Genomic DNA, 244,805 nt, shown 5'->3' with positions numbered 1-244,805 from the left:
CTGCACAGTCTATTGTTCCTAGTACCCTCAGCGTATACATAATTATACAGTATGGCAGTAGCGGCCGGTGATCAAAATCCTCGGTGAGGCCAGATGCAACTAGTTTAAGTGCCTCCGATAGAAAATGTTTGTTTATGATAATTATTATTGTTATTATATTATTAATATCATTATTACTGTATTATTATTAATCTATTATTATTATTATTATTATTATTATTATTATTATTATTAATGAAAAATAATAATTTCACTCACCAAATAAGCTGTTATGCTGTGAGTTTCAGTGTGATGAAGCAACACATATTATGTGTTGAAATTCCCCTTTCTTTCTTTTCTTTTTATTTTTTCCTTTGACAGCAACAAACAAGGCCAAGAGAAGTTTATTTTGCACCACATTACTACTTAACCATTTATGTTGCCCATACCAGGATGCAATACAAACTCGCGTTTTAAGATTATCTGTCACAAAAATTGTCAGCGATGTCATAAGTATCTCGGTAGTCTTTCTCTTTATTTAAAACTTCCTTTTTTTCAGTATTATTTCTTCTCGAAAAAGGACACTCTTAACAATGAATTAACTGCACCATCATTATTTCTCTCATTTGTTTCTGTTTATATTTTCCCGAAATATATAACAACATTGGCCCAGATTCACTACTGTACTACGAAGTACAATAGTACAAACCCTCGCTTAAGTCATATACTAAGACAAGGGGAGAGAATAGAGTGGGTCTCTGCCTGCCAAAGAGCTGGGATTTTGTTATTTTTGGCCTATTTAGGAAGACAAGTCACCACTGCTATTCCCACCCCACTCTACCCTTGAGGCCGGCCCATGGATGGGAGAAGTGAAACCTGACCAGGCCAGACGAATTGTGCCTCAGCTACAACGTTTTAAGTGTAAACTCAAAGTCCGCGAAAAGACATTAAATACATAAGCCAGACCCGGCGCGAGCGACCCTGGCCTCAGGAACAAATTTTACTGCAAAACTGGTCTATATACATCATAAGTCAGACCCGGCACGAGCAATCCTGGCCTCAGGAACAAATTTTACTGCAAAATAGGTCTATATACATCACAAGCCAGACCCGGCATGAGCGATCCTGGCCTCAGGAACAAATTTTACTGCAAAACAGGTCTAAATACATCACAAAGTTTTCAAATGCTTCTACAGCGATATATGCTTCATTCAAATAACTAATACATGTATAAAAACACAAAATTTGATTTCAGTTAAGCCAAGTGACTGAGGCCCGGCCTCACTTGCCTCAGTCAATCAGCCGCCACTGCAGCATGGACACTTTGCGTTGGTACCTTTGATGTGCAGGACTGATTTCAATGACCTTCAAACCAGCTTGAGCGTGAGATACTGCTTTCTCTATGGAGCTGGCACTGACATCACACCAGCTAGCAGTCGACACAGCAAAATATAACACATACAATTAATACATCTAGGTACATTATGTTCTCAAATGAAATAAATTGAACCATGAAATAATAAATCCGTCATTAACTGTAATGTCTAGACTCTAGAGTTCTAGAGTTCCTTTGACCCCCAACAATAATTAAAATATGTAATGATTTGATAGTGCTGAAAATGGAAAATCAAAACTCCTATGAGAAGTAAAACCATATACCTTTTTATATTGTATAGAAATATTAAACGAATTTGATACATAATTTTATAATGTATTATATTATTTTATAATATACTTTATTATATATAAAACAAAAAAATTAATATTACAACTAGTTTGTCACTGAGAAATAAGGAAAAGCTGGCAACTTGAATTTATTGGAAACAAAGCGTTACTGGATTATGCAATAAGGTAGGTGATGTTTGGATCCTGTGTCTCAACTCTTATATTCAATTACTAGCTGTACCCGTGCGCTCCGCTGCACCCATTAGAAATAAATATAAAGTAATTACATAATTAAAATAGGACATTTGATCCAGGGAACATTCGTGTTTGATAGAAGGATAAATCGTTTAGTATGTTATTTAATTTAAATTGTATTTAAAAAAAATTAAAATGCGATCATTTTGATCCAGAGACATAAACATTATTTTAGGAAATACAGCAAACGAATGTACAGAATAGCCTATCAAGTTTTCTGTGCATAAGAAGCTATTTTAATCTTACCTGTCCTGGATTCACTCAGAAGTTACTGTAATAACATTATAGCATTATGTCCATCTAGAGAAACTACACTTTCCAATGGTGAATTAATTAATTATACAAATCGGTTAATTTAGCTTCCGATATTACTTCATACAAACACAGAAACATTCTCTGTAGACTATGTTTCATAGCTTTCGATTGTTCTTGTCCAAGGCCCCTTATAGACGAAGTCATTTGTTTTTTATTTCACTACACCGCCTTAGATGGCTTTGTTATTGTAATTTTAAAACTCATTTATCTCATTAAATATCAGTCCTATCAAAATTTTGCATAGAATAAAACTTATCGGAAATTATTTTTAAAGAAACTTTTGTTATGTAACATTTTTCATGAAAATTAATAATAAGGGAGATATTTCGATTTATTTAATTAAAGCCCCCTTATACCCTCCCTTTTAAATAAAATATTTTGAATGCCATATAGCCTAAATTCTAAGTTATGACGAACTTAATTTATATTCCAATTTTCATATAAATCGGTTCAGCCATTATTGCGTTAAAAGGTAACAAACATCCAGACAGACAGACATACAAACAAAAATTTCAAAAAAGCGATTTTCGGTTTCAGGGTGGTGAATTATATATGTTAGGACCAATTATTTTTGGAAAATCAAAAATTATCAGAAAAATTTCGGCTACAGATTTATTATTAGTATAGATTATCTTAGCATGTGCTCGATTACAGTAACTCTAGCACTTGAAAGTGGAACTAAATGCCAGCACACAGAGAAACTAAACTATTCAGTGATTATATTCAAAATGCCAGAAACAAATTTATAAAATCTGTAAGAACACATCCAAATCCACTGCTCAATAGCTTAGTAATTTCTCGTGTTCAATGAATGAATGATTTCTTGTAAAACACTTCACTCTTGCTGAAAGTGTTTGAATGTAAATTGTATTTTTATACTGAATCATGTATTATATTCATATACATCTTGTAAAAGGCATGGGTCCATTTTGCGATCTGGTACTTAAATAAATGTACAGTTACCCTTAAAAGGAATGAGACGACTCTTGGTCGTCAGAAGTTAAAGTTCTACAGCGCGGTTCACTCGATATCGACGTAATGATACATAACATGAGAAATATAGCAAGAATTGTTACGAGGATCACAACAAGGACAAGGACCAAAATAAGAATCACGAAGAAGACAGCCATTTAAGGCCACGATTTCACAACATAGCTAGGGTCACAAGCTATCATTGCTTCTCTGTATCGAATGGCAAATGCCTGCTATGGGATCTACATTCTAGACTGCTGTTGTCACTGTCTTGTCTCGGTAGCTCATATAGCAGCGTGTCGGTTCCACTGCTTAACCAAAACGTCTCGTGTTCGATCCCAGGTGAAACTTTTTTTTTTATTGAGATGTAATTAATTTCTTCAGAGTTCCTAGACTATCTAATTTGTCGAAACATATGAATAATTTATGCCCAATTTCTGGGTCTTACAAGTGGGCTGAACCTCGTCAAAAGATAAATCTTACTTGAAAGTTAAGAGTATTTTTCCTCAAACAAAAATCACAAGAAACAAAAAGAGACCTGTCAACTTAAAATCTTGTCCACATGCCATCAGCTTCTATTACGGCATGGATGTCACGAGATTGTGGAATAAATTCTAATCCCCGGCGAGATCTTCCCAGGTTTCAACAACTTGATCCCACAATTCGTCTCGATTTTGAGGGCTTCGGTGGGCATAGGTGGCTGTCCTTCTCTTTTTCAATTCCGCCCATAAATTTTTGATGACATTCAAATCAGGTGACTTCGGAGGCCAATTAATGATTTCGATCTCGGGTCTACTTTGAAACCATCTTTGAATGCTTGCGGCATAGTGCAAGGGATGGTTATCCTGTTGGAACAGCAATGCTCCTTCGGGAAAACGTTCTAGGGGCGGAAGGAAGGAATATATTTTCCAGAATGTGCTCGTAAGTTCCCGTATTAAACTGGCCATCGATGCGTTCTATAACGCCAGGTCCATCGTAAGACATCCACCCGAACACGATATCACAGTCTATATACAGTCACGAAGCTTGAGTTTTGAGGGTGCTAGAAACAATAGACTGTGACGGTACTATTTTTCATTGACTGTAATGAGGCGATATTAGCGATCCTAGTGGTGAGCAACAATCTAATGTTTGCATATTTCCTACGTATTGAGCTTCGCGACTGTATATACTAGACTGTGACAATATGCTAAAGCGCCCCGATCTTTCACGTCGGTGTACATAGTGCTGATCATGTGGGAGACCATCCTCACGATAGACACGGACAGGACTTTCGTAATCACTCGAGATGGTTGTTTCGTCGGAGAAAATTACATTCCTCCAATCGAAATCCACTCGATTGGTAACAAAGGCAAGACGGTCGACAGCTTGTGCTTCCCCCAATATTTCCATTTGCGCAGCCCTCCGGCTCCTAATACCGCGGTTTTTCAACCTGCTGATCACAGTCTGTGAAGAACCGGGAAAGTAAGATGCTGCTCTTATTTCGTTGGCAGTCCGAAAGGGGTCCTGTCGAACTTCCTCGAATAAGAGAGCATCCTCTTCCAATGAAGAAATCCGGGGACGCCCAGGAATAGGGCGATTTTCGACCTCCCCTGAATTTTGGTAACGATGAACCCACCTCTCGGCTGTACTTCCAGAAACACCGACCAAACGGCCAGCAGATCTAGCCCCATATCCAGCCTCAACTAGAGCTATAACTTGCTGTCTCATGTCACGTTGGTTCGCCATTAAGATGAGAAATGAGGGATGATGATAATACTTTAGTGTAGACAATGACTATTTAACGTGATATAGAATTATTGAAATAAGGGTCATCTTGCACAGTAAGAGTTAATAAATCAACTCTAACTTAAATATTTAAATAACAGGGTCTTAGACTCATTTCCCCACCAGCATACAAGCTGAAGTAGCACAGCCATTGATAAAAGTTTTGTACACTGAATTAGACTGAATTCCTATTCGGCAGCACCTATAATCAATGGCTTGTATGAACATGATAAACAAATCCTAAGTGTTTCCAATGTCACTGAACAATTTCAAAATATTAATTTAAAAACTAAAAAAGGGTCGTAAATGCTGTATCTAGTGATTATTTACATTTATGTCTACAAAATGAATCTTGGAAAAACGTATATGTTACTGGTACTACTGATATTAAGAGTAAATGTATTGTATTTTTCACTTCATTTCAGAATCACTTCAGTGGATGTTCTCCACTCAATGTTGTGAAAAAATTCAAAAGTAAAATCATGTAGATAATGCAGGGACTTAAAAATCTCATGTATTAAAAAGAAGAATCTATATGTAATGAGCTGCAATGTAACTATCCTCATATTCTTAAATACTACAAGAAGTACAGTGTAATTTATCAAAATTTATGAAAGAGGGAAATAGAACACATTTGATTAGAAAAGCACAAAATCCAGATAATGCAATTAAAGCGATTCGGAATATTTTTGAAGTTAAACTTTTAGATATCATAAGAAAATATTTTTTCATTAAAATTAGTGATTATAAAGTAGAGGATCCCAAATCTATTGCAAATTCTTTTAACGTCTTACAGTATATAGTACGAAATATTATTGACAACTTAAACATTCAAGATTTTGCAAAAGATACTGCAATTAGTTACTTAACACATGCATTTAATAGTTAGTATTAATATATGTAATTAATCAATAACTGCAACAGTGCTTATGCATTCAATCATAACATGAATTAAATTGAATGCACATTAAATTAAACACGTAGATAAATAGTTAAAATCAACTGAAGGGGTGAGAATGAAATAAACCAAAGCCACACTTTTAACAAAAATTGTTTTTTGCGAGTGCATTTATTACACATATGGGAAAGCTACTAATAAAATATTGTAATAATTACTCAACAAATGACATGGCCTAAGGACTCTAAACCTTTGTAATCGTTTGTCTGTGTGGCTTAGGAATATATTTTTAATTTTATTTTAATTGTTAGTTTTTAATATACATATATATATATATATATATGCATTTACATTGTATGTGTGTGTGTGTGTGTGTATAAATACATTCATCAGATTAACGTTTATAATATTATAACTTGTAATTTTGTAATTTCTGTGATCATTAACACTTAATCTGAGGACTTTGGAAAACTCTATTTCAACGTTATTTAGAAAAAAAATCGTTGATATAGACTAAGAATCGAACTCGTTCTCTTCTACACCACACGCAGAGATCTTAGCGTCTGAGCTATTGCAACGACACAAAAGCTTTACTTTCTGTGCGGAGTGTCGATCTAGTCATGAAGGTCCATTGTCGATTTAACTACACGATTTATGTATATATTTATCTCTTATTTACGTAATATTATCATATTTTTTGCAGTTTTTGAAGTGAATTCCGGAACGATGCTAGTAACAAACCAAATAGCTTGAATCCAAGTAACTCAATATTCGTTATCTTGTGTATCAGTGCTCTGGTCTCTGATCATGCGCAGTGTTTTACATCTGAGACTTAGGAATATTCAATCGTCTCATTCCTTTTCAGGGATACTGTACATTTATGGGAGAAAAAAAAAGAAACAAAACAGGAAAATTCGCTCAGTGTCCATTCTATGTAATCCCTATTTGCTGGAAACCTGAGAGAACTCGCATCTCAACAGCGGACCTCGACTGTGTTTTGCCTGTCTGCAATGCTGCTGCAGTCTGCCTGTGAACGAATTCAATCGAATTCCACATCTGTCATGTGGTGATGACGTTAATACGATGTCGAAAATACTCAATAAATGTCGTACTTCATTTCGTATTTAAATTTAACGAGTCTCTGCCCGAAGGAAGGCTACTAGACGCGACACATCACCTTTTGGCAGCTCAATTTTCGAGTTGCACAGTGAGCTGAAATTTTCTGTGCTGGTTCGTTGGAACTTCACTTTTATTTCAGTTCTTGTTCTGTCAATTTTACATCATTACTACCATGGTTTCCATTTACTTTCTCCCCGCCCTGTATATAATATTTTATATTAGATCCTATATACAGTCTGATCCATTTGAGTATGGATGAAATGGAATAGAATTTAACTGGAGGGGGGGGGCACGGATGACCCAGCATTGCGACTTATTGAGATCTATTGCGTTAACCCTCGATATGGAATGAGTTGCATGCCACAAATCCCCTACACGCATCACCCTAATCACATGATTCTATTAACGACCGGTCCCTACAGCCGACAGAATTCAGCAAATTCTCCCAAGACCTCCCCCCCCCACTGTCGGTCCGTGGCGAAACTCCTCCTCCGAGTAGGTCTACTTCGGGTGCTATTGCAGAAGCCATCCAACATTGCTGAACTACATTCCACAGAGGCTGGTCGAGACAGTCAGCAGCTTTGGGAGGCCGCCGGTAGAGTGATCTGAAAAACCAGAAACAGGATGAAGAGGAAAGGAAGTGGCGAAGATGAGTGGGGTTCCAATCGCCTGATAAAGTTACCTGATATTCATAGAAGTGAGGAAAAACCTCGAAAAAAACTCACCCAGACAACTCGTCTTGACCGGGAATCGAACCCGGGACCGCTGGGTTCGGAGTTAGACTCGCTAATCCCTCAGCCACAATGGTGGACTGGGGTATGGATAATATTAATTTATTATTATAAAGCTATTATGATAGTAGGAAAAATTTCTTGCCGGTTATATTATGATTAAAAGATGGGAGTTTCCAACAATCAACAATGCATAATCTGAAAGGACAAGGACTACTACAAATCAACAGCGGGCACAATGTGTTCTTTGGTATGCTAAATTTGAGAGTGTTAAAAGAGTTCAAAGGGAATTTCGACGTGAGTATGGTGTGCGTAATGTACCTAAATACGATTCCATAATGTTGTGGTATCGAAAATTTGTAGAAACAGGTTCTTTGTTAAAAAAAAAACATGAAGGAGGTCGCAGGCGAAACCCAGTACGAGAAGCAGCCATCTCTTGGCTTGCCCCCCCAACTCCCCAGATCTAACCCCTCCTGACTTCTTCGTGTGGAGTTTTGTTGAAGACATTGTCTATTCACAGAAACCCAGAAACATTGATGATCTAAGAGTAAAAATTACTCAAGCTTTTCAACAAATCACCCATCTTATATTAAAACGGACATGGGCTGAATTGCATCACCATTATGAGTTGTGCAGGGTGTGCAATGGGGATCATGTTGAGCTCTGAGGAATCTCATATGTGAATGTATGTAAGCCCACTGAAAATAACATTGTATTAACTCTAAAATACAACTCTCTCAAAATAATGTTTTTCGTGTTAAAAAATGTGTTATTGCGAAATTCTGTGTGTTTAAACATGTTGCTAATATAGTACCATATGTTAAGCATTGTGGAAAAAACAATCTCTTAACTTTTAAAATATATGTCTCTCAGAATATTATTCTTTATGTTAAACAATGACATCTTGCAAAATTAAACTGTAACTGTATTCTGTACATAAAATTAAAAATAATATAATTACTGTGTTCTGAATTTGTGAGATATAATATCTCAAGTCATATTAAAAAAAAACAGGTATGGTACAAGCAGCATACAGCGGTCAGGTAAAAAAAATCTTTCAAAATAAATTATATATGTATGTATTGATTCTTTGATACGACTGATAGCGAAATAAATTTTGGCTCACAATGACACTCCAACAGGTTCAAATTGGGATCAAGGGAATTCCCTATTTATCGTCAGCTGTCTCTGAATTTTAAGTGAAAGGACACACAGACATGAAATTAGTGAAATGTATGCATATCAACACAGCTTCAGGTCAATGTACAGATCTTATAATTATTTTATCTCTGCCTCTGTGCAATGTCACATTTGCAGTTGGGAAGAAAGGAGATGGTAGAAAATTTGTAATGCTTTTTAATACTCTAACGTCCACGACTAAAATAAGCCACTTGAAATTTAATGGTCACTGACTAGCAGAGATAAAATGTATGATCTGTAGAACACTGAGTCAACACTAAGTGGGAGTATAGGGACCGAAGAATGTATGTTTGTTTTGCTAAATGCTAGCTCATTTAAAGTTTGTGAGACTGTAGCCTCTCTCTCTCTCTCTCTCTCTCTCTCTATATATATATATATATATATATATATATATATATATATATATATATATATATATTTTTTTTTTCGTGTGATGTCACTTTGTTTATATTTTATTTGTATTTGTGGTGGTGTGGAAGAGAAGGCCTGATGGTCTTAACTACACCATAATAAATAAATAGAAATAAATAACTAAAAAATAAAATTAATTAATTAATTAAAAAACAGTTGGATGTAAGGTACATGATGAAATGTTTTCTTTTCGGTGCCTGACGTACAACTGTTTTAAATTGAGTTGACCCTGGCAGGCATTTGACTAAGAAGTTTTTTATGACGAGAAAAGCTTAATAAAGATAATTCGTTTTGTTTGTCTACATCTGAGTTTCCGAGATTTCTGAAAAGTGTAATCAATGTAATAAAAAAATAGAAGCAAAAAGGTGCTTTCAGCTAGTACAACATAAAAACATAAAAATTACAATATTTTGTTTTGTTATAAAATAAAATTAATTACTGTACTAAAGGACAACGTTTTATAGCAAAAAGAAAAAGTAATGGCATTTCATGAACACTCTCTAGGATTCCAGAATCGACACTATTTTCGTTGAAATTGCTGAATTTTCCAAAAATGTAAGCTTAAAAAATGGAATGCAATGTTAATTATCAGTGGCGGCTCATAAACATTTAATGCCTAGTGCCAGAGATAAGGATAAATATAAACAGTAATAATAATGACATTATTATTATTATTATTATTATTATTATTATTATTATTATTGTTATTATTAAATTCATCAAAATGTATACAACTGTACACACAATCCAGACAAATTAGACTAGAAATGCACACTTGTCAGTTAACAGACAAGCATTCCATCAATAATATAACGTAATTTATTTACTTGGTTATTTAACGGCACTGTATCAACTACGAGGTTATTTAGCGTCGATGGAATTGGTGATAATGATATGATATTTGGCGAGATGAGGCCGAAGATTCGCCATAGATTACCTGATATTTTCTTTATGATTGGGGAAAACCTCGGAAAAAGCTCAACCAGGTAATCAGTCCAAGCAGGAATCGAACCTGCCTCCAAGAGCAACTCCGGATCGACAGGCAAACGCCTTAGCCGACAGAGCTACGCCAGTGGCTCGTAACGTAATAGTAGGAGGAGTTGAAACATCAGTCATATGGTAAACAATGATAGAAACATAGTCTATAATCATTAGTTCCTTTTTATTTGTACATGGTACACTTTCAACATGCAGTCAAGCAACTCGTTTTGAATGATTTTAGAAGTACCGGTACCCTTAAATACTGTTGACTTGGTTAAGTGCTCTTTTAACTATTTAAGTCTTTATCTAACTCAGAACTGAAGTGAACTAATTCACGAAACACGCCCTTGTATTCTAAGTTATCGGATTTATCGTACTTTGTTAATACTAAATCTGTTGCTGCCTAAAATGTTATACAATTTATTATTAAATTTAGGACATATCTGTTTTCTTCAACTTGCTCGTTGTGTTTTGCAATCGCGAGTCTGTAATGTAAGTTTAACTGAATTTCAATATTCTCTTTAACCAGCACAGACAAACTGAAGACGTTAGTCATACAAACCTTTGATTTTTTGTGTTTTAGTTTATCCCTTAGCTCTAAGTGTAGTAAATCTGTAAGACCCCTTGTGACTAGTTACGTTCACCTTGGAACAGAACACACGGGAAACAGAAGAACACTTCTCCATATCTCATCCACATAACTAATTTTTATAGGCCTAATAAGCATCCAGATCTGTTAACTTTAGCACATTGCTGTTTTTGGTGATTTTATAAATGCCGTGTAAGTATATTATTTAACAGGAATTTACTTTTCATAATATGTTTTAATAAAGTGAAAAGATAGTTGATAGCCGTCCCAACCAGAGTTTAATAATCGGCCTTCTAATCAATTCTAAATGAATATTTATATTTAATTCAATTTTTTCTTTAATAGAAACCCTAATTAAGTAGGCTATCATTGAGAAATTTATTGGAAATGCAACAAACGATTTAGGATACAAGACAAATTACTTTTTATAAAGAATATAAGTGATGATTAATTATGCTAATCGATGACTTCAGTGCAGTGGAGGATATCATGTCCAGGGTGCTGTCAGGAATTTTTAATTTTAGGAAGACTTCTAAGGACTCCCGTGGGATTGTGCCTCTAGCCCCAATCATAATTCCTACAACGTCCCATTTCTTGATGTTATATTTGGTCCCCAAATCGGTGCAGCATGGCAGATAAATTGCCCGTTTTTCTTTACAGACTTCTCTAGGTTGTTCCTCGCTGTTCTCAAAACGGACTGTGGGATCGAGAATGAGTCCACAATTTTTTTTTCGATCTACAATAATGATATCTGCTCTTCGAGTTGAACCGTCAGCAGAAAGGCACCCAATTTCCTCGTACACCTCATATTTATCAGCCCGGCGAATTTCATTGACAATCATGGAGCGAATTTTATTATGACAGTCAATTCTCAATAATTCTCCCTTCCGGCAAAAACCCAGTACATGGGCTAAGGTTTCTTGCTCATCGCATCTTCTGCAATGGTTAGTACCAAGGCTTCTGCCTGGGAGGGTTCTGACTGGAATAACGTTGCAGTTCATTTTGATTGCTTCAGTCCATTGGCTGTAGGAGAGACCCTTCTTGTTGGAAATCCATGCATTCCCTTTCTTCCAGTGGGAATAAAATGTGACACCTTTCCCTTTTCCAGGAAATTCACTCCATTTCTTAAAGGAGTCCTCACGAAGTGTTCTTCTCAGACATTTTGGACGAAAATCATTAACTTGGTCTGGCTGAAGGGGTAAGAGACTAATACTCAGATCAATTTCGTCTTGAAGGTTTCGGGTAGCAGCAATATAAGGATTGTTTTCATCCAGAAGCAGCCGACATACATTTATGTGCTGAAGAAATGCTTCCCACTTCACAACTTACATAACACCATAACACTTCACAGGTTTACAGTTTCGCACTATAGTTAGAAATATACTGAAATAAAAGTATTCTTAAACACAGTATTTAAAAGAAAACCCGCAAGGATTTGATTATCTTATTTTTGCATCCTCCCCTCTAAGAAACTTATTCCGACAAAACGGGAGAACAGACAAGAGTGCGAGGTAAGGGAGTGAGACAGTAAATGGGGTTGTATACAGCTACCCAAGCATTTAAAAACCAAAGCGGTAAACTGTGCCTGGCACATTTTAGATGCTGAAATGGACGGGAGAAGACGAAAATTGCGCGCGCATCCCATTATATTTCTTATGGGATGTAGTGTCTGGCTCAGATCCATGCTGGAAACACTGGTTACAACGTGGTTGGCGGCAACGATAATATTGGTGGTAGAGTTTGCAAGCACAAGCGTAACTTGTTTCTCTTCGGTTTTGCACGGAAAATATGAATTCTCATTATTTCTCTTGTATTCTGGTAGTGCCATGGCACGATGGCACTGCCTCTAAAGCTGCCCCTGTGTTTGACTAATTAATAAGTAATAATATTATTTTTTTCACGACAAAGATCATTTACTTAAAGTGAAAAATCCATAAATAATGTTACTGAGCTTAATGCTAAAGAGATTATATGAGATAATGAAGCTCTGGTTTATAAATTTCATCATTATTAGTTTTTAAAATAGATGGAGTTTATGTATTATAAAATATCTCTATACCATTTAGTTCTGTGTATAAGAATCTCTGAACTAGTGCAAATACTACCAGCATCATATAATTTGGCAAGTGCAAGTAATCATATTGTTCTAGTAGCCTGACACCCAGTGTCAGGTTATGCACACAGGCTGTAAACTTCTGATCTGAATACTATTTGATTGTCCAGTGCCTAATTCTTGATCTGAAGTGTCAAATAGGCCCATGTCTTTGCGATTTCATTTTTTTTTTTCTTCCCAGTTTTTCTCTCCTAACTTGAGGTAGGGAAAGAGAAAGAAAATAATATTCTAAAGTATGAAGAATAGCAAATGCTTGAAGCTTTGGAAACTATGAAAAATGGGATGCCCATAGCAAACGTCAGTAAACTGTACAAAGTTCCCAGAACAACTTTGATATATAAAAATTCTGAGAAATATTCAGTTGAAAGACAAATGTACTGTGTACTGGGCGAAGAATATGAAGCCCTTTTAGTTGAGTGGATCTTGGAGAGTCAAAATAATGGCTTCCTCATTAGTAATAAAAAGTATCTGAAAACTTGTTTTACAACTGAAGATGAAGATATCAATCAAAGATGGCAAACCTAGGAAGAAGTGAATAGAATTATTTTGTTAGGGCGCCATGATAAATCTCTTCTTACCATGGCTAAAAGAAAAACAGATCCAGCTACCAGTTACCTTTTTTGTGGATCACGCCACAGCAAAGGTGCTTAGGAAAATATTTGGGGCTAAGAGGGATGAAGTTACAGGAGACTGTAGAACTGCATGCAATATATTCTTCACCTTACATAATTAGGAATATTAAATCCAGACATTTGAGATGGACAGGGCATGTAGCATATAGAGTGTTAGTTGGGAAGTCGGAGAAAAAAAGACCTTTGGAGAGGCCGAGACATAGATGGGAGGATAATATAAAAATGTATTTAAGGGAGGTGAGATATGATGGTAGAGACTGAATTAATCTTGCTCAGGACAGGGACCTATGGCGGGCTTATGTAAGGGCGGCAATGAACCTCCGGGTCCTTAAAAGCCATTTGTAAGTAAGACATGTTTCTCATCTGACATTTCAAGTTTCTCAGTTGTGTGAAAAAAATGGTGTTGCCTTCCACCCGACTCAACACACAGCCCATGGAAGTGACTGTTTTTAAACTACTTAAAATGACTTGGAGAAGGGTAATTGACAGTTTTAAACAGAAAATGAATCTCAATGTCATATGTAAAGAGCATTTTGTCCTAGTTTTGTAAAATTGTTGATAGCATTGATTTGGAGCAGTCTATTGTGAGTGGTTTTCAAGGTTGTGATCTCTGTCCATTCAGGTTATTATTGATAGAGAATTTTCTGGGGATTAGGAAAATTGTATTGTTGTACTGAGGAGTAATAAAATTTTGCCAAAATTTATGTTCTGAAGGAGAATATAGTATAAATAAGCATAAAGCAACACTGCATACTAAGAAAGAACATTTATTCGTCATTTGATTACCCTACTTGAAGTAGGCTTACAAATTCATTCAATATTCAGGCATGTTTTTTTTAATCAGTAATTTTATTGTCCATTTTGAATCTTGCGTACACCACTTTTAACACTTGAATATAATTAATTGATGAACTAGTGGACTTAATCGTGTTAAATATGTAATATTCGTCCGGCTTACAGCTGTTTCAGTGCATCACGCACCATCATCAGAGCCTACTAGATCGCGGCGTCATCTCGAACTTCTCTGCCTGTTAGGAGGGTGTGTTTTATTGTTGGAATGTGTTGGATTGTGGAGTCGAATAGTGTGTGTGTACTGAAATTGATCTGTGTGTTGAGGATTTGATCGGGGTGTGTTTTAGTGTGTTTGTATATTTCGTATTGTTCTAGTGTGTTGAGTTTTTGGTTCTTGGGTTGTGTGTGTAGGATTTCCATGTCCGTATTTATGTTATTGTATGTATGGTTGGCATTGGTTATGTGATCGGCGTATGTAGATGTGTTGTGTCCTCTGGTTATAGCTTTAATGTGTTCTTTGTAGAGAGTTTGGAATGATCTGCCTGTCTGTCCTATGTAGAACTTGTCGCAACTATTACATGTGAGTTTGTATACACCTGTGTGGTCGTATTTATTTGTTTGTGTTTTTTGTGTGTTGAGATGTCTTTGTAGTATGTTTTCTGTTCTGTATGTTATGTTGTATTTCTGTTTTCTGAATGAAGATGCGATCTTATGTGTGCTTTTGTTTTCATATGTTAGTGTGATGTATTTCTTGCGTTCTTGTGTTTGTGTTGTTTTTTGTGTATTTATGTGTTTGTTAAGTTTTTGTTTTGTCTTCCTTATGATGTTGTCTATTATGTTTGGATTGTATCCGTTTTCTTGTGCTATGAATTTGATTGTGTTCACTTCTTCATTGTAGTGTTGTTGGTTCATGGGTATGTTGAGTAATCTGTGTACCATTGTCCTGAATGCAGCATGTTTGTGTTGTATGGGGTGGTTAGATGTGTTGTGTATGTGTGTGGTGGTGGTGGTGGTTGGTTTTCTGTATATTTTGAAGGTGTGTTTGTTGTCGATTTTTGTTATGGTGATGTCTAGGAAATTTATGGAGTTGTTGTTTTCAAGTTCTAGCGTGTATTGAAGTTTTGGGTGTAATTTGTTTATGTATTGGTGTAGTTTGTGTATTTGTCTTTTGTTTCCTTTGTATAATATGAGTATATCGTCTACATATCTGTAAGTCCACTAGTTCATCAATTAATTTTATTGTACTCTGTTTTTGGTTTTGCGGTTTTCAGCAACAAACATGTTTCTTATTTCTTCGAGTACAATCAAATATTCTAGTGTTATACTAGAGACATTAAACCACTTCAAGACAACACTGTCAATGTCTTATGCTGCAGCAGTGTTTAAATGTTTACATTGAGAATTAATTTTACTATCTGCGACATTGGCCTCTTATTTCCTTTATTCTGCGCAACTTTTTACCTACTTCAGTCCGCTTCAATCCCCTATCTAAATCACTAAATGAACTAATGTAATCTTCAAACTGATTTATTTATTTTAGTGTTAGACTTGTCATCATTAACAACACTTGAATGTGAAAGGCACCATATAATGATGACAGGAAAACAGTGGCAGGAACCATAAAGGTAAATCCTGTTAAGGGTCGTGCACCTTTGAACAGGTAGAGTTCTACTGTAACATATTCCTTGCACAGAATGCCAAGATTAGTCAACAGAAGAATGAAAGACAGTAATCAAAATAACGAGAGAACATCTTTAAGAGGGTGATACCAAGTGATAAGTGAAATATTGAACTTGAAAATCAAGTTAAAAAATTATTACGTTCTTATCACTCCATCAGGGTTTCTTCAAAATTTAACCATCATTGTAATGATGGATAAAACATATTTAAAATATAGAAAATATACCGAAACCAATCAAACTTATCATTGCAACAGAGTTTATCATTATATCAGTTTTTGTTAAATGGAGGTTTGACTGTATAAAATGCCGTTTGAGGTAAGCCTAGCATATAAAACATACTAATGCAGAAAACCTGTTGAATCCATGCTTAAGGTGTCAGCTACTGATGCCTTCACCCTATTATTACTCGTACTACTATTATTACTACTACTACTGCTACTACAGAAACTGAAATGTGAGGAAAAAGACAAAATAAAAATAAACCTGATATCAAAAACAGATTGGCAAACACATTATGAATCTCTTTGGTACGATGAAAAATACAACCTTGGAAACATAGAGGTTGAAGATAACATAAATTGTAATCTTGAATATGTAACAATGGAAGAATTGAACAGAGTATTAGATAAAAGAACAGAAAAAGCTTTAGGATTAGATAACATAACAATAGAATTCAATAGATATGGAGGTGAATTATTGAAAGAAAGATTACTGCAGTTGTTTAATAATACAGGATTCCAAAACAAAATAGGCTACTATATGACTGGGAAACATGATTAATTATTAACATATATAAAAGGTCCTAAAAATAAATGTAATAATTATAGAGTTATAACACTTTAGTGTACGCACTTCTATGCTTTCCCATTGTCAGTGGTGGACCTGACAACTAGTGGCGCTTCGATCGCTAGCCTCCATCTGTTGTCTGAAGTCAGACACCTCGAAAATATATTCCTCGCGCGTTTAATGATGAAAGTTGCTAGAGGTTGTTAATATGCTTTGTTGATGAGAGTTATGTAGATGTCTTCAATTTGTTATGCTTTGAATTAACCAGTGACAAAAGAATATTGTGTGGTGGTTTACAAAATAATTACAAAAATTCCGTGCTGTTTTGTTCCGGGTTATAGATAGGAATACAGTAGAAATAGTGTAACAAAGGCATTTCTTTTCATCTCCCAAAAAAAAAGATGAGTTTGGAAAGTGGGCCAGAGCGATTCTGCAGAAAGATAGGCAGCTTTCGGTAAATAACCGATCAGACTGTTTTAATAAAAAAAAGTCATAAAACAGAAATACCGCGAGTGCGTTGAAAATTACAACCAAGATTCGTACCTCACATTTTCCCTAATTTACTGAAATGATGAAATATATGAAAATAAACGTTGCGGAGTGGTAATATTCCATGAGGTCAAATTCAGAGAAGAAATTCAATTTAATAATTATTCCCTTAAAGTGGACATATTTGTTGATTTCGGAGATCTCACGTCTGATGTCCAAAAGAAACAATTAGCAAATCATGCATTAGTATTTATGCAAGATTGGATTCAACCAATTGCTATTTACGCTAGCAGAAACACTACTCCAGGTGATATTCTCGCTAAAATTCTTATAGAAGTTATACAACAATCAATTGGGACGAGAGTAGTTGGTTTCACTTGTGATGGCAGTCAAACAAATAGAAAGGCCTGGAAGTCTTAGAAATCAATGGGAAAAATTTTCAGCATAATACTATATTCCTAATCCGTTCGACGAAAAAAATAAAGATACGGGCATTCTCAGATTTTGTGCACATACTGAAATGCATAAGAAATTATTTCCATGATAAAATCGAACTCTCTTGCAAAGAGAAAAATATCAATTTTAATTTCTATAGGACATTTTTTAAGGAAAACTTATCTGGATATGCGAATGTGTAGGGTTTGTCCCAAGTTGACAACAGCTCATTTAGATCTCTCGTCCTTTAAGAGAATGGATGCCACCAGACTCGCGTTCCAACTCTTCAGCCAAAGGCCTCAAATTTTATCGAGAAGTAGGGTCATCGGATTTCGAAGGCAGTGAGGGCACTTTAGAATTTACAAGGCATTAAAACTGTATTGCTGCCGCATTAAATTCACACATTTCTGCTAAGGCTCTTTATAAAAAATCTTCTGATCGCAAATTCCTTACTGATTTTCTTCAGTGTCTCACAACTACAACCAACACATTTGCGTCTGCTACAACAATGTTTAGTGTTAACCTTGCAGAGTACCTTAGAAATGACCGAATGGCTCTTCTGAAACAAATGATACAATATATCCTAATAGGAAACTCGCCCAAGATCTCTTGGAACATCACTTTGGAATTTTGTCTTCACTCAGTTCAGATGATCATCCTTCGACGATAGATTTCCTCCATATGCATTTACTACGAAGCAGATCCTTCTTAACATTGCTGGAAACCCTGAAACGAAAAGTGATGATGAACTACTCACATCGTATGTGAACCAAATTCGAACATAGCGCGAAATGTGGAATTACTCAACAAGTCTGAAGAAACTTGTACATAAAAAAAAATGTTATTCATGAAAAAATACATAGTCAATACTGGGAAAGTGCTGTGCCCGAGTTGGTGAATACCACTCCTGCTGCGTTGATTGACAGATGTTTAGTGTATTATGTGGCCAGTTATGTCGTAAATCATTCCTTTAAGTTTATTGCGTGTACCCTCTGTGCCCTTCAACAGGAATGAAATAGATCTAAATATTGTGCAGCTCTCACCCAAATCAAAGACCACGGATCAGGTAGGAACGTCAGTTTTTTAACTCATCCCTCCCAAGCTGTGTATGACGTACTTATTCAAACAGAAATTGAAAATTAAAGAAAAGATTAGATCAAAAAATGTATTGTGGGATGACATCTATCTTGATGCTCTTTCGATCCAGTCTTGGGGAGCAGGTTGTTGCGGAGAACACATCATCGATATTATTCCTAAATTAGTCTACCACTATTTAAAGTGCCGATTCTTCTTCAGGACAAAGTAAATCCGAAGATTTTTACAAACTCGTAAATCCGTCAAGTCATCTCACAAACTCTCAAAGGTAGCAGGCAAATAATCATGGTGAGTAATTTAATTCATTTATAGGCACGTAAAATATCATTCAACTCTTTATTTACTAGCATTTCGTAGGTTTTTCTGTCCCTGAATTCGCAACTTGTTACGAAAAGATTATTTAAATATAGAACTTATAATTGCTTTCACAACGTTTCAGATCCCATTGTATTTTCCGTTATGAACGTTCATAATAGTAATACCTCACAGAAGACTATTAATTATGAACAAGGGACTATAAAGGTATTTCTTAAGTTACGAACAGCCGGATTAAATGAAAGAAATTTGCTTTTAACAAGGACTACATTCAGCGTAACAAGTATTGTGAATTCCTTCTGACTCCACGCTTAGCAGTAACAGCGCTGCTTTGCGGCGGATCCATATAAACTCACAGAGTGCGTACACTATTTCTTCTATTCGTCCTGCTTTTATCAACAACGTATAAAATATATGCCAACATCTTAAAAACAGTCTAACTTTAATCACTGAAACATATGCAGAAGAAGAACAATGTGGTTTGAGACCAGGAATAAGTTGTATTGATGCAATATTCACTATCTAACAAATTTTAGAAAAGAGAAAAGAATTTAACCTACCCACATTTTTACTATTTATTGATTACATTGTACATCATGAAATTTGTCCTTTTTATAAAAATATGTGTATTCGATGCATTTTATTGTCGCAAAAACGAATCTGCAGTTAGTTCTTGTCCAAGACGTACTGTTTCTCCAAAATAAAAAGTTATTTAATGTTAGTGAAATTTGTACTACTTTCATCTTATGAGATGCAACAAGTCACTGAACGTACACTTTCTTGAGTCACCCGGACTTCTTTCCAAAAAACCTTGGTGCTGTAAGTAATGAACACAGAGAGAGATTTCATCAAGAAATATCTAACTTCGAAAAGCGCTTCAGTGGAAGTATGCTGGCTGAATATTGCTGGTCACTTATCAGAGAGATTGCAGAAACTGTCTACAAACGTAAAAGATAAAAAACTAAATTTCAATTTGCGAATTTTGGCCAAACAAAGGTTGCTTTATGTGCTAGTGTAACAAATTTGTGTAAAGAAGTGAAGTGCGTGTATTATCGCCATGCCAGTCGGAGTAAGGACCAGCGAGTTTTTGATATTTATAAGTCATTGTTTGTCGCTTGTGAGTGTGGTTCTTTTAGTCCCACCACTCCAATCATATTCTACAAAAAAACGGTTGCCGCCAATTATAGAACCGCAAAAGCTGTTGGATTAAGTAGGCAAGCCGTAAGCAGAGTTGTAGAAAGAGGCCCTAAAACACCCAAAAAATGTAAAAATAAAAAACAGAAATTTGAAAAAGCTGATAACTTCACCTGCGATCTGATTTGTCGAACGGTGTATGATTTTTTTAAAAATGGACAGTTGCCAACAGTTAGTCAAATATTAATAGAACTTCAAAACAAGTGTGAATTCCCCTACAAAGAAACAACACTGAGAGAATTATTGAAAAAGTTAGGATTCAGGTTCCGAATTCTTAACAAAAGACGCGTGATAATGGAGTCATCGAGAATAGCAATGTGGAGGTACAAATATTTGAACACACTTCGTTCTAAAAGATCGGCAGGCCATAAAATGATATTTTTGGACGAGACATGGCATGACACCTATGATGTCAAAACGTTGACCACCGAGGAACTTCTTGAGGTGCACTCGGAGCCAAATCCGGCCTGTAGGGGGGATGGTCAATTTGTTCCCAGCCAAATTTCGAGATGAGATTTTGGGTGTCACGAGCTGTGTGTGGTCGAGCATTGTCATGAAGCAACACAATTCCGTCGGTCAGCATCCCACGTCTCTTGTTCTGAATAGCGCAACGGAGCTTCTTCAAGGTCTGACAATAGGTTTCTCTATTAATGGTTTCACCCCGAGTCAAGAATTCGATGAGTAGGACTCCTTTTCTATCCCAAAAAACAGTGCACATGATCTTGCGTGTTGACATGGTTTGTTTGAATTTCTTTTTCCTTGGCGATGCAGTGTGCCTCCATTCCATGGACTGCTGCTTCGATTCAGGTGTCATGTGAGACACCCAAGTCTCGTCACCTGTCACGATATGGTCAAGAAACTCATCGCCTTACTCACTGTAACGTGTGAGAAAGCTCAATGTACTGGAAGCTCGTTTGGTTTTGTGTTCCTCGGTGAGCATCTTGAGTACCCATTGTGGGCACAATTTTCGATATTGTAATCGATCTGTCACAATTTTGTAGAGAAAACTCCGCGACATTTGTGGATAATTCAAGGAAAGTGAAGAAATTGTGAACCTCCTGTCCTCATGAATTTTTTCATTGACAGCACGCACCAAATCGTCATTGATCAAAGATGGCCGACCGATACGCTGCTCATCATGCACAGAGGCACGGCCCTAGTTGAACTTCCTAACCCATCTCCTGACTATTCCATCACTAATGGCATGAATGTCAGCTGGTTTGATGTTTCTCACATTCAAGAAACGGATAACAGACCACATCTCACAGTCGGCAGGGTGCTCGATCACTTTAAACATTTCAACTGATCACAACTAACCACACACACGGACTGAAGCTCTGAAACTGCAAGCACAGCTTGCCTGAGGACTGAAGAAGAAAACACGCATGCACAAAATAACGACTGCAGCGATGCGACGGCTATAATTGAAAATGGAACTTACTTTAGGAACACGCCTTGTATAACTAAGTTAAGATTAGACCTAAGTTTAATTTTTTTATCTTTCTTTTCTTTTTTAGTTATGGGTCATTCTAAAATCGGCAAAAAAAAAACAGTTATTCCTGATAAGAAACTCATGGAAGCAGCATGGTATACCTGATAATTCCATCCTGTCCCCTTCGTCCCAAGATTGCACAGTTGCCACAATCCTGGTGACATAGAAGTCAGACTGACGGGATTCTTGGAATTTGGAAAAGATGCGACAACTCTGCCTCCACGTGGATTTGAGGGGAGCCTGTCAATTCTTCTGAACGAAGGTTGTGATTGGTGAATAAGAAGAGAAGACAAGATTTCCGTCACAGTAAGGAAGACATTTATTTATGACAATCAATTAGTAGTGGGCAGTAGAAGGTCTGTCGGCAAAGTCCTTTCTATGAAACTGCACTCCATGAAATAAAATAAGGTATACATCATGGCCCGCATTGTTTTTGGTTCATTTAAATCTGCATACCATTTGACAACTAATGAATGGATGTGTGCCCCAGAAAATGCGGAAAAGCCAGTTACTATTTATGAGGTGCTGCTTTTGTACCAACAACCTATGAAACGACATTCTCACAGAAAAACATAGTCAGTGGTTTTAGAGTAACAGAAATTGTGCCATTCAATTCAAACATTTTTTAAGATTGTGAGTTTCTTCCTTGCAATGTTGATTGGTAGAATAACCAGCAGAACAAGTCTTCTGCTGCAGAGGAAACTGATTCCAACAAGCCTGATTCATCTACACACACTCATAACGTCTTGTCAACCTCGCAGAGCAATTCTACTGTGTCACCAGAATTGATTTGGCCATTCCCTAAAGCTGTGAACGCAAGTCCAACAAAAATACGCAAAGGGAGAACATGGGTGTTAACAGAAACCCCAGAAAGACTAGAAATAGCAAATAGTAAGGCAGTTAAAAAGCCAAAAACTGCTTAACATCGCCACAAAAATGGTTCTAGCAGAATCAACTAGCGAAGACTTGCTTCATCAACTGAAATTTCCATTTTTAAAGAATTCAATGATATGGAGGACACTAAACATTGGAGATCATGTTTTAGTTATGTGCAAAGGAGAAAAAACTAAAAGATAATTTGTCGTTTGTGTTAAAACTGTGAAATCTGCTACGAGTTATGAAGTAACTTACCTTCGAAAATTGCAGAAAACCAATACCTTTGTAAATGATGAAGACTGTGAAATTTTCCTGTTGCATAAGAAGGATATTGTTCGTAAACTCCCCAATCCCAGTCGAGTTGGTGGTACAAAGAGAAGCCAAAATCAACTAAAGTTTCCTGTTTCCTTCATCATTTCCACTTGGGTTGAGAGATTATTTTTGGGACCGGCCACTGTTTGTACTAGAATTAACTATTATTATGTATCTTTGCAGAGAGCTTGTATAACTTCTGTCATTTTATTGATATTTTTTGTTTTGTTTTGTTAATTGTCCCTAGGTACAGCACAACCTGTCCCTTGGTGCATTGTGTGTATGTACCAGGGGACAATTTACATATCCAAAATTTTTTTAAATTTATAGGAAAACTTTTGATTTTACAAATTTGCAAATTGTGGTATTTGTACTTTGAATTATGAGCAATATATGCTGTCAATTTAGTAACACTGTGTTTGAAAATAAAATTTGTAAAAATAAAAATGTAAAAAGTGTCCCTTGGTAGAGCACTCTCCCCTATCTATAAAGGCACTAAAATAAAAATTATATAAATTTTGATGGTCAAATTTCCGTACCAATACTATCAAATAAAAGTGTTAGACTAGAATGTGGCCTTTCCACAGTTCTCTTCAATATTTACATAAACAAAATCATAAAAGAATGGAAGACAGAATGTTTGAAAGGAATTAAATTAAATAAAAACAAACTGTTGTATATGCTGATGACCAGATACTCCTAGAAGACTCAAGAGTACAGCCTACAAATTGCAGCTTCCAATTAAACTTAATTACAGAAAAAATATGGCATGACAATTTCAACTAGCAAGACGAAGTCTATGACAATTCACGGAAACTATATTTAAACAGTAAACACTGAATTAATTTGGAAAATTATTGAACAAGTAAGAAAATTTTAGTATTTAAGAAACATTCATTCATGGAAACAATATTAAAACAGTATAAACATTGAATTAATTGGGAAAATTATTGAACATGTAAGAAAATTTTAATATTTAGGAAACTAATTTCAGACACAAGGAGTGATATTGATTTAAAATTAAAAAATACAGAGTGTTTAAAAAATACGGGGGATAATTTCAGGTATGTATTTCCCACATGTAGACAATCAAAATAGTTCATTACAACATATGTCCGGAAATGCTTTATTTCCGAGTTATGGCCTTCACAACATTGACATTCACCGGAACATTTTTCTTTCCGCAGGTCGTTGCCGTCAAAGGAGACATTAAGAGGGCACTCTGACAGTTCATTCCGTGGTGAAGGTTACATTCAGTGTTGTGTAGGCGTTAGACTGTGTGACATGTATTCAAATCAAGAGCTGGCAGAGATACACTTCATGTACGGTAAGGCGGACGGCAATGCTGCGCTGGCTCGTCGTTTGTACCAGGAGAGGTACCCACAGCGACAATGTCCAGATCGGAAGACATTTGTACGTCTCCATTACCGTCTGTGCGAGTATGGAAAATTTAACTCTCCTGGTTTGGGAAGGGGACGCCAAGATCTACAACTCCAGAAGTACAGGAGGAGATTCTGGAGGCTGTGAACATGACTCCTTCTATCAGCACACGAAGGGTAGCGTTGCAAGTCAATGTTCCTCATACGACTGTCTGGAGACTGTTGAAAGAGTATCAATTGTATCCTTATCATTTGCAACGTGTACAGGCCCTGTCACCAGCAGATTACCCTGCACGAGTTAGGTTCTGTCAGTGGTTCTTGCAGCAGTGTGGTGTAAATCCGAACTTTCCTGCCTTAGTATTATTTACAGATGAGCACAGTTCACACCAGATGGCATAACAAATTTCCACAATCAGCATGTATGGGCGTATGAAAACCCACGTGCAACTGTTCCATCTCATCACCAGGTGCGGTTCTCCCTAAACATGTGGGCCAGTATCATTGGTGATCGATTAGTTGGACCCCATGTACTTGTAAATAGACATATGGGGCAGGCGTACACAAACTTCCTGGAAAACACCATACCTCATGTTTTAGAAGACACTCCACTGATCAATCGTCAACACATTCACTTCTTGCATGATGGCACTCCTGCACACTTCAGTCGTACGGCTCGCCGGTACTTGGATCGAAGGTTTCCTTATCGATGGATAGGTAGAGGTGACCCAATTGCTTGGCCTCCAAGCTCACCTGATCTGAACCCTCTCGATTTCTACTTGTGGGGTGATTTAAAATCATTGGTTTATTCGTCTCCAGTGCCTGATTTGGAATCCCTTCGGAATCGAATTGTGGCATGTTCTGAGGACATACGCAATACTCCTGGAGTTTGGGATCGTGTTTGCAGGTCAATGAGACATCGATGTGAGGTCTGTATTCAAGCAGGAGATGGACATTTTGAACATCTTCTGTAATGACAACGACCTGCGGAAAGAAAAACATTCCGGTGAATTTCAATGTTGTGAAGGCCATAACTCGGAAATGAAGCATTTCCGGACACATGTTGTAATGAACTATTTTGATTGTCTACATGTGGGAAATACATACCTGAAATTATGCCCCGTATGTTTTAAATACCCTGTATAACCAAATGAATGGAATAATCAGAAGATATTTTGGACAACAAATACTGACAAAAAAACTGAGATTATACATCACAGTTAAAGCAGCTTTGAGAGTGAAACTTGGGATTCTTAAGATCATGGCTTGGAATCACAAGATTAGACAAACAGAGAAATTAAAATATCAGACAGAAACTAAATACCTACAACATTGTAAACGAAATTCAGGACTACCAAAAGAAATGGAAACATTTAAATAGAATGCCAACTTCCAGAATCCCACTGCAGCACTGAAATACATCCAATTGGAAAATGGATCATAAGAAGACCTAAAACTAGATGGAAGGACCAATTTTCACCCTGAGAGAAGAACAGGCATCGCATGCTTAAACCTAAACTGAAAGAAGTTAAAGAATTCATATACCAGTAAGTAATATGAGTTAAAGTGTCGAAAATTATTGTCAATGGAATACAGAAGGCAAAGAACTATTCCATATTAGTATATTCAACACCTGACCAGCCTCATAGGCTAGTGGTCAGAGCTTCTGACTACAGTTCATGAGGTCCCTTCGATTCCAGGTTAGAACACAGGAATTTTTCCTTAAAGGGAATGTTTCTGTGTTCATCTGTGGTCTGGAAATTAGGTTACATTTAGGTTTAAGACCTGTCCTGGCACTTCATAATCATCCTATCATAATATCATCGGGGCAGCGTAACTCTGCCTTCCAGGCACCCCAATCTCAGAAGTGGGTTACAAATAAGCCATTGCCAGGAGAGACCAGAAATGTCAAATGACAATGTGGTGGCATTGGATAAAAAAAATTCAACACCTGCTATCACAGCTATCAAATATGCTCTAAACATCTAACTGAAAACATTGGCCTCTTACCTTGAGCTGCTAGTTGGAGTCTTCAATCCTACCTTTTTGAGTAGAGTTCTAACACTAGTATTGCCCCTGCCGAAGCCAATTGCGTCTTTCAATTTGATTCTTAATGTGGTAACTGCTGGAATACATTTCACGGTAATGTAAAAGTGTAGTGCTTAGGATAGTGTATGACTTTTACATACACTATCCTAAGCACTACACTTTCATCAATCGTGTCTAGTTCTAAGACACTACTTTTAATTGTTCTCTTCTTATCGAAACACGTACCATTGCCACTATCTATTTTCTTCGCTTCTGCCACAATTTTTTGGATACTACTATGAGACACGCCTGTAGCTGCTGCTTTTAGTCGCTTTTGAACTTTATGTAGAGGAATGTCTGTCCCTTGAGAAGCTTCCTTAGACATAAACACGAGTACATTGTTTATAACCTCTTTAGTTTGACTATGAAGCTTCTTCCCTTTTAATTTTGAAATAATTGGAGCTATATCCGTAACAATAGATTTAACTGCAACTTATAAACACTTAAATTAACTGTATATAGCCTACACAATTGAAATGTTACATATAGACATACACACTCTAATTCTATATACACGATTTTTATATACAGTATTACACATACTTAAAAATGCTACAACTAAATACTTCTGTAATGTAATACAGGGAGACTAGGCCTACTACAAGTGCCTATTATAGCAAGCAAGCAGCTGACTGACAAAGAGAGAAATGTTTTGCAAGTAGAATTTATACCTGACAAGAAACCGTCATCTACTGTTTAAATCTCAAAGGTTTCAGATCTTTCGCGCGAGCTGTAAATTTACAATGACATATGTTTCTGGTAACATTCCTAAGAGATATTTTGTAGTTTTTTTTCCCCATTCATGGATATTAAAAAAGATATCCTTGCTGACACAATAATATCTATTTTGGATTAAAATGTTACAGCACTAATGAATCTGTACAGAAGAGTGGGTCGAAAAAAATCAAAATTGTTTTCATTAGTGTGGGGAGGGGGAAAATTGTCTTTAGTCTTTCAGATTAAGCCTGCAAAAGATAATTTCTGGCAAAACATTTTTTGAGATGCCACAGTAACCTTGAAGATTTCATATTTCATGTTTGCCTTATTTCGTGCAGAAATTCTTAAAAAAAATGTACTTTTTATTGCTTTATTATTATAATTTTCCATAAAAATTCAACAATGGTAGCATGTAAGTAATAACTAAGGGGCGGATGTTGATGACCTAAAAATCTACTGGAAATGATCATTAAAATGTTCTTAAACTAATGGAAAAATGACATAACATTAAAAGAAAATGACATTTAAATATTATTCACCATACTCGCACCACAACTTCTTAAAAATTAGTCACCTTGTTTCAATAACTGCCTTGCAAATCTCGGAGAGAGGAAGCATTGGAATTTGGCTAAGATAAAGGAAAAGAACATGCAACAAAATGAAGGTTTTAAGGGAAAACTATAGATTTAAATGAGGGTTTACAATGTGTTTCAATCAGAGATGGTCCATGTCAGTGCCTTCATTCTCCGTCTCCTCCTCCTTCCGCGCTTCACTTTTGCTACCATATCTTCCAGATGAGGAAGTGTGAATGACAAAACAAATTGTGGGCGCAGCGTGCATTCTTACAATCTTTGTGTTAAAAATACTGTCTACTACAGTAGACATCCCTTCCGAACCATGTTGAGGACACAACGTCCTGTCCAGGACCTGGTGAAAGTTTCCCCCTTTTCAAACATAAATTCTAAAGACACCCTCGTACCGACAAAAGAACAGTAGTGGTCAAAGTCCTCACTTAAACTAAGCTGCTGTCAAGCATTTTATATTACTTCTGTTGTGTGAAGTGAAGCCTTCAGTAGAGTGAGGGATGGACTTTAGAGTCTGTTCCAAACTATAAAACTCAAACTTCATTGTTATTCACTTATTCAGTAGGTAATCACTACTGAACTATTTGATTAGAAAATGATTTAACACACCTATCAGTAAAGAAGAAAGTGAAATGCATTCCAAGTGATCTAAAAGTTCTTCAAAGCATTAAAAATTACCAAAAAATGCAGAAAAAAAAATAAAAAATGAGCTATTAGTTCAAAAACGTCAAAAAATGCAATATAAGAAATTACTTTTTTACGTTGATATTAACATAGAAAGGATTTATATATTAATAGGCACCGTCATAATGTGAAAAATAACAAGATGACTGTTCATCAACATCTGCTCCCTAGTAATAACTTTACTTGTTTTTTTTTTTTTTTTTCCTTCTTTTTGTAGGTGGGAGATTCAGAGTGAGTCTGGTCTGTTCTAAATAAATTAAAATAACTCTCAAAAAAGGTACATACTAGACAAAGAGTTGAATGTTCCATATTTGGCTTTGCAAAGGCTTTAGATGACAAAATGTTACTCAGTTATGTAGATGTTATGATGTATTACCTTCACATACAGATGGGACTGAAGCACAGAATAAAAAGGAACCAATGGCAAGTGAAATTTCTGAACAACTAATTCCAAAGTTGAAAGAATATGGGCAGCTGTTTTTATTTCCATTATCTCTCAACTTTGGATTTCACGGACGAAAGGACTTGGAAAATAAACTGAGTGTAAAAGAAATCAGTAAGTTTGAATTATGCTGTAAGGATAAATCTAGGGAGAAGTGCCAACAGTGTAATTACCATCCTCATCATCGTTATTTGAAGATTCATATTTAAAGCCATCAACAACGCAGATGCGTGTTAAATTGCCGTCACTAGCATTCATCTGTGACAGAACAGGTGTTTTGGACTACGCAGCAGCAGCAGCAGCAGCAGCAGCAGTAGTGCCAGTGCGGTACTGTACTTCAAGATATCAGATTGATGACAGAATCAGACAAAGGCAAAGAAATTGACAAGTTGAAAGTAAGAAGAGAACGAAAGAAGAATCGAGAAAAGCTTACTACGAAGTTGGATCATGAGACTGGTGAGTTGGTGAATGTTAAAATCAAAGGCTTGTACTTTAACGGAAGAAAATATATTATTACTATTGTAAAAGGACAAGAAGTAACTAAATACTATTGGAGAACCATCTCAGAATACATTCTCTTGTAGAACAGCCTCAATAAAAAATTTTGGGTCATGGCATTCTTAAATCAAGAACTACATTTAACATTAAAAACAGTATTGTGGCTTTCTTGCAGGAAAGAAAAATAAGTATTGCAAGTATTGATGGGGCTGTTAAAAATACAGGAGCTGCTGGGGGAATTATTTTCGCTTCAAAAAGAAATAGAAAGACCCTCGCACCCAATAGATGATTTGCCTCCTGCATAACATGCTTCCTTCATGTCACATCTGCAGATTTTTAGATGGCAGGACTACAGGACCAATATTTTATCCATGGAATATAGGGAAGAGACTTGATGGTTTTGAATAACTTCCGGTTGTTAACTTTCAACCAATCCAAGGGAACATGCCTGTGATATTAACACTGGACAGACTGACCGGTCATTTTGACTCATTTTGATATTTTATTTATTTATTTCTCCTCTGTGTTTTGGCTTATCAAGTTCGTTCTTCGGGACTTTTACTGAATTTACTCTTTTTAGGTCCCCTGAAAATCTCAAGTCCTAAATGTTATTATTTATGGGCATAACAAGTACAGCTACTTAGAAGGACCAACACAGGTCATTTTGACTGGTCTGCACTCTCTTATTTTCATGCAGCAGCAAACTACAAATGTTGCTGTTTTATGATTGTCTTCTGCTGTCTAACAATGAACTCAATACACTGTCACCATGTGGCAAGTTTATTGAATGTATGCGGAAAGTCTTTTATATTACCGAAAATATTCCCTTTACATAGACTGATTGATACTCAAAACAGATGAATGACAATAGGAGTTTATAACCACTTTCCTGTGACATTACAATACAGTCAATATATTTTGGATGACAGCAGCAACTCTTTTGACAACTGTGTGAAGTATTTCATTAATCTATCTCAAGATTCCTATTTGCCATTTACTGTAGTTCTTTTACAAACATAACAAACATGGCACGAAAGGGTCTGAGCAATGAAGAAGTTCTAGCACGAAAGATTATGAGTGATGAAGAATTTTGGATTATTTAGAAACCTTGACAGAAAGAGATTCAGAGAGAGAATACAGAGTTAGTGTTTGTGACGAAAATGAGAATGAGACAACGCAAGATTGTATATCCCAGCAGTGTCCAGGAAACTAGGGAGAAAGACCTGTCAGATTGGAGGGTGCCATAGCAGAAATAAGACACCACATATCTGCGCAAAGTGTAACAAATTTTTCTGTGGCCAATGTTTTGAAAGAATTATGTAGGTGTGTGCAAGATGTGATTACAATAACCGATAGATGACAGACACATTCAGAAAACACAAAATATATATTTCCAAAATATTTAATGTAAATCTGAGTGAACATGAATAATTCATTGCACATGATGTTAAGAACAGAATTGAATCTGAGGAATGGTAGAATTAATATGCTAGTAGTTTTACACAGTTAATAAAACAATTTTTTTCATCTAAGCATAACATAATTAATATGGGAAATGCCTGTTATTATTAGGTTGAGAAGCTTTTGTCATCTAGTCTGCTGTCAAAAATCTGAAAGTTAGAATTTATAAAACAGTTATTTTACCGGTTGTTCTGTATGGCTGTGAAACTTGGACTCTCACTTTGAGAGAGGAACAGAGATTGAGGGTTTTTGAGAATAAGGTTCTTTGGAAAATATTTGGGGCTAAGAGGGATAAAGTTACAGGAGAATGGAGAAAGTTACACAATGCAGAGCTGCACGCATTGCATCCTTCACCTGACATAATTAGGAACATTAAATCCAGACATTTGAATGGGCAGGGCATGTAACACGTATGGGCGAATCCAGAAATGCATATAGAGTGTTAGTTGGGAGGCCAGAGGGGAAAAGACCTTTGGGGAGGCCGAGACGTAGACGGGAGGTGGATTTGAGGGAGGTGGGATATGATGGTAGAGACTGGATTAATCTTACTCAGGATAGGGACCAATGGTGGGCTTATGTGAGGGCGGCAATGAACCTCCGGGTTCCTTAAAAGCCAGTAAGTAAGTAAGTAAGTAAGCATAACATAATTTTTTCTAAGAGGAAGAGTGCATACCGGTCTCAAATTATGTTCTGAAATTAACTCTCAACTCTAATTACAGTCACTAAGTCTGTAGTAAGATATTATTTCAAATAAAAGTTTCTAATAAGAGAAAAATTGACGATAAAACATGCGGGTCAAACTGACTAGTAGTTTGAAAGTCCCTGTCCTCGTAGTGTTAACAGTATTGAAAGATTTGAGCACTGACCAGAATTATCTTTTAGAAGTATGCCAGGCAATTTCTAGTGGTACATGTTCTCCTGACCTAGCAAAAAGGAACCCAGGTAAACTTTGTCATACACATTGGCTCACAACTACAAACCGAATTCTCCACATGTATGCTGGTAGTGAAAATCCTCCAGAACCTCTGGCTGAATATGTGATGAAAGTTTACTCCCCTGTTTAGTTTCACATTAAGCTGAAACCAACTTGCATTCATGGTTCGCAACATTTATGCAGATTGATCAAACTGTCATGATACCTTCCACAGCATCTGTTAAATGTTATTGCCTCTGTGATCCAGAGAAATGGCTACTTCGTTGCTCCTGAAAATCTTCTCCTGACATTTCTTATAGATAAGCATAAGCATATTCGAGAATTAGGACTTTGTCGAATTCTGAAGGCAAGGAACTTTCCTAATGATAGCATTAGGAAGTTTAAAATTCCTACAATCAACTTCAACACTAATGACTACATCAACTTGATTTCATGGCATAATTTTGAACTCACTGAGTCTCCACTAACAAAACACATATCAGAAGGTGAACTACAGCATCTGATAGAAACAATTTCAGGAAGCTGTATTGAAGATGATCTGCCAGTCAAGTTTCCCTGGTTTCCTTGTTAGTGGTAGAGAGGATGGAAAGACTAGTAACAGAAGCATATCTGGAGGAACTGCAATGGATGGATTCATAATGGGTAAAATTGAATCGCAAAAACTGATGCCCTTTTTTGAACGGAAGAAAAGTTGAAGTTTAAAAATCATCATTAAATCTTCGATGTTACAATGTTGAAACTGCTAATATGTTTTCGCGGGATATCAGCCGAGTTAAGATTTTGGAATGCTCCAAGCTTTCGACTGCTATCTCTGCAGCCATCTTCAGGGAAGTGATGTCCGAACAGAAAGTCGAAAGCAACCTTTCGACTTTCTGTTCGGACATCACTTCCCTGAAGATGGCTGCAGAGATAGCAGTCGAAAGCTTGGAGCATTCCAAAATCTTAACTCGGCTGATATCCCGCGAAAACATATTAGCGAACCAACGCCGAGAAAGCCTCAAATCATACAATGTTGAAACTGATTTAGCTTTGTTTAATGTTTCAATTAGTTGCAATATGACAGTTCAAGTTTTTTTCAGACTTGTTAATGTAATAATGTTTGATCTTAGACTTCTGTAGTGACGTCGATTTTTTGTAGGCCTACCTCATTTACTTAATTCATGATTTTATGTACAAAAAGAATGTTTTAGTGAAATTTAGAGATTTCTGAAAGAATAACAATATGGTAATGATGAACGATCATCATATAAATGAGACAATAAAATATATTGTGAAAATGTTTTTATTACTCTATTCCCAACTTACTGTCATTCAAACTTCTAGCTAAATCAAATGCATACTTTATACACTGAAAAAGTTTCGAAATACTCATATCTTATATATAAAAGTCAATGTGCTATGTATGTATGTATGTATGTATGTATGTATGTATGTATGTATGTATGTATGTATGTATGTATGTATGTATGTATGTATGTATGTATATACTCAATACAAATCTACACGCTTTCACCGATATTTGTCAAAGTTTGCACATTTAACCTTCATAACCTGGAGAAGGACATAGGCTACATTAAAATTTGGACAGATGGACGTTAAATTATTGAAAACAATAAAAATTACAAAGAAATACAGTAGCGTGCAAATTAATTCGAACACGACATATTTTTACATTTTCTATCATTGTTGGCCTCACAGCTGCTCATACCACTTTAATTGACATCTGTAGTATGTGTAATTCCATTGTTGAAGGTCTGTCGTTATTATTTTTTTTTATAATATGTGACATTTTGCCTGTCGTTTTGTACTTATAAGCATTTCAGTTGTGTTGAAGACTTAATACTGCAATCCTGTGTACATTCTGTCGTCTTCACAAATGGATACAACTCCACGAAAACGGTCTAAAATTATAACATTAGCAGAGCATTCTTCTATCACACAGAGGCAAATTGCTGCAGAATGTCACATCGGTTTGGCTACTGTTAATTCGATCATAAAACGATACAGGGAGACTGGATCCATCACACCCCAGAAAAAAGGAAACTGTGGCTGGAAAAGGAAGACTTCACCTGCAGATGATTGTATAATTGTCAGGAAAAGTAAATTAAATCCTAGACTAACTGCTGTCGACTTACCCCGCGAGTTAATGGCTACCACTGGGGCGAATATTCACGTCACAACAGTGCAACATAGGCTTTTGGAAGCTGGACGAAGGGCTCGTAAGCCTATTAAGAAGCAACTGCTAACCCTTGTTATGTGCAAAAAACGCTTAATGTGGGCAAAATTACATCAACACTGGACAATGAATGACTGGAAGAATGTACTTTTTTCCGATGAGTCTCATTTCGAAGTCCATGGCCACCGTGTTTCTTACGTACGGAAAGGATCCGAAAAAGTAACAGCAGCTCATCTCCAACAAGCACCCAAATACCCCCCTAAAGTAATGTTTTGGGGTTGTTTTACACATGAAGGGCCTGGAGCATTAATACCTATCAAGGGAATGATGAATTCTGACAAATATATTCACTTATTGGAAACCAGAATCCTACCCCAGCTGCAAAAATCATTTCCGGATGGCAGAGGTGTGTTCCAACAAGACCTGGCACCATGCCATACGTCTCGAAAAACTACAGAATTCTTCAACAAGAAGGATATTCAGGTACTCCCCTGGCCAGGCAACTCACCCGACATCAACCCCATTGAGAACTTGTGGTCAATTTGCAAAAGAAGAATGCAAAAAATGGATTGTTCTATAAAGGAGAAGATGATTTCTGCCCTCATTGGTGTATGGTTTTGCGATGAAGAATATTTGTGGGAAATTAATGGAATCCATGCCAAATCGTCTCAGAGCTGTTATTAGGAACAAGGGAGGCCACATAGATTACTGAGGTATGTCTTAGATCCTTTTTTTATCCTATTTGAGTGTTTTTGCATAAGTACAGCAATTACGTTGTTCGGATTAATTTGCACGCTACTGTAAGGCATATTGTATGATATTAAAATGGCCTCCTATTCTACAGTCAACTGTCTTTTATTGACGTCATCCAATCATGTCTTCTTCCGTTGTAAATGCAGCCATATTGCTATTGAAATATGAAATAAAATAACATTAAATTAATATTACAAAAATGAGGGACAATTTCTTGATTGAATGTGTCATGGGCAATAATATGCAATACAAAATGACATAAAACACATATTTGTTTAGTTTTTATAAATTCAAAATCAAACATAATAGACAGCAAATGTGAAACATTCATAAAACTTAAATTCAAGCACTTAAATACGTAGCTCTCTGTAGCGTTGTGGTAAGATGAATGACTTTGATGTATGGGAACCAAAGTTCGAACCTGAACTCAAGTCCTCTTTTTTATTATTATTTTGATAATTTATTTACATTATTTTAGATATGTTATTTTATTTTAACCCGCCATAAAGGGAGTTTTACTACATAAGCAATATATCCGTAGTATTTTATTTATGCTACCTCAAAGTTACCATACAATAATTATATTGAAATCTTTATATATAAAAGTGAATGTGGGTAAGTATTTTCTCCATACAAATCTACACGCTTTGACCGATATGTGCCAAAGTTTGCACATTTACACTTTATAACCAGGAGAAAAATATAGGCTATATTAAAATTGTACAAATGGTCGTTAAATTAATTAAAAATAGAAATAAATACGATCAAACATTCATGTGTAATATTAAAATGCTGTCTTCTATAGTCAATTGTTTTTTATTATTGTCGTTTGTATTCAACTTCGACTTTCTCGAGGCCATGGAAATTATAACATTGTTGGCACACATCATGAAGGCTAAAACTAGATAATTCGTACAATAAATATCTTTACGCAGTCCAGGACCGTATTATGAATTTCTCAATGCTGTTGTAGATAGTGAGCAGGCTGTTTTTTATCAACTGAATTCTAGAATACTTTCAAACTACAAGGATTGTTACCACATAATTTACTTAATATTGAATAACCAGAAGTACCAGTATATATGGCCTAAATTGATCTACCCATTACAAATGGCTCCTATCCATCAGTTACCAGGAATATTCTTAGAAGATATTGACAAGTTAATCCGTAGTTCTGTTAAACAAATGCTTATGTTGCCATCTGATACACCTACTAGTATGTTATATGCAAGCAAAAAATACAGAGGTTTGGGATTAGTCAGAGCATCATGGGAAGCGTTCTTGCAACACTGCAACATCTGCATCACTTAAATATTAAATGAAAATCCTTATGTAAATAGTATGCGACCTTTGATGTCTGAACTTAATTCTTCCTGTCAACATCTAAGTCTCCCTTGTCCAGTTGAACTTCGTAAATCTGTGCCTAGGAAATTAAGAAATGCAGAATTCGAATCATGGAAAGTAATGCCTGGAAGAGGCAGAGGTGTAGAATTGTACAGCCAAGTACCTAAAGCCAACGTCTGGATTTTTAATAAGTCTGGACTATCTACATCTGAATGGGTAACCTGCCTCAAAATGAATGCCAATTTAGCAGCAGTTAGAGGAGTACCTGGTCGCTCTTTGGACGGATCCCGGTGCAGACATGGCTGCCCAGAGACTGAAACCCTTGCCCACGTCCAAGGTCAGTGTAACAAAGGTTTACTCCTCCGAAATGCCAGACACCATCATGTTCGATCCTTAATTGCAAATGCTTTAAGAAAAAACTCTTGGATAGTAGAAGAGGAAGTTTTTTGCCTTGCTACTAATGGCTCCTCTAGACGTATTGACATCATAGCGTATTCCCAGGCTACCAAGAAAGGATATATAATTGATCCTACCATAAGGATTGAAACGGGGAGTAGCCAGCCGGAGGATGTCAATAAAGAAAAGATCAACATTTATCTGCCAACAGTTGATTACTTCAAAGCAAAATACCAGCTTGAAGACATTGAGGTGATTGGTCTTCTTATTGGAGCTCGTGGTGTGATTCCCAAGTTCTTTGAAAGCTTCAGGAAGACTTTTGAACTACCACAGACACTTACTGCTGACATCATAACTTCAGTTTTGAAACGCTCTTGCCAAATTCTGAGTCATCATATTCACCCTGTTTAATTTTTTTTTTCTTCACTTTATAATACATATATGTTTATTTTAATTTTCTTCTACAAAATTTGTCCACACCTGTGGAATAATGGCTAGCGTGTCTGGCCGCGAAACCAGGTGGCCCGGGTTCGATTCCCGGTCGGGGCAACTTACCTGGTTGAGATTTTTTCCGGGGTTTTCCCTCAACCCAATATGAGCATATGCTGGGTAACTTTAGGTGCTGGACCTTGGACTCATTTCACCGGCATTATCACCTTCATCTCATTCAGACGCTAAATAACCTAGATGTAATAAAGCGTCGTAAAATAACCTATTAAAATTTAAAAAAAAAAAAAATTCTACAAAATTTATGTAAACATTTAGGGGAAGGTGTTGTACCTTGGGTCAGTTGTACCTTGGGTCATTCATCATTTCTCTGCCATTTGTGTTTTGAAAAATGAAGTATTATAATCAAGTTACATATTTGTACACAAGAGTCCTCTCACAAAGCTTTGGTGATCTTCAGATACAGTGGTTTGCTTTCTTTGTGAAGAAATTTGTTTTTGATCTCAGAAAGTATTTTCTTTGTAGTGTGTTCTTTATTTTTTACGGGGCTGTGTTATAATTCAAGACATTTCCAATAGTAAGGTAAGATTTTTGTTTCTTTCTTGTTCGAATGGTATATTAGGTTATTGTTAGAATATAACCTAACTTTTGAAACATGATGTTCAGTTCACAATGAGCAGTAGTTGTACCTCGGTCCACTTGAAGTGTTGTACCTTGGGTCGACCCAAGGTACAACATTGAACTGATGATGAGCAGAAGTGTACAAATCATTATAAATTATTAGTTAATTTAATATAGTTTATTGCTCAATATGTTGGAAATATTATATCGTCATACTTTTATTTTTATAGAACCATGCCAAGAAGCAAGAATGGAAAAAAGCGGGAAAAAGTAGTTATAGAAGCACTTCGCATGGCTATAAAGGATGTGTTAACAAATGGAACTAAAGTGCGAACTGCGGCCAAACATTTTAATATTTCGAAAACTACGTTGTCTAGGCACTTAAAAAATATGCAGGATTCTAATGAAAATGAGTTTGTGTACAGAGCTAACAATGATGTGAAGAAAGTGTTTACTTTGCCACAAGAGATTGAATTAGTAGAGTATTTGAAACAGGCAGCAAAGCTACATTACGGTCTAAATAGAAATGAAGTTCTAACTTGCATATCAGTATGGATATAAAAATAATTTGGCTATTCCAGAGAACTGGAAAATTGAGAAAAAAGCTGGCGACATGTGGCTTAGTCATGAGGCTACCACCTCCCTACCAATAAGGTTAATCTAAGAGACAAACTTCCCAACTACAATTGCAGTTGATTTCAGTAGTTATGATGTTAAGTAGATCGATTTTGTATTTGTTATATGCTTAAAATGCATTATTGCATGAACATGTTGCAAAGGAATTGTATCTTTAATTTGTTTCCTATTATATTCCAGAAGTTTTGTGATTTTTAGATAATATGTACACTTTGCATTCATATTTATGTTTATCCACAATTTGTATTCTTGTTTCTTTTCTTGTAGGCTAAATTTATAATGTGACCCAAGGTACAACATCGGGTGACCCAAGGTACAACCTCATGTTGTACCTTGGTCCATTATACTTGTATACATTTAATTGAATATAAAAATTATCAGAGTAATTAAATTCGTAAATAAAGATTACCAATGATATCTCAAAGGGTAGCTTCATCTTATTTTATAATTTGGACAACCTAATAATCATAATATGGTAAAAATAGAAATTAAATGTAAAAATGACCCAAGGTACAACACCTTCCCCTAATATTGTAAAATTCATGTAGGAGAGTATACTGATTCCTTCTGGGCTACCTTCAATGGGAGGCAGTTATTATCTTATCTTACTCTACGAAATATTAACCCACAAAAATTATGCACCAACATGAATTGGTGTGAAGAACTCATGCAAAACATAATAGAAGTCGCAATATTAACTGGGAAAACGAAAGGAGAAGATGTTTTTTATCTCACATATTGCTATGATACCCATTTTATTTAATGCAATTGCAATTTCAGTGCGACTAGCATTTGTAATGACCATAGTAAAATGAAGCTCAAGGACAGTACCTCAAAGTTGCAGACATTGACTTAAAAAATTGCGTGTTTTCACATCCTCGACTATATTTTATACAAAGAAAAAAAAAAAAATTACACATATCAAAAAGTAATTCAATGATATTTCTGTCATGTTGCTAATGTAGTACGTGAATGTACGTAAGCTGACTGAAAATAGCATTGTATTAATTCTAAAATATACGTCTCTCAAAATATTGTTGTTCACGTCCGAAAATATGTTGCTGCGAAATTCTATCTTTATGATCACGTTGCAAATGTAGTATGTTATGCGTTGTGGAAATAACAATCTCTTAATTTCTAAAATATCGTTAAACCTATATGTCTCTCAGAATATTAGTTTTTATGTCAAAAAAATGACTTATTGCAAGTTTATATTGTATCTGTATTCTTTGTATAAAATAAGAATTAATATAATATGTTCCGAATTTGTGAGATATAGTTTTCCAAGCCATATTTAAAAAAAAAAACTGCGTATGATATAAGTGGGTGTACAGTGGTCAAGGGGTAAATAATCTTCCAATATAAATTAAATTATATATGTACATATTGATTCGATGCTGAAACTGATCAGAAAGAGGAAAAGGAATCATATTTTCGTTGGGTTTTACTTTGTTCATAGTTTGATTTTTTTATTATTTTATTTATATTTCTGGCAGTGTGGAAGAGAAGGCCTAATGGCCTTAACTACCCAGAATAAATAATAAAAATAAATAAATATATAAATTTTAAAAAAAAACCTTGAACGTTAGGCACATGATGACATGTTTTCTTTTCGGTGCCTGATTTACAACTGTTTTAAATTGAGTTAATGCTGGAGGAATTTCGCTAAGGAGTTCATCAATTCATGTAAATGACGTTAAGTAAAGATTAATCTTAGCTTAGCAAAGACAATTCGTTTTGGTTGTCTATAGTTAGGTTTCCGAGATTTCCGAAAATGTAATAAGCAGTTTAATTAAAAACAGAAGCAGAAAGGAAAACCAGTGCAATGCCAGGTGCTTTTAGCTAGTACTTAATAAGATACGATGAATTTTCAAGTGGCTTGCAGTACCTGAATAATTCTTTAGATCAAGTTCGTATTTGTAAAGTTAGAAATCACTATAAAAGGCAACTTTTGCCTACTATAAATCATAAATACTAATAATAATAATAATAATAATAATAATAATAATAATAATAATAATAATAATAATAATAATAATAATAATAAATTGCCCACATGCTTCGATCCAACCTACTGTAGAGGTCGCTCCTATGATAACACAACAAATATGTCAGGATGTTATTCAGAATTATGGACGAAAGTTAAGAAAGAAAAAGTATGCTTTGCATGAACCATGTGCAGAGGATTCTTTGAACCAACAGGTGTTCATGCAGTGAACTGTATGTTAAATGTCACCATTTATTTTGATTTTGTTTAATATCTTTACAATTTCTTTTCATTAAGAAATAATAGTTTCATGTGTGGATCATCAGCTTAAAGTGGTAAAACAATTACTGTCAAAAACTCGGTGGTCTGCACACGCAGATGTAGTGACTGCTCTACACGAAGGTTATTATGAAATCAGAATGAATTTCGATAATTTAGAAAACTACGAATCATCAGAAACATGGCTCATCAGCCATAAGAAACAAATTAGACAAACCAGAAACAATTTTCCTGACTATATCTTGCAATGACATATTAAAAGTTCTTAATGAAATTTGTAACTGAGAAAAGAAATTGTTCTTAAATCTATGAATTCCAAGCGAAAGAAAAGTCGCGTGAAAAGGAGTGTATCAAAATTCGTGTAAGTGGACAAAACAACACAGTGCACTCTAAGGCCGGGAATACATGGATACGCCGCAGCAGTAATGTGGCATTACATGTAATGCACGGAGTAAATTGTGCACTCTCGAACAAGCAGTGCACACGATACGAACCATCTGAGAAGCACACAAGCCTTGAATACTTTCCTAGTTCCATTCTATTTCGTATGATGCAAGACCATGGAAAACGAGGAAGCTTTGCTAACTGCTATTTGTGCTTTGGTAGTAATAGCATACATTTTCAACAGGAAGAAACGTAGACCTATGGAGCTGTGCAAGAAGCGGAGTACTTTGTTAAGCATTATAAACTTTCAAGAAATCAGCAGCCAGTATAAAAACCTTAGGACTACTCGGATGATTTCCACCAAGTCTAGAGAATTATTGATGAAAATTGGGCCAAATTTAAAAAATCAGCCACTAACATGCGAGAACCAATCTCAAGTCAAGATAGGACAGTATTTATTGTACTAAACTCAATTCATCCTTTGAAAAATGTTATTTTGTAATTAACAAAGTACGTAAAACACTATTTTTGGTTGACTATCTGTATATGTCAATATTCCAGGTTCACACTGACTTTACGATTCTTGGTAACAGGGGATTCGTTTACAAGCCTTCAATACCGTTTGTGGATTTCAAAACAGATTATCGGATACATAATCCCAGAAGTTTACCCAGCAATTGTCAGCACATTAAAGGAAAATATCAAGATGAATTGAATTATAATACCAACATAATGTGCATCTTTAATGGGATATTTTAATTGCAATACAAATAATGAAACATTGAAATAATTACACTTAAGAAATTCGAAATATCACACCAAGAAAAATCAATAATATTTCGAAGTCGCATTGTAATAAAGAAACACGTACAATATAACTACAAACATTTTCTATTTACTTACTTACAAATGGCTTTTAAGGAACCCGAAGGTTCATTGCCGCCCTCACATAAGCCTGCCATTGGCCCCTATCCTGTGCAAAATTAATCCAGTCTCTACAATCATATCCCACCTCCTTCAAATTCATTTTAATATTATCCTCCCGTGTAAGTCTCGGCCTCCGCAAAGGTCTATTTTCCTCCAGTCTCCCAACTAACACTCTATATGCATTTCTGCATTCGCCCATATGTGCTACATGCCCTGCCCATCTCAAATGTCAGTCTCCTTCAGGCCGGTGGAGAGGAAGGACGTATTTTTCGCAGCGGAGAAAAGGTTAGAACAATGGGCTGTGAGTTGGAGTTGTACCGGGCAAGGATAGGCGGCTGGGCGGCCAGGTCAAGGATGCAGCGGAGCGTGAAAGGGACAGCTTTGGCAGGTCTGGCTGAGTGTCTCTTCTTTCACATAGTGATCGCGATATTACTAATTATTGGTGGTATCGAACTGAATCCAGGACCTGCAAGCGACAACGATGCTACCAGTATCAAATGTGGAAGCTGCAGAAAGAATCTACGAGTAGGCGTGCTGTGCAACCAGTGCGAGAAGTGGTTCCATCTGACTTGTCAGAAGATCAAGAGGGAACAGATAGTAGAAGAAACGTGGCTGTGCAAGGACTGCGGGAACGAGGCAGGCAACAGGGAGCTCATTGGTCTTCGGAACGAGGTGAAGAAGCTACGGGAGAAGCTAGAGACGGCGGAGCAACGGATCAAGTTTCTGGAGGACGAAAATAAGTTGTTGCGATGGGAAAAGGAAAATGGCGAAGAGAGGGAGGAGAAGAAGAAGCATGGTGCGGCAAGTGTTATCATCGGAGACTCCATCATTCGACACGTAGGGAATCTACAACCGGAGCTGGCGACGGGGTGTTACCCTGGGATTAGAGTGAAAGAAATCAAAAGCGTGATCGAGAATCAGGAACGAGGGGACCCGAAAAACATCGTCCTTCACGTAGGAACAAACGATTTGCGAAGAGGTGTTGATTATATCATGGCAGATGTATATGACTTGGTGATGGAAACGAAGAAGAAATATCCGGCAGCTGGGATTGTCATCAGTGGAATCGTCAGACGGAGGGATGTGAACTGGAGAAAAGTGGGTCGTGTGAATAAAGCTTTCGAGTGGGTAGTGGAGTGTCTTGGTGCGCGTTTCGTCGATCCAAATTCCTGGATAGACGACAGATGCTTCGGAAGAGACGGAATCCACCTAAATCGGAGGGGAGCTGCAGACATGGGATCCCTCTTCGCGCGGGTAGTTACTACAACATGGCGGGGCGGGATCGAGGATCCAACAGCGGGCAGCGGCACCGAAAGACCATCAGTGGACGGGGGCGTGGGACTACCAGCGGTCAGCGGGGGTGAGAGTCTACCTGCGGGGGGAGGGGTCGAGGGACTACCAGCGGGCGGTGCGGTCGAAGACCTATCCGCAGGCGGCGTAGACTTGCAGTGACGGCGAGGTGCCACGGGGATTCAGAATGTACAAGTAAGGACAGGCCTACTAAGACTACTGCAGGTTAATTGCCGAAGTATTAGAAATAAACTTATTCCGTTTTGGAACTTGGTCGATGTTTATAATCCAGATGTAATAATTGGGACGGAATCATGGCTTAGGGAAGACATAAATGACTCGGAAATTTTTAGGTCGGATTATAGAGTCTTCAGAAAGGATAGAAGTGAAAAGGGAGGGGGAGTTTTCGTTTGTACTAAGATAGAAATAAGTAGCAATCTTCTGTGGATACATGAGGAAGTTGAAATATTGAATGTTCAGATAAGAAATGGGCGGGAAACCTTAGATGTAATAGCATGTTACAGACCACCCAGTGAATTAAACAATTTAACTTTGCACAAACTAAATGAATATCTTAATACAGTATCAGAAGACCGAAACGTAGTAATTGCTGGGGATCTAAACCTCCCGAAAATTAACTGGAACGGGATTTCAGGTACAAATTCAGATGCACAGACCTTTGTTAATGAATTGATCTGGCGTAAAGATTTCACGCAGGTAGTAAATGGTCCGACGCGTGACAATGCCCTCTTAGATGTTTACCTACTAAGACCTGTCTCTCTCTTTGTCAACTCTGAAAGTCTTCATAAAATAAGTGATCACAATAGCGTCTTATTAGAAATCTTCTGGGAAAACACAGTAAATCCGAGGTCAAGTCCACTGTCTGTCTGGAATTTTAACAAAACCGATGTCCATGAATTACAAACGTTTCTACGACAAAAGCATGATGACTTTCTAAGGACTGAAGGAAATATGGAAAATGTGTGGCATAAATTTAAGAGTATAATTTTCGAGGCATTAGTAAAATGTGTACCTTCTAAAATAATTAAGAAAAATCCGGACCCAGAATATTACACTAATTATATTCGCTACTTAAAGAAAAAGACAAGGCGCGCATTTAGCAAACGTAAACGAAGCCATGAGCATTGGGAAAAATATGTCGAATTAATTAAGAAACTTGAGTGTGAAAAAAGGTTACCTCAGGAAAATTTTCTAAAAACTATTTTAAAAGAAGATGAAAGTAACAATTGGAGACAGTTTTATAATTATGTACGCAGGAGAAAAGGAAAAAAACGAAGGAGTAGTGCTTTTACGAAATCAGAACGGAGAAAGTATAACTGATGACAAAGAAAAGGCCGACTTATTAAATTCCTATTTCACTTCGGTTTTCAATAATAATAATAATAATAATAATAATAATAATAATAATAATAATAATAATAATAATAATAATAATCCCGCTGATAGGAGTGGTTGTGTCACAGACCATGAATGTGAATCAAATTCGACTTTCTAAATAACTTCCAAAGGGGTTAGAGAGAGAATAACGAAATTAAAAAATCGGAAGTCTCGAGGACCAGATAGTATTGCTACAGAGATTCTTAAATTAGGTTCCGAGGCCATAATTCCATACTTAATGCGTATATTTCATGTTTCCATAAACAATGCAGCTATTCCATGTGACTGGAAATCAGCTATAGTGGTACCCATACATAAAGGTGGAAATAAATTAGATGTCGGAAACTACAGACCGATTAGCCTTACATCTGTCATATGTAAAGTCATGGAGTATTTGATATCGGATTATATTCGTCATGTTCTAAATGCGAAAGACTGGTTTTACAACCGCCAGCATGGTTTTAGGGAAGGCAGGATCTAGCTGAAGAGGTAGATAGAGGCGGAAGAATCGATGCAGTTGTGATTGATTTTTCGAAAGCATTTGATTTGGTGCCACATGACATATTAATAGATAAGTTAAGTAGGCTAGGAATAGATAAAAGAGTGGTGCTATGGATCCAAGAATTCTTAAACGGTAGAACCCAGAGAGTTAGAGTAGGTCATGAAATATCGGAAATTGGAAATATAAGTTCAGGGGTGCCACAGGGCAGCGTTCTGGGTCCATTACTCTTTATAATATACGTAAATGACCTATGCCAGAATATTACATCAAATATGAGGCTATTTGCAGACGACTGCATTATCTATAGAAAGATTAGAAATAATTCAGATGTAGATGCTATTCAAACAGACTTGAATAAAATTTATAACTGGGCGTTAAAGCATAGGATGAAAATAAATGGTTCTAAAAGTAAATCTGTAACATTTTGTAAAACCCGAGAGGAAACTAGTCTTAATTACGAATTCAGTGGTGTTGTAATTCCGCAAGAACAATGTTGTAAATACCTAGGAGTGTATTTAAACTCCAAACTTTCTTGGGGAGAGCATGTTGATAATGTTACAGGCAAGGCATGGAGGGCACTTCACTTTATTATGAGAATCTTGAGAAAGGCTAGCCCCAAATCGAGGGAAATAGCATATCTAACGTTAGTGCGACCATTAATGGAATACGGAACTACATGTTGGGATCCCTATAGAATATACCAGATAAATTCCTTAGAAAGAATCCAGTATAGGGCAGCGAAATTTGTTAAAGGTAAAAGAGAAGATGGAAACGATACGATAAAAGAACTTAAATGGGAAACTTTGGAAAACAGACGTAGGAAAACTAGAATAACATCATTGTATAGAGCACATCTAGGTCAGAAAGCATGGGTAGACATAACGGCTCGGTTAGAAAAGCCAACGTGCTATGGTAGGAACGATCATGATTTTAAAATCAAATGTAGGAAACAGAAAACGGATGTAGGTAAATTCTCATTTTTAAATAGAACTATAAATGATTGGAATGACCTACCTGCAGCAGTCTTTGAGGGCTGTCCTTCCTTAAGGAGATTCAAGAATAATTTTAAAAGTTGTATATAAAGTGAAAATTAAAATTAAGGTGACATTCAACATTTAATTTTTTTTAAGGTGACATGTATTTATCTAGGCTGACGAGCTTACTTCCTTGGTTTGAATTGTAAATTATTTAAAACTAGCGTGTAAGGGGGCCTTAGACTAGAAATGTTTAGTTTAAATGTAGTTCTGTTTATAAGTATGCATAAGGATGTAATTATTTGACTTACTTGAACTGTTGTATCAGTGAAGCGAGGTGAGTCAGTGAAGTTATGGTTTTACAGTGCAGTGAACAGTTCCGATCAATGATAATTTATAGCGTCAATGAAATGTGTTCTATAGTGTCAGTGAAATGAGTTACAGAGTGTCAGTGAAATGTGTGCTAAAGTGTCAGTGAAATGCGTCATAGTGCCACTACAGGGAATGAGATGAGAGTAAAGTGAAAGACTATTGAAACTTATGTAGGACCTATAGATAATTATGTAGGTTGTATTGTAAAATTAGGTATTTTATTTTATGTTTTATTATTATTGTGTTAAACTGCATTGTGTATTATTATTGTATTGTGTGTAAAATTGTATATGTGTTGTAAAACTGTATTGTGTATTGTAAATTTTATTGTGTATTGGTTATCATTTTATTGTGTATTGTTAATATTGTATATACCACTGCCACCGGGTGCTTGCCCACTTGCAGTGTAAATAAATACATACATACATATAATGTTCCTAATTATGTCAGGTGAAGAATACAATGTGTGCAGTTATGCGTTGTGTAACTTTCTCCATTCTCCTGTAACTTCATCCCTCTTAGACCCAAATATTTTCCTAAAAACCTTTTCTCAAACACCCTTAATCTCTGTTCCTCTCTCAAAGTGAGCATCCACGTTTCACAATCATACAGAACAACTGGTAATATAATTGTTTTATAAATTCTAACTTTCAGATTTTTGACAGCAGACTAGATGACAAAAGCTTCTCAACTGAATAATAACACACATTTCCCATATTTATTCTGCATTTAATTTCCTCCTGAGTTCATTTACATTTGTTACTGTTGCTCCAAGATATTTGAATTTTTCCACCTCTTCGAAGGATAAATCTCCAATTTTTATATTTCCATTCCATACAATATTCTGGCCATGAGACATAATCATATACTTTGTCTTTTCGGGATTTACTTCCAAACCTCTCGCTTACTTGCTTTAAGTAAAATTTCCGTGTTTTCCCTAATCGTATGTGGATTTTCTCCCAACATATTCACGTCATCTGCATAAACAAGCAGTGCATGTAACCCATTCAATTCCAAACCCTATCTGTTATCCTGAACTTTCCTAATGCATATTTTAGAGCGAAGTTAAAAAGTAAAGGTGATAGTGCATCTCCTTGCTTTAGCCTGCAGTGAATTGGAAAAGTCTCAGATAGAAACTGGCCTATCTGGACTCTGCTGTAAGTTTTACTGAGACACATTTTAATTAATCAAACTAGTTTCTTGGGAATACCAAATTCAATAAGAATATCATATATACTTCTCTCTTAACTGAGTCATATGCCTTTTTGAAGTCTATGAATAACTGATGTAATGTACCCTTATACTCCCATTTTTTCTCCAATATCTGTCGAATACAAAAAATCTGATCATTAGTCAATCTATTACGCCTAAAACCACACTGACGATCTCCAATAATTTCATCTACATATGGAGTTAATCTTCTCAAAAGAATATTGGACAAAATTTTGTATGACGTCAACAAAAGTGATATTCCTCGAAAGTTACCACAGTTAGTCTTGTCCCCCATCTTAAAAATAGGTACAATTATAGACTCCTTCCATTGTTCTGGTACAATTTCCATTTTCCAAATAGCAAGTACAAGTTTATAAATGTCGCTAGACAATGTGCTCCCACCCTCTTGTATTAATTCTGTTGGAATTTGACTTGTACTTTTTCAGATTTTCTATCGCAATTTCGACTTCTGAAAGTGTGGGTTCGAGTGTAAATGGCTCAGCAGTTTGTATTTAAATTCCGTCCCGATCATTTCTATTTGGCCTATGTACATTTAGTAGTTGCCCAAAATATTTTTTCTATCTGTTCAGAACTGAATGAGACTCTGCAAGCAAGTCATCATTCTCATCCTTGATCACGTTTACCCTTGCCTGATATCCGTCCTTAAATTCCTTTATACCCTTATATAAATCTCCAATGCTTTTATTCTTACTATTTGTTTCTACCTCATTCAGGTTTTCCTTCAAATAATCTCTCTTTTTATCCCTAAGTGTACCACTTGCTTCTCGTCTTTCATTGAAATAATTATCTCTATTCTCCTCAACTGAAATCTTTAAGAATTTCAATTTTGCCTGTTTCCTTCTTTCTACTACCATACAACAATCTTCATCAAACCACGGTTTCTTTTTCTTAATTTCATAATAACATATGCTCTGCTCAGCTGCAATTTTGGTACTATCTATGATATTTTCCCATACGCTATTAACATCTAACTCTTTCTCAACTTCGTCGGAACTTTCTAAAGTGACAAACCTATTCGAAATTTCGACCTGATAATGTTGCTTAGTTTCCTCGTCCTTTAATTTCAGAATATTGAATTTACTAATATTAACTTGTTGCTTTACTCGCTTGGCTACTAATAGTCTTTGTCTTAATTCTCCAATTACCAAATAATAGTCAGAATTACAGTCTGCCCCCCTGAAAGTTCGAATGTTTACTATACTAGTATGTCTCCGTTTATCTGTCAAGATGTGATCTATTTGGTTGTGTGCCAATCCATCTGGAGAAGTCCAAGTATATTTATGTATATTCTTATGGCAGAATGTTGTACTTTTGACAAATTTTTTAATGTGGCAAAGTTGACTAACCTAACTCCATTGTCATTACTAGTTATGTGTAGGCTCTCTTTTCCAATAGTTGGTTTAAAAATATCCTCCTGTCCTACGTTAGTGTTGAAATCTCCCAATGAAAATTTTCGTGTGCTATCTAGGTAACTGATCAAAAGTCTGTTCCAATTCTTCATAGAAGTTATCCTTTATATGATCATCTTTCTCTTCTGTAGGGGCGTGAGCATTTATAACTACAGTATTGCACCATCTACCCTTAAGTACTAAATACGATAACCTATCACTGATAAATTCGACCTTTTTTACTGCTGATTTTATTCTTTTATGAATAAAGAATCCTGGTGATTATCGTTTCCTTCCCCATAATACAACAAGTAATCTCCTATGTGCGTTATGCCATTCCCATCTAACCTAACCTCCTGTACTCCCACAAAGTCTATTCTATATCTAGCTAGTTCTTTTGCTACTAATGTTACCCCTCCTATTCTATAAAGACCAGTTACGTTCCAAGTGCCAAATCTCATAACCTTATTCCTTTGCTGTGGTTGTGCCAGAGAATCAGTCCCATTCTGAGACTTATTGTAGGGATTCGTAACAAGCTGTTTTTTACGGTGATGGGTTGTTAGCCCTTCGCCCAACCCCCAAGCTGGAGGACCACCCCTTATTGGCTGTCCACGACTGCTTATTCAATATATTCACAGTTACCCTCCATATCTGGAGGCCGTTTCCTCTATCCACAACCTGAGGAAGCGCCATGCCATGGTGATAGGTAACCACAATACATGGAAACATTTTCTCCAATAATAGGTATCTACATGTCGACTACTTGTAAAAAGTAGTCTTGATTATTTAATGAGGTTGGCGAGGCCTCATATATGAATATATATATATATATATAAAATATTTTCTTTTTCGAGTAATGAAAATTTGATTGCTAAATGATGTCTTTAATTTAAGTGTATAGTCAAAACGAGTATTTTAAATCAGCCAAAGGAAATAATTATTTTAAAATAAAACATAGGAATGCAAAATATATAGCTACAACAAATACTACAAAAATTGTTATTGAATTCATTAAAAATAATAAGAAGAAACAGAAGATATTAAACATACTGGTTTTGACTACTGTAGTAGCCTATGTGATGAACATTCAGGGGACGGAGTTTCGGCTATGTTGAAGAGAGCCAAGAGAGTTTGATTCAAATCCGGAAGTGACAGAGTGTAGTGTAGTAAGAATGGAATTGGAGATTTTGTCATTCAAAGGTCGGCTTGAGAAGACTCTTGAGTCAGAGGACGTTGTGATGGTTCGGGAGCTGAAGCATAGGAAGTTAAGGGAGTAATATTGGTTGAGTAGGTTATCTAGGATAACCCATTTGGGAAGAAGACATCAAATGAAGATGCAGATAAATGAAAATGTTCTTGTCCATAGTAAGTTGGCATTTCAAAGAAGTTTCGTTTTGCTTTCAACTGAATGTCATAAATAGCTTGCTGAATCCCTTTTCTAGTAGTCGCATGATATGCTATCATTTTCGATGAAAGGAAAACGCAAAATGATTTGACTTCACGTTGTTCAACAGTGATCTTTAACCTCCCAGAAGCCATTGGCGTGGTTCAAGTGGTAGCACATTTGCCTGTTGATCTGCAATTGTCCTCAAGCACGGGTTCGACTCCCCTTTGGGTTGATTGCCTGATTGTGTTCTTCCGTGGTTTTCCTCAACCATAAGACGAATGTCAGGTAATCTATGGCGAATCCTCGGCCTCATCTTGTCAATTGCCAACTCTCTATCACAAATTCCAACAACGCTAAATAACCTAATAGTTGATAGGGTGTCGTAAAAATAACTAATTAAAAAAATTAACGTCCAAGCAGTGGCTTGCATAATTCCAACAGCAGTTGTCAGTAATTCTGTACTATCATCCTGCTTTTTCGCTTGTTTTGGAGCCTTGTCTCATCTCGCGTGTTCACTGGCACGTTCCGTTTTTATAATAGTCAATATCACCAGAATTCCATAAGACTGGACATAATTTATGAGGTCCAATCTACTTCAGACAACGCTATGCTTGAGGTGTGCACGCTTCACGAGACAAACGGCAACAAACTCATCCACACAGCGGCAACGAATCCCTTTGTGTTTGCGAGAAAAACTGACAGAGAATGGATTGCTACAGAACATTTGAGGTGTGCATGTTCTTGTCACAGCACATGCTTGAAATCCCGTACAAAAGAGCGAATGAAGTCTCTAATTCTGTTCGACCTTTGTTGCATTACTGCTGCAGCGTGTCCATGTATTCCTGGCTTAACATTTGTAGAACAACTTATGGGTAGGAGGAAATTTAAAGTGGACACATACTTAACCATGATAGATTCGTTAGTAACCATCTTAGTTAGGCTGGGAAGACATTATAAAGATATATTTAATAAATGTGGCTTCTTACAAAGTCTCAGCCACCGGCATGGCTCAGTCAGTTAAAGTGCTTGCCTGTCGGTCTGAAGTTGCGCTCAGGCGCGGGTTCGATCCCCGCTTGGGCTGATTACCTGGTTGAGTTTTTTCCGAGGTTTTTTCCAACCGTAAGGTGAATGCCAGGTAATCTATGGCGAATCCTTGGCCTCATCTTGCTATTACCTATCTCACCGATGCTAAATAACCTCGTAGTTGATACAGCGTCATTAAGTAACTAAAATAAATAAATACAAAGTCTCCATACTTTAGATGACCACGACATTAAAACTCACTATGATAATCTAGCCAACTTTTATAAAGACCGTATCTCTACAGAACTACTCGTGGAATGTCTCTATTTTAGGTTACACATGATGATGGTAATGAAAGCAGGCATATGTGATACCATGACCACGAAAGAAGAGGAAGACTGTCATCATCATCATCATCCTTCATGCATTAGGAAATTGATTCCTGTAGCAGCTACTGAAATCGGTCCATCTATCTTTTGGCTGGTCTTCTTCCCCGAGGTTTATATTTTCAAAACTTATATGGTATCCTGTCGTCCTACATCCTTGAAATGCGAGACATCCATGTATTTCTATATTCTTCTATTTTGTTGTTTAATTCATATATCTCAAGTTCTTCTCTTATGTCTTCGTTTCTTTTATGTTCTATTTTCCTGTAACCTGCTACGCTTCTAAAAAATTTCATCTCATTTGTTTGTAATCTAGAGGCATCTCTCTTTTTCATAACCCATGTTTCACTTCCATATAGTAAACTGGGCACTGACATCACCTTATAAAATTTTAAAAATGTTAACAATATATCTTTTCTAGCTTTTGATTTCAGGGTTCTTCTTATTGTTCCATTTATGTAATTAAATTTTTCTATTTTTTCTTTTTGACCATAGTCTCCTTTATAAGATAAGGTAATGCCCAAAAATTTAAATTTATTTACCTGTTCTATGATACTGTTTCCTATTACTATTTTAGATCTTACAGGAAATTTTCCACAAAATGGCATAGTTTCAGTCTTATGTACAGATATCTTCATATTATAGTTCTTATTTATTTTCCATAACTCATGTACTGCTGTCTGTAGGTTATTTTCATTATTTGCTATTACTACCTGATCGTCAGCGAATAGCATCGTCATTATGAAATTATCTTCATTAAAATTCTGTATATAATTCTTTACTTTTATTTTCCATTTTCTTAATATTTCGTCCATATATATACATATTGAATAGAATCAGCGGCATACTGCAGCCTTGTCTCAAACCTAAGTTAACTTCCTCTACTCTTATCTGTGTATCACCAGCTATTTGTATTTTAGAATTAATATATACGTTTCTAATCACTTCAACTAGATGCAATTATATAATATTCTCCATAATTAATTTCTATTTATTCTATCAAACGCCTTAATATAATCAATAAATGTTAAATGCGTTTCTCTATTAAATTCTTTATGCTTTTCTATTATTTGTTGTAACACAAATATGTTATCTATACAGATTCTTCCTTTCCGAAAGCCTGCTTGTTCTTCCATTATTATCGCTTCACTTACAGGTTTTAGCCTTTCTGTTATTATTTTGGAGTAAATTTTATACGTTGCATTTAGTAGAGATATTCCTCTATGGTTTTTGCATTTAGATTTGTCTCCTTTTTTGAATATTGGTTGTATAATTGTCATTTTCCATTCTTCAGGTATTTGTCTCTGTATCCAACATTTATTCAATAATTCGAGAAATCTTATTTTAAAATTTTTGGATGCATATTTAAATAATTCACTGTTCAGTTTATCACTTCCCGTTGCCTTCCTATTTTTTGTATTTCGCAAAACTATCTCCAATTCTTCTAATTCTATTTCATCTATATTTGTTCAAAATCTGTTATTTATCTCTTCCTTTTCATTAATATCTCCTTTATCTTCTAATGTTAGCAGTTGTTTATAATATTCCAGCCATTGTTGATGTTTGATTATTTTAATATTTGCTACATCTCTCACAAGGGATGCTTTTGGATCTTCTGACGAAAATCACCACGAAACTTTCTGGGCTGAACAAGCATGAGGCCAAAGTAATTGGTATGAAGTGTAGCATTTCGCAATCATTTGCTACCCCTAAAACAAGGCGTTTAAAAGTAGGGTTCGCAACTGCTATGTTTGTAGTCATAAGTTATGAAACACGCTGTACCCGAGAGACATGATGTCATTTTGTGATAATGCTCATGCCTGGTGGGTCTCCTGCCTTGTGTAAATAAGTGTGTTTTGTATAACCGTAAGTGGCTAAGTAGTACGATTCAGGGCATGGGCCTGTTTGTATGTTAAAGAGGTGTAGGTGAAATACATGTATACTATTGTGTGTTTATCAAAATGAGTTGTAACCCTCATGCTGTGGTACAGATACTGGTGAATGAGGTGACACAGAATTACCCAGCGGACAACACGCATCCAACATACATCGACAGGCGAATTGCATGGGAGTTGTTTTATCATCCTGGAGAAATATGTCAGTGGCGGCATGGACATGTCAGAAGGACAGACATTGTGGTGTGATAGTGACATCGGACACTTCATCTGAAGATAATGATGTGCTTGGTAGTCCAGTTCATAACACGGCAACCAGTTCCAGTTCCTATGAACCATCACCTCCCAAATTCAAACGGAAAAGTATCCACGAGCAGTTCTCTAAAATAACAATGCAAAGGATTTATGACAGTGTCAAGATTGGAAAGAAAAGCGTTGCAGCAAGTGCCCGAAAATTCAAGACATCAACGGCAAAATTGAGGAAAATAGTAAAGGCTCTTGAGAGAGGTGGTACGATAGAAAACAAACATGCTCGCATTCGAGAGCATATGTACACTAAATTGAGGAATGCGCGTAATGTTGGAAATGCAATTCACTACTGGCATTTAAAGACTTGGGCGAAAGAAGCGGCTATTTTCATGGGCATTCCCAGATTTAAAGCCAGCAATTATTTCCTCCACCAATTCAAGCGCCGCTACAAAATAACATCACGCAAGATTACAAGATTCATTACTAGGCGGTATGTTACTCTTGATACTGATGTGAGGACCAGAGCATTGGAGTTTGTGAGAGAAGTTACAGACTACGTTTCTGCTAATGCAATCAATGCCGACATGGTGTTGAATACGGATCAAAGTCGAATTGAGTATGAAATTACTTCAAATAGGACACTATAAATGACCAGGGAAAAGACAACTGAAGCAACTGTTGAAAGCGTTGCATCTACTACTCACTCCTACACCATTCAAGTCCTTATTTCCATGTCAGGATGCCTCGCAAAGAAATTGTATATCTGTTTTCAGGAAGCGGGTGGTAAATTTGGCAAATGTGTTTCCAAAACATTACAACGTAAACAACCTCCAAATATAGAATATGATTGCAGCACCAGTGGTAAGATGTCAACAGATCTCGTACTGTCCTGAATGTGTAAAGTACTGCAACCGGAACTAAAGGGAGCATCGCTTCTGCTGCTGGATTCATGGTCTGGTCAAATAGACACAGTTTATTGGCCAGAGCCTTCGGAAACAGGGATTTAAATTTACACACAAAAATCATACCACCTAAAACCACAAAGTACTGTCAGCCTCTAGACGTCTACTTCTTTCGCCAGTACAAATTATTTGCACGACACATTGAAGAGAACATACGTCATGATGAGAGGAATGCCGTCAAGCTGCATGATAGGGTCTTCATTTTCAAGTTGCATTCCTTGATATACAATCAGATGAGTGCACCACAGTACCAGCCTATGCTTTGCTATGCGTGGAAGGCGTCTGGATACGTGTCACATGCCACTTCCGTTCCATAATGTGTTGGACATAAATTTTGCTGGTCTTGACATATGCAGTATTCCTGACTGTGATTGCAGTTCCGCCATTATTTGCTCGTGGTGTGAGATTCAACTTTGTTTGCAGCACTGCCTTCTTACACCACATTACCATGAGGTAGAATGAGATATGTATATGACAGTTTACAAATCTATCTGTTGTACGTAATCTCGTCATTTACATGTATCATATTTCACAAGTAGATGATGTTAGGCACTTTATGACTACAAACATTACAGTTGCGAACCCTACTTTTATACGCCTTGTTTTAGGGGTAGCAAATGATTGCGAAATGCCACACTTCACACCAATTACTTTGGCCTCATACTTGTTCAGCCCAGAAAGTTTCGTGGAGATTTTCGTCAGAAGGTCCGAAAGCATCCCTTGTCAGTACAATTCAGATGCCTAATTATTTTATAAGATAGTTCTTGCTTTCCATGTACATCATTTTCTATTTCCGTTGTAAAATTATCCCATCTACCTTTATGCATCTTCAGACTTAACCTTTTAACAACTGCTGCTTGTTTTTTATATTCAATTAAGCTGTCATTTGTCTGTTGCTGTAAATACTTTAAATATAATCTCTTTTTATTATTTACTTCTATTTTAAGTTCTTCTGTCCATATCATTGGTCCTTTATTTCTCCTCTTCATTATTTTTTTCTTTCCCAAGGCTTCATGTGCTGCTGTGTTTAATATTAATTCCAATTTGTTTCCATTCGTCTTCGATGTCATTCTTTTTTGGTATCTCCTTTGTTTTCTCTTCTAACCGTCTCTGGTATAATTCTTTGATAGATTGTTGTTTTAGTAGATATATTTTATATGCTTCCTTTTGTTCAAAATTCTGTTTCCTACTAGGCTTATACCACCTAGTTTTAAAGTTCACTTTTGCCTGCAACAGATAATGATCTGTATTTATTTCATACCCTCTGTATACTCTAACATCCTTGAACAGTTTTGCTGCTTTATGATTAGCTAAGAAATAGTCAATAATTGTTCTTGTCTCTCTTGCTGCCCATGTGTATTTATGTATCTCCTTATGTTGGAAGAATGTATTCATTATCCTAACTGGATAATGAAACTGGATAAAACAATCATCCCGTTTAGCTCTACCGTAAAAAATCTCGGAGTGCATTTCGAATCTAATCTTAGTTGGGATACGCATATTAAATATACATGTAAGAAGGCATTCTCTATTCTCCATTCACTAAAAAGATTGTATCATTATCCATCTAAATTAAAACAGACGCTGGTACAGACACTCATTCTACCTCACTTCGATTATTGCGACGTTTTGTTCAGTGATCTCAGGATTGATTCCGCCCAGAAACTACAGCGTGTTCATAACGCGTGCGTCCGCTTCATTTGTAATGTTCGATACAATGATCATATCTCACCTTCTTTCGAGAAGTTATCATGGCTTAGGTTACATGAGAGGAGAAATCTGCACTCACTTTCTCTCCTATATCGAATTATGCACACTTCATCCCCCTATTATTTATTCGCTCGTTTTCATACTCTCTCTCGCTATCATAATATTAATACTCGATCACAACGCGATAACACGCTAGAAATTCCACTTCACACATCATCTCTGTATTCCTCATCTTTCGCTGTTGCTACCTCTCGTCACTGGAACTCTCTGCCGCCTGAAGTCAAGGGCTGCCGAACATTGAAATCTTTCAAATCCAAGTTAGAAAATTATCTTATGATGAGTTGCCAAACTAACTTACTATTATGACAAGTGTTGTATTGCATGTTTCCACGTATTCACAATTTTTTTTTTTATGTTCTAGTGATATTTAACTTATTTTATATTTTTGTTCTCATATTTTCCGATAATGGTATATCTCTAATGTGATAAGTTGAGCTATATATAAACATAATTTTTCTTACTGTGTATACTTAAAAATATTGAATTCATTGTATGCTTTGTACTGCACTATTGTATTACTACTATTAGTATTATTATTGCTATTAGGCCTGTTATTATTATTATTTTATTTATTATTATTATTAATATTATTATTATCATTATTGTTATCATTACTATTCTATTTATTATTATTATTATCAATAATTCTTATTTTTTTATACTTTGTAGGCCTCATTTATTTTTGACCTGCTGTTGACATTTTATTATGCTTTTTTTTCTTTCTTTCTGTATGTTATATATTATGTCTGATTTCTTCTTACTTGTTGTTTACATTTTATTATTATTATCTTATTCAGTTTTGTGTGTACTTTGTAAATTTGTAGTGTTTCTATAACGCAGTTTTTACTCCTGGTTGAGTGTTAGAGAAGGCCGTATGGCCTTAACTCTGCCAGGTTAAATAAATCATTATTATTATTATTATTATTATTAAAGTTGTTATACAACGCAAAATCTCTCAAAAGACGTCCGTTACTGTTTATAACTTGTTCTCCCGAATGTCCTATTACATCTTGGATAGCTTCCTTCCCAATTCTTGCGTTATAGTCGCCTCCTATTATAATATAATCATTCTTATTTATTCTGTCTAATATATTTTGTACATCGTTATAAAATTTTTCATTATCTTCTTTTCTTCCCTCTTCCGGGGCATATATTGCTATACATGATAGATATCCTCTTGCTATTTTGAACCTTGCAGTACATATTCTTTCATTAATCCAACTGTAACTTGTTAATCTATTTTTCCAAGATTTATGCAGCATGATAGCTACTCCCGCCTGTGCTCTTATATTTTGTTCTACTCCACTATATATAATTGTATATTCTCCTAGATCTTGTGTTCCATGAAGTTTTTTCTTAGTTTCGCTTAAAAATGCTATACTTATTTTCCTTTCATTTAGTATCGCTTCTATCTCATTTTCTTTATTTGCTAAACCTCTCACATTCCAAGTTATTATATTCACTTGTTCATGAATACCGAAATTCTTGTCTTTTTCCATAGCTTAGTCGTCATATTATTATGTGATCGGGGTCCATTATTCTGTAGCTTACCAGTAATTGAGATTTCATCTGACCGCCTTACGAGGGCTGTGCAGATATAGTTGGATGGTGGGGTTGCCACCTTTCAGCATTCCAACCTGCATGATTTTCTTTCAGGGTACCTTCCCTTACGCAGTATCTAGTAATTAGATCTCTGATGTCGCCATTGGTCTTTAAGGACTCTTCCGCCATACATCTAGATGCGGAGTCTGCTTCCACTTCGCATCATTCTGTCAGACCTTAGCTGAGGTAATCCTTAGCAGCTCTGACAGAAACCCTGTCTCTCATTTGTTCGCTGACCCATGTCGCCGAAGGGGTTAATACCACAATCTTGACATGGGTTACTCAGCTTAACAGGTTCCACCGCAGTAGGTGAGAGTGGAGTTGAGATGTAGAGGCTAGAGGACCTCTCTTGTAGAGGTTCTTATAATCGCTTGCACCCCCTTGGAACCCAAGGAAGACTGTGTCACCATTAAAAAGAATCTACACTTACATGCATAACAAACTAATCTTTTCAGTATTCCCTAATATGGAAATACAAAGTCAATATCTACCAGGCACTCTGTTCCAAACTGCCAGATAAATTTACCTATTTCTGCTGCCAATTTAGGTTTCACAACTTCACTGCTGTGACATTGGTTCTTTATGCCACTTTTCCTCTCACATTTCGTATTTGACCTTTATTACATATGAGTCGTCTAGATTCAAAACCCTCTAAATGTAACACTTTCATGTTTTTATACCATTTGAATCTGTATAATGAATTCTAATACCATTATAAATATTGAGGTTGAAAGCCCAATCAATTGGGCTGAAATAGTGTGATGAAAATTGACTTGTTTCAAAATCCCCTAATAGGACGTAAAACTTACAAAATTGTTGTTGTTGTTTAATGTGTGGCATCTGGCAATGAAGCCATTAGCGCTCTTGCTCTCCAGTACTTTTGAATTCGGTCTTTCTCTCCAGACAGGTTTTCAGATATGTGTAGGGGATGATATTTGATAGCCGTCCCAACCAGGGTTTAATAATCGGCCTTCTAATCAAATTCTAAATGAATATTTATATTTAATTCAATTTTTTCTTTAATAGAAACTCTAATTAAGTAGGTATCATTGAGAAATTTATTGGAAATGCAACAAACGATTTAGGCTATAAGACAAATTACTTTTTATAAAGAATATAAGTGATGATTAATTATGCTAGTCGATGACTTCAGTGCAGTGGAGGATATCATGTCCAGGGTGCTGTCAGGAACTTTTAATTTTAGGAAGACTTCTAAGGACTCCCATGGGATTGTGCCTCTAGCCCCAATCATAATTCCTATTACGTCCCATGTCTTGATGTTATATTTGGTCCCCAAATCGGTGCAGCATGGCAGATAAATTGCCAGTTTTTCTTTGCAGACTTCTCTAGGTTGTTCCTCGCTGTTCTCAAAATGGACTGTGGGATCAAGAATGAACGCACAATTTTTTTTTTTTTTCGGTCTATAACAATGATATCTGCTCTTCGAGTTGAACCATCAGCAGAAAGGCACCCAATTTCCTCATATACCTCATACTTATCAGCCTGGCGAAGTTCATTGGCAGTCATGGAGCGAATTTTATTATGACGGTCAATTCTCAGTAATTCTCCCTTCCGGCAAAAACCCAGTACATGGGCCGAGGTTTCTTGCCCATCGCATCTTCTGCAATGGGCAGTACCAAGGCTTCTGCCTGGGAGGGTTTTGACTGGAGTAACGTTGCAGCTCATTTTGATTGCTTCAGTCAAAGTGTAATTTCACCATGTAAATGTGAGAAAAAGGAGTTGAAACAATACCGCAAATTCCTGAAAATATTACTGAAATTCCGCGTAACTACACTACATGCAATACCGCCTAACTGCGGTCAGGGTACATTTGTTGGAAATACCGCGTAACTGAACAAGAAAAATTTAAACACGGAAGAATAAAATAATGCTGTAAGTAGGCTATATTATGGACAAAGTGTGCGAGCTGTGTACCTCCAATTAGATATTTTCTTACAGTAATGTATACGGTGGAAAATAGTTTAATATAACCAAATTGAATTAAAGGAGTTTTACATTTCTTTCAGTAACAAATTGAAATGTAATATATGCTCATTTAATATGGATGAGTTGATATGGGTCATCGAAGGAAAAGACTGAATTTAATATTTCTCAACAATGCTACGGAAACACGCACGTCAATCTGTGTGCCACAAAGCATCGTTTTTCCCGCCAATTCGAGCTGTATGCACTTATCTGACACATCAATACTTCTGTACCTATTAGTTACTGAGATTCGTTGTAATAAGTGTACACAATATTCTGTGAAAACTACAAGAAAGGGAGAGCCTATGTTGGGTATAAAAGGCTGAAAACTGGAAAAGTAACGCATGACAAACACAGGGATGCAAGGAAACTAGGAGCATCATGTAATTCCAAAATGTGTCAAAAATCAAAATTCAGACAATGCACTGTAATTGGGAATGCTGAAAGACAAGAGATTTTTTATATATCTTGGAATAAAATTACCTGGGATCAGAGAAAACAATACGTGAATGGTCTTGTGGATGTAATCCCGACAAAACGTCCTGGAAAGAGTACCAGTGAGTCAAGAAGAAAAGGTACTTTGTTGTATCATTTCCGTGTGGGCAAGAAACTGTTCTTGAATACTCTTGCAATAAAAGATTGGAGTATTAGGTATTGGTTAGAAAATTCAAAGCATGGAATGTCCTCTTGTTCTACTGTTTTCCACACTCATGCCAAAAAGGAAGAAGGTACACAATTTCTCTGGACATTTTTTGACAGTCTCCCTAAACTACCTTCCCATTATTGTCGACAGTCATCAAGCAAACTTTATTTAGAGCCTACAGTTCATTCCAAAATTCAGTACATTATTTGTATAAACAGAGATGTGCACATGAAAATACTGACCCTCTGAGCAGAGATATTTCAACCTGCTTTTCCAGGAAAGTAACATCAGCATTTATAGCCCGAAGAAAGATCAATGTGACATCTGTTGTAGTTACAAAACCGGGGGGGGGGGGGGGGGGAAGGTGAAGCTGTATGGCTGCAACATGATGGAAAGAAGAAGGAACCTCGAAAAGAAAAAGAAAAGGATAAAGAGGATGCTGAAATGGAACTGGGCAATGTATTCACCATGGATCTCCAGGCAGTCAAAATAGTTCTATACATACAGGCAAGTTCTGTGTATTATAAGACTAAGTTATGTGTGCATAACTTTATAATTTACAACTTGAAAAATCATGATGTCGTATGTTACTGGTTCGACGAAACGCAGGCAGAACTGGTGGCATTGGTTTTCGCAAGTTGTGTCATAGATGCATTGACTGACTGCATAAAAGAAAATCCTCTGCCAGTAATTTTGTACTCTGATGGATGTACATACCAAAATAGAAATGCAGTCATGTTTAATGCCCTCCTTGGTCTAGCAATTTCTGTGTTGATTACCCAAAAATATCTAGAGAAGGGTCGCACTCAGATGGAGTGTGACTCAGTTCACAGTGCAATTGAATGCAAGTTAAACTGTTTCAATAACAAGAGAAGCAAGAAAGAAACCCACACCTTACTATGTTAAGCATTTAGATTATTCTTTCTTCAGAAATTATGCTGACAAAATATTTTGGATTTATTATTCAATTCACCCAGGAAGAGGAACTAATGAACCCACTGTAACTGATCCGAGGGCAATACAATATTGTCCTGATGGTACAATTTTTTTTTTTCAAGTTTAGTTTCACTTTAGACTGGCAAGTAATGCCAAGGCGTCCCAGAAAACAAAGTACATAAGTGACTACAAGAAATTACATTCTCAACCACTGAGAATAAAAAAAGTCAAAGTGAAATCACTTGCAGCAACTAAAAAGTGTTTTGCCAAAGTACTGTCATGCATTCTATAATAACACTGGTTATGTGTAATTTTGTTTATAAGCAAGGTGTATTTCCTTATGTCATAAATGACAATCTTAAAAGTAACACTATAATTCATTAATGCGTCTCACAAAATAATAAACATAATTACAATTACATCATATTGATATTTTTCAAGGTGATTGTTTTACAGGAAACCTTTCCAAATATTGTTTAACAAGTACGATATTTTTCTGTAAAAAAACTTAAGTAATATCAAAAATAAAATTAAGAGTACCAAAACATTGCTTACTTCTTTTAATTATAACCAGGGAAAGGATTTATATGTAAATACATATTTACTTATAAAGCTAATATAATTTATATTTTGCATTATCTTTATGTTTCACAATGTGTAGGGTTGAAAAATCCTACTTTTATTTTCCATATTTTTCCATATTTTAGAGTTTAGTACATATTTTCGTTAATTTCCATATATTTTCCATATTTCATATAAAACAGTCCATATTATATTAGGTTTAACAATAAAACAAAACAAAATTCCATTAACTTTTAAAAATACATTTCAACAATAGAGATTTAAACACATGTTCAGTAATCCCTTTAACATCAGAGTTATTTGAAAATTAGCAGTCCTATCAACAATGGGAAAGTAAGTTACAAAACTGTATTAATTTAATTTAAAATTTTTAACAGACTTCAGTTGTGCAGCTCAACAGTTAAATGCCAGTCAGAGTACACATAGGTTCAGTTTTGTAAATCATACTATAAAGACGGTAAATATGCCAAAAGTACGTCATTCAGTCAATTTAAAATCAAAACTAACAAGTTACATTTCAGAATTTAAAGAAGATGGTTTATCAACTGACAATAAAATATTATTTTGTAATTTGTGTCAGTGTGCAGTATCATCTACACAAAAGTTCCTGGTGCAACAACACATTACAACTAGTAAACATCAGGCCAACAAACAACTAAATTCCAAGCAGAGACAATTGTTTTTAACACAACCAACAACATCGAATGTAAGATCTGAGTTTAACATCGACCTGTGCCGTTCTCTCATCTCTGCTGATATTCCTCTCTACAAACTAAAGAATAAGGTCTTCAGGGAATTCCTTGAAAAATATACTCAACATACAATCCCGGATGAGTCAACACTTAGGAAGACGTATGCTCCATCCATCTACGATGAGACAATACAGAAGATAAGAGATGAAATTAAAGATAGTTCAATTTGGGTTTCCATTGATGAGACTCCCGACAAAGAAGGTAGACTTGTTGGTAATGTAGTTATCGGTTTGTTAAGTGAACAATATTCTGAACGAATTCTTTTACATTGTGATGTTCTAGAAAAGTGCAATAACAAAACTATAGTTAAACTGTTCAACGAAGCTATGGGTATCCTGTGGCCAAAGGGTATTATGTACGATAATGTGTTATTCTTTATTAGCGATGCTGCCCCTTATATGGTCAAAGCTGGACAAGCATTATCTGTTGTATATCCTAAATTGACTCATTTTACTTGTGTGGCGCATGCATTTCATCGTGTGGCAGAAGTGGTCAGAGACAATTTCCCTAAAGTAGATTTGTTGATTTCATCAGTGAAAAAAGTATTTCTCAAAGCTCCCAGTAGAGTTAACGTGTTGAAAGAAATGTACCCTGAAATTCCATTGCCACCAAAGCCAATTTTAACTAGATGGGGTACATGGCTAGAAGCAGTTGAATATTATGCCGAACATATAGACTCTATTAACAATGTTCTCCTTGCATTGGACTCTGAAGATGCAGTCTCAATTGATACTGCGAAAACAGTTACCTGTGACATAAGTGTGAAGAATGACTTAGCTCACATTCAGCATACATTTTCATGAATCATAAAAACGCTCAAAAGTCTCCAAAATAGGCACCTTTCACTATCTGAAAGTTTTGAAATTATAAATAGTACTGTGGAACAACTGAATCGTGGTAGAGGTAAAGTTGCAGATGCAGTAAGAGCTAAGGTGGACACTGTACTTTCAAAAAACCCTGGATATGAAGAACTACAAAAGGTTGTTGCTGTGATGAGTGGTGAATCAACAGTGAAGATTAACTTGGACTTATCCCCAGCAGACATTGTGAAATTGAATTATGTACCAGTTACTTCTTGTGACGTCGAACGCTCTTTTAGTCAGTATAAATCTATCCTCAGAGACAATAGAAGAAGATTCACTTTTCAGCACTTGAAAGAAATGTTTGTAACCTATTGTTATGGTAACAGACAATAAAAATTGTGTTTTGTTGAAACTACATTGGAAGATAAGGTACGTCCATTATATTTTTTGTTTAGTTTGATTAAAATGTACCAATATTTAACGTACATAGTCATTTTTTTATAATTTTAAGTCCATATTTAATTCCATATTTTGGTAAAAATCCATATTTAATTCCATATTTTGGTAAAAATAACTACATATATATTTACATATTTCATATATTTTTAGTCCATATAAATCCGTTCCCTGATTATAACACTTCTTCATTTTAAAAATGTTCTATCATTGAAAATTAAGTGAAAACTAATTTAGTGCAATACCACGTAACTGACATAAATCTTCACAGCTAGCCTTCTAATACCACGTAACTTACTTACTTACTGGCTTTTAAGGAACCCGTAGGTTCATTACCGCCCTCACATAAGCCCGCCATTGGTCCCTATCCTGAGAAAGATTAATCCAGTCTCTACAATCATATCCTATCTCCCACAAATCCATTTTAATATTATCCTCCCATCTACGTCTCGGCCTCCCCAAAGGTCTTTTTCCCTCCGGCCTCCCAACTAACACTCTATATGCATTTCTGGATTTGCCCATACGTGCTACATGTCCTGCCCACCTCAAACGTCTGGATTTTATGTTCCTAATTATGTCAGGTGAAGTATACAATGCGTGCAGCTCTGCGTTGTGTAACTTTCTCCATTCTCCTGTAACTTCATCCCTCTTGCCCCAAATATTTTCCTAAGAACCTTATTCTCAAACACCCTTAATCTCTGTTCCTCTCTCAAAGTGAGAGTCCAAGTTTCACAACCATACAGAACAACCACGTAACTAACGTAAATAACTTAAAATTGGAATATAATTTCATTTTCGGATACCGTACACATTTCTAGTGTTATTTACTAATGCCATGCCGAATTTCACATTGCGGAAGTGATTAGTTTTTTTTAAATTACGTTTTTTTGTTTGCCCTGTAAAATTTGCATTTTGTTACTTACGCGGTATTGTTTCTTCACCGACGATATGGATTTTAGAGGCAGACAAAGAAAGCATGTGCTGTGGGGCTATGTGGCCACCAAACTCGTTAGGTTATGTGGACTGGGCCAGTTAACCCCAATATAATTTTCATAATTATTGAAGTTCATTATTTAAGGTCAATGTTAGTTATGTCCCGCTGACTATAGAGACATAGGCCAATTTTACACATATTTAGTATAACTTGTTGCTTCTTTGACAGGTTAGGTTTGGTTAGTTTAGGTTTTTGTTATAGCCTACCTTGCATATACGATTATAGTGCAACATCGGCAACGATAAAAGTGAAATATTCATTCAGTGGGCGTTGGATACTCTACATTCACCTTATTTAAATTTTTTTAATAAGCTGCAGTGTAGGCAATTTTCTTATGTTATTTGCTGTTTAGTCAACTGTCCGAAGACAGGTATGAACCTCACAAATGATATCAACAAGACACTACATATGAGGCATTACTTATTATATTCTGATTGATATACACTTCTAATTCCAAACTTTAATTTCAGATGCCGCGTGTTCGAATGTGTACAACCAATCACCGGTCGTATTCAGTATAAGATTTGAAAGTAGCGGTAACAGCCAACAAAGAAGGAATGAGTATTCGTGCAGCATCTGATTGATTTAACATTCCACAGACGATGTTGAAACGTTTTGTCAGCAAATCTGTTGATGGGTGTGAGGTAAATTTTAGGCCACCTAATGAACAGAAAAAGGTGTTCATGCCAGCAGAAGAGCTGTCTCTGTGCTCCTACTTGAAGAAAGTTGCAGGTATGCACTATGGTTTGTCAGCACAGACACAATGAGGTTGGCTATGAATTTGCTGCGGCTAATAATAAGCAACTTTTGCCAAATTGGTCTGAAGAGAAAATGGCTGGGAAAAATGGCTTTCTTTCTTTTATGAAGAGGCACAAACTTTCTCTCAGACAATCAGAGGCTACAAGTTTGAGCCATGCAACCAGTTTCAACAAATTTAATGTAGATAAATTCTTTTCAAATTTGAAATCAACAAATGAAAAATTTGGATTTGGACCAGAGGATGTTTACAACCTCGATGAAATTGGTCTCACAACAGTGCAGAAGCCTGGAAAATTAGTTTCCCCTTGTGTCCAGAACCAAGTGGGTAAAATTACTTCTGCAGAGAGGGACTCTCGTAACTGTGTGTGCCATTATTGGGAGCACAGGAAAAGCAGTCCCTCCATTTTTTGTGTTCCCCTGTGTGCATTTCCAGGACCATATGCTGCACAATGCCCCACCTGGAAGTAGAGGCGCAGCTCACACCTCTGGATGGATGACTGGAGACATATTTTTGTCTGTATTGGAACATTTCATCAAACATGAAAGGCCATGCAAGGAAAAGCCCAAGTTTCTCATATTAGATAATCACGAGAGCCATATATCAATAAGGGCTGTATCACTTGCAAAAGAAAATAGTATAGTTTTATTAGTTTTATTAACAATACCACCCCATACTAGCCATAAGCTTCAGCCACTCTACATAGCAGTTTATGGTCCATTCAAGTCATATTACAATACAGCTTGTGATAGGTGGCTAATAAATCATCCTGGACAGACACTACACATTTACGATGTAGCAGGCCTTGTGGGTGAAGCTTATCCATTTGCATTCACTCACAATATCATCAAAGGATTTAAATCCACAGGGATAATGCCCTTTAATGACGAAACATTTGGTGAAGCTGATTTCCTGTGCTCATCTGTGACAGACCGTCCTTTAGATCAAGTTCCTTCGCACAGTCATGTCTCTGCTATCCATCTAGATCCTTCAACTTTTTGTACCTCTGTTACTGGTCCACTGCCTTCAACTTCTTGCATCTCTCCTAATGATCCAGTTCCTTCAACACCCTTTTCCTCTGATACTGATCCAGTTCTTTCATCTTCTTGCACCTCTGCAAGTAATCCAGCTCCTTCACCTTCTAATAAAAAGCAATCTCAGACAGTGGAGAATTTTGTGTCACCTGAGATCTTGCAGCCATTTCCAAAGTGTGGACCGCGAAAAAGAGATGGTTGTGGCCAAAAGAAAGGAGAATCTCTCATTCTCACTAGTTCGCCCATCAAGGCTTGTCTGGAAGAAGAATTCCGTGTCAGAGAAGCAAAAAAGTTCAAGAATAGGAAAACTGCTAGACTGGCACTGGACTCGTCATCAAATGAAAGTCAGCAGTTGGTGTTAGATGACTCTGACTCTTCTTGGAATGAAGAATGTGAAGACGATGATGATTCTTCCAAAATTGAAGCTGGTGACTTCATCATTGCTAAAGTTCATGGGGTGAGAAAAGAGTCTGGCTGCAACTTTGTAGCACTTGTGAAGGAGTCACTTCATAGTGGTGTTCAAGTGACATTCTATAAGCGGCATTTGCCATCAACTCGATTTTCTATTACCAATGAAAGTGTCTTTGTTGCCACTGCTGATGTTCTTACGAAACTTCCACGTCCTCTGAAGGACTTAAGACAAAGATATGAGGGCATGATTTATTTCAATGTTGACTTGTATGAATACAGCCTTCGCTAGGACTCATTTCTGATAAATTGATGTATGTTATGTTTTAATAATTAGTATTTTTAATAAAATGTGGTTTTAGAGTTCTTGCAATATGCATTAAAGTTAATATTAAATGACTTCACTACCCGGTCCACTTAACCTTACCGATTAGGTTAACTGGTCATTTTTCAACTTAGTAAATTATTTCATTTTTCACAAAAAATTTGAGTGCTATGGAGTCATTGCTCCCCACATCGTGTGGACAACACCTTAGTTAAACTTCACAAGAAATGTAAGTAAGTTAAATATGTAATATTTGAGACTGATTTGAAAAATAGTGGTCCAGTTAACCTAACGCTCACCTACTGCAGGTTTTCAGATATTCTTCATTCATATCAGTTGCATAGAGTGCAGGACAGTGAAGTCAGAATTCCTATTTTTAGAGGTGACTAGCCAAACAATCATAGCCTGTAACCAATCTAAAAGCTGCTACTATTGTTTTTCTTGGTCTTTGAGGAACTGCATCTGGGTTGGAGAGAAGGATGTTTCATTTCTTGTCTGCAGCATGTTTTTGCAATTCTTGCGAGTTTTGTTGTGAGAGTTTTGATTTTATTACCTGTTTTATTGATGAAAATGAAAAATTGACTTTTTTGTTTGTAATATTGTTGTTCCTTTTCTTGCAAGCATGTTGGCCAGTTCATTCCTTGCAATTCCACATGTGCTGGAATCCACTGAAAGTATATTGTTTTGTGAAGTTTTTGAAGTTGAGCTATCATCTTATATGCTTCCTTCATTTGTAATTATTTCTTCGAGTTATTGAACATATTGCTTGTATTGTTGCTTTGGAATCAAAGAAAATTACTACTTTAATGTATTTGTTCGATGGCAGTCTTAAAAGTTCTTGAAGGGCTACAGATATTGCAGTTATCTCTCCTTCATAATTAGTGGTATCGGGACCTACAGAGCTATATAAGAAGAAGAGGGAACATGTTACTCCAGCTCCTGTCAGATAGTCTTTAGATGATCCATCTAGTTGTTAGATTCAAAATCCTCCATCAAGAAAAGAGCCAATCAGTGATGAGGATGCAGTCACATACCAATATGGTGATCATGCATTCTGTTGTAGCTTAAATATGATCCTGTGTGAAAACGTAGTTATGTTTTTCGTTGCAAATCACAGTAAAAATGACAGAATTTAGTGCACATGCTTCTCTTGTTCCACAAGATAGATCCATAAAGTGACAAAGACAAAACTGGAAAAGAATCAGAATGCACCTAGAAAGGTAATTAAATTTAGCCTTTTAACACAACCTCCAAGTTTGTTTATGATCGTTTTTTATGTACTATTACTGCACTCAACACTGATATGGTAATTATTTGGCATTCTCCCACAGTTTCAAAATTGCAAGCACAAGACGAAAATATTCTGATGTACAACATTACGAATGACTGATATAATAAAGTTCCATAAGATATTTTATCAGTCTGAAGACAAAATACAACAGAATAATTTTATTCTACAAATTACAAGTGTTCTACAGTGAAGACTACTCGTGTACATAATTCAAAGAGAGGATTAACATTTAAATACAACATTTGATTGTTCATCTACAGGTTACCTAATTCCTGTATGTCGAAATTTCTTTCTTTGTGGTTTAGGTTTGAAAAAAGACAGTTCAGGGTATTTTAAATCATGTACCTTTATTTGATTGGAAAAAAGCAACCCAGACACATTTCAAAGCTACAGCCAATTGGCATTTCAAATTTCAATGCTGTAAACAGTTTTCTTTATACATAACTAAAACTAATGTTATGATTCAAGGCGAGGAGCATCATGCAAGTGAAATGAATGATGAAAAACATGTGACCAAAAGAGTTGCCACTGTTAAAGTATTATTCTGTTGGTAGCACTTCCTAAAAAAGTGGAAATCAATCCTAAGAAAATGACTGATGTTAACAATCTTCTCATGAAACATTATGGTCCAAAGTGGAAAGGGTTGGATGGACTAAAATTGTATGACAATATACAAAATGTAAAAATTAACTCTCAGACTGTTTATAACGATTGTGCTTGTGAAGGAGCTACAGATGACATCTTGCTAAAAATTTTAAGTTTTGTGTTTTCAACCTTACTACAGAACATATAGTTTCTTTGATAATATGATGGCAAAAAGTTAGATTCATTTTTGTTGAAATTTTGTCAGTAAACCATGTCACTAATTCGTTTCTTTTATTTTTCTCACATACATTCCTTTGAATTTCAATCTCCATTATATTCTGAACCTTGAACCACAGTTAAGTTTCAAAACTCTCTATCTCACCAATTTAGGAACAAAACTCACTATGCATCCAATTTAAATGCCTATGGAGCTCTTTTACTGACATATACAGTTCAGATTTGTTTTCTAAAAAACTCATCTTGACATTTAATAATGTTCATAAACCATATATTCTGGAAACAACCTGATTTTTTCATGGAAAAATAAAAAATTACAATTCATATAAAATCATGTTTGAGGATTATTTGAATCTATATGACTCATATGTATTAATTTCAGTTCACAAAGTGCAGTCGTAGAGAACGGTTGTGTAGTAAGCAGCATATACAAGTAGTTCAGCATGTGAAGAAGGTACGGGCGATGACCTAAATTCTTACAGGGCGTAAATCGGGTGCTTCAATGCAGGGCAGTGTTGCAGATGTTCAAAAGGTGAATATGCTATAGTGTCGGATAGAATCAACATATTTGTGGCCGCGGCTGTTTTATCAGTTCTACTGATTATTGGAAATGTGGAGTTAAACTCTGGTCCTGGAGATACAGAAGGAAGAGTCTACAGTGATGAAGTGTTTCAAAGAGAATGGATAAACTATATGAAAGAAACGAGAGAAGACAGACTAAAGGCAAGTGTTCTACTACACAAAGTAGCAAGTGATATAGATACATTAGTAAACAGATACACTGAAGTGGAAAAGAAGTTAAAGGAGGTTATCCAAGAGCAGGTGGTGTTAAAATCGATAGTTAAAAAATGGGAAAATGATAGTAGAATTAATAACATTGTAATTTATGGTGTTGAAGAGCGCAATCATGAAAAAGGAATTGATACTGGTTTCGTAGTGTTAGAATTATTAACTAAGTATTTCAGTCTAAATTTGGACATAAGTGCGATTAATAACGCGTATAGAGTCGGTAATGGAAAAAAAAGACCAATTATTGTGAAATTGAACAGTTACTTTATCAAAGAGCACATCATTGCCAATACCCGTCAACTCAAAGGCACAAATATATTCATAGAAAATGACTTTGCAAAAGAAATTAGAGAGAAAAGAAAGAAACTAATTCCAATATTAAAAGAAGCTCGAGGTAAAGGATTGAGGGCAACTTTAGTAAAAGATAAAATGAAGATAAACGGAAACATAGTTAATGTAGAGGCCTTAAGTAATCAATTCACTGAGGATTTATTCAGTTGCTGCAACAACAGAAATAACGAAATAGAGACTTGTGGAAATAGAGCATCATCGACACCACACGTAAACAGAAGTGCATCACGAAACAGGAAGTCTAGAAGCGTAGAGAGGACTGATAAGAAAAGTAACTCATCAAGTGGGCAGAAGGAATCAGAAATAACAAATAGAAGAATTGATGAGCTTACGGGAGTGGATGATATTAGAGCATACCTAAATAAACTAGACAGCACTGTTTTCACAGATCCCTTTAGAATAAAGAAGAGTGAAGAAGGAAAACCTAGTATGGAAGAAGAGGCTGGAACCAGTGAAGATGCTGTTTGGGGAGCTGGGGCACAGACTGAGAGAATGACCAGTGAGGGTAGTCTGAGGCGCGCAAGTGAAAATACTACAAGGAGAAGCGATTGTGGATCAACCGGCAAAGTCAGCGCAAGTGAAGATCAATTAATAAGAATGCCACATGCCGTTGGTAGTCCGGGGTGCACGAGAGGAAGTGCTACAATTTGGAGGAGCTGTGCGATACCAACCGATGAAGTAGAAGCAGGTGACGAACAGTTAATAAGAGGTAAAATGACAAATAGAAACTCTAACAGAAATAAAGTAGATTCAATCAAAACTATAGATACTGAACGAAACTACCTACTAAGAGATAGGCATCAACAAAGATTAAATTTTCCTAAAATCAGAAAAACTTATTATTAATTAAATAAGATAAGAAGACAGGTTTTGAAAATAAGATAGAATTACGTCAAGGTTTTTAAAATAATAATAAAAAAAATTGTAAATAGAGAATTAAGGTAGTTATTAATGTATTCCGATAGCTATATTAATTAGTAAAAGTTCAGAAGAAAATTTGACTTTATAAATTGGTTAACTAATATATTTTAATTTCAATAAGAATGCAATTATAATAAATTTATTAGTCATCATAATAGCAATGAATCGATAATGAGTACATGCAACACAATGATGAAACTAAATTGAGGTTGACTATGTAAGCAACTTGTCAAGTTTGTTTTTAAGCAGGTAAGCGGTAGTCTTCATAGAAGTTACGCAAACGTTTCAGCTGACATGAAAATATTGCAAGAAAGAAAGATTAACCTACATATGGAATGTACCGATTCAGCTATTTCAGGTTCATGACTTACAGTATGTCGACATCTGATCACCTAATTGGAATAATAAATTATTATGTAAAATAAGACCTAAATATTACAATTAGATTTTGAAAAGGAGCAAATAAATAAGGTTTAAAGTCTTAAGGGATATCACGATTGGTTTAAACATGCACTAAAACAAGACGTAAGTGCAAGTTTGAACCAATAAATTATTGAGATTTGCGATAGATTAATTGGTTTAGGAAATTGTATATTTATTATGTAGAACTACATTTGCATATAGATCTTTTGTTAAATTATTAAGTTTTGTACTTTTGTGAACTATATCAATAAATCGAATAGCTATATATAACATATGTATTAATTTTCTTTTGGTTTTGTTTTTACTCCATAGATGGCTTTTGGGCGTTTAGTAATCTTTCCTTTTATTGTTGTCTTTGCTCCTCCAGAATCCCCTTTGCGAGAGTAATGTAGGATAATATATACGAAACCTTGTATATATTCATGTGCCTGTGTATATTCATGTGCTCTTATCACCATTTATGGATTTTGAATATTTTTCGTTAACCCCCATTTGCCTGTTTCCATGTGGGGTGATCTTTGCCTCGTTGGTGATGAGAGAATTTGCGGTAAACCCTGAGGAGTAAGGAGTCAGCAGTGAGTGCTCGAGGAGAATGTTCGAAATTCAGCAGTGAATGCTTGAGGAGTAAGGAGATCGTAGTAGCGCTCAACCAGGATGAAGTTGGCAGTGAGCACTCAGAAAGAATGTCCAAGAGTAGGCAGTTACCATTTGACTAGGATGGAGTTGGCAGTCAGCATTTGATGGAAAGGAGTTTGGCTGTTAGTGCGTGAAGAGAAATGACATGGCAGTTAGCACTCAATAGAATGTACAAGTGCTGGCAGTTAACATCTGACAAGTAAGCCTTCAGGCGGGGTAACAAACAAAACAATGGCTTTTATTAATGTCCTATTAAACATTAAAACCAGATTCAAGTTGACATGGGCTATTTAGATGCAAACACATATACCAGCAATGCTAGATGTGATAGCGCTAGACGCACTTGCAGTTGTTTGTGTAATGTTATGTACAGTGAGCTGAAGAAGATGAACCCAATGAATATAGTGGTTAAAATTCTGGATAAATTAAAAGAAGAGGAATATGAGGAGACAGATTGTGAAATCTCGCGAAAGAAACTTGAAATTGTTGATGAGATACACGACTTATTAAAGAGTAATGAATTGGAAGCAGTTGAAGAAAGTCATACTCTGGATAATGATGAAAATGAACCATGACATGATAATGACATGCCTCATGTACGAGAATGCAAGTCTGAAAAAACAACACTATATCAGAAGAGGAATCAAGTAATCCATGGCGCTACAGCCCATTAAGAGCCCAGACCGACCAGCCGGCTGCTGGCCTCAAGCCCACATGCCAAAGCAGAGGTGGACTATCGTCCAACAAGAATGGACATATCGTATGGTTAACACGATGGTCCCCCCAGTCGAGCTGGTTTTCACAACCAGATTTCGCTACCTGTCATAGCTTCCCAAGTGCATCACGATGCTGGGTGGACACCGGTCCAATACACTGGCCAAAATTTCATGAGAAAATTTCTTCTCCCATGAGGACTCGAATCAGCGTGCATTCTGTAACGCGAGTCCCAGGCAGGATGCCTTAGACCACGACGCCACGGTACAGGACAAAGGAATCAAGTACTTCACAAAATTCTGGTTTCCTATATGCTCTGTCCCCTCCCAAAACATCCCGAGTCACTTACTTTGAAGAAAAATATAAGGTAATAGAGTATTACAGTAGATTCTGCCAGGTGCACCAACGAACAAAAAGAAAAAGTTTAATCATAGGTCATGAAGCAGTATGAAACATAAATTCACATGGCTAACATACGAAAATCAACTCTACAAAATGAAGCAAGCTGTCGAACAACAAAATCATATTATGTATAAAACGAAAGAAATGCACTGAAGAACATTTGAGGAATTCTGTCTGTGGCGGTCATAAAAGAAATTGTAAAAGAAAGTAACATAAAATAATGCATTGACAACAGCTCGTGATTTATTAGGCATAGATGAAAAATAATTCAATGCAAGTTTTTCCTGGTTACATCACTTTAAAAAGCAAACTAACATCATATGTAACAAAGCATCAGGTACACAATAAGACAGCTCTTGAACAATCAATCCAAATCTTCAGACATGAATGCACATTACTTTTGAACACGTAAAATGATTATCATTTATTTAATGCAGCTGAATGTTTCTTTTGGCAGAACATTACAACCAGTAATGTGTACGGTATCGTGCAATCCAAAGGGGCAACTACACAATCCTACACTATAATGGCAGTGGTTTCTAAAGCTGGAAAACTGATGTCAAAGTTACTGCCGATTCTCCAAGAAACAAACAATATAAGTGTAACAGTAGCAGAACGTATTTTTAAGACTGAGAACCTTATAGTAAAATGACTTCATCAGGAAAAATGACCAAAAAAACATGGCATTCTTACGAGAAATATTCCTTCCTAACTCTGCAACACGCAATCTTCTCCTGTTGGAATTGTATGGTGTCCACTGCGACAAAAATACAATTAAGCAACTGTTAGAAGAAGGGGACTGTTGTTGTTTAGTCAACTGTCCGAAGACAGGTATGAACCTCACAAGTGATATCAACATGGCATCACTTATGAGGCAACTAGGCCAGGAGATAATGGGGTAGTTTTTTTCTCCCTCCATTGCATACATCGCTGACTAGCTACATATTACACTAGTCAGACTTCAAAAGCATACAAACAATTATTGTTCTTCCTCTGACATATATCATCAAGTGAGATGTACTGCCAGATAATAGATGTACATATCAGCCAGAATCTTAATCAGAGGATTGAGGGGGACTATGATCTTGAAAAACTAATGGTGAAAATCATACCATCAAATATGACATGAGTTGCAACCTTTGGACAGGTATTTGTTTTCGAATGTACGAGCATATGATTCGACACATTTCCCACAATGTAGATTTTTGACGATTCATCTGATACATTAGAGCTCAACAATATACTGAAACTACAGTTGCTTGTTTACCAGCAGTTCCTTTCTCCACGATTCCAACAGGTGCATTGGTATGGTTGAGTGTTAGCTGGATTGGCATCCAGGAGTAAACACCATTTCCAAAACACTACAGAGTAGTGTATCCGAAATGTACATGGAATATGTACGGCCTGTACAAAATCAGCCCTTATAAAGTGCGAATGGTGTACTGACAATTTGTGTTTCTAATATTTTTTCATTAGCTATCACTGTTGTGTGACATATGTTCTCGGATAAAAAACAAACACAGATTCTGGAAATACGATACATTAAATAACATCATGACCACATCATCGCTTTCCTTCTTATGCATTAATCACTAGTTGAAGGTATGTTTTCTTACTGCTTAAAGCCTCATGTTCTGCACTATGTATCACACTTGTTAATTGCAGTCAAGTTACAAATTTGAAGATTATTCATATTTTATTATGCTGATTTCAATAATATTCGTTTCATTTCCATTGCTTTTACCTCAGGTGAAGGTTTACTTGTGAGTGGAAAGGACGGGATTGTTGATACTCAGTGCTCGAGCTGAAGGAACTTGGCTTTCAGCAAGTGAAACTTCGGGCCGTGCCTGGGTCGACTAGAGTTTTCTTCATCTCCTATAAGTGCTTTGCAGTGCTCATGTAACGATTGACTGTATCTTTGTGTTTAGGTTATATGTTGGTCTTGCTCTTTAATAATAGATTGTTTGAACAGATTTTATTTTCGGTATATTATGTAATGTTTAGATTCATGGTCGCTCTTTGGTTAAAAGCAGTTCTAGCTTTACCTTGTTGTTTTGTTTGCTGTCAAGGGAGAATTGTTTTATTTCTTTTTAACTTCATTATACTGTTATCCCCTTGGTTGGTTATTCTGTATAGTCAATTTTTCTATTCACAATTTTATTGTAAACTGCTTATTCTCTGGTTCATATTCATATTATTAAAGTGACATAATTTTCAATGAATATGTTATTGTGTTATTTGGTGTAATTAATCCAAAGCCAACCCAGTAACATAATTACGTCATGTAGTTTGTCATGGACACGGAGGTGAAGGGGCGACAAACTGCCCTTACAGGTAACTCAAAATATAAGTTGCAGCTGGATAATGTACACTGTTACACCTAGAAAGAGAATAAATTTGATACAAATTCCAATGCTCTAGTGAACTGTGTATATCATTAGCTTCAAAATTGTTATTTTAATGGGAAAAGTATAGTACAACATTGCAGTGATGGATGTGCAGTACAAAATAGAAACACAACACTGATTGCAATATGCTCTTAGTGGTTACCACTGAAGCACCTACAAAGATTAATAAAGTTTAAATTATTGAGTTTGACACTCATTTCTCCTTCCCAATTGTGTATTTGAAATAATTAAAAAAATCTAGGGAAAGAAGAAGTGATTGCACATCTTCAACAGTATAAGGACATCTTTGGTAAACGTGGAAAAGTCCTAAATTTAGAGGAAATGATTCATACCTCTTCAAGACTGAAAAAGTGAGACAAGACCAAACCTTTAAAAACTCCTGGAAAATGGCAGTGGAGTTCGGTTCTCTAAGAAATTTATTTTAAGACAATCTGCACTGAAGGAACAGGAAACATTCCAATGTCAAGTTAATTACAAATCAAATATAACAGTTCAAAAATTAGTAGCGAAAAGAAAGAAAAAGATTAATTTAAATAATCAATCTTTATATTCTCAGCCTTGGAGTTCCTTTAAAAGAACCTAAAATAAAAGACGTGTCCTAACTTTTACAGAAGCATTTTGGGCCAGATTGCCAGCAGATAGACATGCTAAAGTTTTATGTGGAGGTCAGAAATTCAAGTAATGTTACAGAAGATGGTCAGATGAAGAAATTGTTTATCTTGAAGACAAATGTTACAATATTATGTAAAAATTGTTTGATCTCTGAACAGAAAAAAGTCTGAATTATTACTGTAGTAGATTTTTTTATTAAGTTCATATTGATCTGTGGTGGCTTTTTGTTTATGAAATATATATTTATGAGTAAGTCCAGAATGACTAGTTTTGATTGCTACATAATTTTATAAGGTTCAGATGAAGAGTCCATAATTATCTCTGCCATATTTTTAGGATTTGAAAATTGGCTATACTTTTTAAATGCCTCTAAATCTGCTTTTCAGATTCAAAAGCAGTTACATGCAAACTAAGTCTGAGATATTTCCTAGTTTCCAGGAATAGGAAGCTTTGAATGAACTTAATTACACCTGGTTATAGTAAATTATTTGACTGAACCATTATTTACATGGAAAGAACATTTTTCATGTAGAAATAGTTTTTTTTCCTAGTTTTCCTAGAAACTTGTTTTTTATTTTAGGCACGTTATTAATATACTTCAAAAGTACAGAAGTTTAAAATCGGATGAATAATTTCAGCTTTATTTTCTTATTCAAAGGAAGTCCCACTTAGGTTTTCTTGGACTAAAATCTATTGCCCTTGGTCGGGACAGAACCTGATCGAGAGGCAAGCATGGTAACCACTAGACCACCGAGAACATTCATCATATGGGAGTTAGTTCACTCTTACACTGAACCACTCAGCCAGTGTTGCCAAAAAAATAATAAAATAAAAGTTCAACAAGAATATATACACATATATATCAAAATGTTCTTTATAACCTGACAAAGAAATAATATCTTAAAAATAACCAACAATGAAATTATTGCTATTAAAATTCATGCCATTATTCAATGTATAATATGTTTCAATAATAAAAATGTAATAGTGTTCTCGTGTTTAGTCAATTTCACTGGTAAAACGAAGCCGTGTTAACATTCATATAGCCTCCTGAGTTCTGTGTTAAGCTCATTGTTCCTCCAGGCAAGGTCACCACACTGGAGCACTGGAGGCCCTGCGCCCCTGACCCCTGGACATTCACTAGAGGACTCAACACGTTGGACTGCGTGGAAAAGGTATGCAGATTCAGCTGCATAGCATGATGCTGCTGCGAGATCATATCTGTTGTTGCTTGTGGCAGCTGCAGTTCCTGTAGATTCACTGGGAGTATGTACATGTCTTGCGATGTCGTGAGTGACTGAAGTTGGTTGTGGTGTGTAACCATTGATGCGTGATCTGTAGCCATTGGCGTCAGCGTTTGCAGACCAACAACATTCATGCCTGGATCTTTGTCCCTTGTAATCTTCTTTGGCGTCTTTTGTTTCCTCTCAGCCTTGTTTATCACTTGGTTTGGTTCCATCTTGTCAGTGTCCTTGAGGTGCCACAGTTTTTTCTTAAGGGACAGGAAGTCATGAAATTTGAACTCCTCATGGAACACCCTGCTATACAGCCAGTGCTTTACAATGGGTACATGTCGCTTCTTTTCTTCTAGGTTATTGTTAGTATGAGATTCTTGCTGTCTGTTCACATATCGAGATTCATTCTGATGACCTGTGAATGCACAAAGACAGTTTTATATGGGACATAATACATTACATATCACAACAATATATATTAAACTGTGGCGGGTATGACAGATTCACTGTCAATTTGTTTCTGCAATATTATAATAATAATAATAATAATAATAATAATAATAATAATAATAATAATAATAATAATCATACCTTGCTCTACCTTTTATTATTATTATTATTATTATTATTATTGTTGTTGTTGTTGTTGTTGTTGTTGTTGATGTTAAAGAGTAGGGAGTAGCAACATGGGAATTATAAATTTAGAAGTGTGTGTGTATGCATTTATTCATACTGCAAATGGGTATATACATGGTGGCAGTGGTAACTAATTATACTCAATAATGACAATAATAAACAAAATTAATAAAAATACAATTAATAATAATAATAATAATAATAATAATAATAATAATAACGTATTTATAAATATACGAAAAAAAAACAATAAAAGAGTGAAAATTAGGGAGAGATGAAAATGGAGGAAAGGAAAAAGCGCACAAATAATTAAAGGAGAGAATAGGTTAGAAATAATAAGTGATGATAATTAGAGAAAGAAATAATGTATGCAAATAATTAAATGAGAAAATAGCTTGAAAAGAATAAGTGAAAGTAGGTAGATTTGAGAGTTGGTAATAAAAATAATTTGAATAATTAAAGAAAAGAATATATGATAATTAATAGGAAGGTAAAGAAATAGAAGGAAGACAGTATAAGTAGGGGATAGAGTAGAAAAGGATGGATTAGAAGGGATGGATAGTGAAACAACGGAACAGGATAATAGGTATAAATGAGAAAATAATTAGCAAATAAATTTATAAATACAAGACAGTGAGGAGTAAAACAGACAATAAGATGATTAAATAAAATCGAAGAAGAGTAAGAGCACTAGAGCAGAAATGATAAGCAATGAACTGATGTGAAAACTATGAAAAATGTTGAAGTGATGGTGGACTGAAATGCAGAAATGTGAAAGTCGACCATGACTAAAATTGTAAAGTTGGCTGACAATAAATATCATATAGACAGGCCAGTTCAAAACGGAAACAACACAAATTTTAAAGTTTTGAGAAAATTGCATTTTAAAGCGCCATGTTGCTATGAAAAATCCAATTAACACTCTCTAATTGAAACTTATAATAATATATAAAGCATCATTAACAGAATTTGGAGTAATTTCAATAATCCATGGACTTTTCACAGCAACATGAAACTTTAAAATGCAGATTGATCATAACTTTAAAGTTTGAATTGTTTTCCTTTTGAATTGGCCCATTGATATCATCATCATTATTCTCGTCATCTTCTATATCATTTGTATTATATTCATTTATATGATTCCATCCTTTCATTTTCAATTACCATTATTTTTAATTGTCATTATTTTAATAATTATTCCAATATACTTTTTTTAAAGTTTTTGTAATAATTGTCTTGTGCTGAACTGTTATTGGCCCCTGGCTGTTGTACAGCACATTAAATATTACTTACTTACTGGTTTTTAAAGAACCCAGAGGTTTATTCTCGCCCTCACATAAGCCTGCCATTGGTCCCTATCCTGAGCAAGATTAATCCAGTCTCTACCACCATATCCCACCTCCCTCAAATCCATTTTAATATTATCTTTCCATCTACGTCTCGGCCTACCCAAAGGTTTTTTTCCCTCCGGCCTCCCAACTAACACCCTGCATATGCATTTCTGGATTCGCCCATATGTGCTACATGGCCTGCCCATCTCAAAGTCTGGATTTAAATTAAATATTAGTAAATAAATAAATAATAATAATATTAGAGGAGAAAAATTCGCTCTGGCGCCGGGGATCGAACCTGGGTCCTTGGTTCTATCACCATTGAGCTGTGCCGAAGTCCAATCCACAGCACCGGATCGAACTCCCCTCCTCCAGTCTTTTTCCCTTTGTGATCTGACTCCAAGTTGGGCACTCCTTGTATAATGGCAGGTGACTTAATAAAATGTCAACATACATGCCCAACTTGGAGTCAGGCCACAAAGGGAAAAAGACTGGAGGAGGGGAATTCGATCCGGTGCTGTAGATTGGACTTCAGCATAGCTCAATGGTGAGAGTGCTTGGTATGTAGAACCAAAGACCTGGGCTTGATCCCCGGCACCAGAGCGAATTTTTCTGCTCTAATATTAATTGTTACCATAACAGATATATTCTGTAGGACCAATAAAATAATAATCTTTAGTAAAGCACAAAATCAGTTTAGTGAAATTTTGAGATTTCTGCGATTTGACGAGGATGTAAATTTTGCTTATGGATACCATTGTTGTAATAAAACGTTCAAGTAGCATTTTCGTGTATGCCATATATCTCTTCATTTCCATCTCCTGTTTTACACTGGCTATGGGCGTCAAGAATGCCTAAATATGTTTGAGATATAAAAATTTATTCTGGTATTAATATTAGAAGGCAAAGAATCTGTTTTAATGAAAAAGAGAGAAAGTAGCTTATTCTGGATCACACTGTGAGAATGGAGCAGCACATACAACAGGCAACACAAGTGAGCGACGAAAAGGAGGCAATTTATCGTTCATGCATCCCTCACTTCAGTGAGAGTTATAATATACGTATACATGCATGAGAGGTAAAGGGTCTTCTTTTCAGAGCTCGGGGAAGTTGTTTTAAATATAATAATAATTATTTGAAATCTTTAGGTATACTGCACCATGATATAGAAAGTACTTGTCTACACATTCTTAAAGACTCTATACTTACACTAAATACTCATTTGTATTCTACATCTTAATGTGACTGCATCAAAATTTTATATCAATCTTTATAGTTAGTAACACTAGTTTCTAAATTAGTACAGTTTTCTTGTTCATTAAAATAAATTCTTGTATGTTTGTAATCTGGATGTGAATGGTCACCTGGTCTGTCAGGCAGATGTTTCCCTCGCTTTGTGAGAAATTACTACTATGTAGATAACAAGAAGAAACCTGAAATTGTATTAAAACAGAACAAATGATATGCTGAAGATTTAAGGCTGGGATTCTTCTAGTGATTCACTTGAGTGAGGTTCATCAATTAAAGGATTGTGCTACAAATACAAAGTGTGTATCAATCATAAGGTCCCACATGCAAGGCAATCCTTTTAAGATAACTTTTAATTAAGAAACAAAAGAAAGGAGAAGATATATTATGTGAGTACCTGACAGAATTTTATAATATTATAGATCAACTTACAGTCATTGGAATATCTGTTTGTGAAAATATCCTAGTATCTGTAATACTTTATAATTTACCAGCAGAATATGAAAACTTTAGAGGTGCAAAGGAATCGCGAGATGAATTAATTAAACTAGATGTACTGCACTTAAGAGTAGTACTTAAAGAACGGACAGTTAGTAGAAAGGAAAGTGATACTATTACGAAGGGTGATGATGCTTTAGAAGCTAAAGCAATTAGTTCAAATCGTAATCATTATAAAACTAGTGAGAATAATTTTAAGGCTTATGGCAATTACAACAATAGATGTTGTAAGTGTAATAAACCAAGTCATAAAGCTGCATATTGTAAAATTAGGAAGTAAATTAAGAGCTGGCCAAAAATGAAGTAAAATAATAAAACATTATTGATAGAAAATATTGCAGATGAGAATGATAAAATAATCGAATGGTGTATAGATAGTGTATGTACTTCTCATATGACTGGAAGGAAGTAAATGTAATACAATATAGAAGAGATAAAGGGAGAAAATCTCTGTTTAGCTACAAATGATACTAAGTTACTAAAGTATTAGGGCATAGGTCACAGCTGTGGTCCACCTTTTTTCAAATTCAAACTAAATATGGTATTAATAAGATAGCAGTACAGATTGTGTCATATGTTCTGACTTAAGAATTAATTTATTATCAGTTTCTAAGATTACTGATAAAGGAAATAAAGTAATATTTGAAAGGATAAGGATAAAATGTTTATTGTAATGAGAGTCGACTTGAAATCTTAATTTGAACTGAAAGATATAGGACAAATAAAATATTTTCTAGGGATAGAATTTTCATCTGAACATAACTGTTGTAAAATAAATCAGAATAAACTTATAAGAAAACTATTAGAGAAATATAATACGAAAAAATGCAAGCCTGTATTAATTCTAATCGTAAGAAGAGGATGCAAATATTCAGAAAGAATACTGGACACTATGAAGACAAGCACCAGTGTCATGATGGCAGTGACAAGAGATTGAAAGATGCTGCCATTCTATGTCCTATGTATGTTGAAAATGGACCACCAGGGACTGCATACAACACAGAGTCAGGGTGGTTTGACATGAAGATGTCCGAAAGCTGGTTTACATCAGTATGCCTTCTCTATCTAAGAAGACTGGACGACTCCTAAATTCTGCTGGGAGACAACTTGTGCAGTAAACATCATTCACTTATGCAGAGAAAATGACATTAGGTTTGTTCTACTGCCTCCAAACTGCACAGATCTGCTCCAACTACTTGATGTGTCATTCTTCCGGTCTATGAAGAGAGCTTGGCGTGAAGTTCTGTCAGCATGGAAAATTAAGCACAGAGGATCATTACCCAAAGTCCCAATTTCCTTCTTTGTTCAAAACGCCCCTGACCAATATTGATGATAATGCTATGAAGAACATTCTCTCAGGAATCAGAGTATGCAGACTGGTTCCTTTAGACTGACATGAAGTTCTAAGAAAGTTACCAACGTCTACCAGCTCAAATTCGCAAGAGGAACCAGGGAAGAGTTGAACTGAATCTTTTATCCAGAACCATTTAAGCAAATTCCGACAAGAGACAAATGCCCCAAGCTGTAAGAGGAAAAAAGATTAATATTCCACCAGGAAAGGCAGTTCGAGTGGAGGACATTACAGCTGTATTAAATCTGATGACTCTCTGCTTCTTTCAGTTAGCCTACTGTTATTTTCTGACCAATTCTTTGTTTTTTATGAAAGTATAGTTTCTGATTTTGTTTATTTATTACCACTGTATATTTATTGTGCATTTTTTGGTATGATATTAAATGTGTGTACATATTGTATATGTAGCCTATTTTTTTTACCAGTATATAAAGACAAAGTCTCATTTTACTTTTATTTACTTCCAGACATTGTATATATTTAGTTTTCATTCATTTGGTATGATATTAAGCGTGTGCATATATTTTGTAATTATGTACACGTCTGTATGCACTGTTGTGTGTAGCTTTTTTTATTACCATATATAAAAAATAATAATGAAGTCTTATTTGATTCTGTTTACTTCTTAATATTGTACATATTCAGTTTTCATTCATTTGGTAAAATATTAAGTGTGTGCATATTATATTTTGTATATATGTCTGTATGCACTGTATGTATGTAGCCTATTTCTTACTACCAGTATGTCAAAAAATGAAAATGCAAATGTTCATTGCAGTTTTTCCTTTTACAAGAGATTTGTTCGGTATTACACCTTAAGAGCATGAATATTTGTTCGGTATTATCTCCTCAAAGGCTGTTCGGTATTACTCCTTGTGAATGAGAGTTTCATCTTCAACGCAACGAAACTGACAATGTAATGATCCAAAAATTTACATACTTTTACTACTATTACGAAACAACACATCAATATAATTAATTTTTGCAGATTTTTAGATAACATATACGAAGTCCTATGTTTCAAAAATGTTTAGTTTACTTTAAAATAAGGTGTTCTTTTAAAATGTACAGTTAGGGCTGCCACCTTTCAAAAGCTAAAAGTAGGGACACTTCGTACAACTAGTAGAGGGAGAGTGACGTGAAATTATTGATCCCCTTTCTATCTATTTAATATCAGTCCTTCTAATGAAAAGTGATTTATACCTATGTAATGGATAAATATAAACGCATGTACGTAGAAGTATGACCAGTTTAAATAACATTAAATATACAAGTAATGTCATTAATTTCAGGGGCTTATTCTTAGACATATTTCAAACAAAAAAGTTTGATACAAATTTGCTCGTTTTTACTTCCTTTTCGAGATAGAAATTGTATTATACCAAACATTTATAATATGTTTCGGAAAGCCATTGATTTAATTCCCAATGTGTTCAGTTAATTTAAGAGAGCAGTGTACTATGATGATAAATGATTGAAAGAATTTTAGTTTTGTCTTTTAAATGTCCAGAAATTTTACTAAAAACAAATATCATTTCTAGTTCTGCAAAGGAATTTTGTAATATAACATTTGTTCAGATCAAAATTTCTGCATATTTCAAGGACAAAACTAAAATTCTTTCAATCATTTATCATCATAGTACACTGCTCTCTTAAATTGGCTAAGCATATTAGGAATTAAATCAATGGCTTTCTCACAATATGATATGAAATGTTTCATACAAAACAATTTTTATCTTTAAGAAAGCAAACCAGCAAAATTGTATTAAACTTTTTTGTTTGAAATATCTCAAAGAATAAATAACCCCTTGAAATTAATGACATCACTTATGATTCTGTATATTAATGCATGATGAAAAAAGACAAAATAGAAATATACAATTAACCTACACCAACACTATTAGAGTCTAAATACTATTTCAGCATTATGAATATTTAAATTTGATCTACAATAACCTACAAATGAGTATTTTTATTTAATCAACTTGTACATTGTTCTGTATTTTATAGGCAAGCCCTCACATTTCTAAATAAATAATTTTGTTCAAGCTTACAGTACCAGTACCTTAATGTTTTTGTTACTGCTGTTGCTGTTAATGCACATTGGCTTCATCCTTTTTATTTTCCACTGTCACTGTCAATGGCACCAACTTATATGGGCTCATGGGGCCCAAGCCCACCCAATATTATTTGTCATGTTATTATTATATAATCATTATTATTTATGATAGTTTTTATTTTAACTCATAACTTACGGTACATGTTTGAGCTCACCCACTGTTTTCCAAAAGTTGGCGCCACTCGTCACTGCCCTCTTCACTATCTTCTATTCTCTATTTAAATTTACTAAACCTTATAGGTCTATACAGACTGTCGCTTATTATCGACTATCGAACAATAACAAAACCAACACTGATGCTCATCTCAGTTTTCAGTATTGCTAAAAAGGCTGTTGCAATAGCAATGCAGTGTTGCCAAATCCATTCAAAACGATTTGGTTAAAAATGATTATTCTATTTCAGATGAAAATAACAACCAAATTAATCATTAAAAATACAAATGTAGGGACATATTACCATCTCGACAGAGCCATATTAGGATGCAGGACATTTTCCTTGAAATTGGGACTGTTCCGAGAAAATCGAGACAGGTAACAACCCTGTGTACAGTTAAACTAGTATGATAAACTATGTAAAGCACCTATGTTTCCTGTTTAACCTAATTTTCGTTTAAACAAATCACCCTTGGTTCCATCAAATTTGGTTAAACCTGAATCTAATCCAGTGGTCGGCATTTTATACCTTCAGCTGTTCTACAGTGATTGCAGGAAACCTACCCAGCTCATTCACCTTGTATGTTTGGTGTCAACTAATCATGCTGGTACAGGTGAACTAGAGGGTGCAGGTTGAGAAGTCACATTCTCCGTGTACTAAATGTACATATGTTGACTGCTGCTCTAGTGTAGTAGTAGAGAAATTCTAAGAACGAGATCTTTCCAAGCTTGGTGTCAACTGCCACATAAAGGGATTATGTATGTTGAGTGCCCTAAAGCTAATTCATGGATGTCCAGCAAAAAAACCTCTTTCAACATCTGAATACGTCAAAGCAGTGAAGCTTTCTTACAATCTTATTCCTGTAAGATCCGTTCCTGGCAGATCCTTTAATACAACCCATTGTAGGTATACTCACTGCAACGAGACAGAAACTATTGGTCCGTATTGGGATTCTGCAGGAAAAGCGAGCTGCTACGGAACAACAGACATCATAGAGTGAAGACAAGTATTGCAGAAATCCTAAGACACCTTGGTTGGGAGGTTCGTGAAGAGGTTCACTGTATTTCAGCTGCAGATTCCAACAGGCGCGCGGACATCATAGCCATTGACAGGGCTAAGAATAAGGCCATGGTATTAGATCTAACCATCCACTTTGAGAGAAACCTCTCACAAACAGAAGAGGTCAACAAGGAAAAACAAGAAATATATGAACCATGCCTACCTTTCCTCTCTTCTAAATATAACATACCTGTTAATAAGTGGGTCGTCAGAGATATATTATTTGGAGCGAGAGGTTCCCTTCCACAGTCTATCTACCAACTATTAGTGAAATTAAAATTCCAAGTCCTTCAAATACAAAACATCTTATTATAAATTATTAGGAACTCTTTACATAACATTCAATATCATCTATATTTTCAAGAAAGGTAATTTTATCAATTTGACATTTTGGCATCAAGCGCATCCCAAATGCAAAATTAATTTTTTTAATTAATTGACTTAAAAACATAACTCTTCTGTATTCTGGATCCTTGTGGTCACCTTCATTGGAGGGCTGATGATTTAATCAAATCCTTCTCTCTAATAATAATAATAATAATAATAATAATAATAATAATAATAATAATAATAATAATAATAATAATAATGATGATGATGGTAATGGTAATGATAATAATAATAATAATAATAATAATAATAATATTTTCTCCTTTGGCAACACTGAAATACAGCTGTTCTTCCCATTCATCATTAAATTTGCGTTTAAATGATTGTTTCATTGTCTTTGAAAGTGACATGATGATATTCCAACTTGATTTGGGGGGGGGGGGGGTCAAGTGCAAAGGGGGACAAGTGACATTTCTAAAAAAAAATGAGTTAAGTGCATCCAGGGCAGTGGCATGTGGATGTTTACTGCCTAATGCACTGTATTGTATTGCACACATTGGACAAATCGCACAGATCGGAGATAAACAATCTTTGCTGTAATTATGTAACCGTGTTCACTACATCATATCGCACACATTGGCTATTGGTAAATCCGTCCATGATTCTCGAAACGGCAACTTTTGCGATTCGTGAGATCATGGCCTTCTTTAACAAATCAATTGTAATTGCTGTACTGCTAATATTATGTTGTGCCATTTTCAGTGTCTCACCAAAGCCAAAATGGAAGACGGAAAGCTTATTTCCTCAAACATATTGCAAGTCTTTCTCTGCTGTCCTGAGTAACGTGCTATTTCTTGTTAAATCAGATGTTATCATTTCCAAGAGTCATGAATTTGTCATATGTCATCCGAAAATATTTTTAAAATATAACATAATCTTCCTGCTGAGACGTAGATGTGAGCATAATGTTAAAATGGATTTGAGGGAGGTGGGATATCTTGCACAGGATAGGGACCAATGGCGGGCTTATGTGAGGGCAGCAATGAATCTCTGGGTTCCTTAAAAGCCATAAGTAAGTAAGTAATACAATCTTTACTAAATCAGGGAATAATATGTAATAATCTCCAAATTCTAGTCGTTTCTTACATAATATTATGTAACCAATATCTCTTTCCTTTCCTCCTCTTCAATTAATAAGCAAGAAATAATTACAAATTCTTCTTCACTATCACTCACGATTAATAGGCCTAGCCTGAAAACTCCTCTGTATTTAATGTCAATATCGTACGTCACATGTTTTAAACAGTTGGTAGAGAATCCGATGATAAGGTAGAGCCATTACAGTTAATGCACTCCACTTAAAATATCCACTGTGTGTGATTCTTTCAAGGAGTACAATACGATGTAATGGATGCATACTTCTAGGTTAGGCTCTCCTTTCAGAGATAACTTAATGTCACTACTAATAGCAATATTTTATAACCCAGTTTTAGAAGCATATTATGTACAGTGCATTCAATTTAAAACCGGCCTTGCACATTATACGTATGTTTCAACATAACATAATGTTAGAATGTTCATGACAAACCATCTGGATATGTGCATCTGAGAAGGACATCATGGACATCATTTCCGGCATTTGCTGTAGCATAGGTAACAATGTTATAGGTAACAATGTTATCATGTTCTGTGGTAACAATGTTATCATGTTCTGTATTGGGGCTGGTTTTAAATTGAACACACTGTCTTGTGGTCATTAAATCATTCTAGCAGATTTCGACAATCAGCACGAAACTGATAAAGAAATAACACAACATTTTAAAGAAATCATATCTTGTTTACTTAAATGAAAACTTCATTCCTTCCTCTTGCTTCGTAAACTCATTGATAACATCACTGTCAAATGTTGGAGAATTTTTTAAGTTCTTGTAGCTTTTTCTTCTCAATTGACATCAAGGCTATGCTTTCTTACCCTTCAGTCGATCGTTCTAATGATTTCATTTGTTTAAGGACAGAAATGATCTTTCGACTGATGCTGATATGCTGGGTATGAACAAAACAAATGATAACTCAGACAGCTGAGAGAATGCTGTATGGAGCTGCTTAAATTTCAGATGTGTAGCTAGTTCATGAGGGTATTTACCACGAATAACTTTTTCATATCGGTTTATATTAAAATCTGGTAAATATCGCATCTCCTTTTCATATCTGAATTTCAAGTCTGTAAGCTTTGGCATAGGTTTTCCCACAGTTACAATTTCGCTTTTTTTCACTGAAATATCGGCAATCAAACGATTTTTTCAGGATTTCCTATATTAAGCACTTATTTTAAGTTATTAAATGACATTTAAGCTTCAATTTACACTTTTGCATCACCCATGAAACATTATCCACTTCTATTTTTGCGCACCAATACTCATAGAACTAGAAATCACTACCAAAAGCGCACATGCTTAGCGCCTACTAGACTGACATAACAAACCAAATGGTTAAATACAAAGAGCAAGCACGCATATGACAGAAGCCAATGAGACAATATAGAAGACAAATGAGCTCATTGCGGGGCCAGGATGTGACACACAGAGAACTGGCTGGCTGTAAAACAGACCCCATTGCAGTGCTACCAGTGAGACAGCGTGAAGTTAGACTAAATTTGAAAGAATAGGTTCGGTAATTTAGGTAAAAAATTAATATTTATTAGCTTCTGAAGCCAGTAATATCTTTAAATATAATTTATTGTTAATATTAAAATAGCCAGAGTAGGTACAGCATATCTAGCCTATCATAAATGCATGCCACTGATCTAGGGTAACCTAAAGCTTAAGCAATTTTAGTTGCAAAGGTTTATATCTTTTAACCAATCACATATTAAATTTAAATTAAAATTAAAACTTCACGGAATTTACGAAACATTGTCAATCATATTTTTTTCAAAACTAACTAAAGTGCTCTTATGCTCCTTTGCTTCTCACCCCCTCAACTGTTTTTATTTGTACAGTATAGAACGAGTGATATAAAGAGTATGGCACTGTAAATCACAACCCCCATCTCTCAGCGTTTGAGGGAAATTTTGGTTAGCAAACCAGTGAATGTCCATACATGCGCTAATGAAACACCTGCATGTGATGGGACTGACTACAGACCCCACATGCAGAAAGTGTGGAAGGAAAGTGGAATCTTGCTGAGACCAGATGATATAAGGAAAGCAGACCTGGGAGCAATCCTGATCTTCAAGGAGGCTCCGGAAATTGAGTAAACTTTCCAGTTATTTGGGGCATAATGGGTCCATTTAAGTAGCCTATGTGCACGGACTCAAATTATTTCCATTCATTCATTTATTCATTCTCACAGTTGGTTAAACTGAAAACGAAATGTTGGAGTGTTTTCTTGGCAACTTCAAGAGTATCAACGCCTTTCGTCATTCCCTTTACAGGTATGAGTGCTAGATTCTTTTGCCACACTCAACTGTAGATCAATGTCACCGACAAAGATAGCCAGTTGTGCTGTATGCTTTACATCTATGCCCTTATATGAAGCAAGTGAACTGAACTCAATTGAATTTAAGGGAAGAGACACTATAACCCAGCACTACGACCTTATTAGATATTACATCTATTGCACTGATTCTCCAGCTAGGCTCATTCCCAATCCACACTAAGGTTATGACAAAAATTCGGACGATCGTTTTTTTTTTTTCAAGTTCCTTCAATGTCACTGGCAAGTTCTTTGACACGTGCTACAATTTCTCCAGATATGCTCAGTTTTTAAAACACTTTATTTTTTTTAGGTACAGAATTTTTCCAGCAGCAATGAGACACTCTTTCACAAACTCGCCATTTGTCAAGGAAGCTTTTGATTTTAAGACATTTTTTCAGCTATTACATAACTTATTTTGATGCATGCTTCACTCTCTTTCCTCTGCCTTTTAACAAGGTGTCCACCTGTGTGGAAAAGTGGGAAATGTCGGGGGATTTGTTAAATGACGTGAAAACCAGGAAATGTCAGGGAATTGAGGAAAAAATCTGAAAATTTATTCTTCTGACAAATAAAATGAACATATCTGCCCATAACTGAAACAAAAGTAATTTTACCGAATTCTTTATGTCTAGATCTTCGGTGCACTATACAAATATTCTGTCCTGTTGGCAAGACCGATTAGTTATATTGTGTTCACAGTTTTTCTAATTGCCCTTTATTCATGTATTGGGCATTCCGTTTTTTAGACTGTAGAAATGATAGAAGGCTGTGATATCACGCATGTGCAATTTTGTGAATATAGACCAGGATTTAAATAAAGTGCCATTACATTGTAAGAAGAAAGTTGTTTATTGCGTTGGAATTCGAAGATTTTGAGTTTCTAAATTATGTTTTGCATGCTTTGAAATTAGCATTGCAGTTGTAATGGCGGTTACAAGAGCTTAAATAACATCTGTGAGATTGACCTACATTTTGATTGATAAGTGCCAGTACATTATTATTATGTGAACTAAGAAAGAAAACAAACAAATAAATAAATGAAGCTGCTTGTGTTTAAAAAGTTGCCTTAAGACATAGCTGACATGGTCAATCATTTAAGACAATAAGTAGATCTACAATAAATATAGTAAATACATATTCGTTCAGTGTTTAGGTCTACATTATAATTATGACATGCTATTTTTTTAAATTTAATTTGTTTCAATAGAATCAGTAATAATGTTCTCGGCAAATGAAATTAGGTATTGTTTGTTGAGGCCAAAATTATTAAATAAATGTATGTTATTGTGATAGATAGTCCCCTTCATTCCAAAAAGTAAATCTTGTACAATGAATTTGAAATTAGGGAACTTGTCTCAATACTTTTCCTGAAAGAAAGGAATGCAAGGCTCATAAATATTTTTTTCTTGGTTCACATCTTGTGCTTGGTCCTTGTTCATTCTTCTCATATCTGATAGTTGGATCATTTATATAAGCTGTTTCTGTTTTTTATCAAATGCCACAATGTACACAAAACAATCCATGCCACTGGTATCAACTGCATGAACTTCTTCATAACATTCGAGTTCTCTTTGTTGCAACAAGTTGGTGAGTGCATGTTTAATCTTGTGATGTCTTTGGTCAATTAGGAGAGAATTAAATGGACAAAAATCAAGTATATGACTGGGAGTTTCAATCTCCTTCGCACATCTTCTGCAAAGAGAAGTGCCATTTCTTCCCCTATTATTACCTGGAACTCCATTCAGGATAGCATAATTTACATTAAACTTAAGTAAAGAAACCCATCCTGAAGAAGTTAAGGTGAATTTTTAGACATAAAATTATTAGCCTGTGTATATTCAGCAAAATATTTAACTCCAATACCCTGCCAAGACAAAGAGGACTATTCATTAAAGGATTGTTCTCTAAGATGTTTCCAAAGTTGTCGCGAACTTATATTTGACATAGTCTCATCAATGGTAATATTTAAACGAGCCAGGCTAGCCTTAATTTCCTCTTCAGAATCAAAAACTTTAAAAACAATCGTGGATCATCACACTCTAATAATTATGGGCTATAGAAATATGCTGCAATGGAGCTTCCCACATATAACTAACTAATCCAAGCCCTCGTAATTGACGTGGAAAATACAATATAGAGTTAGCAGTACGATTAGAAAGCCCAACAATGTCTTTGATAGTACAATAAGTATTTGATTGCTTTCACATGTTAAATATTACGCGAAAGGAATAAAATAAATATTCCGAAGCGATACAAAGTTAAAAGTTGTGTAATCAACATGTACAGTACAATAAGCTTCAAAAAGAATGCGGCGGCGACAAATGTCTAAGTTCCAGAAACAGAACAATGCACATGCCCATCTCCTTGAAGCTCCAGTTCACAAAATGACACAACTAAACCACGTAACTGTGCTGTATTGTGTTCTAAAATATGTTATAAAAGAAAACAAAGGGTTGATTACACTGCATCAGGGCCTCTGAAGTGTGAAATAGCAATAAAATTGATAAACACTAAATCTATCAAAACAGGGTACAACATTTATCGAAACGAAGACGAATGAGAAAGCTACGTAATATGTCAGATTAAAGTATAAGCCATTGTAGCATACGTGGCTTAAGCGTGAGTCTAAACCAGATAGCATAGATTGTAGTAGGTTCGAATCTCTGCTAGTCTAATTTTTTTTTTACATTAAATAATTAACTGGCAAACTTACTCGTGTTAATTATGTAAGCATGTGTGATTTACAGCTGTTTCGGTGCTACTTGACACCACCATCAGAGCCTTCTTGGCGTCATTTCGATATCTCTGCCTGTTGTGTGGGTGCGTTTGTATGATGAAGAATTGAGTCAAATAGTGTGTGTGTTCTGAAATTGATCTGTGTGTTGAGAATTTGATTAGGGTGTGTTTTGGTGTGCCTGTATATTTCATATTGTTCTAGTGTGTTGAGTTTTTGGTTTTTGGGTTGTACAAGAATGAGAAAAACTCAACACACTAGAACAATATGAAATATACAGGCACACCAAAACACACCCTAATCAAATTGAGGAGAGTTTTTGCAAAAGTCGATAGATGCAGAAATTAAGATTTTACAGAAATTACATTTTTTAATTTAAAGACAGAAATATTTATTTTACAACAACAATTTTCACAGGAAGCATTCTTTGTTCTGAGGCAATGAAAGTAGGTTTGAAAAATACAAGCACTTTTTTGTTATTACTTGTCAGTTTTAGGCACAAAATATAAGAATTTTTTCAAAAGTCGATAGATGCAGAAATCAAGATTTTACATAAATTACATTTTTTAATTTAAACATACAAATATTTATTTTACAACAACAATTTTGACAGGAAGTATTCTTTGTTTTGAGGCAATGAAAATAGGTTTGAAAAATGTAAGCACTTTTTTTTATTACTTGTCAATTTTAGGCAGAAAAAATAAGATTTTTTTTTTTCAAAAGTCAATAGATACAGTCTATCTTCATATGAATCTCATTACAACACCAATAAAATTGAAGAAAATTATTAGTGTCAACACAAAAGTACAATTTTATCACAGAAGTCTAATGGGACACATCTGCTAGAACTGTTGTGTAGAAGTCCTTTGCCTCGCCTGTTACTTCGAAATACTGCATGAGTTTCTTAACGTCATTCTTTTATTCTTTTGACACCATGTTGACTTCTGAAAGAACAGGGGAGTTTAACACACTACCACATGTTTTAATTATTTGCTTTAGCACACACACTGCCACTGGACATGCTGTGTAGCCTATGTGCACAGTAACAGAAACATTACGATGTTTTCCAAAAGTTTTACTGTAAGTGATCACTCGCTGCGGAGCCATCTTAAATGGTAGTGTCGAACTTAACACCTTCTGAGCACTCGATTTTAAGTCCATGATTTTCCAGTCCTTGAGATTTTTGACTGTGCCATGATTTTCTAGTATGATGTGGTAGCCATTGGGAGTCAGTATAGCTTCCGTTCTCCTGTAGTCTTTTTCTGTTCTTCCGAAAAACGATCCGGAGCCATATAGCTACGACCGCTTATCGGAAAGAAATGAAGAATGCGAGTAAAAATATTGTTTTGCTCCGAAAAAAAACCATAAGAGTTGTCATCATAATGCTATTCTTGTTCTGACTGGCAGAAGAATCAGAAAAGAGATGAATGGTGGAAGGAGTTGCGAATTTTTTTTCTAGATTAAAAAAAAAACTAGCAATACAGATGCGACTTAGTTACATCCCCTTGATGACTGGGTCTCCAACCAAATATAGAATGAAATGTCCTTAATTTCTTGTCTTTTTTAATGTATCATAACACGTAGGTTGTACAGCCATACTTGTTTTGCGTAGAACACTTCGCCCACTGATAATTTCGGCAGAGGTTGATTTTGTTGCAAGTCAAAACATATCTTTATTAATTCTGGATTATCATCTTTCATAATTTTGTAAAAACTTGTCTGCACGAAGTTTATGTGGTCTATATTGGGTTATGAGTTCATTTCTTTTACCAAGTCTGTCTCTGCCTTTATTTGGAATAGGTCTATCTTGCAGGTTGAGCAGGAATCAGTACGGGGAGTTTTAAATGACAGGTTGAAATAAGTGTAAAATATGTTTATACTTCGAGAGTGAGTAAGTCTCAAGTAGTCCAAGTTTTTTTCTTTTTTCACAGAAATATGTCCACATTTCTTTTTATAGAGTTTTCTGGAGGCAGATATCCCTTACTAGATTTTCCCCTAGTATAGTGGCTTTCTCTGCATTTGTACATCTTTATGTAATTTTTAACTCCTATTGTAAGATTCTCATACTTCTTACCTGAAATATTTCCTCCTCTATTTTCCCTTGGTGACTGTCCTGTAGAGTAGAATCTATTTGCCAGAAGAGACAATCGGTCCTTCGATAAACCAGTTATGCCTTGGAAACTTGACGCACAAACAGGGATTACCTGTCCATCTGTTTTCCTGATATTCTATTTAATTGACACACTTTGTTTTCCTCTCGAAGACTCGATATTCACCACCCTGCGCTTTGGTGATGTGATGGTCATGAACTTAATAAGTAATTTGTCTTGATTTATTTTGCATAAAATCTTAAATTTATTGTGAAATGCACTAATGTCATCCAAGGTTAACTCTGCCACTTTACACTGCTTACTTCATTTAGTTTATGGATTGGAGGAAGAGTTTGCAAGTCCATAAGAGCATTTTATATTTGGTTCATGCTCTTTCGTTTTACGCTTCCCTGTACGAGGACTCTTCTCTTTAGTTCTGTATTTCCTACTATTCACTACTCCTTGAATCATAATCATTTCATCTCCTGGATCCATTATTCACACACAGAAATTAACTAGAACATCAGAACATTGGAAAACGCTCTCACTTAAAACTCGTCTGAAGTCATATGTGAATGAATACTGCTTTGAAAAGTATTTCACTTCATATTCGCCACTTCACTGTCAAGTTGAGTGGGAGAAATAGATAAATAGTTTTCGCCTCAGTAATTTACAGTTATGTGAGAAATCTAGACAGTGAAGCTTTAGTTTGGGGAGGGAGATCAAATAGCTTCTGTCTCAGCGATTTACCGCTAGGCGACAAAATAATAGCATTCCAATTCTGTCGGCAATCCTAATAAAATTAAATTGCCTGAAATACTATGCTGAAAACTATTTTATTTGATCCTGCACATATTTCAAATAAGGACTCGAGCATCTATCGAGTTTTGCTTTAACTAAGCGACAGCATCTATCGAGTTTTGAAAAAACCTGGAAGGTTTGGTGGTCTCTACACATGGTATGAATCAAGTTTTGCTAAATCCGAGTTCGTAGGTCGATTCCAAAGCTAGAAAACATACGATATCCATATATAACTCATTTGCGAAAATTTCTGCATCTATCGACTTTTGCAAAAACGCTCCTCAATTCTCAACACACAGATCAATTTCAGAACACACACACTATTTGACTCACTTCTTCATCACACGAACACAACCACACAACAGGCAGAGATGTCGAAATAACACCAAGACCCAGAAGACTCTGATGATGGTGTCAATAGCACTGAAACAGCTGTAAGCCACACATGCTTACATAATTAACACAAGTAAGTTCGCCAGTTAATCAATTATTTATATTCAAGTGTTAAAAGTAGTGTATGAGAGATTCAAAATGGATTTTTTACATTACAAATTTACCATAATAAGTTTTTATATACAGCATTTACACAAGTACCAAGTGGCAACAACGTCTAGTAGTCGATTGAATGTTTAGTAAATAGCACAACCTGTCCCCTGGGCAACACTACTGTCTGTTAATAAAACCATCTGCATTTATATCTGATGTATAGCTTTTAAAAATATGTTTAACTACAATATTAAAACATGTTACCATTGTAAACATTAATTTAGTTCTATTTGTTTTAATATTGGCAATACTGAAGTGATACTGTTCAGATTGGATGTATATTTTGTTTAGCTATATTCTTCACAGGGAACATTGACGTCTGAAAGCCAATTTTCATAAATAATAAAACAATATTAGAAATAATAAAAAGTATAGCTATATGTTATAATAATATATAACATATATTGATATTTCATATGCTTTGTCAGTCATATGTCCAATATTTGCAGCTGTTTAGGTTCTTGAAGCACCTTTTTGGACCAGTTATGCTATTTCAAAAATTAATTAGGGCCTGCATATCAAATTAAACTGTAAAATTTTGGTGGTATCTAGAGAAGGATAGTTTGTCTTTTTATTTCGCTACATATTAAAATTATTTTACTCTGATATGTGTTTTGAATATTAACTCCAGAAATAAATTGTATTTTCGTCCAATACTTACGAAAGTTTCACAACTCTCATAATGTAGGATCACTCACATCTCACGTTATGGCAAGGGAAGAGAATCCTATTAGCCTACAATGAGACAGTCTTTACTCAGGGCAGCAATTATGTGGCTTGGTCTGGAACATATGTCAACAAACAAGTAGAAACAATATCATCAACATCATCAGATTTGACAACACGGATTAAGTCAATTGTTTCGGTTTCAAAGTGGTTTAATATTTGAAAAGAAAAATGTAGAAAGGGCATATCCAACAAAAAATTACAATTTTGTTTTTTTTCTCTCCATTACATAATAGATCTAAAGCTCTATCAAATTGTGTAAAAAGGACACAGATAACTGCACTAGAGCTGTTGAAAACGAATGTGAAAATTCTTATAAGATGCAGAATGATCACATCTACTATAGATATACCCTTTATGCAAAGTAGGAACATTTCATAATGAAGTCATTCATGCGGCAACATTGAAATGTGGACAGATGATTGTTGCTATAACTTGCATGTATTAACCATGTCTTCAGAAGAAAAAACAAAGGGCAAAAGTAATGTGAACTAATGAAGAAAAGTAATGAAACTGAAACTGGTCGTTTTGTTGTACAACAAGTCACCACAAATGATAGGCTTATTCTAAGTTTAAAAAATTGGTGGCCTAAGAAATATAAGAAAATATGTTTATAGATGAATCATCAGGAAGAAGGATTCTAGAGGATAAGAAAGTTAGCTTCCACTTATCAAAATACGGGCATTTCACATATAAAATATGTGACATGAAAGGCAGAGTAATAACTTCTGAATATGTTGGTGGCTCTTAGGTTCTCACATTTATACCTGGTAAGGTTTATCTTGTCTCAGTAGCAATAAAACCAAAACCCTTCAAATGAGGGTGGAGATTATAGGAGGGTTGTAAATTTTCAGGATTCCTTTCAAAACCTTGTGATTGTACAGGTTACCGGAACTCAATTTCTTGAAAGACAAGCTCAGTGACGGAACTACACAGTACGAAGAGAGATATTTTGTAATTTTACTTTGCGCTACAGAATGTATCAACTGGTCCCTTCCGCCACTGGATGGATGGACGGCACCACTCCATTCCCCCATTGCCATAACAATACAGACGAAGTAAGACATATCTCCTTTCTCTCTCTTTTCACAGTGAGACAAGATACATCACACAGACTTTAGTTGAGTCTGTGTAATGTTCCCCCTACCCTGCTTCAGGACAATGCTTATACAAAGGATTCAGTTCCCATTCATATTAAGAAAATAACAGATCAGAAGAAGCTTTGGTCTCATATTCCATTGGGGTATAATGAATTTTACAGTCGCATCTTCAATTGGGAAGCTTCATCTCAGGAAGAATATGATGATGAAAATGAGTGATGTGAAATATTACCCAGAAAAATAATTCTGACACATAAATGTTATAATCTTGTAACAATAAATTCAATGGTAAAAGGTAAATTATCGGTTAAAAATAATAATAAGAGTCAAAGGAGATTGACTGTTTACTTTGAAACACATTTTCAAGTTACAATATAATGTAATTTTAATTTTATTTTTGGAACGTACTGAACTTTGCAAAACGGTCATAAATGCATTATGTAAAATGTGAACATCATATAGAGCAGCATTTCTCAAACTATGGACCGCGGACCACCTATGGTCCTCGATATCTGTCCTTGTGGTCCTTCAAAAAAGGCAGAAGAAAAAATAAAATTCAAACGAATTGTGTATCACTCTATAGCTGAAAATCTCAGAGTTTGGAAATGACACATGGCAATCACCTTTCACTTTTTCTCTCAATACTGACATTTTATGAAATTTATTACCCTATCTGTCTACTGACTTCCCACTTTACTCTCAACAACAAAAGAGGGATTTAAAGCACTATGAACATAGTGTTCCTCGCCATCTTTTCCCTGCACATCTGGCGCCGCCCCTGTAACCCAGCCAGGGACCACCCAAATTCGTAACAGAGGACCGAACCTTTCCATGTATTTATGACTTTCTTAACAGTTTTGCCGACACTCAGTTTGCACATTGAAATGGTCATCTACTGTACTTCATACACTAATAATACAACTCTGAGGTCACAATTTGAAACTTATTTTCCAAGTAAATATGACGAATTTTCATGGGTTCGTGATCACTTTCATTGCGATATTGAAACTAATAAACTTTCATTGAGTGAAAGAGAACAGTTTTATTGAACTCTCGAACAAGACCGAACTTAAAATGAAATTCCAAGCGGAAGGTATGGTTAATTTCTGGACCTCATTACAAGTGAAAAGAGAATATAGTGAACTACAATGGTGCTTCACAGATTATAATTCAGTTTGTTTCTACGTGTCTATGTGAGAAACGGTTTTCATCACTAACTCTAATAAAAACAAAGTAGGCTACCGAAATCGACTCAATGTATGTGACGATCTCCGACTTAAGCTTACCAGCATACATACAAATATAGAACTGTGCAAGAATCGGCAGACTCATCCATCTCATTAATGTGAGTACCAACATTTATTTATTTTTTTTTTTTTAGTTAATAAGTTAAAGATTATCCAAACTCTAATAACCTTCAATTATTAAAGAAACAAAAATGAATTTTCTTCTATTAACATTAGCTTAATTAGTTAATAATAATATGAAATTAATTTAATTTAATTAATTAATTCTATTTCAAAATGTAAGTATATTGATATTAAAATATACTACAAAAATGATCAATTTGCTTTCAAAGGGAACAAGAGTAAAGTGGCCCACGGAACTGCTCTGACTTAAAAAAGTGGTCCCCATTTCAAAAAAGTTTGAGAAACGCTGACATAGAGTATTCTACAGGGTGCGCATATATGAACAATCCATTTTTGGGAAAAAGAACATTTATTTCAATCTTTATATCACTGTGTAGTACATCATTGGATACAATGTATCATGAACATAAATCACCTCAGAAATGTTTATGCACTTCTCCCTATCATCTCAGAACAGATATCAGTACAGTTTCACATGCCCTTCAGCAATGTTTATGCACTTCTCCCAACGTGTAGTCGTGGAACGAAACACGGTACGCAACATATGGGGAGTGATAAGATCCACAGCATCACGAATCCTTTCTTTCAGGTCCTGGAGATCACGCACTCGTGTGCGGCAAACCTCTTTCTTAATGTATCCCCAGGCAAAGAAATCTAGTGGTGTGAGGTCAGAGGATCGTGGAGCCCACAAACGTGATGATCTGTTGATACAGGCTTGTATCGGTAATTCCATTCTCCTCCAACTGAGGTTGCAGGAATTGCTGTAACATGTCTAGGTACGTCACATCCATTACAGTTGACTCAGCAAAAGGAAGGGTCCATAACACTTGTTCTGGTTAACCCCAACCAAACATTAACACAGGGAGTTTTTCTTTCCCATTGCATGATAACGTTGGGCTGTTCCGATGCCCAAATATGGCAATTGTGTTTGTTCACCAGTACACAAACATGAAACCTAGCCTCGTCGCTAAACAAAATGTTTCCCATGAAATTGTGATTGTTGACAGTTTCAACAAGGTCCATGAAAATTGCTTGGCGAAATGCATGATCTTCATTGTCAAGTTTATAGACCACTTGGATGTGATAGGCACGTTATTAAGGGAAAACTGTAGAATTTTCGAAACTGTGCTACGAGAAATATCTAGTTCCCTGCTCAGACGGCATGTCGATGCCTGTGGGCTCATGGTGATCACATTGTTCACGCATCCTACGATCTGCTTATCAACACGTGGTTTCCTTGGATGTTGCTAATCACTCACTGATCCTGTGCAATTAAATTTGTTCAGCAGGACACGAATGTTTGCCCTCATCGGAGCGTCCTTATAAAACTTGCGTCGAAATTCCTCTTGCGTAATCCACGTAAGCGTGAGCGAACAATGGCTATTCTCTCTTCAGTACTAAACCTTATCTTCTACAGATTATGAATGTGAAAGAAAAAAACAAGTTTATTAATTTTTTCCCAAAAATGGATCATTCATTTATGCGCACCCTGTATTCCTTTGCCAAATTGATGAGTAAGGTTGTGTTCCATTTATACTGAAGAATGTATAAATAAATTTTCTAGTAGAAAACACCACTAGTATGTTATTCATTTTTATATGTTTCCTGTAAAATTTTAATTTTGTTGGATGTGCCCTTTCTGCATCTTTCTATTCATTTGTCTGATTAGTGTTTTCTTGGGTGTCCTATGTTTCTCCTTTAATCTGGTTTGTAATGAAGTAGTTTTTATGGTATTCCAGGTAGTTCTATCCATTCTACGTGTTCTCTCCATTTATTACTGTAGTTCTTCTGTTTATTGATATATTTAATTGTAATTTCCCCCATGTAGCAAGGCTATACTTATATAAATAATATCACATTAAATTATTAATTTCTACAAAGTATAAGGATCTGGGAACTTTATTATCATTATCATTATTATTATTATTATTATTATTATTATTATTATTATTATTATTATTATTACAAAGGTTCTATGGTGAACACATTGTTTACAGTTGTTTACAGTGAAACCTCTCATTTACGGACATCGAAGGGACATAACAATCTGTCAGTATCTGGGAGATGTCCTTTATTGGGAGGGAGGTTCCCAACTCTAACAGCAAATTTATAATATGAATTATGTTTCCTTCACGCTTTAAATGAAATGTATTACTGTAGTTTAATTAATACAGTATCAATCAATCTTCTTAATGTATCCAGCTGTTTGCTGACAACATAAAGTCCACTATAGTCCACTGTAGTCTATTCAGTTGTTTTTCACGAGAAATGAGGGGTATTTTGATCGGTGTTCATTATATATGCCTGTTGCTAGTAGCCAGAGTTGGGGTGTAGTCAATATATACTGCAGGGCTGTGTCTTCTGCAACTGGTACTGATGATTTTAATTTACTTCTTTTGTGGTTTATGGATGGACAGTATAGAAGAATGTGTTCCAGATCTTCATCATGATTATTACATCACAGACAAGTAGGATTATCAGAAATGTGAAATCGGTGTAGGTACAATTGTGTGACAATGTGACCTGTTCTGTTAAAAATGTTTGAACATGTCTGGGCAAGTTTTTGTACATTTCCAGGTCATTTGGTTTCTTTTGCACAGATTGTAAAACTCTTCCTTTGTCAGAAGAGAGCCAATTGTTGATCCATAGGTTTATAAAATGAGACTTTATTGAAGCAAAAGCATGGGTAGAGATATCACTTGAAGAGATCTTGCTTGCAAATATGTTGCCTGTTTTGCAATATTATCGACTTTCTTGTTTCCAGGTATACCACAATGACTAGGTATCCATTGAAATGTTATTTCCTTTTGGAGTTCTTTTAGTTTACTTAGTTGTTTCTGAATTGGGATAATTCTATGTGCATATAGGTTTGGTACATATTTAATTATATTAAATGTAGTCCCCTTGGAGTCGGTAAGTATGCAAATAGATTTTTCAGAAATTTTAGTAACACACTGAAGAGCAGCATCAATAGCTAGCAATTCAGTGTCAAGATTGCAGAAGGATGAACATGGTAAGAAATAACTTTCTTGATATTTTGGAATATAATACCCTGCTCCTGATGTCCCATTATTAGGATTTAGAGATCCATCTGTATAAATTTGAAGGTGATCCTTATATGTGCTGCAGAGTAGTTCCATGGCATCTAACTTAAGAATGTATGGAGGATCATTTTTGGAATGATTTCCTGGAATTTGTATGCTATGTTCTGGAATCATCCATTTCCATGGAGGAATTTCGTTCACAACTGGAGTTTTAGCAATGAGTGTGTCTGTGATATAGATTGATATTTCCTTTTTTTTCATTTTATAGAAATTACACAGGATATCATCTGACAGTTTGAAGAACATCTGAGATCTGGATGAGGCTTGCAATTTTAAATGTATTTTTAGATCCTTTTGTAATATATACTGTCTGAGTGGTTGAATATTACATTCAATTTCTAAGGCAACAGTTGATGTGGTTTTTGGTACTCCTAGGCATAATCTTAAGGCTGAGTGTACTATACTAATACAGTATACTACAGTTAATTCTTTGCATCTTTAAACTATAGTAGATAAGACCGAAAAAGGAAATTACACTACTGAGCCATGCAATTGTATTCTAGGTCTACAGTTATGCAGTAATGTAATTTACAGTTTTCAACTTAACCTTTACTTTCAGGTGCCACGTCTCTCGAAACACAACAACTGATTGAAGTGAAGAGAATAATCCTACTAATCCTATCATGTGTCACAATTGCGAAAACCTGGACCCATCAGACAGGTTAAATTTTATTATTCTGTTTATCCACCCCAGCTAACAAGGGTTAGCCAGCTGGCTAGTGGTAGCCTACGTGACCCTTGTTGTCTTCTTTCATGTTAGGAAATTTCTGTACAGTTCGCAAAACTAAATTTTCCAATTTTGTAATTTATTAGGTTTTGAAATCCAAGTTCTCTCTGCAGTCAGGAGGTAAAGCAAGCTTTAGGACTGTGAAACAGATGTCCGTGTCTGAGAGTGTCCATAAACAGTTAAATTTATCATTATTTCTATATTATTTCAGTTGGGACATAAAAATCGTAAGGAGAGGTTTCACTGTACTTATATTTGATGTGCTTCTGATTTTCGAGAAAGCAAATAAACTATTAACTTTGTATACAGGCCAGGTCGTGTGTAATAATAGCCCACACATGATGGGCTGTAATATGTTTGCAAGACTTGCATAACCAAGTTATTAACAAATTCCACTAGCACTTGTCATTAAAAATATAAAATAATACAATAAAAAATCAACCCTGCTGGGAAGCGAACTTACAACCTCTGTTCCCGAAATCAGAAACCTTACCTCTATGCTACAGCACCTCATTGCCATTGCTGGATTCATTTTTATCTGTTTCCTGTAAAATTGTAATTTTGTTAGATATAGGTAGAGAGAGAAGAGTTTCCTTGGGGGGGGGGAGCAACGCAAAACCATAGAATCCCCATATAATGGGGTTATGGGAGAGATCATTTACCTCCTCCCCCCATTATAGCTTGACAGTGGTACAGTACAATATATCGGAATATAATCATTTAATAAAGGTATTTTCGGGGGGCATGTTTCTTACAGTGTTACATCCACATCTGTGATGTTTCAGACCGAATTGTATAGGGCTTGAACAGTAGATATACTACAAATTATAACAGGGCATAATTTAAAACAATTCCTCTCTTTTTCTCTCTCATACACAATAGTTTAATAGTTCATATTACATGTCTAAAAACAATATGTGTAGACAAGGCCAGATAAGCAGAGAACAATTACAAAGAGACTGTACGATAAAAAAATTCGTCACTGCATATACTGTACATCAATAAAACTATGTAACAGTGCTAACAGAAACTTTTTTATATTAAGCTTTCCTGAAGATATAAGATGGAATGTAAACTCTAATTATTTTATCTAATCTCGTCTTTAAGTTTACACATTATACCGGGATCACTTTTTTTTTCTGCATTATTCTGTAGTATGTTATTCATATTTCTCCGAGTGGTGGCCTGAACACCTGCAGACTTCTAACACATGAATACAGGCTGTTACAAAAGAAACATTACAGTGCTTCCATTCCTCAAATGAGGTATAGAAATTCTTATACATTCAAAAATTTAAAATAAATATTATAGTCCAGATACATGATCTGAAGACATTAATTCGTCAATTTAAACACAGATACTTAATCATAAACAAAAGCAAAAAAGATCTTTTGAATGCAATGTTTTCTAATGTTAATAAAATAAGAGTTCAGACAAGTTTTGGAGGGCAGTGCCCCCCATGTTCCCCCATAACTCCGCCTATGTTTAGCAGGTCAGATGAAATGCCTTGTGCTGAAGTGATTTCTCGATGTGCAGGTGGCCTAACTGGTTGAAGGCACGAGATATTTCCAAAAATGCTGTAACACAATCTTTCTTCTTGATGGTAGTATATTTCAAGCAGATGTTAATAAGTCTAGCATTTATGTGATAAATTGGACACAAATCCACGTTGATTACGATTACGATCAATTTGTTGTTGTAATGTTTTATCTAGAACTCTTTCAATGGTACATCTTATCACAGAATAGATAGTTATATATTCGCCATGAAGAGATTTTATTTATATCTCCCTTCTCCTTATAAATTAATTGATAGATCCATTTGGATACCCAATTGCTGATTTTATTTACAGCTATTTGTATAACTCTTAATGATTCGTTTGGACAGTTGTTTGTAGCCCATATTGTAACATCATCTGCATAGATACTTATTTTTACTTCAGGTGGAACAACATCAGGTAAGTCATGTAACATTATATTAAATAAATTTGGGCTTAAAACAGGACCTTGAGGTATACCACCTGTGTTTTTTTTTTTTTTTTTTTGGATAAAGATTGATTATTTACTGAGGTTTGAATTGTTCTTTCATTAAGAAAAGAATGCAGAAATCTTAGCGTTCTGCTTTTGATACCAAGTTTCACAGATTGTAATAAAATGGATCTGTGTGGAGTATTATCAAAAGTGGCTTCAAAAGTCTATCATTACAGCTAATGTGGTCTTCTTTTCTGTGAAACCTTTATAAATTTCTTGAGCAAACTATAATAGAGCTTCAGATTGATTGATTTCTTCTCTGAATTTTATAGGGATGTAAGAAGTGGAAATTATCACTCTAATAATGCCACACAGCCCTAACTCTGTAACTGTTCACATGAGGATGCAGTCAGGTCCAGGAGAAGTATCAAGAGACATTCACTTAATTGACTGTTTTACACTATTTAATGGGATCTCAGTTAGATTGGAGTTACAGTCGCACATAAGATAATTTTCTGTAACATTTTCATTTGGAGATCCAAAAGTTGAACTGTAGTATTTCTCCAATTCATTTAAATCAATCTGGCAATTTTTTGGTTTACCCACATCCATAACTTTGCTAACAACTGTCTTTCTTCTAATGTAATAATTGAATTGTACTATTTCTTTACACCTTGCCTTAGAATTATAACCTGCGGATTAGAAGAACTCCTATCATGTCTACCCTTATTTTTATTTTCTTTCCGGATTTTATAATGAGTGGCTGGATGCCTTGGACCTGGAAGCTGAGAATTTGATTCATATAAAAATTGCAGAAAATTGTTAATTTCTTCATCAAACACAACACAGTCGAAAGATTCAATATCAAGGTGTATATTTTCGGAGATTTTTGCCAACATCCAACCTTCTGTTGTAATTCAAGATTGTTAGAATTCTGAGTTTTCGTATAAGGTATTTCTCTCAGCTCAATCTCTTTTTTGACATATTTCAAAAATTTTTCAACTTTTTTCTTGTTGGAGAATGGAGAATAGGCATGTTTTTCAGATTGATGGATATTCAGACCTCAAACTTTGTTGAAACACAGACCACACTCCAAACAATTATAATTAGTCGACTTTGGTATTACTAATTTATCCTGATTATCTTCACTAGTATCTGAAAAATTGGTCTCTTGTATTACTGAGTCTTGAGAAGATCAATGACATCTAGCTAATGAAAATTAATACCACTTGCAATAAATGTTTTGTCACACAAGCGGCATATCACAGAATTATTTGGCAGAGAGAAATAAATCGTCTGGCCTTAATTAAGGATGACCACGAGGATCCAGAAATTAATAGCAAATAAATATAATTAATTAAATATGAATATTGTTATAAAAATAAAATGTAATAATTAAGCACCACTGATTATCAATTATAAAATAAAATCTTATAAGATGACTTTAAAATTATACTTACAAATAAAAGATTTTATTTAAAATTAGCATATCCTTATTTAAGATCTTCTGAGTGGTATAAATGAAATTGTATAATCTGCAGGGAATCTTTAAGAATTTGCGAGATGATTTTTTAAATTTCAAAAGATGGTATTGATCATTTGTTTTTTAAATTATATGTAAATTTTGGTAAAGAACTCCAAGCACCAAAAAATAAACCTGTCACTGACCAATTGAAGAGAGGGATGTTATACTCGGCACTAAGGTAGGGAATACAAGATTCATAAATGACCCTCTTTTCATGATCAACCTGATGAGCTTAGTTTAGATCTCTCTCCATGTATACAGTTGGATCTATGATAATAGCCTTTTGTTGTTGCCTGTTTATTGCTATTATATCCGCTTTTCTGTGAGAGTCATCTTCAGAAATACAGTGGACCTCTTCATGAACTTCCCAACCCTTGTTCCGAAGAAGACAGGCGATAGCTCCACAGACTCTATGATACCTGTTGTTACGCAATAACTCTCCTTTCCGACAAAAGCCCAACACGTGGCCAAGAGTTTCTGTCTCGTTGCAGCCAGGTTGATGGCAATGGGTTGTGCTGAAAGCTCTGCCAGGAACGGAGTGCACTGCAGTAAGGTTCAGGACATTTTGATTGCATTAATATATTCCGAAGACGACAAATTCTTTTTGGTGCTGACCCATGAATTGGCTCTTGGATATTCTTCATAGATGACTACACCTTTCCCCTTATGAGGTAACTGACACCAGGATTCAAACGATCTCTTTCGCAATTCATCACGTAGATATCTTCCAGTAGTTCGAGGTGTTATGCTGGATTCAGGAATTTTCAGGCGCTTGAGGATAAAGATGTCGAAGATTTCACAATATCAGTATTCGTTATATTAAATAAATTAGTAATATTACAAGAGATTAATTTCCTATTGAACGCATATAAAAATATAAGAAAACACTGTTGCTATGTAAACAACCAAGAATCCAGATAGTCGATTATATTTCTTCATATAAAATCTTAGAAATAGAAAAGAAAATCTTCCTAACATTTACACACAATCCTGAAGATACCACACACACTGCTAACATATAAATATTGATAATTGGCCACAAAATTAGATGATATCTCGAATATGTAGAACAGTAACAATTTACCAATAGCAATACCACAGCTTTCTATAGTATAATATACAAGGTGTTTCAAAAATACAGGGCATAATTTCAGGTATGTATTTCCCACATGTAGACAATCAAAATAGTTCATTACAACATGTGTCCGGAAATGCTTCATTTCCGAGTTATGGCCTTCACAACATTGAAATTCACCGGAATGTTTTTTTTTTTCTGCAGGTCGTTGTCATTACAGAAGATGTTCAAAATGTCCACCTCCTGCTTGAATACAGACCTCACATCGATGTCTCATTGACCTGCGAACACGATCCCAAACTCCAGGAATATTGCGTATGTCCTCAGAACATGCCACAATTTGATTCCGAAGGGATTCCAAATCAGGCACTGGAGACGAATAAACCAATGATTTTAAATGGCCCCACAAGTAGAAATCTAGAGGGTTCAGATCAGGTGAGCGTGGAGGCCAAGCAATTGGGCCACCTCTACCTATCCATTGATCAGGAAACCTTCGATCCAAGTACCGGCGAGCCGTACGACTGAAGTGTGCAGGAGCGCCATCATGCAAGAAGTGAATGTGTTGACGATTGATCGGTGGAGCGTCGTCTAAAACATGAGTTATGGTGTTTTCCAGGAAATTTGTGTACGCCTGCCCCATAAGTTTGTTTACAAGTAAATGAGATTCAACTAATCGATCACCAATGATACCGGCCCACATGTTGAGGGAGAACCGCACCTGGTGATGAGATGGAACAGTTGCAAGTGGGTTTTCATATGTCCATACATGCTGATTGTGGAAATTTGTTATGCCATCTCATGTGAACTGTGCTTCATCTGTAAATAATACTAAGGCAGGAAAGTTCGGATTTACACCACACTGCCGCAAGAACCACTGACAGAACCTAACTCATGCAGGGTAATCTGCTGGTGACAGGGCCTGTACACGTTGCAAATGATAAGGATACAATTGATACTCTTTCAACAGTCTCCAGACAGTTGTATGAGGAACATTGACTTGCAATGCTACCCTTTGTGTGCTGATAGAAGGAGTCATGTTCACAGCCTCCAGAATCTCCTCCTGTACTTCTGGAGTTGTAGATCTTGGCGTCCCCTTCCCAAACCAGGAGAGTTAAATTTTCCATACTCGCACAGACAGTAATGGAGGCGTACAAATGTCTTCCGATCTGGACATTGTCGCTGTGGGTACCTCTCCTGGTACAAACGACAAGCCAGCGCAGCATTGCCGTCTGCCTTACTGTACATGAAGTGTATCTCTGCCAGCTCTTGATTTGAATACATGTCGCACAGTCTAACACCTACACAACACTGAATGTAACCTTCACCACGGAATGAACTGTCAGAGTGCCCTCTTAATGTCTCCTTTGACGGCAACGACCTGTGGAAAGAAAAACGTTCCGGTGAATTTCAATGTTGTGAAGGCCATAACTCGAAAATAAAGCATTTCCGGACACATGTTGTAATGAACTATTTTGATTGTCTACATGTGGGAAATACAAACCTGACATTATGACCCGTATTTTTTAAACACCCTGTATACAGGGTAGAAGTGAAAGAGCCTTGCAGATTTTCAGGGCGAATAGCTTATGTTGTATGTAACAAAAAAGTATAATATCATATTGGTGGAAAGTTAATAGTTTTTTCTCAAATGTTTAACAACCTCTTATTCAGTAACTATTGTGAAGGATCGTGATATTTGTCCATATCAATAGGAAAACTGATAAAGAATAATTTATCCCTTTGTTGTATTTCATTATTGTGGACAGTTTTCGTGTAAATTTAATTTTAAAAACCTCTAAATTCAAGCCATTGCATGCTGCAAGTTGGTTGAAACACAGCGCCAGGGAGAATAGCTCATCTAGTGAGACACACTGGGTTACCGAGTTCGTTGAACTCTTACATATTTATCACAAGAAGCATGTGTTCGCATTGATGTTATAGGACTGCTGAAACTTCAAACCTAATTTTCTAATTAACCGTGTATTTAATCACAAAATGTAATATGAGTTTTCTATTCACTTCAGTGTACTCTATCATCCCTTTCAATCCGCAAGATTATTTCACTTCCACCCTGTACATATAATAACATGTATGATAATGTTCTTTACATTTATTCATTTTTAAAATATTTGCATTACTAGATTCTAAAGGAAAGTTATGTTATGAATCATTTGTGACTCGTTCATTTCTCTAGTTTAGTGTGAACATATCATCGTCGTTCCTGCAATAACGTCTATGTTTAAAATATAAAATTTTTCAGTAGGAAGAAAAAACACATTTATTCATTCTATGGCAGTAATACATAGGAGAGTTTATTATTTCCTGTATCACTAAGTTATTTAATAGAGTAAAAATTTGAAAATTGATAAATACGTCACATGGGAGTTATTGCAGGAACGACAATATTCACATCAAATATTTCAATGTAGACACTTCATTTTTTATTTTGTCATTCACAAACTGACAGTATTTTTAAAATCTGACTTTCAGGAATAAAATACATTAACATATGCAACGAATAACATAATTTTAAAAGATGTAAAATTATCGAAATCTATATCATTTGTAAACTATCATGATTTAGTTTGACTATTTAAAGCTTTATACCATTTATGCTTATGTTATACATTTTTTTACAGTTAACAATATCTTCATCAAAACCTAGGAAAACGTTTAATGAATGATGGCTGCTTGATGACATTTTGAGAACATTGTTGAAATCTATGCCTGAGGTCAAATTTTCAGCATACTGCATAATATGTAAAACATCATTTTCTCCTAGCAACACGGAAAAGCAGGCATTAAAAAGTCACACGGAAGGAAAGAAGTATGCAAATGATGTCAAATGCAGCCAACTCTCATCATCACATACAATTTTTAAACAGAAAATTCAAATAGTGAAGTTACAAAAAACTTAAATTCAACAGATAATACCCAAGCCACAAATACAACTTGTTTTCTGCCTACCACAGCTACCACAACAAACACTATCACATACGACTCCACTGCTGCCTCTTCTTCCATTAAATATTGTTCACAACCATATAAAACTCCATCATTAAAAGAGACTAAATATCTGCAAAATTATCTTTCAAGAGAGCAAGTAACTAAAGTTGAGATCATAATTATTTTTAGTAGGTTATTTTACGACGCTTTATCAACATCTTAGGTTATTTAGCGTCTGAATGAGATGAAAGTGCTAATGCCAGTGAAATGAGTCCAGGGTCCAACACTGAAAGTTACCCAGCATTTGCTCATATTGGGAGATCATAATTATGTTGCATGCATATTGTCATGCAACATTTACATGCAAGTGAAGCTAGTGTATGTTTGTTCCCAGTAATGTTTCCAGACCCAAAAAGAGCTTCGAAAGTTCAACTGCACAGAACAAAAGTTGGATATGCAATCACTCATGGTTTGGCTTCCTATTATAAAGACAAGTTCTTGAAACATGTAGTAAGTGCACATATTTCACCATTGGTTTTAATGAGTCATTAAATAAAGTTTCTTAGATGGACCAAATGGATATTGTAGTTCTCTGTTTCAATCCTGACACAAATGAAGTATGCACTTCTTATTTTGATACTGTGTTTCTTGGTCACTCTATTTCCCCAGACTTGTTAGATGTTTTTTTTTTTTTTTGAGAGCATTGCAAGGACTCAATCCAAAAAAAAAAAAAACCCCTTACAAATTTCAATGGATAGTCTACACGTTAATAAAAAGTTCCTTCAGAATATGAAATACTTTCAAAATGATAATTGTGATGCTCATATTTTGGTGAATATTGGATCATGTGCCTTGCATATTACGCACAATTCACATAAAATGGCAATAACGGAAACCTAATGGGATATTACATAGTTCCTTCGTGCTCTTCATTTCTTGTTTTGCTGTGTTCCCACAAGATGTGCTGATTATACCCATTATTCAAATTCAAACGTATTTCCTTTGAAATACTGTGCTATAAAAACAGCTTGAATATACAAAGATCATTGAACGTGCTACCTAATGCTGACAAATATGTGGAAGGATCAAAAAAGACAAAAAAAAAATCCCAAACTATAACAGCTTCAAAATAGTGTCAAATTCAATTAAAGATAAAAATCTTAAAGCACAGTTGTCATTTTTATTATCACTTGTTTGAGATTAGGAACCATTCTTAAAATGGTTTCAGACAGGTCTTCCATTTGCAACATTACTGTATGAATCTCTCCTGGCAACAATGAAAAATGTAATGACAAGGTTTGTTAAGTCTTGAGTTGTTGCAATCTTCAGAAAACATCCCCAAAATTAATTTAGACAGTAATGAAAATCTCCATGTACTGTGGGTCCCTATCACCACAGCAAGGTGCGTCCTCAGGTTGTGGATAGAGGAGACGGCCTCCAGATATGGATTAAGTTATGTTTTATTTAACGACGCTCGCAACTGCAGAGGTTATATCAGCGTCGCTCCAGATATGGAGGGTAGCTGTGAATATACTGAATAAGCAGTCGTGGACAGCCAATAAGGGGTGGTCCCCTAGCTTGGGAGTTGGTCGAAGGGCTAACAAAGCATCACCGTAAAAAACAGCTTGTTACGAAACCCAACAATAAGCCTCGGAATGGGACTGATTTTCTGGCATAACCACAGCAAAGGATTAAGGTTATAAGATTTGGTACATGGAAAGTAACTAGTCTTTATAGATAAGGAGGGGTAACATTAGTAGCAAAAGAACTAGCTAGATATAGAATAGACTTCGTGGGAGTACAAGAGGTTAGGTTAGATGGGAATGGCATATCACAAGTAGGAGATTACTTGTTGTATTATGGGGAAGGAAACATTAATCACCAATTAGGGACAGGATTCTTTGTTCATAAAAGAATAAAATCAGCAGTAAAAAAGGTCGAATTTATCAGTGACAGGTTATCGTATTTAGTACTTAAGGGTAGATGGTGCGATATCGTAGTTATAAATGCTCATGCCCCTACAGAAGAGAAAGACGATCATATAAAGGATAACTTCTATGAGGAATTGGAACATACTTTTGATCAGTTACCTAGATATCATATGAAAGTTTTATTGGGGGATTTCAACACTAACGTAGGACAGGATATTTTTAAACCAACAATTGGAAAAGAGAGCCTACACATAAGTAGTAATGACAATGGAGTTAGGTTAGTCAACTTTGCCAAATCAAAAAATTTAATTGTCAAGAGTACAACATTCCCCCATAAGGATATACATAAATATACTTGGACTTCTCCAGATGGAATGACACACAACCAAATAGATCACATCTTGATAGATAAACGGAGACATACTAGTATAGTAGACATTCGAACTTTCAGGGGGGCAGACTGTAATTCTGAACATTATTTGGTAATTGGAGAATTAAGAGAAAAACTATCTGTAGCCAAGCGAGTAGAGCAACAAGCTAATATTAGTAGATTCAATATTCTGAAATTAAAGGACGAGGAAACTAAGCAACATTATCAGGTTGAAATTTCAAATAGGTTAGCTGCTTTAGCAACTTCCAACGAAGCTGAGAAAGAGTTAGATGTTAATAGCGTATGGGACAATATCCGAGATATCAAAATTTGCAGCTGAGCAGAGCATAGGTTATCATGATACTAAGAAAAAGAAACCATGGTTTGATGAAGATTGTTACATTGCAGTAGATATAAGGAAACAGGCAAAATTAAAATTCTTACAGGATCCAACTGAGGACAATAGAGATAATTATGTCAATGAAAGACTGGAAGCAAGTCGTACACTTAGGAATAAAAAGAGAAATTACTTGAAGGAAAAACTGAATGAGGTAGAAACAAATAGTAAGAATAAAAACATTCGAGATTTATATAAGGGTATAAAGGAATTTAAAAATGGATATCAGGCAAGGGTAAATGTGATCAAGGATGAGAATGGTGATTTGCTTGCAGACTCTCATTCAATCCTTAATAGATGGAAAAATTATTTTGAGCAACTACTAAATATACATAGGCCAAATAGAAATGATCGAGACGAAATTCAAATACAAACTGCTGAGCCATTTATACCCAAACCCACACTTTCTGAAGTCGAAATTGCGATTGAAAATCTGAAAAAGTACAAGTCTCCAGGTATTGATCAAATTCCAGCTGAATTAATACAAGAGGGTGGAAGCGCATTATCTAGCAAAATTTATAAACTTGTACTTGCAATTTGGGAAAAGGAAATTGTACCAGAACAATGGAAGGAGTCCATAATCGTACCTACTTTAAAAAGGGGGACAAGACTAACTGTAGTAACTTTCGAGGAATATCACTTTTGCTGACATCGTACAAAATTTTGTCGAATATCCTTTTGAGAAGATTAACTCCATATGTAGATGGAATTATTGGGGATCATCAGTGTGGTTTCAGGTGTAATATATCGACTACTGATCAGATTTTTTGTATTCGACAGATATTGGAGAAAAAGTGGGAGTATAAGGGTACAGTACATCAGTCATTCATAGATTTCAAAAAGGCATATGACTCGGTTAAGAGAGAAGTTTTATATAATATTCTTATTCAATTTGGTATTCCCAAGAAACTAGTTCGATTAATTAAAATGTGTCTCCGTGAAACTTACAGCAGAGTCTGTATAGGCCAGTTTCTATCTGATGCTTTTCCAATTCACTGCGGGCTAAAGCAGGGGGATGCACTATCACCTTTACTTTTTAACTTCGCTCTAGAATATGCCATTAGGAAAGTTCAGGATAACAGGCAGGGTTTGGAATTGAACGGGTTACATCAGCTTCTTGTCTAAGCGGATGACGTGAATATGTTAGGAGAAAATCCACAAACGATTATGGAAAACACGGAAATTCTACTTGAAGCAAGTAAAGCGATAGGGTTGGACGCAAATCCCGAAGAGACTAAGTATATGATTATGACTCGAGATCAGAATATTGTACGAAATGCAACTATAAAAGTTGGAGATTTATCCTTCGAAGAGGTGGAAAAATTCAAATATCTTGGAGCAACAGTAACAAATATAAATGACACTCGGGAGGAAATTAAATGCAGAATATATATGGGAAATGCCTGTTATTATTATTATTCGGTTGAGAAGCTTTTGTCATCTAGTCTGCTGTCAAAAAATCTGAAAGTTAGAATTTATAAAACAATTATATTACCGGTTGTTCTGTATGGCTGTGAAACTTGGACTCTCACTTTGAGAGAGGAACAGAGATTGAGGGTTTTTGAGAATAAGGTTCTTAGGAAAATATTTGGGGTTATATTTCTAGAGCAGCACTTCGTGGCACACCCGGATTAAGTGATACAGATGTAGTAGAGTTTCATACAGATTGTTTGAAATTTGTGCAAGAAGTTATTGGAGCAGTCACCTCTGGCATATAAACTGACTAGGCCTTAGAGGAATTTCTTGCTTCGATCTTAGTGTAGCTGAGCAACAACTACTAAACAGGGAAATGTCAGGGAATTTTAAAATTTGATTTGGGTAGACACCATGTTTAAATGTACCCTGCTGGCATTTTAAATCACTTTGTCCACATGACGCTGTCCTTGAAGGTGATCGAAATTGGACGCATGCTTTGTCTCATTGTTTTATATTGTATTCTTTAGATACTGATACTGACACTGACTCATGACACATCATACACACTGGCTTATCATCGATCAGCACAAAAAAGTACAATTTGGTTCACTTTCATTAAAAACCTAGCAAGGATTACTTGATTTATACTTTTTACTCATAGATGCCACAGTGATAGAAGGTGAACCCAAGAAATGATACAAAATGGCCGTGTAACAGTTATTATTACTGAATATTTCTCACACTAATGAAAAAAGTCTGGCAATATAATAGTACAATGACGAACCTTCATGAACTTATACATGAATATCATACTGTTCATGACTGACTGACTGACTATTGAATTGAATTGAAAGAGAGGGCAAACAGGAGGAGAAATGTAAAAGATATGCGAAAATGCGTTCTTGTAAAGAGAGTTTGGGGTTGAGAGAACCTGAATATGTGAGCTCCAAGCCTGTTGGCCACTTGTCACACTCCAGGTTTTGCTGCTCCACTGAAGGAGCTCTAGAAAAGTTTGAAGGGGAAAATCCAAAAATGGACATAACCTCTTGGGTACCACATACAGGAGTAAGACAACGCATTTGAGAAACTGACTGGGGGATGGAAAAAGAAATGCGGGAAGGTGTAAGTCTGCACATTAAAAGGTACTTTGTCCTTTTGCAGTGCAAGTGGAGTCAAGTAAGTAACAGATGTGATGTTCGAAGGCTAAGGCAAGGCCGTCAGAAGAAATGCTGGGAGGTTCATTGTCCTTTAGCAATGTGGACAGAGTCGACGAGTAAGCTCGCTCATGTAACAGGGTAATGTATAGAAGCTGAGCCAGGACATCTATATTAAGAATTATATTGCAAAATTTCGGGAACTTTATAACTGACTGTGGATGAGATCCTCTCATATTTATATGAAAATTGTCGAAGACTGAATACTTATGATTTTGTGTATTAATATCACCTATGACTTTATGTATGATTATCTTTGTGATTGACTAATAGTTTTCTTTTGCTAAGGACAATGGGAAATAAAGATGGCGTAGCATTGTTTGTAATTGTGTCTCCTGACTTCACTTCCCACTTCCATTCACTACACTATTTTTGGTGCTGGAAACCTCGGGAATATTGGAAGTGACACACGAAAAATAATCTAAAGGATGGAGTGCATGTGAAGATTGTTTCATACTGCTGTGGTCAAGAGAGGGTGCTTTACTATACGTCGGACAATGGAGAGTCATCAAGCAATGCACAAGACCAAGACTTCTACAAGTTAAGTAGAAAAATTTAGTATTCCACATTGTATTGCTTGCATTAATTTGAGACAGTGTTACTCTATGCCTATTTATATTGCTCAATACCTGTGAGTTGTAGATTACGTTAACATGAGTCTGTGGAATTTATTTTACACTGCTTCGGCCATTGTTAAGATAGTAACACACTGATGGTAATCTAACGGCTGTGATACATGCACACTGTCTATCTACTGACTACCAGACTAAATCAACTCCCTTTTCATGCCATCTATCAGCCAGCTACAGAATTTATTCAAACACTCATTCAGGGATGACAGATTCCATAGCAGACACATTGTCGCACAATTTGAAGTGAAGATGCACTCTGGAGAGTAACGACAATAAATGGCTTTGACAACAATACTTCGCTGAATGACTATCAACTTTACCATGGAAGGCACCAGGAGACAATGGACAAACTTATTCACCTAGATGACTCCATCCACAATCTCTTTTCGGACCATGAGTTCGAATCCTGACGCTGAAAAATGTGAAGATTACACCGACACTGTTAAGCACGCCATACATCCTACACGATGCACTGATGAGAGGTTAGCAATATCAACATCCATTCTTAGTGTCAACTCACCTATTACAGTATCAACTGCCCTCATTCATTCCGTGAAATTACCGACCATAAAAACCTTTCTATGATCTACGGCGATATTGAAATGTGGTCCTGTTCTTGGGAACAGTTCCAGTCATCTGTATGCCAAAACCCAACTGTGCCGACAATAGATAACCATGTATTTTTGAGAGGTTACTTAGAAGGGGAAGCCAAAAGATTAGTTGATGGAACTGCCATCACTGCAGACACTTACGCAGAAATTAAACGCATTCTTCAATCCAAATACAATGACAAGAACTGCATTATTCAGATGCATTTAGACTTTCTAGAAAATCTGAAACTTATTAGAGCTATCACAGCTGAATCCTTAAACTACATGTACGTAGAATGTAACAGCCTACTACGATCTCTTTGAACCCTAGGAGAGAACATCAATAATTATGGTCGCATCCTTACATTCAAAATTCTCCAGGCATTTCCTGAAGATATACGCCTATGATAGATCATCTTCGCAAAGAGAGAACAACTCTCTGAAGGTCATATCAACCATCTTATGGCATTTTTTAATGATGAAGTCGAAAGGGCTCTCACAGCGAAGTAAATCAGAGGTGACTCATCTACTTCTGATGCACTTCTTCCAACAACTGCAGCTTTCCATGTGGAAACGAGATTATCTAAATACCATAAAGGGGCACGAGGACCACCAGAACCATTCTGTGAGAGTCATAGACACTGGATCCAGGATTACGAGTTACAGATGTCAAGAACTGTATAGAGAAACTTAAACAGTCATTGCATTGTTTCCTGTGTCTCAATTGTGGCCACTTCTCTAAAAGCCAGTAGTAGTCACAGAAGAGCATCCTGCTCAAAATATAAGAAATCACAACACTATTTCATCTGCACTACACAAGATCTCACACCAACAACAGTCAACCAGGTTGCCACCCGATCGTCCGACTTCAGGCACCTGCAGACAGCCCTGTTCGACTTAGTGGACAAACAGGATTGAGTAAAATGATGTGCTGTGTGTTAGGCAGACAATCTAGTTTTATTTGTGCGTCCCTTGTTGACAAACTGAATCTTAGCATTGTTGTCGAACATCACGTTACCATCAGTACCTTTGAATCAAGACAACCTACTGCAGAGAAATGACGACCTGTACACTTTCAGCTTCAAGGATTCTGGGGCAAAACAATGGCACAGGTCGAGGTCGTCGACATGAACATTCAACCCGTCTTATCCTTCTATATGCCTCACCATTGTCAAAAAGGAAAAACGTGGTTCTACCAAATGGAGAGTCATATATGACGTGTGGTGACATGGGTATGGATCACCCTCACTGAATGACGTCTTGGAAATTGGCCCCTATCTTCTACTAGAAATATTACTTATATTCAGATTACTTTAGCATGATTTACTAGTCGATGTCAGTCAGCCATTTCTGCAATTGTCATTAGACCCCACAGACCTAGAGACTTAACAAGATTCTTGTGGTATTGCGTGGTCTCGGATGATCATGGTCTCAACCATACTACTGATGATGTAATTAATTACTGATTCACTAGACTACCCTTTGGACTGAGTTGTAATCCTTTCCTTTTGTCAGCGACACTTCAAGAATTAGCTAGCATACACAAGTATCAGTTTTCTTCAGCCACCACCCTCGTGGACAAAAACATATACATGGACGACTTTGTTACTTCGGTCGCTGATGAAAGTGAACTTTCAACGATATATGCAGAGCTTACAACACTAATGGGTAGGGATCGGACTTTTATGTAATTACATATTATATTCCTTTCAACCTAACGGTATATAAATAACAAATCTTTGCGAATCATGTAGTTACCATTAATATATTAAAATTTGATACTACATATTTTTACATATTTACCCCACATTACATTTTATGGCTTGATATTACATAAATCTACATATTTAGGGGTTTTATTCATTTTTACTTCTCTAAAAGGAAAAAAAAATTCTGCTGGGGAAGTTTACAATTTGAAATACACAGATTTAAAAAGCATTTTTACCTACCCAAGAAGGGATATATTTCGGGACGAAACATAATGCCCTTAGTTCCAGGAAGTATATAGAGGCACTCATCCCATATCGCCCACTGTAAATATGAGTGAACAAAAGGCAACCTTTCTCATACAACTACCTTGTATTATAAAAATCACTCAGAAAGTAGCGTTGCCTTCATGCGGTGGAGTGGGATGAGGATGACATAATTTGTCTCAAACTATAATTGTTCTGCAGACGTCTTAACAAGCTGTTCCCATGTAATTTGCAGCCTTACCCACCCTCTTCCTAATCCTTCTGGGGAAAACCCGTGTCAAGTCTGGCATGAGCTGCAATAAAGTAGCCGACTTTTGAAAAGAAGCTGGAATAAAGGAACAAACTGGAAAGATGTTGAAAGATTAAAATAAATAGCTTTTCAGGTTATTGCTTGACCATTTTACTTTAAATTTAGTACACCTATATGGAAATGGGATTTTCCGAGCAATTAGAAAGTATGGTTCTCGGCTGGAATAATCCTACCCTTGTGAATGAGACAGGAATGTCACTTTTCAAACAACAGTTTGTAAATGCCTATAGTTTGAGGTTTTAGTAGGTGCAGTACTTTATTTTTTACAGGGAGCAGCTAAAATGCATGTGTCCCACATCTCCTCTTATTTTCTCCTAAACTAGTAAAGCAAAACAGTGCTTGCAGTACTGTTGTGTCACTCATTTCACTCAGTTCTCCAGTTTTAGTACTTACAGTATAAAGTGTAAGTGAGTTTATCTACTGCTTTTAACTAACTAAAATGGCCCCTGTATATTCAAACCTAACGACAAAAATTAAATCATGGATTGCGATGGACAAAGCTTTTGCTACAGATGGAAAAATAGTAATGTGCGTAGAGCCCCATGCTTTCCATGACCTCGGCACTAGAATAAGGTGGTGTGGTCAGCACCACGCTCTGACCGCCTTTTACCCCCGGGAAAGACTCGGTACTCAATTTTATAGAAGGCTGAGTGAACCTCGGGGCTGTTCTAGAAGTTTGGCAACGAGAAAAATCCACCTGGGATCGAACCCCGGACCTTCCAGTCCATAGCAAGCTGCTTACCTATCCTATACCTGTCAGATATTGATATTAAATATTTTCATGATTTTACAAATTTAGTAGGCCTACATATTCAGCTTATTTTTCTTACATAAATATTTCATATTTCACATCTTGATACTACATAAAAATCCGGTTCCTACTAATGGGTATAATCAAACTTCCTCTGTCCAAATGGGCTACAAACTCCAAATAACTTCTACATATTTGGAAGACCCAAGATTTAGAATTGCAGATGAAGCCACAAGTCCTAGGTGTTGATTGGGATACTAAGTCTGATATCCTTTCTACTTCTGTTGATATTCCAAGCATAGTTTCAGAGCAACCTACTATCAAGCATCAATGACTTCAAGTTATTTCGAGAATCTATGATTCGCTTGATCTGTACTCACCAATCATAATAAACAGAAAGATGCTTTTCCAGAATACCTGGACTAGAGGTACTGCATGGCACGAGACATAGGAGCAAAGTGGTCAATATGGTGCACCAATCTCAAATACTTATCTGGCATTTCTGTTCCACAATGAATAGGAGCTCTGAATACGCATATTGAGAGCTCTACACTTCAAGTTTTCTGTGACGCATCTGAAGAGTTATATGGTGCCTTCATATATCTGGAATTCGAGAATGCCACAATAGTCCAACTAGTATGCAATAAAGTCAGATTAACTCCCATAAAAAGAGTCACGCTACCTCGCCTGGAATTACTTGCAAGACTCTTACAGTATGTCTGTGAAGCCGTAAGTTGCAACATCGCAAAGACAACACTATGGACTAACTCCACCATCATCCTTGGATGGATATGTAACAAACCACACCACTGGAAAATCTTCATATGCAAGCATGTTACCGAGATCATCTCTAACACAAAACCTCCACGTGTAATGGGTTGGATACTTCGTTTTCTGAATAACATACATGAAGACAAATGCTGTGGCGAACTAACAGCTTCTGAACTTGATAGCTGTAGTACTTATTTCATCTGCATTGCTCAGTAAGAATGTTTCTCCACAGAGGATGAAGCTTTAAGAGAACTTACCTTTTCCGAAATGTTCCAAGATAGCAAATTTTCAAGCATTCCTATAGGAAATCCCATCCATCTGGGAGCCAGACTTCAGTTCACTGACGCATCTTCAATGAAAAACGCCCACTTATTCTCGACGGTAACCATCATTTCTCACGTCTATTGATCCGACACCATCAGACATTGCGAACCATGCTTTCTGACATTCGAGAACAATTTTGGATCATTTGTGTGCGACAGGTAATAAAGAAGATCCTCATGATCTTGCTTACCTTGAAAACTTGCGAACAACTGATATGGACAAGCTCCTGAAGTCCACTACCCACAGACTGCGTCCAGTGCTCATCACCATTTTCAGTTACTGGAATGGATTTTGCTGGTCCACTATACAGGGCTTTCATTTCAAAACTTCCCAGTCTAAATAACTGATTATTTAAATTGAATTCAATTTACCCTCCAGCCACCCCACTTCGAAATTTCAAATAGCATCCCTACATTTGTATACTTAAATATGAAAGAGCATTCAATTGTTTATAAAAACAATATTTGCATAATTAATACAATTAATGGAAATTAGATAAGTTAAATAAATATACATATTTTATATAAATTATTTGAATAATATATGTTCACCTTAGGTACAATATTAGACGTTCAATTACGATATTTATACGATGTACAATAATGAGTCTTTGATGTTTTTAACTTATAACGATGTATAAATATTATAATAATTAGGGTGGCATAGCAATGTTGAACTAATGTTTTAATATGTTTGACTTTAAATTCATGTTTATTCAACTGTAATTATTAATTTACATATACTAAATATTGTTACACATATATAATATGTTCTACATTAGATAATTGTAATTTAAGCCAGATAATGCCATGTGGCGAAAATATTTGCAGTAAATGACATTGAATGCAATGACAAATTATTATATGCCACAATATTTGTTCTTTGTAAATAATTTGATAAGTCATTCAGACGGAAAATATATTTAGTTATCAAATATCGAACTTAATTCAGACATGTCAGTGGACAAATTTCTCCTTGCATTTCAAAGATTTGTCAGTCGTAAAGGTCTCCCACACATGGTGTATTCAGACAATGCAACTACCTTCCACGCAATTAATAAGGAACTCAAGGAACTGTCTGCTATCTTTCTGGCAGACAAAATGATTCAATACTTCGCCACTAATGGTGTACATTGGAAGTTCGTTGCTTCATGTGCTGCTCAGAGGGAGGATGATGGGAGTGTATGATTGGCACAGTTAAGTGCTGTATAAGAACAATATTAGGATGCAGACACGTAGATCATGAAACCCTGAACACCATTCTGGCTGTGTAGAAGCAACCATAAATTCACGTCCTTTACTTCAAAATGAAGGCTCAGCTACATTGATACCCGCTTACTTCCTGCATAATGGACGACAATCAACTAACATCTCTATAGGCCCTGAATTACTTCTTCTTGGAAACTTAAAAAGGAATTCTGACTTCTACAACAAGTAGAGAGAAAAGAAAGAAATACTTTCTAGAGTTAAGAAACTATCACCATGTCCGGCAGACAACTGGGAAGGGAGTAAAATTACGAGTAGGAGACCTGGTCCTGCTCCAGGAAGATATCTGTTGCCGCCACATGTGGAAAAGAGCTGTAATCGAGGAACTAAGATAAGGTCGAGATGGCAACATAAGGATGGTGATGTTATGCGCAATAGATGGACACCCTCCTGACTTCACTTCCACTTCAACAAAATAATTTAGTATCGATCAGCCTAACCTTCACGATGTATCTAGAAGGCATTAGACAGCACGCTCAGATAAATTACTGTTTCAGTTATCTACCTGCGATGTTAATAGTAATACACCACTTGTCACACCACACTTGGACGAACTACTGCTTCAGCCTTCGACATTAGTACTAGTACTTTGCTGGTAGATGGCTGAAGAAGCATATCTATTTCATATTTATTTTTATAGGATTTTATGTAAGGTATCGAATCAGTGAAATCTTAGTACTAACGAATGTTCTTGAAAATCATCTCTTTAGAACTGAAACGTTAAAAAAAGCAGTTATTCTTTCGGATTCCAAAGCAACCATTCAGTTCACAGCCAAGCAAGCAAATTGAACCTTAATGTAGGGTACAAGTAAGTGCGTCATCCAGCTGCAGAAACAAAACAAAGAGTTTTCCAATGGATTCCTTCTCATTCAGGCATTCCAGGAAACGAAAGTGCTGACCTTTTAGTTTTATTTTTATTTTAGTAGGTTATTTTAAGACGCTTTATCAACATCATAGGTTATTTAGCATCTGAATGATATGAAGGTGATAATGCCGGTGAAATGAGTCTGCGGTCTAGCACCGAAAGTTACCCAGCATTTGCTCATACTGGGTTGAGGGAAAATCCCGGAAAAAACCTCAACCCAGGTAACTTGACCCAACCGGGAATCGAACCCGGGCCACCTGGTTTTGCGGCCAGATGCGCTAACCGTTACTCCACAGGTGTGGACACTGACCTATCAGGAAAAGAAAAAGTTCTAATAAGGTATATTACTAAAGCCTACACTCAAGTATACATACAAATCTATGAAATCATTATAAAAAGACGATTACAGTTTCATTTTAGCAATATTTTCAAGCACAAAACAACAAAAGATGGGTCGTCTTACTGAATAATAGAAAACTCATACCAGGACATCCACAGAAATCTGCAATAGCTACTGATTGCTGATGGGACATGATGGCCTTGCGAAGCATTTACATCAACTCTCCAAACTGCCTGTTATGTCATGAAAAAGATATCATGGATGATCAACATCTGGTATTCTGTAGAGCCCTCACAGTAGAGCCCAAGCAAATATTGGAAAGTTAGATCGCTAATGGCTTCATTGCTAGATGCGACTACACATTAGAAACTAACCAACTATGTAAAAGTATCTAATGCATAATGTTCTTTGTGAATGTGAAAAGCTTACAATTATAAATAGTGGAGTATAGCTTAGTGGTCTGCAACCTTCTTTGAAATTTTTAATGTGGTCCACACTTTCTGAAAGGTTGAAGACCTCTGCATTAGAGTATTTAGAGGAGTTGCATGTGGCAGTGACCACTATTTAGTAAGCTCCAAATGTTGTTCTCCTTTTATACATTTTGAAAAAAAGATGACATTAAAAAGGTGTGGAAGAAGTACAAAATGAAGTATATCTAGCTGCAATTTGGTCATCTTACTAGATTAAAGTACTTTCTTTTTATTCAAATGAAGATTGAATGAAAAACTCTCAGCTGAAGAACTGTGTATGCAATAGTTGTAACAACTATGTCGGACAGACTGGGAGATCATTTCAAACAAAATATAAAGAACACATCACAGTCACAGCCAAATCACACAATACCTCCGCATATGCAGAACATATAACAAACACCAACCACAGCTATAATAACGTAGAAACATACATGGAAATCCTACATATCCAACCGAAAAATCATAAATTAAATACATTATAACAATACGAAATATACAAACACACAAAAACACACCACAACACATCCTCAATACACAACTAAATTTCAGAACACACACCCTATTTGACTCCACACTACCAAACACAAATTCATCCCACAGCAAAACAAATGAAGAAACTGAAAGAAGGACCTCATTAGTTCTGAAGATGGCTGATACAAAGTTGAAATTAGTCAACTAGGTAATTTAAACTTAGTTTTCATTTTAACACATGAAAGTTTTATTATAGCCATATTCTTAAGTTAAAATAAACAAAGACAAGAAATATGATGAAAAAATTAAAAGGCAGAAACAATAAGGAAAATAAGTTATATGAACAGTAAATGGAATTTTGACAAAACATATATAAGTTTCAAAAATAAACATTTGTAACACTACTGTTAAAAGTATAACCACTTATGGTTACTTAAACGGGCAACTGAGTCTAAACTACTTGCAACTGAAATGGACTTTTGGCATCAAGCAGCCCAAGTTACAAGAAAAGATATGAGGAGGAGTCAAATGAAAACCTTAAAAATGTACTAAAAAGTCGAAATTTCGCGCCATTGTCCTGCGAGTTGGCAGTACTGTTACCACTGCTATTAACAATGCCCTACAAAAAGCAGTATAGTGCAGATAAGCGAAATGCTGTCACAGTATCAGTTTAAAGATGGCTGCCCCACTTGAGACATGCACTAATGAAGAACAATGTTCTGTCATACATTTTCTGAGCAGTGAAGATGTGAAGCCTATTGAAATCCATCGGCGAATGAAGGTCCAATATGGTGATGCATGTTTATCACAGCAGCAAGTATATGAGTGGAGTAGGAAGTTCAGTAACGGCGTGCTTTCTGTGACAGATGCTTGCTGCCTGGGTCAGGCACACCGCGCTGTGACATCAGAATCTATTACAGCAGTTGAAGCCATAGTGATGGAAAATCGACGTACAACAATGGATGCAATAGCTACAAATCTGAACATTAGTCATGGTTCAGCACATCACATTATTCATGACGTGCTAAAGTTTCACAAAGTGTCTGCAAGATGGGTGCCACAACAGCTCACTCCAGAACTCAAACAGCGACGTGTTGATGCCTGTGAAGAGCTTTTGCGGCACTTTGAAGCAGAAGGTGATGGCTTCCTTGCGAGAATCGTTACTGGAGACGAAACCTGGGTACACTACCACCAAATAAACAAGAGCAATCAAGGAATGGTGCCATTCCTCACCACCAAACCCCAAGAAGTTCTGGACGCAGCCATCTGCAGGAAAGGTTATGCTGACTCTCTTTTGTGCGTTATCTTAGACCACTACACATCTAGAGGAAACACCATCACCAGTGAGTCATATTCAGATTTATTAAAAAATCATCTTCAGCCTGCAATCAAATCAAAGCAACGTGGACATCTGACTACAGGTGACATTTTGCAACATGACAATGCTCGGCCTCATACTGCCCCTGGAACAGTTGCAACCATCAATGACCTTCACTTCGATAATCTTCCACATCTGCAATACTCACCAGACCTCGCCCCAAGTGATTATCACATGTTTGGATCACTCAAACAGGCGATGGGAAGAAAGACATTTCGTTCGATGAAGAGGTACACCAGATGGTGCATGAATGGCTGTGCACATGGCTACAAGATTTTTCTTCAGTGGAATCCGTGCACTTCCTATGTGCTGGAGGACCTGTGTTGAACGTCAAGGAGACTATGTCGAAAAATGATACACTTGTGTTTCACTTCTGTTCAATAAATTAAATGAAAAAAAATTATGGTTTTATTTGACTCTCCCTGATAAATTAGGAATAATAAAATTAGACAAAAAAAATGGAGTAAAATCTACAATTTGGTATATGACAAATGAGCTGTGTGACAGGGGAAAGAATGAGCTATCAGAAAGAGAGTTTTTTTCATGACGGTTAATATTATATGAATCTACTGACACGAAAGTTCATATATCTTCCCCCTCTATACCCATTGGTGATATAGCCACGGTACATGATAAGGTCATAGGACAGGTCTTGCCTCCTCGACTATAGTACAGCTCACCTCAAAATTAGTTACATGGCATTTGGTAGAAAATATCCTGAGTAAATCTGTGTTCTCAGTCAGGCTGCCGTACAGCATCTTAAGACCCCGCTTTGAGGACAACATTATCTATGATGTGAAACAATAGTCACTTGTCAAAGGGAAAAAAACATTATTATTTGAAATGTAGGAGGATGATAAGAACAACAAGGACAAAGACGATGACGACGACAAGAATCACAACTTGAGGTGCAACAAGCACTGCAACAAAGATCATGATAAGGACCACGAAATGAACCATGATAAGGATCACGATAATGAACAAGACCACGATAATACCCCTGACAAAGAAAATAAGGACCATAATGAAGACCACAATAAAGACAATAATCGTCATGATAAGGACCATGACAAAGACAAGGATCACAACAAAGACAACAAGGATCAGCATAAGGACCTGATAAAGGCAAAGACCACAATAAGGACTATGACAAGGTCAACAAGTACCACAATAGATCTAAGTATCACGTCGTGAATCACGGTCCTTATTGTGGTCCTTGTCACGATCTGTGTCTTGGTACTTGTGATCCTTATCATGATCCATGTTATGGTCCTTATCGTGATCATTGCTGAAGATCTTATAATGATCCTTGTTATCTTTGCCATGGTCCTTATCGTGGTCACTGTTGTCTTTGTCATGTTTCTTATCACGGTCCTTGTTATCTTCGTTGTGGTCCTTATCATGATCCCTGTCACTGCACTATCGTTCTTGTTGTCTTTATCATGTTCCTTATCGTGGTATTTGTTGTCTTTGTTATGGTCCTTATAGTGGTCTTGGTCCTCATCGTGCTCTTGGTCCTTATCGTGGCTTAAGTCGTGACCCTTATCGTGAACCTTGTCCTTATCGTTGTTCATTTCATAATTATTATCGTGGCCCTTGTCTTTGTCCATGTCACGTTTCTTATAATGGTTCTTGTTTTCCTTGTCATGGTCCTTATCGTGATCCTTATTTTTGTCGTGGTCCTTGTTGTCTTTCACATGTCCCTTATTGCGATCTTTGTTATCTTCATTGTGGTCCTTGTTGGCATTGTAATAGTCCTTATCGTCTTCCTTGCTACTTTTATCATAGTTCTTATTAGGTATTTGTTGTCATTGTCATTGTCCTTATCGTGGTTTTGGTCCGTATCATGGTTCTTGTCGTGATCCTTATGGCTCATCTCGTGGTCTTTATCGTGATCATTCTCGTGGTGCTTATGATTCATGTTGCGATCTTTACTGTGGTCCCTGTCTTTATTACTGTCTATAGTGGTTCTATAGTGGTTCTTGTCAATCTCATAGTTCTTGTCGCAATCATGTTCCTTTTGATTTTTATCGTGGTCCAATGTCACGGTCCCTTTCATGATCATTCTCGTGGTGCTCGTCGTGGCCCATGTTATGATCCTCATCATGGTCCTTGTCTTTGTTCTTTTTGTGGTCCTTGCCATTCTCATAGTTCTTATCACAATTGTGGTCCTTGTGATCTCTATCATAATCCTCCTTGTGATCATTGTCGTGGTTCTTATAGTGATCCCTATCAAAGTGCCTTTCGTGGCCCATATCTCCATCCTTATCGTGGTCTTTTGTCTTTTTCTTTTGTCCTTATTGTGGTCCTTGTTATCTTTGACCCAGTCCTTATCGCGATTCTTTCGTGGTCCTTTCATGGTTCTTTCTTGGTTCTATCATAGTCCTTTCGTGGTCCTTGACGTGATCTTTATCATGGTACTTATCATTCTCCATGTCGTAGTCCTTATCGTGATCGTTGTTGTGGTGCTTATCATAATCCATATTGTGATCCTTATCACTGCCCTGTCTTTATCGCAGCCATTAGAGCGGTCCTTGTTGTTTTCTCCAAGGTCCTTATATAATGCTTGTTGCTACTGTAATGGTCTTTATTATTCCACTTGTTGTCCTTGTCATGGTCTTTATAGTGGTATTTCTTGTTTTTGCCATGATCCTTATCTTCGTAAATTTCGAAGTCATTATCGTGATCCATGTTGTGGTTCCTACCGTGATTCTTATTTTGTTTGTCGTTGTCCATATCGTGATCTTTGTCGTGGTGTTAATCGTGGTCCATATGTGATCCTTATCATGGCCCATGTCGGAGTCCTTATCGTGATCCTTGTCATGGCGCTTGTTGCTGTTCACGCCATGATCCTGGACCTTGTCATGAACCTAATCATCGTCCTTGACGAGATCCTTATCGTGGTCCAAACTGAGGTTCTTACTGTAATTCTTATTTTTAAGTTTGTGTTTCATGTCGTGATCTTTACCGTGGTCTCTGTCGTAGTCCTTATCATGCTTCTTGTCGTGGTCCATGTTGTGATCCTTATCGTTTTCCTTACTGTGGTTCATGTCGTGATTCTTATTGTGGTCCTTGTCGTTCATATCTTTGTCCTTTACATGGTCCTTATGGAGATCGTTGATATATTTGTCGTGGTCCTTATCGTTGTCCTTGTTGTCTTTCTAATAGTCCTTTTCATGGTCCTGGTGATTTTCGTAATCCTTATCTTGGTCCATGTCGTGGTATTTATCGTAATCCTTGTCACAGTGTTTGTCGTGGTGTTTCTTGTCATAGTATATTATCATGGTCCTGATCTTTGTCCTTATCGCGATTCTTGTTGTCTTTCTAATAGTCCTTTTCGTGGTTCTGTCCTTGTAATCTTTATCATATTCCATATCATGGTATTTATCATAGTCCTTGTCGTGGTGTTTGTCGTGTTTCTTGTAATATCTTATCGTGGTCCTGATTTTTGTTCTTGTCGTGATTCTTGTCGTGATTTTTGTTCTTGTCGTGGTACTTGCTGTTTTTTCCGTGGATCTACATTTGTCATTTCAAAATTAATATTGTTCTCCCACTTTGGCAAATGAATTTTGTGTTACATAGTATATTTCAAACTTCCATAAAACGTAAATGATCAAGGACCTAAAAAGAGACTTACACCAGAAATAGACAGACAACTGATAACATTTTGCACTGGTGTGTACTTTGGAGAAGGATGAAAATAGGTCTACACATGCACGACCAAATGTCTTCCTGGTTACGTCAATATCACTTGAACCATGCTGTAGAACTTTAACTTTCAACAACCAAGATCGTCTCATTCCTCTTTTGGGGAACAGTACATATCAGCCAGAACCTCAAAAGTAAAATAAATATTATTCCTTCTAAATATATTAATCAGACAAACCCTCAAATACTTTACTAACATGTCACTAATACACTGTGTATTTTATTTTGGAAACACAATATAAGCAAGCTGGTACAAAAATTAAAAAACAGATTTCTTTTTTCCTTAAAGATTCCTTTTTTAATGTACTTATGTCAATATAATGTAAAATTAAATAATGATATAGTTAATTTTAATTGCATGTTTACATTAATTCAATTGACATTCTCATCATCATTCCAGACCCATTCCCCTTAGCCCTTTCTCTTGAGGGCAGCATCACAAAATATGCATAATGGACTGATGGAACATAATTCAGAAGATCAAGCATATCTAGTTTCTTTTTTGTTGAGCTTGGCCTCTGTTTGATAAGATCTTTGACTTTGTTAAAGAAATGCTTTTCTTCCTGACTGATATTCTAAATAGCATGCTGTACACTAGTAAAAAGAAGTTAAAAGGGGCAGCATAATAAAATATGTATAATGAAATGGTGGAACATATTTCAGAAGATCAAGCACATTTAGTTTCTTTTTTTTTTTGGGGGGGGGGGGGTGGTTGGCCTCTGGTTAATAAGATCCTTTGAATTCTGTTAAAGAAATGCTTTTCCTCCTGACTGATATTCTAAATAGCATGCTATACACTAGTAAAAAGAAGTTAAAAGGGGCAGCATAATAAAATATGTATAGTGAATTGGTGGAACATATTTCAGAAGATCAAGCACATTAGTTTCTTTTTTTGTTGAGGTTGGCCTCTGGTTGACAAGATCCTTGAAGCTGTTAAAGAAATGCTTCCCCCCCCCCCCACTGATATTCTAAACAGCATGCTGTGCACTAGTAAAAAGAAGTTAAAAGGTGCAATGTCGTAAAATATGGATAATAGACTGGCAGAACATGTTTCAGAAGACCAAGCAGGTTTAGTTTCTTTTTTCTTTTCTTCTGATTGATAAGATCCTTTGAAGCTCTGTTAAAGAAATCCTTTTCGACCTGACTGATATTCCAAATAGCATGCATGCTCTAAGTAGTAAAAAGTTAAAAGGACTTCAATTAAATACGCTTCGTAGGAAGCTTTTCTTCAACATTGTAATATCTGTCTATCATTAATCAAAGTAGATAATCCACATGTTAACATGATGAGACAGATGTTGAACTCAAATCGTTATATGCTTTCCCAACAATTTTACTGAAACTACAATTAGAAATTTTCGAAAAAAAGAATTGCAGTGTACAGCAAAGTAACAGTTGGACTGCTAAAAAAAAAAGGCTCTCGACTAGTGAATAGGTATCGACCCTGAAAATGACAGCAAATTTAGCAACTTTATGTTCTGTTCCTGGCAGGTTTCTTGGCAGTACCCAGTGCAGGCATGGCTGCCCAGAGATTGAAACTTTAGCACACGTCTTGGGATTCTGTAAACAGGAATTGCTCTTGAGGAACTCTAGACACCATCTTATATGAACCAAAATTGCTGTCGCACTAAGAAATATGGACTGGATAGTAGAAGAAGAAATCTCCTGTCTAGCGGAAAATGGGTCAATGAGATAAGTACAGTAGACATTAAAATTTTCCGTACAATGTTGACACTAAACAGGGCATCACAGTGGACCCAATAATATGTTTTGAAGTAGGATGTCATCAGTCAGCTGAGGTCCACCATGAAAAGAAGTCGATCTATGAGCCTACAGTTAACTATTTCAAGCTGAAATATTCCATACTACACATTGAGGTATTCGTCTTGCTCATAGGTGCTCGAGGGACTATGCCAGCTTTTTTCGAAGAATTTCGACAGAAATTTGTTCTGCCTACATCTCTAAGGGATGACATCGTGATAAATGTTAAAAAATCCTGTCAAATCCTAATTGAATGGTTGGATGGAAAAGAGGCCTCAGGTCACTCAGGCCCTTTTTGTGTAAAATGTTTTTTTCGAAGTCCTTAAGGTTTGAAATACGTGCCTTAGAAATTTCATGAACATAACATTAATATTGGCAGTGTTGGAGCTGTATGAATAAATGTTGATAAATGTGGAGACATCAGCTGTCTAAGCTCCAAACACAATGTGGCTGTGTCAAATGTGTAACATGTCACTAGTTAAGACGTTCTACCAAAAGTCTTGAAGCAACTGTCATACAAATGGAAGGTTAAGAGGTTACTTATTATTCAACAAAAACTTAAGGATAACAGCAGATTTGTATAAAGTAGAGGAAAGCACCGAAATAAACCTAACAAAATATCTGGTGATGACTGGTTGCTTGTTAGTTAACAATGGGCATCTATTACAACTGTTGAAATGCACTATCGAGGCAAGGGCACTAGCTAGCTCTACTTTGTTGACTCTTTTTTGGATGTAACAAGTCTGTATGGATCTTTTCGTGAATTTTACAAAGAAAAGAAAGGCCGTTTTTCGGAAATGAAATACTACAGCTACTACAAGTTTTTAGAGAGATGTCTCCATACTCATTTTGAAGACCATGAACTGATACAATTATGTGACTTTTGCGAAAAGTCTTAACTGCAGCTAGGAGCAAATCCAAGTGATATTCGAAGAAAGACTGATTTAGATATTCACAAGCGGAAAGTTACTGAATACCAAAAAGTAAAGGATAAAGTTCTGGACACAATGAATGAAAACTCTAAATGTTTGGTCATCGAATTTGATTATGGTCAAAATCTACCCGTACCTAAACTGAATGTTAATAGAAACTTTTATAAAAGACTATTACGGTATAATGTTTTTAACATGTATTGTCATAATGTTAAAAGTAGTGTGATATATTGCTATGTTGAGAAAGAGTCAAAAAAAAAAAAAAAAAAAAACAGAAAGTGATGCATCTTTTCTGTACCATTTTATTGAAAGGAAACTCAACAGTTCTCATGTTGATTATAAAGTCGTTGTTTTGTTTTCGGACAATGATGGGGGACAAAACAAAAATTTGATTATGTTTATGTTCTGTTCCTGTGTTGCTGTATCACTTAAAATCTGTATTTCTTAGATTTTTTCTGTTCGAGGCCACTCGTACTGTCAATGCGAAACGAATTTTGGCATTTATTCCAAGAAACTGAAGAGAGAAAGCAGAGTTGCAACTGGACCTGATTATGATAACAACATAAGTAAGAGTGCTGAGGTTGTTAATGGGAAAAGGAAACTGAAAAGTTGGGGATCAACCTTGAATCCATTTTTTCAAAGAAAACCCAAGTCTAAAGGTAAAGTCTTCACATTACAGAAGTATTGTAAGTTAATGTACTCTACTACCGGTGATGTTTTGGCTTGTATTTCCTACAATGGTATCTGTGAACCATTTCCATTTGTGTTGAAACCGATCAGGTTTCCATTAAAGTTAAGTGATACTGTTCCTGTGGCCCCCAAGAAAAAATTCAAAGTTGATAAGATACAAGATGCCAGAAGTCTTTATGAGTTTTTGGAAGAAGATGAAGTAGTTTGATCTGAAGAACAGTTTAAGATCACCACTGAGGGACGAGAAGCATGGCAAGAACTTCAGGAACAAGATGAAAACTTATGAGTTGAAGCAAGTGACTATGAGAACATTGTAGCTAGGGTAGACAGTTTCTAAAGTGATGTGATTGAGACATGTTTAATCAGAATTTTTTTTAAATATTGAGTTCCTTTGTAGCCTATTATATTATATTTTCATTAAATTATGAGAAAAAGCATATAATTTTCTATGCATAGGCGGCCTAATAATAAAATAATAAACTAAGTTCATATTGAGTTCCTTTGTATTCTGTTATATTTTCATTACATTATGCAAAAAGCACATAATTTTCTATGCATAATAATAAATAACAAATTGAGTTTATATTTTATTTTATGTTTTTAAGAAAAAGAACCTGAGAGAGCCAATTTTCAAACACCAATGACTTTTAAATCAATCAGCTGAACACAGCTTTTCTTCTAAAATATTATTTAAACGTTGCAAATTCTTTTACCAAAAGCATAGGGTGTTATTTTGTACAGTAAAGAGAAAGGGACCAGTACTTTAAAATGTTTAAAGGTATTTTTCTCAAAATGCCGTTTTCTCACTGAGGCCCATTTTCCGTCCAATCGTTCAATTAATCTCATGGTGTCATCATATTAATGAAATTATTGTAATTTTTCATGCCCTTTTCTTTATTTCTTTTTTTTTTTTATTATTCATTACTTATGTTTACATACGTATATTATGTTGAGAGTATACCAAGTCTGTAACAGCTACCCTCAATTGGGGGGGGGGGAGAGGGAAAGCATTTTGTGAATAAAATAAATAAATAGTGATTTTTTGTAGGGAGCGATGCAAATATTGCTATTTGCGCCCTTATCTAAAATTGTTAAAAAAAAAAAAAGCACAATTACCATAAGTAAAATGCGAACACGAGTTAAAAATGTTGCCACAATAAAATGAGGTACACAAGAACATTAATAACAAGGTGACTATCATTAATCAAAGTAGATAATCCACATGTTAACATGATGAGACAGATGTTGAACTCAAATCGTTACGTGATTTCCTCTGCCTTTCTTCTCCGACAACTTTGCTAAAGCTACAATTCGAAATTTTCGAAAAGAATTGCCGTGTCGTCAATATGAATCAATGGAAGAACCTTTCAGGACGAGAAAAAAGTGTTGAGATGTACAGCGAAGTAACAGTTGGATTGTTAGCAAAAAAAAGGGGGGGGGGGGTCTCGACTAGTGAATGTGTATTTAGCCTGAAAATGACAGCATCTTTAGCAGCTGTTCGTTCCGTTTGTTCAGTTCCCGACAGGTTTCTTGGCAGTACCCAGTGCAGGCATGGCTGCCCAGAGATAGAAACTTTAGCACACGTTTTGGGATTATGTTAACAGGAATTGCTCTTGAGGAACTCTAGACACCATCTTATATGATCCAAAATTGCTGCCACACTAAGAAATATGAGCTAGATAGTAGAAGAATAAATCTCCTGTCTAGCTGAAAATGGGTCAATGAGATAAGTACAGTAGACATTACAATTTTCCATACAATGCTGACACTAGACAGGGCATCACTGTGGACTCAACAATATGTTTTGAAGTAGGATGTCATCAGTCAGCCGAGGTCCACCATGAGAAGAAGTCGACCTATGAGCCTACAGTTACCTATTTCAAGCTGAAATATTCCCTAATTCACATTGAGGTATTCGTCTTGCTTATGGGTGCTCGAGGGACTATCCCAGCTTTTTTCGAAGAATTTCGACAGCAATTTACTCTGCCTACATCTCCGAGTGATGACATCGTGATAACTGTGTTAAAAAATCCTGTCAAATCCTAATTAATCTCATGGTGTCATATTAATACAATTGTAATTTTTCATGTCCCTTTTCTTTGTTTCTTTTTTATTATTATTCATTACTTATGTTTACATATGTATATTTTGTTGAGAGTACACTGAGTCCATAACAGCTACTCTCGATGGGGGGGGGGGGGGGGGGCATAGTGATCTTTTGTAGGGAGCAAAGCAAATATTGCTATTTGCGCCCTTATCTAAAATTGTTTAAAAAAAATCACAAAAAATTACCATAAGTAAAATGGAACACGAGTTAAAAATGTTGCCATAATAAAATGAGGTACACAAGGACATTAATTACAAGGTGATTCGTAAAATATCATAAAATGAACAGGCAATGTTTAAAAAGAAATCATGAAATAATGAAATAAAGACCACCACAAGCAAATTATTTGGCGATCTGAGATAGAATAACATTTTATAAAATTTTCTGATGTAAAGGTTCCGAAGTGTAAAGTTATACATCTTGTTTGCACAACTTTTAACACTATATCACTTCGAAATTTAACACAAGAAAGACAAATAATACGTTTTCCGAATGTAAAGTTTAGGTAAAAAAACAAGAAACAAAAAAAAAACATCCTCCGGATGTAAAGGGTCTGGAGGATAAGTAACAATGGGCCAATAAAATTTAAACCATATTGTCAAGTCCTGTACTTCATAAACACCTCAGAACTGCATTTACAAAATTAAAATAATTTCCAAGAGTGTAAAGTAGTACCAGCCAAACTTCATATAGATCCCGAACACAAACATAATTTCTATAATGTAATAAAATATGTTCCACCGTAAGTGGCACAAGGCACATATCACACTCTGATTGTGGCTCACCATATAGGAGACGATTGTGTATCAGATGGCAGTGACCAACCATCAACCAGGTAAGTAAAATTTATTTGTGTCGTGAACATCTTACTGACAAATTCCAAACTCGAATAGTAGGCTATTTATACATCGCAATATTTCCCTTTTGTGCAAATCATACTAAGGAAGAGACTAGTGAAGTGCTTTGTATGGAGTGTGATTGTATGGGGGCAGAAACATGGACATTACGACGAAGTGAAGAGAAGCAAATAGAAGCATTTGAAAAGCAGATATGGAAAAGAATGGAATGTGTGAATTGGACAGACAGAATAAGAAATGAAGCTGTGAAGAAGGAATGATGCTGAAACTGACCAGGAAGAGGAAAAGGAATTGGCTGGGTCACTGGCTGAGAAGAAACTACCTACTGAAGGATGCACTGGAAGGAATGGTGAATGGGAGAAGAGTTCAGTGTAGAAGAAGATATCAGATGATAGGCGACATTACGATATATGGATCTTATGAGGAAACAAAGAGGAAGGCAGAAAATAGGAAAGGTTGGAGAAAGCTAGGTTTGCAGTGAAAGACCTGCCATTAGACAGAACACTAAATGATCATTTTCATTCCCACTGGCACCAAATTACATACTTTAAGTACTGTTATATGTACTGCCACCTTTCACGCCAATATACCAGAGATCCAATTATACCACTGTCCCTCACTGCACCCTCATTACCAGGAATTCCAACACAGCACAGAATCCATACTATTCCAATCTCAGAATCAGAGATTAGAGGTGTGTAAAAAAAACTCCTGGGCCTTTAGCACAAGTGGATCATCAGAATGAAAAGACTGAATGGCACTTAAGGAGTCGCAGCAGATAAGAAATCTGCTCAGACATTGTCTAATTACAAACAACAAAGCTCTGTAAAAAGCACTGAGTTCTGTAGTAAAAACAATGGTATTGGTTCAGGTTATATTTATATATCTGTCCAATTGCAATGAAAGAACACTCACACAATTATATTTACCAAGGATCTGTCAGTAAAAATTTAAAAATAATTTGGAAATCAAGATAAAAGCTCACCAAAACTGTCATAAATAAAAGCTGGTCTAAAATTCTTAACACTATGGCTCAAAATTACATCAAATAGGGAATGTCGCAGAATCCACGGTGAAGTAGTGTGCAAACTGATGATAGCTGGATCTGAAGCTGAGAAAATAATTCACGAAATCAGACACCAGCTAGATGATGTCTCCGTGGATTCTCTATGTATCAGCAGAATAAAGGCAAATGGTGTAAAGAATATAGGAATTGTGTCCAGGCTTTACAGCATATGAGCACAAGATATGTTGCCAATACAGAGATGTTCTCCTGATTCACAGTAGAGACTTTCTATTCAACTCGTTAGGAAAGCTTCTGTAGCAAGTCATAATCTAAGATGATGGGTAGTATCTAAAAGTCGTTGTTTCGACCTATTTGCTGAACCATAAACAGAACAACCACAATACAGCCTTGATTGAATAAAAACACAGTAAAGCCATAAAATAACTGTCTGCATCCCAGTGAATACCTAACAAATTGCATAAAATATTTAAAGATTTTCAAACACCTTCTTTAATCTCGTATATTTGTCTTTCAGGTTAATTTATAATCAAAGATAAGGCTCAAAACCTCACAGTGTCTGAACACTACAATGTGGATGGAGACCACAATGGTTGTAGAAGTGGACATATTGCATCTTCAGAGTAGACAATTGAAACTATTGCAAAGAGACTATTCAGACAATACATTGATGACCAGTTGCAGCTGTTGACCGATAGATGGAACTGTAGTATAAACTGAAGCCATCAAAATATAAAAGATAGGACACACATTCACCTATACAGTTGACTATTTCATTGATAGCAATGCAGAAAAGAATAAGGCTTAATAAAGAATGGTGTTTTCTTGGAGATGTTCACTAGAAAGTGTGGTGCCTACTTGAACTCGGAAATACCGTTCTGCCATGAGCTTCACAACAAAAGTTGGTACACTGTCACTAAGTCTTCAATTGTGCATAATTCGTGGGATACCACAAAGCCATGCAGTATTTCTAGATCAGAGAATACTGCCACAAGATGCTCCTTCTTGAGAAAAGCATCTCTAATGGCGGTCTTCAGCTGAACAAGATAGTCTGCTATTGACCTGTGATTACAAAAACCATATTGAATCTTAGACAATCGGTTCTCAGATTCATCGGCCTAGGTAGCGTAGTTGGTATAGCACTGGCCTTTTGCTTGAGGTTGCAGGTTTATCCCCACCTAGGTCGATGGTATTTAAATGTGTTTAAATGAGACAGGCTCATGTCAGTAGATTTACTGGCATGTAAAAGAACTCCTGCAGGACAAAATTCTGGCACACCAGCAACGCTGATATAACCTCTACAGTTGTGAGCGTCGTTAAATAAACCATAATTTAAATTTTTCTCAGATTCGAGTACCCACATCAGGTGTTTACTATCATTTTCTTCATAACCTTGCATACACAGCTGGTGAGACAAATTTATCTGTAACTTGTCGATAAAGACAGATCCTTTCCAGCTTTTGGACTATGCAAATGGAAATATTCCCTCAGTTTTGTTGTATATTCTGAGCAGGAAAGACTTGTCAGCTAGTGGGAGATTATGAAGCAGTGCAGTTATGGATGTCATCAGATTCAGAGGAGGTGTAAGGGGGTGTGTCTAATCCCACCTCTAACTCTTCGGTTGTGAATGGTGCTTCGTAATATTGTGCTGTCTCGTACAAAATTTTGATTACACTTTTTCTGGAGCCTATTTAATTTTTTAAAATTGTTAGCCATAGTTTCTAGAGCTACTTATCTGTGCAAATGTGTTAGCAAATATCTCAGGAATTTCTATGTGACTAGTGGTCAATATGTCACTGTTAAAAGAATCCGGACTGACAGAACTATGTTTCCCCATTATCCCATTATTTGGCGGACTTTATCCCATATGATATTAGCTGGGACGTTCTTTTTTTTTTAATGAAGTGACATAGTTTGTCCAGGATGTCTTCTTAGCTTTGCACACAGTGTGATCAAACTCTTTGCTTTGGCTCGAAGATGTTTACAAAGGGCAAAATTCTCTTGGGTCAGATGATGCTCAAATTGGCGTAAGGCAAGTTTGCGGTCTAGTATTGCATCTTTGCAAGCATTCGCCCACCAGGCAAATAAGATGCAGTTTGGTCTGGAGGATGACTGGAGATAGATGATTCTGCCGACTTGATCACCACATTTGTGAAATGTTGTACAATGGAGTCCACACTTTCATGCCTGTTATCGTCAAATGAAATGGACTTCGAAAATCCGACACAGTCCGCCTTTTTAATAACCCAGTTTGAAGAATGAGTTTCCGCAGGATGTAAAGTGGAGATATGCATTCAGATGGAGAAGTAGTCACTACCATCTAAGTCATGAATCACCTAACACTCGAAATGCGTGGACAAAACTGGGCTACAAGTAGAGGTATCTAACATAGAGCAAGTATGATAAGACAAGGATAGATATGTGGCTTCCCCTGAATTCAAGGTAATTACATTTAGACTGGTATATATCTCTACTATTTTATTTCCTTCTGTCATCATCGGAATTAGAGCCCCAAAAGTGGCGAGATTCATTGAAATCTTCCACAAATATATATGAGAGCAGTTACCTGGTAACAAATATATTCAATATTATTCACTGTGAAAGATGTATCAGGAGGCATATATACACAGACTTTGGAAAACTGTATGGTAGGAAGAGTCATTGTAACAGCTATGCATTGATGTGGAGTAATAATATTGATCACAGAGGAAAAGTTACTGTGATCAGGATGACACAACATCCATTGACCTAAATATCGACAAGATAATCATACCAGTGAACATGATATCCCGAAATACTCAGGGAGTTTTCAGGTTGGAGGTGTCTCTCCTGAAGATATAAAACAGCAGGTTTCACATGACAGATAAATTGTTGCAGTTCTGCATGTCTGCTGCGTACACCATTCACATTTCATTGTATAACATCAGTTATCACGAGGAGCCATTTCATGGTGGCTTCATTGGGGATTTTCTCTTCTATTCTTTTCGGTTAATTTGTATCATTTTGCTTAGTCTTCGACTGTGGCGATTCATTCACAGTTTGTCGCACTCCTGAACGTCACCGTGATCAAGATCAAGACCATGGTCGAGATCGGGATCGAGATCTTGATTATTTCTCTGAATGAGGAGTACAACATCGTTCCTTCCTCTCTGGCCCAGAATCTGACTGTGATTTCATAGCAATTACCTTTTTTTTTTTAATATAGGGCCTAATATCAAGGAAACAACTGTCGTCTGACTCTGCAGTCTGAGTGGCAACATTTACATAGGTCTGGATTGTTGTCTCAATTTGTTTCTGACGCATAATTTCAAGAGGTGGTATTTGCGTAGTTGCCTTCTGCAATACTGATACACACGAATTTTCAGTCAGTTTCTTTTCCTGATCATAACAACGCTTATACACTCAAAAAAGGTAATATCTTATCTTTGAATAACTTTATATCTTTACTGTGTTAACTTTTGTAATTTACCTGGCTGACTAGTTTCGAAGTGGTATCATTTATTGTCCAAACCCTAGTGAAAATCCCACAGTGTCTTCTGGTTTCCTGTTGTGGTAAGGCAAGATACGTGGACGGTCGGTCACTGCCGCTCTCACAGGTCCCTTCATAACAGCGTTTAAAGGGACAGTCAAGAAGATTGTAAATCTGTGATGTCACCACGGGGACACTATACTCATTGTCAATCCTCAGCTTGCACTTTCTAGCGATAACCAAGTGATTTAAACATATATATTTATATATTTCTTAGGGCCACATACACACTGGAGGAATAAAGGCTTAGAGGTAGAACTCCTACAACAATATCCCATTTTTTTAAATTCAATGATCGTTTACTTTCCAAATTATTATAGCAATATAAAAACTATTATGAATGCTTCAATATACCAATTTGCTTTTGTATCTCAAACCTTTGTAGAATATTTGAGTCCAATTTTTGAAGAAAGTTATTAACGAATACATATTGTACAATATGTTTAGTTTATTTTACACTTCAATTTCTGTTTCCGAGCCTCAAAATATTAATTAGGCCTATATTGAAGTAGTACCGGTATTTAATAAATAAAAACTACACATGTGAACGACAGAATTTACATTATGCATGCAAAATGTGTTAAATTGTAACACTGAAGTAGAGTGTGCACTAAAACTAATTAATAATTAATATTATACAGGATTTTTAAATGAATATTTTGTAAATTAATCTATTTTAGTGAAGTGGTTGAGGAGGGATTCCAATATCAGCAGGGAGTGAAAATATCCCAATTTTAATACTGATTTCAAAACAGAACAATTAATTTTAGGAATATTTCACAAAATTTAAACTAATTCACCTAGTCTTGTGAAGGATGCGATGAGCAGCTCTGCAATGATTGTTTCTGCTTCATACGGTTTCTTCTTTTGACGTCCTGCTTCCTTCTATTTAGGTAACGAATTCTAAAAAATGTTCGTGCTCTACTAAATAACTTCAATAATTCCAGATCTTCATTTAGAAGCTTTTCCCTCAAAAATCTAAATAAACGGCCTATTACATTCTTTTTTCTGTTGACTGATTTTTTATGAAATTTTCTAAATATAATTTTACACTCTTCAATAAAACTGTTGCCATCCAGTGAGAAGAGGGATAAACCAGTCCACCACGTGAAACGACCTCTATCCATCCTGGAGTTTGTTGACTGGAATTAGCATCCAAAACAACACTTCTGTTGTTACATTTTTTAGCAATATAACCAGCAATATATCTGAGCGCTTCTATTTCTTTCCTTTTCATTAGATCTGTAATGTCAATTCTATCATCAATATTTACCTCTAAGGCCGGGTGCACACAGAATCAGACGCGACGCTACGTTTTGCAACGCCTCGCGACAGCTTAAAACTGTCTGCTCGCGACAACTGATTTGCTGGCTGTGGGATTGGAAAACTGGCCTAGGCTAGAAAATGGCGTCAATAATAGAGGACTGTCTATATGAAAAATTCTATTGTATTTGCTTATTATTTCCTAAGGACGCAAGCTCCTAAAAATCTATACGATTAAAAGAGTCTTAAAAATTAGGCTTACTACAAATTGCACTGGTCAACAGTCATTTTGCGCCAGACATAAAACTAACAAATTCTTACTAATTTCGACCTCCTGAATTAAAAAATAACAACCAAATGTTCCATCACTTCGGGTTTTTGAGATGCACAATATAATTAATTTTCTATTCATTTTATTTAAAAAATCACCGTATTTCGTGTGTAACTATTTTGTTTTACAAATGTGAAGACCCATTATGTGAAAACAATGTTAGTATAAGTAGAGCACCATGTTAGAAGCACTTGTAGAAAGGGAAATTATTTTATTGCCCTTTTACGAGTCTATTTCGAGGGAGTGAAACAGGTTCGCGGTATAAATTCACTTGAGTTTACCTGATTTTTACTTGAGATGTGCATTTCTTTCACTGTGAGCTTTAATTACATTACTGTAGTTTATATTTTGCAATATACCACCATGTCAAAACCACTTCTAGAAGCGGAAATTGTTTTATTACCCTTTTCAGTTCCATTTGGAGGGGAAGAAACAGGTTCACCGTATGAAAACGCTTCAGTTTACCAGAATATTTCTGTGGTGTTAGTATTCCATGTAAGACGTGTATTTCTTTAAAGTGTGCTTTAATGATAATATTCAAAGTACGAATGGTTTATATGTGCGGATTTGAAGGTTGTAGCATTGCTTTTTGGAATGCAATTAGGCTACACAAAATTTTGCTGCTTTCTGTACGAATTGGACAGTCGCGCTCGAGATATTTTATTTTTATTTTATTTTATTTTATTGGGTTTTTTACGACGCTGTATCAACATCTAGGTTATTTAGCGTCTGAATGAAATGAAGGTGATAATGCCGGTGAAATGAGTCCGGGGTCTAGCACCGAAAGTTACCCAGCATTTGCTCGTATTGGGTTGAGGGAAAACCCCGGAAAAAAACTCAACCAGGTAACTTGTCCCGACCGGGATTCGAACCCGGGCCACCTGGTTTCACGGCCAGACGCGCTGACCGTTACTCCACAGGTGTGGACTCGCGCTCGAGATAAGCATTATAAAATAAAACGACAATCACTAGAGCCAAGGAAGAAAAATATTATAAATCAACCCCTTGTACCTCAAAGCGAAGTAATTTTACCCCTTTTACACAATATATGGTCCTGCATGTTGGGATCCTTACAGATTAGAACATATTAAGACACTGGAAAAGATTAAAAAACGGGCTCTTAAGTGTTGTCGGAAAAATTCACCATTAAAATGGGACACACTCACGGACAGGAGAACGCGAATTCGATTATGCACACTGTTCAAAACATACACAGGTGAGCCTGCCTGGAGAGAAATAAAAAATAGGTTGCAGCCGCCAAATTACTCTTCAAGGAACGACCACTCATATAAATTGAGGGAAAGAAGGCAGAGGACGGACACTGGAAAGTTTTCTTTTCTCAATCGTACTATCAGGGACTGGAATGCTTTACCTGCAGACTTACTAAAGGCTTTACCAACAACCAAAAATGTATTTAAAAATAGGCTTAAGGACCTTACTAATAGACGGTAATTATACACAGTATTTAAAGGGTGTAAATGATATGTTGTTATTGAAGTGTTGTATCAGTGAAGAATTATGTTGTGTCAGTGAAGTGTGTTGTATCAGTGAAGAAGTATGTCGTGTCAGTGAAGTGTGCTGTGTAAGTGAAACGTGTTCCTGTCAGTGAAGCTTTATAGTTTATAGTGGCAGTGCAAAGAATTTGAACAGTGAAATGTTTTTGAAGTGTTAGTGAAATCAGGATAGAATCAGTGAAATGTGTCGTAGTTCCAGTGCAGAGAGTGAGTTGACAGCGAAATGAGTGTAATGTTGAAAGGTACTTGTGCAGATATGAACATATATTCGTGGGTTTTAGTTCGATCTTAGTTTTAAGATACAAATTAGAATATTTCAAATGTTATTTTAAGTGATCGTTTCATTTAATTTAGTATATTCCCTGTTGTTGTTGTTATTATTATTATTATTATTATTATTATTATTAATTGTATTTTTAATTAATAAGTTTATTATTGTCATTATTGAGTGTAATTAGTTACCACTGCCACCGGGTATATATCCATTGCAGTGTGAATAAATACATACATGCAATAAGTGAGGTTTAATGAAGAATTTTGTTAAAGGGATAAATTATAAAACTTAAGCATTTAAAAATATCCAGGAAAAATTCCCTGCTATTAATAATCTGTGGCGCTACACCCCGTGAAAAGCCCAGCCGGCTGCAGGCCTCACGTCCACATGCCAAAACAGAGGTGGACGATCATCCAACTAGAATGGAGGTATTGTGTAGTTAGCACGATGATCCCCCAGTCGTTATATCTGGCTTTCACTACCTATCGTAGCTCCCCAAGTGCATCACGATACTAGGTGGGCATCGGTCCCATACACTGGCCGAAATTTCATGAGAAAATTTCTTCTCCCATGAGGACTCGGACCAGCGCGCATTCCTTAACATTTCCTGCTATTAGTGATTCAAAAATAAAAGAGGGATTTCTCAATGGACCACAAATTAGAGAAATAATGGACAATCACTTCGAATCTTTGCTGGAAGGAAAAGAGACAGCCGTCTGGGTTGCATTCAAGGAGGTTGAATTAATTTTCTGGATAACTGTAGAAGTGAGAACTATGAAGAATTAGTGAAAAATATACTGTTGGCGTATTAAACTATGGGTTGTAAAATTTCCCTGAAAATTCACTTCCTTCACTCACATCTTGACTATTTTTTCCCGAGAATTGTGCGATTTCAGTGATGAGCATGATGAGCACTTCCTTCAAGAAATTTCAACTATGGAAAAAAGATACCAAGGACAGTGGAGTACCAATATGCTAGCAGACTATTGTTGGACTTTAGCTCGTGATGTACCTGATGCCCAGTGTAAAAGAAAATGCAGAAAAAGAAAGCTGTAATCTTCTGAACAGTGAATATTTAGCCTTATTGTTATTATATAAAACAATATTTTGAATAGATATAAATTCCAAAATTTCTCAAAAACCGTAACCAACAACTGTTTTTATTGTCATATTCGTATAAAGGGAGGCTCAAATTATATAGAAAACATATATCACATGGCTAGCGCGAAAAAAATGTTAACATTTGTTACGCAGTGTTATTATTATAAATTATTATTCACCTGGTGCTTTCATCTCATTTGCAATTTTTCACATATTTTCAGAAACCACATCATTCTCGTGATATTGTTTCAAAGATTGTACAAAATGTATCTTTCCTGTACTAAATCAACTAATTTATCCGCATCGAGCTCCATTATGAATAATGTACACTACACAACAATAGTATTTTTTGTAAATAATGAAAGCGTGCAATCATAGCCACTACTAACGCATGCGCAGTACACTGCAGCTATCAGACAGTCTCCTCGCGACGAACTTCTAGCAGTAATTCGATCTTGTCTCTTCGTGTCGCCTTGTGTCTCCTCGCGACCGTCGCGCCGCGTCTGATTCTGTGTGCATCGCATCATAAGAAATCAATGGGAGACAAGTACCACGAGACAAAATGTCGCGTCGCGCCGCGTCTGATTCTGTGTGCACCCGGCCTAATGGGTTTATTTCCTCAGGGATTTCATTTACGCTTTCATAAGAAAAGTCCATGAGATCCTGAAAAATTTACTTTGTTATTATTGCTCCACTTGAATCTTCTACTGAGGCACTTTAGGATGGGGAAGAAACATCCTAATATTAATAGGCACAAGCGATTTTTTACTTCGACGGGCAGAGGGTTATTATAAAAATGTCCCATCCCACGAATTTGAGAAAACAGGTTTTCCAGGGCGTTCTGATCGAGTTTCCTGGTCATTATATAATCAATTTCTTTTTCTTTTATATCGCTAAACAACCCTTTGAAGCTCTTAATAGAGGTAAGGAACCCATTCTGAAAAGGTAGAAGGGTATTTTTGCCTCTGACTCTCAGTTCTTTTACAGTTTCCTCCATTCTACCTAATATCTCTACTTGTTCCTTGTGGTTAATCCCGAAGGCACATTTCAGTTTATTGTGTGTAGGCTCTTTCGGAATTCCGAGTTCATTACATCTGTGAAGTCATTTATGAGTTGAAAAAATTCATGAACTTGTTCACTTTCGGGTACCAAATATTTAATCAGAGCAGCAGTGTGGTATGAAGTTCCATGGCTGCTGCAACTCCCTGGCTATCATTCTCTTGCATAGTAATGTGACCCCAATGTAATTTTGGGAGAATAGTTGCAACTTTGAAGAATTGGATTTAATAATCCGTTCAATTACATTTTTCTCTACAACACTGCCATTTGCCATTCAATTTAAACCCACTATTAATAAAATGGTTCCTTAATAACTTAATCAGGTGGGGCAAATCTGAAAAAACCCAAATTTTTTGTCTCAAGCAGGATTTGAAAAGCAGGTTTGATTTACATTTATTTGTAACTCATTCCACAGTCTTCCATTGCCGACACCCAGGTCAGAAACAATTGCCACTGCTCTGAAACCTGCTGCTTCAATTTCTGTTATAATTTCGAACAGTAGCTCTGTGTTCATTGTTTAATCGAAATTATAATAGATGGGGTGCTTCCACTCACTTGCCAATCCTCGGATCATTACAATTTGAGCATTTCTGTGAGGGACCAATATCGAATCATCCTCACTATCATAACAAATCACACCATTGCATTGGCATTCATCTCATCAAATTGTCACATTGATAACTTATCCATTTCACTCAAAGACAGCCCCTGTTCTTTTAAAATTTTCAGTACCAGTGTAAGTATATTAGGAGAAAAGGGAAAATTTTTTGTCCAACGCTGCAGAGTAGCAAGCTTGCTAGAGGAATTTCCACCTGTGATCTCAAATGATTGTACAGTTTATCACTAATTGCTTGCTCAGCTAATGCCGGAATTATGTCTTATTCTTCCCATCTTTGCTTTCTTTTCCCACTGATAAGCATTTTTATTTGCCCTGGAGTGAACACTTTAGCTAATAAATGTTTTACTTTTCCATTTACTAAGTGATTTAAATACTTTCTTTGACGTTATGAATTTTGGTTGACCATAAAATATGCTTGCTTTTTGTATTATGTTTCTAATTTAGACTCTACCTTTTCAATGTCTAATTTAAGTTTTTCATTTTCTTTTTTTGAGATCTAGTCCCTCATTTTCTAATGAATAGACGAAATATAACATACCCAATGGATCGTCCTGCCGCACTCTTTTCTTTGCATCTAGTTGTTCACTTACATGTACCTCAGACAAAACCTTTTTCTGCAAGTTCTCTCTTTTACACGATTACTTCTAGCACTGTTTATCTCACTGTTTTTCACATAGCACACCCGTAAATTCAGCGACGGTTGGGCGTTTAATTTCATTTTTTCTTCTCTGATATATTCAAAAGCTCGGCATCCAAATCACGCTCATAGGAATCAGATGTGAAATGTTCAGAACAACTACAGCAGTTTCAAGATTAATTTTATCCTTTCGGTAACATTTAATCTCCCAAATCTTTCGCAGCTTTGGATCAGAGGGAAACGTATGATAAATAACACTCGAGTCTTTAGTTTTCCGCTATAATTCTGACACTCGCTCACCGCACAATTTGGAATTTTTCATGCTATAATAGTAACAATATAGGCCTATTATAAACAGCACACTAGCAAAGTCTATACAAAAATCACAAACACACTCCACGTTTTCTAAATTGCAGTAATTACTAATAAAGGGAGCGCAAGCTAAGGGGATGACATTGGAGTGTGTTTCCGTGGTGACATCACAGATTTACAGCACCTTCACTTTCTCTTTAAAGACTGTTATGAAGGGACCTGTGAGAGCGACAGTGACCGACCATCGACGGACCTTGGTGGTAAGGTGTGTTCATGATTGTGTCGAAAAGCGTATGTGTTTTGAAATTCAGTTGAGTGTTCAGGATGTGATGTGGGGTGTTTTTGTATGTTTATAAATTTCATATCGTTCTAGGGTGATAAGTTTCTGGTTTTTTGATTGGTTGTGTAGAATGTTGCTGTGACTGTGATTGAGGTTTGTGATGTGTTTTGCATAGGTTGAATTATTGTGTAGTTTGGTTATGGCTGTGATATGTTTCTTGTAACATGTTTGAAATGATCTTCCAGTCTGTCCAATGTAGAAGTAATTGCAACTATTGCATGATAGTTTGTATACACCTGTTAAGTTGCATTTGTTTGTGTGTCTTGTCTGTGTGTTAAGATGTTTTTGTAGTGTGTTCTGTGTTCTGTATACAATGTTATATTTTAGTTTTCTGTCTAAGAATGTATAAGGAAAAGTGTCTTGAAAATAACATTGAACTAGCTGAGTCCTTTCACCATCATCTATCTAATACACGTATATGACCACTGGTCTGGGCGTCATACCTGGACTTGCATATAGGAGGAGTATAAAAGGTTCACTATCACTTCATTGCTGAGCACCCTATCAGGTCACACAAGTCAGAAGCCACACTTGAAACTGTGGAACAGAACCACGGAGATAGGAAAGATCTCCGTTAGTGACATGGGAGTAATAAGCCTAGGAAACTTAACCTAATAATAAATATAAAGAAGAATAAGGCCTAACCAGGTATTCTTATCAAATCCAGTCATAGAGGTGGACATGGCCAAACTAAACAGCGGGGATGGATAAGTGATGACTGTGATGATGTGGTGGGCATTGTGCATGCAATGGTGGCTGGCGAAGAGAAAGATAGGGATGGAAAAGAAGAGAGAACGAATAGGACTGAATGGTGATAATTCGATAAATGGACGAAGAGGAAAGCACGAGAGCCACCATTGCCTCTCCAGGTTACCAACTTGGAGGAACCCACTTCGACCAGTGGTTACTGTGAAAGGTGCATAAATGAACAGCTGATAAAGGAGTGCTTGAGTGTCAACCCCGATGTGGAGTGGTCTGGATATGAAGTATCATGAATGGCAAGTCTACATTCAGTGTTTGCTTGTGTAACATTTCGTATGGTTTATTTCTTTTATAATAGAGCCACTGAATTTTCAACCAGTTCACTGGTTTGTTTTCCATGTTTTCTCTACACTTAACTGTTTCCAAGTCTTTCTGTTGAAAAAGACTTCTCCTTTTTCTTTTAAAAAATGCTGAACCTCTTTTTATGTCGAGCTGAAGCCATGACCAGATATCAGTCTGCAGGTAGCCTACATAGATAGTTTTTCCTTTAGCAGCCCTCTCTACACAGCCAAAATCAGAGTTATTAAGGAGATATGAATACCCTCTAACTGAAAATTTGACATCAATTTTTTGCAACTTCACGTCCGCACTTTGTATTAGTCTCTTTAAGGACAGAGGTAGTTTTGTTTCTGTTCTGTCCTGTTCACGTGTCACTATAATTAAGTACAGTAATTGTTCTTATTCTCTAGCAAAAATACTTTGATGTGGTGTTCTAGACAGTATCCAATTTCTTGAAAACCTCTTGATGCTATAGTTTCATCCCACACATAAAAATACCCTTTATCTAAAGAAAACGCTAAATCCTGTATACCACAGTTACGACAATATGGCAAACTCCATGCATATCATCAGACAAATGTGTATGAATAACTGAAAACATGGATAATACGACTTTTGCAGAATGAACTTTAACCTATACTAGGTATACAGTACTGTGTTTGAAAATGCAATATGTCAAACATTTAACACATTCAATAATTACTTTTAACAATAGAGTACGATATTATAAAATTATAAAGTACTTACGATTTATATTACTGGAAAAAAGTCAAAAATGTAATATAATACATGGTTCATAAAAATGTAATCTTTTGGTGAGAAGTAATCAATCAATAATGTTCTTTTGCTCTCCATGTTCATTTAATTTATTTCTTTTACAAGAACGAATGTTACAAAGTGCAACAATATCTGTGTAATTAAACCCTCTTTTTTCAACATAATCTAGAACAGTACCAACACACTCCAAAGCTGTAACATACCGCACATGTGCGTCTTTGCTCTTTACTAGAACTCCCTCATCCCTCCCATTCCATTTAATGCACCAATCATTGCTGAGATGATATCGTCATCTGCCATAAGTCGAAAGCCAGTTTCACATATATTAGCACTCACTCATTTTCACTGCCTATATTTTCAAATTCTTCAATGCAGAAAATCAACATGATGATATCACATGATCCCTTTTGTTGTGTAGAAAACCCTGAAAGTCATCATCATCTTACACTTCTCAGCCATCATGCTATAGTTTAGTTCATTCAGCTATGTAATAAAAAAATGCCGCCTGGGTCCAACAAAGGAAGTGGTTTCCTTCCATGGATCATATGTCAACCTTATTATTGACAGCTTAGGACAGAAAAACCTGCTGCTATCTTGTACTTCAAAAAGTTGTCTATCTCCAACTTCAGTTCACTTTGTTCCCAGCGGAGTTTACATGTAAGCATGTCTGTAGGAAAATGGGTCTAACCTCTTGAGTAATGTGTTGCTCTTATCTTTTTTAAGGTATTGTATCACGTCTGAGGCAGCTGCCACAGACTTTGCGGTAGCTCATAACAAAGAAGATGGAAGTTAAAAGATTTCAAGGTAGTACCTGTAATGGTAATGGTTCGAATCCTAATGACTACCCACTTTTTATTTATATTTATTTCATACTTGAGGTTTACGAGTAGCAAGGGGTAAAATGCGCAATATACAACCTCTACTACCTTAATCCCATCCTCATCTTCTCATGATGTTACCTGTCTATACTTACGAGCAGTGAGGGAAGTGAGAAAAAACCAAAGGCGGTGTATTATCCCAAGATTTTCCCCTGGCATACTTTGATTTAACATACACATACATGATGTATACAATAAATTGTTTCGTGCAGTCAGTAACGCAAATTTTTTAAGCTTACGCAACACATTCAATTTCTTAATAAAATAATTTCAAGTTACTTTAATTATTTACAAGATTATTTTGCAATGCCCATTGAGACATATAATTTAAAATAATATTAAAGCTTCAAAGTGCCTTACATTTTTTTGTTGAGCCTGCATATAGGAGGCCTAGACAAGGAAGTATTGTGATCCTTCTTATAAGTTATATTTCGGGAATATTGGCTAAGTGCTTCACAAATATATTCACTAGTTTGTTTAAATATTATGTTCGTGTTCATGTACGAGTGTTAGGAAAGTGAATTTTAATTTTTGTGATACTGGATTATAATAATCAAGTTTGTATCTATTTCATCGGTTGTTGATTCTGCCTGGTTATCATCTATTCTTTAGAAATAACTATATACTTATACACTATTGGAAAATTATTTATTATTACTGATATTATCTACTCATTCTACACAATTAATGTGTATGAAGTCATCATTCCAGACTTATTTGCTACAGTTAGTAGTTTGGATATGAATAATATACTGTAATAATTACTTTATAATTTTGTGATTCCATGTCCTCTAATGAAATTATAAATGTAGTTGCTGCTGAATGCCCTGTGTGTAAGAAGATATGCAAATCTACTGCAGATGTTAACATACATTTAGGAAAGGCACATCCTGAATATCGAAGAAGTAAAATAGTTGAACATTATTCTTCAACCAGCTCCCAACTAAATTCTCCATCGACTTCCAGCCAACCTGATCAAAATAATACTACTACAAATACTCCTCTTATACAAAATGCACCAGTTACGAATCAGCATTCAATCCTAATTCTGTATCAGACCATACATTTCTTGAATCTCCTGGAAACCTGCATAATGAAGCCTTCACAGAGAACTCATCTACTAATTCTGAAAACAATCGGCGATCAAATCCTATGTCTGAATGGGAAGAAAAAATTATTAAAATAAAGTCCGAAGGGAACATTGAAGATTTTGAAACACTGTCACAGGATGTTTTTTACTTTATTGCAAATTAAATTTATGATCTGCCTGGACCGCAACATCCTGCAGTTAAATATTACAAAGCTCGCAAAGTAAGAGCATAAGCAAGCATAGTTATAAATTATTGGCAAACCCAAATAGAAAATCCAAACGACAAAGAGCTCTGAATAAACAGAAGTATGAATATGAACTCACTCAATACAATTTTTACAATCAGAGGCGTAAAGTAGCCCGACAAATTTTGAATAATTTAAATAAAAAGGAAATTTGTAAAATCCCTTTAAATATAATAACTGAACATTTTGAAAATGTATTTAGTACAGCAAATGACAGCTCTCCTCTACATGGTGATGTAAACAGTGAAAATGTTCCAGAAGACATAATAGTGAGTGTAGATGATATTCATAAAGCTTTATACAAAATTAAAGCAGACACGTCTCCAGGTCCGGATAAAATAACTGTTCGTGTCTTAAGACATTTAAAAACTGAGAGGTTTCTATCATTATTCGTGAATACTATTCTCCATTTTAACTATGTTCCTAAATCACTGAGGTTCGCATGAACAATTTTAATACATAAAGGAGGAGATGTTAATGACATCAAGGAATGGAGACCTTTTTCAATCTTTTCAGTAATTAGAAGAATTATTGAACGAGTTTTTGATTCAAAACTTCGTTCTTACGTTATCCTAAATACTCAACAAAGAGGATTTGTAAACTTGCCAGGAACACACATTAATGCTTCTCTAGTTAATGGATGTCTTAAATCTGCTAAGTTGGAAAAGAATAATTGCTCCATTGTATTTTTGGACGTTTCGAAAGCTTTTGATTCGATTGGACATGAACACATTTTACGAGCTCTTAGGAAATCAAATATTCCAAAAAAATTATACTGCATAATTAAATCCTTGTTAATAGAAAACACACTACAAATAGAAACTAATGTATTTAAAAGTAAACCAATCAGAATAAAGCGTGGTGTTCCGCAAGGTTCTCCATTGTCACCTATATTATTCAATTTGGCACTAGCTTATGTACTAGAAAATCTGACGGATTATGACATCAGTAAGCAGTACTGTTATGCTGTTAACACTGACCTGCCTTGCGTAAGTGCATTTGCATTTGCTGATGATTTGGCTTTAATCGGAAAAGACGAGAGATCAGCAGTTGAACTTATCAATCTGGCAGAGAGTAAGCTAGCAGAAATAGGCCTTGAAATTAATCCCCACAAAAGTAAATGTATTATAATTAAAAAAGGAAAACTGTCGCCAGGAGAACTTTCATCATTACGTGGGTCTGTTATTCAAAGTTTGAAAAACAAGTTAGAAAGCATCAAATACCTGGGTGTTGACTTTAATGACGAAATAAAGTTGGATAAAAAGAAAATTATAACTAATTTGTCACGTGACCTCAATAATCTCGTCCGATGCATATTGTTAAAACCAGACCAAAAAATTAAAATAATTAACGAATATATATGGCCAGGTCTTGTTTATCCCTTGCAATGTGCTCCACTCAACCAACTTCCTGAAAATTTTTTGAAAAATATTGATAAAATTATCAGAAGTGTAATCAGGGAAATATTGTCCCTCCCAGATGATACTCCGAATGCCATGCTGTATGCATCAAAGAACGTAAGAGGTCTTGGAATTCTGAGAGCTGAATGGGAAGCCAGTATTCAACACTATAACATATGTAGGCGACTGGAACACGTGAATGATGCACATCTACATCACATGAGAAATCTAGAAGAGGAGAAGAAAACATCTCTCATGCACCTGAAGATTGCTCCACACAGCGTCACTCCTCAAACTAAAGGAAAACATCTCAGAGAAATTCTCAGAAAACAATCATTCCAGTCATGGTGCCAGCTCCCACATAAAGGCAAAGGTGTTTGTACATTTGAAGAATGCCCCAAAGCCAACTCCTGGATCTCCTCTAAAAAGTGTCTTTCGTCCTCGGAATACATCAATGCCATCAAGATGTGTTGCAACGTCACCGCAGTGAGATCTGTCCCTGGCAGAACCTTCAGTACTACCCGTTGTCGCCATCCCGGCTGCAACGAGACTGAAACACTTGGCCACGTACTGGGGTTCTGTAAGAAGGGAGAGCTACTGCGTAACAACAGACACCATCGTGCCCGTACAGCAATTGCCAACCTGCTAAGAAACAGAGGATGGGAAGTACATGAGGAGATTCATTGTGTGTCTGAAGCTGATTCTCATAGAAGAGTCGATATAATTGCCATTAATAGAAGAACCCAGAAAGCGATGGTCTTAGACCCTACGATTTGCTTTGAACGAGACACAAATCAAGCACTGCAGATTAATGATGACAAGCGAGCTAAATATGTACCTTGTCTTCCACACCTCAGTGAAAAATATGGCATTTCGCTTTACAACTGGGATGTTGCAGGCTTACTATTTGGAGCGAGGGGTTGTTTACCAAAATTTACATGTAATATTCTTAAATCCTTTAAAATTCCCTTTTATGAGGTTCAGAAGATTGTAATGGAAATTCTGAAGGCCTCTCTTCAAATTTTACACTATCATCTATATATTAACTCGTAAATTTTTGTTTTAATGTACAAATCTAATCCATATTTTGCCCGTTTCATTTCCCATTATCTTTTATGTTTGTTAATTCCAGATCCCAGTAGTCAACCTCACTTGAGGACGGATGATTTTAAATCTTAGTAGTAAAAAGTGCAACAACAACAAAATTGACAGTCACTAAATGGCAATAATGGTCATCACAAGCTAGAGACCACAGCCTTCTATACTTGAAATACTACCCTTATAAGCATTCCAGGGGTTGACTCTTCAAATAAGCGTATCTAAATACACGTTGAATACAGTTCCAGAAGGCTGTGGTTTAGATTTACGAAGGAGACAGATAGTACTCTTTGCTTTGAAGAAATGTATGAACAAATTTTTACGAATCACATTTTTTCAGTGACAGTATGTCATTTTTCACTTGTAATTTGTCCTATGAAATTTTAATTACATTCAAGTCTCTACAAGTAAATAACCAACCTATCAAATCTGTTGATGACCTGGAATGGAAAGGCAAATGAGAAAAATTGAAAGAAACAGGGCATCCTATGTTGTGCAAAAAGGAACGTTCACAGTATTTCACATAAAGAAGATCAGCTTGACGACATACTTGCGAAAAAGTTAAAAGGCACCAAGGTTCAAATTTCTAAATTCGTTAAGATACTGGTACTAGGTGTAATCAATCAAGTTTTCAAACCTTCTGAAGTGCAAAGACACCATACTTAGGATCTACAAAAGTCTTGCAAATCAATTCCTACAAACGGCAGTGAGGCATGGACTATCAGGAGGGCAGATGAAGGAAGACTTACAGCAGTGGAAATGAGGTTCCTGAGAAGAACTGCTGGGTTATTTTCTGCTTGACCACAGAAGGAATGAGAACATACTGAAAGAATTAAAAATGACTGACTTATTCAACATATTATAAATAAATATGAACTTAATTGGAAAGAACATATTGCCAGAATGCCCTATACTCATTTGCCAAAACGAATCCTACCATACATTCCAAGAGGTCGCAGAAACTTACAAAGACCTAAAAAACGATGAATAGAGACTGTAACAGATCTCTAGGTCTAATACGTGGAATGTTGATAATAATGTTGACTTAAGGTTTACTTTTTTATGATGCATTATGTATTCAGTCACTTATTTCTGAAATATAACAATAACAATAGTAGTAGTAGTAGTAGTAGTAGTAGTAGTAATAATAATAATAATAATAATAATAATAATAATAATAATAATAATAATTGCATATTATACCATTAACGTACTGTTTGCAAAAACACATTTTGTCCTAATTTCGTGGTATTATGACCCATAAAATAGGTGATTTAATACTTCGATCTATTATTTCGTGAAAGGAGTAGATACCATACATTTATAAGAAGATAAGTTTATATTAAAAACTAATTAAAATAGGGTCATATTTCCCGTTTTTTAATAAAGACATAATCCCCTTGATAGCCATAAAATATTTTCGCGATATATACATGAGGAATTACCGCCACTTATGGAGCATATTCCCGAAGACATTGTGAGCAAAAAATGTCATATAAACATAGATCTTATTCTCAATATTTTCAGAGTTACACCAATTTGAAGTTGTTAAAAATAATACCTTTTTTTCTTTAGTTTTAAGGATAAAAGAATATTACAATTAGAGAATGAACTATTCTGAAGTATCATTTATTTAATTGGGTAGTATTCTGAAGCTAAAAATGTGTTGTTAATGCCACAGTTGCTTCGTACAGAATTTTTTTTCAGTTTTTAACTACAAAATTACTTTTTTCTTACGCATTTATCATAATTGTTATAAATCACGTCATTCTTGTAAACTCTTTAAGACTGTACATTAGGATGCAAAACTGAACTGTAAAAGATCAAGTTGCTAGAAGTCGTGTGATCTGTAACAATTGTTGTGATAAGTGTGCAAGAATAATGTATTTTTTTAGTTAAAAATTGAAAAAAAAATCTGCACAAAGCAAATAAGGAATTAACACACATTTTTAACTTCAGAATACTAGCCAATTAAGGTGTACTTCTGAATAGTTCCTTCTTTATTTGTAACATTCTTTTACCCTTAAATCTAAAGAAAAAAGGTATTTTTTAACAACTTAAAATTAGTGTAACTCTGAAAATATTGAGCATAGGATCCATTTTATATGGTATTTTTTGCTCAGAATGTCTTCAGAAATAAGCTCTGTAAGTGGCAGTAACTCCTCGTGAATCACCCTGTATGTGTATGTAACCATTACTCCACAGGTGTGGACTTCACGATATATTAAGAACTAATTAAAACGGAGTCATAATTCTCGTTTTTAATAAAGAAACGAAAAACAAAGGGAGATTCTTGAGACTCGAACACTTCACACTTTTGTTTTATGCTGAGTATCGCATCAATCTCCTAACCACTATTGCCATGAAAACAAATGTAAAATTGCTGTCATGAGTACATATGTAAAACCGCTTCTCATTAGAGATACATTATGTATACTGGTAAGGTAAGAAGCAGGTTACTAGTGTAAATCATGCTTGTCTAGCCGAAGTAATCCAATTAGAAGGCAGAATTTGTTCAATCGGCAAGTTTTTCTGTCCTAAGCTGTACATACACTGAAGAGAACGATAAGGATAACATGGATGTTGTGATCAATTATAACAAGTGTTCAACCAATCAATAATCGTTTCCTTTCGTCTGAGTGTCAGTTAAGAAATATACATAATTATAAGCCTTATAAGCCAGCATTTCTCAAACTTTTTGAGGTGCGGCTCCCTTGCTGATACATTATATTCATGCAGCCCCCTGAAGTGCTTAGGTGTGCTTTATAAAAAAATTAAAACTAAGGTAAACTACAAATCAAATATATTTAAAATTAATAAAGGTTTAACAATAAATGTTACAAAATTATTATGCTGCAATGTATTAAACTCCTGACATGTTCACATTTATAATAATCTTTGAGTTGATGATGATAAATGAAACACTTCACTTTTACAACAAACTTCATGTGATACTTGTTTTTATAATCCTTCTACAAGAACATCATTTCTTGGCTTCAATGTTTTCTTCAGACTTAGTCGCAAACAGTTTTGCAGATTTTGTAACGTAGCTGATTTCTTTCCATTGAACATATTGAAGCCATTGCCAAAAAGCCTGCCTCACATAACCAGGTAGTTGAGAATAGAAGAAACTTTTTCACTGCCACCCTGCTGAGCGAAGGATATTCTCTGCTTACACTTATCCAAAATTCTGATAATGATGTTTCCAAGAATTTATTTTTCAGGGTGCTGTCAGATAATAACTCTATCAAGTTGTCTTCCTCACATGGTTGAAGAGAGGTTTCACTACTAGAGTTAAATGGAAATTGAATACACTCATTCTTTCATTGGAAGGAGGAAAATAATATTCAAATTTCTCTCTTAGTTTCTCCAAATGTTCTATGATAATTTCATTAATGTTTCTCCCAGTACTTTCAAGCACTTTAGTGTACTCGAAAAACATGTTTGTGATATTTTTTCTCATTCTTTCTTTCCAGACATTAAGTTTTCTTTTGAATGCATTAATTCGATCCAAGAAATTAAAGATGTTTTTTGAAGGTCCCTGAAGTGCAAGGTTGAGCTCATTAACCAAGTGAAATATTTCGCACTTCATTACCCAGTCATCATCATACATTCGATGAGCTAAAGGAGACTTTTTATCATTCGAAACTATTTCAACTTCAGTTCTTACCTCCAATAATCTTGATAATACTTTTTCGCAGCTCAGCCAACATACTTCAGAATGTAGTAACAGAGCGAAATGTTGAACTCCAACTTCAGAACAGAGAGCTGCTAATAACCTGGAGGTTTTTGGGGACTATTTAATTATATATACTATTTTAACTGCATCTGTTAAGACAACATGTAACTCTGGTGACATATCTTTACTGAAAAGATGTTCTCGGTGAATAATGTAATGAGTTTTGTTCATATAAGGAGAATGAACTTTAATTTGTGTGCCAACACCAGAATACTGCCCCTTCTGTGCACAAACCAATACAATACTTCAATTCTAACTCTTCAGTACTAAAATGGGTATTCAAAACATTGAAAATTCCCTCTGCAGTAGTCTCGGCAAGTTCAAGACAACACAGCATTTCTTCCACAATAGATGCAGTTTTGTGGCTTATAAATCTAACATAGACCATCAAAATAGCATGACCAACGATATTGGTGGATTTATCTATCTGTATGGCAAACTACAGTGATACCGGTAGTTTAATACAGTCAATTAGCTGAGACTTTGTATCATCTGTCATCATATTAATATGTCTGGTGATAGTCTTTAACTTTCTTTGTGTGTGACTCTCCAAACAATTCATTTACAACATGCAGTAAACATGGCTTAACAAGTGATTCACCTATAGTAAACACCTCCTTAGTTTTAGCAATTTCGTGAGCTACTAAGAATGACTTTATAAAAGCAGCATCAGCTCATAGAGATCTTTTCATGAGCATTTTTTTTTATCACTGAAGGCCTTTCGTTTTCTTTCAAAATAATCAGGTGGCTTATTAATAAGATTAAGATGAACACTTTCCAGATGTCGTTTTAGTTTTGTTGGTTTCAAAGCTTCATTAGATAATTTTAAATTACATATTACACATACTGGGAAATGTATGCAATCAATACTTTCATAATTGAAACCAAAATTAATATATGAATCCATGCACTTGCGTGTTTTGCTCTTCAAACTTCTTCTATTAATCTTAATGTAATCTTCTGTTCACGTGGTAGTCAAGTCAGCAGTAGACGATGTACCATCATCTGTTACTACAGCATCCATATTATCTTCAAGACACTGGTTTTCTTCAGAATCACCTTGATCAACTTCACTGATTGATTTATTATTTCCACATACCTCTACCTTCTTATCACTACTTTTACATTTGAAATATAATAATATATATAATATAATAACTAAAATGCTCTCTCAATTAATAACACTCAATAAAAGAATTGTATTCCAATGGATACCATCCCATTATGGAATTCTCGGAAACGAGAATGTGGATGCTTTAGCAAAGAAGGGCAGCACTGCTACTTACAGACCTGATATTAAATCTACGTATTACTCTGTGAAAAGATTGATTAAATCTACATACTTAGATTTCAACAAACAAAATTTGATAAGACAATCTCAAGGGAAAAATGGAACTCTCTGGATCATAATCCACAGTTGATTCCCGATTTACCACGCAAACCGTCTGTAGCTCCATTTAGATTGGCAACAGGCCATGAATTGGAATATATCAGTCTTCTAACTGTCCAGTGTGCAACTTAAATCAAGAAATGGATTCAGAACATCTCCAAATCTGTGCATCAGTGGCTAACCATGACAATATCTTTGAAAAATATTGGAGTGCAAGAGGTCAAATGACTTTATTGTAGAGAACTTTATTGCAGAAAACAACAACATTTGAAATATTTGTAGATTATTTTTTTAATCCATTTTAATTGGGTTGCACAACAATGCAATGATTCTGGCAGACTGAAAGACATGTGCTGTTTACATGGGAAAATAAATTACAATTTGTCTCAACAATGAACAATAAATAAATCTTCAAGGGAAAAATTGTTCTGGGGCCGGGTATCGATCCCAGGACTCGTTGCTTAGCTCACGAATGCTCTACCGACTGAGCTACCCAGGAACTACACCCGACATCATCCCAATTTTTCCCTTAACCATTCGCTTAGCACACAAATGCTGTACCAACTGAGCTACCCAGGAACTACACCCGACACAGTCCCCATTTTTCCCTTAAATTGGGACAGTTTCGGGTGTAGTTCCTGGGTAGTCAAGTCGATAGGCATTCGTGTGCTAAGTGAAGGGTCCCGGAATCAATATCCAGCTCTGGAACAATTTTTCCCTTGAAATTATTCAAGTATGCTTCACAGGGAGTTTTACCTGAAAGTCAAATTTGCCTAGTAAATAAACCATTTCTCATTCAAACTTCTGTACACACTTACAAATATTTCAATGCAAATTTTCTATTGTTGCAGTTGTTTTCCATTCGAGATATCATTTTTATATTGTTGCTCTAAGTACCAGTAATAGAAATTAATGATATGCAATAAACAGAAATTATTATAATCCCTTTTATTTTTTGTTGTTATATATATATATATATATACTTACTTACAAATGGCTTTTAAGGAACCCGAACGTTCATTGCCGCCCTCACATAAGCCCGCCATCGGTCCCTATCCTGTGCAAGATTAATTCAGTCTCTATCATCATATCCCACCTCCCTCAAATCCATTTTAATATTATCCTCCCATCTACGTCTCGGCCTTCCCAAAGGTCTTTTTCCCTCCGGTCTCCCAACTAACACTCTATATGCATTTCTGGATTCGCCCATACGTGCTACATGCCCTGCCCATCTCAAACGTCTGGATTTAATGTTCCTAATTATGTCAGGTGAAGAATACAATGCGTGCAGTTCTGTGTTGTGTAACTTTCTCCATTCTCCTGTAACTTCATCCCGCTTAGCCCCAAATATTTTCCTAAGCACCTTATTCTCAAACACCCTTAACCTATGTTCCTCTCTCAGAGTGAGAGTCCAAGTTTCACAACCATAAAGAACAACCGGTAATATAACTGTTTTATAAATTCTAACTTTCAGATTTTTGGACAGCAGACTGGATGATAAGAGCTTCTCAACCGAATAATAACACGCATTTCCCAAATTTATTCTGCGTTTAATTCCTCCCGAATGTCATTTATATTTGTTACTGTTGCTCCAAGATATTTGAATTTTTCCACCTCTTCGAAGGATAAATCTCCAATTTTTATATTTCCATTTCGTACAATATTCTGGTCACGAGACATAATCTTATACTTTGTCTTTTCGGGATTTACTTCCAAACCGATCGCTTTACTTGCTTCAAGTAAAATTTCCGTGTTTTCCCTAATCGTTTGTGTATTTTCTCCTAACATATTCATGTCATCCGCATAGACAAGAAGCTGATGTAACCCGTTCAATTCCAAACCCTGCCTGTTATCCTGAACTTTCCTAATGGCATATTCTAGAGCAAAGTTAAAAAGTAAAGGTGATAGTGCATCTCCCTGCTTTAGCCCGCAGTGAATTGGAAAAGCATCAGATAGAAACTGACCTATACGGACTCTGCTGTATGTTTCACTGAGACACATTTTAATTAATCGAACTAGTTTCTTGGGAATACCAAATTCAATAAGAATATCATATAATACTTCCCTCTTAACCAAGTCATATACCTTTTTGAAGTCTATGAATAACTGATGTACTGTACCCTTATACTCCCATTTTTTCTCCATTATCTGTCGAATACAAAAAATCTGATCAATAGTCGATCTATTACGCTGAAAACCGCACTGATGATCCCCAATAATTTCATCTACGTACGGAGTTAATCTTCTCAAAAGTATATTGGACAAAATTTTGTATGATGTCAACAAAAGCGATATTCCTCGAAAGTTACCACAGTTGGTTTTGTCCCCCTTTTTAAAAATAGGTACAATTATGGACTCCTTCCATTGTTCTGGTACAATTTCCCTTTCCCAAATAGCAAGTACAAGTTTATAAATTTTGCTATATAATGCACTTCCACCCTCTTGTATTAATTCTGCTGGAATTTGATCTATACCTGGAGACTTGTACTTTTTCAGATTTTCTATCGCAATTTTGACTTCTGAAAGCGTGGGTTCGGGTATAAATGGCTCTGCAGATTGTATTTCAATTTCGTCCCGATCATTTCTATTTGGCCTATGTACATTTAGTAGTTGCGCAAAATAGTTTTTCCATCTGTTTAGGATTGATGGAGAGTCTGCAAGCAAGTCACCATTCTCATCCTTGATCACGTTTACCCTTGATATATATATATATATATATATACTTACTTACTGGCTTTTAAGGAACCCGGAGGTTCATTGCCACCCTCACATAAGCCCGCCATTGGTCCCTATCCTGAGCAAGATTAATCCAGTCTCTATCATCATATCCCACCTCCCTCAAATCCATTTTAATATTATCCTCCCATCTACGTCTCGGCCTTCCCAAAGGTTTTTTCCTCCGGCCTCCCAACTAACACTCTTTATGCATTTCTGGATTCGCCCATACGTGCTACATGCCCTGCCCATTTCAAACGTCTGGATTTAATGTTCCTAATTATGTCAGGTGAAGAATACAATGCGTGCACTTCTGTGTTCTGTAACTTTCTCCATTCTCCTGTAACTTCATCCCTTTTAGCCCCAAATATTTTCCTAAGCACCTTATTCTCAAGCACCATTAACCTATGTTCCTCTCTCAAAGTGAGAGTCCAAGTTTCACAACCATAAAGAACAACCGGTAATATAACTGTTTTATAAATTCTAACTTTCAGATTTTTTGACAGCAGACTGGATGGTAAAAGCTTCTCAGCCGAATAATAACAGGCATTTCCCATATTTATTCTGTGTTTAATTTCCTTCCGAATATCATTTATATTTGTTACTGTTGCTCCAAGATATTTGAACTTCTCCACCTCTTCAAAAGATAAATTTCCAATTTTTTTATTTCCATTTCGTGCAATATTCTGGTCACGAGACATAATCATATACTTTGTCTTTTCGGGATTTACTTCCAAACCTATCTCTTTACTTGCTTCCAGTAAAATTCCCGTGTTTTCCCTAATTGTTTGTGGATTTTCTCCTAACATATTCACGTCATCCACATAGACAAGCAGCTGATGTAACCCGTTCAATTCCAAGCCCTCTCTGTTATCCTGGACTTTCCTAATGGCATACTCTAGAGCAAAGTTAAAAAGTAAAGGTGATAGTGCATCTCCTTGCATTAGCCCACAGTGAATTGGAAACGCATCTGACAGAAACTGACCTATACGAACTCTGCTGTAAGTTTCACTGAGACACATTTTAATTAATCGAACTAGTTTCTTAGGAATACCAAATTGAATAAGAATATCATATAAAACTTCTCTCTTAACCGAGTCATATGCCTTTTTGAAATCTATGAATAACTGATGCACTGTGCCCTTATACTCCCATTTTTTCTCCATTATCTGTCGAATACAAAATATCTGGTCAATAGTTGATCTATTACGCCTAAAACCACACTGACGATCCCCAATAATTTCATCTACATACGGAGTTAATCTTCTCAAAAGAGTATTGGACAAAATTTTGTACGACGTCAACAAAAGTGATATTCCTCGAAAGTTACTACAGTTAGTCTTGTCCCCCTTCTTGAAGATAGGTACGATTATGGACTCCTTCCATTGTTCTGGTACAATTTCCTTTTCCCAAATAACAAGTACAAGCTTATAAATTTCTTTAGATAATGCGCTTCCATCCTCTTGTATTAATTCTGCTGGAATTTGATCGATACCTGGAGACTTATAATTTTTCAGATTTTCTATCGCAATTTTGACTTCAGAAAGTGTGGGTTCGGGTATAAATGGCTCAGCAGTTTGTATTTTAATTTCGTCCCGATCATTTCTATTTGGCCTATGTATATTTAGGAGTTGTCCAAAATAGTTTTTCCATCTGTTCAGGATTGAATGAGCATCTGCAAGCAAGTCACCATTCTCATCCTTGATCATGTTTAACATATATATATATATATATATATATATATATATATATATATATATAAGTATACTTGGAGTGTAAAATTCACACCTTGAAATTTTTATGAAAGCTTCTTAGAATTTTTCACGGCTCCCTTTTACTGTACTGAGGACCTCCAGGGGGCCACGGTCCTCCAGTTGAGAATCGCTGTTATTAGCTATATTACAGAAAGCTTCACGTCAGGAAGGAAAGTTGGAAGAGGTAGCTTGTTGCAGACGGATACCTTTATATGAAGGTCAATTTTGGATTCGAGCACTTGAATTCCAAGCTCAGTTCACATATATTAAAAAATTTGGTGACAAAAATAAAATAAAATTCACTGATGCCCACACACTGATAATCGAAAGTTTGGTATACATGACTCTTTTGTAATATGCAGCAGAGATAGTGATTTGGAAAAATATAAAGTTTTTTGCAAGTCAATAGAAAATACATTTCATCATTTTCCAAAGCATTATTGATATCTTCTTTCACGGACTGACGAATTCTCTCTGTTTCTTGCAGGTGAAAGTCATGATTTGTGTCAAGTTTCTTCCTTTCAATACTTTGAGGATCTGTTCACACAGTTAACCTGTGCATTTCCTCAGTCTACGTTCTGCCATGACCATAATTGCAACTGCTACCAAGAAAGAGGCTTTAGCCTATTCGCTTTTTTTCAGTCCATTTTAACTCATTGGCAAACTCAGCATCTGCCAGGGGGCCTCAGTTTATAAGCAGTCTCAAAATAATGACAGTAGCAGTAGCAGTAGCAGTAGCAGTAGCAGTAGCAGCAGCAGCAGCAGCAGCAGCAGCAGCAGCAGCAGCAGCAGTAGTAGTAGTAAAAGCACTAAGGAAGATACTAGAAGTTTTTTGTGTGGAGTGTGGCATTGTATGGGGACAGAAACATAGATATTATGACGAAGTAAAGAGAAGCGACTAGAAGCATTTGAAATGTGGATATGGGGAAGAATAGAGCATATGAAATATACAGATAGAGTAAGAAATGAAGCTGTGTTGGAAAGAATGGGTGAAAAAAGAATGATATTGAAACTGATCAGGAAGAGAAAAAGGAATTGGCTAGGTCACTGGCTAAGAAAAACTGCCTCCTGAAGGATGCATCGGAAGGAATGGTGAACAGGGGCAGAAGAAGATATCAGATGATAAATGACATTAAGTTATATGGATCATATGCGGAGAAAAAGAGCAAAGCAGAAAATAAGAAAGAGTGGAGAATGCTGGGTTTGCAGTGAAAGACCTACCCTTGGGCGAAAACTATGAATGAATGAATGAATGAATGAATGAATTAATTAATTAATAATAAATATAGAGTGAAATTAAGTTTCGAGTTTGAGTAACCTCTGTTCATTGAACTGTAATGGTATTGTTTGTTGCTACCTCAATTCTGGATCTATTGTTATAACATTTTTGTTTGACTGGATGTCCTTGATATTTATAGGTTTTTTTTATCTCTACTTTGCATCTCTCTCGCTGTCTCAGCTGCGTTCATGCGCACTCTCTGCATAAGTATCACATCTTACTCTATATTTTTCGCTTTCTTTTCTTCTACTTGTCAGATAGGATAGCTGAAGCGGGAAGCAAACAACAAATTGCAGCCTTTCTTTTATCCTTCCATATTTACACGAGAACATTCAGAACCTAACTGACGAAAATAACTGATGAACCTGATGGGAAAACATAGTTGTGCCCACACATGTCCAGTTCAGTTTTTCTCTCACAAGGAGACCGTCCGACTTTGATATCAAGATTCAGGTCGTTTTCATATAGGCCTGGGTCCAAGAGAAACAAAATTGAAAAATTGTGAGTCAAATAACTAGCATAACTGTTTACTGATGCAGCAAGAAATCGTGTGGTGGCATGGATCAGGTGGTAGCACATTGGATATGAGTGTAGACAGTGCATGAAGTTCAGGTTCGAATCCCTTATCGTCATTTTTTTATGTTTTTTATTTTAATGCACATATTTGTAGCTTCCTAAGGTTATATAATTTTGCAATGCGTGCGAAAATGTATGGTTTGAAGAATAAATTTCCATCTTATATTTTGTCGTATTACATTGCTTTGACACAAAATATTCCTTCAGATGATTCACATTACTAAATGTAAGTGATTAAATGTAAACATAGTGCACTGGCACTTTGTATCCAGTGTGCTATGTTTACAATTAGATGGCAATATGCATCAACCAGCTAAATGCCACTTTTTTAAAAACTGGTATTTTGAAGCCACTTGTCATACTGGAGGATAAATTAAGTGTATGCACACTTCTGTCGCCCTTTCTTGAAATGTACCCTTATTTCGGAATATGAATTTAGTTTTCGCGTGTTAAATATTACAGTACCTGGTTAACTAGTTTCAGCCTGTTATGTGCCATCTTCAGAACTGGTTGGTGTTGGTCTTGGCATCTTTTGTTTGCGGTTCCTGTGAGGATGTGTTTGTGTAGTGTAATGTGGAGTCAAAGAGTGTGTGTGTGTTCTAAAATTAAGTTGTGTGTTGAGAATTTCATTTGGATGTGTTTTTGTGTGTCTATATATTTCGTACTGTTCTAGTGTGTTTAGTTTCTGGCTTTTTTGGTTGAATATGTAGAATTTCCATGTCTGTGTTTATGTCACTGTAGGTGTGGTTAGCATTTGTGATGTAACATTTAACACGCAAAAGCTAAATAATATATATTCCGAAGTAATATAGTGTTTTTTTTTTAGTTGTGTAATCGAGATTTATATACCCTTATTATTAAAGAAAAATGTATGCACCACTGCTCGAATCTGAGATTCCAAGTTTAACATCAAAATATGGTTATGCGCCTATACCTTTATAAATGCTAAACTTAGTTCTGCATCAAGCAGCTAAGCAGTATGTTCCTGGTGCTCACATTGTTGATGCTTATCTGACATACTTTCAACTGTGGAGTTCGTCACTTGAATAGTCATTCAGAAGATCTTCAATATTTTGTTAATTCAGTAAGTATTGAAGTCTAGTCAATGGAGTACAAATTTCTAAACTAATAATGATATACAGGGCACAAAAATTATAGATGTGTTAATTAAGAATCTTCCTGCAACTAAAGAAGAAACTTCCAGCTCATTACAAGTATGTATCAATACAATTATTACATATAAATTGATATAATTTTACATCACGTTGAGGTACAGAATATGCATTGGGGCCTACTTTGTTTACTAGGAGGGCAGCGTAGAATGATAAATATGAAAAAACATTGACACCCCCCCCCCCCAGAATAGCTGGAAGTTGGGCATAAGGTTAACAACCCTGCACTGTAAAAATATTTACGTTCAGAAACCCAGCAAGCTCGGAATGATGGATCACAACAATGATGTACTAGGCAAAGGAAATTGGACTTATGAATTAGTACATGGAACATAAGAATCCTATATAAGACAGACAGTTTAAAATCCCTTCTACAACAATTCATGCATTCCATGAGTAAATGAGCCTGTGGGTAAAATTTTGAAATTGGAAAATTACTGTTATAAACAACTTCAATTTCTTAATAAAGTACCTATTAAAATTTCATAAAGAGCAAAAAATGTATTTTTTACATTTATATTTTTGCTATTTTTTGTCATCATCTTAATATAGTTTCTCTTCGTTTGCACCAAGTAAATTTTTTATTGCTGCGTTGCCCTCAATTATTTCATCATTACTAAGGAATCACCTGACTGGAGCCCATAATTATTAAAGAACAGTGTCTTCATAAACTCTCTAAAAAAATCTGAAAACACGTACGCATTTCTTAGATACTTTAATTAGATTCTTGTTTGGCTGTCCCAGCTGTCACATCCATCACTAAAAATCATGCATTAGTTTTGTTTATGAGCATTATTTTGAAGACATTAAATAATACTTCAGATTCATTGTATCACTGACAGAGGTCTATCTAATGGTGCTTTTCGAATTTTAATTAACATTGTTTATATTCTGAAAAACAATGTGACGGATGTGACATGTTTATTTGCGATGGATGTGACACTACATACAGCAAGCCCAGGATCACTGAAGAAACAAAATAAATAATAATTATCTGAGAAACATCAGTGTTCAGTCAGTAGGCAAACAAGATGTTTTAAGTCGTTAAGTCCATAAAGAATCATATAACAGGAAAACATAACTAAGAAAAGTCTTATTTTAATCAACTTCGTCAAAAATATGTGCTGCATGTTTCACAATGTATGTTTGTATTAGTATCATCCTAATTTTATTGTGCAAAGAAAGAAATTAAATGAATCTCAGTTATTTTTATCAATAAAGAATCAATACTGCAAAATAAAATATTCTCTGAGCGATGGTCCACCATGTCAGACCTACCAAATATACAATCTAGCCACTTTTTGTGACCATATAACACACATCATTTGTTGAAATGAAAAACAGGTACATCAGAAATGATTGTGTGTGAGATAAAAAAAAGACATCAAGCCAAAATGTTTAAGATACCAAGAAGTTCATTCTTGGAAAGAGTCTCATGATTTGGAAAGTGCCATTTCAAATGAACCAGGATATAGTTAGATGGAAAGCTGTGTGCAACTGTTGATAAATGTTAGAGACACGGATAGTGGGTTGTTGTGACATAAAGGAAGAAAGTATCCTGGTGAAGTGGTAAGGGTCATTTCTCTATAGTTGATACTGGTGTCCAAATGGCCTCAGTCTGTGGACAGCATATGCTACAACAAATCTGAAATGCCCAAAATTATTTCTCATCCTGTTGTAGTGAACAGAAGAGTTTTCATGTTTAATGACTTCTAAATAAAATTTCGTATTTTTAATTACTTTTTTATATTACTAATTTGTCTGTATACTGACTACTTTAACAATAATTTTAATTCAGTGAAGTTTGAATATTATGTTAGAATACCGTTTTTACTTAGTATCATTTTTCTCAAATGTGTTAAACTCAATTATGATCTTAATAAGGTCTACTCTTTGGACATTTTTTTTTATTGGGTTATTTTACGACGCTGGATCAACATCTAGGTTATTTAGCGTCTGAATGAAATGAAGATAATAATGCCGGTGAAATGAGTCCGGGGTCCAGCACCGAAAGTTACCCAGCATTCGCTCGTATTGGGTTGAGGGAAAACCCCGGAAAAAACCTCAACCAGGTAACTTTCCCCAACCGGGATTCGAACCCGGGCCACCTGGTTTTGCAGCCAGATGCACTGACCGTTACTCCACAGGTGTGGACCTCTTTGGACATGTCACAACCGTCACATTATCTGTCACATCCGTCATACAGTTCTTAAAATTGTTAAAACTTACATTTATAAATAATTCAGCATGAAACTAAGGTGAGTGTAATTTTCAGTCTTGGACTCTATGTATAAATTATAGATATTTTGGTAACTACCCAAAATTCGCAGAAATAATTACCTATACTTGTACTGCTCATGCCTGAGGCTTAACCACTGTCATGTCCGTCACATCATTACATTTGTAAATTACAGATAAGAATGAAAGTATATGTTTATAACTGTCTTCATGTTTTATTTTCCTCAGGCTTAAAAAGTGAACACCAAACAAAAATAAAGTCGTGAATAAGACACTATTTATTTAGACTTATATTCTACCAAATGTCATGTGTGTCACTCATGGAATGCATGAACTGTAACAGTATAACACGCATGTAACTGCTTTACAAAACACTAAATGGATGAGAAACGATAATAATAATAATAATAATAATAATAATAATAATAATAATAATAATAATGATTTATTTAACCTGGCAGAGTTAAGGCCATACGGCCTTCTCTAACACTCAACCAGGAGTAAAAACTGCGTTATAGAAACACTACAAATTTACAAAGTACACACAAAACTGAATAAGATAATAATAATAAAATGTAAACAACAAGTAAGAAGAAATCAGACATAATATATAACATACAGAAAGAAAGAAAAAAGCATAATAAAATGTGAACAGCAGGTCAAAAATAAATGAGGCCTACAAAGTATAAAAAAATAAGAATTATTGATAATAATAATAATAATAATAATAATAATAATAATAATAATAATAATAAATAAGAATAGTAATGATAATAATGATAATAATATTAATAATAATAATAATAAATAAAATAATAATAACAGGCCTAATAGTAATAATAATACTAATAGCAGTAATACAATAGTGCAGTACAAAGCATACAATGAATACAATATTTTTAAGTATACACAGTAAGGAAAATTATGTTTATATGTAGCTCAACTTATCACATTAGAGATATACCATTATCGGAAAATATGAGAACAAAAATATAAAATAAGTTAAATATCACTAGAACATAAAAAAAAAATGTGAATACGTGGAAACATGCAATACAACACTTGTCATAATAGTAAGTTAGTTTGGCAACTCGTCATAAGATAATTTTCTAACTTGGATTTGAAAGATTTCAATGTTCGGCAGCCCTTGACTTCAGGCGGCAAAGAGTTCCAGTGACGAGAGGTAGCAACAGTGAAAGATGAGGAATACAGAGATGATGTGTGAAGTGGAATTTCTAGCGTGTTATCGCGTTGTGATCGAGTATTAATATTATGATAGCGAGAGAGAGTATGAAAACGAGCAAATAAATAATAGGGGGATGAAGTGTGCATAATTCGATATAGGAGAGAAAGTGAGTGCAGATTTCTCCTCTCATGTAACCTAAGCCATGATAACTTCTCGAAAGAAGGTGAGATATGATCATTGTATCGAACATTACAAATGAAGCGGACGCACGCGTTATGAACACGCTGTAGTTTCTGGGTGGAATCAATCCTGAGATCACTGAACAAAACGTCGCAATAATCGAAATGAGGTAGAATGAGTGTCTGTACCAGCGTCTGTTTTAATTTAGATGGATAATGATACAATCTTTTTAGTGAATGGAGAATAGAGAATGCCTTCTTACATGTATATTTAATATGCGTATCCCAACTAAGATTAGATTCGAAATGCACTCCGAGATTTTTTACGGTAGAGCTAAACAGGATGATTGTTTTATCCAGTTTCACAGGTGGAATATTCAGGTCGTTGACTTCAGGAATTAATCTACGGTTCGCGAACAGAATAGCCTGTGATTTACATGCGTTTAGGTTAAGCCCAAATTGTTGAGACCAGGAAGAGAAGGAATCAAGATCTTTATTAAGACTGTTAATGCTATCATTTAGTGCATCAGGACGCGCTGAAATATATAATTGAACGTCGTCTGCATATATTTGATATCTGCAGTGCTTAAATGATTTAGAAATTCCATTTATATAAATAGAGAAGAGCAAGTGGCCTAATACTGATCCCTGAGGAACTCCTGTATCTACAGTACGCCAGGATGAGAAACGATTATTAGATATGACACGCTGCTGGCGGCCAGTAAGGTAGGAGTACATCCAGGTGATAGCACTATCAGAAAGGTGTAGCGTTTGTAGTTTAGTCAATAGTAGATCGAAGTCAACAGAATCAAAGGCTTTGCTATAGTCCAATAAAACTAGTACAGTAGCCTGTCGTTTATCCATGGCTGCGCGTATGTCCTCAGTAACATTCAACAAAGCAGTAGAAGTGCTATGGCCATTTCTGAATCCTGATTGTAAAGGGTCTAAAAGATTAAATTCTATTAGGTAGTCTGACAACTGCTTATGAATGATGCGTTCCAGGGCTTTGGATAAAACGGGAAAGAATGGAGATTGGCCTATAGTCTTTTGCAGAAGTTGGTGAATTTACTTTAGGAAGTGGGCGTACCAAAGCTGTTTTCCAGAGTTGCGGATAAACAGACGTGATAACTGAAGAATTGAAAATATGGGTTATTACAGGAAGCACGATATCAACTAACTTATTGATAAAGACTATGCTTATGTTGTCAGAGCCTTGTGCTTTAGATTTAATGCTTTTAAGAGCCCTTCTTACTTCAGAATCAGTAATGTGCGAGAAGAAAAATTTTTCGCGAGAAGGAGGAGGATTAGCTAGGAGAGTATTAATTGTATTTAGTTTTGACTGTTTTTCAGGTCGTATAGTGGGAGGTGAGGTAAAGTATTCATTGAGTTTATCAAGTGGTATGTTTATAACTTCAGCTTCTGATGCTTTCTTCCCTACTCCCATAGGTACAGTAAAACCTCATTAATCCGGACACTGAAAAGCCAGACTTTGCTTACTCGCATAGGCAAAAAAAAAAACTTTGCGTTTGGAAAAATTAAAGAACCTTGTTTTTAAGCTTACTTTTATACATCAGAACTGTGGAATTACAATAATTACAATATTACACCTATAGTATTAAAAATAAAGAAATTCCATCAAGTTTGTATTAAAGTAATTAAACTATACAAAAAAATCAGTTCAGTTCAGAAGCTTGGAAAGTGCAGTAGTGCTTTTTGTGTGCTCCATGGTGCGGGTAGAAACAAGGGTGCGAACTGTGAAGGAGGAAGTTGGAAAGACCAGGACAATCAGGTTGTTTCCACCCTCAAACTTATGTTTCAGAATCTTAAACCTTCAGTACAGCTCTAGGTTAATGAGCTAAAAAAATCTGTTAAATTCATGTCTTCCAAGTTCGACAGTCTTAGAGAAGAGTTGGTGCACACAAGACATAAACTCAACTCCATGCAGGGAGTGAGTGATCTGCAGCAGTACACATCAGAAACATAATTCTATTTGGAGCTCCGAGATTGATGAACAATCAACGTATGAAGTCAATGACCAATTATTATCGGAGGTCATAGGTGGTAGTGAATTGGTGCAAGATGTAAGTGTGGCACAAGTATGCCATCCAGGCCAGGAAAGACGCGCCCTATTGTCCTCCGTGTCACAAAGAGAAGAAGTCGTGATGAATGGCTACAGCAGTTCAGAAATGAGGCCAAGAAAGATGATAGCTGTCCTGGGATAGCAACAAAATGAGACAACAGGGAAGAATCTCAGCAGGTGACCAACTGACAGCAGTAACTAGGGACATTTTGAACAAGAAAAGGGATGCAGCACGTCTCAAGATCTATAAATTTGTCTGGACAAAAGATGAGAAAATATTTACAAGGAAAGATGAGGCCAAATGTGAGTAAAATCACAAATGTTGATTATGTAAATAATTTGTACATTGTATTGTGTCTGTATCACATTTAATTATACAATATAATTAATTTAAAAATGGGTAGTAATACTATATTAAATGAAATCCATCAGTGCAAATTTAATAATAATAATAATAATAATAATAATAATAATAATAATAATAATAATAATAATAATAATAATAATAATAACAACACAACCTTTTTTACGATTTACTTCACTGCAATGATTATATTGCGAATATACTATCAGATCTTAAAATATTTCACTTAAACATTCATAGCATCAACAAAAATTTTTCCAAACTCTATGTTTTACTTAATAATTTTTCCTTTTACTTTGATATTATAGTTCTAACTAAAATCTGGCTTGATCACGACTCTGGCTATGATATTAATGGCTATAAAAATTTGTTAAAAGTAATAAGTATAATAAATGTGATGGTAAAGTTATACATTTTAAGAAAACATCGTAGTTTCTTTAAATGATATTGATAATTTGATATATCCCATTGCAATTATATAAATTTTCAATTAGCACTGATTAATGATACTGCAATTTACAGATCTCCAAAACTATGCAAAAATGAATTTCTGAAAAATTTTGAAAGCTTCTTGTCAATATACAAAGATGTAAAAAACCATATTATTCTGCGTGACATTAACATCCAAATTTTAAAAAATATCTTGGATAATTTTGGCAACATGTATTTAAATATCAAGCATGAATATGAATATGTGAAATACTTAAATTTCATTACTTGTCCATCTTCCAATTCATGTCTTGAGCATATTTTCCTAAAAACTGGAACTAACTTAAATTTTATACCTGGAGTTTACTCAAGTGCAATAACAGATCATTACATGACCTTTGAATTGTTGTGAGTCAGTAATAAAAGTATTAGCAGAGAAGCCACTGAATCTTAAGACAATTATATGCTAATTATAAACCATAAAAGCCTAATACCTCACATTAACACATTAATAATATGATTTGGGAATCTATATTCAACAATGAAGACGTTGATACACATGTCAATAACTTTTATAAAATACTACATAACCTTATTTGTAAATATTCTAATCATGTCCCTCTCAAGTTTTCAAGTAAGTACAAAAAAATTAAAACTTGCATTACCACAGGGATTGTTAAATCAATCACATCTACAGTTAAGTTAGCTAAGCAAGTTAAACATGACCCACCAAACATATAATTATTAAATTCATACAGGAAATATAGAAATATTCTCACTGTGTAATAAGTAACAAGAACTCGGAGAATCAAATATTATTCTGAAAAATTTGACAAAAATAAAAATAATCCAAAGCAATTTTGCTAGACCATAAACGAAGCTACTGACACCCAATATAATGTGTGTGTGTCTTAATGCCTACTCACTTCACTTTGTGTGAAGAGATGGCAGAACGTGACCCATTTTCAAATTGCACAACACTTCGGCAGGCACGTTATGCATTATGTGTATCTGTGAAGAGTTATATTGTGTACTAGGAATGAGTATATGTTAAGTGTTCATGTAAGTGTAGTGTAGGGAATGAGTGAGGATGATGTTGATGAAGGTGAGGAAGGAAGAAGGGGAAACCCAGTGCTGGCAGGTAGTCTACTCCAGTTGAATAGCACCAAGGGGGCCGCCAGACTTAATGTTCCCATCCGACGGACGAATCACTATCAACAGTAACATATGCCTTTCCTTCATATGCACTGTGGAGAGATTTGGGATTTAACCCAGGCATACTGGTGCACAATTTAGCCATTAGAAGTTGTGCACTGCCATCTCTCCTGGTCCCAAGGTAGAAATTTTACAAGAAAATGTCTGACTCCACCGGGAATCGAACCCGGGCCGGCTAGACTGGAGGCAGGCACGCTACCACAGAGCTAACTCAGCGGATTTACACCCAATATACTAAAAATATGACATTAAAGACAATTATATGTCAAAATGGAATAAAAATTGAAAGTAAGGAAACTATTGCAAATGAATTGAACGATCATTTTACTGATGTAGATCATGACATCACATCTAATATAAAAAATAAAGTATTTAATACTCATCACTAGACATCGGATCTTTAGGCCCTAACAATAGTAATATGCGTTACAAGAGTGGTATGTTGAAGTTTTCATGTTCGAGGAAAAGTCTGAAAAAGCTCAACTACGTTTCGCTTTTTAATTTCCGAGAATTGAAAGAAAACATATCGCTTGTGTATCGTACATTATGTTGTGCGAATATCGTTTATTACATATGTGAAAGAGGAATTTCTAATTAGTTGCAATGAAATCTCCATCTTGGTTTCTGTTCAATGACGGCAAATTTGTAAAACAAAAATATCTATCTTCAACATTGTTGCTTTAAAATGTTTTCTGTGTTTACTATACTCCAGCAAGCCGTGATATATGTCTGTCTTTTTTTTCCCCCAGTCCATAAATGCGAACTTAAAACAAGCAGTAAGGTTATGTAATGATTTATTTTTCATTTTAATATTTTAACAATATTATTTATATAACATATTGCAGTAATAACATCGGCATCTGGAATCTTGTTGATTTTTTCACGGCTTCCTTAATGATACTTGCATCACGAATCCAGTAACTTTAGTGGAGTTGTAGAGTTTACTTAATTGTTGCAAATATTTAAAAACAATAATTAACAGTGCAATTTAGGTGAAATTGCAGTGGTAAGTTTCCAATTTATAATTATTACTATATTGAACGTCTCTAAAAATAATATGTTAGAAGCCTAAAGCAGTAAAATCAATATGTCACTTAAGCGGTAAGAAGAGGGAAATTGTTATGTGTGTTAGGTTGGGAATACTGAATGTGGAATTTTAGACTTACCGCAGATTGGTTTTGTGCGGAAACCAAGCAAATACGCACGATCTCGCACAAATTAAGTTTTAGGTGCCTATATAGGTTGGAAACATATGCAAAATAGGTTCTTCTTGTTTTAAAATAGGTACAATAGCATTTGGATAGGGACCAACGGCGGGCTTAAGTGAGGGCGGCAATGAACCTCCGGGTTCCTTAACAGCCAGTAAGTAAGTAACAATAACATTTATGAAAATACATCGTAAGGGATTGTTTGATTGATATAACATTTTATCATAAGCGAAAATACAAAACAAAAACTTTAGCCTTTTATGTATATATTTTATTACTGAACTGTATAAGTCTGACATTTTAAAATTATTCACGTTTTAATTAATATTTTAAAACTAGTGTATTCATGTCCTTGAGACAAACACATTTTTATGCCAAACTTTTAAACAAAAATAATTAGCTAAGTTAGTTAAATTTTTACAAAATACAGATAAAATTTTTACTGCCAGATTTTCAAATAGAAATAATTAATTAGTTACCAGTAGTTAAATTTACACAAAACACAGATATAATTAAGTCCTGACAATTGACACATATGTTGAAAACATCACAATTTTTTCTGTCTTTCTCATGCATCATCCTCGCTGTCATTGTCATAATTTTTTGCACAATCACCAACATCATTTCCAAATGTTGTGGTGTAAGTTTATGTTTTTTGTTGGAGAGTATTGATCGACTATTAATCAGATTTTTTGTATTCGACAGATATTGGAGAAAAAATGGGAGTATAAGGGTACAATACAAAGATTTCAAAAAGACATATCACTCAGTTAAGAGAGAAGTTTTATATAATAATACTATTGAATATGGTATTCCCAAGAAACTAGTTTGATTAATTAAAATGTATCTCAGTGAAACGTACAGCAGAGTTCGTATAGGCCAGTTTCTGTCAGATACTTTTCCAATTCACTGCAGGCTAAAGCAAGGAGATGCACTACCACCTTTACTTTTTAACTTTGCTTTAGAATATGCCATTAGGAAAGTCCAGGATAGCAGAGAGGGTTTAGAATTGAATGGGTTACATCAGCTTCTTGTTTATGCAGATGATGTGGTGGCTATGTTAGGAGAAAATCCACAAACGATTAGGGAAAACACGGGAATTTTACTTGAAGCAAGTTTGGAAGTAAATCCTGAAAAGACAAAGTATATGATTGTCTCTCATGACCAGAATACTGTACGAAATGGAAATATAAAAATTGAAAGTTTATCCTTTGAAGAGGTGGAAAAATTCAAATACCTTGGAGCAACAGTAACAAATATAAATGATACTCGGGAGGAATTAAATGCACAATAAATATGGGAAATGCGTGTTATTAATCGGTTGAGAAGCTTTTATCATCCAGTCTGCCCTCAAAAAATCTGAAAGTTAGAATTTATGAAACAATTATATTACCAGTTCTTCTCTATGTTGTGAAACTTGGACTCTCACTTTAAGAGAAAACACAGAGGTTAAGAGTGTTTGAGAATAAGGTTCTTAGGAAAATATTTGGGGCTAAGAGGAATGAAGTTACAGGAGAATGGAGAAAGTTACACAACGCAGAAACTGCATGCATTTTATTCTTCACCGTACATAATTAGGGACATTAAATCGAGACATTTGAGTTGGGCAAGGCATATAGCACGTAAGGGCGAATTCAGAAATGCATATAGATTGTTGTTGGGAGGCCAGAGGGAATAAGACTTTTGGGGAAGCCGAGACGTAGTTGGGAGGATAATATTAAAATGGATTTGAGGGAGGTGGGATATGATGGTAGGGACTGGATTAATCTTGCTCAGGATAGGGATCGATGGCGGAGCAGCAGCAATGAACCTCCAGGTTCCTTAAAAGCCACAAGTAGGCTAAGTAAATTGGAGAGTATTAACTTGAATGCAGAGAAGGATCTTTCAACATCTACTGAAGTAACTGGAACATGCTTGAACAAAGAGACCGGATTAAATCCTTCAGGTAGATCTGCATTACACCATTTAAAATATTTGACACATTTTTCAACAATGAATACCCGGGATTTCTGGTAAGCACCATTTCAAGTTTTTTCAAAGCAATTTCTCCGACTTTCCCTGAAGGTTGTTTCAGTTGACATTCTGCTATTCTAAATATTGACCTTGATTCAGTGATACTGCATTTTGGCAACTAATATTTTTTGCCAAGAATGTGAAATTAGCGCAAATATACGCCAGATCCATCCTTAATTCTTTCTCTCTCAGTACATTCTGGGCCATCTTAATACACTGAGAGTCATTTTCTGAGAAACTATTGACAACTTTGTCTATAGAGTCAACATTTTTGCTGTAATACTGCACAGTTTTTAACTATGTACCCAATTTAGTTAAAATTGGTGCTGGAGGCACAGACAGGAACTTTTCTTTAAAAGCCGCGATTCTTGTGCTTGACTTTAAAAATACCTTCTTTACTGAAGATATCAAGTTGTTCACTTTTGGGAACTGATTTCTAATTTCTTTTGCTACATGGTGAAGTGCATGTGCGAGACAGTAACATGCATCAAGTTATGAAAAAACGCTTTTAACAACTTACCAGCTGCTAACATGTATGCTGTTGAATCTGTATAAAACAGTAATACCTTTATGTATTTTACACCATTAGGATATAATAGCTTCAGACCAGAGTTCACGAAATAAGCAACTGATTCAGCATTTGTTATCTCTAGTATCTTGCAATATATAATATTAGAATTTTGAAGTTTCTCTTCATCCATCTTGCCTACAATTAAATTTACTATACTCCATCCTTGTGCATCGGTGGTTTCGTCTCCTCATATCCATATGCAAGAATTGCCTATTTTAGCTCTTATTTCATTGAGTCTGGATTCATAAACCATTTCGAGAAAATTTTTCCTGAAGGTGGACTCGGATGGTATTATGTCTTTGCAGTACTTTTCCAAAAAAGACTTCATTGTTGGGTTTTCGATTACGTTCTGGGGAATGTTACTTGCTGCAAGTGTTTCACACATGTCAAAATAAAATTGACTTTTTCTTTCTAAAAGCACGGGTTGTGTAAACAAAATTTGTTTGTGGGATTGTTTCTTTTTTGTGTTTTCCTGATGCATTGCTGTTTTTTCATGTTGTACTAAATGATGACTCTTATTGGCAGAAACCTAAAAATATACTTGGGTAAAAACTGATTCAGATTTCTCAGAAATAATTAAAATTATTATTAGTTGATTTAATAGAACTACATTTTAAAAGTTTATAAATTAATTCCAAATTTAATTAACAATTTTTAATGATTCGCTAATGTTATAGTCACGAACAAATGATTTAAAATCGAAATGTAATGTTTACAACATAACAATGATTAATTATTGATCATATGCCTATATAGACAGACTGTTATGTTAAGTATTTGTTAGATTATGGTGTGAAATAAACCTTTCTTTATTAAAAACAATCAAGTACAGGGAATACTGAAATGATTAATATTGTCAACACATATTCTTAGTGCGGAGCCATCTTCCACGAAAAAATTTACCTATTTAAAAATAGAGAAATGGCAGTATTGGTAATGCTTGAGAAATATAGGCTTTAAGACAATTACTGAAACTGTAATACACTGACTGGCAAAAAAAACCGATCACTTGAACAAAATACTGAAAGTCAAGTTTAAATGTAAATTATGAAGTAACCCAAGATAATATAATAACTGTAATCATACTCAATTTAAAGATTACACTTTTATGAACTTGTGACACGTAAATTCACACCTTTCACTCCAATTTTGAGTCAATGACCGTCATATATTCATAAATCTACACTTTTATTGAAATTTTGCAAAATTTTTCACTTAACTTTCAGCTGAATATTTGTTCATTAAACTTCACTGAAAATGATGTTGATGCACAAAACTTAAATTCACACTAACAATAACTGAAACAAACACTCAGTATCCAGTGTGTCCCCGCTGGCCCTAATTACAGCTGCCATTCTATCAGGTATGGTTTCGATTAAGGTTATGGTGTCTCTCTGGTTGATATTGTCCCATTCCTCTTGTAGTGCAGCCCGCAGATCACCTAAGGTCTCCGGAACAGGATTACGATCTCGGATACGTCTACCCAACCTATCCCAAAGATGTTCTATAGAGTTTAGGTCGAGACTCTGAGCTGGCCAGTTGAGACGAACAATCTCCAATGCATCAAGATACTGTGATATGCAGCACGCTGCATGTGGACGAGCATTATCATGCATGAATATGAAATCATCGCCAATAAATGCAGCAAAGGGCACGACGTGATCGACGAGAATCTCGTTGATGAAGCGGTGAGCATTGAGACTACCATTCTCGACGATCACCATTCCGTTCGGGCCTCCATGGAGATGCCGACCCACACCATCACGGAACCTCCACCAAATGGCGTCCTTGCAGACAATGTGCATACCTCTCTCCATACCATCTGGGGATTTCAGAGAGAACCTGGACCCATCAGAGAACAGCACACTGCTCCACTGTTGCACAGTCCGTTGGGCATGCTGACGAGCGAACTGAAGACGGTCGGCTTGGTGCTCTCTGGTCAGATCTGGTCGTCATGATTGAAGATTTTGTTCTCCAAGGCATCGTCGAACAGTCCTCTCGCTCACATTAATATCGCGCACATGTTGTAGTCGATTCCGAGCTTCAACTGCTGTAGCATGGCAGTTTCTTAGAACCTGGCTGACGAGAAATCGATCATCTCGGGCTAAAGTCTTCCCTTTTCTGCCAGAATCAGGTCTTCTGGAGTAACTCTGTGTTTCCCGGGACCGTTTCACAGCCTCTTGCACCTATGGTGCACCTATGGTAGCAGCGGCATAACAGAGGCTGCGTCTGTCATCAATGAAAGCGACAGCTCTGGCAACGTCTTGGGGTGACAGAGGCATTGTCTGAACTAAATTTATTGACGAAATGGCAAACAAACCATTTTTCGACAGTTGCTATTCATTTTCAAAAAGGAAATAAAGTAATAAAACCTCTTCAATTGTTTATGATGACCTACCCCACATGTTCAGCACAGAAACACACTCCTTCATTGTTAGGTGATAAACCGAAGATTTATTGGTGTGAAAGGCGTGAATTTACATGTCAGAAGTCCATAAAAGTGTAATTTTTAAATTTAGTATGATAACAGTTATGTTATTTCTGAGATTACTTCATAATTTACATTCAAACTTGACTTTTAGTATTTTTTTCAAGTGATCGGTTTTTTTTGCCGGTCAGTGTATATTTAACATTGCAAAAATGAAACATTATAGTTTTAGAATGTTATTTCATTGATGGATGAAACTTGTAATGTGCGTAGGGGTGTCATGTTACCGAAAACTGTCATATTCTGACCTATATTTGTATGGCAGCATATTAAACATAAACTTGTGGACTTACATAAACCGGGCCAAGTATTCTTGTGAAATGAGACCGAGCACAAAACCACTTTCCCACATCTGTTGTAAAACATTGGAAATCTGAAATCCACTGTCTTATTAATACACTTCTGGAGGTTTTCAGTTTCGGCATTTTGTAGCACAAGCATAGAAGCACAATACCAAAATTATGAAGCATTTTCCTAGACTGTCTAGCTACAACTGTTTCGGAAATGTGTGAAGAAAGAACTCCTAAACTTTTCACAATGGCTAACTATTGTTGACAAGATCTTTTGATCTGGCTGCTGCTACTGCCTTGAATAAAAGAACCGAAACGTTTCTGCCTACAAAGACTGCCGTGCCCATTTACCCGACTACTGTAATATAATTTATTTTTAGGCTGTGGCAGTGTCGATCCCTCACCAATTCTGTTTTCGAGGACTAATATTTTTTATATTTTGAATTCTTACTGCTTGTTTTGGGGGGGGGGGGGGGAAATACGGTTTAAATATGATTTAAGGCAAAAAAGGGCTGTTATAAGTGCAGAAAAGCAAAAATACATTGTAATGTGAAAATAGATGTAGGCTATAGGCACTAAAAAATTTCATTATTATAATAGCAGGCATATATATATATAATAGTTACTGATAGGCCTGGTTGGCTATTAAGGAAAACAACAGGTAGAAACTTAAAGATCCGATGTCTACTCATCACTATAAACTTACTAATAATAAAAGTTTATCATCTATGTTTATGTTTCCTGTAAATTAATGTGAAATCATTAATATTGTAAATAGTTCGAAAAATAATGTGGCCCCTGGTATTGATGGTATTACAACAAACACCCTGAAACATTATCGAAGCTATTTCTAAACCACTTTCCTTTATATTTAATTTGTACATATATCAAGGTGTATTTTCCTCAGCCATAAAATATGCTGTGGTGATACCACTACCTGCTGGATCATATCCTATGGCTGCTTAAACTGCCTGCCCAATCAACACTTATGCATGAGTAGCTGCTAGGTGGCAGGTAGTGACTTTGCATATACTGATAATGTTAATAGTGGTGGGCACTGCCTGACACCTAGTGGCAAAATAACTTTGAATGAGCAGGCAGTTTATGCAGCTATAAGGTGCGATCCAGCAAGCAGTGGGTGTTACCAATCCACAAGTCTGGTGACAAAAATAATTTTAATAATTACAGACCCATTTCACTATCACCAGTCTCTCTAAATTATTTCAAAATTGTAAAAAAAAGCTCAGTTAATACAATTTTTAGAAAAGAAAATAATAAACTACTGAATGATAATCAGGTTTCAGAAAAAAAATCTATGCACTAATGATGCTATTATAGCAGTTACTTAAAAATAATTCAACAATTAGATGTAGGAAATAAATGGCTATGAATTTTTCTAGATTTACAGAAAGCTTTCAATACAGTCAATCACAGTATATTTTTGGATAAAATGGATTTACTGAGAATTAATGGATTGGCTTTAAAATTATTTAAACCTTAACTTAAGTAACAACTCAATCAACTAAAATCAATGCTCACCTTAGTGAATCACGTAACAGTGATATAGGTGTACCTTACGGGACGATTTTAGGTCCTGTTTTGTTTTTAATATATATCAACGATTTACTTAAAATTGACATTAAGAAACATTCCGGTACTCTGTATTCTTATGCTGACGATACTGTGGTTATATTTAGCGGTTCAAACTAGAATGAATCTTATCAAAATTCTAACAATGGTATTAACATTATTAAAGAATGGCTGGATGCTCACTTACTTTCTCTGAACATTTCTAAAACAAAATTAATACCATTTTCATTATCACATGGCCTTGAACAACTAAAAACAATTAATAATAATGGAAATATAACAATTCATGATTGTAACCTACCTATTTGTTCATGTCACACATTGAGTATATCCTCACAAGTTAAATATTTAGGTACAGTATTATTAATGACCAACATTTAAAATGGGGCAAATGTGTAACAGATTGCGTAAAACAATCCATAAATTTTCCATTCTATGTTCTTATTTACCTATTTATGTCCTGTATATAGTGTACTTACTAGTGTCGTGAATTTCAAGCGCTATGTTCGGTTCAAGTTTGTTGAGCATGACAAGAACCGAAGTCTGCTTTGAAGCAGCAGATCTATCCCGCTCACTCGAATCTGCCCCTTCAAGCTCACTGGCTTTTCCTAGCCTCTCTTCCCATCCTTTCATGCTTTTAGCTACGTAAGGATTTTAGAACAAATCTTGTGACGTTTATAAAGATGTAAGGACAGGTAATTTGAATTACAAAATTATCATTAAACATCGACAGAAATATACGTACATATAGGTAAATCAGATTTTTTAAATAATATATGACAATTTTTACTATGTAGCTATAATTACATTCTTGACATAATATTCAAATAAATCACAGTTGCTCGGTAACAATAGAAGTGTGGCTATACTGATGATTAAAGTATTATAACATGAATACTCAATATGAACTAAATTGTATAAGTCCTTAATAATAAATGATATTTTCATACTACACATCATTATAACTTATAATATCCAACCTGTTAATAAATAAAATATTTGTATTCATTTTCGTACTACACATAATTTGTTGTAGCTTGCAATATGCACCTGAGAATAAATAAGATTATTTCATTTTTAAAATATACATAATAAATGTACAGTACCCTACTTGTTAATAAATATAAAAAAATTTCATTTTCATATTGTAAGTACATAATTACAACTTATACAATCCACTCTGTTGTTTTTGTTGTGTTTTTCTTCTTCTTCTTCTTAGTATTATTATTATTATTATTATTATTATTATTATTATTATTAGTATTATTAAATATCCACTCAAGGGAATCCTAATTTACCAAGCAGTATGCTAGGGTTTTAGTTTAGTTATACGATATACTACATATATATATATATATATATATATATATATATTGCTTATTTTATGTACACAGATAATGGTGAAAGATAGCTCTACAGTCTTTTAAAGATAAAGTTTCAAAATTTATAAATTCTCTGTAGCAACAGAGTTTTTTAATCACTTCACATAGTGGTGTGCTGTACTCGGTGTTACAGTCCAGGAGATGTGTCTTTAGTTCAAATCTCTTTACTTCAATAACGAGGCAGTCAAACAGAAGGTGTTTCACACTGTGAAGGTCTTCGTGGCAGAAACAAGTAGAGTTGATGTCTGCTGCTATCTTGAATCTGTCGAAGTAAGTTCCAAATTTCCCATGTTCACAAAGAAACTGTGTTGCTATGAAAGTAGGTTTGAAATCAGTCATGGATTGATGGGAAATTTGTTAGTGATCTGGTTGTGCTTGTCGTCCATCTAGTATTCCAGTTTTGATGAGTCTGTTGTCTTATTTGTTTCTTGATAAATGATATCAGTTGTAGAGTGTAGGTCGGAGTTTCTGTACTGGAGGCTGCTGCTTTCGCTAACTCATCAGCTCTTTCATTTCCTCTTACACCATTGTGTCCACGGACCCAAGTGAGGCATATATTGTGCAAGTACTTTTGAAATAATTCTCTTGCCTCTATTGCTAATGGGTGATGGTTGTACTTGTCAGCGATGCAGTGAAGGGCAGCTTGGGAGTCACTAAATATGCACGCTGTGATTTCATTGTTAATGCACCATTTCATAGCTTTATTAATTGCTAGAAGTTGTGCCTGAAAAATGGTGCAATAAGGAGACAGTTTTAATTTGGTGCAAAATATTTCATTATTGCTGTGATAGACAACAAATGCGCAGCCTACTTGTTCTTCCAGTTGATTACTTTTGTGTCGTGATCCATCTGTATTTATGTGGTAGTCGTGTGTCGAGGAGCAGGTGAGGAGGAGTTGTCCTTTTGATGGAATGCTTGAGTGGCCCACTGCTATGTGGTCTGCTAACTGTTCAAGATTGTGGTTGTTGAATGGTGTAGTGGAGGTTTTTCGATTTTTCTTTAAGTCAGACAATTGAGCTCTGTAGATTCTAGTAAGATTTAATAGTTCAAAAGCTGTGATGACTTGAGTTGTATCAGTTGATACAGTTCGGTAAGCTCGAGTAATCCTTAGTAGAAAGCCTCTTTGGATTTTTGCTAATTTTATTTTGGGTCCATTGTTTATGTAGTGTGTCCTGGAAGGCAGATACGCAGTATAGAATTAAAGGTTCAACAGCTCCTCTGTATATAATACGTACTATGTCCGAGTTCAAACCCAAGTGGGTCTTGAAGCCACAGAGAGTAATCCACTCTGTTAATAAAATAATAATATCCAACATGTTAAATAAATGTTTTCATTTTCATAACATTACAGACCTACATAATTATAACATACCATACATCCTGTTAAATAAACAAGTTATTTCATTTTTATACTAGACATTATCGTTGTGCATGACAGACACTATGTTCGATTCATTTTGACAAATATGGCAAAGTTCGGTATTTTCCAATGTTCGCTTTGCAGGAGGAGGCTTGTTATGTTTGTTCTCCAATATTATGAAAATATTTGATGTCCTCCTCTCCCATCCCTTCATGCTTTAAACTAGCGTCGTGCATTACAGGAGTTATGTTCTGTTCAAATTTGTCGAGTATAGCAAAGTTCGATATTCGCCGAAGATCGCTCTGCAGGAGAAAGCCTGTCGTGTTTGTTCCACCTTGTTATAAAAAAATTCGCTGTCCTCTCTCACCTATTCATGTTTTAACCACTTAAGGATGTTAGCACATATCTTGTGATTAGTTTGTAATCTATAATTATAATAAATCTGTAACCGAAATTTTTCTTGTAATTTTCACTTTTCCAAAAATAATTGGTTTTCAACATGTATAATTAATCATCCTGAAACCAAAAATCGCTTTTCTGAAATTGTTGTTTGTATGTCTGTCTGGAAGTTTGTTATCTTTTCACGCAATATGAATATTGGAATATAAATTAAGTTTGTTCTAACTTAGATTTTAGGTTATATGGCGTTTAAAGTATGTTATTTAAAAGGGAGGTTATAAGGGGGGCTGAATTAAATGAATCGAAATGTCTCCCTTATTATTGATTTTCATGGAAAATGTTACACAACAAACGTTTCTTTAAAATGATTTCCAATAAGTTTTATTCTTTGAAAAATTTTGATAGTACTGATATTTAATGAGATAAATAAGTTTCAAAACAACAATGCGTTTTATTATCACCACCTAATGGGCTGTAATGAAATGAAAACAAATGACTTCCTCTATAAGGAGCCTTGGACAACAACAAACGGAAACTATTCATTTAACATGTTTCTGTGTTTGTATGAAGTAATCTCAGAAGCTAATTAACCGATTTATATAATTATTATTTCACCACTGAACGTGTAATTTCTCTAGATGGACATAATGCTATAATGTTATTACAGTACTTTCTGAGTGAATCGAGGACAGGTAAGATTAAAATAGGTTCTTATGCACAGAAAACTTGATAGGCTATTCTGTATATTCGTTTCCTGTATTTCTTACGCACAGAAAACTTGATAGGCTATTCTGTATATTCTTTTCCTGTATTTCTTAAAATTATGTTTATATACCACATTCATTTTCATCTCAGAGAATTAACGAACAACGAGAGTGTATTGATTTTTTAGTATGCATTAATAGTGTGTTAGCTTAGCATTCCATTATTTTATAATCCAAATTTTAATTATGCTCAATTGAATTGTGTTAAAATAGATAAAATAAATAAACTATGCAATAAATGCAAAGCAAAAAAATTAGGTAATGAGTCAAGCAGATTATGTTGCGCTGTTGTAAAAGTTGTTCCTCCTGAGATTCAAGAGCCCCCACAATGAATTAAAAATTTATTTATCGGAGTATGCCCGTTATCAACACACTTTTTAAATAAAAAATAATAATATAAGACAATACAACATTTTATTTCAAGTGGCATCGTTTGGTGCAGAAGAAATACATAAAGTCAATTCTACGCCATCATTTAAAGTTCAAGCATAGGCTTATCATTTAATTCGAAATCTTCTTCCAGCTGAGAGTAAGAGCCTTCAGTTCTTACAAGTATATTTCATTTTAGACACTGAGCAATTATCTATTAGGTCTAATATAGTATCAATTTCTTTTACTTTTTTTAGTAGGTTATTTTACGACGTCATATCAACATCTTAGGTTATTTAGTATCTGAATGATATGACGGTGATAATGCCGGCAAACTGAGTCCAGGTTCCAGCACTGATAGTTACACAGCATTTGCTCATATTGGGTTGAGGGAAAACTCCGGAAAAACCTCAACCAGGTAATGTGCCCCCGACTGGGATAGCATCAATCTTAAAAGTAGAGTTGACTGAACAACTCCAGGAAGTATGGCATGATAATAACAGTTAAATTCATAGTTTTAAATACAACTTTCAAAATGATTCAGGAGCAAACGACTTAAAAACATACATTATTCACTAAGTAATTACAAAACTGTATTTATATTTGTCAATATTTAATTCTAAGAAGTGCAGCAAAGAAATAAGACGAAGTTTGTAAAATCTTGATTGTTGCTTTCATGTTCTAACATTGCAGGATGCTATTTTAAACCACTTAAGGATTTAAGCACATATGTTGCGATTAATTTCTATACAAAATAGAATGAAGTTGGTAATATTCTGGTTTTCTCCCTCATGTTTAAACAATGCACAATACTAGTCAGTACAATGAACATATGCATATTTTCTTTAATATATTTCGTTTGATTTATTTATACGCATATTTCTGTGATTGTTTAGTCATATTAATAACAACAAATACTCATTACTATGCGTAATTTAGCATGATATGTCTCTGACATCCTTATGCAGCTAAAGCATAAAAGCGCAGAGAGAGGAGGAACTAAGGAGAAAGGCATCGAACGTATGTAAGAAAGGAGAAAGATTGAACAAACGCAAAAGGAACTTCAGGACTACAGAGACTTGGCAAACTTGAATCGAACATAAGACCTCTGACCGGTTTCCAACAGACTCGATTATTTTAGTTTACATGCTTCATTTTCACATACTGCTGGATGCCTAAGGAGTAGGGCGAAATTCGTAGTATCTTGATATCTCCTCTCATGTTCGAACATTGTATGACACTACTACTTACCTCCATTTCAATCAATAATTCAGTATGGTATATTAAGTTGGGGAGGAATGACAAAATCTTTAAATTCGCTCCAAAAAATAATTATCAAAATTTGTCTATATAAAACTTTATATTACCCAACAAAATTAATTTTTCAGGAATTTGGTGTATCAAATCTAGAACAAATTTATGAACAAACATTGCTCATTTACTTCCATAAAAATAAAAATAAATTTAAATTTAATTCTCATGAATACTGTATGAGACAAAACTACAGTTTCTTCCTAAACATCGCCACTGTCTGCTGGATCACATCTTATGGCTGTGTAACCAGTGAATAGGGATTATTATAGAATGGACACTGAGTGAATTTTCCTGTTTTGTTTTCTGTGTGCCGGCATTTAGTTCCACTTTCAAGCGTTAAAGGTTAGTGTAATCGAGCACACGCTAAGAGTTCCTCGATAATAATTGAATATAAGAGTTGAGACACAGGATCCAAACATCGCCTTCCTTGCTGTATAATCCAGTAATAGCTTTACTTCAAATAAATTCAAGTTTACAGCTTTTCGTTATTTCTCAGTGATAAACTAGTTGTAATAATAACACTAGTCTGCGATGAAATTACTGCCTCCAAAGTTTGAATGTTTTTAGGGTATTTTTAGCATGCTGAAGTCAAATTCGAAGCCAGAACGTTCCTATCACTTACCATTTTTTTGTTATTTTAATTTTTTTATAATATATTACGACAATTTATAGTGTAATTATTTAAACTATAATACTTTAACAACTGTAGTTTTAGTATGTTAAGATATGAAAACCAAATATATTCAACATATTTTTAAGATGTTTATATTGAAAATCAAGGATAACAGATGTTTCTCAGCAGATGGAGGGTGCACGCGTATAAGGAAGTTAGGGTGAAATAACGTGCAGCCTTGCCATTGTCTTTATTTGTGGGAGATAGAAATGTGAGACTCAACTCAACTCGTCTAGTTCCTCTCACATTTCAATAGTCTGTGTTTCACCTGGAAACGAAACGAAATCAGTTTTTGAAGCTTTATTGTGGAGTAGAAAGTTGAGAGTTTTTAGTTCAGTAAGAAAGTATTTACCATGTTACATCGAGGATGTCTAAATAATCCAGACCACTTTTGTTATATAACTTATGTAGGATATACACATTGCCTAAGCAGAGGCGTAATTTTACAGATTTTGTGAAAAAGTCATACCATGCCTATTTTGGAATCAAACTTCGAGACCAAAGTAAAGCTTGGACACCACACAAAATATGTAGAGTATGCATTGAAGAACTTCATCATTGGATCAACGGCAGAAGACTGTTGCTATCTTTTGAAGTACCTACGGTTTGGAGAGAGCAATGACTACTACTTCTGTTCATGTGATGTGAAGGGGTACGATTCTAAAAATAAAAAGCATATCGTGTATCCAGTTATTCGGTCAGCCATTTTACCTGTACCCCATGGGCCTGATATACCAATCACTGTGCAACTAGAAAATCTTGAATAGTTTTCATCTGAGTCTGATGTAATGGTGAGGAAAATTGTGACCAGTGACAGTGACTATCTACCAGAGTCGGGTGCTGCAGAACGTGGCTTTAAATAAGGAAAGAGACTGTTTCAAATACATATGTGAGAAATTTCCATTACTATCTGAAGCAAATTAAAAGAAAATATATTTAATGGTCCTGACTAAAGAAAACAGATGTCTGATGCAGCATTTAAAAACACTGTGGATGAAAAGGAGAAAGCAGCATGGATATCTTCCTGTGAATTTGTTTTAAAATTTCTTGGTAACAACAAGGGTCCTAATTACCGAAACATTGTGGCTAACATGCTTGAAGCATACAAGGAACTTGGTTGTAACATGAGTATCAAAATTCATTTTCTGTTTTCTCACCTAGATTATTTCCCCGAAAATCTAGGATTTTTGAGCGAAGGGCAAGGTGAACGATTTCACAAGGATCTGCAGGAGTTCGAAAGGAGATACCAGGGACGATGGAGCATCAGTATGCATCCTCATTATTGTCGGATGTTAAAGCGTAAAATACCTGAAGATAAAAATAAAAGAAACAGGAGCAGGAGGACTTTCTCAACTACGAAGCAAGTGGTGTAATTTTTTATGTGATGCATTGTGCTAATTTATACATCCAATAGTGAAGTAAACAAGACAAAACAAAGCAAAACATTCTAGTGACATGTATGGACAACCATACACATAATTTCAGCAAGTTGTGTCTTTAAAATATTGCTTTTGCATTTGAAATAAAAAAGTGAAATGAAAAAGTTTGTGATGAAATTCACGTAATTATACAATACATTTAAAGTGATTTTGCAAACAAACCTGACGTGATAGAAGTAAACAGATTGAAAATTCGAATTCAGCACATCGACATTATATAAAATCACATTATTTACTTTAGGCAACAAACACAAAGTTGAAATTCGCAGGCTAGCGTAATTTTTTGTTTTATATATAATAAATTATATTATAAAATAATATAATACATTATAAAATTACGTATCAAATTTGCTTAATATTTGTATACAATATAATAGGCAAATGGTTTTACTTCTCGTAGGAGTTTTATTTTTCCATTTTCAGTGCTATCAAATCATTAGATATTTTAATTGTTGATGGTGTAAACGTCTTAACGTTCTCTCATTATAAAGAAACTCTAGAGTCTAGACATTACAGATAATGACATATTTATTATTTCATCGATCCAATTTATTTTATTTGAGTACATAATGTACCTAGATGTATTAATTGTATGTCTGTTATATTCTGCTGTGTCGACTGCTACCTGGTGTGATGTCAGCACCAATTCTAGGGAAAAAGCAGAATCTCACGCTCAAGCTGATTTGAAGGTCACTGAAATCAGATCTGCTACATCAAAGGTACCGATGCGAAGTGTCCATACTTGTAATTCCCTATATGCTGACATAACTGCCTGCTCATTCCTCTTTCTTAGCACTGAGATTTGCATGGACCATTATTGTCCAGATTCGATGCTAGAGTGCAGCAAGTAACTGCCATTGTTTTGGTTGTGTTAAGTGTGCAAAGTGAATTATAATATTTTTCATTTAAAATCTTAGAAGTAATTACAGTCTATGTAAGTGATTGTTTATTAATTATATAATTTTTTTCTTTAAAATATATTGGAAGTAAGAAATACCTGAGTTAAAATACGTTTCATTTAATGTTATTTTCTAAACAATATTTCTTGTAGGAGATATAAAACTTCGTTTCCTAAACATAATATTAATTATAATATATTTACAATGGTGTAAGTTTTTCCTATTAAGACCTTAATTAAACTAATTTCTTGTCATTTTAAGTGTAACTTATCTGTCAGCCATGGTATTAGAGCAACAAGAAGTGGAAAGGATCAGAATACAATATCTCGTAAAACACATCGAATTATAACTCAATATTTCCAAAAGTATGGGGTAAATGATCTGTTTGCAGTATTTTCCTCAGCATTTCTTTTCGGAGGGGTGGGGGTTTTCTTTTAATGAGCGCAAAATTTATCACACTTCGAATGAGCCTTTTTATATAATGGGGAAGTTACTTTCTGGCAATACTGAATTTAATAAAACAGTAGGCCTAGTGTCCGTATAACATTTCCATGGATTGGAAGAAACTGCCATTTTACAAGCAGGAAGTTACTATCATATTGTCGTTAATTCTAGCCATGATTTCCAATAATCTCTTAGCTCGGTTACAGGAAGCATATATTTCTTCGTAAATATGTTTAAACTTGTTGAAATATTTTATATCAGTTTCAGACATTATTTTTATTATGTTAATTGATTTTAATAATAATTTTAGTAAACACCTAAAGCAAGCATAGGGCTACCTGTATAATTATATTTATCTCATACAAAACTGTTAATTAGAACTTATGTTTGGATGTAGTATCGCTTAGAAAAAAATTAAGTTTTAAGTTCAGTATTTATATTAATACATATTAAGTACTGTGGAAGGATCCAGACACCCAGGGCTATCATTTCCCTAAGCCTTCATCTCTTCTGCTACTTAAGGACGTCGTAACAATAATTATTTTAGGGTACTTTGCATATACTGATAATGCTAATAGCGGTGGGCACTACCTGACACCTAGTGGCAAAATAACTTTTTTCAAGACTCGGACATAAGTGCTGATTAAGCAGGCAGTGTAAGCAACCATAAGATGCGATCCAGCAGGCAGTGGTCTGAATGAGATGGTGATAATCCCAGTGAAATGAGTCCGGGGTCCAGCACTGATAATTACCCAGCATTTGCTCATATTGGATTGAGGGAAAACCCCTGAAAGAAATCTCAACCAGATAACTTGCCCCAACTGGGAATCGAACCCAGGCCACCTGGTTTTGTGGCCAGACATGCTAACCGTTAGTCCATAGGTGTGGACAATAATAATAATAATAATCATCATCATCATCATCCTTCACGAATTAGGCCTCTGTAGACCTGTTTCGGCCCTATAATAATAATAATAATAATAATAATAATAATAATAATAATAATAATAATAATAATAATAATTAGTAGTAATAATAATGATAATAATAATAATAATAATAATAATAATAGTAATAATTATGAGAATTTAAATATTTATCCTGTAACCACTGAACACTGAGAAACTTGAAACAACTATTATTGTTAACAAGAATTGTTTGGAAAATATTTCCTTAGTCAATTCTTAAATGGTTTGATGTCTGACAGTCTCTAACATTACTCGGCAGGGAATTCCAAAGTCGAGGAACAGCCACAGTGAAAGGAGATGAGTATGAGGATGTTCAGTGAGAGGGAATGGATAATATTGAGGAGTGTTGTGATCATGTATCTAGATTATGGTGGGTGGATAAATTTTGAGCGAGATAGACAGGAGTGGAAAAATGTAATACATGAAAGAGGAGGGAAAGATAGTGGATTTTTCTACAATCTTCGTAGACAGAGTCTATGACCTTCTAGAAGATGGTATGAGGTAATCTTTAAAAGAGAGTACATTTTAATGAAAGGAAAACCGATATGTGCAATTGTCTAATATCTCCAAGAAGTTCTTTGTATACAATGTTCAAAGTGTGTGTTAACAGTATTTACCGATAGTAATTATTATTCACTTTCGATTAAAACAGTTCGCCTTAATTGCAAAAAAATATATATATTCAATAGCGAAAAATTAAGTTTCTTTAATGAATTTTTACAGGTTGTAGAGTTATCCTATGAATTTCACTAAGAAAATTTCACTGTGCATTCAGTACGGTATTGAATATTTTGAGATATTTTAAAATAATTAAACGAGTTCGTATTATATAATGTATCAATGTATAATATATGTAGAGTTTTGGGTAGTACCAATTTTATTATTTGAAGAAGTAGAAGAACAAGAAGAATTAAATTTAGCAAAGCAAGTCAGTTCAGGAAATCCTTTAAACTGTCCAAAAATTATTGTTTTAATATATTGCAGACCTACTTTAATTTGTTCATGTTTAAATGCGCTATAACCAATGCAACTTTTGATGGCCTTCGAAATTCTACACAAATATCCAGCTTAGAAATATTTGCAAAATCGAATGTAGGCCTAATCATTCGCGAAAAATAAAGTAAATAATTTCGTAAAATTTACAGCTTGTAGAGTTATTTGGAAAATTGCACTCACAATTCAATATTGAACATTATGTACATTGCCATGATTATTTGGCCAAACACCTGCATAGAATTGGAATATATCAGTCCCCTAACTGCCCATTGTGCAACTCAAACCAAGAAATGGATTCGGAACACCTCAAAATCTGTGCTTCAGTGGCTAGTCATGATAATATCTTTGAAAAATATTGGAGTGCAAGAGGTCAAATGACTTTATTGTCAAATGCCTGGCATTAGAAAACAACAACAACAACATTTTTTTTTTTCGGAATTGAGTTATATAATCATTGTTGAATAAGACGTTATATATTATGCTAAGGAGTTTATGAGTAGTGCCGCTCCTAGGCACTCCTAAAATTCCCCTTCCCCTCTCACAAAGAAAATTACTTATGAAACAAAGAAAGAAACTGTACAGAAATAACTAGAGATTGTCGTCCTGTCGACAGACCTGTTGCTGGTGTACACAGTCCCATCTAATTACATTACACGCATCCTAGTTGTCAGACACACAAGTCGTCGCAACTCTTTCAAAAGCTCAGACACAGTTTTGTCACTTTGCTGCCTGTGTACACACGCCCATTCAAACTTATTGAACACACCTTAACACAGCTCAGACACAGTTTTGTTGCATCGCACGGTGGTCCAAATTGCTAAAAAGCCAGACAAAAGTCATTTTTCGAACTTCATATTAAAAACACAAAATTACCTCAATGATAATCCTCAATAGTCATTCTGATAAGACCAAGTATTTTTCGAAGAATACTTCAAAGGTTCTGGTCAATACTTAAGAGCAAAAGTGACACAAATCTTTCCTGATTAATTCTGCATTTTTATAAGTGATTTCTGAACATTGTGTCTGACTTAATCATGCAAAGTAAAATGCTAAGTATATTTTTTTGTGAATGTGTTATGGTCTTATGTATTAGGAACAATTACAGTTTTCAGTATTTTTTGTTTCTATGTATTAATAATAAATCAAGTTTTTATTGCTCGTGTTTTGGGGAAAAAAACAAAATTGTTTTTTTAGAGTTTTAAAGAAATGCGCAAAGTGTATACCATGAAACTTGCATATGTATATTGGTAGACATTTATAAGTTTGTCACTGAAGGTTTCATCTGCAACACCTCGCAACACTGCGAATTATGACCTCTAAATCATATCTATGCGCCTGGTCCATCAACACGTGTCGTGCCATATGCACTTACTGAGAGTTATGTTTGATTACTTAAAGACTGAGGAGTGATTTGTTGGAAGTAAACAACAAAGGCCCTTAATTTTTTCCATATCCAGAGGACATATGTTGGTTTCAGGTCATTGTATAATGTGTGCATAATGTAGTGTGTAAAAATGAATTTACGTGTTAATTGCGAAGAAATTTACGAGAAAATTAAAGAAAAGAGTAATAAGACTCTTGTGCAACATGAAGAATATGTTGTGCAATATATAAAGAACAAATGTGAATTAAATTTGGCAGTCATAGCACGAAGTCACTAGAAAGTGTAATAAGAATGTGGTTTTTTCAATATTATTAGCGTTAGAACAAAATTAGTCACCGCAGCAAAACCACGTATCTTCATAAAAATTCAGACTGATTATAACAAGAAGTTACCATTTACAGTCATTTCTTCTACTTCTTCTTCTTATTCTTCTGAAAAATGTTATCAATGATAGTAAGTAGCTATAGAAATTTTTCAAATTGTCAATACTGTATGCCACCCACCTACATAAAATTCTTGTTCATGTATCTGTAATTGTGCAGGCAACTCAGTTATTTTATCGGTTACAGAATTATTAGAAGATGCTATTGAGTCTAGAAACTAAGATGTGACAAAATTTCGAGAAAGTTTTATTCAAAGAATTTAAAAACGAGACGACAATTTAGACCTCTTTAGCAGGTTAATGTTGACTTCTGACCCATTAATTTCCAGTTTGAAAAAACTACCAAAAGAAAATAAAAATTAAATATATCTTCGGAAGTGCTTGGTCTTTTGGTAATATCCGAAGAAGAGAAGAGGGAAGAAGACGACGAATTTGAAACAACAGCTTGCAGGGACGAGTGACAGGTTGGAGATCTAATTCCTCTTGAAATTCTTTATTTTATCATGTAAGAATATTTCGTCTTCCTTTCTTAAATCCGAATCACTCTTGGTGTTTGAATTGCGACCTTCAAACACTTCTGTATTTCAACTTGTTTGCATTTACAACAATGAAACTACTCAGTGCATCCAAGGCACGTTTCTCAGATGCAAATGCTCAACATCTTCGTAAGTAGCAAATGCATAGGCTACTTTATTTCTGCTTAGCCATAATCTTCATAACAAAATGTATAAAAATGTAGATATTCTAATATAATTTAGCACAAAAATGTAATGGAAATTACAAGTGTGAAGTTCATACAAGTTATATTACCACTAGTATTAAATGATATGTAACATTTTGCATACTCCTACAAAACTACGAAAATATTAATGGATTATTTATGTTATTAAATGAAAGAATGTACTCGCCCAGAAAAATACAATCCTTCATTGAATTTCGATTAGAACTTATACAGGTTACATGTAATTTTAATAATATAAACTTGTGGATTACATAACTTATGTAACTTTTCAACCTTTAGGTTATATTAAGGATTGCTGATGAAATCGTGTATATAAAATTACTATAATTATTGCATTTAACGAGTTATGCAATAAAATAACAGGAGTGTGACAAAAATATCTAATTTGGCCCTTATTACTGAACACATAATTATCTCACCCCTCAAGAGGAGTAGTTTATTCATTTCCAAATGTCATTCAAATTTACACACGTTAGATACATATTATTTGTAATAAGTGTACCAAATTTCAACTTAATATGACCACTAGAAAAGGAGTTATTACTTTTGACCGTGTTTTAAGCAATTCAGACCACTGTGTGTTATTGCCTGTGTACACACACTCATTCAACTTATTGAACACACCATAACGACAAAAATGTCGTTCAACAATTTGTCGCCTGTGTACTCATAGCCTAAAGGCACATGATTTTGTCAACATAATAGTTACAAAGTAACTACCAGTGAAAGTATTTGTGAGCACTGAAATTCAAAATAAAAATTGGCAAAGAAAATACAACTTGACAACTAGAAAATCATTATAAACCACTAGCATATGTAATAATAGGGGCAAAATAGTTAAGTTTCATCCTTACAATATGAAGTAAGACCACCTGGACTATACAACTCCATTTCCTGACCTTTTATATCTTATAGGCAATGCTCCATCCCAAGAAATGAACAATCTAAAATAGATTAAAAATCCGAATGCATCAAACGAATCTATTCTGATTAGTAAGTGTTTACCTTTACACTTAACTATAGCACACATAAAACAACACATAAAGTTTCATCCTTACAATATGAAGTAAGACCACCTGGACTATACAACTCCATTTCCTGACCTTTTATATGTTATAGGCAATGCTCCATCCCAAGAAATGAACAATCTAAAATAGATTAAAAATCCGAATGCATCAAACGAATCTATTCTGATTAGTAAGTGTTTACCTTTACACTTAACTATAGCACACATAAAACAACACTTAAATAATAACACAAACCAAGCAAACAAATGAAATCTACACCACTAGTAAATGATCAACCATTTAGTACAGAGAAGCAAACTACCTCAGAATTAATATACAATGAATATCAACAACAAACACTACTGTAAAACTACTACTATGAAGAATGGTCAATAAGTTCATAAGCCGCATATTTCGCTGTGGTGCACTACAACTGATAGAGTGCACCAAGTACTATGTCAATTCTTCTCTCATCCCAGCAAGAGGCAGTTGCGTGAATACAGTGTAAGCAGAACTACAGTCTCTGTTGTGAAGGACAATTGAATGCAAGTGGTGGAACTCGAAAAAATCGCAGTTTGAACAGTGGACAAAATGTAAAATTCTGATAAAAATTAAGCACATCCACTAGCAAAACGTTTCAAATGATCGAGCACATGTACGGTGAAGAAGCCTTGGGCCACAGTGCTGTGTTTAAGTGCCACCAACGTTTTTTCTAGGACAGAGACAGTTTGAGGGTAATGAGCATACTGGTCGGCCAGAAACAGTGTGAAATTGATGCAATAGAAGAAGTTGCAACGTTGGATGCCAACTGTTCCCAATCGGTAGATGATCTTGCAGCAGCAGGATTAGTCATGGTACGTGCCACAAAATTCTGTCTGATGACCTGAACATGTCATGTTTTACCCAGCATAGGGTTCCACACATCCTACTGCAAGACCAAAAAGACAATCACATAACTATGGTGTTTTCTATACAAACTGCAACTGAATGACAATCGGACACCAGGAAATCACCATTATCGTCATGAAAGAAAAACATGAAAGGATAGGTCAAAAGGCAAGGTGACACTTGTACTGTTTTTTTTTTTTTTTTACTCACTGGGAACAGTTCACCTGGAATTCATCCCACAAAAAGCAACTGTAAACAAGGCCCGGTATAAGGAGATCCTTCACTGTCTACATGATTCAATTCGACATAAATGTCCTGAGCTTTGGCATAGGAAGAATTGTTTTATCACTAATTATCATGTATTTTAGAGATGTCGCCATGTAATTTGTCTGTGAGGTGCGCAGATGGTGGAGAGAGGATGGGGGGGGGGGGCAGAAGGGAGGGTGGAGTTTACAGCCTGATCTCATTTATTTTCATGCACTCGTGAAGTGAAGGCAAGAACGAGATCAGGATGAGGTGGCTATTGTGCCAATAGAACTCCTGCACAAGGTTGGCAAATCAGCAGACTGCGCCAGCCGTATGTGAGCTGAGCATGTCTGAGTGGCTGGAAGCAATATTGGGCAGAGGAGAGTAGAAAAGGAAGACTCTCGTCACGTGATCTGAAAGTAGGAGTGACTGACCAGAAATTGGTTTCTGCGTAGCAGACAAATTACATGGCAACATCTCTACTAATATTATACAGAGATACACACATACCACAGATTCATAAGTGACACGAAAAGCAGAAGATTTAGCAAACTGGCAACCACAGACTCTCATTAGGTAGTATATCAATTTGTGAACTAAACAGATGGTCAGGCTCGGGGAGGAGGTCGTTCAGGACGGCGACAGATTCAGCGGAGGAAATGGTTGCAGAAAAGAAAGAGGAATCAAGCAGTTTCGTTCACATATTTCCCAGGATTTCAGATCCATTTGTCATATAGTATATATCCTCAACTCAAAAATCCCAGCTCTGGCGAAGATAAGTAAAGTAAAAAATTAATATACCTAGGTTATAGTTAAGTGGAACCATTGGTTAAGAAACAGAAGAAGAGGTAGAGAAGGAGTCTTTGATCTGTCATATTGTTCGAAGTTCCTCTTTTGCTCATAGATGTCCTCACCGAAACTCCTAGTTTCCACATCTACTGCTAGCGTGAGTTGTTGCTTGGCCGTTGCTATCTACCATAATTACCCCAAAATAACAACCAATTAATAATTCTCTATTATGTCAAAAATTAAAAAACCGGAATTGCCTATTTCAAGTATGTATTATAAAGTGTAGACCCAGTTCTTATTCATAATTATCAAAAGAGATTTGTTAGAGATTTAAAATAGCCTAAAACAAGCAATGTAAGCCTATTGAGAAAAGTATAAGCAACAGTGGTTTGGCACTTACTTACCCAGGAGCCCAATGTTGTGGTTTATTCCTGGCATTTGGAAATGAGATAGGTCAGGCGCATGAGAGTAGGATCCAGGGTGCTGATGGGAAAGACCATGATGACCTTCCATCCCAGAATACCCAGGCAGAGGAATCGCCTCGTGCGGCATCCCTGTGCCATTAGGTGTATGAGAATTGTTACTCTTTTCATTACCAAGATGCAGCTCGTAGAAATTCGGGTCAAACTGCTCCAAATAGTCTTTCCACATTTTTGTTATATTTAAATCTGGCCCATTGTGTTTTTCTTCTTTTAAGAAATCTCTAACCTAAAATAAAAATGTCAGAACATTACTAATAGGCATACAAAATGCAGAAATGACAAGCATAACTGAATATCGGGTAATCGGTATAGGACCATACATACCCTATCAGATCTGATGATGGAGTAAATGTGATCCTTGATTTGATTTAACGTTTCTGTTGACACTTTGCGTGGTCGATTGTCATGTTTTCCTCTACCATCACGTGGGAACATGATATTCTGATCTTGCTTTTGGCAGAGAATCCTAATCTTATGCGGTGAAATTCCATGAATATGGGCAAATGCAAGTCTGCAAATTTGTATTTCCTTTCCTTTGGTACGAACAAAATATTTATAGCTACATGTGCGACGATCGCTTTCTTTACTTCTTTTCCGAGCAATTTCGGTTTTCCGAATGAGTCCAAAAAGGTATGCGTTTTGCTCATCGTGGCTGTTTAATGAATAATAACCGACAAACAATTTGTGTCTTTCTTCTTCTGTTACAAGTGTGTAGCACTTTCTTCTACATCTACAGTCTTCACCAATTTTTCTTTCATCAACGATGTCACCTTTACTGTTCACATAAGCTTTCCCGGCTACCCTCAATCGTTTTCTTTTTTCTCGCTTCCACTCTAAAAATGAAACATAAACATAACCTTATTAAAGGTTGGCATATTGTGTAGCTAGCTGCACCAAGATAATGAAATACATTAACCTACAAGAATTGACACTGTAATATTTAAATATTGGTACGCAATTCGCATAATAGTTCTTATACTTATTATATATATATACCTACCTGAAGGATTTCTTGTTCGCTTCTTAACTTGTTTATTATTTTGCTTATTATTTTCTGCTTCTGCCATCTTGTTTTGAGTTTTCTAATCTTTGGAATTTTCACACAAAGAGGCAGACATAGTGCTCTCAGATAATAAAAAGTAATATCTTTGACTTTGCATTCATAACAAAACAAAAAACAAATGAAAGAGAACTTCAGCATGGCAGAAGTTGTTGGTATTTGTAGTATTATCTATTATGTTGAACTTGTATTGAAATAGGTTTGGTACAAGATCAATAGAATGAATTAAGCATATTAGCGATACTTATGAATGCCAAAAAACTCCAAATTGACAATATTTATGGCTAAAAACTGAACCAGTCACAACTTAATGAAGTGTCGATCTGAGGTGCATTGTGCAATATCGAGATTGTTTAGAATGTAATTTATTGATGTGGACATTAATTTAACGTAAGTAACGCGGACGTTATAGTTTGTCGAATATTTTGGCTAACAGGATGTTGATAAACTGAAGTGGAAGTGAAGTGAACATGAATATCGTAGGTAGTAACACTATATAAGTGCCGTAGTTAAGTTTATAACTGTTATAATTTTTGTTTATTATATAAAACTTTATTATAACGTGAAGATCACCAGCTGTTATAAATGATGACAACTCTATATGATATTCTTGGTTGTGAACAGAATGCAACGTATGAAGAATTAAAACGGAAATATCAAGAACTTGCATTGAAGTTACATCCAGATAGGCAGACCGACAAGTCAGCAACATCATTCATGGAAATCGATGAAGCTTGGAAAATCCTTCGAGATTCAGAGCAAAGGAAACTGTATGACTACCAGCTAACACAAACACAACTTAGTGAGCAATACAATATATTCGCAACATTGAGCACTGCTGATTTGGACTTCAATGAAATGAATCAAACCTACTATTATTTGTGTAGATGTAGTGGCAAGTACGTCGTAGAACAATCAGAACTCCGATTGGGAGATTTTTATGTAAATTGTGAAGACTGTTCTTTATTAATTCATATTGTAAATAAAGAACCTCGGTGATATATTGTACAGTTTCAACTCAACGGATAATTAGTCATTGTAACTCCTGTGACTTAATATATAAAATTGAATGTATGTTTTCTATACAAATCTACACGCTTTGACCGATATGTGCCAAATTTTGCACATTTAACCTTCATAACCAGGAGAAGAACATAGGCTACATTAAAATTGTGCAAATGGAAGTTAAACTAATTAAAAATCTAAAAAATAAAAATAAATACGGTCAAACATTCATGTGTAATACTAAAATGCAATCTTCTATAGTCAATTGTTTATTATTGTCTGTTGTATTCAACATCGACTTTCACGAGGCCATGGAAATTATAACACGAAATAACAATGTTGATACACATCACGAAGGCTAAAACTAGATAATTTGTGCAATAAGTATCTTCACGCATTCCAGGACCGTATTATGAATTTCTCGATGCAGTTGTAGATAGCAGACTGTGTTTTATCCAACTGAATTCTAGAATTCTTTCAAACTACAAGGATTGCTATCACATAGGCTAATTTACATAATACTGAATAACCAGAAGTACTATTGCGTAATATTGACCCACCAAAATTATGCACCAACAAGAATTGGTGTGAAGAACTCATGCGAAACGTAATAGAAGTGGCAATATTAACTGGAAAAACGAAAGGAGAAGATGTTTTTATCTCACATATTGCTATGATACCCTTTCGATTTTAAGCAACTGCAATTTCAGTGCGACTAGCATTTGTAATGGCCATATTAAAATGAAGCTGAAGGACAGTAGCTCTAAGTTGCAGACATTGACTTAAAAACTGCGTGTTTTTTTTACATCCTCGACTATATTTTACCACTACCTGCTACTTCGACCAGTGCCCTGTTAAAATCGTCTTTCAGCTCGCATCCTAACACTTTAAAAGTAGCCCACATAAATTCTCAAAGCCTTCTCTGTCATTTCAATGAAGTTCAGTCTATTTTCTCTCCTTTGTCTCTTCACGCTATTCTTATCTCTGAAACGTGGTTGAAGCCTTTCCTATCATCTTCTCTAGTAAGTTTAGATAATTACACCCTCTGTAGAAATGACCGAATTGGTAAACGCGGAGGTGGTGTTGCGATATATGTGCGATCGGACTTACCGTTTAAAATTGTCTACCAGTCTTCGAATGAAGTCTTAGAACATCCTGAATATCTGTTCATTGAAGTCAGTGCAAGCAACAAAAAGTGCCTCCTTGGAGTTGTATACAAACCCCCTAAATCAGGATTCTTAAGTGATCTTGAAACACCTTTGCTTAATCTTGTGCCTCACTATGACCATACTGTTATTTTAGGCGATTTCAATACAAACTTATTAAATTCAAGTAATTACGCTACAGTTCAACTTAAGAACATGTTTGAGTCTTACAATATATCCATCCTTCCTTCCGCAGCTACCCACCACACCCAGGAATCGGAGACACTTCTTGACATTATTGCCACGACTAATCCTCAGTTAGCATTAACGAATGGACAACTACCAGCGCCGGGTATCTCAGCACACGACATAATCTTTCTAGAATATTCCTTGTATTGTCCAAAATATAAACCTCACATCACATCATACCATGACTTGAAGCATATTGAGCATGATGAATTAATCAACGATGCACTTAGCCTGCCTTGGACTGAAGTGTGGAATTTACCAGACATTGACGACAAAATCGAAAAATTTAACGACCTAGTAATCCAGTTATACGATAAACACGCACCCTTGAAAACCAGACGAGTTGGTAGACGCCCTGCGCCTTGGATGTGCGATGCCATAAAATTACTCATGACAGACAGAGACACTGCTTATTGTAAATACAGACGGAGCAAGGACGAATTAGATTTTAATACTTACAAAGCTTTAAGAAATAAATGTAATCAAGCAGTAAGAAATGCTACATTACGCCATGTACATTCCCTTATTATACCTTCGGTCAGTGCGAAAGAATTGTGGCGTAACCTTAATAACCTGGGTCTAACAAAAGCAAAGCCTCGGGTAGATAACATCAACTTGTCACTCAATAGCCTAAATGAACATTTCGTCACTGCTCCACCTGAACCATTACATAAAAAAGAGACTCTTGAATTTCTCAGATCTTGCCCCCAACCTGTATGGGATAAATTCTTCTTTAAATACATTAACCCGACTGATGTAATGAAGACGCTGCGATGTATGAAATCTAAAGCCCAAGGTGTAGACAATATAAATATCACTCTCCTGTATAAAATAATAGATGTGATTCTGCCGACCGTCACCCATATATTCAATGCATCTATTATGACTGGGTCCTACCCCTCACTCTGGAAAATGGCATTAGTGAAACCCTTACCTAAATCTAACACACCTTCTACAGTAAACCAATACAGACCGATATCAATTCTTCCCACTCTTTCAAAAGCATTAGAACATATTGTACACGGACAACTTACGAACTATCTCGACGAACACAAACTCCTCGATGACTATCAATCGGGTTTTAGGCATGGACACAGCACTACTACAGCCCTACTTAAAGTGACCGAGGACATCCGTGAAGCTATGGATAGGGGTGAAGTAACGGCACTAACTCTTCTCGATTTCAGCAATGCTTTTGGTTCTGTTGATATCGACTTGCTTCTTGCAAAGATGAAAACTTTGCACCTATCAGACAATACCTTGAGCTGGATGGACTCCTACCTACGGGACCGCCAACAGTGTGTTTCACTTGATAATCAATTCTCCCAATAGCGATACACAAAGGCGGGAGTGCCGCAGGGCTCCGTATTAGGACCACTACTTTTCTCTATCTACATTAATGACGTATCAAAGAACTTACAGTATTGCCGATATCACCTCTATGCCGACGACCTACAACTTTACATACATTCCAGACCCAATACGATCAATGAATCGATTGACAAGTTAAATTGTGACCTAGCCACTGTCTCCACTTGGGCGGCCGATTTCGGACTCGCACTTAACCCAAGTAAGACTCAAGCCATAATTATTGGACATAAGCGTGTAGTTAACTCCCTTAATAACAGTAATCTTTCAGTTGTTACCCTTAACAACACGCTAATCCCTTATTCATCTGTCGTAAAAAATCTTGGCTTCTTTTTTGATAATAATCTAAGTTGGAATTTTCAAGTTAAAGAAACGATAAAGAAAATCTGTTCCTCCTTTCACTCTTTGAGTCGCTTGAGAAACTTCTTGCCCCAGCAACTAAAACTTACCCTAGTACAAACCCTAGTAATGCCGCATTTCGATTATTGTGACGTTTTGTTAAGTGATCTAAGTTCTGAACTGTCAGTCAAGTTACAGCGAGCTCAGAATATGTGCATCAGATACGTGTGCAACATCCGACGATATGATCACATATCACCATCCTTCGCAAGTCTCTCGTGGCTCCGACTTAAAGAACGCAGAACTTTACACTCTTTGTCTTTACTCTTTCGAATTCTGCACACCTCAACACCAAATTACCTTTCGTCTCGTTTCTCTTATCTATACTCTAACCACGACGTAAATACCAGATCACTTATCTGTGGCACGCTAAATATACCTCTTCATAGAACATCTTGTTATTCCTCATCTTTTACAATATCCACCTCGCGTCAATGGAATTCCTTGTCACAAAGTATTAGGGGCTGCAAGACAACAAACACCTTTAAGAACAGCTTAAAAGATAACCTTATTAGCATTTCACTCCAATCATACTGATTTAAAATATTACTGACTACACTGTTGCTTTTTTTCTTTAGACATCATCCTGATTGTGCTGCATTTTCAAAATTGTCTCATAATAATCTCTTTCTATTATCTAATATAATTTGAAATATATTAACATTCTATGTATTTTAGTTTAATTCTGCTACCCAGTTTATTTCAGTGTTTAATTAATAGTTCATAGTATTTTGTTGTTTAATTCGTAAATAACTCTTGTATACATGTAACTCTCATCTAAATCAAATTGTTGAATTCTTTGTAAGTTCATGCATATGTATATACACTTTTTGCTGGTTGTGTGGAAGAGAAGGCCTTACGGCCTTAACTCTGCCAGCTAAAATAAATCATTATTATTATTATTATTATATTTTATACAAAGGAGTGGGAAGAAAAAAAATTACACGTATCGAAAAGCAATTCAACGATATTTCTGTCATGTTGCTAATGTAGTACGTGAATGTACATAAGACGACTGAAAATAACACTATATTAATCCTAAAATGTGCGTCTCTCAAAATATTGTTGTTCACGTCCGAAAATATGTTACTGCGAAATTCTATCTGTATAATCATGTTGCAAATGTATGTTATGCATTATGGAAATAACAATTTCTTAATTTCTAAAATACCGTTAAGCTTATACGTCTCTCAGAATATTAGTCTTTATGTTAAAAAATGACTTATTGCAAGTTTACTGTATAACTTATTGTATTTGTATTCTGTGTATAAAACAAGAATTAATATAATATGTTCTGAATTTGTGAGATATAGTTTTCCAAGTCATAAGTATTTAAAAAAAAAAAACTGGGTATGATATAAGTGGGTGTACAGCAGTCAAGGGGTAAAAAATCTTCCAATATAAATTAAATTATATATGTGACATATTGATTCGATGCTGAAACTGATCAGAAAGAGGAAAAGAAGTCATATTTTCGTTGGGTTTTACTTTGTTCATAGTTTGATTTTTCTATTATTTTATTTGTATTTCTGGCGGAGTGGAAGAGAAGGCCTAATGGCCTTAACTACACCAGAATAAATAAATAAAAACAAATAAATATATAAATTTAAAAAAACCGTTGGACATCGGGCTAATGATGACATGTTTTCTTTTCGGTGCCTGATTTACAACTGTTTTAAATTGAGTTAATGCTGGCAGGCATTTCGCTAAGGAGTTCATCAATTCATGTAAGTGACGTTAAGTAAAGATTCGTCTTAGCGTAGTAAAGATAATTCGTTTTGGTTGTCTATAGTTAGGTTTCCGAGATTTCCGAAAATATATAAGCAATTTAATTAAAAATAGAAGCAGAAAGGAAAACCCGTGCAACACCGGGTGCTTTTAGCTAGTTCATAATAAAATTAATATCGGGAAATGCCAGCTAAATTATTCATGAAACGTAATAGATTACACTGTGTAACAATGATTTTGTGTAAGTTAATTGTTTTGCTGTTTCTAATTCAGTATGTTGCAAAACACAAGAAAACATCAATTTCCCATGTGTGAAATTGTTTTTAGAGATATGGCATCGATTTTCTTATTTTCAAGAAAATATCTTCCTTTTGTACAATATAAGTGAGTTTACAATAATATTTTTTTCTATATTAAGGCAGAAAACTTATACAGGGGCTGAGCAAATGTGCAGAAGTTATGAAAGTACATTAAAACACTTGCACGTCATAAAAATGCTATTCAGAGTGTCTAAAGATGTATTTTTTCCTACTCTCCCTTTTGTAGGTTAAAACACTTACACATCATGGAAAGATATTCACAGTGTCTAAAAATGTATTTTTTCCCCTACTTTTTCTCTTGTAGCTCACATCAGACTCTCATCAATCCCCAGATGTAGTCGCCAAGCAACCACTCACTATACTGTACTTGGTAATCTGTCTCTTTCCTAACAGTTGTAGGTCTTGATGGAATCTTTCGCCCTATTCCTCTGAGTATGCATCCATGTGTGACTTGAAAACATCTAGATGCGACTGGAGGACATGTAACTTGAGTGACTGACTTTCTGCAACCCATTGCATTGTAATTCTTCAGAAGACCCTGCACCACCTTCCTGTAATTGTCCACTCTACGATACCCAGGAAACCTTTCACTATATCACGGAAGCTTTTCCAGGTTCCCCTTTGTATAGGTAGAAGTTTCACAATGAATTCATCATCTTGAAGTAATTTCTCCACCAGGGTACCCACAAAAATTCCTCCCTTGGCCTTCACCTCTGAGAGTTTGGGGAAGACAGATACTTGAAGACATCTGAATTTGTGTCTAGTTCTTTTACAATTAATTGTTTGATGGGGCCAACTTTAATGTGGAGCGGAGGCATCAGAATCTTGTTGTCCTTCACAGAGAGTTCCCACCTGTTTTTCTCACCAACCATAAACTCAGTCTTCAATGGCCATTCACTGGTCTGAAAATGCCTGGCTATATCGCTTCTAGTCTACAGGCAGAGAAAACAGGGATATTTTGTGCATCCACCTTGTTGTCCCATCAAAGACGCAATCATTTTTAAGTCACTAATTACATTCCACTGTTGTTCTGCATAGTTTACCATCTGCAGAAGCTGCTGGACATTGGAGCAATCTTCTTTAAGATGGGTTGAATGAGCAATTGGAATTGAGGGACACTTGTTGCCATTGTGGAGGAGGACAGCTTTCAGACTCTTGCACGAACTGTGAATGAAGAGCTGCCAACCCTTTGGATCATAGGGAAACCCTATTTCTTTAATAGGTCCCCCACATTATGGCAATAACACAGTTTGTCAGCGAGCATGAAGTATTGCGAGAACGTTTGGTGACACTTCCTCTTGTCCAGTTACCTTGCAGCTCTAGTCCAAAATGTTCCACTACTTTTAATCTTGATGTTAAAAGTATTGCACAGGATTTTATTAATTCTAAGTCCCTGATTAAATCATTTAACTTCTTTGAGTGGGAAAGTGAGGTGTAGCCTCTGCATCCTTTGAGAAGTCCTCTTCCTTGCTGACACGATTCACTATTGGAAAACTCAGACTATTGCCGTCCTGGAGAGGAGAAGCCAGAAGCTCCTCGTTGTGTGCAATAGGCCTGAGTGATGATGGTAGGTCCGGATATTCGAACACATTGTTTTCATACCTCTTCTGTGATGGGATAAGTCAACAACACAGAAATAGCAGGTATGCAGGTGATCTGCTGGTTCATACCAGATTAGAGGTATACCAAACTTCATTCTTCTGCTCTCTCCTCTGTACCAGGCCTCGAGAATGAATCTACAGCTCCTACACACAACATGTGGTGCCCATTTTTTTGTCTTCATCACCCATAGGTACGCCGCAATATGACTTGTAGGCTGAGCAGAAGTTGTTGGCATACTTGATTCTGTTCTTCACCACTCTGGAGGTCAGGAAGATCCGCACACGTAACAAAACCAGTCTGGATCATGCTTAAAATTACTGGGAGACACCATCATTAATCAACCTTGTCTGTGAAGCAGTAAATTAGATTAACTCTATAAATATAAGTTGAATATTACAAAAAGTACAGAAGACATGCTAAGCAAATATTACATAAACTATTAAATTACATAATTGACCACTAGGAACATAGAAACGATTACAAGAAGGTAGGAATACCCAATTTATCTTATTTGTGATCTAATTTATCCAATAAATGCATAAAATTTACTTAAACCAAAAGGTTTTTTTTGTTACACAGTGTTATCAATAAAGGCCGTGATTAATTTAAGCCTATGATTTATTTCCCAACAGCTTACATCGGTCATGATGACCCTTCACATTCCTGTATAGAGTGCCAAAACTCTCTTTGTTTGCGTTTTCTACTGGTACATTTTAATCTGCCGGTTGTAACATACTATGACCCTACCACTTTTGTTCCTCTTATCTCTCCCTTATTTTACCTCCCATCTTTTCCTACTTTATCTGTCTTACTCTTTCTAATCTCATTTAAATATTGATTATATCCCATTTATTTATTAATTCCAACATTGTTTTTATTAATTTAATTTCTTTCGCAATTGCCATCATATTCAGCCACTTGATTCACGGTTGATTAATTTGATCTGTGCTGTATATTTTACAGTCACACTGTCTTCTACAGCTTTACTTCATCGCCAATCCCACTTTACATATCCCTTTTGATTCGCGACCTACTTTTCATTACTCCCTGGCTACTGTATTTCTCTTCCCTTTTCACTATTATTCCCTCTCCTTTCCGTCTTTATTTGCCCTTCTTACAGTCTCTCCTTTCACTATCACTTTCTGGTAACCTGTCACATTGCACTTAAGCACTCTTCATATGTTTCATTTTCTTTTGCCACTGTTTTTCTGCTCAAGCACCAACCTCAGTTTTAACATTTCTGTCCCTTTTTCCCATTGCTATAGGGCCTACTCCTACATTCATTGGCACTATCATTAGTTCTTCACCACCACCCCTTCCTTCTTGGAGAATCTAGTGTTATTTCCTCATTCTATTTCCTTTGTAGCTGCTGACCCAGATTCCTTTTTCCTACTGATTTCATTGTGGACTGTTGCATGTTGTTCCTCTTCTTTGTTGATCTCAGCTCCCTCCCAATTGACATCAGTTATCACCTGTCTGTAATATCTTTGTCCCAGTGTCATCTTTTCTCTTTGACCTCCTATTGACGTCATCCCCTCTGTCACTCTCACTCCACTCTATATTTTTCTTCCGGCCCCGTCCTCTCTTCCTGATAACAGGAATCTGCTACCTAGTGCATTTAGTCAATTCTATTCTGTTCTGTGTAATGACCTATCCCCATAGTTTTTCAACTTCTTTCGTTAATGTATATTTTACTAAAATGCTCTATATTTCCTCTTTCAGATCTCTTATTTTCTTTTCATTTAAGTTCTTTTGCTTGCTCAAAATTTTTTCCTTCATCATTATAACCCTTGGTCACATATATTACAGATTGATCATCTCCATGTTAAAAATGGTAACGTGTGGAAGAGAAGAACTACCAGGATCACCACTTTCGATTGGTAACAGCCGCTAGATAGGAGTACAGTTGCTCCATGCAATTCAAACGAAAGAGTTATAATGTGACTTCTTCTGCAGTCGCTAGATGGCAGCATAGTAAATTTGATAGAAGTTGTTGCCTTCAAAATCTATAAGGCTGATCAATCTGTTATATGTGATCTGGTTTATAACTTACTTCAGAATCTTACCAGAATCAGTTTATTTACTTCTTTCCCTAGCCTGTATGCTTCTTTCACTTGCTCATCAGTCATCAAAGTCCTGAACCAATCCCAGCACACTTTAATTATAGTTTCATATTATCGTTGCACCTGCGAAACCATCTATGCGAGATTTTACTGATTTTACAGGCTATATATATATATATATATATATATATACCTTTTAAAGTAATCTTGATAGACCAGCAACAATGTTGTTGTGTGAGACTCTATTAACAGTGAATTAAAAGCTATTTAATGAATGTATTTTATTTCAGTTGTGCACATAGCACATAATGACTGCTCTTACCTTGATAAATGGCTGGTGAATAAATGGCATTACTAAATATGTGCGGATAAACATGAAAAACCTTTTATTAATACAAAATCAATACAACTGACTTAGGTATTTGTAAATATTACCTCAATAATATTCATAATTTTTCAGTTTTAATTTAAAAACATTTTCTGATTAAATTTAATGTTATGGTGATGTTGTTAATGACGTGATATTCCTTATTCATGAACACTTTTAAGTTCTGTAGACAGTCAAACTTCGATTTACAAATTTTTAAAAGTCCACTATATAGATTAACGACAGTAGGCCCATTAACTCCCTTTCAGCATTACAGAAGTGGTTGCCAGTTATCGCCATGCTTAATCTTGTAGAAAATTTCATCTTCTATAAAAAGAAGCCCTCTAATATGAACGACTGTTGGATCTCCAGCTCTTCTGCCAGGCCGGATTGAAGAAAAGTTTTTGAACAGCTTCAAAATTCTTAAAACTATGTAAAATATAATCAAGATGATTATGTATGGACGGGGACTGTTTTCATTATTCCTGGCATCCTCCATTTGGTTGATGTAATGTGCTGGAGTAGCTATATGTATGGTTGGAGAAAACAGACGTTCCAAAAGTGAGTGGCTACTTCATTTCCATCATGGTATGTCCCTTTTCCAGAATTGTTTGTTTGTTCAATCACAACAGTATGTTTAATGGAAAAGTTTGATAAAATACTAGCCAGTACCCTGTTTTTATTTGGTAGGGACGGCCATTTCCGAGGCTAGTTCTTCTTTTGAAAACATTCTAAAATCCACTACTGACTTGCTGGGTCAGACATAGCTTCACTGGAGTCGCTTTAGCAGTTCATTTTCAGGGTTCTTGTCGAGTCTTCACACCTACCTTGGAAGTTGCCAGGGACTATGTCCCCATTATACATCACCTTGACAAGTGATCCCCTACTTGAATATTTGCCCACCTCGCACAGCATGGATTATTTTTATAGACTGTTTTCAGAACTTCCTGATAGTCGAGATCAACAAATCCTCAAAGAAGAAAAATTGTTTGACAAAAACACTGAAAAAGATTTGACAATGTTGAATTTAGAAATAGCTTTGGAAAAACTGAAGATGAGGTAACAGTTGAAATAATAAAAATAGCTGGACCAATGGGAATGCAGTGGCTTTATTGTTTACTTCGGAATTTGTATGATAATAACTTTCTTGTGTTAAATATTATTAACGTATCTTGTTAACATGTTTCGACCTATTTTTCGGTCATCTTCGAAGATGACCGAAAAATAGGTCGAAACATGTTAACAAGGTACGTTAATAATATTTAACACAAGAAAGTTATTATCATACAAATTCCGAAGTGATGCAGTGTTAAAAGTTGTGTAGTCAAGGTGTATTTATTGTTTAATGAGAATAAGTTGGAAAGAAGGGAAAAATACCACAAGATTGACAAAAAGGAATTATTATACCTATTTACAAAAAAAAAAGTGACAAAAAAGATTATACAAATTATAGAGACATTACTTTATTGTCTCAGTGTCTTAAAATATATTAAATAATTTATTTAAAGTTCAAAAGAGATATTCAGGAAGAACAACATGGTTTTAGATCAGATAGATCAACAATAGACCTCATATTCACGTTAGACAATTAATAGAGAAGAGATGGGAATACAATAAAGTTACTTTCATTGCATTTATAGCCATAAGTAAAGCTTTTGACTCAATTGTTAGAAATAAAATATGGTAAGCTTTAGAGAAACTTAAAATTAATAGAAATACAATTACAAGAATTAAAAATATATATTCACATTGTATTAATTGTGTTGTTTAGTCAACTGTCTGAAGACAGTTCTGAACCTCTCAAGTGATATCAACATGGCATTACTTTTATGAAGGAACTAAGCCAGGAGATAATGAGGTAGGATGGCCAGTTCCTTCCCCCCCCCCCATTACATACATCGCCGATTAGTTACATATTACACTAATCAGACTTCAGATATATACAAACAATAATTGCTTTTTCTCTGACACATGTCAAGTGAGATGTACTGTTTGATAATAGATGTACATATCAGCCAGAAATAAATTGTGTAAGGGTAGGCACTTCTTTATCTAATTCCCTTTGACATTTCAAACCTTGATTTTTTTTTATTTCTATCCTATAAATTTTCTAAGGGTAGAAAATAAAAAATTAAGGTTGTTTGAAATGTCAAAAGGAGTTAGATAAGGAAGTGTATTTTCTCCATTATTGTTTAACCAACCATACCCATGTGCTTCACTGCACTTGTTAGAAATAAATATTATTGACTTAAATCTCAATACAGTTTTGTAGTTACTTAATGAATAATGGCTTATCAGTTGAAAGTCCTTTGCTCCTGAATAATTTTCAAAGTTGTATTTAAAACTATGAATGTAACTGTTACTGTTGAGCAATACTTTCTTCAGTTGTTCAGTCAGTTCTACTTATAAGCTTGATACTGTAACAGACAAATGGTCAGCGTCTGAAATGAAAATATATACTTGTAAGAACTAAGAGCTTTTTACTCTCAGCTGGAAGAAAACTGCCAATTAAATGATAAGCCTATGCTTGAACTTTAAATGATAGCATAGAATTGGCTTTATGTATTTTTTTTTTTTTTTTTGCACCAAACGATGCCACTTGAAATAAGGTGTTGTACTGCCTTATATTATTTAAAAAGTGTGTTGATAACGGTTGTATTCCGATAAGTAAGTTTATAATTGGTTGTGGGAGGCTCTTGAATAGCAAGAGGAACAACTTTTCCAACATAGCAACATAATCCGTTTGGTCATTATCCTATTTTTTTGCATTGCATTTATTGCATAGTTTATTCATTTTAACTATTTGAACGCAATTCAAATGAGTATAATCAATATTTGGATCATAATGGAATGTTAAGCTAACATATTCGTACCACCCTATTACTGCATATTAAATAAATACATTCTCGTTCATTTATTCTCTGAGAATGTTGAGCACTGTTTCTTCTTTCTCGAGCCTGGTAAGTTTGAACTCTGTTATCGGCAAGTGGATCAAAGTGTTCGATGCTAGTTTCTCCTGGTGGAGCTGCTGAAATGATTGCATTATTAGTTTGTAAATGAATCTCCCATTATCCTCACTCTTATTAAATCTCCGAATTTTGTTTTGCCTTGAGTCAGAAGTGTTAGGTACAAGTTTCTTGTTTTGTCATTTTAAAATATGTAGCCTACTATATAAAAACAGTAGGTCTATGTACGTAATGTTAACGTATAGAACATTTTTCAAAGAATACTACTCGAAATTATCAATGTACAACTTATACTTATCCATTAAAATGAACGAAGCACAAATCGAATTTATAGCTCCATACACACTACTGCTCCTCTAGGAGGCATCTGAGCCTGGATGCTGTCTGCAATGATTCTCGGTAAAGTAGGGCACAACTGTGCAGCATCATCTAGTATATAAAACATTCAAAATGGGACACATTATTTATTAATGTCCAACCTACACTACAGAATAAGGTGCAACTTTGATATCCTCTCATACCACACACAGGAGAAAAAACGTACTTAAATAGTTTATAACTGTGGCTTGTGGGCCATCCAAAGCTCCAACCTCCATCCCACTGTGTGTGAGTCATATGCTCGATCACTATCATAATGACCTCATACAATACCTGATGAAACTATAAAGTAATTACATAAATATAATAGGACTTTTGTCCAGGAAACATCCGTGTTTGGTGGAAGGATAAATCATTTAACATGTTACTTAATTGAAATTGTATTTCAGTAATTGAAATACGATCATTTTGGTCCAGAGAATACACATTTGCTGCAAGGATAATTCCTTTAACATGTTTCTTAATCGTTGTTACATGCAAATAATTAAAATAGAATCATTTAGTTCAGGAAACATCCTTTTTGGTGCAAGGATAATTCATTTAACATTTTTATAAATTTGTCTTGAATGCATTCTTTAATAAATCACTTCAAATTAATGTCAATATAAAGTGGATTGTGTACGAAGATAATTTTTTATATTGGCTACACCGTGCATCTTTTTTCTTAAGTTTATTTATACATGCTTTAACATCTGTGCTCATGTCGAATGTTTAGAATGTATGGGTATACCAGTAGGCCGTTTTTACTCTTATTGAGTCCTGTTTCTATTGTGTGTTGTAGATGGCTTGTGTCCATGTAACTGATTACAGATTTTGGTTAATGTTTTTAATATTGGTGATTGAGGCGGTGATGAATAATGGCATGTAAATTTCCAATCTGTCATTTACCTTTGTGACTAAGGGAAACCATGAAAACCCCAGTCAGATTGGTCAGCCATAGAGTTTGAACTCGGTACCTCCCAAATGCGAGTCTCAAATGCTACCATCTGAGGCAACTCGCTCAGTTGTGCATCATTGTTTATGTAAATGAAAAAAATGGAAATTAATATGGTACATAAATATTATTAAAAAAAAAACACAGCGGTACTTATAAACTTTACTGTACTCACATTCAACCCTAGTGAAACTGGACCATGCGGTGTGCTTTCTGTGATCATTTGAATACTCTGCAATTGCGATATTGGTAGGCCTAATTAGATTTAAGGCAATTTTGTTACAATCTTCTTTTTCGCTAAAGCTTTCACAATTGAGACCCAGAATCCAAGAGGGTCCCAACTCCATTCTATATCGAAATCGAGTTAGATACATGATTGCATTGATTTCGTTACTGGGCATCTATATACCTAAAATAGAGGCCCAATATTTAACCATGCTAAAGTAATGTGGAATAATTATCGGAACCAAAGAGTGACCCATCTCTTCTACTCCATTAGGTAGTTGCCACATTTTGTCACTAGATGACAGCAGGAGCGTTCTAAATCGGTTGTTCGAAAATGGCTTCAGCTTCAGACGACGAATCATCTACTGATAGTATAAGCGAAATTAGAATGAAAAGTAAAGAAACATGAAAATGTATGGACTCAAAATAAAAGAAAGAAATGCAGAGTTGCAGATTTACTCAGAAAAGAATAAGGCTATGACAGATTCACTAAAAACACAACTAAAAGTACACAAAACAGAAGGGAAGTATGTTTTATGATAAGTTAAAGAAATGTGAAGCAGAAGCTAGGGAAAAACCCTGATACTGAAATGTTGTGTTTTGATTTCATGCAAAACATTCCATACCCACATCTCCCTATTGGACAGATGTTTTATTTGAGGCAATTGTGGCTACATAACTTTTCTGTTTACAGTGGAAAGTTAGGTAAATAATCAACTATGTTTATGTGGCCTGAAACAGAGGCTAAAAGGGGGGCAAATGAAATGGAAAGCTGCCTGAATGAATATATTAATGCAAAGGTAGATGCAGAGGTTAAAAAAAAAACTTTACATAATATTTAGTGATGGAGCTCCAGAACAAAATAAGTATCATTGCATGGTTGCATTTTTTTCTACACTTATCAAAATGAAGCGCAGTGAAAAGATTGTACATCACTTTCCCATCACAGGGCACAGTTTCTTGCCCTGTGATAGACATTTTGGTGTGATTGAGAGGTTGAAAAGAAAAGAGGAGGAAATTCAGCATTATATGGAATGGGTAGACCTTGTTCGTAAAAAGTTTGATGTTAGAGTCATGTCAGAGCAAGAATTTCGAGATTATAAGAATCACTTCCTTCAGTATTTCAAAAAGACAGCAACAAAAAATGGAGAAAATTCAAAATATCTGAGTATAAAGTTTTTACCTACAGTAAAACTCATGAGAATGTGATTGCAGTTTCACGAATAATGTAAAATATTGTGTTTGATTACTTCAGATTAATTAAGCCAAAGTCTATGCCGGATCTTCTCAATGTACCTTTACACAAAACCTTGTCCAGTGAAGGCTGCCAAAATTCGAGACTTAAACACAAAAAAAAATTATCTAAACCAGGACATAGTCTCTTATATAGAATCACTGCAGTCAGCAGAAAACTTGTCTGATTCTGAGGATGATTAACATGTTAATGTGTATTGTGTAACAAATAAACGTATTGTAAATCAAAGTGGTTACTTGTCATTTACATTATTGTTTGTAAATACCCATACCACCTTCAAAACCACTCAATATGACTGCAAACTTGTATGTAAAGGCTCCAGAATCCAAGAGGATCCCAATATTTAATCACTTTGAAAATTTATTTCTCATGCAAAATAATTAGTAGAAGCTTATTGCCATAGTTATGAAATGATGTAATGGAGATGTACTTACAAAAAAAAAGAAAAAAAAAACATAGAGGCATTTTGTAGCAACAGCAAACATTTTTTCAGTTTCCCAAAAGTTTGATGTAATGGACTTGGGGCCCCTCTTGGATTCCGGGTCTCAATTGCTGTCTCTACTAACATCTATTTCTGTATCACTTTTCACTTCAGATGCGCACTCACTTGTCAAACATTTGTAACTGTTGAACTAGCACTACTACTAGGACCAGGAAGAAAAAAAAAACTTATTTTCAGTAATTTATTTCTTTTTCTACCTCTCGCCTCTTCTTTCTTTTCTGTGCACCACTTAGATGTTTGTACTTAACTTTAAATGGTTTCATTTTTCAGTAACTACAGTACTATACTCTCTAATAATAATTTACTCGATTAAAACACAGAAAAATATAAGAACAAAATTAAATTAAAAACTGTTCAAATAAAGTTGGACATTATTAACTTCCCGCAAAGAGAGCTCTTCTGAAACTGAGTAAAGTTGACTGATCATTACTACACAAACATCTTACTGAATAATTATTGGCATTATAAATTTGAACGAAAACCCATTTCATTGTTGTCGAATAAATGTGTAACAAAAGTTAAACATTCAGAAAAAAAGTGCATAAAACTATCTCAGATACTACTACTACACTACTCATCAAGAAAATACAATTTTATAACTAAAACATGATATTTTGGTTTCAATTTTCATTGTTGTCATTATGATAAAATAACTTTATGTTGCTCTTTTGTGAGGACTGAGAGTGATGCCACACACCACATGTACAGTTTCCCTGAAAAGGAATGAGATGTAAAACACTGCGCATGATCAGAGACCAGAGCACTGCTACACAAGATAACGAATATTGAGTTACTTAGATTCAAGCTATTTGGTTTGTTACTAGCATCGTTCCGTAATTCACTTCAAAAACTGCAAAAAATATGATAATATTACGTAAATAAAAGATAAATATATACGTAAATCGGGTAGTTAAATCGACAATGGACCTTCATGACTAGATTAACACTACGCACAGAAAGTAAAGCTTTCGTGTCGTTGCAATAGCTCAGACGCTAAGATCTCTGCGTGTTGTGTAGAAGAGAGAGAGTTCGATTCTTAGTCTATGTCAACGATTTTTTTTTTCTAAATAACGTTGAAATAGAGTTTTACAAAGTCCTCAGATTAAGTGTTAATGATCACAGAAATTACAAAATTACAAGTTAAAATATTATAAACGTTAATCTAATGAATGCATTTATACACACACACACATACAACGTAAATGCATATATATATATATATATATATATATATATATATATATATATATATATATATATATATTAAAAACTAACAATTGAAATGAAATTTAAAAAAAATATTCCTAAACCACACAGACAAACGTTTACAAAGGTTTAGAGTCCTTAGGCTATGTCATTTGTTGAGTAATTATTACAATATTTTATTAGTAGCTTTCCCATATGTGTAATAAACGCACTCGCACAAAACAATTCTTGTTAAAAGTGTGGCTTTGGATTATTTCATTCTCACCCCTTCAGTTGATTTTAACTATTTTATCTACGTGTTTTCAATAGTGTTTAATTTAATGTGCATTCAATTTCATTAATGTTATGATTGAATGAATAAGCACTGTTGCAGTTATTGATTAATTACATATATTAATACTAACTATTAAATGCATGTGTTAAGTAACTAATTGCAGTATCTTTTGCAAAGTCTTGAATGTTTAAGTTGTTAATAATATTTATGTACTATATACTATAAGACATTAAAAGAATTTGCAATAGATTTGGGATCCTCTACTTTATAATCACTAATTTTAATGAAAAAATATTTTCTTTCTTAGGATATCTACAAGTGTAACTTTAATAATATTCCGAATAGCTTTAATTGTATTATCTGGATTTTGTGCTTTTCTATTCAAATGTGTTCTATTTCCCTCTTTCATAAATTTTGATAAATTACACTGTACTTCTCATTACGTATAGATTCTTCTTTTTAATACATGAGATTTTTAAGTCCCTGCATTATCTACATGTTTTTACTTTTGAATTTTTTCACAACATTCAGTGGAGAACATCCACTGAAGTGATTCTGAAATGAAGTGAAAAATACAATACATTTACTCTTAATATCAGTAGTACCAGTTACATATACGTTTTTCCAAGATTCATTTTGTAGACATAAATGTAAATAATCACTAGATACAGCATTTACGACCCTTTTTTAGTTTTTAAATTAATATTTTGAAATTGTTCAGTAACATTGGAAACAGGATTTGTTTATCATGTTCATACAAGCCATTGATTATAGGTGCTGTCGAATAGGAATTCAGTCTAATTCAGTGTACAAAACTTTTATCAATGACTGTGCTACTTCAGCTTGTATGCTGGTGGGAAAATGAGTCTACGTCTAAGGTTTCCAGTTTCAAGGAGTGAATTTAATTTACTTTTACAGAAAAGTTCCGAGAGATAGACTATGTTTATGTCACTACAGATCACAAATTCCATATGAGATTTCTGAAACAAATTGAATGTTGGCTATAAATATTAAGAAATATGAATGATTGTAGTTAGAAGTCTGATTTACATTATAAAAAGCAAGAAGTTACATTCCTCGGCAAGATTCGAACTTTTCGATGTTTGGTTTTGTCGTCCAACGCATAAGCACGGACCTATTCAATGCTTATGTTAATAACCTACAATTTAGCTGTAGCAATGTGGTGTCATAATTTTGGGTTTGTTTGCTTAATGTAATTTGATTAGCTTCGCAACAATTGGACTTCCTGTTATATCCTGTTATTTAAATATTTAAGTTAGAGTTTATTTATTAACTCTTACTGTGCAAGATGACCCTTATTTCAATAATTCTATATCACGTTAAGTAGTCATTGTCTACACTAAAGTATTATCATCATCCCTCATTTCTCATCTTAATGGCGAACTGACGTGACATGAGACAGAGAGTTATAGCTCTAGTTGAGGCTGGATATGGGGCTAGATCTGCTGGCCGTTTGGTCGGTGTTCCTGGAAGTACAGCCGAGAGGTGGGTTCATCGTTACCAAAATTCAGGGGAGGTCGAAAATCGCCCTATTCCTGGGCGTCCCCGGATTTCTTCATTGGAAGAGGATGCTCTCTTATTCGAGGCAGTTCGACAGGACCCCTTTTGGACTGCTAACAAAATAAGAGCAGCATCTAACTTTCCCGGTTCTTCACAGACTGTGATCAGCAGGTTGAGAAACCGCGGTATTAGGAGCCGGAGGGCTGCGCAAATGGAAATATTGGGGGAAGCACAAGCTTTCGACCGTCTTGCCTTATCTACCAATCGAGTGGATTTCGATTGGAGAAATGTAATTTTCTCCGACGAAACAACCATCTCGAGTGATTACGAAAGTCCTGTCCGTGTCTATCGTGAGGATGGTCTCCGACATGACGTGAAAGATCGGGGCACTTTAGCATATCGTCACAGTCTAGTATATACAGTCGCGAAGCTCAGTACGTAGTAAATATGCAAACATTAGATAGTTGCTCACCACTAGAATCGCTAATATCGCCTCATTACAGGCAATGCAAAATAGTACCGTCACAGTCTGTTGTTTCTAGCACCCTCAAAACTCAAGCTTCGTGACTATATAGTAGACTGTTATATCGTGTTGGGGTGGATATCTTACGATGGAGCTGGCGTTATAGAACGCATCGATGGCCGGTTTAATGCGGGACCTTACGAGCACATTCTGGAAAAATATATTCCTTCCTTCCGCCCCTAGAATGTTTTCCCGAAGAAACATTGCTGTTCCAACAGGATAACCATCTCGTGCACTATGCCCCAAGCATTCAAAGATGGTTTCAAAGGAGTCCCGAGATCGAAATTATTCGAAGTCACCTGATTTGAATGTCATCGAAAATTTATGGGCGGAATTGAAAAAGAGAAGGATAGCCACCTATGCCCACCGACACCCTTGAAATCGAGACGAATTGTGGGATCAAGTTGTTGAAACCTGGAAAGATCTCGCCGGGAATTAGAATTTATTCCACAATCTCGTGACATCCATGCCGGACCGACTTAGAGCTGTAATAGAAGCTGATGGCATGTGGACAAGATTTTAAGTTGACAGGTCTCTTTTTGTTTCTTATGATTTTTGTTTGAGGAAGAATACTCTTAACTTCCAAGTAAGATTTATTTTTTTGACGAGGTTCAGCCCACTTGTAAGACCCAGAAATTGGGCATAATTTATTCATATTTTTCGACAAATTAGACAGTCTAGGGACTCTGAAGAAATTAATTACACCTCAATAAAAAAAAAGTTTTACCTGGGATCGAACACGAGACGTTTCGGTTAAGCAGTGGAACCGACACGCTACTATATGATCTACCGAGACAAGACAGTGACAACAGCAGTCTATAATGTAGATCCCATAGCAGGCATTTGCCATTCGGTACAGAGAAGCAATGATAGTTTGTGAGCCGAGCTATGTTGTGAAATCGTGGCCTTAAATGGCTGTCTTCTTCGTGATTCTTATTTTGGTCCTTGTCCTTGTTGTGGTCCTCGTAACAATTCTTGCTGTATTTTCATGTTACGTATCATTACGTCGATATCGAGTGAACCGCGCTGTAGAACTTGAACTTCCGACGACCAAGAGTCGTCTCATTCCTTTTAAGGGTAACTGTACATGTTATATGACACAGCTATCGGCAAGGGCACAGGGGAAGCATTGTTTAAAGCTGTGCTGGATTCAACAACATAGTCTGATTTTATGAAACCATCATGAATAATAATCTGACGAGTTCCATGCAGGCTGCAATTAATTTGGCTTTTTTTTTTTTCGTGGTGTTTGCGGGCCCCTTAAAGCCCTGGGTCTGCCTGCATTGCAGGCCCTAACGTTACGCCACTGTATCTGGACAAAAGGTGGTCCAAAAGGATATCCATGTTGTTCAGATTCTTGCTGTTCCCATGGAGCCAGATGTAATAGAACAAGTCATGGGTGAATAGAAGCAAAATGCTTTACAGGCTGGTTTCAAACGGTCTTCCTTCCCTGTGTCAAGCGTCTTGAAGGGCATAAGATGCTAATTGGGGATTTTATGAAAAATCTCCACATAGCTGGTTTTGCAGGCTCAATGATGATATGTTTTTGAGTGCATTTCCCTCCCCATTCCCTCTAGTGGTATTCCAAAAAATGTTAAGTTCTTTCTTCTCTGATGGTCTTCTAGATATTGCAAATTGCCATGATTATTTTTCACTGTTAATTGAAAGTATTGGAAGGTTGTACCTAAGTTGTGATCATCCTTTGAGTTTGCACAAATATTGAACATACGGTATTTTATTTATTTGATGGTGTCATTTAAAAATGTTGATACAAGTACCAGGTTACTCGGGCCCTCACATATTCCATTCAACTAATACAAGAAAATATTATCTTGCCTTCTTTCTTCCTTTCCACTCTTCTCTGCTTTCTCTTTACTACTACTAGGCCTACTACCATTGTGTCCTAATTTGTACTGTCTATTCCTATCTAATTTTATAAAAAAACTTTTTTTGGAAGTGCTGCGACTCAAACTATTGAAGGTGAGTTTATCAACCAAGTGAGTCATGCCAACACATGGCTAAATTACGTTTTGGTAAGTATCTTATGCTTACAGATCAGGATATGAAAATGTAAAATTATTTTGATCTCGTCAGTGTTGCAAATATTTCTAAATTATTCCCGAGACTTGTAAAGGATGAAATTACGTGTTTAAATTGAAGTGTAACCCAAATTATATACTGTAATTATAAATTAATATTAAATCAGCTTATGATAAAATTTTCATTGTTGCCAGCAACATTCAATTTTCTGTATTTGTAGTGATGGCTACTAAGATTTAAAATCATCCGTCCTCAAGTGAGGTTGACCACTGGGATCCGGAATTGACAAACATAAAAGATAAAGGGAAATGAAACGGGCAAGATATGGATTAGATTTGTACATTAAAACAAAAATTTACGAGTTAATATATAGATGATAGTGTAAAATTTGAAGAGAGGCCTTCAGAATTTCCATTACAATCTTCTGAACCTCGTAAAAGGGAATTTTAAAGGATTTAAGAATATTACATGTAAATTTTGGTAAACAACCCCTCGCTCCAAATAGTAAGCCTGCAACATCCCAGTTGTAAAGCGAAATGCCATATTTTTCACTGAGGTATGGAAGACAAGGTACATATTTAGCTCGCTTGTCATCATTAATCTGCAGTGCTTGATTTGTGTCTCGTTCAAAGCAAATTGTAGGGTCTAAGACCATTGCTTTCTGGGTTCTTCTATCAGTGGCAATTATATCGACTCTTCTATGAGAATCAGCTTCAGACACACAATGAATCTCCTCATGTACTTCCCATCCTCTGTTTCTTAGCAGGTTGGCAATTGCTGTACAGGCACGATGGTGTCTGTTGTTACGCAGTAGCTCTCCCTTCTTACAGAACCCCAGTACATGGCCAAGTGTTTCAGTCTCGCTGCAGCCGGGATGGCGACAACGGGTAGTACTGAAGGTTCTGCTAGGGACAGATCTCACTGCGGTGACGTTGCAAGACATCTTGATGGCATTGATGTATTCTGAGGACGAAAGACACTTTTTAGAGGAGATCCAGGAGTTGGCTTTGGGGCATTCTTCAAATGTACAAACACCTTTGCCTTTATGTGGGAGCTGACACCATGACTGGAATGATTGTTGTCTGAGAATTTCTCTGAGATGTTTTCCTTTAGTTTGAGGAGTGACGCTGTGTGGAGCAATCTTCAGGCACATGATTGATGTTTTCTTCTCCTCTTCTAGATTTCTCATGTGATGTAGATGTGCATCATTCACGTGTTCCAGTCGCCTACAGATGTTATAGTGTTGAATACTGGCTTCCCATTCAGCTCTCAGAATTCCAAGACCTCTTACATTCTTTGATACATACAGCATGGCATTCGGAGTATCATCTGGGAGGGACAATATTTCCTTGATTTCACTTCTGATAATTTTATCAATATTTTTCAAAAAATTTTCAGGAAGTTGGTTGAGTGGAGCACATTGCAAGGGATAAACAAGACCTGGCCATATATATTCGTTAATTATTTTAATTTTTTGGTCTGGTTTTAACAATATGCATCGGACGAGATTATTGAGGTCACGTGACAAATTAGTTATAATTTTCTTTTTATCCAACTTTATTTCTAAATTTAAAGAAATAATAAAGAAAGAAATCCTCACATTCGTGCAGAAAAATTTGAGATCTTGCTCAGGCCAACTGTCTTTGCTGTATGATATTGGTGATTTTGTTTTTTCAGTGCACCATAAAACATATCTTCTATCACACTGTCTGTATTTAAAGAAATTAAATGCAGCAAAAACCTGTCCTTAACGGAATCACAAGGGACTAGAAAAATTGTCCTCTATAGTCAGTTTTCTGTACTATAAAAATTGAACCAGTGATATGTAATTAAGATGAAATAAAATAGTTTATTGGTACTCATTTAGTTTTTCACACTGTAACTGAACACATGCAAACAGGAGAAAAAACTTGTGCTATTCCTTCCAGTAGACAATTTTTGGGGCACCATTACATGAAGTTGATAATAAATATTACACAAGAGGCGCCAAGACCAACAACGACCAGTTCTGAGGATGACCCATAATAGGTCGAAACATGTAAACTAGATATGATAGAATTGAACACAAGAAAGTCATATAATACATATTCCGAAATAAATATTACATTACATTTCTTCCAGTAACCAAGCAGGGTTTTCTGCACACAGTTTACATTTTTGGTTGCCTGACTTCCCACATAACTTACACTTTGACAGTGGCATAGTATGACAGAAAGGTATGGGTAAACACATAATTTCTAAATCATTCCGAGAACAAGAGTAAAATAAGCCTTCACATGCACTAGTTACTTGTTTAAATGATTGCATATCTAACGAATAATGTTCTAGTAAATCAGCTATGGTATGCCTTCGTCTTGGCAAATAGTGGCATAGGGCAGTGCTCTCATAGTTTCCTTGAATTCCATTATGATGTTCTGCCATTACAGTGGTCCCATCATAGGTCTGACACATAATTATATTATCAATTTTATATTCCTTAAGACATAATATATTAAAAAAACATTTCAATATATGATTCATAAACATATCGCAAAATTATACTTAACTGTGCTTTGACAGACACATCTGTAGTTTCATCTGCTTGAATAGCCACAAATTCAGTTAATGCAAGCTCTCCAGCTAAGTTGTCCCTTATAGCATTAGTGATAGACTGGATCAAATCGTTCTGAATATCTGGAGATGTGCTTTAAAAACAGAACTGCTTTCAAGTTAGTCTTTCATGAAGGCTTCTTGTATTGCCAATAAGTCTACGGTTTCTAACTGGTATTTACTTATTGATTCTTGGGCTTATTGATTTCCTCGAAAGGCTAATTTATTCTTACCGTCCTAGATCAACAATATGTATGACTATTTATCTAGTCCATATCGCATTTTCATTATCTCTGACAGCTTCTAAATGTTATGTTTCTGCCAGTGTTCTTGTTTCTTCCCAACATGTGAAACATTTCTCAATTGTAATATGTTTTGTTTCCTGCATACTATATATTGCGAGTTTATTTCAACTCAACAATAGGATTTTATTCTTCCAACAATAATTCCTTTCTACAATTCACTTTAAACGCTCTCGTCAACAATAGCTTTTTCACTCAACACAGGATTCGTTATAGCACTCCACTGACGGCAATGACAATTTACTTGGACTATTACGAACAACAATGAACTGTTAATCTTAACTAATATTTACAAAGCACTATTTACAAATCAGAACTATCAGTTCTCAGTTCACTGTTCTTCTAGCTCAGTCACTCGAGTTCACAGTATCTCGAACCACAGACCTTCAGAGACAGTTCACTGTACTCGAACTCAGGTCCCTCCAACTGCGGTCCACTGCACTCGAACTCAGGCCTTCGGATGCTGATACAGTTGCGGACGCACACTCGAGTCGAACTCCGGTACACAAGACTGGCTTGCTTGCTCTGGCTTTCTCACTGACTGGCTGACTAATCAACTGAAAACTGCTCGAGTTCGCTGGCTTTCTTCTTTTATAATCACAGCAACGTAGCCTCGAAAGTTCGACGCGTCTCCAGAGATTGCACTCCAGAAAAATCCAGAGCCCCCTCCTCTCTACCAGCACCAGATGCGCGCGCACTCTCGTCGCGTTGACGTAATACACCCCCTCTCTTCTCTCCGCCGCGCGCCGTCCCAAAGTGCTCCGCGCGATCTTCTCTCTTGCGGGACGCTGGTCGTGAGTTCGAATCTCACGTCGCTGTCACATTGCTCCCTCCTTAGGGCTGCTCGTCCCGGGCAGTCCTTTGGTAGGCTGCTAATCGGTCCAGATGCACCACCATCATCTTCTCTCGAGGTTGTCGCTGGATGCGGTACACCACGTCGTTGATCCGGGTCACCACGCGGTATGGTCCATCCCAGGCACGCTGTAGCTTTGGTGATTTCCCTTTGGTCCTGGTAGGTCGATACAGCCACACCAGGTCGCCCTCCTGGAATCCTGCAGAGTTGGCTAATCTGTCGTAGCGCACTTTCATCCTGTCGCTGGCCATCTTGAGGTGCTCTCTGGCCAGTTGGTGAACTGCATTCAACTTCTCGGTGAGTTCTGTCACATAGTCGCTGGCTGGTCGGCGCTGGGTGGCGTGCCAAACAGCAGATCACAGGGCAGGCGCAGCTCTCTCCCGAAGACCATGTTTGCCGGTGTCATCCCTGTTGTATCGTGGACCGAAGCTCTGTAGGCCAAGAGGAACATTGGGACTCTGGCATCCCAGTCTCGCTGATGGTTGGACACCACCTTCCGCAGGTGCTCCTCCACGGTTTTGATGTATCGTTCCACCATGCCGTCGGACTGTGGGTGGAGGGGAGTGGTCCTGGTTTTATGCACCACCAGACGCTCGAGCAATTCTCCCATCAGGTTGGATTCGAAGTTGCGCCCCTGATCGCTATGCAATTCCCGGGGCACCCCGAATCGGCAGATGAAGTCAAGCAGCGCGTCGGCCACCGTCGAAGCCTCTTGGTTGGGAATCGCGTACACCTCTGGCCATTTTGTGAAGTAATCCATGGCGACTAGCAGGTAGCGGTTCCCGCGATCCGTGACCGGGAACGGTCCAGCAACGTCGATGGCGATCCTCTCAAAAGGAGCTCCCACGTTGTACTGCTGCATGGCTCCCCTGCTGTGGGTCCTTGGTCCGCGACTGGCTGCACAGGTGTCGCATCTTCGGCACCATTGTTCCGTGTCGGTTCTCTGATGCAACCAATAGAACCTCTGCCTTAACTTGTCCAGCATCATGTTGGCTCCCAGGTGGCCTCCAGTCGCTCCAGCATGAGTCTCCTCCAGCACTTCCTTCACCTTGCTCCTGGGCAGGACGAGTTGTTCTATGCGGGTCTTTCCATCGGCCGATTCCCAAATCCTCTTCAGGATACCGTCCTTGACAGTGAAGGATTCCCACTGGGCCCAGTAGCTCTTGTAAGTGGTGCTACGGTTGGCGATATCGGCCCATACTGGTCTCTGGCCGGACTCCACATCACGCAGTAGCTGTCCAATGTTTGGGTCCTCCAGCTGCTCCCTCCTTATGGCGGCGTTATCCCATCCTGGGCTCGGCTGGGCGGCAATTGCTCGGACTGCGTGGGCGCCATCCCGCTCTTCTACTTTCAGGCAGTGTTTGCAGCCATCCGGGCACGGACGTCGTGATAGGGCATCAGCGTTGGAATGTTTCTTCCCTTGTCGGTGTTCAGAGGTGAAGTTGTACTCCTGCAGACGTTGAACCCAACGGGCGGTCTGCCCCTCCAGATTCTTGAAGCCCAATAGCCAGGTGAGTGCAGAATGGTCTGTCCTCAGATGGAATTCCTGGCCATACAAATATTTGTGGAAATGCTTAAGGGCTTCCACAATGGCAAGAAGTTCTCTACGCGTCACACAGTAGTTTCTCTCAGCCTTGGATAGTGTTCGGCTGAAGTAGGCAATCACCCTCTCGTGCCCGTCCTGTTCCTGAGAGAGTACTCCGCCGATGCCTACGTTGCTAGCGTCCGTGTCGAGCGTGAACTTCCTTCCAGGGATGGGATATCCCAGTACAGGAGCAGTGCAGAGCGCCTCTTTCAGTGACTGGAAGGATGACTCCGCCTCGTCCGGCCACTGGAATTGTCGTTTCTCCTCGGTCAGCTGGGTTAGAGGCTTAGCGATGTTGGCGTACCCAGCAACGAACCTTCTGTAATAAGTGCAGAGGCCGAGAAAGCGGCGCAGCTCCTGCTTGTCCCTCGGTCTCGGCCATCCTCTGACGGCTTGTAGCTTCTCCGGGTCCGTGGCCACTCCATTGGTCCCTACTACGTGCCCCAGGTAGCTGACCTTCTTCTGGAATAGATGACATTTCTTCGGGTTCAACTTCAGCCTGGCTTGTCGCAGTCTCTCGAACACTTTCCTCAGGTTCGACAACTGTTCGCCGAAAGTCTTGCCGACCACGATGACGTCATCAAGGTACAGCAAAGAGGTGTCGTATGTCAGGCCTCCATTAGTCTCTGGAATGTAGCCGGGGCGTTGCAGAGGCCGAACGGCATAACGGTGAACTGCCATAGTCCCTGGCCTGTAGAGAATGCCGTTTTCTCCTTGTCCTCAGGATGTAGCGCCACCTGCCAGTATCCTGACTTGAGATCCAACGTCGAGAACCACTCTGCTCCGGCCAGGGTGTCCAAGGTGTCGTCAATTCGTGGAAGGGGAAAGCAGTCTTTCCTGGTGACGTCATTCAGTCTTCTGTAGTCCACGCAGAAACGCAGGTCCCCATTCTTCTTCTTTGCCAGCACCACAGGTGATGACCAAGGGCTGTCGGATTCCTCGATGACCCCTCTTGCTTTCATGCCCTCCAGTTGGCTGTCAATCTCCCTCTGTTTAGCTAGAGGGACGCGTCGAGGAGGTTGTCTGATTGGGCGAGCATTTCCGGTGTCGATGCGGTGCTGAACTTTCTCCGTTCTCCCGTAGTCGTTTTCGGACACACTGAACACATCTTGAAATTCCGTCAGTAGATCGTGGACTTGTCTTCTTTCTCCTTTGCTTAAATCCCCCGCCAATTCTCGAGCCAGCTCTTTCAGTGATGGGTCTAGATCTGGACGTGGTCGGTGACACTCCTCGTTATCTGCTAGAGACGTCACAGACACCACCGGCTCGACGTTACCTAGTACAGTTCCACTAGGCACCTCCTTGTCCCGATTGGTTGACATTCAGGAACCTCACCGGTACCACCTTCTGATTCGGGAGTAGGGATCTGGCCACATAAACCCCATCTATCGGAATGTTTGCGAATCGAGGAGCAGGTTTCTCTTAGGTTGTCCGTCCAGTCTTGCCGTCACCACCATCTCGCATCCTGCTGGGATTGTCACTTGATTGTCGAAGGTGAGTCTGCTGGCAATGGGTTGGTCTTCGACGTCCCTCAGGAACACTTCATCCTGACCAAAACGGAGGATACGGCGCCGGACGTCCACCGTTGCATCGAAGATCCGCATGGCGTCGAGTCCCAGGATGACGTCTTCAGTGATGTTGGCGACGAACACCCACATCTCCAGTCTCCTCTTTCCCAAGGTCAAGTCCAGGAAAACCTCTTTCTGGATGGGCAGGTTCTCGCCTGAGGCAGTACGTAGCTCATACCGGCGCAGCGGCGTCCTCCCAGGTAGGCCACGCACGACTTCCGGTCTGGCGATGGTGAGCGACGCCCCGGTGTCTACCAGTACTCTGCATGGGCGGCCTCTTATCCATCCGTCAGCAATCAGCCCATCGTCGCATCTTCTGTTAACCGTCTTCAAGATCAGCCGAGGGGATGGTGATGACGGCGCCGACGTGCCCCTCGTCGCATCGGCCCCTTTTAGTTTTCCTGTTTGTGACCAGATCGGTCACAGTCTCTCCTCAAGTGCCCAGGTTCGCCGCAGGACCAGCAGGTAGGCACTCCTCGTCTTCGGCGCTCGGGTGATTTCGGTTGACGCTCCTCGACGTCGGCCGCCGCGACGCTCCTAATCCGGTGCGATGCCGAGACGTTCGCAGTGAACTTGGCTGCCTCCATCCTGAGGGCCGCCGCCAGAGCTGCGTTGATGGTGCGATGCTCTGCTAAGAGTAGCTGTTGTCTTATTTCCGGGTCTCGAACTCCGCTGCCGAAGGTGTAGGCCGCCTCTCCAGCGATGAAATCATTAGGTAGGCCCCTGAGGGCCTTATGGGCCAGTTGTTCCACCGCCATCGCGAATTCTTGTAGGGACTCGCCTGACTGTTGGACCCTCGTTTTTAGTTGGGTCCTAAATGCTGCAGCAAGTTGATGGCCACCATAACGTCCCTCCAGGGCCGCCATTATCTCAGCGGCTGTCCCATCTTCTGGAACGCTGTGAAGAATCTCCGACGCCTGTCCCTGAAGCGCGGCCAGCAGCTGAGTAGTTTTCTCTGCCGGTGTCCACCCATTGTGCTCTGCGATGGCCTCGAACTGGCGACGGAATATCGCCCAAGACGTCGTACCGTCGAACTTCGGCGTCTTGACGTTGTAATGTCTGGCTGAAGGCGATGGTTCCGCAGGACCACTACATGAGGTCCTCCATTCTGTCGCCGATCTTTCCACGGCCCGTTGAACTTCCTCGGCAATTATCTGTTTCTGTTCTCTAGCCTGGCGATCCACCAACGCGAGGATGTGCTTGTTTTCTTCAGTATGTCGGTCCATCAACGTGAGTATGTGCTTGTTTTCCTCGGCGTGTTTGTCCATCACCTCACTCGTCTTGTCCAGCAACTCGCTAGTCTGCTCTTGACGACGCTCGAGATCGCGGATTTTGCCGTCGAAATGGTCTACCTCCTGTCTCAATTCGGTTACTGTCTCGTTTATAGTAGTAAAATTCTTGTTTAGGTTGTCAAGATCGGCTTTGAGTTCGTCTTTCACGATGGCGACAATTCCATCTACGTGGGCCGAAACGCTTTCAATTTGCGTAGTGACGTCATCTTTCACTCCGCTTATGTCGCCTTTCACTACACTTATGTCACTTTTCATCTCTGTTTTCACTTCACTTATGTCGCCTTTCACTTCACTTATATCGTTCTTAACCTCACTGATGTGCTTGTTCATGTCATCTTTTACTTCACTAATGTGCATGTTCATTTCTGCGATGGCTTGCAGGATCTGCTGTAGGTTCTCCATTGTCGATAATATCCCACTCCTGACACCAATGTGAGTTTATTTCAACTCAACAATAGGATTTTATTCTTCCAACAATAATTCCTGTCTACAATTCACTTTAAACGCTCTCGTCAACAATAGCTTTTTCACTCAACACAGGATTCGTTATAGCACTCCACTGACGGCAATGACAATTTACTTGGACTATTACGAACAACAATGAACTGTTAATCTTAACTAATATTTACAAAGCACTATTTACAAATCAGAACTATCAGTTCTCAGTTCTTCTAGCTCAGTCATTCGAGTTCACAGTATCTCGAACCACAGACCTTCAGAGACAGTTCACTGTACTCGAACTCAGGTCCCTCCAACTGCGGTCCACTGCACTCGAACTCAGGCCTTCGGATGCTGATACAGTTGCGGACGCACACTCGAGTCGAACTCCGGTACACAAGACTGGCTTGCTTGCTCTGGCTTTCTCACTGACTGGCTGACTAATCAACTGAAAACTGCTCGAGTTCGCTGGCTTTCTTCTTTTACAATCACAGCGACGTAGCCTCGAAAGTTCGACGCGTCTCCAGAGATTGCACTCCAGAAAAATCCAGAGCCCTCTCCTCTCTACCAGCACCAGATGCGCGCGCACTCTCGTCGCGTTGACGTAATACACCCCCTCTCTTCTCTCCGCCGCGCGCCGTCCCAAAGTGCTCCGCGCGATCTTCTCTCTTGCGGGACGCTGGTCGTGAGTTCGAATCTCACGTCGCTGTCACAATATCTTTTGCTTCAAAGTTTTTTACTACAGAAATATCGGTACGATTCCATGGTTTTTCATCTGTTCAGAACCACATAGCCATCTATGCTTAGAATATACCAAGTACTTTGACATTTTCTAGTTACATTTCCGTCTTTCTGGGATAAATTTGAGGACTGGATGTTTATTTTAGACTTTCCAAGTTCAGCTTCTGCTCAAATGTTAAAGATAACAAAGAATTGCTTTTAAGAAAACTATTAGATCGAAAGTCAGATTGTTCATGCTGATCATCTTCTGATCTCTTTCCATGCTTGATAGAGATTGTTAAAAACTGCAGCACAAGAAACAACACTCATGGAAGGAAACACTGTCATATCGCTACACTGTACAAATCAGAACAGACATGTCTAGCCACTTGCCAGCAGGGTGCATTAAGTTTTGTTTTTAAAGTGTTGCCAGAGCAGGTACTCTGATGGGAGAGAGAGATCGTGTTTTATCCCCACATGCAGTATCCACCATGACTGCAGGAAACTTATTTCTGAGGTGCCTAAAATATATTATGGATAACTTTATTAACTTTATTAGAAGTAAAATAATCAGCGGCGGTTCCTCTATATGAGCACAGGAGCACGTGAACACCTTAAAAACCAACAATAATCGTACGTATTACTGTATTAATATTATTACATCTATTACTTTCCAATGTGTAATGACGTTTGTCTCGAGAGAATGTCCCGTTTGTGTGTCGTGTGTCTTTAAATCTCCATTGGACAGGTTGACAGCAGCTTGCACAATTTCTCTAGCAGGGTGGAATAGCCTGAGGTGAGAATATTTTCTGGTTTGTTACAATGGTTACAATAGCTCTGCTCGCACAGGTCTTAACGTGCTAATGACAGAGAAACAGAGATGCTCCATCTCTCTTGGGTCTGTTCTTTTCTCCCTCTTTCCTCGTTTTCTCTCTCTACTCTTTCTTTTCAAAATACCGGTACGCACGGGGGCTGATTCTGTTGTCTTTTGTTCAGTAAAGTAAGGAAAATACAAGCTGCATTGGTGCGTATTGAAAGTTGAAACAGTAACACTTGAATTTTGGAGACAGTCGTGTGTAAAATTGTGAGGGTGTTAAATTAAAAGAAGATTAAAATATTCCTCCGTAACACAATGACAGAAGACCAATTAAGTACATTGGCTAGGTTGGCTAGGTTGGCAGTGGAAAAAAAAATTGTTAACAACATTAGAGTTATTGATAAGTTTGCATCTCTCAAACTAGCTGCATGGAGTTTCTCTACAAATAAATCTAGATCTTCAACAACAGCAGTGAAGGTGAGTCCTATGAATTAATTTTACTCTACTCTTGTTTAACGGTTTTAATTTTGGTTTATATGCGTAGATTTGGTACATGCATATTAGAACTCGTTTATCTCTGACGTGTGACTCAGCTATACGAGAATATATCAGTGTGTTCATGACAAATATTTTTTTTGTGAACACCCATCCAAGAAAGGCACGAGCCGCCACTGAAAATAATTTTATTCAGAAATTTAAAAATAAGATATAAGAAAATTATAAAAGATACCAGTACTATGAATTGTTTCGTAACTTTTGGGTAGGCAGTGTCTTCCCTGATGCCACATCAATGCACTTCATCCTGAGAAATCACACTAAGCATTATCTTTCTAGCACAGTGGTTGGCAGGTTTTACATTTGTGACATCAGAGCATGGTCAGACCAGATAAGCACCTGAAGGGGAACACAGTAATCACTCAGAGGAAAGCTAGTACAGTTCTGTACATCTAAGGAAAAGGGCACTATGTCCATTTTTTACAAAACTGAGGTGTTTGCATATTCTTATTTTATTTTTCGCTCTCTTTTCAGTGGTCCAAAGCACTAATTCCTATGCATTATAACAAGCAATTTAGCCTGTTGGAAAGGATACTATGTGCCATATGGTATCGAGGTTAAGAGCACTTTCATTTAGCTCTCCTGTAAAATTGAATATTTGTGACATAATGCCCTTTACCTCCATTATACAGAATTGTATAACAGACAGTTCGGGAGAATTGTATAAGTTCTGATTTTATTTATACGTGCTTATTTGTCTAGGTATATATTGAAGTGAGTATAATCAATTTGGCAGAGAAAGATCATTAACATTACAGTATAAACATTTCATTCATTCATTCATTCATTTATTTTATTCCATAGATCTTACATGAGCAATGAAGCTTTAAGATGTGGAACATGTCAACATTTTACAATATTACAATTACAATTTTTACAAATTGTTATAGTTTTACAATTTAGTAATTTTCTACGATTTTTACAATTTTGTACAATTTTTTTACATTTTGGCGAGATGTAGTGAGATTAGATGAGGTCCGAGGATTCGCCAAAATATTACCCAGCATTTGCCTTTTCGGTGGGGGAAACCTCGGAAAAACAAAACCAGGTAATCAAATCAAAGGGGTTGATGCCAAGGACTCGCCATAGACCATCCGGCTTCAGTCCCACGGCTGGGGAAAACCTCCGAAGAAACCAAAGTCCAAAGGGGGATCCAACCCAAGCCCGAACGCAGCTCCGGATCAGCAGCCCAGCGAGTCTGCCGACTGAGCTACATCGATGGCTCTACTAAAAGTATACAATACATAGCCAATCAGATTATTAAATTTACAAACGCAAACGATCATTCATAAGTTGAGCTATATTATAATACAAAACAATTTAATTAAATTTAAGGCATAAACAATTCAACCAGTTGTGATATACAGAAATTGATAATACATATCATGCAAACTACTTCAAATTACAAACACAAACAATTTATCAGTAGAGCTATATAGATTACTATTCAATTTAAAGCATATACAATTCATCGGCCAAAACTATACAAATATATACAATACAAAGTAGCATACTTTCATTAAGCTATACAAATTTGTGCAATTAATATCAAGTAGATTAATTCAATTTATAATCATAAACAATTCATCAGTTGAGCTATACATATTACCATTCAATTTACAGTAGGTCTATATACAATTCATCAGTAGAGCTACACAGACTAGTAATCATTTTAAGAACATATACAATTCATCAGCCAAACTATACAAACATATACAATCAAATTAGTTCAATTTACAAACTTATTTTCGTTAAGCTATACAATTCATATGAAGTAGATTAATTCAATTTATAAGCTTAAACAATTCATCAGTTGACCTATACAGTATACTATTCAATTTACAGTACATACAATTCATCAGTTATGCTAAACAAAAAATACAATACATAGTAAACAGATTAAGTCAATATAAAAACATATTTTAGTTGAGCTATATAAAATTGTACATGTCATTTAAGTAGAATAATTCAATTCACAAGCATAAACAATTCATCAATTGTGTAGAAGGTATGAGTATGTAGAAATTTGGTTAATTCTTTTCTGAACCTTTTCTCTCTGTTCTTCAAATCTTTAAGATAATTAGGCAGTGCATTGAAGACTGTTATACATGAATAGCGAACTCCTTTTTTAAAACAGCTTAGACTAACAGAGGGTAGATGAAGATCTGATTTATGTCTTGTATTAAAATGATGAATGTCTTGATTAGTACTGAATTTATCTTGGTTCTTAATATACAGCATCATTAGGGAAAGAATGTATTCACAAGGTAAAGTCAAGATTTCTAAGTTTCGGAAAATATTTTTACATGAGGTCCTTTTATGCACACTGGCCATTATTCTTATAGCTTTCTTTTGTAAAACAAAAACTTGTTTAGCTTCAGACGAGTTACCCCAGAATATTAATCCATATTTCATTACAGAGTGAAAATATGCAAAGTATGACATTTTAAGTAAGTTTGTATCACCAACAGTAGATAAGGATCTTAATGCATAACAGGCAGAACTCAATTTACGAGTAATACATTCTATATGCGTTTTCCAGTTCAAGTGATTATCCAATTCTAAACCAAGAAACTTTGTGCTTATAGATTCTTTGAGATGAGTTCCATTTAATCGAATACTGTAGGAAACCTGAGCACTATTGTGTGTACTAAATTTGACTGCACTGGTTTTATCAACATTAAGTGCTAGTTTATTTGCATGGAACCATTCATTCATTAGATTCAGCACTGTATTAGAAGTGTTTATAAAATGATCGTATTCTTTGCTTGAAATAATTACACTTGTATCATCTGCAAATAAAATTACATGGGATGAATTGTTTATGGTCAAGGCTAAATCATTAATATAAACTAGAAACAACAATGGACCTAAAATTGACCCCTGCGGAACACCATGTTTAATATTTCTAAATTCTGAATAAGTAACTTTATGACTATTTGGTACATTTATTTCTACTTTTTGTTTTCTATTTGATAAGTACGATGTAAACCAACCCAACATCTCATCTTTAATACCATAAAACTTCAATTTTTTTACTAATATACTATGGTCTACACAATCAAATGCTTTAGCCAAGTCACAAAAAATCCCACCTACATGTAGTTTCGAATTTAATGAATTTAGTATTTCATCCACCAAACTAAAAGCAGCATTCTCTGTCGATTTTTGTTTTCTAAATCCAAACTGTTCTAAAACTAATATATTGTTGGACTCCAGGTAATGATATAATCTATTACACATAACTTTCTCAAACACTTTTGAAAATGTTGTTAATAATGATATGGGTCTGTAATTAGCAATAGTACATTTATCTCCCTTTTTGTATATTGGTTTTACTATTGAATATTTGAGTCTTTCTGGAAAAATACCACATTGCATTGACAAATTGCATAGATAGCTTAACGGAGGGGATAATATTTCAGAACAAGCTTTCAGAACTTTACTTGGAATTTCATCATATCCAGAGGAATATTTTGTTTTTAGTTGTTTTATCACATGCACGATTTCTGCTGCGGTAGTAGGAATAAATTTGAGACCTAAAAACTCAGTGTTAAATGCATCAGTTAGGTAACCAAGTGCAGCATCTTCTGCACAATCTTGAATGTTTAAGTTCTGAATAATATTTATATAGAAGTCGTTAAAGTGATTTGCAATTGATTTTGGGTTATCTATTTTACTATCATTGATTTTAATGCAAGTAATATTTTCACTCTTTGAATATCGATCCCAAATAGTTTTAATCTTATTATCTGAATTTTGTATTTTTTCATTCAGATACATTTTCTTTGCATCTTTTATAACTTTTGTCAAAGTTTTACAGTAATTCTTGTAGTAATTAAGAACATGAGGATCATCACTATTCCTACTCATTAAATATAGATTCCTTTTTCTAGCACATGATATTTTAATTCCCTGAGTTATCCACATGTTTTTACTTTTACATTTTTTCACCACCTTGACTGGAAAACATTCATTGAAATAATTCGTAAATGTAGTGAAAAATGCATTAAATTTAGTATTAATATCAATGGTATCGGTAGGTACTATATACATTTTCCCAAGATTCATTTTGTAGACATGTATTTAAATGATGAAGAGATTCAGCTTTATAATCCTTTTTTTATTTTTAGATTAACACTTTGGAATTTTTCACTCATATTGAAAACACTTAGAATTTGTGCATCGTGATCAGACAGGCCATTGACTAATGGTACTGTTGAATAGGAATTCAATCTACTTTTATCTATAAATATATTATCAATGGCAGTACTACTTCCAGCTTGTGTTCTGGTTGGAAAACTTACTGTGTGACTAAGATTATAAGTTTCAAGAAGTGAGTTTAATTTTCTTTTACGTGAGCTTTCTGATAGATAATCTATGTTTATGTCACCACAGATTACAAATTCGGTATGTGGTTTATAAAGTCTTTTCAATAATGAATCTAAGTTAGTTGTAAATTTCTTATAATCTCCCATTGGCGCCCTATAAACACATAAGATAATTAAATTTGATATCTCATAACCAATTTGTATTCCACAGATTTCAATATCTTGTTCAAGGCAAAAATCAGATATATCAATTTTACTAAATAATAGATCCTCTCTGATAAAAATACAGGCACCCCCTTTTTGGAAGACATGTCTACAGAAATGAGAACCTAATACATATCCATGTAAAGACAGTTGTAGTATTTCCTGTTGCTTCATATGATGTTCAGTTATACATAATATCTGAGGTTTATGCTTTTGAGTTGCTAAAGAAGTGATCAATTCATCAGTTTTTTGTTTTAATCCCCTAATATTTTGATGAAAAATAGTGAAGTTACTGTGTTCATTACTAGAAACATCAGAGCATTTACAATTTAGTTGAACTTGTTTCAAACACCTTACTGGTGGGAGGTTTAACCTAAAAAAGGAGACGCCCTAGCATTAACTAACACAGGAATATTACAACTCTGCTTTTTAACATGGCTGCCTCTGATGCTATTAGCAATAAGAACCGAAAGGTGCTCCTTGCCTCTACCATTCAGATGCAGGCCATGTGACGTATATTCATACCTTCTTATAGGGCTTACATCTGTCAACCAATGTGTGATGCCCCAGGTCTCATCAGAGCCTGCTCAAACCGCATATTCACACTCTGCACCCTCCTGTGAAGATACGGCTTGTCGTACCTGCTGAAAAGACTGAGAAATCCCACATTGGTATGGCTGCTCATCTCAATTATGTTGTTGACATCTTTCTCAATAGAATAGTTACAATAGTTATCGATACTATTACCTGGCCCACCCACTATAACTACATGATCCCTCTTAGAAAAATCTGAACTCAATTTCATCATATTCTCAACAACATTCTTGAGCGGAGCATTAGGCTTACATACACTAGATACTTCAAACTCATCGCCCAGTTTCGATTTCAAAAGTGAGGAGATACCTCTTGCATGGCTGCTTCCTAAAATCAATACTTTACTCCTACAATCATTAACCTTATCTGTTTTCTGACTTACCTTTACTAGTGTCGATACTGGGTCTGAGTTCTCCTGATCAATATTCATTGCTTGAAGAGCACTGAATTTGTTGGTCAGTTTGATTGATGCAGCATCATCCGCAGAGAAACGTCTACTCCTAGATTTGGAATTCTTCGGTTTCATCCAAGTGTGAGATCTCCCTTTATTCGAAACAGTGTTATCAGTGTTGCAAAATGTATTTATATTTATGGAGTATGAGAGCAATGACATATTAAACGTTTAATTTGTTGTAAGATACTCCAACATCTAAAAAGTTAAATTTGAAACAACATTATTCAGAATGTCATGCCAATTAATATGACAAATGAGAGCAAGATGATCATCGGGTGAAATACAACAATTGAAAGACAAGCTGTTAAGTATTTCTTGTATTGCGTTGCTACAGTCATTTCATCTTGTGTTCATAGGAATTATACTGTCAATATGTAATAATTTTGAACAATTAAAGTATTTATCTTAATTTACCATGTTATCAGTACTATTGGGAATGCGTATTCTTACCTGCACAAAATCAAATGTATAGGACGTCATTGTAGAATTCAGTTAAGTCTTATCAGCTATTTGCCACTCATAGCTCTGGATGCCGATGTTCTCAAATGAGAGCTCCAATTCTCTGAGGAATACTCTTGGTTTCACAAGTAAAGAACCTTCGTTGCAGTCGGGTTCAGGAGGCCATAAATCTGACTGACATGCTCCCCCAATTAGTGAAACTGTGGACAAAGATACCGCCAGGAAGCCGCCTAGAATGCTGCGTTGTGAATTTTCCAATTTTGAAAGAATATTCCTGCATTAGTTTCACTTGTGTCTTAGTAACAGCGTGTTGTGGTCTCCAACAGTACAATAGTCAATAGTGAATGTACAATGTTTAATTTCTTTCAGCAGTGCATAAACTATAATAATAATAGTGAAGTGTCTCCACAGCCACAACCAGGGCCTTCTTCTGAAAGGATGCTGATTAAGCGTAAAAATTGTAATAAATCGCCAATAGGAAAGGGGGCGAAGTTACGAAAACAAAGTATACTTATACTACAAAATCTTAAGAACTTTATTAGAAGAATAATTGAAAATGGTGAAGGATCAGATGACTTATTAGATACAGAGTTGGTAATTTTGCCCAGAGACCCTCTCTTTCAGGGTTTAGGGTTCTTTAACATGCAATATATTTACATCATGAAATTAACAGCTTTACTTTGCTTCCAAAGGAAGGCATGCTGCGGGTTTTTACGCCCACTTCTTGAGCTGGGTTTGATCCCGCATCGCTTTGATCTAAAGTCATGCAACTACTCGATCATGGGTGATGACCTGTTATAATAATAATAATAATAATAATAATAATAATAATAATAATAACAACAATAATAATATTGATTTAATTTGTTTGTAAATAGAAAATACATTGAAAAGAATCCAATCAGTTGCAAAAGAAAATGAAGAGTCCAGCCAGCAGTAAATGTGGCAACAACTGAAAGTTTTAGCAAGACAACTTCCACTAACTGACCTGTCAATCACTGTCATCTGTGTAGAAGTGGTGTGGGCCAGGGTTCTTTACTTGTGGACCCGAGAGTAATGTCACAGAGCACTGATCCTGACGATCACTGTTTTAGCATATTCCTATACCTACCATAGGACCTGACATGCTGTGATTTTTTGCACTGACACTGACTAACCACTCCCACACTATTTCATTAATGTCATCTCTTCCTTTTGCAATTTCCTTATTTTTCCATTAGCACAGTTTTCCCACAACTTCAAAATGTCCGTTTTTTCTTTAGTTAGAGTAGGTCATGAAATATCGGAAATTGGAAATATAAGTTCAGGGGTGCCACAGGGCAGCGTTCTGGGTCCATTACTCTTTATAATATACGTAAATGACCTATGCCAGGATATTACATCAAATGTGAGGCTATTTGCAGACGACTGCATTATCTATAGAAAGATTAGAAATAATTCAGATGTAGATGCTATTCAAACAGACTTGAATAACATTTACAACTGGGCGTTAAAGCATAGGATGAAAATAAATGGTTCTAAAAGTAAATCTATAACATTTTGTAAAACCCGAGAGGAAACTAGTCTTAATTACGAATTCAGTGGTGTTGTAATTCCGCAAGAACAATGTTGTAAATACCTAGGAGTGTATTTAAACTCCAAACTTTCTTGGGGAGAGCATGTTGATAATGTTACAGGCAAAGCATGGAGGGCACTTCACTTTATTATGAGAATCTTGAGAAAGGCTAGCCCCAAATCGAGGGAAATAGCATATCTAACATTAGTGCGACCGTTAATGGAATACGGAACTACGTGTTGGGATCCCTATAGAATATATCAGATAAATTCCTTAGAAAGAATCCAGTATAGGGCAGCTAAATTTGTTAAAGGTAAAAGAGAAGATGGGAACGATACGATAAAAGAACTTAAATGGGAAACTTTGGAAAACAGACGTAGGAAAACTAGAATAACATCACTGTATAGAGCACATCTAGGTCAGAAAGCATGGGTAGACATAACGGCTCGGTTATAAAAGCCAACGTACTATGGTAGGAACGATCATGATTTTAAAATCAAATGTAGGAAACAGAAAACGGATGTAGGTAAATTCTCATTTTTAAACAGAACTATAAATGATTGGAATGACCTACCTGCAGCGGTCTTTGAGGGCTGTCCTTCCTTAAGGAGATTCAAAAATAATTTAAAGAGTTGTGTATAAAGTGAAAATTAAAATTAAGGTGACATTCAACATTTAATTTTTTTAAGGTGACATGTATTTATCTAGCCTTACGAGTTTACTTCCTTGGTTTGAATTGTAAATTATTTAAAAATAGCATGTAAGAGGGCCTTAGACTAGAAATGTTTAGTTTAAATGTAGTTCTGTTTATAAGTATGCATAAGAATGCAATTATGTGACTTATTCGAACTGTTGTATCAGTGAAGCGAGGTGAGTCAGTGAAGTTATGGTTTTACAGTGCAGGGAACAGTTCCAATCAGTGTTAATTTATAGCGTCAATGATGGTTCTATAGTGTCAGTGAAATGTTTGTTCTATAGTGTCAGTGAAATGTGTTACAGAGTGTCAGTGAAATGTGTGCTAAAGTGTCAGTGAAATGTGTCATAGTGCCACTACAGGAAATGAGATGAGAGTAAAGTGAAAGACTATTGAAACTTATGTAGGACCTATACATAATTATGTAGGTTGTGTTGTAAAAGTAAGTGTTTTATTTTATGTTTTATTATTATTGTGTTAAATTGTATTGCGTATTCTTATTGTATTGTGTATAAAATTGTATATGTGTTGTAAATTGTATTATGTATTGTAAATTTTATTGTGTATTGCTTATCATTTTAACTGTGTATTGTTAACATTGTATATACCACTGCCACTGGGTGCTTGCCCACTTGCAGTGTAAATAAATACATACATAGTGGCATGTGTAGTCTCGGATTCTCGTAAATTATGGAATATTAATTTTTTATAAATATTAGTTGGTAAATGACGCATGACCATCAGAAATGAAGCTGCTGAACTGAATGTTAGAACATGGAATCTAAAATAAGAATAAGACGACATTATTGGGGGAAAAAAGGACATTTTAGAAATTAGCCTGCACAAAATTAAAGATATTGGGTCATCTCAGTTTTCTCACTAGTTGCTGGGTCAATATTACATATGTAGCTTACCTATCGCTGGAACCCACTCTGTGCAGAAGAGTCTGAAGAGATGAATTTCTTCTAGCTTGTAACAAATGTGAAACTGTTCACAGTACATATCCTTGAAATTATATTTTACCATGATAAGCCTACCTCTCTCTATCTGTTTAGCATGCGATGTCTTTCTTTAATCCATTGGGCAGATATTAGGGATAATACCCTCTCAACACTTCCATTGTGACTTGGGATAGAGAAACAGAATTAACAAATTTTTGGAAGTTCTGAGAAACTTTCAGTACTGGTAGATTATTGGAATTGAAGAATTTGCACCATTGTTTATCTAAAGTTAAATCTCAAAATTGACTTGACATATATTAATTGTACATTGCATAATTAATTGAATAGCTTAAGGTACGGTCACACGTCGCTACTTTTGCAGCGCTGCAATACAAAAAACTGCGTAACTCTTGTACTGCGACGTGTGAACAACGGTGCAACCCAAAAAGTAGCGGCTGCCAAACCTGCTGCCCGCTACTTTTCCATGCTGCGCGCAGCTTAAAAGTAGCAACGTGTGAACAGGGTTCTCAGGGTTGCAGCCACAGCATTTTTGATATCGGTTTTGTTGAAACTTTTGCTGCGGTTGCGACCAGTGTTGCCATCCAAATGTGCCAATGATACTTTTATTGTTTGGATATATTTTAATGTTAAATGTGATGAAAATAAATTATTTGTAACAGTTATTAAATACACAACACAGTCTGAGTATAATTGCTGACGATGTAATTCATTTTTTAAATTTTCCGTAGCGTAGTTCCAAACAGGAGGATTGCCAACATTGATTACGTGAATATACTGTTGGTTAT

General features: G+C 35.8%; 1 protein-coding gene across 1 annotated transcript; it reads right to left on the bottom strand.

The window, feature by feature from the left end:
* Positions 1-76,722: 76,722 nt before the first annotated feature.
* Positions 76,723-202,060, bottom strand: LOC138709202 (uncharacterized). The gene is made up of 4 exons (XM_069839791.1): positions 201,919-202,060; positions 201,243-201,751; positions 200,841-201,144; positions 76,723-78,955 (listed from the first exon to the last, which is right to left on the bottom strand). Exons 1-4 carry the CDS (start codon positions 201,983-201,985, stop codon positions 78,315-78,317), a joined length of 1,521 nt encoding a protein of 506 aa, XP_069695892.1. The 5' UTR covers positions 201,986-202,060; the 3' UTR covers positions 76,723-78,314.
* Positions 202,061-244,805: the final 42,745 nt, after the last annotated feature.

This window comes from Periplaneta americana, chromosome 11, assembly GCF_040183065.1.
Source record: "Periplaneta americana isolate PAMFEO1 chromosome 11, P.americana_PAMFEO1_priV1, whole genome shotgun sequence".
NCBI lineage: Eukaryota > Metazoa > Arthropoda > Insecta > Blattodea > Blattidae > Periplaneta > Periplaneta americana.
This window is presented reverse-complemented; position numbering and strand designations above follow the sequence as displayed.

Excerpts from the sequence above, each read along its gene's own strand:
- LOC138709202 (XM_069839791.1), bottom strand. The coding sequence starts at position 201,985 with ATGGCAGAAGCAGAAAATAATAAGCAAAATAATAAACAAGTTAAGAAG. Across the intron at positions 201,145-201,242 it reads CCATCATCAGATCTGATAGG|GTTAGAGATTTCTTAAAAGA; the intron begins GTATGTATGGTC and ends TTTTTATTTTAG. Across the intron at positions 78,956-200,840 it reads CCACAACATTGGGCTCCTGG|GTCATCAGAATGAATCTCGA; the intron begins GTAAGTAAGTGC and ends GTGCATTCACAG.